The sequence below is a fragment of the Oncorhynchus keta genome, chromosome 1, assembly GCF_023373465.1.
Source record: "Oncorhynchus keta strain PuntledgeMale-10-30-2019 chromosome 1, Oket_V2, whole genome shotgun sequence".
Classification (NCBI taxonomy): Eukaryota; Metazoa; Chordata; class Actinopteri; order Salmoniformes; family Salmonidae; genus Oncorhynchus; species Oncorhynchus keta.
The window spans coordinates 48,931,915-49,169,813 of record NC_068421.1 but is presented as its reverse complement, the minus strand read 5'-3'; the positions used below and the strand labels follow the sequence as shown (position 1 = coordinate 49,169,813).

The 237,899-nt window shown below is 42.8% G+C and overlaps 1 protein-coding gene and 2 long non-coding RNA genes across 4 annotated transcripts; 1 reads left to right on the top strand and 2 right to left on the bottom strand.

The window, feature by feature from the left end:
• Positions 1-5,461: 5,461 nt before the first annotated feature.
• Positions 5,462-165,726, bottom strand: LOC118384519 (PEX5-related protein-like). Of its 2 annotated transcripts, XM_052526575.1 has the most exons (14): positions 165,295-165,726; positions 94,320-94,424; positions 66,742-66,853; positions 50,885-51,088; positions 40,068-40,191; positions 38,512-38,605; positions 32,285-32,377; positions 19,980-20,096; positions 13,662-13,805; positions 12,304-12,374; positions 10,171-10,389; positions 9,040-9,202; positions 6,704-6,861; positions 5,462-6,351 (listed from the first exon to the last, which is right to left on the bottom strand). In XM_052526575.1, the coding sequence occupies exons 1-14, from the start codon at positions 165,313-165,315 to the stop codon at positions 6,150-6,152; spliced, it is 1,827 nt and encodes a 608-aa protein (XP_052382535.1). In that variant the 5' UTR covers positions 165,316-165,726; the 3' UTR covers positions 5,462-6,149. The 2 variants fall into 2 exon arrangements, with proteins under 2 accessions (XP_052382535.1, XP_052382537.1); XM_052526577.1 differs by lacking the exons at positions 94,320-94,424; positions 165,295-165,726 and adding an exon at positions 81,995-82,125.
• On the bottom strand, positions 33,441-36,075 carry LOC127932151 (uncharacterized). Its single transcript, XR_008144389.1, has 2 exons — positions 35,899-36,075; positions 33,441-33,590 (listed from the first exon to the last, which is right to left on the bottom strand). It is a non-coding gene; the product is annotated as an uncharacterized LOC127932151 (long non-coding RNA).
• Positions 155,813-157,190, top strand: LOC118395443 (uncharacterized). Its single transcript, XR_004827969.2, has 4 exons — positions 155,813-155,934; positions 156,511-156,634; positions 156,872-157,001; positions 157,086-157,190. It is a non-coding gene; the product is annotated as an uncharacterized LOC118395443 (long non-coding RNA).
• Positions 165,727-237,899: the final 72,173 nt, after the last annotated feature.

The following is a 237,899-nucleotide window of genomic DNA, read 5'->3' as shown; positions in this document are numbered from 1 at the left end:
CAAAGCATTACATGGGCTTGCTCCTACCTATCTCTCTGATTTGGTCCTGCCGTACATACCTACACGTACGCTACGGTCACAAGACGCAGGCCTCCTAATTGTCCCTAGAATTTCTAAGCAAACAGCTGGAGGCAGGGCTTTCTCCTATAGAGCTCCATTTTTATGGAACGGTCTGCCTACCCATGTCAGAGACGCAAACTCGGTCTCAACCTTTAAGTCTTTACTGAAGACTCATCTCTTCAGTGGGTCATATGATTGAGTGTAGTCTGGCCCAGGAGTGGGAAGGTGAACGGAAAGGCTCTGGAGCAACGGACCACCCTTGCTGTCTCTGCCTGGCCAGTTCCCCTCTTTCCACTGGGATTCTCTGCCTCTAACCCTATTACCGGGGCTGAGTCACTGGCTTACTGGGGCTCTCTCATGCAGTCCCTGGAAGGGGTGCGTCACCTGAGTGGGTTGATTCACTGATGTGGGCATCCTGTCTGGGTCTCTCTCTCGGAGGACCTGAGCCCTCGGACCATGCCCCAGGACTACCTGACATGATGACTCCTTGCTGTCCCCAGTCCACCTGGCCGTGCTGCTGCTCCAGTTTCAACTGTTCTGCCTTATTATTATTCGACCATGCTGGTCATTTATGAACATTTGAACATCTTGGCCATGTTCTGTTATAATCTCCACCCAGCACAGCCAGAAGAGGACTGGCCAGCCCACATAGCCTGGTTCCTCTCTAGGTTTCTTCCTAGGTTTTGGCCTTTCTAGGGAGTTTTTCCTAGCCACCGTGCTTCTACACCTGCATTGCTTGCTGTTTGGGGTTTTAGGCTGGGTTTCTGTACAGCACTTTGAGATATCAGCTGATGTACGAAGGGATATATAAATACATTTGATTTTGATTTGAAGGTACTCTGGTCAGATGAGACTAAAATGGCGATTTTTGGCCATCAAGGAAAACGCTTTGTCTGGCGCAAACTAACACCTCTCATCACCCCGAAAACATCATCCCCACAGTGAAGCATGGTGGTGGCAGCATCATGCTGTGCGGATATTTTTCATCGGCAGAGACTGGGAAACTGGTCAGATTTGAAGGAATGATGGATGGCGCTTAATACAGGGAAATTCTTGAGGGAAACCTTTTTCAGTCTTCCAGAGATTTGAGACTGGGACGGAGGTTCACCTTCCAGCAGGACAATGACCCTAAGCATACTACTAAAACAACACTGGAGTGGATTAAAGGGGAAACATTTAAATGTTTTGGAATGGTTTTATTTCTTGTTTGTTTCAAGAAAAAATATTTTGCATCTTCAAAGTGTTAGACGTGTTGTGTATATCAAATGATACAAACCCCCCAAAAATCCATTTTAATTCCAGGTTGCAAGGCAACGAAATAGGGGGGGTGAAAACTTACGCAAGCCACTGTATATGTCTACAGAATCCCTGACTTTGCGCAAATATACCTGCAAGAATTTGTTGTTTTGAAGGCAAAGGGTGGTCACACCAAGTATGGATTTGATTTAGATTTTTCTTCTGTTCACTCACTTTAGATTTAGTTAATTGATAAATACAATCTATTAACATGTCTATTTTTGAAAGCATTCTTACTTTACAGCATTTTTTCACAACCGCCTAAAACTTTTGCACAGTACTGTATGTATGTATGTATGTATGTATGTATGTATGTATGTATGTATGTATGTATGTATGTATGTATGTATGTATGTATGTATGTATGTATGTATACACACACAGAGAGACACACACACACAGGTAACTGCCAAAATAAAGGAAACACCAATTAATAGGGCTTTGGGCTACCATGAGCCGCCAGAACAGCTTTAAAGCGCCTTGCCATGGATTCTACACATTTCTGGAACTCTATTGGCGGGATGCGACACATTCTTCCATGAGAAATTCCATAATTTGGTGTTTTGTTGATGGTGGAAGAAAACGCTGTCTCAGGCACTGCTCAAGAATCTCCCATAAGTGTTTGTTTAGGTTGAGATCTGGTGACAGACACACACGCATACCCTTTAAACCCCCTATTCTCCGTTGAAAGAGGGATCTCAAAGTCACTGAGATCTCTTCTAGCCATGGTAGCCAAAATAATGGGCAACTGGGCATTTTTCTACATAGCCCTAAGCTTGATTGGGTGTTAGTTGCTTAATTAAGGCAGGATCCACCTGTGTGGAAGCACCTGCTTTCAATATTCTTTGTATCCCTCATTTACTTGTGTTTCCTTTATTTTGGCAGTTACCTGTAGGTTTACTTCATAAATGCAGTCGATCAAAAGTGCATTGTAGAAATATTGCAATGTAACATCATATGTTTTGTTTTTAGAAGCAGGGTGGAAAGAAAGAACTTCATGAGTCGCAATGCATGCATAAGAATAAAAGGGCATTCAAAGTTAATCATAGAATATCTAGCAAGCGAACATCCTCAAGTTATTTTGGAGCATGCTAGGTTTTGATAGGTCATCACACCTGAGAAGGTAAATGGTTCTAGAAAAAGGACTTTGTCATTGGGCATCCTCACTCAACACACAGTAATATATATTTGACAGTAGTGTATACAGTTGGTAAGTCAATAATTACATGATTATTATTTTTTCAAATCTTGTAAGTAACTGCAGTGCATTCGGAAAGTATTCAGACCCCTTGACTTTTTCCACATTTTGTTAAGTTACAGCCTTATTCTAAAATTGATTAAATCCTTTTTTCTCATCAATCTACACACCCCCTACTCAGTAGAATCTCCTTTGGCAGCGATTACAGCCTTGAGTCTTCTTGGGTAGGAAGCTACAAGCTTGGCACACCTGTATTTGGGGAGTTTCTCCAATTCTTCTCTGCAGAGCCTCTCAAGCTCTGTCAAGTTAGATAGGGAGTGTCGCTGCACGCCTATTTTCAGGTCTCTCCAGAGGTGTTCGATCAGGTTGAAGTCCAGGCTCTGGCTGGGCCAGTCAAGGACATTCAGAGACTTGTCCTGAAGCCACTCCTGCATTATCTAGACTGTGTTCTTAGGGTCGTTATCCTGTTGGAAGGTGAACCTTCGGCCCAGTCTGAGGTCCTGAGCACTCTGGAGCAGGTTTTCATCGAGGATCTTTCTGTACTTTGCTCTGTTCATCTTTCCCTCGAGCCTGACTAGTCTCCCAGTCCCTGCTTCTGAAAAACATCCATACAGAATTATGCTGCCATCACCATGCTTCACCATATGGATGGTGCCAAGTTTCCTCCAGACGTGACGCTTGGCATTCAGGCCAAAGAGTTCAATCTTGGTTTCATCAGACCAGAGAATCTTGTTTCTCCATGGTCTGAGAGTCCTTTAGGTGCCAATTGGCAAACTACAAGCGGGCTGTCGGTGCCTTTTACCATAAAGGCCTGATTGGTGGAGTGCTGCAGAGACGGTTGTCCATCTGGAAGATTCTCTCATCTCCACAGAATAACTATTTTGCTCTGTCAGAGTGACCATCAGGTTCTTGGTACCCTTCCCCAGATCTGTGCCTGGTCACAGACCTGTCTCTGAGTTCTACGGACAATTCTTTCAAAGTAATGGCTTGGTTTTTGCTCTGACATGCACTGTCAACTGTGGGACCTTATATAGACAGGTGTGTGCCTTTTCAAATCAATTGAATTTACCACAGGTGGACTCCAATCAAGTTGTAGAAACATCTCAAGGATGATCAATGGAAACAGGTTGCATCTGAGCTCAATTTTGAGTCTCGTAGCAAAGTGTCTGAATACTTATGTTTAAAAAAATGTTTTTATACATTTGCAACAATTTCTAAAAACCTGTCTTTGCTTTGTCATTATTGGGGTATTGTGCGTAGATTAGTGAAGAAAAACATTTTATAATAAAGCAGTAACATAACAAAATTTGGAAAAAGTCAAGTGGTCTGAATACTCACCGAATGCACTGTACATTATTTTTGTTCAAAATGAAAAAATCAGGCCTACTAGACCATAAGAAATCATTGATTTGGAAGAAATCACAAGGTCCAGAAAATCCTGGTTTCGGCGGTGTTCTATCGTACTACAGTGTATATGCTGCTGACAGTTAGGGCAACTAGAAGGCATGGGGACAGAAACATGTAATGTAAATTATTAACGTTGGAATGAAACACCAAGGAGTAGCTAATCATGATGGGGGCCCGATGGAGCCTAGCGGGCAGAACTGACTGAAATTACATCATTACAACCGGATTTCAAACACATTTGCTTGCTGGGTGGGTTGAGGGTAGTGGGTTGAGTGGAGGGTTGTGTGTGTGTGTGAAGGAGTATTAGCTATTTGGGGTGGTCGGGTAACAGACTAAATCAACTAGTAAATGGAAGGATGCCATAACGTGTTGGCCCAGTTGCCTTTGACATTGTACAGTCTGCCTGTGTGTTTATGGTCTTCAAAGCTAGCCTCCAATGCAGATTGTGGTGGTGTGCACATACAGTATGTGCTGTGTCTCTGCAGTTGCCTCTGGCTCCTTGATATTCTAAAAATCCTGGCCGCAGTGATTCCACACAAAGTCTGTTTTTCTCGTTGTGCATTTGCACTGTTCCAACCCTTTCCCCATGTGGAAAATTAGTCATTACATTTTCAGATCATTTGAATGTAATAGATTTTATACAAAATAAACAAATTAATCTGTTTTTCAAGTACATTGGGCTACATAATCTGGTTTACAATTACATTTTGTATTAAATTTAGCCAACAAGGGAACCACTTTCAATAGGCTTGATTGGGATTATAGGACAATACAAGTACGTCTAAGGTGATATTCAAAGTGAATTTTCAGCAGACTACAGTAGTAAAAACATGAATCTGACAGTACAGCCCCCCTCCACAAACCAGCCTCAACCAGATTTGCAGAGATTACTTTTAAATTAAACTGACCTCGCCATAGTGCCAAACCAAGGTTACAAAACCTGAATGCTTTGCTGGCATGAATGGCAGTTTGTGTTTTTGTCTAAATTGAATTATTCGCCCCATTTGACTTTATTTCTTTGTAAATATTATACGGGTCAAACTTTCCTAAATACCCATAAACTTAAATGGGGAATGAAAAGTGCTTACAGTCGAAAAAGCAACTACTGCTGAACAATTTTTTTGTATTTTTGCGATAGATTTCCCCCAATCGCCTTGGCTTATACAAACCATGACATCAAAGCGGTACAATTTGGAAGATGAAATCGGCAATGGTGTCTCTGCCAGACCCTAATAGCATTTTCCTTTGGTCGATTGAGTCGGACCGGGGCATTGTACAGTTAAAAATGGAACCATATTGCATCCTTGAATCCAACATTTCTTCCGTCATACTGTAGGCCCCAACAGGTAAACACACCAGCGCAGTGCTACAGTACAGAAGTTGTATGCGTCATTTGCTCTCTTGGTAGACATGATAGTGGCATTAGTTCCACAGAATGCAAACTAACCGTGACGCTGCTATACTACTGAGCCAACTAGTAACTACACTACTGGTCAAAAGTTGTAGAACACCTACTCATTCAAGGGTTTTTCTTTATTTGTACTATTTTCTACATTGTTGAATAATAGTGAAGAAAAAAACGATGAAATAACACATATGGAATCATGTAGTAACCAAAAAAGTGTTGAACAAATCAAAATATATTTTATATTTGAGATTCTACAAAGCAGCCACTATCTACTTTGGTTTACATACAAGCGTCATGAAACCTATAATACATTAATTTGACTTTGTGAAAATTGTTTTCTTGGACCTCCTTACCACTTGTTCCATGTGGTTTCTTTCTTCACAGACTTTATGAATTGATAACCCCGTCCTAAATATTTGGTCACACGATTCATTTTGTGTATGGTTTCCTAGAAACAAGGGGTGGCTCAACCAACCCATTGGCACGACTTACCCCACTCTACCCTACTTGTACAATCTTTGCCCGTCCTTGTGATCTTCTGGAAAAATCACAAATTGCAGTGCAAATCCATCGCAAAATAGTCTCTTCTTCGAGCACATGCAGTACTCAAGACTGCAGAGGTACTTAGGAGTAGTAAAGATAGGCAAATTCTTGTAGTGCGTGCAAAAAAAGACCACACACTAGTCATCAACTGGACAAAACCGCTCTTTCCATCTGTACACTTTGGATTCTTGGCTGTTGGTAGGAGAGTAGAGCCTTGTCTCCATGGCTCATCTCCACTCACATGTCCAGGTTGAAGGCTTTCATGAGTAGGTCTAGGTCTCCGATGTTGGCCGCCTGGAAGAGCTCTGGCTGGTCCATCATGGACAGGGCTATCCGCAGGGCGGCCCAGATGTTCCCCGACATGACCTGGTGCGAGAGCTGCCGACTCCGGCTCTTCCTCTGCAGACTCAGGGCCGTTAGGAAGTTACTGGCCGCCTCCCTAAAAGATGAGGAAGACTTGACCATTAGAGAACCTTGTGTTTGTTTGCCATCATTACATTAGAGCGAGTGTTACTAGGTTCAGGGCTGATGTGTTTGCCATATTAAAAGGGACTTTGCTGATACTTGTAACATTACAGTGGTTGAACTTCAAGAGTTATAGAGCATTATTAGGCTCAATATAATTCATTGTCTCTGCCTCACTCCCCTCCAATGACTCTACCAGAGCAGAAACTCAAAGCCTTCTGCTGCGGTGCCAGGTGCTGTGTCCGAGAGCACCTGCTGGCTCTCAGTTAGACGACCCCCCCCCCCACCACCCCACACCACCACCCCTTGCCCCCTTGCTCACCCACCTGTGTGCTCCCAGGTTGATGCAGCTGATGCCCAGATTGTAGCGGGACCTAATGAAGCCCGGCTGGAGCTCCAGGGCTCTGGTGTAGGCTTCCACTGCCTCCTCACTGCGGTCCCCGTTAGCCAGCGTGGCACCCAGGCGGTTCCACAGCAGGTAGTCCTAGAGGAGACAGACAGGGGGAAGGAGTCAACACCGGAGGGGAGAATGGTGACACATAGTAAGTATAGTGGTTGGTTTTGACGTTTGGTTTCAGACAGTGTCAGACATGGTCAGACATGGCAACTGTCGACTGAGGGTATGTGGTTTGTTGGCAGATTTGGGGCCAAAGAACCACAGATTTTTTTGGTTTAGTATTGGAACATATTTGTTGCTAATGATTGTTGTGTAATGTAATGCGAAGTCCAATCAGAAACTAACAGTGCCTGCTTTGGTAGAGAAGTATTGCAAGTTAAATTAAGTAGAATTTTGTCTGTGATATAAATTTCGACACGACAATAAAGGATTTTTGAGAGCAGTACATAATGTGTCTGTCCTTCCACTGTATCTTTGGTGTGTAAATGACTGTAATTTAGGTACTGTGGTGTGATTGGGCTTGTATGCTCCGTGGTACATTATTTCTACCTCACATGGCAAAACACCCTGTGAAAACTGAGCAACGCTGAAGTTCCATGGATCCTTTGAGGACGGTTCAGTTGCATCATTAAGTCAGTCCTCTCGTTGAATACGCGTCTCCTACCTGGGGCTATATCTGCGTATACAGGGACATGGCCTGAGACGGGAACGCTTTGGTTTTTGTGCTGATGTGCTCACCACTGCAGGACAGGGTTGACATATGAAAAGCCTCATTGGACCCCACTTTGGGCCAATGATGCGTCTTTTTAACATCAACATTCTTACAGTCTAATAAATACATTTCAGGTATGGTATTGCAAAAAAAAAAAATCATTTGATTGTGTCTATGAAGGTCTTAGAATATAACACTATTCACCCATCTACACACAACACCCCATGATGACAAAGTTAAAACGTGTTTTTAGACAATTTTGTCAATTTAATGAAAATTAAATACAGACCCCCGAGTCAATATTTTGTATAAGCAGCTTTGACAGAGATTACAGCTGTGAGTCTTTCTGGGTAAGTCTCTTAAGAGCTTTCCAAACCTGGATTGTGCAATATTTGCACCACTATTCCTTTTAAAATTATTCAAGCTCTGTCAAATTGTTTGTTGATCATTGCTAGATAACCATTTTCAGGTCTTGCCATAGATTTTCAAGTAGATTTAAGTCAAAACTGTAACATTCAGGACGATTCATTGTCTTCTTGGTAAGAAACTCCAGTATAGATTTGGCCTTGTTTTTGAGGTTATTGTCCTGTTGAAAGGTGAATTACTCTCCCAGTATCTGCAGACTTAACCAGGTTTTCCTCCAGGATTTTGCCTGTGTTTTTTTTTTACCCATCTACCAATAGGTTCCCCTCTTTTAGAGGCATTGGAAAACCTCCCTGGTCTTTGTGGTTGAATCTATGTTTGAAATTCATTGCTCGACTGAGGGGCCTTACAGATAATTGTACAGTATGTGTGGGATACAGAGATTAGGTAGATGTAAAAGATCATGTTAATTAAACACTATTGTTGCACACAGAGTGAGTCCGTGCAACTTACTATGTGACTTGTTAAGTACAATTTTACTCCTGAACGTATTTAGGCTTGCCATAACAAAGGGGTTGAATGCTTATCGAATCAAGACATCTCAGTTTCTCGTTTTTTTACCCATTTGTAAAAACGTCTAAAAACATAATTCCACTTTGACATTATGAGGTATTGTGTGTCGGCCAGTGACACAAAAATCACTATTTAATACATTTTCATTTCAGGCTGTAAAAACAACAAAAATGTGGAAAAAAAGCAAGCAGTGTGAATACTTCCTGGAGGCACAGTAACAAAATGGCAGAGTAATTAATAAAGTACATTTGTTGTGAGTCAACGCTCTCTGCTCTCCTAGTGTTAAAGGATAGGAGCTTGAGCGGCAAACAGAGGCTGTAGTGCAGGGAGGGTGAATCAGGAGTTCATGAGAGTGGATTTCTCTCAAGTTTGGGATGAAGTGCTTCAGTGATTTGTGTGACAGGTTGGTGTGCCTCAGTGATTCTGTTTGCATGAACTCTCCCTTTCTCTCGCTATCTTGGGTCGTGTTTTGGGGGATTTGTGACCTTGATCAGTCATCTGTATGTATGTGTGTGTGTGTGCATGCATGCGCATAGTAGGCGCATCAGTGTGTGTGTGTGTGTGTGGGTGCGTTCATACGCACTTTTGTGTGTAAAGTTTTTACACTGCCCCCCTACCTCAGGCCGCACTGACAGGGCAGCATTGAAGGCCTCCACAGCTTTGTTGAACTCAGCGCTGATGTTGAACAGCACGCCCAGGCCCGTCTGCAGGTCCGGGTCGGTATCCCTGTTGTGCTGGGCAGCCTCCAGGAACAACTCCTTGACCTCCAGCAATAGGGAGCTGTGGGCAGACAAACTTGGCTCAGAGCCTATATGGAGGGGAGACACACTGGCAACCAGCAGTGTAATGCTCTTGAGAGAGTCCTGCCACAGCACTGTTCGTCCCCCTGCACCTACTTTATTCATTTCCCACACCGATTGTGTGCAGGGGAACGGAGAAGATAGCGTTGGGGGGAGAAAGGGAGAGAGGAGAGAGAGAGAGAGAGAGAGAGAGAGAGAGAGAGAGAGAGAGAGAGAGAGAGAGAGAGAGAGAAGAAGTGGAGGGAGATTTAGGAAGAAGTGGAGGGAGATTTAGAGGGGGCTGCACCTGCATCTCACTGTTGAATAGAGGATTTGATCGTCATGTTTTTCCTATACATGGGAGAATTCATTATATAGGCTCCAAACTGATAATTATTTTCATGTGACACCTTAAAGTATGCCTTTAAAAGGAAAGAGCACCCTGAATTGTGGTCGTTTTAACATTGAATACAAGTGAGCATGCTTGCTCGATCGGCAAGAAAATTACACCCACACCAGCTGTGGTTGAAAAGCTTTGAAATAACGTTCCCTTTCATTTACGACAGGAGGTAATAGTCATTGCACTGAAACAGCCTGAGTTTCTAAAACGAAACTGTTAAAAATAACATAACTGAGCAGGAGAATAAAGCACACCGTAGCATAAAATATGTATGAATGAGCCATTCCGTAATATTGTCACAGTGCTCAGGCTAAGAGATTGTAAAGGAGAGAGAGAGAGTGCCAGCAATGTGCTTTAAAGTAATAGATGTCAGATTTAGTGCTCTTGAATGAAGGTGCCCTGGAGAATACTTCTCCAATGTTAAGTGTGTAATCCTGAATGGCCTGCATCTCTCCTCTTTCTGGAGAAAATATGGATATTGTAGTCTTCTTATACGATTCTTCTACAAAATGAGCATGCACTTACACCTATGGGATCTTTGCTAGTGCTATCCAGTCCTTATATTCTACCTCTCATTCCTGCCCACTGTAGAGACACGAGACATCCTACGTTGGGAGCCCGGGGAGCCCGCCAGGTGTCTCTTGCTCTTCAGCAGGTGCTTGTACTTGGAGTTGTGGCGGAGCCAGCACAGCAGCGCCTCGCAGGCATCCTGCCTCATGCCCGTGTTGGTCAGGCTCACCGCCAGGGCCATGAGGGCCTGGAGGTTGTTGGGGTGGAGCTCCAGACACCTGGAGATGCAGAGAGAGGGGGCGAGGAGCGGGTGAATGGGGGGTAGTGAGCACTTCAAAGCGGTTGACGGACACTAATTTGGACAGGCCACAGCTAAGGAACATCAGGAGGCTGGGGTCAGGTGGCAAGGACCAGTCCCCTTTTGGGGTGACATACAAGTATCCCAGGCTAACATATTGCCTTCAAAAGCATTTGGTTCATAGGAGTTACATTGGGGCTTGCAATTGTCATTGTTACTCTCAACTTAGAAAAAGTTTAGTCTTGCTCGCACTTTTGCTGTTGCATCAGAACTAGAATGATGAATTATTATGAGATATTAAAAGAGCTATGTTGGATGAACAACAAGGATTAGCGAGCACCCGGGGAAGAGCCAAACCCAGATTTGTCTTTCATCAAATGTTCCACTGAGACTTGTGACAGTCGGTGCTACAACTTCCTTGTTCTCTCAGGAAAACCTAATTATTTATGGCAGACTTGCTACTGTGCCATGGGTCTCTGACTGTTATATAAAGTTAGTTTACAATTGGTATACAGGGCAGAAGCTCCGTTCACCTTTTAAGATAACATGTTATCTGCGACAACTTTCCTCTTTTTCCAGAGTTCTCTAATCCAGGCTTCTCGGGGAATACACATCAACAATGGGGCTACACTAAAAGTCAGCAAAAACACAATGTAAAAGCAGTGTGGTATTAATAACAGAACAGTGCTGGATTTCAGGAGATGAGTCATTCTGGGGAGATTATATAAAAGTGTTACGGTTTTAAACCATTGGTTTTAACACCAATGATTAATTAACACAAATGCACTTGATTTAATTTAGTTCCTTAATACAAGATGGTTGCATTCATCTGCAGTGAATGAAATCCAAGCACCGGCCTAGGATCTTATGAAATGCACATTTAATTGGATCAGCAATTTGTGAATGTGCATTGAGCGTAAAAGTACTGTCTGTGTTGCTGTTCTGTGTCTCTTTTGATTTCCTTGTAAGTGTTTACATTCTCACAGATGGATCAAGCTGTTGTTTGATCTGTTGCTTATATATAATATAATAATATATGCCTATCTACTGACCGTCATGTGTGCATACATTCTACGTGGGTGGTCCCGGGAATCGAACCCACTACCCTGGCGTTACAAGCGCCATGCTCTACCAACTGAGCCACAGAAGGACCTTTCCTATCTACTGACCGAGCGTGCCTTCTGACAAGGTAATATAAAATGGGCCATCTTTCCACTTGTGGAGCCCGACACCTTTGGCTCTGATAGAATCCACTAGAACATGTGGCACGCATATTTTAGAAAACCCCCACTAAAATGTATTTTTTTCATGCCTGTAGACCGAGCCAGTTGATAAAATGTAGTAGTAGCTTATCCTAGGAACAGGCCTTTGAATACCTTCTGTACAATATCTAACGTTAACATAAAAAATGGTTTTCATCTAAGATGTGTGTGTGGGGGGTGGTAATAGAGGGGAGGTACATGCTGCAACGTTGGCTCCCTCTGCTGGGAGTACATGAGCTGGACCCCCGACACAGATGGCTCCAAATGGCGGTAATTAGGGGAAAGTGCTAACCAGCCATGGAGGCCACATAAAAGGAGCACTGTGGCACACCGCGGCAGAGAACCGGGAGAGATCTCTACAGAGCCAAAGCTGAGAAGAAGGACCAAGCAAAACCCACGTGATTTTCTTTGTTTTGTTTATTTTATGGCCTAGTAAAGTTGTGTTTGCTGACTAAAACCTCCCGGTCTCTGTGTTAATCTCTGCACGCTCAACCCAACACCCCACGGTTTACCATAGACGGCTATACATTTCTAAAGCAGTTGAGGAGTATTCGAAACTACAGAGCATGCAGTGTATTGCCGTGTTTGTGGTGAAGCCTATGGGTCCACGCTGCACAGTAACACCTCCTTACCTTTGGAGGGAGACAATAGCAGCCTGCTCGTTCTCATTCTTGGCCTGGGTGGTCCCCAACACTTGCCAAGCCTGGGGAGACAATAGGGAGCATTGAACAACAGGGTCATCACCTGGGCTTTTTAACACCCTCTCTAAGGAGAGATGGTGTGGTCATGATGCAGAGGTCAGCACACTCTGAGGATGACTCATAGGATGACTCACTCGCAGTCAATGCTCTAAGTACCACTCACACAGGCGCTTCTGCCATTGGTAAAGAACAGTCAGGAAGCATCTTGTATCTCAAACAGTCTCTGCAATACAAACTTTTCTTTGAAGTTTGTCTAAGGGGAAGTTAGGACACATCAAAATACAATTGCCGAAATTAATATCGCAAGGTGAATAGCTTTGAGGTTTGTCTTCTGACAGAAACAGTAGTGTTCTGCCAGCCAAGTTCATTTAGGATTGCTGAGCCTCTTAACTCTGTTATTGGGGGTTTCCTATTAAGATGATGCATCATGGTATTGTTCTAAAGAGCCAATAAGAATGAATTAATGAGATCAAGTTGCGGGGCATATTTCACATACTACTTTTGCAAAGGCTCACTCGAGACACTTGGCAACCAACCAAATTCATTAGGTGTACCTGATAAGTTCTGAAACCCAACTTTGAATCTCCATACCATCCAAGGATTGCATTTGGACAGCTAGCTGAATCTGCAATCCAAACAGACTTGTTTACATGCATCTTTCAGACCTCTTTGAAGAAACATATGATCTATGCAGGTTAATCTGCATTCTGGTTTATTTTGTGAATTGACATTGATACTGAATTTGTGAGTATCAATGTAAGGGTGACATTAGCTACAAACTATCCAGAGGTCTCTGCAGCAGAGCGATAAGCAACCAAGCACGCTAGGAGGACTTTTGTGATCATATTAGTTCCATACACTGTGGAATAATTTTAGGCCATTCCCGAGTTCCGTTTTCTATTAATGTGGGCTCTCTGAGGCTGTAAAGAGATTACTGCTGTTACAATAGAGAGGAAATGAGCAGGAGAGAAAAAGCTGAGAAAATAGCTATTACTCAACTCATTGGGAAAATTGACAATTCTCATTGGGAGAGGAAGACAGCGTAGTTTTGCTACAGTAAACCACTCTATTTAACAGAATTCCCAGTCCTCCACTAGCAATCAGCGTCGGCCACTTAGCACTCTTTGAGTGTTGACCGCACACATGATTTGTGAAGTTCTGAGTATGGTGTTATCTGAACAGGCTGATTGGCAGTTGGTGCCAGAATATTATGGTCCTGTGTGAAAGTCATGCTGGAAATGTGTGTGATTACTGTGCCTGTGTCTTATCACCCCCTTGTGCCTGTTCACCTCTGAGTCCTGGGGATCCTGTAAAATGGCCCCCTCCAGTAACAGGACAGCGTTGGGCAGATCTCCCTCTTTGGACTTTCGAAACCCCTCCTCAAATGCGTTGGGCCAGTCCTTGTAGGGGTTGTCCGTGTGAAAGTAGTAGCCCTGTCACCAATGGGGGGAAAAATAACAGTAACGGGAACATCAGCAATGTCGGCGCTCTGACGCTGTATTTACAAAAAATGGCGAACCTAAGCAACTTTCCTCTAGAATACAATATTTAAGCAAAACTCCCAGGGCTCTATTTCAACAAACCTAATGGTAAATCTAAGCACTGGCAGTAGCACTATAGGTCCGGGGGTGTGTCAGAAATATGCACACTTGCCCGAGTCTTTAGGGTGTCTATAGCGAGGTTAACATCCAATTGGCGACAGATTTCTTTATGCAAATATTCTAAAATCATCAAAAAACAATATGCCATTTCAGAGTTACCTTTAGGGAAGATTTTCACTATTGGACTATTTTCTACATTGTAGAATAATAGTGAAGACATCAACAATATAAAATAACACATGGAATCATGTAGTAACCAAAAAAGTGTTCAACAAATCTAAATATATTTTATATCATTCAAAGTAGACACCCGTTGACTTGATGACAGTTTTGCACAGTCTTAGCATTCTTTCACCTGGAATGCATTTCCAACAGTCTTGCATCCCCACATATGTTGAGCACTCGTTGGCTTCCTTTCCTTCACTCTGCGGTCCAACTCATCCCAAACCATCTCAATTGGGTTGAGGTCGGGTGATTGTCGAGGCCCGGTCATCTGATGCAGCACTCCATCACACTCCTTTGTCAAATAGCACTTACACAGCCTGGAGGTGTGTTGGATCATTGTCCTGTTGAAATAAACAAATGAGAGTCCCACTAAGCGCAAACCAGATGGGATGGCGTATCTCTCTGGAGAGATCTGAAAATAGCTGTGAAGTGACACTCCCCATCCAACTTGACAGAGCTTGAGAGGATCTGTAGAGAAGAATGGGAGAATGCTCGATCGGGTTCAAGTCCAAGCTCTGGCTTGGCCACTCAAGGACAGACGGAGACTTGTCCCGAAGCCACTCCTGTGTTGTCTTGGCTCTGTGCTTAGGTTCGTTGTCCTGCTGTCAGGTGAACCTTCACCCCGGTCTGAGGTCCTGAGAGCTCTGGAGCAGGTTTTCATCAAGGATCTCTCTGTACTTTGCTCTGTTCATCTTTCCCTCAAACCTGACTAGTCTTCCAATCCCTGCCTCAGAAAAACATCCCCACAGCATGATGCTGCCACCACCATGCTTCACCATAGGGATGTCATTGAGAGATCTGAAAATAGCTGTGAAATGACACTCCCCATCTAACTTGACAGAGTTTGAGAGGATCTGCAGAGAAGGATGGGAGAAACTCCCCAAATACAGGTGCCCAAGAAGACATGAGGGGAGGGTAGTACATTTTTCACCTCGTTTACATTTGCTGTTCTGTTCATATTCTCCCGATAAACAATGCCTTTACTTTCTTTTGATATTACCCTAATAAAGTTTAGAAACGTTTGTGAAGGTTTCGTACGGTGTGGCTATTATTACGCTTTAGCTACTGCAAGACCTATGATCGTGCACACTGGTGCTCCAACTGACATCAAAAGTTGAACTTGAGGGGACAAAGATTGTTTCAGGCCTACCAGAGTTACTCCTATAATGTAAGAATATCATGCTTATCTTTATACAAAATATTTTGATCGAAAATGTATGAATTACCCGCCTTCTGTACCTTCGCATCTGTATAGCAGACGCAGTAGTCTCTCTGACAAGGTACAAATCTGTTGTTCTGCCCCTGTTCCTAGGCCGTCTTTGTAAATAAGAATTTGTTCTTAACTGACTTGCCTAGTTAAATAAAATTTAAATAAATATGTCAAAAAAGGAAAGCATGTCGGTGTCGCATATCTCTATCTCTCTGGGGTTTAGGCCGAATCTTCTCTTCCTTTTCTATAGGCTATATATTTATTAATATATTCATATCATGCAGTGGACACCTAAGCCTATATGCCCATGTACAGTGGGGCAAAAAAAGTATTTACTCAGCCACCAATTGTGCAAGTTCTCCCACTTAAAAAGATGAGTGAGGCCTGTAATTGTCATCATAGGTACACTTTAATTATGACAGACAAAATGAGAAAGAAAATCCATAAAATCACATTGTAGGATTTTTAATGAATTTATTTGCAAATTATGGTGGAAAATAAGTATTTGGTCAATAACAAAAGTGTATCTCAATACTTTGTTATATACCCTTTGTTGGCAATGACAGAGGTCTTCACAAAGTTTCACACACTGTTGCTGGTATTTTGTCCCATTCCTCCATGCAGATCTCCTCTAGAGCAGTGATGTTTTGGGGCTGTCCTACAATGTGATTTTCTGGATTTTTTTTCTCATTTTGTCTGTCATAGTTGAAGTGTACCTATGATGAAAATTACAGGCCTCTCTCATCTTTTTAAGTGGAAGAACTTGCACAATTGGTGGCTGACTAAATACTTTTTTCCCCCACTGTATGCAATGCCCTGATACATTCAGTGCTCAAATCTCTGACAGCTGAACCATGAGGTGGACAATCATTGTTTTAGGAAATTAGCCTAAAAACCAATAAGAAGAATAGGCTACAAGGTTTTTCATATGCTACACATCGAAACACAGGAAAGTGTTGGATGGAAACCTCACTAATAGACACCCTAAAGACTCAGGCAAGTGCGCTATTCCAGTGTCACTTTGATTACGCCTGCACATCATGGTTCACCAGCAGCCCCAAACATCTAAAGATTAAGCTACCAACCAAACCAGCTTGTAAGAATTGTACTTAAACTCCCTCCTCATACTCATCTGGAGGTTGAGCATTTTTTCATCTCTATATCTGTAATGTGTCTATCTATGCAATTGTATATGTAAAAAAACAAGTCCCTGACGTTATTGCGCAAAATATTTGTATATATATATATGTATTTGTTTAACTGACAAATAAAATCAATCATTCCAAACTGTGCAGTGGCCAAATCTGTTAAAAAACACAAATGTTTAATGACATTCAGAGATTGCCAAGCCTTCGAATACTGGGTAAGCATACAAGGTAGGGGAGGGAAGTATTTTCTGTTTGTCGAGATTGACATAGTCTATTAATTGTGGTGTTGAAAATGCAAACCATGATATTGAAATGTCCAAAGTCGGTATGCTTTGTATATTGGTTGTGGTGCATCGGCACAGAAACCTGTTGGTGGAAAATTTGTTAGATGTATTTTATATAATTTATAAATATTGAAAATCTGATTCCCCCATAGTTGATCATTGTCTGCAACTGGCTCTGTTCATAGTGTAATGAAACAGGCAGGGAGAGTTAGCTCGTCTGTGGTGGTCAGCTCGTCTGTGGTGGCGAGGGGGGGCAATGCAAATAGTCTGGGTAGCCATTTGATTAGATGTTCAGGAGTCTTATGGCTTGGGAGTAGAAGCTGTTTAGAAGCCGCTTGGACCTAGACTTGGCACTCCGATACCACTTGCCGTGCGGTAGCAGAGAGAACAGTATATGACTAAGGTGACTAGAGTCTTTGACAACTTTTAGGGCCTTCCTCTGACACCGCCTGGTATAGAGGTCCTGGATAGCAGGAAGCTTGGCCCCAGGGATGTACTGGGTCATACGCACTGCCCTTTGTAGTGCCTTGCATTTGGAGGCAGAGCAGTTGCCACACCAGGCAGTGATGCTCTCGATGGTGCAGCTGTCGAACCTTTTGAGGATCTGAGGACCCATGCCAAATCTTTTCAATCTCCTGAGGGGGAATAGGTTTTGTCGTTCCCTCTTCACGACTGTCTAGGTGTGCTTGGACCCTGTTTGTTTGTTGGTGATGTGGACACCAAGGAGAGGCTGTTGTCCTAGCACCACACTGACAGGTCTCTGACCTCCCTATAGGCTGTCTCATCATTGTAGATAATCAGGCCTACCACTGTTGAGTCATCGGCAAACTTAATGATGGTGTTGGAGTTGTGCCTGGCCTTGCAGTCATGGGTGAACAGGGAGTACTGGAGGGGACTGAGCACGCACCCCTGAGGGGCTCCAGTGTTGAGGATCAGCGTGGCAGATGTGTTGTTACCTACCCTTACCACCTGGGGGCGGCCCATCAGGAAGTCCAGGATCCAGTTGCAGAGGGAAGTGTTTCGTGCTAGGGTCCTTGCTTATTGATGAGCTTTGAAGGCTCTATCGTGTTGAACGCTGAGCTGTAGTTAATGAATAGCAATCTCACAAAGGTGTTCCTTTTGTCCTGGTGGGAAAGGGCAGTGTGGAGTGCAATAAAGATTGCATCATCTGTGGACCTGTTAGGGAGGTATGCAAATTGGAGTGGGTCTAGGTTTTCTGGGATAATGGTGTTGATGTGAGGCATGATCAGCCTTTCAAAGCAGTTCATGGCTACAGACGTGAGTTCTACGGGTTGGAAGTCATTTAGGCTTGGGCAAGTTTATTGACGCTTTGTCTGTTTGATGGTTCTCCTAGCGGGATTTCTTATAAGCTTTGCTTTTGTTAGAGTCCTGTGCTCCAGTGAATAGTTTCGCCCTGCAGCTCTAGCCCGATTTAGCTTAGTCCTGTATTGTTTGTCTGTTTGATGGTTCTTAGCCTTATAAGTAATCCATGGCTCTACCCTTTAGCTCAGTGCGGATGTTGCCTGTAATCCATGGCTTCTGGTTGGGGTATGTACGTACGGTCACTGTGGGCACGATGTCATCGATGCACTTATTGATGAATCCAGTGACTGATGTGATGTACTCCTCAATGCCATCGGAGGAATTCCGGAACATATTCCAGTCTGTGCTAGCAAAACAGTCCTGTAGCTTAGCATCTGCTTCATCTGACCACTTTTTTATTAATCGAGTTACTGGTGCTTCCTGCTTTAATTTTTGCTTGTAAGCAGGAATCGGGAGGATGGAATTATGGTCAGATTTTCCAAATGGAGGGAGAGCTTTGTATGCGTCTCTGTGTGTGGAGTAAAGGTGGTCCAGAGTTTTTCCCCTCCGGTTGCACATTTAAGATGCTGATAGAAATTTGGTCAGGCGGATTTAAGTTTCCCTGAATTAAAGTCACCGGCTACTAGGAGCACCGCCTCTGGGTGAGCGTTTTCCTGTTTGCTTATGGTGGAATACAGCTCATTTAGTGTGGCCTTAGTGCCAGCATGTGGTGGTATGTAGACAGCTGCAAAAAATACAAATGAAAACACTCTAGTTAGACAGTGTGGTCTACAGCTCATCATGAGATACTCTACCTCAGGTGAGCAAAACCGAGACTTCCTTAGATATCGTACATCCGCTGTTCTGATATCATACACCAGCTGTTTTGATATACATAGTCCGCCGCCCCTTGTCTTACCAGATGCCCCTGTTTTGTCCTGCCGATACAGCATTTAACCAGCCAGCTGTATGTTGATAATGTCGTCGTTGAGCCACGACTCTGTGAAGCATAAGATACTACAGTTTTGTATGTCCCATTGGTAGTTTAATCTTCCACGTAGGTCATAGATTTTATTTTCCAAGGATTCCATGTTTGCTAGCAGAATGGAAGGAAGTGGGGTTTATTCGATCGTCTACAAATTCTTAGAAGGCAGCCCGCCCTCTGGCCCCTTTTTCTCCACCTTCTCTTCGCGCAAATTAGGGGGATCTGGGCCTGTTCCTGGGAAAGCAGTATATCATTCACATCGGGCTTGTCGGACTCGTCAAAGGAAAAAAAGGATTTTGCCAGTCCGTGGTGAGTAATCATAGTCCAGAAGTTATTTTCGGTCATAAGAGATGGTAGCAGCAACATTATGAACAAAATAAGTTTAAAAAAAAGAAGAAGTTACAAACAACGCAAAGAAACAATAAAAGAAAAACACAATTGGTTAAGAATACGCCTTGTTCTCCCGCTCCATCTTGACCATGTGTTTATAGACCCTGTGTTTATAAACACAGGTTCAAAACAGTTGTTATTTGTGGTCGTAAACATTATTTTGAGTTAATTCTATGAGGGTCGAGGGTGTTCAATTTATTTTACAATACAAGTGGAGGGTCATGCATTCTTTTTATGACACCTTGTGTTGGACTAGCCCCCCCCAGTAAATTTCGACCTTTCTCTAACATTATGGAAGCACTGGGTTAAATCAGTAAATCTGTATATCATCAAGTTCATAGGCTATATTTCCCTTCATTAAGTAGAACATGTCCACATGCGAAGTAAACACATAATTGGCATCTAAACAGGGTGTTTAGACAGAGTACTATGATAACAGAGGTCAAAGATGAAAATAGTAACCTTCTCGTGAGGCGACACACTGGAGGGGGTCTGGGCCTGCTCGTTCTCCGTTAACCAGTTCCGTCGCGCTAGCTCCTCCCACTCTGCCTGCATCTTGTCCCAGAACTCTGTGTCTGACTGTGGAGGGATGGTGTTTTGAGGGTGGGAGAAAGGGAAAGGTGGGCGGATTAGTAAACAGAGGACTGGTAGCTTTGATACTTTGAGAATGCTGCATTCCCCTGCCACAGAAATGTCACCTCCATCTCACTCTTTCATTGGCGGGGTTTGTAACGTATGGACTTCAGGTGACTAATCACCATTACATGTAAATGCAGTGTCCAAATGTCAAAAATTTGCTAGACCTTTGACCTTTCAGTTGTTGACACTTCAGTTGATGGATTGATGTTGAGGAATTTGCACTGTATGTGCAAAGCTCTAGACACAACAAACAGCCACCTCGATTGGTGTTATAACTACATATCCTTTGATGCCAAACTAGCAGGTGTAGAGGCCACACCTTTTCCTGAGGTCACACCTTCTTGCATTTGTAGTGGTGGAATGCTGACCAATTGTTTGTCATGGTTTTGATTGGGAGGATGGAACTCAATTGCTTGATCATTCCTAGATAAAGGGAAATATGTTTGAAGGAGGGAAGCTTTCTGGTCTGGGTAATTCTCCAGGTGCGGATTGTTACTGTTGTGATTCTTGCTAGCATGTTTTATGGTCCAACCTTTCAAGGGATTGCTGATTTTTCGGTTCTCTAAATTATTTTATGGATCGCAAAGTGCCGTCAAATGAAAATCAAGTGGATGCAGAGAACTTCATCATGGTGAGATCTGTACTTTAGTCTCTCCTATAGTTGGAATTTGGCAAATAGTGCATTGTGTCTCATGATCTGTCTTTCTAGTTATTTTGTTGGTATCATGGCAAAACGGGAGTTAAAGTACTTGGACAGAAAACACAAATGACATCAAATGCTTGTTAGAAATTGAGGCATGTGTCGAATCTCTTCATTTGGACAGAAACAGGTCATGAGAAGTGTTGTGATGATGTTGCTTTTTTTTGTCTGACTTTTTTGTCCAAGCATGCAGGCCATGTCTATTAGCCCTCAAGGTACAGCTGAGGCCAAAGACCTCCAAGCATGTCACTCGATAACTCCATGGGCCAGTGAGCAAAGAGAAAAGTGAGCAAGTCATCTTGCTTTCAAAGAGCAAACGTTTCCGAGAGTGCATTTTGACATGTCTGACTTGCCAATCAAATTCCTGCCCAGACGAATTTGAGACTTTAGGCTACAGATGTCAGATCTTAACTTAATCACTCTTTTACATTTAAGTCATTTAGCAGACGCTCTTATCCAGAGCGACATACAAATTGGTGCATTCACCTTATGACATCCAGTGGAACAGCCACTTTACAATAGTGCATCTAAATCTTTTGTCAAGGAGAATTTTCCTGCGGCATCAGGAAATTCAAATGAGCCTTGCTATTCCTTGAAAATGTGCAGTTATCTTTATCTCCATGCAGGGGCAGTTGAGTCATTGGGATCAGGCCTGCTATCAATAATATACTATCTCTCACTTGCTCAAACACTAGGCCTAGGTCCTATTACTGCAACATTTAAAAGTACTGAAAGGGAGCCATACATAACAATCATTGTTTTATATAGCTTAATAACAAGATAGATATTAGTCTCCACTAGGCTACGATATACAAGTGCAAAGTGTATCCGAAGTTTACGCATGAACTGTCAACATTTAGTTTAATTGTGGCCTGGGGTGGTCTAGCAGTTCGGACGCTCCCTTCAGGGGACACACATAGGCCTACTGTGTAGGTATGGGTTCAATTCCGGCCCAAGCCCTTCTGGCACAAATAACTCAATCCCCCAAATGACTTCTTTTAGTTACACATTTCAAATATGGACAGTCCAAGGATATTTTACCAACGATCTTGAAAAGAAATGACCAAACAAATAAAATAACAGTAGGCTACACCAACAGTAGTTTCCATTCATACAAAGTGTCAGGTAAAGTGCCACAGTAGATTTACCGTGGTAAACAAGGAAGAACTTTCTGTTCAAAAAGGACTAAGTTGTTCCGATGACGATACCAACCAGAGGGCGAACATACCTTGAAAGACTTTGGTTGCAAGCAGGGAGTAAGAGGTGAAGCAAGATGGCTCATTCTCGCCAAAATCTGTCCAGAATAAGCTCAATGCATTTCTATGGGCTTAATATGCAGACCTACACTTGTGGAGACATGAGCATTTCGTCATTATATTCAGATCTCTGACTAAGGTAACACCAACATCATCTTTTAGGGAGCGGTAATGATGTGACCATTAATGGTTGCAATTGAGATCAGCTGTGTGGGTGAATTTAGCGCATATTGATGGTTTAACGAGATATCAGCTGGCGATACTCGAGGTTTACAATAGGGCCCTTGTTGTTTGATTATATTCCAATAGTCTACATTTTGTAGGCTACCCGTTAACCATTGTCACATCATGAAAGGTTTGAAAACCGATAATAGGATGTTTGTAGGCCTACTGTAGAATGATAAACTTTCCTCCAGTGTACACTCACCCACGTTTTATAGTTAGGCTATGTATAATTTGCAGAGGTGTGTAGAGTACTGAAAATCTATACTGTTACTTAGATTGTAACCTGAGGACCACACAGACACTGAAGCTACCACAAATATATTCAGCCTAATGCTTGCCTTGAACATATCATAAAACAATTGGTGTAAAGAAACAGATTTTCCCTAGTGAAAAATACATCTACCCCCTACAAAAAAATATAAATGTGTTATTATTCACACGAGACGCTCTGTAGCCTACATAGGCTACTTGAACTGACACATTATATTTAAACAAAAATATAAAATGCAACATGTAAAATAAAAGATTCCAGGAATCTCCATACGCCCAAAAAAACGTCTCTCATTTCTCTCAGATTTTGGGCACAAATTTGTTTACACCCCTGTCAGTGAGCATTTCTCCTTTGCCAAGACAATTCATCCACCTGACAGGTGTTGCATATCAAGAAACTGATTAAACAGCATCATTACACAGGTGAACCTCGTGCTGGGGACAATAAAAGGTCATTCTAAAATGTGCAGATTTGTCACCCAACAAATGCCACAGATGTCTCAGGTTTTGAGGGAGTGTGCAATTAGTATGCTGACTGCAGGAATGTTCACCAGAGCTGTTGCCAGATAATTTAATGTTCATTTCCCTACCATATTATTATTATTATTATAAGCTGCCTCAATGTCATTTTTGGGAATTTGGTAGTACGTCCAACCGGCCTCACAACCGCAGACCACGTGTAACCACGGCAGCCCAGGACCTCCACATCTCCAATTCATAGCGATTTCAGGATTTGGCACCGCCCCTGTCAAGGTGGATCCGTTTGAGGTAGTGAACATTACTCACTGAACCAGCCACTCATTCATAGAACATTGGCTTGTGAAGAACTATTTATTTATATTTTTGTGTTGACAATAGCTAAGTCATGGTGTGGTGCTTAGTACCTGGAAGTGCAAGCTACAAGCAAGCACAGGCTGCTAGGGTAACATTTAATCGATTACCTTACTAAGAAGTCGAGCAGAGGTAACTAGCTGACAAACTACATTTGTTTATCTAAACCAAAATCTAGCTACCTAGCTTTCATAATATGCTGGCTAGACATTCCAAAGCAAATTAATGTAATTAGCCAGATAACAGCTGGCTATGTAATTTGTAACTTTGCAAGCTAACTTTAGCTACCTTAGGTTACGTTAGCTACAGCCTACTGGACTATATCTAACCGTTAGCTAACTAACTACCCAGAGGCTAACGTGACAAGCCTATATCAACATCTGTAGTGACAACATCAAGCGCAGCACCAGGAACTAGTGGAAGTCATCTTTGCAAAATCTTTCCACCATGAATAAATGTAAATACACTGGAGCTGGTCATAAACATGGTCCATGTTTTGTTGTCATAGTTGGTGAGTTTATAAGTAGGCTACAACTTCGGTGTTATGGAGGCTTCGTTGATTGTTTAAGCAAAGCGTGTTCTATATTGGAGAAAATCAGTTATTAGTAGGGAGGAAAGGGTGTGGGTGACTGACTGACTGGTGTCAGTATTGTGTGTGTGAAGGTTAGTCGGCATGTTCTATTGACACGAGGGGGATGGGTGGATATAGTACCTTGAGTGTGTATTGATGGTGACAAAATAGTCAAAATGTTGGCTAACCACTGACAAGTGTATGCCCTACAGACTAATCTTGCTACTGCTGATGAACACGACACCAGCTTTAGTAATACAGATCCTGTAGACCAGGGGTGTCAAACTCATTCCATGGAGGGCCTAGTGTCTGCTGCCCCCGCTACCCTTTCAATTAAGACCTAGACAAGCAGGTGAGGGGAGTTCCTGACTAGTGACCTTAATTCATCATTCAAGTACATGGGAGGAGTGAAAACCCGCAGACACTCGGCCCTCCGTGGAATGAGTTTGACACCTGTGCTGTAGGTGTTGGATGAAAGCTGTCAGCCGGGAACAAGCTCAACATAATCTGACTTGGAAGAGGAAAAGACTGCACAGGGCTGGCAAGAGCAGAAGTGTATAGTCTGAATCCAAGGTCATTAGCGCATTAAATTCTGCCAGACCAGCTGACATTGCCCAACACTAGGTTCACTAGCTGAAGAACATTCCGGACCCGGTCTGGAACAAAGCCAACACACCATTAATTTTTCAGTAAGACTGATGTTATAGAATGCCTAGTAATGCTCACAACTTCATTGTGGTATAGATATTGCTAGCTCTGTACATTTATGTATATAATGGAGTTTGATATAGATTTATTTTCTGCAAGTGTACTGATGAATGTCTAAATCAGGGGTGGGCAAATTCTTTTGGCTCGAGGGCCACATCGGGATTTTGAAATTCAACGGAGGGATGTATTTTTTAGGGGACCAATTGTTAAAATCAATTTGCAGGGGCCTCCCGAGTGGCACAGCGGTCTACGACACTGCATTGCAGTGCTTGAGGTGTCACTAAAGACCAGGGTTCGATACCAGGCTGTCACAGCTGGCTGTGACTGGGAGACCCATGAAGCTGCGCACAATTGGCCCAGCATCGCCCGGGTTAGGAGAGGGTTTGGCAGGCAGAGATTTTCTTGTCCCATCGTGCTCTAGCCACTCCTGTGGCGGGCCGGGTGCATGCACGCCGACACGGTCGCCAGGTGTACGGTGTTTCTTCCGACACATTGGTGAGGCTGGCTTCCGGGTTAAGCTGGCATTTTGTCAAGAAGCAGTGCGGCTTGGTTGTGTTTTGGAGGATGCCACTGTTCTTGTCCGTCGCCTCTCATCGATGGGACAAGACTAACTACCAATTGGCTGCCACTAAATATTATTAACATGTCTCGCGGGCCTTCGCCCCCGCATGGTCTAAATGATTCCAACTGCATCCGAAACCAATAGTGTTGACGTTAACTTCAGGATCAATTCATTGTGATATTCATGAAATATATTTAGCATTAACTAGCTACAATCTTACTGCTAAAACAAATAATGGCAGGAGTTGATAGAAAACATGTTTCAATAGAAACCGATTAGTCGGTCAATATACAATAAGTAGACATGGCTTGTATTCAAGTCAAAGTTTATTTGCTCTGGAGACAGGTTCATTTTCAAAACAGTATGCAGGAACAGTTATGGCAATGTATACAGTAGAATAAAAGTATACTAATGACTATAATAAATACTACAATTCTACAAAGGGACTACTTGCATCTGATGTGGTGTGTTTGGGGGGATGCAGTAAAGTGTTCAAAGTCACTTTGGTACACGGGGAGATTGTTATGGACCTTTCACAGCTCCTCTTGAGTTTCATTGAATGGACCCAACACATGCAGGCAAGGGCATTTGGTGTCCTGTGCCTAGCTTTTCCACCACGTAGGACAAACTCCAAAAAACATCTGTAGGCCACCAAGCGGTATTGTCTGTAAGAGAATGACAACACTATTAAGGACTTTCATGGGCAATCATTTGTGTACTGTCTGTATTCCTACTGTAGCAGCACGATACAAATAATGGCACTGGACGGGGATGGCTGCCGTTTTACGGGCTCCTAACCAACTGTGCTATTTTGCTTGTTTTTTCGCATTGTTTGTAACTTATGTACATAAAGTTGCTGCTACCGTCTCTTATGACCGAAAAGAGCTTCTGGACATCAGAACAGCGATTACTTGCCTCAAACTGGACAAATGTTAAAGACAAAATGAGTCCGAACATGAAGGATATACTGCCTTCCGGAGAACATGTCCACATCCCGTCATTCGCATTCAGAAAATACGGAAATACTGAGGGAGAAGGTCTGGATACAAGACTCCCCCTCACCCTCCATTTGGAAAATCTGACCATAATTCTATCCTCCTGATTCCTGTATACAAGAGAACTAAAGCAAGAACTACCAGTGAATTGCTCAATAAGAAAGTGGTCTGATGACGCAGATGCTAAGCTACAGGACTGTTTTGCTAGCACAGATTGGAATATGTTCCGTGATTCTTCCAATGCCATTGAGGAGTATACCACCTCAGTCACCGGCTTCATCACTAAGTCCATTGAGGGCGTCATCCCCTCAGTGACCGTACGTACATATCCCAACCAGAAGCCATGGATTACAGGCAATATCCACACCGAGCTAAGGACTAGTGCTGCTGCATTTCAAGGATTGGAACACTAATCCGGACACTTATGAGAAATCCCGCTATGCCCTCAGGCAAACCATCAAACAGGCAAAGCGTCAACGCAGGACTAACATTAAATCCTACCGCACCGGCTCTGATGTTTGTCAGATGTGGCAGGGCTTGCAAACTAATACGGACTACAAAGGGAAACCCAATGTTTGCACATTTATAATAAAAAAATACAATTTAAATCTCACATTCACGTAAGTATTCAGACCCTTTACTCTGTACTTTGTTAAAGCACCTTTGGCAGCGATTAAAGCTTTGAGTCTTCTTGGGTATGATGCTTCAAGCTTGGCACACCTGTATTTGGGGAGTTTCTCCCATTCCTCTCTGCAGATTCTCTCAAGCTCTGTCGGGTTGGATGGAGAGTGTGGCTGCACAGTTATTTTCATGTCTCTCCAGAGATGTTCTATCGGGTTCGAGGCTCTGGCTGGGCCACTCAAGGACATTCAGAGACTTGTTCCGAAGCCAATCCTTTGTCTTGGCTGTGTGCTTAAGGTCGTTGTCCTGTTGGAAGGTGAACCTTTGCCCCAGTGTGAGGTCCTGAGCGCTCTGGAGCAGATTTTCATCAAGGATCTCTCTGTACTTTGCTTCGTTCATCTTTCCCTCAAACCTGACTAGTCTCCCAGCCCCTGTTGCTGAAAAACATCCCAACAGCACGATGCTCCCACCACTATGCTTCACCGTAAGGATGGTGCCAGGTTTCCTCCAGACGTGACGCTTGGCATTCAGGCCAAAGAGTTCAGTCTTGGTTTCATCTGACCAGATAATCTTGCTTCTCATGGTCTGAGAGTCTTATATAGACAGGTGTGTGCCTTTCCAAATCATGTCCAATCAATTGAATATATCACAGGTGGCCTCCAATCAAGTTGTAGTAACATTGCATGGATGATCAATGGAAACATTGGAAACACCTGAGCAACATCAATGGAAACACCTGAGCTCAATTTAGAGTCTCCTAACAAAGGGTCTGAATACTTATGAAATGTGGTATTTGTTTTATTTTAACACATTTTCAAACATTTCTAAAAACCTGTTTACGCTTACGAAAAATCGGTGGCAATACCGGAAAATGGTTGTCTAGAAATGATCAACCAATTTGACAGAGCTTAATGGGCAAATGTTGGACAAGCTCTTAGACTTACTCAGAAAAACTGTAATCGCTGCTAAAAGGTGGTGCTACAAAGTATTGACTCAGGGGTGTGAATACTTATTTAAATGAGACCTTTCTGTATTTCATTTAACACATTTGCAAAAATGTCTAAACACGTTTTCAATTTGTCATTTTTTATTGTGTGTAGACGGGTGAGATTACATTTAATCAATTTTGATGCTTTCTAAAGGCCACTGTATGCTTAATTTCTCAAATATACACTCTTAGCTCTCATTTGACACCTAATTTGATGTGCTCATATGAACTTCACATGTTAGTGCTCATGGAGCTTTTATACAAGGAAATGCCCAGAGTTATGAGTCATTTAACGGTCAAGGTAATGTGGAGAGAACGCGTTTTAATTTGATAAGATTGAATGTGCATACAACCATACGTCATTCCTTGATTAAACAAGCACAGACCTGGGGCCATTTTATGATTAAAATTACAACATCTGTGAGAAAGGCAATTAAGAATGGTGCAATATTTCATTTGGCGACAGTAACCCTGCAGAGGCTTCATCCTAACTGATTCCAGAGCTAACAAAGCACGTAGCTAGAGAGACTGCGTGTAAGATGTAAGATCTGCTTGCGTGCACGAGTGTCCTATTGCTGTGTGTCATCACCACAAAATCGGACAAACTAATTACATTCTTGGATGTTACTTTCATGAGTGCATGCACCAATTATGATATGTGCCACGGTACTGGAATGGTTGTGCAGGGTGAAACAATCCTCAATAGCGTGACACATGACAATGTGATGGCAGTCTCTGTAAATTAGACACTTTGGCCGTTTTATAACAGATTCTAAGGAATCAAACACACTCTGATTATTTGAAATGTTTGCAATACAGACAATGGTGTATTTTGCACACAGATCAGCATTTTCATTTCTGGGAATGAGATTGAGAGAGGAAGGTCCTTTTTATCCCATGTATCAATGAAGCAAGACTCTGCCTGCGACCAATTCGACTAGCTCAGATGAAGTGTAAATGTGAAACGCACAGAATTCAGGCTTGTGCTCGCTGCCTGCCAAAACAACATAAGTTAATTTAGGAGATCCATTCGTTACTTCATGAATAGATTATTGCCAGTATAAGTAAATATGGAAATGCAGCCAGAGATAATGCCAGTCCTTGGCCCACGGAACAGACCAAGAGCCTTATAGTTTGGCCCTTAATTGCAAGTAGTGCTGTCCCCAACTCAAGTGAGGTAATTTATACAGTCAAAATAGATTTTTCTACACAGTCTAGGTCATTTCCTGAGAGCAAATGATTGCTGTCTCCTCTATAATGTAGAATATAGCTCTAAACAACTTAGTGCATTATACTGTACAGTTTTTGTTTTAGACTTCATTATCAAATTGGCATTTTTCTTCTCCAAGATTAAGGGACCGACATTAATGGTTGTGCAATTTATTTTTTCTTTAATTATGCTTGATAACGGAAGGAACCATAGTCAGGCAGACATGAAAGTGCGAGGGCCTTTCATTTTTCTTATCGGATAACTATCAGTGTTCTGTTTTAGAGTAAGTCAGTGTCTAATTACACAACCAACAGCGGTACAGTTTATTTCAGTGTTTAATTCCATCTGTTTCTACCTTAATATGGCTCCAAGGACAGCCCCGCAGGTGTATCTGTCAAACCACTTCCTGTTGTTGTGATTGTGATTTTGCACATCAATAGAGCCATTAAAGGATTGGACGTGTGAAGCTCTTTGAAGAACATCAAACACACTTTCAGACATGTAAATTGACTGATTTACTTCATATTTGGAGGGTGGAATTAAATTCCAACACCACAATGCTCTTGATATCCAGGAAATTAATTCAGATCTTCCCTGTTCAATTTATACGGAACAAAAATATAAACGCAACATGTAAAGTGCCGGTCCCATGTTTCATGAGCTGAAAAAAAAGATCCCAGAAATGTGTTTATATATGCTTTCCGTTTATACTTTCCGGATGCACTGTATATAAGCAATATAACAATGTAGATGTACAAGCTATAGCATAAAGGAACGATGAGCAGATAAGAGGCAAGCCATAATTTCGACAATGAGTTGAGCTAAGAGGGACGTGGTCGATATGCTTATTTGTTCATGGCTTTTGAAATTGACAGCGACAGAATTCAGAACATGGGTCGTTCTTACAGTATTCTCCTTGTATACCAAGTCAGAACCGTATGATAAAAAAAACGGCATATAAGCAGACAATGAAAGCTCTTACAATATTCAATTATGACATTTCTCTAAAACAGGCTAAAGTTATAGGCTACATGTGCACCACCAAGTCAGAACAGTAGGCTACTGGAGAGGGACCCAATTCTTATGGTGAGACACATGGGCTACTAACAGCTTACTACACAACATACACTTCGTATTACTTTCTCAGTTACAGTATACATATCTCCCTGGCATATTACATCATTTATGCAGTTACATACAAGACATATTTTTTGGACTCACCATTGTTGTGCTGTACTTGAACAGGAAGGTGGCGTGCCGGTCCTTGTGGGCAAACTTTGTCATCAAACTATGTCATCAAAGTCTGGTATTCTCTGGATGAAGTCATGCTGGATTGACAGCACAGTCAATCTATTCAACATTTTCTGGCCCATGGTATGGTGTGGGAATGTTTATCCTTCTAAGCTTGGAAAAGAGACCCTTTCAGACAGATGTTTTTAATCCCTGAACCCGGACTTGGACCACACACACTCTCCACTGACAGACACTCGCAAATTCGGAAATAAATGGTTTGGAAGGAATCTGTCGCTTACTGTGAGCACAATAGTGATTGCTTTGCGACGCTCACAGAATGCCACCGATTCCTTCCAAACCACTTACTTTTGGATATGGGATTTGCTGGGTAGATTATCGATGTGATTCATGATGATGAATGCTTGTCTAGCCATCTAAGATTTTGAAAGTAGGATGTTGACATGATCAGTCCAATCAAAGCTACGGTAGATAAAAATGTGATCTGTTGCAATGACCTTGAGCCTGGACGGGGCTTCTACTGTGAATCTACGGCAGCACCCAAGAGGGCTTGAACTGCCTCGCTCTCCCTGTAGATTCTGTAGTGATGTAAAGTCCCCATGAGTGACAGAACACTGAGCCAATCATGGAGCAACTAGAGAATATTACCAACGCCTACAAACTGCTTTTGCTGGCCGCCCCTCTACCACAAAGTACTGAGCTGGGATGAAACAGCTGCATTTTGGAGTTGCCTTACTCAATAGAGTAGACCATGTTGGTACCGTATGCAGCTTTATTAACTCAATGTTAGTATAATTTAATTATGACAATGTGATTTCATCAATTGAAAGCCCTTAATCTATTTTATGAGAATTTGTAAGATTTCTTGTTTGCATAAAATAGACGCAGACCAGTCTTTAAATAATAGGTAATAGAATTTATTCTCGGAGCGCGCTCCCACTCAAACACATGCATTAGTTTAAATACAGATCATGACATCATTTCACCGTCTTAACCGAACCCCCCTCTCGACAGGACAAAGTAAGGTGAAAAGTTAATTCTATCTTACTAACACACTCCCAGATAACTTTTGACCCCTCAACATTATCGATCACCACTGAACTGACAGGTTTAATTAACAGAAACCCTAGGAATGCACTCACTGCCTAATCTAAAAACCCCAGAGCTAAGTTTCAGGTTGGGTCAACCATAGGCTAACGACCTTATGTGTTTACGCAGTCCACAACCCATTTGTTCCTGCCCATTTGGAATGGTTTTATTACTCCTTTCTCCTGTCACACAATTTCTTCTTATGAACTCATATTGTCTATTAAGCATAACAGCTATTATCAAAGACTGTTAGGCTAATGGGCTTTAAAGTGAAGTTGAAAGGTGATATTAGAAAAACTTCCTCTGCCAATGTTTTCAGGATTATTGCAATATGTGATATCGCTGTCACTTATTGGTTTGAACCTTAATGAACCAATCAGCATATCCATCGGCTGCATTTCAATCGCACTGACCTGAGGGCACATGATAGGTGAAAGAAGCAATGGATGATGGATGGCTACTTGGAACTTCAGAAAGCTAGCACAGACTGAGACTCAACAGTGCGGGTGAAGAAGCTCTACTTTGAGTGTGACTGGGTAGGGTTTGAGACCCGATATCGTGCACACCATAAGACTGTTGGCACACTATGCTAAAGTCCATGCATTAGTGCTGGGAAGTCTTCGGGTCTGAGGCAAAGTAACGTATTACATGAAGCAGTGCCTTGTATTACTAACAAAGTTCACTCGTCTTATTTCAATCTGTGCCCTCTAGTTCTGCTATAATATCGAGAAATATAGCCACCCTGTGTCTATCTTTAGGAGCAATTCAAGAGTTAAGCGCTTGAAAAGGCCCAGGTGCAGTTGTCTGAAACCTATACATGTGTGATGTGTCTGAAATCCCCCTCCGCTTACCTCGACAGCCGCCTTGGCGCGCTCAAACTCTTCCTCCAGGGACTGGTTTCTGGACAGGAGACCGCCACCGAACCGCTCTTTACTCAAACGGCCCTGTTTCTCACACACACACACAGAGAGGGGTGCAGTGTCAGCCATCTCTGCCTTCCCCTGGAGTGGCAAATATCACTGCCTCGGCAAAGCCTTTGACATGCTCAAGAAGGCCAGCGGCTGGCAGGAGTGCCTCCGTCAGCACCTCTCAGCCCCCTCGAACACTTTTCCCACTTATCAGCGCCACTTCTCTCCAACCTCACTATCTCATCTCGATTACAGATTCATTCCCCTCTTTGTTGGCCAGGTCATACATCGCATGCCCTTTTGTATACTTTCCATGCACTATTATAACTCAGAAATATGCTGATTGTAGCTTGGTTATAGCATCTGACAGTACATTGTGCTTAGGGCTGTTTCAGTTAATGTATTACCGCCACACCAGCAGTTTTGAGTCCTGACCACAGTCAAATTCCACGTGACCATTGAGTCACGGTAATCTCCTCTTACGCTCCTTGGACATGCATTGGTAGTACCCAACTTGCTAATGACGTCAGGTCGCTAATGGCCTGGTACTCAGCGCTCTATTGTCCCTCAAACTACTCTGACATCAATGCTGACGCAATCGAAAATGACATCAAACACAGTATCATGCTTTTAAAACTCCCCTCACTGTGATGATCAATTTGAAGAAAGTTCAACAACTGGGTGAAAGCGCATGGAAAACATGGACGTTGCGGATGTTGTTTCAAAGCCAAACACAACAAAATGGACAGAGCATTCTATGTTGATGATTAATTCAAAAACACCCATACGCATATTATGCATAGGCCTATACACTGTATGAGCCCAAGCCTGAAAAAAACCCCAACTGAATTCAAATAATGGTTGTGCTGTTATACAATACATAGCCAAATAGCCTCCAGCTTACACACAGCAGAAAAACATTTTAAATAATGCATAGATTTAAGATGTCTTTGGTACATAATTGGTCTAGAATGTACTCCACAATTTAACACATTCTAGTAGTCGCCTTTAAGTGTGGACTGTATTATTGTAACGAGTTTCCTCCTCTTCTTCCGAAGAGGAGAGGCGAAACGGATCAGAGGACCAATACGCGGCGTGGTAATTTTCCATGGTACTTTTTAATGCTATCAGGTACACATGAACAAACTAACAAAACAAAAAATGTGAAAACTCAAATTACAGTCCTATCTGGTGCACACACAGAGACAGGAAACAATCACCCACAAACACACAGTGAAACCCAGGCCACCTAAGTATGATTCTCAATCAGAGACAACCAATGACACCTGCCTCTGATTGAGAACCATACTAGGCCGAAACATAGAAATTCCCAAAACCTAGACAAACAAACATAGACTGCCCACCCAACTCACGCCCTGACCATACTAACTAAACACAAAAACACAGAAAATAAAGGTCAGAACGTGACAGTACCCCCAAAGGTGCGGACTCCGGCCGCAAAACCTTGACCTATAGGGGAGGGTCTGGGTGGGCGTCTGTCCGCGGTGGCGGTTCTGGCGCGGGACGCGGACCCCACTTCACCCTTGTCTTTGTCCGCCTTATTTTCCGCCTCCGTGGCTTTCTCACCATGGCAACCCCTCTCAATGACCCCACTGGACAGAGGGGCAGCTCGGGACAGAGGGGCAGGGGCTCTGGACAGAGGGACAGGGGCTCTGGACAGAAGGACAGGGGCTCTGGACAGAGGGACAGGGGCTCTGGCGCCTCTGGGCTGAGGGGCTCTGGCGCCTCTGGGCTGAGGGGCTCTGGCGCCTCTGGGCTGAGGGGCTCTGGCGCCTCTGGGCTGAGGGGCTCTGGCGCCTCTGGGCTGAGGGGCTCTGGCGCCTCTGGGCTGAGGGGCTCCGGCAGCGGCGCCGGACAGGCGGGACGCTCCGGCAGCGGCGCCGGACAGGCGGGACGCTCCGGCAGCGGCGCCGGACAGGCGGGACGCTCCGGCAGCGGCGCCGGACAGGCGGGACGCTCCGGCAGCGGCGCCGGACAGGCGGGAGGCTCCGGCAGCGGCGCCGGACAGGCGGGAGGCTCCGGACAGGCGGGAGGCTCCGGCAGCGGCGCCGGACAGGCGGGAACAGGCGGGAGGCTCCGGCAGCGGCGCCGGACAGGCGGGAGGCTACAGGCGGGAGCACCTGCAGAGAGGAGACAGAGAGACAGCCTGGTGCGTGGAGCTGCTAACAGGCGGGAGGCTCCGGCAGCGGCGCCGGACAGGCGGGAGGCTCCGGCAGTGGCGCCGGACAGGCGGGAGGCTCCGGACAGGCGGGAGGCTCCGGCAGCGGCGCCGGACAGGCGGGAGGCTCCGGCAGCGGCGCCGGACAGGCGGGAGGCTCCGGCAGCGGCGCCGGACAGGCGGAACGCTCCGGCAGCGGCGCCGGACAGGCGGGAGCACCTGCAGGGAGGAGACTGAGAGACAGCCTGGTGCGTGGAGCTGCCAAAGGAACTACCAGGCTGGGGAGACTTTCAGGAGGCTTGGTGTTAGGAGGAGCCTGAAAGACCGGGCTGTGGGGAGCACTGGAGCTCTGGTGCGCAACCTTGGCACCACTTCCCCAGGCTGGACAACTACTCGAGCCCGGACCCTCAAAAGTGCAGGCACAGGTTGAACCGGGCTGTCACGGGAGATCTAGTGCTTACTACACGCACCTCTCCCCTAGGCTCCACTCCCACAGTTGCCCGGTGAGCGGAGCGCAGGCAGAGGACGCACTGCACCCTCCCAGCGCCCGGAGACACAGCACGCAGAGCCGGCGCAGGATAACCTGGACCAAGACTGCGTACCGGCGACCAGACCCGCTGAGCAGGCACCATACGCCCTGGCTCAATGCCCACACTCGCATGGCACTCTCGGGGGGCTGCCCTATAGCGCACCGGGCTATGGACACGCACTGGCGACACCGTGCGCTCAACCGCATAACACGGTGCCTGACCAGTAATGCGCTGCTCATAATAAGCACGAGGAGTGAGCTCAGGTCTGCTACCTGGCTTAGTACCACACCTCGTGTGCCCCCCAAAAAAAATTTGGGGCTGCCTCTCGTTGTCGCACTGCCGTGCTGGCTCCTCATATTGCCGCCGATCAGCTTTCGCTGCCTCCAGCTCTGCTTTGGGGCTGCGATTTTCCCAGCCAACCTCATTCTCCTGTAACCTTCCTTGCATTGCTCCATCGAATCCCAGGCGGGCTCCGGCACTCTCCTGGGTCGACCGCCCACCTATCTATCTCCTCCCAAGTTGTGTAGTCCAGATTCAGCTCTGATGCTTGCCGCTGTTGTTGCTGCTGCTGCTGCTGTCGTCGCTGTCCTTTACCACGCCGCTTGGTCCGATTGTGGTGGGTGATTCTGTAACGAGTTTCCTCCTCTTCTTCCGAAGAGGAGAGGCGAAACGGATCAGAGGACCAATACGCGGCGTGGTAATTTTCCATGGTACTTTTTAATGCTTTCAGGTACACATGAACAAACTAACAAAACAAAAAATGTGAAAACTCAAATTACAGTCCTATCTGGTGCACACACAGAGACAGGAAACAATCACCCACAAAAACACAGTGAAAACCAGGCCACCTAAGTATGATTCTCAATCAGAGACAACTAATGACACCTGCCTCTGATTGAGAACCATACTAGGCCGAAACATAGAAATTCCCAAAACCTAGACAAACAAACATAGACTGCCCACCCAACTCACGCCCTGACCATACTAACTAAACACAAAAACACAGAAAATAAAGGTCAGAACGTGACAATTATTATGCATACGGAATGGATTGGTTACCTTGTTCTACACTATAAACCTTCAATCCATGAGTCTGGGAGAGAACGTACAGGCCTAGGCGATTCTGTTGGTTCATTGATTGTGCTTACAAAATGAGTAAAGAGTGAATGAATCGGATTTTGATTTTGAATAGCCTTGTAATAGGTAATTTAAAAAAAATATTTTCATAATTAATAGGCTGACACATTACCTTTTAGCTACAGAATCTCACCACCATGCGTTTCCATCTCTTTTTCTCTCTTTGTGATGTATGCTCCCTCTCAGCACTCTAGGTCACCAGGCTGCTCGTTATGGCGCACACCTGTCACCATCGTTATGCGCACCTGCGCATCATTACTCACTTGGACTCCAGCACCTCGTTGATTACCTGCCCTATATCCAGCTGAAGTCGGAAGTTTACATACACTTAGGTTGGAGTCATTCAAACAAATTTCCTGTTAACAAACTATAGTTTTGGCAAGTCGGTTAGGACATCTACTTTGTGCATGACACAGGTAATAATTCACTGTATCATAATATATAATATAATTCCAGTGGATCAGAAGTTTACGTACACTAAGTTGACTGTGCCTATAAAACTTCTTAAGGCCCCTTAACAACATCCATTGAAAAGGCAGAGTGCGACATTCTAAAATATTTTAAAGAAATATTTAACTTTCATACATTCACAAGTGCAATACACCAAATTAAAGCTTAACTTCTTGTTAATCTACCCATGTCCGATTTTAAAAAAGGCTTTACAGCGAAAGCACACCATATGGTTATGTTAGGTCAGAGCCAAGTCACAAAAACATACAGCCATTTTCCAGCCATAGAGAGGAGTCACAAAAAGCAGAAATAGAGAGAAAATGAATCACTGACCTTTGATGATCTTCATCAGATAGCACTAATAGGACGTCATGTTACACAATACATGTAGGTTTTGTTCGATAAAGTTCATATTTATATCCAAAAATCTCAGTTTACATTGGCACGTTATGTTCAGTATTTATTTTTTTAATTTTTACCTTTATTTAACCAGGCAAGTCAGTTAAGAACATATTCTTATTCTCAATGACGGCCTGGGAAAAGTGGGTTAACTGCCTGTTCAGGGGCAGAATGACAGATTTGTACCTTGTCAGCTCGGGGGTTTGAACTCACAACCTTCCGGTTACTAGTCCAACGCTCTAACCACTAGGCTACGCTGCAAGTCAGTCGGTTCCCACAGCTGCCTGGCTGTCGCATTCTGATGACTAATCTGTTTTGTAAGGCCTCATGTCAGCTCTGCCATTACCTGTAACATCATATTTTCCATAGCTGGTCATTAGAAAGACCTGATTTATGCAAGGTCTAATTGAAGTTGGCTTATCTAGATATTAATGGCCTCCAGAGAATTAACTTTACCCAGGTTAATGCCACCGATTATGTCAAGCCAAAAGAAAAATAGTCAAGTTTCTTCCCAAACTTTCCAGGCAGTTCCACATGCTGTTGTGTACAATATGTCAAGGTACAGTAAAGCTGTAGGGAGGTGTGAAGGGTTTAAGTAGTTTTTCAGACAGCTTTTGTTCTATTCTAGACCAATACGCAAAAAGTCATTCAAACAAAGCATTCCTCTCGCAATACATTGCGTGTGTGAGCACCTGCCACTATTTACAACATCACTGGACTGAAACAACCACCGAAGATGGGGCATCTTTAATCCAAAATCTATTATTTAGTGATGTTGAAAGGTGATGCAAGCTTAGTTGGTCTGAGATACACTGTGGGCTCAAAGTAAGGCTACTGAATTATTCATGAGCTATTAATATAATAATGGGTGGATAGTAACAGGATCCTCATGCAAACTTGTGTAGAGACCACGAGCACTAAGAAGGGAAGCGCCTGACATTTGGACCTCGGAGCACCACAAAGAAACAATTTCAAAAGCCAACATGGGACTCTTCTTGTTTAACTGTTACCTTTGTTGCAGAACCAACACTTTAAATTAAAATTGTAAAAATTAAACTCAAATTACATTCTGTGGGGATGTCTGCTCGGTGCAAATGTCTTTCAATATCATAGGAAAGGATGCATAGAGAAGCTTACATGTCTTCCACTAATATACTGTCTGTTGAGCTGTAATGGAAGAATATGAGGTGTTACCAGAAGATGGCAGGTTGAAACATGGTCACAACACAGGGATCTAGTACATTGACTGGAATCAGGAGATTGGCATGACCGCTATGGTTTGTGTCCCAAAACCCTTCCATCCAACAAAGCATGTTGAGAGTCCTCTCAACATGTCACAAAGCAGCCTAACATGCTTCTAATCAAAACCATCTGTTTTTGAGGTGGGAAAAAAAAGTTAAACTCCAAATACTGTTGATTTCAAGTGCAGACAGAACAGACAATGGTCTGCAATGACTGCTCAGGACTCTGCTTACTTGAAATGCTAGAGCTGGCTCTGCCTCTGCTTTGGTATTCCCTTCCAATGAGTTCATGGAGGTTGCCTCTGGTTGTGTTTTGCAGTCTATGGACCTAAAGAGAAAGGACAATTAAATCAACAACAATAATAAAAAAAAAGATCCACTCTGCATTTCATTACTCCCTCAAAACGATTTAAGGTGCAATATGCAGAATTTGCTACCATGATTACGTATCGTGAATAATCATGTGTGAAAGTTAGACACACAAATACAATACCCCCCCAAGAAAAATGCTTACCTCCCCTGTTATTGTAAGTTTGAGAGGTTAGCACGTCTTGGGGGTACGATATTTGTGCTTCTGTAACTCTCTCATTCATGATTATCTGTAATCATGGCAGCATCCACATTAATGTAGAAGTGTTTTCGAAACATCTTCTATTCTTACTTACAATCAAAGTGACTCCAACGACAATTAATTGACCCAACTGTGGTTTGTAACTACAATGGTTTCCTGTTACCGATTTGGTAACAGAATTACAAGGTTTTAATCTCTTAATAATTGATAAACAAACTTTATCAGTAAAAACACTAATTGGTAGGTCTAACTTTACATGTTACTTCTGTGAACTTTCCTTTTCCCTCATGAGGGACATACATTTTAAAAATATCTTAAAGATATGTGGGGGGGTTTTATAACGGGATTACAAGGCACAAGGCAATGTTTAACTTACAGAAGGCAAATAATTGTGTTTATTAGTTGGCAGGGGTCTTTACTTCAATATTATTGGGATTTTATGTATTTATAATACCTTTAAGACTTTTTCCTGGTTGTTGTCTATACCACATTTTCCATATGTTTTACCAGAAATCAAAGCCTTTGCTTATTCCACTTTTTTTTAGATGGAAAATGGTTGGAAAATGTATATACAGTGCATTCGGAAAGTACATTTTGTTATGTTACAGCCTAATTCTAAAATAGATCAAATAGTTTATTTCCCTCATCAATCTATGCACATTAACCCCATAATGACAAAGCAAAAAAATTTGGCAAATGTATTAAAGGTAAAAAAACAGATACCTTATTTACATAAGTATTCAGACCCTTTGCTATGAGACTCGAAATTGAGCATCCTGTTTCCATTGATCCTCCTTGATTTTTCTACAACTTGATTGGAGTCCACCTATGGTAAATTCAATTGATTGGACATGATTTGGAAAGCCACACCTGTCTATATTAGGTCGCACAGTCCAGTCAATTGAATTTACCACAGATGGACTCCAATCAAGTTGTAGAAACATTTCAAGGAAAATAATTTGACACATTTTAGAGTAAGACCAAAGTAACAAAATGTGGAAAGAGTCAATAGGTCTGAATACTTTCCAGATGCACTGCATGCCTTAATTTCTCAAAAATATAGACTCTTAGCTTTCATTAGACACCCAATATAACATGCTCCTATGAACTGCTCATTTGTCCTTTTTGTTGTTGATGGAAATGCATGTGTGTGAACAAAACTGCAATTCAACAGATTTGGAACTGACTTAGATATAACAGGTGCAGGAAGGTTACTTACCACAGATGTTCGCTGGAGGAGTTTCTCGATGAATGTTGTCTTTCCAATTTCCACTTTCTGCTGCTGTTTCTTTCAGGGTGGAGGTTGAGCTCCTCCCATTTCTCCAAAGGAGAGGCAATGATGACTGGGAAGAGCAATCGTGGAGAAATCAGCTAACAGCAGGGTACAATACAACACAATCAGCTAAGGGGGAAAAAAACATTGCCATCTGGACAGAGTCGTGAGAGGGACATGAACTTTGCTTGTAAATGATACCCAGGGTTACACTTAAACTTTCTTTCATGACTCACTTGCTACGCATAATTAGAACTCATTTGAAGAGTAAAATACTTTAACCTCCTCAACTTGCTAATGGGAAACTAATCGTCTGTTACCTCTTAATGTATTTTAAGATGATCTGTTCATTACAGGCAATTGCCTGATCTTTCTTTGGACCATCTTGAACATGAACAAGGTCAACTCCATTGAACTTCATAGAGGAAACGTTTCATTAAGGGTAGGCAAGTCTGTTAAAGCATTTAGGAGACTGTGGACATGAGGCTAATACAGTTCCTGATTGAATTTTCTGAACATTTTTACAGATTTATAATCTACATATTAGGTAGTCATGAAATTCATGATGACATGATACAAAGTAAATTCTACATAAATATTGTCCATAAGAGAACCTCATTTAATTGTGCACGTAACAGCTCTGTCATACTACAGAGTGACAATGACCACTAAACATGGTTTCGGACATAAATTTAGTTGCGGTCCAACATCCAATTTAGATCATTATTTTCGGACAACCAAAACATTCTCCTGACTTGCCCAATAGTCAAGAGCTATTAAGAGTTTATAGTCCATCCCTTATATAGTGTGATTCCACGTCAGCTGGAGTAGAAACTATTTTTGGAATCTCAGAATGTTCTGGAAATTATCACATAGGAACTTCATTGGGAAGGATGTTTAACTTCTTACGGCTGAAATCTCGTTAACGGGATCGATATGACAACTGCCAGTGAAAGTGCAGGGCGCAAAATTCAAACAACAGAAATCTCATAAAAATTCCTCAAACATACAAGTATTTTACACAATTTCAATTTCAAAAAGGCTTTACGACGAAAGCACATCAAACGATTATGTTAGGCCAGCACCTAGTCACAGAAAAACATACAGCCATTTTTCCAGCCAAAGAGAGGAGTCAGAAAAAGCAGAAATAGAGATTAAATTAATCACTAACCTTTGATCTTCATCAGATGACACTCATAGGACTTCATGTTACACAATACATGTAGGTTTTGTTAGATAAAGTTCATATTTATATCCAAAAATCTCAGTTTACATTGCCGCGTTATGTTCAGTAATGTTGTGCCTAGAAAACATCCAGTGATTTTTCAGAGAGCCACATCAATTTACAAAAATACTCATAATAAACATTGATAAAAGATACAAGTGTTATGCATGGAATTATAGATCTACTTCTCCTTTAAAAAAAACTTTACGGAATAAGCATACCATGCAACACAAAAACAAGCCATACAGATACCCGCCATGTTGTGGAGTCAACAGAAGTTAGAAATAGCATTATAAATATTCACTTACCTTTGATCTTCATCAGAATGCACTCCCAGGAATCCCAGTTCCACAATAAATGTTTGTTTTGTTCGATAAAATCCATCATTTATGTCCAAATAGCTCCTTTTTGTTTTGTGCGTTAATTTCACAAATCCAAATTCATGAGGCGCTAGCACTAGGTCCAGACAAAGTCAAAAAAGTTACTTTACAGTTCATAGAAACATGTCAAGTGATCTATAGAATCAATCTTTGGGATGTTTTTAACATCAATCTTCAATGTTTTAAACGGAGAATTACTTTGTCTTTAGAAATGCAATGGAACGCAGCTAACTCTCACGGCCACGCGTGAGACTGAGCTCATGGCACTCTGCCAGACCTCTGGTTGAAACAGCTCTCATTCTCTCCCCCTTCACAGTAGAAGCCTCAAAAAAGGTTCTAAAGACTGTTGACATCTAGTGAAAGCCGTAGGAAGTGCAATCGGACCAAATTTACACTATCTTGGATAGGCAAAGAGTTGCAAAACTACAAACTTCAGATTTCCCACTTCCTGGTTGGATTATTTCTCAGATGTTTTTTTCTTCTGCCATATGAGTTCTGTTATACTCACAGACATCATTCTAACAGTTTTAGAAACTTCAGAGTGTTTTCTATCCAAATCTACTAATAATATGCATATCTTAGCTTCTGTGCCTGAGTAGCAGGCAGTTTACTTTGGGCACGCTTTTCATCCAAGCTACTCAATACTGCCCCCAGCCATAAGAAGTTAACAACATGCTTTTTACATTTGTATCATAAACAATTGATTTGAAAATTATGATTATATTTGCCATTTTAGACCCTATGACCTGTGCACCGCTCATGATGATACAGACAACATGTTGGTGTCATTATACTCGTTATAGTGTTCCTTCTTATAGTGGTTCTTATAGTGGTTCCTTATAGTGGTCCTTCTGTAGCTCAGTGGTCCTTCTGTAGCTCAGTTGGTAGAGCATGGCGCTTGTAACGCCAGGGTAGTGGGTTCGATCCCCGGGACCACCCATACGTAGAATGTATGCACACATGACTGTAAGTCGCTTTGGATAAAAGCGTCTGCAAAATGGCATATATTATTATATATTATATTATTCTCTCAAATATGGAGTATGTCTTGATACTGAAATACACGTTCACATTCATTTATTCAACATTAAACAGTGCGCCTTTCAATATGCATAAATCGCTCTGCCATTTCCTGGTTGTTAATATTCTAATGTCTGATTTCAGTTTGACAAAGCAAGCAAAAATATACAGTGCATTTGGAAAGCATTCAGACCCCTTCCCTTTTTCTAAATGTTGTTACATTACAGCCTTATTCTAAAATGGATGAAATAAAACCATTTCCTCATCAATTGGCCTTAGAGTGAGAGAGACACAGCTGCATGTGAGCTTTCGCATTTTTCAACATGTTTTTTTTTTTTTTTTACAAAAGGATAGATTTGGAGTTAGATACATTTAGATTTTTCAGCAGGGACATATGTAGGATGCTACCCTCCGTTGGATGCTAACCTTAACAACAAACCTACAACCTAATTTACGACAAAGGTACCTGGAGGGATGACTGCTACCAAGGATTCCTTCTTCCAAGCTATAGGGAGGGTGCTCTTGCAAACAAACAGCAGAGATGTGAGGACACCATCCAACTTGGAACTGAGTGAGTCACGTTTAGTCTGATGCTATTTTTAAAGCCAAGAAGAGAAAAAATGAAATATAAAGTACATTACAATGATAGATTTTACTTTATGGGGTCTGAATGCTGAGTTAAGTGTAACGATATACCCTGAGAGTCGGGAAGCAAGTTCAGGGAGTGAATACATTTAATAAATAAACAAACATGAACTAAACAAGAAACACAAACAGTGCACCGACATAAAACAGAAACAATAACACCTGGAGAAGGAACCAAAGGGAGTGACATAAATAGGGCAGGTAATCAAGGAGGTGATTAAGTCCAGGGGAGTGTCAATAAGCGTTGGTGCGCGTGACGATGGTGAACACGTGTGCATAATAATCAGCAGTTTGGTGACCAAGAGGCCAGAGAGCGAGTATACGTGACATTAAGTCTGCCAGGCTTGCTAGCACAGACCAGATACAACTTCAATTAGCACTGCGGTGTGAAGTGAGAGGTTTTGGGGCCCAACAAGTGGCAGGAGTCTCTCGCAGCCTGCCCCACCCAAATCCAGAGGCCATTGAAGCCCCCTCTCGCTGTTCAGAGACCATTCACTGGCATTATTTACAAGAAATCTGCCTCCAGAAATAAATGCTTCTCCCAGATGGGAGTGACACCTACTCCCGTTGCCTGCTGCATTGCTGATTGGATTCCACCTGGTCATCTGTTCACCATCTGCCCTGGCCTGTCTCCCCTTGTACAGGTACCCCTAACACAGTCCCCCCTCTAGCACACACACTGTTTAAATATATATATATATAACTTGGCAAGTTGGTTAAGAACAAATTCTTATTTACAATGACAGCCCAGGAACAGTGGGTTAACTGCCTTGTTCATGGGCAGAACAACAGATTTTTGACCTTGTCAGCTCGGGGATTCGATCCACCAACCTTTCAGTTACTGGCCCAACACTCTAACCACTAGGCTACCTGCCACCCCTGTTGGGGTGAGTGACTCTGAACTTAAAATGGCTAGCTCCAAGTTGTTATTTATGAAAATTTTTCTTGTGCATTTTGCTATTTGCCTCATGACTTCTGCATGCTTTGTTGACTATGAACGTTCTTGTTTACCCAACCGTGAGACAGACTGTTTGTTCCCACACTCTGGACTCTGACCCTCTATTGGTTACACTGACTTTTGGCCTCCCATCCTATTCCAACCACCTCTCGCTGGCTTTGTATTCATGTTACATGATGAAATTGCTGTACAATAGGATCTTGTTGCCTTCTAATGCACATTCAAATGTCATAAATCAACACTGCAGAGCACTCCCTGTCCTCTGTTGGGGTGGTGTCAATCTTTACCAAGGATCACAATTTGATTTACTGGTTTAAAATAGCTCTTTGTTGACTGTTGCTGGGTGATTATTGTCCTCCACCAGCACCGGCCTGTACCCTACCTGCTCTAAGCTCTCTCCTGACCCCTTACACTAAGTCTGAATTTGTCCTTCTAGGTGACCTAAACTGGGACATGCCTAAACCACCTGAACAAGTCCTAAAGCAATGGGACTCCCTAAATATTTCTCAGATTATTACCAGTACCACAAGGTATGACTCCAAACACCCAGAAAAGGCAACTCTCCTCGATGTTATCCTCACAAATAATCCTGATAGGTATCCAGAACACCGCAGCCCATCTGGTGTTCAACCTTCCCAAGTTCTCTCACGTCACCCCGCTCCTCCGCTCTCTCCACTGGCTTCCAGTTGAAGCTCGCATCCGCTACAAGACCATGGTGCTTGCCTACGGAGCTGTGAGGGGAACGGCACCTCAGTACCTCCAGGCTCTGATCAGGCCCTACACCCAAACAAGGGCACTGCGTTCATCCACCTCTGGCCTGCTCGCCTCCCTACCACTGAGGAAGTACAGTTCCCGCTCAGCCCAGTCAAAACTGTTCGCTGCTCTGGCCCCCAATGGTGGAACAAACTCCCCACGACGCCAGGACAGCGGAGTCAATCACCATCTTCCGGAGACACCTGAAACCCCACCTCTTTAAGGAATACCTAGGATAGGATAAAGTAATCCTTCTCACCCCCCCCTCCCTTAAAAGATTTAGATGCACTATTGTAAAGTGGCTGTTCCACTGGATGTCATAAGGTGAATGCACCAATTTGTAAGTCGCTCTGGATAAGAGCGTCTGCTAAATGACTTAAATGTAAATGTAAATGTATCAGTCTGGTGTTTTCTGTAATGACCTTAGTGATCACTGTTTTACAGCAAGTGTTCATAATGGCTGCTCAGTGAAACGACCTGTCCTGATTTGTCATAGACGCTTGCTAAAAAACGAATGAGCAAGCCTTCCTTGAACTGGCCTCTGTAAAATGGTATAGCATCAGCTTGATCCCCTCTGTCGAAGACGCTTGGACCTTCTTTTTAAAAATATTTTCAGTGGTATTGTTAACACGCCCCCATGAAGAGAATGAGAATTAAAAACCGGTCTAGCCCCTGGTTCGACTGTGATCTTGCAGAGTTACTCCACCTCAAGAATGGCATTTGGTGAAAGGCTCGGCACACACGCATACATAGGCTGACTGGCTCTCGTTCAGGCAAATGAGAAATAAGTGCACTCAGTCTATCCGGAAGGCCAAAGTTAGTTACTTTAAGGAGCAGTTCTCTCTCTGTGGGTTTAACTCCAAGAATTTCTGGAAAACAGTTAAAGCCCTGGAGAATAAACCCTCCTCCTCACAACATGTCCCTTAATCTCTTTAATCACCACTTAATTAAGTCACTTCATTAATTTGGCTGAGTCAAATTCCAATTTGACTCAGCCATGCCTCCTTCCCCGCCCAACATTTCCTCATCTCCCATCCCTTCTAACGCAATTAGCCCCGACGCTCCTCTTTAAGGTTGCTGCCCCTATCATCACCAAGCCTATCTCTGACCGTCTCTCCTCTCTGGGGAGGTTCTCATTGCTTGGAAGGCAGCCACGGTTTGTCCTTTATTTAAAGCGGGTGATCAAGTTGATCCTACCTATTATAGGCCTATTTCTATTTCGCCCTGTTTATCAAAAGTATTGGAAAAACTTGTCAATAAGCATCTGACTGGCTTTGATGTCTATAGTATTCTCTCTGGTATGCAATCTGGTTTCCTCTCAGATTATGGATGTCACTGCAACCTTAAAGGTCCTCATGTCACCATTGCCCTTGATTCTAAGGGCAATGGTGCTATTTTTATTGACTTGACCAAAGCTTTTGATACGGTAGACCATTCCATTCTTGTGGGCCGGCTAAGGAGTATTGGTGTCTGAGGGGTCTTTGGCCTGGTTTGCTAACTACCTCTCTCAAAGAGTGCAGTGTATAAAGTCAGAACATCTGCTGTCTCAGCCACCTCCTGTCCCCAAGGGAGTACCGCAAGGCTTGATCCTAGGCCCCATGCTCCTCTCAATTTACATCCACAACAGCTCAGGCAGAAGGAAGCTCTCTCATCCATTCATATGCAGATGATAGTGTTATACTCAGCTGGCTCCTCCCCGGATTTTGTGTTAAATGCTCTACAACAAAGCTTTGTTAGTGTCCAACAAACTTTCTGTCCTTAACCTTGTTCTGAACACCTCCAAAACAAAGGTGATGTGGTTTGATAAGAAGAATGCCCCTCTCCCCATCGTTGTTATTACTACCGCTGAGGGTTTAGAGCTTGAGGTAGTCACCTCATACAAGTACTTGGGAGTATGACAAGAGAGTACACTGTCCTTCTCTCAGCACATATCAAAGCTGCAGGCTAAAGTTAAATCTAGACTTGGTTTCCTCTATCGTAATCGCGCCTCTTTCCACCCCTTCTGCCAAACTAACCCTAATTCAGATGACTATCCTACCCATGCTAGATGAGACGTAATTTATAGAGCAGCAGGTAAAGGTTCTAGCGACTAGATGTCTTTTACCATTTGGCCATCAGATTTGACACCAATGCTCCTTATAGGACACATCACTGCACTCTATATGCCTCTCTAAACTGGTCATCTCTCTATACCCGTCACAAGACCAACTGGTTGATGCTTATTTATAAAACCCTCTTAGGCCTCACTCCTCTCTATCTGAGATATCAACTACAGCCCTCATCCTCCACATACAACACCTATTCCGCCAGTCACATTCTGTTAAAGGTCCCCAAAGCACACGCATCCCTGGATCGCTCGTCTTTTCAGTTCGCTGCAGCTAGCGACTGGAATGAGCTGCAACACTCAAACTGGACAGTTATCTCAATCTCTTCATTCAATGACTCAATCATGGACACTCTTACTGACAGTTGTGGCTGCTTTGCATGATGTATTGTAGTCTCTACCTTCTTGCCCTTCATGCCCTTGTCTGTGCCCAATAATGTTTGTACCATGTTTTGTGCTGCTACCATGTTGTGTTGCTGCCACGTTGTGTTGCTACCATGCTGTGTTGTCATAGGTCTGTCTTTATGTAGTGTTGTAATGTCTCTTTTGTCAAGATGTGTGTTTTTGTCCTATATTTTTTATTTAAAAAATATACATATTAATCCCAGCACTCGTCCCCGCAGCAGGCCTTTCGCCTTTTGGTAGGCAGTCATTGTAAATAAGAATTTGTTCTTAACTGAAATGCCTAGTTAAATAAAGGCTAAATAGATTTCTTTATCTATTTTATCTACACACAATACCCCATATCGAAGCAAAAAAGGGATTTACTTAAGTATTCAGACCCTTGGCTGTGAGACTCGAAATTGAGTTCTGGTGCATCCTGTTTTCATTGATCATCCTTGAGATGTTTCTACAACTTGATTGGAGTCCACCTGTGGTAAAATCAATTGATTGGACATGATTTGGAAAGGCACACACCTGTCTATATAGGGTCCCACAGTTGACAGTGCATGTCAGAGCAAAAACCAAGCAATGAGGTTGAAGGAATTGTCTGTGGAGCTCTGAGACAGGATATTGTGTCGAGGCACAGATATGGGGAAAGGTACCAAAAAATGTCTGCAGCATTGAAGGCCCCCAAGAACACAGTGGCCTCCCATCATTCTTAAATGGAAGAAGTTTGGAACCCCCAAGACTCTTCCTAGAGCTGACCACCTGGCCAAACTGAACTATCAAGGGAGAAGGGCCAAGGTCAGGGAGGTGACCAAGAACCAGATGGTCAATCTGACAGAGCTCCAGAGTTCCTCTGTGGAGATGGGAGAACCTTCCAGAGGGACAACCATCTCTGCAGGCACTCCACCAATTAGGCCTTTCTGGTAGAGTAGCCAGACGGAAGCCACTCCTCAGTAAAAGGCACATGACAGCTCACTTAGACTTTGCCAAAAGGCACCAAAAGGACTCTCAGACCATGCGGAACAAGATTCTCTGTTCTGATGAAACCAAGATTGAACTCTTTGGCCTGAACGCCAAGCGTCACATCTGGAGGAACCTGGCACCACCCTTACGGTGAAGCATGGTGGTGGTAGGGACTGGGAGACTAGTCGGATCGAGGGAAAGGTGAAAAGAGCAAAGTACAGAGATCCTTGATGAAAAACTGCCCCAGACCGTTTAGGACCTCAGACTGGAGCGAAGGTTCACCTTCCAACAGGATAACAACCCTAATCAAACAGCTAAGACAACCAAGGAGTGGCTTCGGGATAAGTATATATATGCCATTTAGCAGACGCTTTTATCCAAAGCGACTTACGATGTGTGCATACATTCTACGTATGGGTGGTCCCGGGAATCGAACCCACTACCCTGGCGTTACAAGCGCCATGCTCTACCAACTGAGCTACAGAAGGACCAAGTCTCTGAATGTCCTTGAGTGGAGAATCCCCGAATACAGGTGTGCCAAACTTGTAGCATCATAGCCAAGAAGATTCAAGGTTGTAATCATTTCAACAAAGTACTGATTAAAGGGTCTTACTTACATAAATGTGATATTTCAGTTTTTTGCAGAAATGTCTTACCTGTTTTTGCTTTGTCTTTATGGTGTATTGTGTGTAGATTGAGTGGGGGGGGGGGGGGGGATGATTTAATTAATTTGAGAATAATGCTGAAAAAGTCAAGGGGTCTGAATACACTGTATAGAGAATCATTATACTATCTAAACCGCTGTGAAAAATATTGTCCATAACCTAAAATATTGTATTTTCAGCCGTTTGAAGCTAGTGTACAAAACTGAAACTAAAAGACGGAAAAACCAAACTTAAGGGAAGCAGAGAAATAGCGCACATAGAATAGATCTACCGCTTCTTAGACTTTCTTTCAATGAGAATGACAGATGAGAATGACTTTGGAATTTTGTCGAGTTGCCCAAAAAGTTACATACTGTATCTTATTTGTAACAATATACTCTTCAAACACGTCAAATTTACAGAGTGGGCTCTCTGGTTCTTTTTAATGATATGACCCATTTCTTAAAATAGTAATTGACATTATAGGTCATTAACCAATCACAGCCCTCCTTTAGGATTGCACATTCTGCAAGTCACAAGCAATCTATTTTCCCATTCACTGTGTTGGTGGTGCTCATAAAATGTATCATACTTTAGAATGAGCAAAGAGGTCACTCTTTGACTACTTTGATGTACTGTAAAGTATATTGTTCCAAACAATGTCTAAAAATGAACACAATCAAAATAGTGTCGATATTAATCGTGTCGATATTAATATTATTATTTTTTCGTTTCCCCCCCCTTTTTCTCCCCAATTTTGTGGTGTCCAATTGGTAGTTAGTCTTGTCCCATCGCTGCAACTCCCGTTCGGACTCAGGAGAGGCAAAGGTCGAGAGCGGTGTGTCCTCCAAAACACACCCCAGCCAAGCGCTTCTTGACACAATGCCTTCTTAAACCCGGAAGCCAGCCGCACCAATGTGTCAGAGCTCTGTACACCTGGCGACCGTGTCAGCGTGCATTGTGCCCAGCCCGCCACAGGAGTTGCTAGTACGCGATGGGACAAGAACATCCCTGCTAGCCAAAACCTCTCCTAACCCGGACGACGCTGGACCAATTGTGCGCCGCCCCATGGGTCTCCCAGTCGCGGCCGGCTGCAGCGGAGCCTGGATTCGAACCAGGAGCTCTAGTGGCACAGATAGCACTGTGATGTAGTGCCTTAGACCACTGTGCCACTCAGGAGGCCCAATATTAGTATTTTTAATGTTGAATAAATGTATATGATTTATTTTCTATCGCACTATAAGGAATATAATGACACCAAGATGTTGTCTGTATCATGTATCATCGGCTCTTACAGGAGGCATGTTTAGGTCTTAAAAGGGCCTAAAATTGGCACTTTCATCACGATAAAAAAAAAAATGCTTTTTACATTTCAAACATCCTTCCTTCCAATGATGTTTCTATGTGAGAATTGCCAATACAATCTTGTCCATTTGTAGTGAATCCTTATTTATAGTGAATCCTTATTTCATATACAGTATTTTATTTATAGTGTATCCTTATTTCATATACAGTATTTTTGGTGTATATATACCAAAAATACTGTATATGAAATAAGGATACACTATAAATGGACAATAGTTTCATTTACATTTACATTTAAGTCATTTAGCAGACGCTCTTATCCAGAGCGACTTACAAATTGGTTTCAGTGGTGAACCATCTGCTCCAGTGCTTGTACCTGAGTCGGGAGTGTGTGAGCTGGGGGCAGTCTGTTCCACAGCCACCCGGATCAGCTCTGTCTCATCTGTTGTCGTCTTTCGGTGAGGCCCATTCTTGGGCCCTTCCCCATGCGACGACGACAGAGGGCTCTTCTTGTCCTGTTTGCTGTTCATTCTCTCTCCGGGCTCGCTGAGGTCCAGTAGGTCCAATGTGGAGGTCAGAACTGGAAGGGTAGATCATACTAGTTTAGATTCTTAGTATACAGTTCAAATATTTTCTTTACAGGGAGACTCATCTCCCTAAACAAAGCTGTCACGATGTACGGATTAACATTCCTCAACAAACTGGAGTCTTTGACAATTTTTAGGGCCTTCCTCTGACACCACCTGGTATAGAGGTCTTGGATGGCAAGGAGCTCGGCCTCAGTGATGTACTGGGCTGTTTCCCACTATCCTCTGTAGCACCTTGCGATCGGATTCCAAACAGTTGTCATACCAGGCGGTGATGCAACCTGTTAAGATTATCTCAATGGTGCAGCTTCAGAACTTTTCGATGATCTGAGGGCCCATGCCAAAACATTTTCCGCATTTTGAGAGGGAATAGGCGTTGTTGTGCTCTCTTCACGACTGTGTTGATGTATGTGGATCCTGATAGTTTCTTAGTGATGTGGACACGAAGGAACTTGAAGCCCTCGACTTGTTCGACAGACCGCAAAGACACAATGAATGCTTTTTTTCCCAGGTTAATGTACATTTAACTGCTCACAGCATATAGTATGTGAATGAAAAGGCCCTTCCCGTCTTCATAATTATGTGCTGATAGGTTTCATTAGAATAAAGGTAAGAACAGTGCCATAACTACTTAGTCAGATGGCATATTAGACATCTATACAGATGAAGAACTAAATGTATTGCTCTGATTTCACTGGCCATATAAAATACACTGAGAATTTGAGAATTTAGTCCAACCGACCTCACAACCGAAGACCACGTGTAACTACACCAGCCCAGGACCTCCACATCCGGCTTCTTCACCTGCAAGATCGTCTGAGACCAGCCACCCGGACAGCTGATGAAACCGAGGAGTATTTCTGTCTGTAATAAATCCCTTTTTGTGAGTAAAAAACTCATTCTGATTGGCTGGGTCTGGCTCCCCAGTGGGTGGGCACTTACCGTCTGGCTGCCAAGTGGGTAGGCCTATGCTCTCCGAGGCCCACCCATGGCTGCGCCCCTGCCCAGTCATGTGAAAGCGATAGATTAGGGCCTGATGAATTCATTTCAATTGACTGACTTCCTCATATGAACTGTAACTCAGTAAAATCATTGAATTTGTTGCATGTTCCATTTATATTTTTCGTCAGTGTATATATGATGGTTCTGCAGTATTCAGCCCCTGTGTGTACACAAATCTCCCGGTATTTAACACACTGCTGTTTTATCACAAACAAACGGGATGATCCTCTGAATGTAATCTGTAGATAATTAGAGTGTTTTTCCCCTCCTGATATCTCTGTGCTCCTCAAAAGATAAATGCAATTAGAAATCAGAGGAAAAACTTGTGGGAGATGGAGATGTTGTCTGAAGTGTTATCAGTGTCAGGAGAAAAGCCAGATGTGCTGAAAGAAATCAAGACGGACAAACTGTTTGGGTACCCTTGCGTCTACTTGATGATGATGATGATAATGCCTTGAAAAGAAGTCCTCCATATAGTCTTTCTAGCTGAAGGCATATTAGATGTGTATGTATACGAAGGATAGTATACCGTCTCTATCATAGTGTGCTGAGCATCACTATTCATTAATTTCATTGATTCATTTCTACATCGTCATGGTCATCTAAGGGTTCCCATGTGTTTCTATTATATTTTTGGAGGATGATGTCAGCTAACCTTCTGACCACTGCTTTCAACAACCTTAACATAATGTTTTAGAGTGCTAAAGATTCCTTATTGCAGTTTATTGTGGTCAGGTAAAGTCTGGTTTCTGTGAATCGTGATCGAGAACAATGATATCAATGGATCTTTTGCAAGCCTTTTTTCTAGGCTATTGGAGATCAAATTGTCTATTGCTATTGTCAAGGACTGAGGTTTGTCTTAGACTTTTGTAACGAAACAGCTCAACCTGTGGATATTACCGAGAAAGTGAGTCGCTGTTGTTTCCACTCACTAATCCTCTGCTGAGCCACTGACCTTCAATTGGGAACCTGCAGACTGTCATTTTGAATCATCCCAATCCACTCAGTGTGAGGACACAGCGGGAATTAGATGTGAACTTCTGACTTCAGCTAAAACAGGCATGCTTGTGCCCATACTTTTAGTTACAGTACTTCCCTCAGCACACTAATAGCAGGATTAAGTGGTCGTGTCTTTTATTGTTTGCAATATTGTTAATGTAATTTAATTATGCCAATGTGTTTTCATCAATTGAAAACCCTTAATCTATTTTATGAGAATTTATAAGATTCTTGTTTGCATAAAATAGACGCAGACCAGTCTTTCAATAATAGGTAACACAATTTATTCTCGGAGCGCGCTCCCACTTAACCACGAGCAACAGTTTATATACAGATCATGACGTCATTTCATTGCTTTAACAGAATCCCCTCCTCTCGACCGGGACAAAGTGAGGTGAAAAGTTCATTCTAACTTACTAACACACTCCCAGGTAACTTTTGACCCCTCAACATTATCGATCACCACTGAGCTGACAGTTTTAATTAACAGAAAACCTAGGAATGCATTCACTGTCTTATCTAAAAAACCCAGAGCTAAGTTTCTGTAGGTTCAACGCTAGGTTAACGACCTTATGTGTTTACACAGTCCCCAACCCATTCGTTTCTTCCTAGTTGGAATGATGTTCTATAACTTGAATTACTCCATGTCCGTGTCACACAATCCCTTCTTATGAACTCATATTGTTAATCAGATATAATAAAACAGAGTATAAGTTTACTTAGTTACAATTCTATTTAAAAATGACTATTGTTTATTCATTTATTCATAATAATTCCAACAAATATGCATTTAGCATATCAAATATAACAATAACACAATCCCCCTGACATAACTTCTTTAGTGGAGGAAAATTCCCACTGGAGTGTCATGGTTGCCCTCTATTACATGAACTTCTGTCAATTTCCATATTGTTACGCTTACCCTTTTCATATACAGACAAATATATGTATTTTTGCCTTTATACACTGCTCAAAAAAATAAAAGGGAACTTTTAAACAACACAATGTAACTCCAAGACAATCACAATTCTGTGAAATCAAAGTGTCCACTTAGGAAGCAACACTGATTGACAATAAATTTCACATGCTGTTGTGCAAATGGAATAGATAACAGGTGGAAATTATAGGCAATTAGCAAGACACCCCCAATAAAGGAGTGGTTCTGCAGGTGGTGACCACAGACCACTTCTCAGTTCCTATGCTTCCTGGCTGATGTTTTGGTCACTTTTGAATGCTGGGGGTGCTTTCACTCTAGTGGTAGCATGAGACGGAGTCTACAACCCACACAAGTGGCTCAGGTAGTGCAGCTCATCCAGGATGCCACATCAATGTGAGCTGTGGCAAGAAGGTTTGCTGTGTCTATCAGCGTAGTGTCCAGAGCATGGAGGCGCTACTAGGAGACAGGCCACTACATCAGGAGACGTGGAGGAGGCCGTAGGAGGGCAACAACCCAGCAGCAGGACCGCTACCTCTGCCTTTGTGCAAGGAGGAGCACTGCCAGAGCCCTGCAAAAGGACCTCCAGCAGGACTGGCCCGCCCGTTCCCCAGACCTGAATCCAATTGAGCACATCTGGGACATCATGTCTCGCTCCATCCACCAATGCCACGTTGCACCACAGACTGTCCAGGACTTGGCAGATGCTTTAGTCCAGGTCTGGGAGGAGATCCCTCAGGAGACCGCCACCTCATCAGGAGCATGCCCAGGCGTTGTAGGGAGGTCATACAGGCACGTGGAGGCCACACACACTACTGAGACTCATTTTGATTTGTTTTAAGGACATTACATCAAAGTTGGATCAGCCTGTAGTGTGGTTTTCCACTTTAATTTTGAGTGTGACTCCAAATCCAGACCTCCATGGGTTGATTATTTTTTTAATTTTTTTAAATTTATTTTACCTTTATTTAACCAGGTAGGCAAGTTGAGAACAAGTTCTCATTTACAATTGCGACCTGGCCAAGATAAAGCAAAGCAGTTCGACAGATACAACGACACAGAGTTACACATGGAGTAAAACAAACATACAGTCAATAATACAGTATAAACAAGTCTATATACAATGTGGGCAAATGAGGTGAGAAGGGAGGTGCAAAGGAGCAAAATAAATAAATAAATTAAATACAGTTGGGAAAGAGGTGGATAATTTGTGTGATTTTGTTGTCAGCACATTCAACTATGTAAAGAAAAAAGTATTTAATAAGAATATTTCATTCATTCAGATCTAGGATGTGTTATTTTAGTGTTCCCTTTATTTTTTGAGCAGTGTATATCGGAAAGGGGTAGGGGGGTAAAACAATTACATGGTATATTAAAACCCACCTCAAGTCCTAATCATGTAACATTATTTTCACAGACCCTGTAACCAAAGAACAGGTACGGGGTCATAAAATGGATCTTGGTTTTTATGCAGGGAAATTCATTAACACTCTTATTACCCACTCTCCAAGATGGCGTAGCAGTCGGACGTGTGTTTTGTCTTGTCCCGTCCTGTCTAGTGTAAATATAGTTTTCTTCGTTTTTTTTCTGTATATATTTCGTACATATTTTAATCTCACTTTCCAACTAGAGCTGAATATACTCTCCTGCAACCCGCATCACCCAATGTGGTACGGATCTGCTTTTTCTATACTTTACTTTAGAACCGGAACCCCCATCAGAAGCTAGCCAGCTAACTAGCTACTAGCTAGTACTCAGTTAGCCATTGCTAGCGGTCTTCAAAGCTAACTAGGACACCAGCGCGACATCAACCCAGAGCATATCAGACTGCTCTTTCTCTACCACATCTCCGGATTCCTACCGCAAGCTCTGAACCTTTACACCGGATCATCGCAACTAGCTAGCTGCAATCCGAGTGGCTACTCCTGGCTAACGTCTCTGTCCCAAAACAAGCACCAGCCTTGAGCTAGCCTCGAGCTAAGCCCATCTCCCGACTAGCCGAAGAGGCCCAACAATACCTCTTTTGCCAATTGGCCTGGACCCTTTACTGCCGACACGGAGCCCCGCCGATCCATCACGACTGGTCCGCCGACATAATCGTCCGAGGTGGTTTCAACAGGCTTTTTCGTTGCGACATCGCCAAAGATCCATCTGCTGGCCAAGGCCCGCAAGCTTTCTGAAACGCTGTGTCTCCAGCTCACCTAGCGTACTAGAGCACCTGTAGCATACTCCTGGGCTACAATTACCCGGGCCCACGACCGGTCTGTCGATGTCACCGCATGAAGAGGAATAAACAGACTCACCCCATCGCGACGTCCCCCAAAGGTTAACTCTCTAGCCCTCGCTATCTCCCTGCTTGCTAATTCGGCCTGCTAACGGCTAGCTTGTCTAGCCCGGGCCTACGAACTGTTAGCTTGTTAGCACAGGCCTGCTAACCATCTGAATCACCGCATCCCAAACACTCTGAACCCATTTACTTTCTATTTCTTTTTGATTTTTATTTTGTTTATACGTTCCGGAAACCTGCCTCACCCACTGTGATACGGAATCGCTATTACTTTTAATTTTTATTTTATTTTTATGACACACTCAAGAACCTCCAGACGCTAACCAGCTAACTAGCTACAAGCTATTTAGTCATTGTTAGTTTTTTTTTAACACCTGGATAACACTCGCCAGCCCAGCTTCCCTGCCCATCCACCGCTGCCCCTGGACACTGATCTCTTGGCTACATAGCTGACGCACGCTGGACTGTCCATTAATCACGGTACCCCATTCTGCTTGTTTGTTAATCTGTCGGCCCAGTTGCCTAGTCAACGCCATTTTACCTGCTGTTTGTTGTGCTAGCTGATTAGCCTCGCCTACTGTTTTTAGCTAGCTTTCCCAATTCAACACCTGTGATTACTGTATGCCTCGCTGTATGTCTCTCTCAAATGTCAATATGCCTTGTATACTGTTGTTCAGGTTAGTTATCAATGTTTTAGTTCACAATGGAGCCCCTAGATCCACTCTGCATACCCCTGTTACCTCCTTTGTCCCACCCCCCACACATGCGGTGACCTCACCCATTACAACCAGTATGTCCAGAGATACAACCTCTCTCATCATCACCCAGTGCCTGGGCTTACCTCCGCTGTACCCGCACCCCACCATACCCCTGTCTGCGCATTATGCCCTGAATATATTCTACCATGCCCAGAAACCTGCTCCTCTTACCCTCTGCCCCCAACGCTCTAGGCGACCAGTTTTGATAGCCTTTAGCCGCACCCTCATACTACTCCTTCTCTGTTCCGCGGGTGATGTGGAGGTAAACCCAGGCCTGCATGTCCCCAGGTACCCTCATTTGTTGACTTCTGTGATCGAAAAAGCCTTGGTTTTATGCATGTCAACATCAGAAGCCTCCTCCCTAAGTTTGTTTTACTCACTGCTTTAGCACACTCTGCTAACCCTGATGTCCTTGCCGTGTCTGAATCCTGGCTCAGGAAGGCCACCAAAAATTCAGAGATTTCCATACCCAACTATAACATCTTCCGTCAAGATAGAACTGCCAAAGGGGGCGGAGTCGCAGTCTACTGCAGAGATAGCCTGCAAAGTAATGTCATACTTTCCAGGTCCATACCCAAACAGTTTGAACTACTAATTTTGAAAATTACTCTCTCCAGAAACAAGTCTCTCACTGTTGCCGCCTGCTACCGACCCCCTCAGCTCCCAGCTGTGCCCTGGACACCATTTGTGAATTGATCGCCCCCCATCTAGCTTCAGAGTTTGTTCTGTTAGGTGACCTAAACTGGGATATGCTTAACACCCCGGCAGTCCTACAATCTAAGCTAGATGCCCTCAATCTCACTCAAATCATCAAGGAACCCACCAGGTACAACCCTAACTCTGTAAACAAGGGCACCCTCATAGACGTCATCCTGACCAACTGGCCCTCCAAATATACCTCTGCTGTCTTCAACCAGGATCTCAGCGATCACTGCCTCATCGCCTGTATCCGCCACGGAGCCGCAGTCAAACGACCACCCCTCATCACTGTCAAACGCTCCCTAAAACACTTCTGTGAGCAGGCCTTTCTAATCGACCTGGCCCGGGTATCCTGGAAGGACATTGACCTCATCCCGTCAGTTGAGGATGCATGGTCATTCTTTAAAAGTAACTTCCTCACCATTTTAGATAAGCATGCTCCGTTCAAAAAATGCAGAACCAAGAACAGATACAGCCCTTGGTTCACTCCAGACCTGACTGCCCTCGACCAGCACAAAAACATCCTGTGGCGGACTGCAATAGCATCGAATAGCCCCCGTGATATGCAACTGTTCAGGGAAGTCAGGAACCAATACACGCAGTCAGTCAGGAAGACTTCAGGCAGAAGTTTGCATCCTGTAGCTCCAACTCCAAAAAGTTCTGGGACACTGTGAAGTCCATGGAGAACAAGAGCACCTCCTCCCAGCTGCCCACTGCACTGAGGCTAGGAAACACGGTCTCCACCGATAAATCCATGATTATCGAAAACTTCAATAAGCACTTCTCAACGGCTGGCCATGCCTTCCGCCTTGGCTACTCCAACCTCGGCCAACAGCTCCGCCCCCCCGTAGTTCCTCACCCAAGCCTCTCCAGGTTCTCCTTTACCCAAATCAAGATAGCAGATGTTCTGAAAGAGCTGCAAAACCTGGACCCGTACTAATCAGCTGGGCTTGACAATCTGGACCCGCTATTTCTGAAACTATCTGCCGCCATTGTCGCAACCCCTATTACCAGCCTGTTCAACCTCTCTTTCATATCGTCTGAGATCCCCAAGGATTGGAAAGCTGCCGCAGTCATCCCCCTCTTCAAAGGGGGAGACACCCTGGACCCAAACTGTTATAGACCTATATCCATCCTGCCCTGCTTATCTAAGGTCTTCGAAAGCCAAGTCAACAAACAGGTCACTGACCATCTCGAATCCCACCGTACCTTCTCCGCTGTGCAATCTGGTTTCCGAGCCGGTCATGGGTGCACCTCAGCCACACTCAAGGTACTAAACGATATCATAACCGCCATCGATAAAAGACAGTACTGTGCAGCCGTCTTCATCGACCTCGCCAAGGCTTTCGACTCTGTCAATCACCATATTCTTATCGGCAGACTCAACAGCCTCGGTTTTTCGGATGACTGCCTGCCTGGTTCACCAATTACTTTGCAGACAGAGTTCAGTGTGTCAAATCGGAGGGCATGCTGTCCGGTCCTCTGGCAGTCTCTATGGGGGTGCCACAGGGTTCAATTCTCGGGCCGACTCTTTTCTCTGTATATATCAATGATGTTGCTCTTGCTGCGGGCGATTCCCTGATCCACCTCTACGCAGACGACACCATTCTATATACTTTCGGCCCGTCATTGGACACTGTGCTATCAAACCTCCAAACGAGCTTCAATGCCATACAGCACTCCTTCCGTGGCCTCCAACTGCTCTTAAACGCGAGTAAAACCAAATGCATGCTTTTCAACCGATCGCTGCCTGCACCCGCATGCCCGACTAGCATCACCACCCTGGATGGTTCCGACCTTGAATATGTGGACATCTATAAGTACCTAGGTGTCTGGCTAGACTGCAAACTCTCCTTCCAGACTCACATCAAACATCTCCAATCGAAAATCAAACCAAGAGTCGGCTTTCTATTCCGCAACAAAGCCTCCTTCACTCACGCTGCCAAGCTTACCCTAGTAAAACTGACTATCCTACCGATCCTCGACTTCGGCTATGTCATCTACAAAATGGCTTCCAACACTCTACTCAGCAAACTGGATGCAGTCTATCACAGTGCCATCCGTTTTGTCACTAAAGCACCTTATACCACCCACCACTGCGACTTGTATGCTCTAGTCGGCTGGCCCTCACTACATATTCGTCGCCAGACCCACTGGCTCCAGGTCACGATGGCAACACCCATCCGTAGCACGCGCTCCAGCAGGTGTATCTCACTGATCATCCCTAAAGCCAACACCTCATTTGGCCGCCTTTCGTTCCAGTACTCTGCTGCCTGTGACTGGAACGAATTGCAAAAATCGCTGAAGTTGGAGACTTTTATCTCCCTCACCAACTTCAAACATCAGCTATCCGAGCAGCTAACCGATCGCTGCAGCTGTACATAGTCTATAGGTAAATAGCCCACCCATTTTCACCTACCTCATTCCCATACTGTTTTTATACTGTTTTTATTTATTTACTTTTCTGCTCTTTTGCACACCAATATCTCTACCTGTACATGACCATCTGATCATTTATCACTCCAGTGTTAATCTGCAAAATTGTATTATTCGTCTACCTCCTCATGCCTTTTGCACACATTGTATATAGACTGCCCATTTTTTTCTATTGTGTTATTGACTTGCTAATTGTTTACTCCATGTGTAACTCTGTGTTGTCTGTTCACACTGCTATGCTTTATCTTGGCCAGGTCGCAGTTGCAAATGAGAACTTGTTCTCAACTAGCCTACCTGGTTAAATAAAGGTGAAATATATATATATTTTTTTAAATTGTTAAAGATCTCCCTAACAACACCCCTCCACCCCTCCCAAACAGGGCAAATACAAAGTTTGGTAATATTATGACAGTTTGTGCTGTTTGTGCCGTCATTCTGTTACATAACGTTGCATCTGCACTGTTCTTCAAGTAATATCACAAAGCATGATCATATTCATTTACCAGCTACAGTCATTTGGAGAAACATTGATCAAACTATTTATCAATGTTTTGATCAAATGAATCAGTTATGTACCCTTGATAGCAGCTAGCAGCTAGCAGCTAGCTATAGCCATGCCGATGTCATGTCTTTCTACACTAATATCTGACTAACTCATAAATATGAAGTTATTTCAGAATGAAAGTAAACTGGATAGCGAACAATCTTTTGTGGTATTATGTTATCTAGGTATTCCCAGTTAGATCATGGGTTTTCACTTATTGCATCTGCATGCTTGTTGTCTTCTCACTACTGCTTTCGTTCGTGAGCTTGGCTGCTCATTCTAAATAGTATAATCTGATCTGTTCAAAACAGTGTCAGGATGTGCAGTGGTGATCTTTTTTTTTCATGCAAAAGTAAAATCGGTGTATTTATGCTGTTGTTCAAGTACACAGATGGCTTTCTATACAGTGCCTTCAAAAGTATCCACACCCCTTGACTTATTCAACATTTTGTTGTGTTTACAACCTGAATTTGAAATGGATTAAATTGTTTGTTTTTCTCTCACCCATCTACACATAATACATAATGGCAAAGTGAAAACATGTTTTTAGAAAAATGTGCACATTAAATTGAAAATCTAATTTACATAAGTATTCACACCCCGAGTCAATGTTTTGTAGAAGCACCTTTGGCAGCAATTACATCTGTGAGTCTTTCTCGTTAAGTCTCTAAGTGCTTTCCACACCTGGATTTTGCAACATTTGCCCATTATTATTTTCAAAACTCTTCAAGCTTTGTCAAATTGGTTCTTGATCATTATCTAAACAACCATTTTCAGGTCTTGCCATAGATTTAAGTAAAAACTGTTAACAAGGCTGTAACGATGTGCACTGAGAGTCTGGAAGCAAGTTCAGGAAGTGAGTGTTTCAATAAATAAACACAACATAATACAAAATAAGAAACACAAACAACGCACAGACATGACACAGGAACAGAAACAATAATGCCTGGGGAAGGAACCAAAAGGAGTGACATATATAGGGAAGGTAATCAATCAGGGATGTGATGGAGTCCAGGTGAGTCTGATGGTGCGCTTAATGATGGTGACAGGTGTGTGCCATAATGAGCAGCCTGGTGACCTACAGGCTGGAGATGGAGCACACGTGACACGGGCACTCAGGAACATTCACTGTCTTCTTGGTATGCAACTCCAGTGTGGATTTGGCCGTATGTTTTAGTTTATTGTCCTGCCATAAGGTGGATTTCAAATCAAATGTTATTTGTCAGAGAGAACAGTCTATGACTAAGGTGGCTGGAGTCTTTGACCATTTTTAGGGCCTTCCTCTGACACAGCCTGGATGGCAGGAAGCTTGGCCCCAGTGATGTACTGGGCCGTTTGGACTTAGACGCACTACCCACTGTAGTGTCTTGACGGTGGAGTCGGAGCCTGGATGGCAGGAAGCTTGGCCCCAGTGATGTACGTGTCTTGCGGCAGTTGCCATACCAGGCAGTGATGCAACCAGTCAACCAGTTGTGTTACAACCTGAATTCGAAATGGATTAAATTGATGCTCTCTGGTGCAGCTGTATAACTTTTTGAGGATCTGAGGACCCATGCCAATTCTTTTCAATCTCCTGAGGGGGAATAGGTTTTGTCGTGCCCTCTTCATGATTGTCTTAGTGTGTTTGGACCATGATAGTCATGTCACAACATTACTAATAAACACAAATCATTATTGTGCTATTTATCGAATAATTACCTACTACGTTTTAATTATTACTTGATTCAATTAATAATGTAACAATTAACTCATTAGGAATTTGGGCACCACTGGTAAAAGTTTGTTTAATGAATTACCGTTTCCCAAATTAACTCAAGAATATATCGATATCCTACCAGTCATTAATTTGTCATTTCTTCATATCAGTCTCATTCTGAATATCGTAGACTCCGTAAATCGGCACAAACCCGGGTCTCAATGATCATTCCGTACCACACAAGTTGAGTTGATTATTTATTTACTAACAAGCTAGAGAGAGAGATTTGTAAGCTACGCTTCGTTTAGCCCTAATACCTTGCCCCAAACTGCCGCCCTTACAGGTAAGAAGTAATACATGTATTTCCGTATTTAAGGTCTTCATCGGGTATCTCTATTTGGCCCAGGCCTTCGTGGGCCGGGTTCCGCTTGGTGATAAGGGTTCAAGGCCTTGTTCTTTGGATGGCCCTCTCCTTTGTTCTCGGGTATAAGTCTCTGATTGACCACAAGATATCACACTGTCCATCTTAGTGGTCTGTTTACTTGCACTCATTCTGGAAGAGTGGTCTCCTGAGGCTGGCTAATCAGCCATGTCGATGATCCCAGAGTGGTGATGAAAGCCATGTAGACGAACAATTATTTGAAGAGAATAACCAGATGGTCCTGCTTAAATTTACCTTCTTAGATACAGTACTGAGAACAGCTACTCAACCGTAGCATTGATTGTTAAGAGGTACCTTTGTCTTCTTCAACCTCATCTGCGTTTCGGGGTTGTGACTAATCGTAGACCTCAGCTGCAGCTCTTGGTCATCCTAGTCTGATATGTTCAATCTTAACTCAAATGCTTCATATCCTCGGGTAAAAAGGGGGTGTTTACGTCATGCTGACATACTCTCTGGGTTCCCTGGGGCACGTCCAGATACGAGGCAAGGTATCACAATTTACTATGATCTCGTTAGAGAACTAAAATCACAATCTTATCGTCACAAAAACATTCTCTTTACACTGGATATTTTCTATATAACGTAAAGTATGTAAACATGATATACACGTTGTGAAAACCCTTAAAGTTACAATGTTTTCATTATGACATCTTCATTTAGCATTTAATGACATCACAAAATGGGCATTCATCTTTCACATTCCATTTCTCATCATTGCCAACATTCAGAGGATGAAATATATTGTCCCAGTGCCCATTGTTTCATGTTGAAGTTTTTGGACAGTAAACACTTCACAAGGCACACAGACATTCGGATCACCCAATTTAGACACAAAAAGGAATCGTCTGCTGCCTATAGTTTACGATCGAGTGAGTTGTCATAAAACCCTCCCCTGCAGGAGAGAAAGAGCACTGTAGAGCTGATCCACTGTAACCTGATCCTTTGGAACATCACAGGAGAGTCATGACAGTGATGTAGGCACCAAGGATCTTGAAGCTTTCAACCTGCTCCACTACATCCCCGTTGATGTGAATGGGGGACGTGCCACAATCATCTCCATGTCTTAATCACGTTGAGGGAGAGGTTGCTGTCCTGGCACCACACGGCCAGGTCTCTGACCTCCTCCCTATAGGCTGTCTCATCATTGTTGGTGATCAGGCCTACCAATGTTATGTCATCAGCAAACTTAATGGTGGTGTTGGAGTCATGCCTGGCCATGCAGTCATGAGTGAACATGGAGTACAGGAGGGGATGCACTGTAAAGCACCACTGGATGTCATAAGGTGAATGCCCTGAGGGGCCCACAAATGTAAATGAGTACAGGAGGGGACTGGACATGCATGGCATGGCAGACGTGTTGTTACCTACCCTGTGTTTAGTCCTAGGGTCCTTAGTTTAGTGATGCACTTTGAGGGCAATATGATGTTGAACGCTGAGCTGTACTCAATGAATAGCATTTTCACATAGGTGTTCCTTTGTCCTGGTGGGAAAGGGCAGTGTGGAGTGCAATAGATATTGCATCATCTGTGGATCTGCTGGGGTGGTATGCAAATTGGAGTGGGTCTAGGGTTTCTGGGATAATGGTGCTGATTTGAGCCATGACCAGCCTTTCAAAGCACTTCATGGCTACAGACGTGAGTGCTACGGGTAGGTAGTCATTTAGGCAGGTTACCTTTAGTGTTCTTGGGCACAGGGACTATGGTGGTCTGCTTGAAACATGTTGGTATTACAGACTTTAGTCAGGGAAACGTTGAAAAAGTCAGTGAAGACACTTGCCAGTTGGTCCGCGCATGCTCGGTGTACACGTCCTGGTTATCCATCTGGCCCTGTGGCCTTGTGAATGTTGACCTGTTTAATGGTCTTACTCACATCGGCTACGGAGAGCTTGATCACACAATCGTCCGGAACAGCTGATGCTCTCATGCATGTTTAACTGTTGCTTGCCTCGAAGTGAGCATAGACGTAATTCAGCTCATCTGGTAGGCTTGTGTCACTGGGCAGCTCGCGGCTGTGCTTCCCTTTGTAGTCTGTAATAGTTTGCAAACCCTGCCACATCCGACGAGCGTCAGAGCCGGTGTAGTATGTTTCGATCTTAGTCCTGTATTGACACTTTGCCTGTTTGATGGTTCGTCGGAGGGCATAGTGGGATTTCTTATAAGCTTCTGTGTTAAGAGTCCCGCTCCTTGAAAGCAGCAGCTCTACCCTTTAGCGCAGTGCGGATGTTGCCTGTAATCCATGGCTTCTGGTTGGGGTATGTACGTACAGTCACTGTGGGGACAACGTCATCAATGTACTTATTGATGAAGCCAGTTATTTTTTTATTTATTTTTTAAATGTTTTTATTTCACCTTTATTTAACCAGGTAGGCTAGTTGAGAACACCTTTATTTAACCAGTTAGGCTAGTTGAGAACAAGTTCTCATTTGCAACTGCGACCTGGCCAAGATAAAGCATAGCAGTGTGAACAGACAGCAACACAGAGTTACACATGGAGTAAACAATTAACAAGTCAATAACACAGTAGAAAAAAAGAGAGTCTATATACATTGTGTGCAAAACGCATGAGGAGGTAGGCGAATACGCGTCTCTTTTACCTATGGATTTCACATGACTAGGCATAGGCCCACCCACTTTGGAGGCAGGCACAGTCATCAGAATGATTTTCCCTCCACAAAAGGGCTCTATTACAGACTAAATACTTTCATCAGCTGTCTCGGCTGACGTGGTTACATGTGGTCTGCAGTTGAGGCCAGTTGGCCGTACCAACAAATTCTCTAAAATGACATTGGAGTAGCTTATGGTAGGGAAATTAACATTACACTATCAGTCAACAGCTCTAGTCAACATTCCTACAGTCAGTGTGCCAATTGCATGCTCCCTCAAAACTTGAGACATCTATGACATTTGTTGGGGTGACAAAATGAACATTTTAGAGTGGCCTTTTATTGTCCCCAGCACCTGTGTGATGATCATGCTGTTTAATCAGCTTCTTGACATGCCACACCTGCCAGGTGGATGGATTATCTTGGCAAACGAGAAATGCTCATTAACAGGGATGTGCCAACATTTTTTGAGAAATACGCTTTCTGTGTGTGTGGATAATATCTGGGATATTTTATTTCAGCTCATGAAACATGGGACCAACACTTTGAATGTTGCATTTTATATATTTTTTTCAGTATAATTCCACTTTGACATTATGGGGTATTGTGTGTAGGCCAGTGACAATACATCTCAATCTAATCCATTTTAAATTCAGGCTGTAACACAACAACATTTGGAAAACATCAAGGGGTGTGAATACTTTCTGAAGGCACTGTAGATAGTATGACCATCTGTACTGTAGATTATCTGTTGATAAGCAACTGGCTAATAAGGTTAGGGTTAGGGTTAGGATATGGGTTTAAGGTTAGGACTAGGTTTAGTGAAGGCACTGTATCTTATTAAAGAAACTTGAACTTGAAAACTTGGCATCATATTTCTGTCATGCTGCTTTATTCAAAACTCCAACCATTCTGCGCCCCGGGTATTCAGCCAATCAGAGGCCTTGGGCACAGAGATGTATGGTATAATTTTGCAATCATTGGTTTCCATTTGGCATGCATTTTAAAGTTAAAAACCTGAGTTAGCATCCTGTTACCTAGAAGAAAGTGGTAAATAAGGGGCTGTTTGAAAGGGAGTCATATAAACATGGCCTTTGTTGGTTTTACAGGTGACACCCTGTTTTCTGTCTGAAATAGGTTACAGTGTTATGTCAGTGTTATGATATGCCAATGACTAATGCATGAAGGTGTGACTGCAGCCATCGGGGCTGGGTAGACAGAGAGGAGTGGGAGGTCAGTGGAGGTACCTGCTGTGTTTGAAGTCACTGGGCGGGCAGCTCCATCACACTTGGTCTCACAGAGAAAGTCGTCGATGGAGGGGCTTAGCAGGGGGCGGCTCTCTTGTTGCTCACTCACCAGCTGGAATTGCAAGCAGACGACACTGCTCAAACTCAGACACAACATGCCCCTTTGACCCTTCTCTTGGAAATGACAACGTGACCCAGACGTTATAACATGTGGTGATGTGTGGCCTTAGAAACGGTGTATTGTTTGCCCTACCCCCAACACACCTGCACAGACACACACACAGAAACATGCCACTCTATTTGACCCAGCCACTCTGATGTCCACTTCATTTGACAGATGTATTTTTTGTTATGAACTGTATCCACTCTGCACTTTGTAGTAAAAAAAAATGTAATTCAAACAAAGTGATGACATGATCTTATGTGACCCGCCAATCCTCCCCATCACCCCCACCAGTTCATGGGTGTTCTGTTTTTCCCCTGAGGACCCACAGCTCAGTTGAGTGCTAGCTCTGTGAATCCATCATTTGCCTCTCCCAGTGCCCATTTAGCCAGCCTTGGCAGAGGCGGAGACTTACGGTGTGTGTGTGTGTCCCCAAGTGTAATTGCTAAGCCATTAGCAGTTGTTTACCTCACTTCCCAAACCCATGCTAAAGCTAATCACCTTGCCTTTGAGGCATCCTTGGGCTGTCGCTGTAGATTTGCCAACACTGATGTGGCATATGTCACATCCCATCCATTATCATTACCCTGAAGTAGTTGCCACATGTTTAACTGGCCCATTTGCCACCCTGTGCTCTAGTGACAAAGCAGATTGAAAGTATGGATTTGGTTTGATAAAAATGGCCCCACCATCGTTATTTTCTGCTTGTGCCATGTGTACACAATGTTGTCGGAGAGGAAACATGACATTTTCCATCCGTGCTCTCCAGAGTTGTGTTTGCATGCAAAATCTTAATGAAGGTACTAAAGAATGTATTACAAGCTATGAAGTTGCCCTCAGCCTGCCATACAATACGCTTGATATGAAAGGCGCTGCCCACGGTTTCATGACCTGTCCGTATGTGCTCGAGCTAACATTGATGCAACTGTATCTTCTTGGAATGAATCATGTGGCTGGTTATTAGCCACTTCAAGCCAAATTGAAAAAAAAACCTTTGACCCCACCAATAATTGCTAAATTGGGAAACTGATTAGCTGCATCTCAGCATATTTGAGAATTAGTCTTATTCTTGTCAATTTGGGACAATAGGCTAGCTGACAAAGACATGGTCCTCCTTACTCAGCATTTTCTGTACTGTACAGTATCTCACAGAAAATTGTATGACGATTACAAGTACTTTTGTAGATCAATAGACAGACAATTTTCTCAGTGCGGACTTTTGTCTCCCTTTCAGAATGACACGGAAATCGATTTCCTGTAAACTTGTGTGAATAATAGCTCAACTCTGACGAAGATATTTGTCAAGATGGCATAGCAGTCAGACGTCCTTTGTCCTCGTCTTGTCGTGTCCCATATATATATATATATATATAGTTTACACCTTTCTTCAAAACACTCTCCTGCAACCCACCTTGCCAATTAAAAAAAAAAAGTGGTTTTACCTCAAATCTGAAATCCACAATAGAAGCTAGCCAGAAGCTAGCCAGAAGCTAACCAGAAGCTAACCAGAAGCTAGCCAGTTTACTGGCTAACGTTAGTATTCAGCTAACCACGGATTGTGGTCATCAGCTATCCTTTAGCTCGAAAATCTATCACCAGTTTTGTACAATGCGACTCAGACCAGAACCTATTTTTCTCTCCATATCCACGGATTTCAACCGCAAGCTCTGGACATTTACACCTGGATCTCGCAGCTAGATAGCTGCTATCCGTGTGACTGTTGGCTTATGTCGATCCCGGAGCAAACATAAATTATTCCGGAGCTAGCCAGCTGAAGAATTCCATCAGCCACTCCTGGGCTACAATCACGTATTCGGACCCGTTTTGCTGCCAATGCGGAGCATCACCGGGCCTTCACGACTGGATTACTGACGTTATCTGCCCGAGGGAGTTATCCAACTGGCCACTCCGTCGCGACGTTACCTGAACGCCCATCTGCGGCCCTCTAATCGTTAGCAGCCGATAAGACAGCTATCTGAATAGGTCAATCGGACAATTTTTCTTGGGTCACTATAACTTTATCTATTTTGCCAATTGGATTGATCCCCTCTACCACACGGAACCCCACTAATCTACCGACGGAAACGCACAAGGTGGCTAAAAACAGACCTCCATCCTATGCTAGCTTGCTACCGATGGCCCGGCTAGCTGTCTGAATCGCCGTGACCCCAACCAACCTCACTACTCACTGGACCCTTATGATCACTCGACTAAGCATGCCTCTCCTTAATGTCAATATGCCTTGTCCATTGCTGTTCTGGTTAGTGTTTATTGGCTTTTTTCACTGTAGAGCCTCTAGCCCTGCTCACTAAACCTTATCCAACCTTTCAGTTCCACCACCCACACATGCGATGACATCACCTGGTTTCAATGATGTTTCTAGAGACAATATCGCTCTCATCGTCACTCAATACCTAGGTTTACCTCCACTGTATTCACATCCTACCATACCTTTGTCTGTACATTATACCTTGAAGCTATTTTATTGCCCCCAGAAACCTCCCTTTACTCTCTGTTCCAGACGTTCTAGACGACCAATTCTCATAGTTTTTAGCCGTACCCTTATCCTACTCCTCCTCTGTTCCTCTGGTGATGTAGAGACGAATCCAGGCCCTGCAGTGCCTAGCTCCACTCCTATTCCCCAGGTGCTCTCTTTTGATTACTTCTATAACCGTAATAGCCTTGGTTTCATACATGTTAACATTAGAAGCCTCCTCCCTAAGTTTGTTTTATTCACTGCTTTAGCACACTCTGGCAACCCGGATGTAGCCGTGTCTGAATCCTGGTGTAGGAAGACCACCAAAAATTTGGAAATATTCATCCCTAACTACAACATTTAAAGACAAGATAGAACGGCCAAAGGGGGCGGTGTTGCAATCTACTGCAACATTAGCCCGGAGAGTTCAGTCCTATTATCCAGGTCTGTACCCAAACAATTTGAACTTCTATTTTTAAAATATCCACCTCTCTAAAAACAAGTCTCTCACCGTTGCCCCCTGCTATAGACCACCCTCTGCCCCCAGCTGTGCTCTGGACACCATATGTTGACTCATTGTCCAATCTATCTTCAGAGCTCGTGCTGCTAGGAGACCTAAAGTGGAACATGCTTAACACCTCAGCCATCCTACAATCTAAGCTTGTGGCCCTCAATCTCACACAAATGATCAATGAACCTACCAGGTACCACCCCCAAAGCCGTAAACACAGGCACCCTCATAGATATCATCCTCACCAACTTGCCCTCTAAATACACCTCTGCTGTTTTTAACCAAAATCTCAGCGATCACTGCCTCATTGCCTGCATCCGTAATGGGTCAGCGGTCAAACGACGTCCACTCATCACTGTCAAAACGCTCCCTGAAACACTTCAGCGAGCAGGCCTTTCTAATCGACCTGGCCGGGGTATCCTGGAAGGATATTGATCTCATCCTGTCAGTAGAGGATGCCTGTTTTTTTAAATGCCTTCCTCACCATCTTAAATAAGCATGCCCCATTCAAGAAATGTAGAACCAGGAACAGACCTGACTGCCCTTAACCAACACAAAGACATCCTATGGCGTGCTGCATTAGCATTGAACAGCCCCCTGTGATATGCAACTTTACAGGGAAGCTAGAAACCTATATACACAGGCAATTAGAAAAGCCAAAGCTAGCTTTTTTCAAGCAGAAGTTTGCTTCCTGCAACACAAACTCCCAAAAAGTTCTGGGACACTGTAAAGTCCATGGAGAATAAGAACACCTCCTCCCAGCTACCCACTGCACTGAAGATAGGAAACACTGTCACCACCGATAAATCCACTATATGAGAATTTCAATAAGCATTTTTCTACGGCTGGCCATGCTTTCCACCTGGCTACCCCTACCCCAGTCAACAGCACTGCACCCCCCACAGCAACTCGCCCAAGCCTTCCCAGCTCTTCTTCTCCCAAATCCAGTCAGCTGATGTTCTGAAAGAGCTGCGAAATCTGGACCCCTACAAATCAGCCGGGCTAGACAATCTGGGCCCTTTCTTTCTAAAAATGTCCACCCCTATTACTAGCCTGTTCAACCTCTCTTTCGTGTCGTCTGAGATTCCCAAAGATTGGAAAGCAGCTGCGGTCATTCCCCTCTTCAAAGGGGGGGACACTCTTGACCCAAACTGCTACAGACCTATATCTATCCTACCCTGCCTTTCTAAGGTCTTCGAAAGCCAAGTCAACAAACCAATTACCGACCATTTCGAATCCCACCATACCTTCTCCGCTATGCAATCTGGTTTCAGAGCTGGTCATGGGTGCACCTCAGCCACTCTCAAGGGCCTAAACGATATCTTAACCGCCATCGATAAGAAACAATACTGTGCAGCCGTATTCATTGACCTGGCCAAGGCTTTCGACTCTGTCAATCATCACATCCCCATCGGCAGACTCGACAGCCTTGGTTTCTCAAATGATTGTCTCGCCTGGTTCACCAACTACTTCTCTGATAGAGTTCAGTGTGTCAAATCGGAGGGTCTGTTGTCCGGGACTCTGGCAGTCTCTATGTGGGTGCCACAGGGTTCAATTCTTGCACCGACTCTCTTAACTCTGTTAACTCTGTTGTATGTGTCGAACTGCTTTGCTTTATCTTGGCCAGGTCGCAATTGTAAATGAGAACTTGTTCTCAACTTGCCTACCTGGTTAAATAAAGGTGTAATAAATCAATTCAGTATACAAGATAAATATGAACGTGATTGTCAGTGGATGACTAATTGTGGGAGTGTTCTGAATCTGCAGCAACCTGAAAATGCTGGCTCAGTTTACTCAATTGGAGTTTATTAGTGTTTTATCCTGCGCTGAGACTAACTAACTTTGTTTATTTCCAAGAAAGACAGTTTGAAGTTACCTCACTTCACCCTCTGCTGTTGTTGATTTAGTGCAGAGAGAGAAAGAGCTACAGTATTAGCTGTCTTTTTAGGCATGTTATTGAGCTTGAATAATAATCTTGTATCCTATAATTTTGTACTGTACTATGTTGTTTTAAGACAATTTGTACATTATCATATAATAGGTTGTCAAACAGTTATGAGGAATGCCAGTGTGAATACATTGTATGTTTGCTTGGGGAGAACAATTTGAGTTCCAAGATACCGGAACTGTAATAGCTAAGTGTTGCATGGAGGCACCTCCAGCCAAAAGTCATGATCGATTGTTTTATGAAGGAATTGAATTCCTCACTTAATTTCATCCTCCAAACCTCAAAGCGTAACATCCTGCTGTATAATTTTCAGCAAAATGGGCCCTTAATGAGAGAAGCAAATCATTTCGGAGGTCTTTTAGGGCCCCTGCCACTTAATTAGATAAGTTCCCCTGCATTCTATTACAAAATGTGCCTCACTTCTGGCACAAATATAAAAAGATTGCTGAAATTAATGGGAAGTATTAAGGGGACCAGCTAATGACAAGCTAATGACAAGTGATGGCTTTGAGAAGCACTGAGAGAAGGACTGCAGGATCTTACAAGAAAAACACGGCAAATTAATTAGCTGTTTTCATGTTGAGCTTTCTGTGAAAGTTCGGGGAGGTACTGAGAGCTAGACTCATTGAGGAGAAGAAACTAACTCTGTGGGCGTGGTGTAGCTTTGGCCGTGATCTGGGTAGCCAGGCAAATTAAATGTAAGCATTCATTATTGAAGAATACAAGGTATGAATGCCTCATGAGCTTAGATCAACTGTCATACCTCATCAAAACCCAAAATATAAGCTTGTTTTACTCCAATGTTTGTGAACAAAGTAAATGTAAACAACCACTGTATAGCTTAAAAATAAGGTTACAACTAAAATTGTTATATCATGGATGGTTAATCCTTGCATCCATAGTGTTGTCGTGTCTGTGACTATCATTAAATGTGAAGACTGTTATTTTATCAAATCAATTATCTATGTGTAATTATTATTACGTGATTAAACTAATCATGTAAACTTGAATTACTAGGAAGTCGGGGTACCACAGGAAAATTTTTATATAGTCTCTATTTCCCGACTTGACTCTTCAGATATTTTCATATCGTATCGATTAGTCTTCTATTAATGTATCATTACTACCTCATCAGTTCTCATTACTGAAGGTCACAAACCCTTGGATATCTGCACGAACACTAGCCTAAATGAGGAATCGGCGATATACAAATTGATCCCATGGCACTTATTGTAAGAGTAGGTGTGTTAACCCCGGTGTCCTGGCTAAATTCCCAATCTGGCCCTCAAACCATCACGGTCACCTAATAATCCCCAGTTTACAATTGGCTCATTCATCCCCCTCCTCTCCCCTGTAACTATTCCCCAGGTTGTTGCTGTAAATGAGAATGTGTTCTTAGTCAATTTACCTGGTAAAATAACAGATAGTTAAAAAAAATAACTAATCACAGAAGTACACAACAAACAAACAGTAGATATACACAATGCATTGATAAGTCCCTAGTGGGCTAAACTGGTATGATAGCTTGGTAGACAATGGAAAGGGGTGGGGACAGATAAGAGCGGGAAATACTAAATGGATTCACTACACACAGTTGATAATTATATTAATTGAAATGCTAATCCTTTGCACATGAACGGTCGCTCATTTGAGAACAATTGCAATGTATATATTTATGCCCGTATGTCGTTATTGTCTTCTCTGCTGGAATCACCGGTCTGACTGCTGAGGAGTCAGTTCATCAGTGTCTCTGTTTAACTTCCCCAGAAGTCACAATGTCTTTCGTAGTTGTCACTTTCTCAGCGGCTCTGGATACTGTCTGTTGTAATGGATACATCAGGCATACAGATGGTCGTTGCATCGAATAGATGATTCTGCTGTTGTCGGTATTCTCGTACTAGACTTACGTAATTTCCAGCTGCAGACTAGTAATTCTACGTCTAGGATTTGCTCTTATTCTGTAGTGATCGATAGTCTCAGAGGTTAACCATTTCCAGACGTGTAGCAAACACTACACGCTGTCTGGTCTTCTGGGGCTATAGAGTTTTCAACATGTACCGACAGCTCCATGTTTTCTAGTCTAATGGTCTATAGAATTGTAGCCATTCCAATGTGGGGACTCCCGACGTTCTCTGACTTAATGTACATTTTGTAGGAAGTGGATTTTATACCCTGTGGAAAAAGGGGCGATGCCATAAGCCTGATGTAATGTCTGGCCCACTAGTTCAACTTTATATGAACATCAATACTTCTGTAGCTCAGTTGGTAGAGCATGGCGCTTGTAACGCCAGGGTAGTGGGTTCGATTCCCGGGACCACCCATACGTAGAATGTATGCACACATGACTGTAAGTCGCTTTGGATAAAAGCGTCTGCTAAATGGCATATATATAATACTCTCATGTAGAAGTCTAACATCACATTACATCTTTTCACAAATACATTCATATTTACTCATTCATTTTATCCAACATCTAGACGTAAATCTGATCATTGAAAAGTATACACAAATAGAGATACAGTAATGTGGGTTTCCTGTCCTTCTTGAGATCACCAAATGAAAGACACTCGTCATGACTGTCCCTTAAGTGTCCATGGACAACTCCCACATTCTCAAAAATATAAATATTGTTTAATTATTAACATTTAATGTCCAAGGGTCTCTCTGTCTTCCACAGTTTACATTCCAACCTCGAACACTACAGAACATAGGGGCAGCGTATTATATGATAAAACAGCCGACTTCCCGCTCTCCCCCCCTATGAGAGGGAGCATGTTGTAGAGCGGACCCACTGTAACCTGATCTTGGGTTATCTGAAGAGATCATTCTATTTTTCCAACTTAGTTGAGGAGAATAAGAACAATCCAAAATGTATTTTTGATACTGTCGCAAAGCTAACTAAAAAGCAGCATTCCCTAAGAGAGGATGGCTTTCACTTCAGCAGTGATAAATTCATGAACTTTGCTGACGAAAAGATCATAATCATTAGAAAGCTAATTACGAACTCCTCTTTAAATCTGCATATTTATACAAATAACAATTAACCTGAGTCTGCACAACACTGCTAGGACCTAGGATCAAGGGAGACACTCACGTTTTTGAATAGTATATCTCTTGGCACATTGATGACAATAGTCTTGGCCTCTAAACCTTCAAGCTGCATACTGGACCCTATTCCAACTCATCTAGTGAAAGAGCTGCTTCCTGTGCTTGGCCCTCCTATGTTGAATATAATAAACGGCTCCCTATCCACCGGATGTGTACCAAACTCACTAAAAGTGGCAGTAATAAAGCCTCTCTTGAAAAAGCCAAACCGTGACCCAGAAAATAAAATAAAACTATCAGCCTATATCGAATTTCCCATTCCTCTCAACAGTTTTTGAAAAAGCTGTTGCACAGCGACTCACTGCCTTCCTGAAGGCAAACAATGTATACAAAGTGCTTCAGTCTGGTTTTAGACCTCATCATAGCACTGAGACTGCACTCGTGAAGGTGGTAAATTACCTTTTAATGCTGTCACACCAAGGCTCTGCATTTGTCCTCGTGCTCCTAGACCTTAGTGCTGCTTTTGATACCATCAATCACCACATTCTTATGGAGAGATTGGAAACCCAAATTGGTCTACACGGACAAGTTCTAGCCTGGTTTAGATATTATCTGTCGGAAAGATATCAGTTTGTCTCTGTGAATGGTTTGTCCTCTGACAAATCAACTGTAAATTTCGGTGTTCCTCAATGTTCCGTTTTAGGACCACTATTGTTTTCACTATATATTTTACCTCTTGGTGATGTCATTCAGGAACATAATTTTAACTTTCACTGCTATGGGGACAATACACAGCTGTACATTTTGATGAAATATGGTGAAGCCCCATAATTGCCCTCTCTGGAAGCCTATGTTTCAGACTTAGGGAAGTGGATGGCAAAACAGAGATGCTAGTTCTAGGTCCCAAGAAATGTAATCTTGATGGTTGTAAAGTCATCTCAAATAAAACTGTGAAGAACCTCGGCGTTACTCTGGACCCTGATCTCTAGGATAGCTTTTTTCCATCTTCGTAACATTGCAAAAATATTCAACTTTCTGTCCAAAGATGATGCAGAAAAATGTATCCATGCTTTTGTCACTTCTAGATTAGATTACTGCAATGCTCTACTTTCCCGGCTACCCGGATGAAACACTAAATGAACTTCAGTTAGTGCTAAACACGGCTGCTAGAATCTTGACTAGAACCAAAGAATCTGATCATATTACTCCGTTGCTAGCCTCTCTACACTGGCTTCCTGTTAAGACTAGGGCTGATTTCAAGGTTTTACTGCTAACCTACAAAGCATTTCATGGGCTTGCTGCTACCTATATTTCCGATTTGGTCCTGCCGTACATACCTACATGTCCACTACGGTCACAAGACGCAGGCCTCCTTACTGTCCCTAGAATTTCTAAGCTGGAGGCAGGGCTTTCTCCGATAGAGATCCATTTTTAATGAAAGGTCTGCCTATCCATGTGAGAGACACAGACTCTGTCTCGACCTTTAAGTCTTTATTAAAGACTCACCTCTTCATTAGGTCCTATGATTGAGTGTAGTCTGGCCCAGGGGTGTAAAGTGAACGGAAAGGCACTGGAGCGACGAACCACCCTTGCTGTCTCCGCCTGGCCGATTCCCCTATTACGGGGGCTGAGTCACTGGCTTACTGGTGCTCTTCCATGCCGTCCATTGGCGGGGTGGTCACTTTTGAGTTGAGTCAATGACGTGATCTTCCTGTCCGGGTTGGTGCTCCCCTCGGGTTCGTGCCGTGGGGGAGATCTTCGTGGGCTATACTCGGCCATGGGTCAGGGTAATAGATTGGTGGTTGATGATATCCCTCTAGTGGTGTGGGGGCTGTGCTTTGGAAAAGTGGGTGAGGTTATATCCTGCCTGGTTGGCCCTGCCTGGGGGTATCATACAGGGCCACAGTGTTTCCCGACCCCTCTTGTCTCAGCCTCCAATATTTATGCTGCAATAGTTTCTGTCAGGGGGCTAGGGTCAGTCTGTTATATCTGGAGTATTTCTCTTGTCTCATCCGGTGTCCTGTTTGAATTTAAGCATACTCCCTTTAATTCTCTCTTTTTCTCTCTTTCTCTCCTTTCTCTCTCTTTTTCTCCCTCCATCTCTCTCTCTCTCTCTCTCCTTCTCTCGGAGGACCTGAGCCCTAGGACCATGCCCCAGGACTACCTGGCCAGATGACTCCTTGCTGTCCCCAGTCTAGCTGGTCATGCTGCTGCTCCAGTTTCAACTGTTCTGCCTGCGGCTATGGAACCCTGACCTGTTCACTGGACGTGCTATCTTGGCCAACATCTTGGCCATGTTCTGTTATAATCTCCACCCGGCACAGCCAGAAGAGGACAGGCCAACCCTAGTTCCTCAGTCTAGTTTTTTCCCTAGGTTCTGTCCTTTCTTTCTAGTTTTTCCTAGCCACCGTGCTTCTACATCTGCATTGCTTGCTGTTTGGGGTTTTAGGCTGGGTTTCTGTCCAGCACTTTGACATTGGCTGATGTAAAAAAAAAGGGCTTTATAAATACATTTGATTGATTATAATTGTGCAGTCCTCTACTGTAGTAGTGAGTGAGTTACTTTTGTGCCTTTTTTAATATCAAGCAAAACTTCTGAAGTCGAGAACAAAATTCTTAGTATTGCAAACAAAAATATTGAAAACAAAAGATGAACATAAAATATTGCAAGGAAATGATTTTGAAATGCGAGAACAAATTGATTGTAAATGGATGTCTAAAGATTTTTCATTGAAAAAAAATTATAACACGATTAAGTAAAATGCCTCCCTCATTCCTGCAATTTTCCCTATCTTTGATTCTTACACTGGCCTTTGCTTTTGCTGCCTTTTTCTATTTTTTCCCAAAGTTTTGGCACATTGATTCCAGCAACATAGCACCATACATCCCACTGCTGGGTCCGTCCTGGTCAGTCCCTGGATGGGAGACCAGATGCAGTTGGATGTGTTGAAAAATAAATGTGAAAAAAAAGTCACATGGGGATTTTTTATTTTTACATGAGGGAAACATTTACGTGAAACTTCACACATGTCCAAAAACCACATCTGACTTGTGAAGATTAAATACATATATTAAATACATACAGTGCCTTTGGAAAGTAGTCAGACCCCTTGACTTTTTCCACATTTTGTTACGTTGCAGCCTTATTCTAAAATGGATTAAATAAAAACAATTCCTCAGCAATCTACACAAAACACCCCATAATGATGAATTGAAAATGTTTTTTAATAATGTTTGCTAATTTATTCGAAATAAAAAAATGCAATACCTTATTTACATAAGTATTCAGAACCTTTGCTATAAGACACAAAATTGAGCTCAGGTAAATCCTGTTTCCCTTGATCATCCTTCTATAACTTGATTGGAGTCCACCTGTGGAAAATTCAATTGATTGGACATGATTTGGAAAGGCACATTAGCAGCGTAGCCTAGTGGTTAGAGCGTTGGACTAGTAACCGGAAGGTTGCGAGTTCAAACCCCCGAGCTGACAAGGTACAAATCTGTCGTTCTGCCCCTGAACAGGCAGTTAACCCACTGTTCCCAGGCCGTCATTGAAAATAAGAATGTGTTCTTAACTGACTTGCCTGGTTAAATAAAGGTAAAAAAAAAAAATGTTTCTCTATAAGGTCCAACAGTTGACAGTGGATGTCAGAGCAAAAACCAAGCCATGAGGTCGAAGGAATTGTCCTTTGAGCTCCGTGACAGGATTGTGTCGAGGCACAGATCTGTGGAAGGGTACCAAAAAATGTCTGCAGGATTTAAGGTCCCCAAGAACACAATGGCCTCCGTCATTCTTATATTGGAAGAAGTTTGGAACCACCAAGACTCTTCCTAGAGCTGGCCACTCGGCCAAACTAAGCAATCGGGGGAGGAGGGCCTTGGTCAGAAAGGTGACCAAGAACTGGATGGTCACTCTGACAAAGCTCTAGAGTTCCTCTGTGGATATGGGAGAACCTTCTAGCAGCACTCCACCAATCAGGCCTTTATGGTAGAGAGGCCAGACAGAAGCCACTCCTCAGTAAAAGGCACATGACAGCCCGGTTGGAGTTTGCCAAAAGGCACCTAAAGACTCTGACCATGAGGAACAAGATTCTCTGGTCTGATGAAACCAAGATTTAACTGTCTGGCCTTTATGTCAGGCATCACATCTGGAGGAAAGATGACACCATCCCTATGGTGAAGCATGGTGGTGGCAGCATCATGCTGTGGGGTGTTTTTCGGGGGCAGGGACTAGGACACTAGTCAGGATCAAGGCAAAGATGAACAGAGCAAAGTACAGAGATCCTTGATGAAAACATGCTCCAGAGCGCTCAGGAGATCAGACTGGGTTGAAGGTTCACGTTCCAATAGGACAACGATACAAAGCACACAGCCAAGACATTGCAGGAGTGGCTTGGGACAAGTCCTGAATGTCCTTTAGTGGTCTAGCCAGAGCCATGACTTGAACCTATTCAAACATCTCTGGAGAGTCCTGGAAATATCCCATATAACACATTACTGAGTACCACCCTCCATATTTTCAAGCATAGTGGTGGCTGCATCATGTTATGGATGTGCTTGTAATCATTAAGGACTGGGGAGTTTTTACTGGATAAAAAATAAACAGAATGAGCTAAGCACATGCAAAATCCTAGACAAAAACCTGGTTCAGTCTGCTTTCCACCAGAGACTGGGAGATGAATTCAACTTTCAGCAGGACAATCACCTAAAACACAAGGCCAAATCCACACTGGCATTGCTTACCAAGAAGACGGTTAATGTTCAGGCCGAGTTACACTTTTGACTTATCTGCTTGAAAATCTATGGCAAGACTTTAAAATGGTTTTCTACTAATGATCAACAACCAATCTGACAGATATGAAATCATTTTGAAGATAATAATGGTTAAACATTGAACAATCCAGGTGTGCAAAGCTCTTAGACACTTACCCAAAAAGACTAATTGCTGCCAAGGTTGATTCTAACATGTGTTGACTCCGGGGTGTGAATACTTATTTAAATTAGATACTGTATTTCTTTTTCAATAAATTTGAGGACGTAAAAAAATATATCTTTTCATTTTGTCATTATGGGATATTGTGTGAAGATAGGTGAGAAAATAAATAAATTTGATCCATTTTGAATTCAGGCTCTAACACAAACAGAATGTGGAATAATTCAAGGGGTATGAATAATTTATGAAGGAACTGTATATGGGACTATCCAAATAGTGTGACCAGTGTCTGTTTTTAGGGCTCTCATTCCTTCTGAATGAGGCTATTATCAAAAGATGCGTTTGCAAAGCGGAAGTGCTGTTTTGCACAAACGATTTGCACAAAAGTGCATCTGTGCAAAAAGATACTGTAGGTGGATAATTTAATAATTTAGGGTGAATGGGTGCTACATCAGGCCTTGCAAGAGCTATGTTACAGTATTGTTGTCACAACTGCTTCCGCTTGAGCGCCAGGCTGCCCATCATTACGCACACCTGTCACCATCATTACGCGCATCAGCGCTTCATTGAATTCACCTGGACTCCTTCACTTTGTTGATTGCCTCCTCTATATCTGTCTGTTCCTCAGTTTGATCCCTGCGTCAGCATTAATGTCGTTATGTTTCCCCTGGCCAGATGCTGTCGGTGTTTTGTTTCATGCCCGTTATTTATTAAATGTTCTCTCCCTGTACTTGCTTCTCGTCTTCCAGGGTCTGTCCTCTGTTGGGAAATAATCAGTATTGGTTGGTAACATAGGTAAGATGTTTTATATGCATCATATGTTTGTAAGTTACTTCTCATCAAGAATGTTATTTTTGTATAATACTGTGGCAGGGTTGCAGTATCTGTTCTATGTCAAGACAAAGTTGTTTGGGCTGGAGAGAGGGGAGAGGTCAAGCGTGTATCTCTTGGCTCCACAATGTCTGTGAGCCAGTCAGTGTGTCTCTGTGATCTTGTCAAGATAGGATGGATTTGATATGGAGGATTGGTTTATGGTTCTGGGTTTGAGTAAGGAGACAAAGCTGAACGATTCATTATGCCTATGCTGTCTGACTATGTGTGTTTTTTGCTATTAAAGGATCTCAGCTGCAATGTGTAATTCTCAGAGAATTCATTGATAGACACGGAATTAATCTGAGAGTCACAGGGTTGTGATAGAGGTCATATAATTAAAGATGGACTTTGATAACTAACTCTGACTTGTGTTGTGGTTTGCTCTCATGATTTGGTAAATAGAGGAAATTTCCATGACACCTCACAGTGTTGGCGAATGCTAGTCACCCTGAAGTAATCACACATACTGTAATTTTTTCTCTGAAATGTCAAACATTTCATCCCTATTGGTATTGTACATTTGATCATATTTTGTTCCGTGGTCATCAAAGAGTGAAGGGAGAGTACATGCTATTAACTGGATTATGAAAACTGTATCCTCTCAGTCTCTTAACATTAAATTCATGACCAGCAGCAGTAGCACCCTCGCTGATTTTCAATTGCATACCATTGTCATTATTGTTGGTCCATACATACAGTATCTGACTTTATGCTGCACACTGCACAGTGTATTTGCAAGTGCTGCTAGCCTTCACCTGACTTTATGAGTGACATCTACAGGGTGGTCCTAGGGTGTCCATGATGGAAGCTATGAATCACAGATGAACACATCTTTCTCATTCATAGCTTCTATCATGGAGACCATGGGACCAACCTGTAGTTGTCACTCACACAGTCAAGTGAAGTCTAGTAGCACATGTAAATACACTATGCAGTGTGCACACAATGAATAAAGCCCTTTAAGACCCGAGATATAGTTAGGCCAATGCCGACGAGAGTGATGCATTACAGAGAGACAGTTGTGAAACTCCACGATGTCCACGTGACAATCGCCCATAAAGATAGCCGTTCTTGAATGCCGCCATCTATTTAGCATAAAATAAGACAAATTGCGGTGCCAGGATGCAGACCTAAATCTTGTCTGTAAACAACCATGCATCGTGAGGTGGATCATCACTTACTGTTGTTCTGTTCAGATATCTGTTCTGTAACCTGATTTAAGATGTGAATCTATGTGAGAAATCAATGTATGCGCCTTGGTGTTGAATGTACTATACATGTGCCCAGGGAAACAGTAACCTTACCTTGGTCCAGGGTCAGCTCTGTCTCTCTTGACCTCTTGGTTGGCCAGTCCAAACAGATTATTGATTTGATGATGACGAAAATAAATACATCCAAAAACTACTAACAGGCCAAAGTAAAGAATCAAAACCAAACTAAAGGCTTCATGGACACCAAACAAACCAGCAGCCTCATCGCTCTCCAAGCTGGCACTCTGACTGAAGATCACCTTAATTGGCAGCACCTGTCTCTTTGTCAACCAGGCTCAGCGTTTGGACAAGGTTGCTGCTGCCCCCTGGGGGAAATCGAGTGTGGAAGTGGGAGTGAGCTGAAGCATGCTGCCTTAACTACCTAACCTATTCCCTACACTAAAGTAAGTAGCCAAGTGTGTCATAAAGACAGTAAAACTTGACATCACTAAGAGCCCTATTTAATTAAAGCTGGTAACTAACTTTCCGGGATATGTATGAAGTGATTGATTCAAGAACGTTCTTTCTTACGTATCCCGGACAACCTGGTGAGGCCTTTTAATTAGGATTGAATGGGGGCCCCATACTGAACGTCATGAAGATTTAGCAAGCAAAAAGATCAAGGTCATGGATCTTCAATGATGCTGGTCCGTTATTGATAGAAGACCTTGTGCTATTTGAGTTAATAAAACATAAAACGAGGGGTCTTCAAAGCACTTACTGTAATTGCCAAAGGGCTAACTCTAAATAGTGATCTTGGCTAACCCTGTTTTTATTGCATGATAGAGACCACCATATCTTCCCTGCTAATCATCCTTTGGCCAATGGGGACAGGCAATCCACCCAATTATCTGTGGTTTACAGAATCTCAGGAAACTACCAGGTAAAGAGGAAAGGCCAATTATAGTTAAGGTCCTGGCTCCAACTGAAACACGAGGGGTTTGCCCACACTCGTCCTCCCAAGCCTCTCTCTTTGCATTGAGGTGGATGCTACCATTTTTTCAGCACATAGATTTGCACCTTTTTGCTTGCTATCCTGTGCATTACACATTGCTACTTTGTTAACAAGTGCTCAAGGGGAAAACTCCCGCTAATTGCATCACCTGGGCATGAATCCAAGAGCTCTCTTAGATGTTGTTGTCAAGGGAACCCTGAACCGGTTAAACCCATGGGAGTATTGAGTGTGTGTGTGTGTGTGGGGGGGCTTACTGCTTACTCATTTTCAGCAGGTTTTATGTTGATGTCCTAGGGACAGATGCATCCCCCACATCCACTCCCATACCCTGTGAACTTTGAAGATATGTTTGTTTATTATGATTTATGTTATAGTACACAGTGATGAAAGTTAATTATATGAATACAGCATAATTGGGCAACACTTGACTTGACACCTAGCGTCAGAACACGTTATGATACGGTCATAACCATGTCATAGTATGTCATAACAGCTGACATAACGTGTCATAATATGGTCATAACACTGTCATGACCCATATATTTACACCTGTTGTGACATATATACTGAACAAAAACATGCAACAATTTCAAAGATTTACAGTTCATATAAGGAAATCAGTCAATTGAATGCCCTAATCTATGGATTTCACATGACTGGTCTGGGGTCCAGCCATAGATGGACCTTGGAGGGCATTGGGGAGCCAGACCCAGCCAATCAGAATGAGTTTTCCCCCACAAAAGGGCTTTATTCCAAACAGGAATACCCCTCAGTATGACAGTGTTGACCATATTATAACAAGTTATGTCAGCTGTTATGACATATTATGACATGGTTATGACCGTTTTATGACACTGGGTGTCAAGTAAATTGTTACCCATACTTGTTACTATATATATTTTTAAATACAGCACGGTAAGCCATTTTACACTTTGCCTAATGTCTAGCATTAGACAGTTGGCTCTTCATGAGTGTATTGAATGATATGTTGCCTTGTGCAATCTTCTATCATATAAAATAAAAAATATGGGCGAGATTGTAAATGCTAGTGAGAGTGTATGCATGTGATAGTGAACGTGTGTGCATGTGATAGTTTTTCCAAGATGGCGTAGCAGTGCAGATGTGGTTTGTCATCCTCTCGTTTAATTTAGGTATTTTTCGTCTTTTTTTGTATATATTTAATTTTATTTTCAATCTCTTTTCTATTTTTAAATTAAATATACCTTCAGGTAACCCGTTTCACCCAATGTGACACAGATCCACTATTTTCTTTAGACCTTATAGCCAAAACCATCTGGCCAGGACCCTTTGTTGACACGACGATAGTTATCATTGTATTAGTTTACAGTGGAGCCCCTAGTCTCACTCTACATGCCTCAGATTCCCCCCCATGGTGGGGTGCGGGTACAGTGGAAGTAAGCCCAGGCACTGTGTGACCTCACCCATTATAACCAGCACGTCCAGAGATGCAACCTCTCTTACACAGTGCCTGGGCTTACTTCCACTGTATCCGCACCCCACCATACCCCTGTCTGCACATTATGCCCTGAATCTGTTCTACCATGCCCAGAAATCTGCTCCTTTTATTCTCGGTCCCCAACACACTAGACGACCAGTTTTGATAGCCTTTAGCCATATCCTCATCCTACTCCTCCTTTGTTCCTCGGGTGATGTGGAGGTTAACCCAGGCCCTGCGTGTTCTCAGGCACTCTCATTTGTTGAATTCTGTAATCAAAAAAGCCTTGGTTTCATGCATGTTAACATCAGAAGCCTCCTCCCTAAGTGTGTTTTACTCACTGCTTCAGCACACTCTGCCAACCCTGATGTCCTTGCCATGTCTGAATCCTGGCTTAGGAAGGCCACCAAAAATTCTGAGATTTCCATACCAAACTACAACATTTTCCATCAAGATAGAACTGCCAAAGGGGGAGGAGTTGCAATCTACTGCAGAGATAGCCTGCAAAGTTCTGTCATACTTTCCAGGTCTATGCCCAAACAGTTTGAACCTCTAATTTATTTAATTAATCTCTCCAGAATAAGTCTCTCACTTTTGCCACCTGTAATAGACCCCCCTCAGCACCCAGTTGTGCCCTGGACACCATATGTGAATGGATTGCCCCTCATCTATCGTCAGAGTAAACATGGGCACCCTCATTGATATTATCCTGAACAACTTGCCCTCCAAATACACCTCTGCTGTTTTCAATCAGGATCTCAGCGATCACTGCCGCATTGCCTGCATCCGCTATGGGTCCGCGGTCAAACGACCACCCCTCATTACTGTTAAATGCTCCCTAAAACACTTCTGCGAGCAGGCCTCTCTAATCGAACCTGGCCCGGGTATCCTGGAAGGATATTTACCTCATCCCGTCAGACGAGGATGCCTGTTCATTCTTAAGTAATTTCCTCACCATCTTAAATAAGCATGCCACTTTAAAAAAAAATGTAGAACTCAGAACAAATATAGCCCTTGGTTCACTCCAGACCTGACTGCCCTTGACCAGCACAAAAACATCCTGTGGCGGACTGCAATAGCATTGAATAGTCCCTGAGATATGCAACTGGTCAGGGAAGTCAGGAACCAAACAGAGATTTGCATCCTGTAGCAATAACTCCAAAACGTTTTGGGACACTGTAAAGTCCATGAAGAACAAGATGAACAAGTCCATGAAGAACAAGACCTCCTCCCAGCTGCCCACTGCACTGAGGCTAGGTAACACGGTCACCACCGATAAATCCATGATAATCGAAGATTTCAACAAGCATTTCTCTGCTTTCCACCTAGCTACCCCAACCTCGGTCAACAGCTCCGACTGTTTTCTCTGTATATATCAATGATGTCGCTCTTGCTGCGGGTGATTCTCTGATCCACCTCTATGCAGACGACACCATTCTGTATACATCTGGCCCTTCTTTGGACAGTGTGTTAACTAACCTCCAAACAAGCTTCAATGCCATACAACACTCCTTCCGTGGCCACCAACTGCTCTTAAACGCTCGTAAAACCAAATGCATGCTCTTCAACCATTCGATGCCCGCACCTGCCCGACTAACATCACTACCCTGGACGGTTCTGACCTAGAATATGTGGACTACATATACAAATACCTAGGTGTCTGGCTAGACTGTAAACTCTCCTTCCAGACTCATATTAAACATCTCCAATCCAAAATCAAATCCAGAATCGGCTTCCTATTTCACAACAAAGCCTCCAGACCTGACTGCCCTCACGCCGACTCACGCTGTCAAACTTACCCTAGTAAAACGGACTATTTTACAGATTCTCGACTTCGGCGATGTCATCTACAAAATAGCTTCCAACACTCTACTCAGCAAACTGGATGCAGTCCCTTATACCACCCACCACTGCGACCTGTATGCTCTAGTCGGCTCGCCCTCGCTACATATTCATCGCCAGACCCACTGGCTCCAGGTCATCTACAGTATAAGTCTATGCTATGTAAAGCTCTGCTTTAGCTCAGCTCACTGGTCACGATAACAACACCCACCCATAGCACGCGCTCCAACAGGTATATCTAACTGGTCATCCCCAAAGCCAACACCTGCTTTGGCCGCATTTCTATCCAGTTCTCTGCTGCCATAGACTGGAACAAATTGCAAAAAAAAAAAAAATCGCTGAAACTGGAGACATTTATCCCTCACTAGCTTTAAGCATGAGCTGGCAGAGCAGCTCACAGATCATTGCACATGTACAGACATGGCAGGTGTTACGGCATTTTCATGACAGCATTTATAGCAGTATTCAAGTGTGACATTTTGTAACTTACAAAATCATATGTTTTTATACCTTGCTCCATTGTTACTATACCTGTACAGTTGTACTGCAGGTATGCTTCAGACTTATTATTGAGGAGTACATTTACAGTACATGCACTAATAATTCAATATTAAACAGATTTTTATTATAGGCAGTGTATGACATTAGTCATGTAAACACCTTACTCTACTTATCTTAATCGAAGTACAGTCATAATCTAAGTAAGCATACGACAATTAAAACACCTGGTTTCTGAGCAATCTTTTAAATTATTAGGACATGTAAATACCTTAATCGGAGTTCCAGCTGTGTATTTGATCTGCGCATGTGATAGCACCAGCCGAGCGACCCTTGCTCTTTTAGCACTCTTTAGAGTTCAGAACAACTGAAAGTATGTAATTTTTCACATGCAAACTTTACAGTACCTTCACAAAGTATTCAAAACGCATTTTGTTGTGTTAAAATCAAATCATATTTATTTGTCACATACACATGATAAGCAGATTATATTGCGGGTGTAGCGAAATGCTTGTGCTTCTAGCTCCGACAGTGCAGTAATATCTAACAAATTGCACAACATATACCAAACACACACAAATCTAAGTAGGAATGAATTAAGACTATATACATATGGACGAGCGATGTCAGAGCTGAACGGACTAAGATACAGTAGAATAGTATAGAAAAACAGTATATACATATGAGATGAGTAATGCAAGATATGTAAGCATTATTAAGTGAATGAAATTACGTAGAATAGTATAGAAAACATTATCTACACATCAAATTGTATTAGTCTCATGCGCCGAATACAACAGCTGTAGACCTTACAGTGAAATGCTTATACAACAGCTGAAGACCTAACAGTGAAGTGATTACATACGATCCCCTAACCAACACCATAGTGTCCTCAAAGCTCATCAATAAGCTAAGGACCCTGGGACTAAACACCTCCCTCTGCAACTGGATCCTGGACTTCCTGATGGGCCGCCTCCAGGTGGTAAGGGTAGGTAACAGCACATCCGCCACACTGATCTTCAACACAGGGGCCCCTCAGTGATGTGTGCTCAGTCCCCTCCTGCAGTCCCTGTTCACTCATGACTACACGGCCAGGCACGACTCCAACACCATCATTAAGTTTGCCGATGACACAACAGTGGTAGGCCTGATCACCGACAATAACGAGACAGCCTATAGGGAGGAGGTCAGAGACCTGGCCGTGCGGTGCCAGGACAACAACCTCACCCGCAACGTGATCAAGACAAAGGAGATGATTGTGGACAACAGGAAAAGGTGGACCGAGCACGCCCCCATTCTTATCAATGGGGCTGTAGTGGAGCAGGTTGAGAGCTTGAAGTTCCTTGGTGTCCACATCACCATCAAACTATCATGGTCCAAGCACAACAAGACAGTCGTGAAGAGGGCACTACAAAATCTATTCCCCCTCGGGAGACTGAAAAGATTTGTGATGGGTCCTCAGATCCTCAAAGTTATACAGCTGCGCCATCGAGAGCATCCTGGTTGCATCACTGCCTGGTATGGCAACTGCTTGACCTCCGACCGCAAGGCACTACAGAGAGTAGTGCGTACGGCCCAGTACATCACTGGGGCCAAGATTCCTGCCATCCAGGACCCCTATACCAGGCGGTGTCAGAGAAGGCCCTAAAAATTGTCAAAGACTCCAGCCACCTTCGTCATAGACTGTCCTCACTGCTACCGCACGGCAAGTGGTACCGGAGTGCCAGGTCTAGGTCCAAAAGGCTTCTCAACAGCTTCTACCCCTAAGCCATAAAATTCCTGAACAGCTAACCATGTCGGCTACTCAGACTATTTGCATTGCCCCCCTTTTACGCTGCTGCCACTCTCTGTTTATTATCTATGCATTGGCACTTTAACTCTACCTACATGTACATATTACCTCAATTACATTAACTAACCGGTGCCCCCGCACATTGACTCTATACCGGTACACCCTGTATATAGCCTCACTATAATTATTTTACTGCTGCTCTTTAATTATTTGTTACTTTTCTTTCTTATTTTTTACTCAACACATATTTTTCTTAAAACTGCATTGTTGGTTAAGGGCTTCTAAATAAGCATTTCACTGCTAGGTTACACCTGTTGTATTCTGCGCATGTGGCATTTTATTCAGCACCGATTCCAGGTCCTCTAATGAGATGGGTCGCCCCAGATCCACAGATTGCTTCTCATCCAATACGGGCAAATCAAGGTTATAAAAAAAAAGGCTTGCATTCGTCTGGCTCAAACTGGATATACGATTTATATAACTCCTGGAAAAAATAGTGAAATGTTGCATTAATTTCCTGTGGATCAGAAAGTACGCTTTTAGATGGGGATTGAATAGATTCTATAGTCGTACAAGATTCACTTTTTTCCATTTTAAGGCTAGAAGCCTGCTTGGTTTGCTCCCATTAAAATAATAGTTCTGCCTCACTCTATGCATGATAAAATGCCTCACTCTATGCATGATTTCACCTTTATTTAACCAGGTAGGCCAGTTGAGAACAAGTTCTCATTTACAACTGCGATCTGGTCAAGATAAAATAAAGCTGTGCGACAAAAACATCAACACAGAGTTACACATAAACAAATGTACTGTCAATAACAAAATAGAAAAAAATCTATGTAGCGAGTGTGCAAATAGCATTAACACTGGAGTGATAGAAGATGATGTACAAGTAGAGATACTGGGGTGCAAAAGAGCAAAAAGATAACTAACAATATGGGGATGAGGTAGTTGGGTGTGCTATTTACAGATTGGCTCTGTACAGGTACAGTGATCGGTAAGCTGCTTTGACAGCTGATGCTTAAAGTTAGAGAGGGAGATATAAGTCTCCAGCTTCAGTGATTTTTGCTATTCGTTCCAGTTATTGGCAGCAGAGAACTGTAAGGAAAGGCGGCCAAAGGAGGTGTTGGCTTTGGGGATGACCAGTGAAATATACCTGCTGGAGCGCGAGCTACGAGTGGGTGTTGCTATGGTGAGCAGTGGGCTGAGATAAGGTGGGTCTTTACCTAGCAAAGACTTATAGATGACCTGGCTCCAGTGGGTTTGGCGACGAATATGAAGTGAGGGCCAACCAACGAGAGCATACATGTCACAGTGGTGGGTAGTATATGGGGCATTGGTGACAAAACTGATGGCACTGTGATAGCCTTCATCCAGTTTGCTGAGTAGAGTGTTGGAGGCCATTTTGTAAATGACATCGCCAAAGTCAAGGATCGGTAGGATAGTCAGTTTTACGAGGGTATGTTTGGCAGCATGAGTGAAGGAGGCTTTGTTGAGAAATAGGAAGCCAATTCTAGATTTTATTTTTGATTGGAGATGCTTAATGTGAGTCTGGAAGGAGAGTTTACAGTCTATCCAGACACCTAGGTATTTGTAGTGCCACAGGATGTTTTTGTGCTGGTCAAAGGCAGTCAAGTCTGGGGTGAACAAAGGGCTATATCTGTTCTTAGTTCTACATTTTTTTAATGGGGCATGCTTATTTAAGATGGTGAGGAAAGCACCGGACCCATAGCGGATGCAGGCAATGAGGCAGTGATCGCTGAGATCCTGGTTGAAGACAGCAGAGGTGTATTTGGAGGGCAAGTCGGTCAGGATGATATCTAAGAGGGTGCCCATGGTTACAGATTTAGGGTTGTACCTGGTAGGTTCTTTGATCATTTGTGTGAGATTGAGGGCATCTAGCTTAGATTGTAGGATGGCTGGGGTGTTAAGCAAATCCCAGTTTAGGTCACCTAGTATGAAGATAGATGAGGGCCAATTAATTCACATGATGAACTCAGTGCTCAGTGCTCTAAGTAATTCAGTTCCAGTTTAACCACCCTAAAATCATTGCTGGCATTATTTGAGTAATTCTTTTTCAGGTTTCAGGTTTCTCCAATAGTCTTTGATTCCTGGCTTTATTGAGGTGAGACACGAAAATATGATGTAAAGTCTCTGATAAACCCTCTAGTAGCCATCCATGTAAACCTTGAGTTCTCTACAGTCATTGTTTTTTGCAAAGAATTCAACTATTTCGGCTTGAAATACAACCACAAACAATTTGTTTTGAATAAGGGTTGTATTAAAATGGCAACATTTTGTTTTATTCATCTTAATAAAGCTCACATCCACTTGGGTAACCAGGGGATTATAATCTGAAAGAGTCACAGGCAATATTTGTAGTGGCGCGAGACACATAATTTATAGTACGCTTGGCATTCTCTCAACCAGCTTCATGAGGTAGTCACCTGGAAAGCATTTCAAGTAACAGGTGTGCCTTCTTAAAAGTTCATTTGTGGAATTTATTTCATTCTTAATGCATTTGAGCCAATCAGTTGTGTTGTGACAAGGTAGGACAAGAACAGTTTAAATAAACAAAGAGAAATGACAGTCCATCATTACTTTAAGAAATGAAGGTCAGTCAATATGGAAAATGTCAAGAACTTTGAAGGTTTCTTCAAGTGATGGATATGGCTCTCATGAGGACCACTACAGAAAAGGAAGACCAAGAGTTACCCCTGCTCTAGAGGATATGTTCGTTAGAGTTACCAGCCTCAGAAATTGCAGCCCAAATGAATGCTTCACAGAGTGACAGACACATCTCAACATCAACTACTCAGAAGAGACTGTGTGAATCAGGCCTTCATGGTCGAATTGCTGCTAAGAAATCACTACTAAAGGACACCAATAAGAAGAAGAGACATACTTGGGCCAAGAAACACGAGCAATGGACATTAGACCGGTGGAAATTTGTCCTTTGGTCTGGCATCCATAAGTCTAAATATTCCTGTTACATTGCACAACTTTCAATGTTATGTCATAATTACGTAAAATTCGGGCAAATTAGTTTGCAACGAGCCAGGCGGTCCAAACTGTTGCATGTACCCTGACTCTGCGTCCAATGAATGCAAGAGAAGTGACACAATTTCACCTGGTTGTTATTGCCTGCTAACCTGGATTTCTTTTAGCTAAATATGCAGGTTTAAAAATATATACTTCTGTGTATTGATTTTAAGAAAGGCATTGATGATGTTAATGGTTCATGTTAATGGTTCATCCCCCGTTGGGCGAAGTGGGCTGTCTTTGTTAGGAAGAAATAGTCTTCACACTGTTCACAACAAGCCAGGCGGCCCAAACTGCTGCATATACCCTGCATATACCCTGACTCTGTTGCAAGAGAAGTGACACATTTTCCCTAGTTAAAAGAAATTCATGTTAGCAGGCAATATTAACTAAATATGCAGGTTTAAAAATATGTACTTGTGTATTGATTTTAAGAAAGGCATTGATGTTTATGGTTGGAGCAGCAACAGTCCTTTTTGTGCGAATGCTAGATAAACTTGTAATATCATCAACCATGTGTAGTTAACTAGTGATTATGATTGATTGATTGTTTAATGCTAGCTGGCAACTTACCTTGGCTTCTTACTGCATTCGCGTAACAGGCAGACTCCTCGTGGAGTGCAATGTAAAGCAGGTGGTTAGAGCATTGGACTAGTTAAGGTTGCAAGATTGAATCCCAGGGCTGACAATGTAAAAATCTGTTGTTCTACCACTGAACAAGGCAGTTAACCCACCGTTCCTAGGCCGTCCTAGGCCGTCATTGAAAATAAGAATGTGTTCTTTTAACTGACTTGCCTAATTAAATAAAGGTGTAGAAAAAAAAGTGTCGGTGTCCAAAAATACCGATTTCCGATTGTTTTGAAAACTTGAAATCGGCCCTAATTAATCGACCATTCCGATTAATCGGTCGACCTCTTCAATGGGCCTCAGGATCTCGTCACGGTATTTTTGTGTAATCAAATTGCCATCGATAAAATACAATTGTGTTTATTGTCCATAGCTTATGCTTGCCCATGCCATAACCCCACCGCCATCATGGGGCACTCTGTTCATCAGGTGGATGGATTTTCTTGTCAAAGGATAAATATTCATTAACAGGGATGTAAACAAATGTATAGACAAAATTTGAAACAAATATTTTTTGGGTGCACATGGAACATTTCTGAAATCTTTTATTTCAGTTCATGAAATATGGGACCAACACTTTATTTACATGCATATTTTTGTTCAATGTACTTTCAAATGAACTAATTCACCTTTTGCCCCTTTCATATTGATTAAGAGATGCATATTGTTGTCATTTTGAGTGATGTGGTATGTGTTGTCATGTTGCAAAATGTGTGTGACAACATGTCTTAATGACACATTATTAATACATTCGTTGAGCAGTCGAGTCTTGCCATTTACTTCTCAGACTTGTGATTGTTCATTTAATGCACCTGTCTGTTTTTTTTATTTTGTAGCTGATCTATATCTAGATATGCACCAAGTCCCCATCTGATTATGGAATTAGTCAGCAAGAATGTTCAGCTTTATTTAAGTCTGGAAGTAAAAAATTACAGTTGTTTTAAACAAATGTACGGAAAGGAAATTTAAGTCAAAAAGAAAAGGACCGGAGAGAGGCCTTGTCTAACAAAAGACAGTCAGCAAACACTGCATTTTCCAGCTGAATTATTAGATAATACTAGATTTTATTACAAATAAGCACACAATAAACATTTTGTTATGCAGCACTATAGAGTGCATTGGGGATTGGTTGCGATTAAACATTTAAAAAAATATAAAAAGCCTATATAAAAATACATCTTCATTCAACAAACACATCATGGCATTTTATGCAACAACTTAGAATGTCAAAGGCTACAGAGCACATTTTTAAACTTATACATCAGCACAACACTATACTGTAACCACAGCACAGAAACACGCACATGCACACACACAAACATACACACACCAAGCACATTTATATCAAACACAGAAAACGGGGGCCCATACCATCCACATATTGCTTCAAAGCAAAGCAACACTGAAAAGCACATTGAAAATCAACTAAATCTACAAGAAGAGAGATGTTGCATTATGGAAATGCATGCATATTAGCAAAGTTTAGCTGCTTATGAGGTGTAAAAATGTGCATTGGGGGTGTGCGTTTTCCTAAACTGCCTTGGAAATGTGTTATACTTTTTCCTGATAAAGGACCTAATTGCTTATTCTGCTGAGACTGATTGGGAAGGCTCATTTGGTAATGTGTAGTAATTGTATCCCTGAGAAAAGTGGGGGAAATTCTACAATCAAAATAAATACAAATAGCAGTGTATTTGAATTTCCAATTACAGTTTTTTTTAAACGATAAGTGACAGCTAAGGCACTCTCACTCACGATTCTTACAAACATTGCGTGTGGCTACGATAAGGTTTTGCTGCTGCAAACAAATATTAAATTAAAGGCTCAAGTTACATAAGATATAACTAAAATAAATCAATGAAATGTCATTCAGACAAAATGTAATTCCTTGCTACAGCTAAAATACTGACTGGTTTTTAGTTGGTGATGCAGAACGAACTGTGGCATGCATTTTATACCCTATAGAGCAGCTGAAAAATGAAATAAAATCAATGTTGCTTTTTGCTGTCGTGAGGTTAATAATATAGGATCGAGTTAGGCTCAAGAGTGGAGAGTAGATATAGGATGCCCAAAGCCTTGCCATTGATTTTATCACCACCAAAAATAAGAGGAAACTTCAGGGAGGGATGGGGAAGGGGGGGGGGGGAGTTGCGATGGTTCTGCCCACCTTGGTTGTCACCGTCAGGAGGGGTTTCCCTTCGGAAGACGCCTTACTTGGTATCTCCTTCAGGACCATGGCAACAGTCTTATCTGCACCCCTAGAGTCTCTTCCCTATAACGGGTGAAATCAACAATGACTCGTGTCAGGACAATTCGTTCAGTCAATGTTTTTGCCCTCTAGGGCATCTTACCAACTTTACTTTATGATGATGGAATTATATGATAGGCTATGGTGAGCTAGGAAAAAACAGCAACATCGATTGAAAACATATCCACAATGCTATGACAATGGCTATGGAGGAGTCACTCACTATACACAGATGAGCATGGTCTCTTGTTATCTTTAGGAGTTTGATCTGATATAGCTCGTATCTTTAATGATGATTAGGTATACAACACAGATATCATCAGGAATGTGCTAGTTAGTCTCTCATTGCTTAGAACTCATGTCTATTGGACGACCGCCAAGGGAGCATGGCCATACTGTAAAGTTGCAATCACTTTTCAGTGTGACCTCTCCCATCCCACACCTATGCACACCCCCCAGACTTAGGTTAAATGTATATCCCATGGGAAAGCACTGTGATAATAAATGTACTCTAAGCCATCAAAATAAATAGCAGATATATATATTTTTTGCATTCATGTATTTCACACACTGTATGTACAGGGAAATGACCAAGTATTTATAAATTCAGTATGCAGAAGCCCTATACACTCAAACATGTCCAAACAGGTTTCCAAAGTAGGAAACAAAATTATTCTTGCGAGAATCGAAGTCTATTCAACAAAACAATGTCTACCATAGGAAACAGACACAAATTTAGCTGAATATCAATTACAAAATGTCATGCTGTGTAGTGAGACTGTTGTTTTTGACATAGTGGAAACTCTGTTACCTAATTTGATTGTCTAGGGCCCTTTGTACTTTCACTATAACCTGTATTAGAGAATAAGAATTTTCCTCAATTGACCCGGTGCTCCCAGTAAGCTTTATTCAAATATCATGGCACAATTTGTGCGCATTGCCTCAAAGTACCATCCCCAAAGAGAACCGTACAGCCACCTGCATCCACCAACACTAATTGAACCCAACTAATTGAACCCAACTAATTGAACCCGACACACCTACTCATTCAAGAGTTTTTCTTTATTTTTTTTTTTTTACAATTTTCTACATTGTAGAAGAATAGTGAATGAAAAAACACATATGGAATCATGTATTAGCCACAAAAGTGTCAAACAAATCAAAAGGTATTCTCATGTTGTTTTTAGATTCTTCAAAGTAGCCACCCTTTGCCTTGATGACAGCTTTGCACACTCTTGGCATTCTCGCAACCAGCATCATGAGGTAGTCACCTGGAATGTCTTTCATTAACAGGTGTGCCTTGTTAAAAGTTAATTTGTGGAATTTCTTTCCTTCCCAATGTGTTTGAGCCAATCAGTTGTGTTGTGACAAGGTAGGGCTGGTATACAGAAGACAGCCCTATTTGGTAAAATACCAAGTGCATATTGTGGCAAGATCAGCTCAAATAAGCAAAGAGAAATGACCATCCATTATTACTTGAAGACATGAAGGTCAGACAAGTAAAATTTTAAGAGCTTTGAAAGTTTCTTCAAGTGCAGTCGCAAAAACCATGACGCACTATGATGAAACTGGTGCTCTCAAGAGGACCGCCACAGGAATGGAAGATCCAGAGTTACCTCTGCTGCAGAGGATAAGTTCATTAGAGTTAACTGCACTTCAGATTGCAACCCAAATAAATGCTTCAAAAAGTTAAAGTAACAGACACATCTCAACATCAACTGTTCAGAGGAGACTGTGTGAATCAGGCCTTCATGGTCGAATTGCTGCAAAAAAAAAACACTACTTAAGAACACCAATAATAAGAAGAGACTTGCTTGGACCAAGAAACACGAGCAATGGACATTAGACCGGTGGAAATCTGTCCTTTGTTGAGACGCAGAGTAGGTGAACGGATGATCTCCGCATGTCTGTTTCCCACACTCCATGAAGCATGGAGGAGGAAGTTTGATGGTGTGGGGGTGTTTTGCTGGTGACACTATAAGTGATTTATTTAGAATTCAAGTATTCTGCATCGATACGCTATCCCATCTAGTTTGAGCTTCGTGGGACTATCATTTGTTTTTCAACAGGACAATGACCCAACACACCTGTGTAAGGGATATTTGACCAAGAAGGAGAGTGATGGAGTTTTTGTATTTATTTTACTAGGCAAGTCAGTTAAGAACAAATTCTTATTAACAATGACGGCCTAGGAATAGTGGGTTAACAGCCTTGTTCAGGGGCACAACGACAGATTTTTACCTTGTCAGCTCAGGGATTCGATCTAGCAACCTTTCGGTTACTGGCCCAACGCTCTAACCACTATGGTTTGGGATGAGTTGGACCGCAAAGTGAAGGAAAAGCAGCCAACAAGTGCTCAGCATATGTGGTTTAATTATTATTTTTTTTGTACCTTTATTTTACTAGGCAAGTCAGTTAAGAACAAATTCTTATTTTCAATGACGGCCTAGGAACAGTGGGTTAACTGCCTGATCAGGGGCAGAACGACAGATTTGTACCTTGTCAGCTCGGGGATTCGAACTTGCAACCTTTCGGTTACTAGTCCAACGCTCTAACCACTAGTCTACTCCTTCAAGACTGTTGGAAAAGCATTCCAGGTGAAGCTGGTTGAGAGAATTCCAAGAGTGTGCAAAGCTGTCATCAATGCAACAGGTGGCTACTTTGCATAAACTAAAATGTGAAATATATTTTGATTTGCTTAAAACTTTCTTGCTTAATACATGATTCATATGTGATATTTAATAGTTTTGATGTCTTCACAATTATTCTACAATGTAGAAAATAGCAACAAAAAATAAACTTCAGTGAGTAGGTGTGTCCAAACTTTTTACTGGTAATGTATATTCTTTGGCTAAATATGTATTTCCACTAATCTTTTGAGTGGTTGATGATATATCAAGAAAAATGGCAGCAGGCAAAGGAGAGTGAGTTATAATAGTTCTATGTTGCAAAATATGTCCAATGAACTGTGGATTGTGTAGGAGGTATTGTGTCTTCAACAGTTTGGGGTCACATCAAATTGATCAGAAATACAATGTAGACATTGTTAATGTTGTAAATGACTATTGTAGCTGGAAACGGCAGATTTTTAATGGAATATCTACATAGGCGTAAGAGGCCCATTATCAGCAACCATCATTCCTCTGTTCCAATGGCACGTTGTGTTAGCTAATCCAAGTTATCATTTTAAAAGCTAACCCTTTTGCAATTATGTTAGCACAGCTGAAAACTGTTGTTCTGATTAAAGGAGTAATAAAACTGGCCTTCTTTAGACTAGTTGAGTATCTGGAGCATCAGCATTTGTGGGTTCGATTAAAGGCTCAAAACAACCAGAAACAAAGAACTTTCTTCTGAAACTCGTCAGTCTATTCTTGTTCTGAGAAATTAAGGCTATTCCATGTGAGAAATTGCCAATAAACTGAATCTTGCACAACACTGTGTCCTACTCCCTTCACAGAACAGCACAAACTGTCTCTAACCAGAATAGAAAGAGGAGTGGGAGGCCCCGGTGCACAACTGAGCAAGAGGACAAGTACATTAGAGTGTCATTAGACAAGTACATTAGAGTGTAATATAGTTAGTTTCTACAAAACTGTGAGTGTTCTTTATGGCTTCTTTTATCATGCAGTGTTCACGTGCTAGTCGGAACTAGGAAACTGAAATGTCCGACTTGCCAGATGGTTGTAGTTACACACATGCTGCCAATTAGCAAGTCGGAAATCCGACTAACACGTGAGAATGGCATCACTATATACCGATAAAAAATGTGCAATTAACACAAGCAATTAAGCTAAGTAAATAAACGTTGCTGTTAGTTTCTGGGCCGAGTAAATACATTTACAATCCCTTGGTCACCAGACCAAATTCATTCTTCCAAACGAATAGATTTTGGAAAATCTAACCTACATCAGATTTATGTCATAAGGTGAATGCACCAATTTGTAAGTCGCTCTGGATAAGAGCGTCTGCTAAATGACTTAAATGTAAATGTAAATGTTATACCAAAAAGTATGCATAGATAAGGTTTGTGAATGTGAGCCTTGATTTTATAGTGAGAGAAGTGAATGACTTAATTTCATTGATCTAAGTTCATGAAAATTATGAAAAAGGAAATTAGGTAGTTCCACTGGGAATACTTACAAAAGTTCTTTGCAGATCAGTTTTGTTTGTCATTATTGTACTGGACAAAAAATGTAAGGCAACATGCAACAATTTCAACTATTTTACTGCTTTACATATAAGGAAATTAGTCCATCGAAATATGTTAATTCAGCCCTAATTGATGGCTTTCACATGACTGGGAATACAGATATACATCTGTTGGTCACAGAAACCTTTAAAAAAAACGATAGGTGTGTGGATCAGAAAACCAGTCAGTATCTGATGTGACCACCATTTGCTTCATGCAGCGCGACACATCTCCTTTGCATGGAGTTGATCAGGATGTTGATTGTCGCTTGTTATACCACTTCTCTTCAATGTCTGTGCAAAGTTGCTGAATATTGGCGGGAACTAGAACACGCTGTCGTACACGTTGATTCAGAGCATCCCAAACATGCTCAATGGGTGACATGTCTGGCGAGTATGCGGGACATGGAAGAACTGGTACATTTTCAGCTTCCAGGAATTGTATATAGATCCTTGCGACATGGGGCCGTGCATTATCATGCTGAAACATGAAGTGATGGCGGCGAATTAATGACATGGCAATGGGCCTCAGGATCTCGTCACGGTAGCTCTGTGTATTCAAATTGCCAGCAATAAAATGCAACCGTGTTCATTGTCCCTAGCTTATTCCTGCCCATACTTGAACCCCACACCACCATGGGGCACTCTGTTCATAACAGCAAACCGCTTGCCCACACAACGCCATACACGCAGTTTGTTAGGCTGGCTGAATGTATTGCCAAATTCTCTAAAATGATGTTGAAGGCGGCTTATGGTAGAGAAATTAACATTCAATTCTCTGGCAACAGCTCTGGATGACTTTTCTGCAGTCAGCATGCCAATTGCACGATCGCTCAAAACTTGATAAATCTGTGGTATTGTGTTGTGTGGTAAAACTACGCATTTTAGAGTGGCCTTTTATTGTACGGGGTACAAGGTGCACCTGTGTAATGATCATGCTGTTTAATCAGCTTCTTGATATGCCACACCTTTCAGGTGGATGGATTATCTTGGCAAAGGAGAAATGCTAATTTGTGCACAAAATTTGAGAGAAATAAGCTTTTTGTGTGCATGGAAAATGTATGGGATCTTTTATTTCAGCTCATGAGACATGGGATGAACACATTACATGTTGCGTTAATATTTTTGCTCAATGTATATAATTTTTTTTAAAAAGTACATTTACAGCTTGTGGAAAATTCTTATTTACAGGATTCCATCAAGGGAATAACAATTCAATCAAAATAAATAAGCGCTTGTTCTTTCATCAACCATGAAGCTGGTTCATCAAACATCAGCATATATTTCAGATAAAGACATCATTCTTGCATTACGTTCTCTGCTAAAAGGGTCCGCATTCACAACATAACAACAACAACTTTCTCTATTCCCTAATTTACTCTGGGCATTATGGACCTATAGCCACATGTCTGGCCACTTCGCATACTGTCCCTGTTACGTAACATCAGTGTTGCTAATGCCACTGTTTGATGCATCTCCAGACTTGCTCCTGGCGGCCCCTCGACTCAACCTGTCGGATTCACGCCAAGACTTCAAAAAGAAGACAGGTGGAAATGGCTAGGACTCTCAGCAGACCAAAAATTACCCGGGTCCGAGATGAACACATATCCACACTTCTAGGAGGAAAATATCCTGTCCTTTGCGTCTGTTGGAGCACTGTGACTCAGTTTAGTTAAGGAGGGAGAGCGGGAAGGCATGAGCCGGAACCCTGGTCCTGAGCGTAGTTAAGGCGAGGTTAATGAATCTTTTATGGCGTAGAATCCTATGGAGCCGAGACAAATGCAGAAGGGAACGTCCCCGCTTCGCTGCAAAGTTCAGCTGCCAAGTGGGGACCTGATCCGGCCCCCAGAGTCCCTCCAAATGGGAACCGTCGCAACTGGGTATCTCAGCCGTGGGCTCAGTTGACACACTTCTTCACACACACATGCATTTGCACACTCACACACAGCATCAATGCCACACACTCTTGTGTCTGTCCACCCCTTAGGGGAGTCCTCTGATGTTTGAGCTGTCCCAGTAGAACTCCGCTGTCCCTGCAGACCACCAGCTCTGCTGTGGGTTAGCCTATTATAGCATAGGGAACACTCAGGGTACTCAATCCCATAACCAGCTTTCTTTGTGTGGTGTTCACAGCACTAATATGCAAGCGGAGCTCGGCTAGTAGCTTTTTGTTTCGCGTGCCAGACTCATAGCCCCTCTTCCTTGCCATTAACGCTACCATGGGTTCATCTCTAACATCAGGCCATATTTGGCATGAAAATACTCATGAGGTGGATTTATGATGACATGGCTACATGGTTTACTGAACCGAAATCTCAGCTGCAATAGAGCATTCGTGTATTGCAATGCGGGGCATTCTGTATTTGATTACATGCTAAATTATCTCAATTTAATTGCAACTACTGGCATGTGTACAGCATTATGCCCCAAATACTGAGTAACAGTATGCAAGGGTTTTTGCTCATTTTGAAATAATTTCCTCCTAAGCTCGAGTGCACTTCAGGCTTCTGAACTAATTAGAGTTGCTGGAGTCATATAGAATAGGCTGTTTTAATCATCTCTATCTCCCATCTCATGTCATCTTGTGCACTAGGAAACATGAATAAAAATGCTAGCAGTTGTAACTAAATCAAATGACTATCTCCGAGTTATGTTTTTCCTACAACAGGGCACAAGCTTCGTAAAACTGAAAGGCACAGAGACGCTCTTTCTGAGGACAAAGGACAATACATTTGCTTTGCCTAAATATATAGATTCATGTGGACCATAACAAGGATTACATATCTAAACAAAGCAGGATTCGAAATCCGAGAAACATATGTGAAAGGCACACCTAAAGGCGATGATGCGATCGCGGCATCTTCACTCATCCCTGGTCTGGGTACTGTATCTGATCCACAATCCTCTATAAGTTCTTTGATTTCCACTTATTCCGGTAATGTACAGTCAATTCTAAGCCCTACTCCATTTCCAGAAGCAGCTGAGTGCTTAGAGATGAGTATTTAACCAGTAAGCTGTGTATAACTGTTTGCCTAACAGGGATACCTTTCCATACTGCTGGGATGGGGAAGTCTGTATGGGATATAAGCTTTGGTGCTGTGCTTAAATCCCTCAGTCAACAAAAGGGCTTTTGAGGTGATTTGCTAAAAGCCTCCCTGCTGTGATGGTTATTTGTGTACACATACAGCACTTAACAACTTGAGGCCACACTGAACAGAGTGTATGTAACGCGAGGGGGGACAGAATCTCATTGAGGATCAAATGTCAAGGGGATCACTACGAAAACAGACGGGGGGGATAGATGCTTGGTGTCGGAAAGATATTGAAGATGAGCTTATGAAATGGATCCCCACCAGTTCTGCTTAAATGTGTTTGAAGTGTTGTCCAGCTCTCCCTTGATGAAACAATGGATTTTATCTGCTGGCAGCAGGCGAAGATAAATGTAATTGTAAGCAGCAGAGGACAAAGTGTCTTAGATATGTTTTTAATGGGGACCTGTATAGTCTCGCTATAGCTTGTCTCAAGGGTATATGTGCTGTTTTGTAATCGGACTGGTTGGATTCTTACAGTAAAAGCCAACCTCTGTGGCCTGTCTTGGCTCCATCGACAAAGCTCGAGGCTTTGACGAAACAGCAGGATTTTACCGATCCCCTGCCCGTGTCGTATTCAGGGACAGCATTATACTTCCTTTGCACCAAATCCCTATAATTCCACTGCTACACCACCAAATATCACTATGGAGATGACCTGCAAACGTAGAGTGGAAACAGTGAAGTAAAACTTTCTCAGTGGGTAAAGGACCATAATAACTACATAATAGCTGTCGAAGTTTGAGAAATCTGACCCTGTAGGCTGGAGGCTACTACAGATTGGCTGGGACAGCTGAGCAAATTGCCTAAATGGGAGTCAGAGCAAGGACATCACGATGCTCGACAGTCCCTGCCAGGTTATTATACTCTCTACTCCCATGCAGCAAGCTCAGGGATAGTACAGTACCAAGACACTGTACTACTTGTTGTGTAAGGGCAGAGTTTGCACAGAGCCTCTGTCTGCTCTCTGCGATGACGGTTTCCCTCATTCTGTCCAAGTGAAGGGTTGTTAACATGAGGAAATACATGATTGATCACACTGCATCCACTGACATGAATTGACAGGAAGAATCAAAGTTAGTTCTTTTGTTGTGTTATTTTAGTGTTACTATATAATTCTTATCTATTTGTTAATTTTCTTACTTTTTAACGGCATTGTTGGGAAAGGGCTCGCATTTCAGAGTGAAGTTCACAATAGTTGTATTCGGTGCATGTGACAAATACAATATCATTTGATTTTGATGTGATTTGATTGGTGTCATAAAGCAGAACTATGTACCGTAGGGCCATGCTTCAAAATAGCAGAGCTTCTGATCGGAATAGCAAATTCAGGATGAGTCACTGATAACAAAGTACCAGTCTGACCTTCTAAAGGCTGTTTATCATTGAATTACAGCAAGGGTTTCCCAACAAGGGTAACATCACACAGACAATGGTAGCATCCTCCCCTACGAGCCAGTCAAGAGGACAAGCCTGCCTCCGTCAAATCAAATTAAATGTTATTTGTCACATACACATGTTTAGCAGATGTTATTGAGCAGATATGTAGCGAAATGCTTGCGTTCCAAGCTCCAACAGTGCAGTAATATCTAACACTACACACCTAAAAATAAAAGAAACGAATGAAGGAATATATAAATATTAGGATGAGCTATGGCAATGAGCAGCATAGACTAAAATACAGCAGAATAGAATACAGTAAATACATACGAGATGAGTAAAGCAAAAATATGTAAACATTATTGAAGTGGCCAGTGATTTCAAGTCTATGTATATAGGGCAGCAGCCTCTAAGGTACAGGGTTATGTAACCGGGTGGAAGCCGCCTAGTGATGGCTATTTAACAGTCTGATGGCCTTGAGATAGAAGATGTTTTTCAGTCTCTTGGTCCCAGCATTGATGCACCTGTACTGACCTCGCCTTCTGGACGATAGCGGGGTGAACAGGCCGTGGCTCGGGTGATTGTTGTCCTTGATGATCTTTTCGTCCTTCCTGTGACATCGGGTGCTGTAGGTGTCCTGGAGGGCAGGTAGTTTGCCTCCGGGGATACGTTGGGCAGACCACATCACCCTATGGAGAGCCCTGTGGTTGCGGGCAGTGCAGTTGCCGTACCAGGCGGTGGTTCTCAATTGTGCATCTGTAAAAGTTTGTGAGGGTTTTAGGTGACAAGCCAAATTTCTTCAGCCTCCTGAGATTGAGGTTGAGGTTGAAGAGGAGCTGTTGTGCCTTCTTCACCACACTGTCTGTGCGGGTGGACCATTTCAGATCGTTAGTGTTCTGGAACATAAAGCTTTCCACCTGCTCCACTGTGGTCCAGTCGATGTGGATAGGGGAGTGCTCCCTCTGCTGTTTCCTGAAGTCCACGATTTGCTCCATTGTTTTGTCGACATGGAGTGAGAGGTTATTTTCCTAGCTCCACACTCCCATGGATCTCACCCCCCTCGGTATGCTGTATCGTCATTGTTGGTAATCAGGCCTACCACTGTTGTGTCGTCTGCAAACTTTGAGTTGGAGGCGTGTGTGAACAGGGAGTACAGGAGGGGGCTGAGAACGCACCCTTGTGGGGAACCAGTGTTGAGGATCAGGAAAGTGGAGGTGTTGTTTCCTACCAGGACCCAGTTGCACAGGGCGGGGTTCAGACCCAGGGCCCCAAGCTAAATGATGAGATTGGAGAGTACTATGGTGTTGAATGCTGAGCTATAGTCAATGAACAGCATTCTTACATAGGTATTCCTCTTATCCAGATGGGATAGGGCAGTGTGCACTGTGATGGCGATTGCATCGTCTGTGGATCTATTGGGGCGGTAAGCAAATTGAAGTGGGTCTAGGGTGTCAGGTAAGGTAGAGGTGATATGATCCTTGACTAGTCTCTCAAAACACTTCATGATGATAGAAGTTATTGCCACGGGGCGTTAGTCATTTAGTTCAGTTACCTTTGCTTTTTTGGGGACAGAAACAATGGTGGACATCTTGAAGCAAGTGGCAACAGCAGGCTGGGATAAGAAGAGATTGAATATGTCCGTAAACACACCAGCCAGCTGGTCTGCGCATGCTCTGAGACACGGCTAGGGATGCCGTCTGGGCCGGCAGCCTTACGAGGGTTAACACGTTTAAATGTCTTACTCACGTCGTCCACGGAGAAGGACAGCCCAGTCCTTGGTAGTGGGCTGCGTCAGTGGCATTGTGTTATCCTCAAAGCGGGCGAAGGTGTTTAACTTGTCCAGAAACAAGACGTCCGTGTCCACGCCATGGCTGGTTTTCCCTTTGTAGTCCGTGATTGTCTAAAGACCCTGTCACATACGTCTCATGTCTGAGCCGTTGAATTGCGACTCTACTTTGTATCTATACTGATGTTTTGCCTGTTTGATTGCCTTATGGAGGGAAAAACTATACTGTTTGTATTCGGCCATATTCCCAGTCATTTTGCCATGGTTAAATGTGGTGATTCGCGCTTTCAGTTTTGCGCGAATGCTGCCATCTATCCATGGTTTCTGGTTAGAGTAGCTTTTAATAGTCACAGTGGTTTCAACATCTCCTATATACTTCCTGATAAACTTAGTCACCGTATCCGTGTATTCATCAATGTTATTCTTACAGGCTACCCAGAACGTGATCAAAACAATCTTGAAGCATGGTTTCTGATTGTTCAAACCAGAGTTGAATAGTCCTTAGCACGGGTACTTTCTGTTTGAGTTTCAGCCTATAGGAAGGGAGGCGAAAAATGGAGCCGTGATCAGATTTGCTCAAGGGAGGGTGGGGGAGTGCCTTGTAAGCATCCCGGTAGTTGGAGTAGCAGTGGTCGAGTGTTTTAGCAGCGCGAGTACTACAGTCAATGTGTTGATAGAACTTCGATAGCATTTTCCTCAAATTTGTTTTGTTAAAATCCCCAGCTACAATAAATGCAGCCTCGGGATATGTGGTTTCCAGTTTGCCTAAGTCCAGTGTGTTCTTTGAGGGACGTTGTGGTATCGGCATGAAGGGTAATATACACGGATGTAACTATAACTGAAGAAAATGATCTTGGGAGGTAAAACTGTAGGCATTTGATTGTGAGGTATTCTAGGTTGGGTGAACAAAAGGACCCTGAGTGGTTAATCATGAAACATGCAACCCCGCCTTTCTTCTTCCCGGAGAGTTCTTTATTCCTGTCTCCGCGATTTACTGAGAAACCAGTTGGCTGGACAAAGACAGGATATCCTGAGAAAGCCATGTTTCTGGGAAAAAGAGTATGATACAATGATGTCTCTCTGGAAGGAGATTCTTGCCTTGAGCTTGTGTACTTTATTATCCAGAGACTGAACATTAGCGAGTAATATACTCAGAAGCGGTGGATGGTGTGCGCGCCAATCGGGAAAGTCATATTCCCTGTCGTAATGCTAGTGATTTACAGCCGCTCTCATATCCAAAAGTTCTTTCCGGCTGTATGTAATAACACAAAACATTTGCTGGCCTAATTATGTAAGAAAAAATACTGCAAAGCTGCTTAGGAGCTAGAAGCAGAGCTGCCCTATCTGTCGGCGCCATTCTGCAATCACCCTTTAAGTCGATACATGTCACTAATATTAGGACACGGTCAAGCTTTACAGTTTTTTTTACCACACTTTTTGGTTCCAAGATTACTTTTGCTATCAGCCTGGCAAGAACATTAATAGCTCATCAATTTATGGCCAACCAATCACAGTGTTTCACCGGCAGTATATTTACAATGCAGTGCAGGCTAATGGCAAAATAAACACTGCCGAAAGTAATTAGTATTCATGTTTTAAGCCATTTTGCGACCTCTTCGAGCTCATTAAATAAACGTTCATCCACAGTGTTAACCATGATGAATTAATTGAAGGTTTGTATAAGTCATTTGCTCAAAACATTTGATTTGTATTGCTACCATGGTGGTAGTGGACTTTTTGAACAGTGAATACTGGTACGCCATGTGCACTAACGTCTTTGTAGCTTTGAGAGATAGTCCTGTCAGGGGTTTAATGACTTTGAGCACCCTCTTTACGGGTACCAGAGGTATACGTTCACAACAACAGCACAGGCAATACTAAAGGATATTCTCTGAGGTGAAACAAAGGGACCATAAACTTATTTTAAGTTTTTTAGTGTACCAGACAATTCTGTAGGGCCCACAATTGAAACCTTTCATCAGAGTGCATCAAGAGGCATTCTATCTGAGGCACAGCAGAGCTCCTGCTGTTTGGAAGGGAAAACATCCCAGCCCCAATACTTAAAAAAAAAAATCGGAAGCACTGACATCCTTCTACTCTGCATCATTAGCACTCTCCCCCACTGCTGAAATGCATTTTGCAGACGGTCATGAAAAGCCCCTGTGTTTACGGATTTGAAGGATTACGTGGATTCAGCTTGGATTCAGCTTTCTTGGGCTCTGTGTGCACAACATAATGAGAAATCTATCTATATTTCTTTTTTTTCTTCACTCCATTTCTTCTGAGGGGTAGAATATCAAACAGTTAACCATAGTGTTTATTTTAATAAGTCTCAAATCTTTTGAAATGAATACATGTGAAAAGAACATGATCAGAAATCAACTGGCTATAGATGTGTGATGTCAGACCCTGGCAAGTAGCCTAATTCAATTAATTAACATGTAAATCAAAATATGATTGAATTGGTTCAAATCAAATCCTTGCGAAGCCTGTAGCTCTCCAGAAGTGGTAAACAGCTGTTACTGTACACTACTGTACAACAACCCAAGAGAACATGATACAACACACATGACCCAACAAGGGACTTCCAGTGGAGCTGCCTTGAAACATGAACATGAAACACAGCCCTCGGTTCATGAAACATTCACAAGGGACACGTGAAATGTATGTCAATTTTGACAACCGTGTATTCAGTACATATCTTCTCCTGGGAAAATCAGTGTCCAAAGCCAGTTCTTGTGTTTTACTAATGAGTATTGATGTCAGAGGACATTGTATCCCCTGGCCCTAACACACTCCCAAAATAACGATCTAAACTTCCTTCACAAGTGTCTACATAAGTGTGAAATAAAGCTTCTTGAGTTCAGTGCGGGAATGCTCTGGAAGTAAATGCTTGGCAGGTTACTCACTGGAGACATTTTCTGGCAGATGACCACTTAACTGGAATGTGATTTGGAAAGTTCAACAAGAGGATTGGAGCAGTCTGAGTTATGTATATTACTTTTCTATTTCCAGTCATAATTGCATATATTGACACTCCATTGTAAAGTGACGTGGTACAGACTAGAGATACAGCACAAACTGGCTGAAGAGCCTGGCTTGAGGTAGCCTATAGGGTATGTATGTTGGGAGATATGGATAACCCAGTGATTAAAATGTCAAACAAACATGCTTGTCCTGTCACTTTGATCACAACACACTTCCCGAACGTTGACGCTGAGAGGCTAGTCTTCATATCCTTCCCTATGGGAAAAAATTATGTTAAATAACAATTGTCTGCTTACTCTCATACGGAAGCTTGGGGGATGACTGACATTTCTATTTTGCAATATCATAACATCCCTATGCTTGTCACATCACTCATCTGAAAGCCGGTGTGCGAAATAGATTTGGAAATGTCGAGGACAAAAGTGATGCCTTAGACACTGTCTCGCACACTTGCACTGTTACAGCTGCTGCAGGTGAGCCCTTTTACTGTGTTTACTCTTCTATTCTCCTCTTCTCTCTATTTCTCTCCCACTGCCTTCTCTAACTCCTTGAGGGAACGATACCTCAATCTCTCTTAGGCACAGTCGCATCAAATAATAGGCCTTGTTTTGTCTTTCCCTTTCTGCCGCAGCTTGCGGCTTACCTTGGTTCTCACAGATGGCTCATGTGTTTATGAGACGCTTGTCTTGTGCCACAAAGAAAACATGGTCACAGTAGATAAGCACAAAGTCACAATTAGCCGTTTCGGTGTCACTCGTGAAATGGGGTCATTTTATGGCACATAGGGACGAATGCAGACCCAAGTTACTCGTGAGTAAAGGAAACTTTATTCCCTTTTTATGCTCTTGTATCTCTATGCGTATTCTGATCTTGAATTTACGCACGGGGAAAAGCCAGTGCCAACAAGGTATGATTTTGGGATGGAGACCAAGAAAACGGAGGTGTGGCAGAGATTTGTGAACAGATACTCCGTATTCTGACATGGATTCAATTCCATCATAATGCCGCCACCTTTATGCGCGTGGAAACAATGAATAAGGTCGCGCAACCTGTCCTTTCCAAGTGGAAAAACATCTAATACATTTTTTCCCTATAGGAATAACACCATATTCCATACACTGTAATTTACAAATTGATAAGAGCTATTGATAAAAGCTAGCTAGGTAAGTTAGTAATCTCTTTGGATAAGGGGATTGTAAATATAAATTACAATTGTTTTAGATCTATTTTACCTTATGATTGCAGGAGACAAATGTGAAACCAGCCATATGGCACCAAACTGAAGCACACCCACTGGGCACAAACTGTTTGAATCAATGTTGTTTCAACGTAATTTGTCAATGTACTGTGAAGTTGAATCTATGTTTGAAACACATTAAATACAAGGACTTAACCTGATTAACAGGGTGATACATCAATCAATTTTTGAACGTAATCATCAAAACTATTTTTACGTTGAAATTGTGTTGAAAATTCCAGATAGCATGGTTCAAAATCTTACATAGAATCTACTTGGAAATAGCAACACAATTCATGTCATGTGGTGTTGTAAATAAATGATCCACGTTACATTTTCGCATATTCTCACTATTCGATTTGTTTAATCCTATATTCAATATATAGGAAAGTATTCACACCCCTTGACTTATTCCACATTTTGTTGTGTTACAGCCTGAATAAAAAATGGATTAGGTTGTTTTTCTCGCCCATCTACACACAGTAGATGGCGCTGACAGAGAGAGCTGCCTCGATTCCAGTCCTTAGGAAACTTTGCAGTTTTTTTCCCATGTATTATTTCTTACATTGTTAGCCCAGAAAATCTTAAGTGGTATTACATACAGCCGGGAAGAATTATTCGATATCAGTGCAACGTCAAGCACTAGCACTACAACCAGGAATGCGACTTTCCCGATGCGGATCCCGTGTCCGCACCACCCAGGGCATTTGAACTGATCCCAGAGGCCGAACAAAACAATGCCGCCGGAGAAAAGGAAGACAGAGCGGTCTGCTGGTCAGACTTCGGAGGTGTGCACACCACCGCTCCCAAGTATATTACTCGCTAATGTCCAGTCCCTAGATAACAAGGTCGACAAAATCAAGGCAAGGGTTGCTTTCCAGAGAGACATCAGGGATTGTAACCTACTCTGTTTCACGGAATATGGCTCTCTCGGGATATGCTGTCAGAGTCAGCACAGTCACCTAGCTTCTCAGTGCGTCACGTCAACAGGAATAAACATCTCTCTGGGAAGAAGAAGGGTGGGGGTGTATGTTTCATGATTAACTACTCATGGTGTAATTGTAACAACATATAGGAACTCAATACCTTTTGTTCAGCTGACCTATAATTCGTCGCAATCAAATGCCGACCGTATTATCTCCCAAAATAATAATCTTAGGTTATTGTCACAGCCGTGTATATCGCCACTCAAGCTGATACCACGACGGCCCTCAAGGAACTTCACTGGACTTTATTCAAACTGGAAACTATATACATTTATTGTAGCTGAGGATTTTAACAAAGCAAGTTTGAGAACAAGGCTACCTAAATTCTATCAGCATATTGACTGTAGCACTCGTGCTGAAAATACACTGGACCATTGCTACTCCAACTTCCACAATGCTTACAAGGTCCTCCCCCGCCCTCCTTTTGGCAAATCTGACCATGACCCCATTTTGCTCCTCCCTTAATATAGGCAGAGTGCCCCATGGTGGTGGTGGGGTTATGGTATGGACAGGCATAACCTATGGACAACGAAGACAATTGCATTTAATTGATGGACATTTGAATGAACAAAACTACCGTGATTAGATCTTGAGGCCCAATGTGAGGCCCATATTTTTGAAGGTATCTGTAAGCAACAGATGCATATCTGTATTCCCAGTCATCTGAAATCCATTGACTAATCCATAGACTAATGCATTTATTTCAATTGACTGATTTCCTCATATGAAATGTAACTCAGTAAAAGCAATTAAATTGTTGCATGTTGCGGTAATTTTTTTCCATTTATTTTATTTCACCTTTATTTAACCATGTAGGCAAGTTGAGAACAAGTTCTCATTTACAACAACTACGATCTGGCCAAGATAAAGCAAAGCAGTGCGACAAAAACAACAACAGAGTTACACATAAACAAACGTACAGTCAATAACACAATAGAAAAATCTATGTACCGTGTGTGCAAATGTAGAAGATTAGGGAGGTAAGGCAAGCAATAGGCCACAGAGGCAAAATAATTACAATTTAGCATTAACACTGGAGTGATGTGCAGATGATTATGCGCAAGTAGACATACTGGGGTACAAAATAGCAAAAAGATAACTAACAATGTGGGGATGAGGTAGTTGGGTGTGCTATTTACAGATTGACAGGTACAGTGATCGGTAAGCTGCTTTGACAGCTGATGCTTAAAGTTAGAGAGGGAGATATAAGTCTCCAGCTTCAGTGATTTTTGCTATTCGTTCCAGTCATTGGCAGCAGAGAACTGGAAGGAAAGGCGGCCAAAGGAGGTGTTGGCTTTGGGGATGACCAGTGAAATATACCTGCTGGAGCCCGTGCTCCTGCTGGAGCATGTGTTGCTATGGTGACCAGTGAGCTGAGATAAGGTGGGGCTTCACCTATCAAAGACTTATAGATGACCTGGCTCCAGTGGGTTTGGCGATGAATATGAAGTGAGGGCCAACCAACGAGAGCATACAGGTCGCAGTGGTGGGTAGTATATGGGGCATTGGTGACAAAACGCATGGCACTGTGACCTCCAGTTTGCTGAGTAGAGTGTTGGAGGCTATTTTGCAGTGATTGACAGAGTCGAAAGCCTTGGCCAGGTCGATGAAGGCGGCTTGGGCAAGTTGCTGCAGGGGGTGCAGTGCAGAGTTTATATATATACAGTACCGGTCAAAGGTTTGGACACACAATGTGCGTTGCACACTCTTGGCATTCTCTCAACCAGATTCACCTGGAATGCTTTTCCAGCAGTCTTGAAGGAGTTGCCACATATGCTGAGCACTTGTTGGCTGCTTTTTCTTCACTCTGCGGTCCAACTCATCCCAAACCATCTCAATTGGGTTGATGTCGGGTGATTGTGGAGGCCAGGTCATCTGATGCAGCACTCCATCACTCTCCTTCTTGGTCAAATAGCCCTTACACAACCTGGAGGTGTGGTGGGTCATTGTCCTGTTGAAAAACAAATGACAGTCCCACTAAGCTGTAACCAGGTGGGATGGCGTTTCGCTGCAGAATGCTGTGGGAGCCATGCTGGTTAAGTGTGCTCAGGAATTCTAAATAAATCACTGACAGTGTCACCTCCACACCATCACACCTCTACCTCCATGCTTCACGGTGGGAGCCACACATGCGGAGATCATCGTTCACCAAGTCTGCGTCTCACCAAGACATGGTGGTTGGGCGGCAGTTAGCCTAGTGCTTGGCCAGTAACTGCAAGGTTGTTGATTGAATCCCTGAGCTGAAAAGGTACAAATCTGTAGTTCTGCCCCTGAACAAGGCAGTTGACCCACTATTCCCTGATAGGCCGTTATTGTAAATAAGAATTTGTTCTTAACTTACTTGCCAAGTTAAATAATGGTTAAATAAAAAATTAAAATAAAAATCTCAAATTTGGACTCAAGCCTCTTCTTCTTATTGGTGATTCACTCAGTCTCCTCTGAACAGTTGATGTTGAGATGTGTCTGTTACTTGAACTCTGTGAAGCATTTATTTGGGCTGCAATTTCTGAGGCTGGAAACTCTAATGAACTTACTCTCTGCAGCAGAAGTAACTCTGGGTCTTCCTTTCCAGTGGCGGTTTCATCATTGCACTTAATGCTTTTTGAGACTGCACTCAAATTTTCCGTATTGACTGACCTTCATGTCTTTATAAAGTAATGATGGACTATCATTTCTTTTGACTTATTTGAGCTATTCTTGCCATAATATGGACTTGGTCTTTTACCAAATAGGGCTTTCTTCTGTATACCACCCGTACCTTGTCACAACACAACTGATTGGCTCAAATGCATTAAGAAGGAAAGAAATTCCACAAATTAACTTTTACCACGGCACACCTGTTAATTGCAATGGATTCCACTTGACTACCTCATGAAGCAGGTTGAGAGAATGCCAAGAGTGTAGAAAGCTTTCATCAAGGCAAAGGGTGGCTACTTTGAAGAATTTGTTTAACCGTTTTTTGGTTTCTACATGATTCCATACGGGTTATTTAAAAAATAGTAAAAAATAATGAAAAACCCAGTAATGAGTAGGTGTGTCCAAACGTTTGACTGGTACTGTAAGTACAAAAAAGTTTGTTCAACCAGTTAAACAAAGCATATTAATTATAATTGTACATGATATACTCAGTATAGAAAACAGTTTTGTGCCTTTGTATCTGAAAGAGAATTGACTATGTGAGGTATATGTACTGGCCAGGACAGTATTAAAGTAAATGAGATATGGGGAAATTAAACTATAGTATAGAGTTAGGAAGCAAGCCTGATGAACCAAATCACTAATCTTTGTGATGATACCAACAGATTTCATCACTTTGCTACAGACAAATTTAATATGATCTTTCAAGGATAACTTTTCATCAATTAGGAGGAATCTAGTGGATGTGACTTGTTCCATTTCATTCCCACCAATTAAGTTTCTGGGTCTTTTTTAAAAACAATATTTCTTATTCTTACAAGTTAATACAATAAAGTTGGATTTTTTTAAACAATTAAAGCAAATTTGTTTATCTGGAACCATTTACAAAATGTGTCCATACCTGAGTTGGCTTCATTAATTAGTGTATCAAAATTATTGTGTGATAAAATCAAATTGGTATCATCAGCAAAGAGAATTGGAAGTACGGTAGAAGACACAGCAACAAGGTCATTCATATAGATTAGGAATAACCCTGTGACACACTGCAGGATATCTTGGCACTGGTAGATGCTCAGCCGTTTGCATAAACAAATGGTTCTCTATCATAAACACAACTATATAACCAATTATATGTAAAAATCATGAAAACCGTAATAATGCAATTTAGAAAGTAATATTTAATGATCAACCGTGTCAAACGCTTTGGATAAATCTAAAAAGATGCCAAGAGCGTATTCATTGTTATTTAGGGCTGCAAAGATTTTTCCACAAGTTGCAAAAGAGAGAATAAAAGAGAGAATACATTCTCATAGAGAATACATTCTCTTACACACATTGGGCAATAATTTGTAAAATATCTTGAATCCTCAGATTTATAGAGGGGATAACTTTGGCAATTTTCAAATCTTTAGGAACAATACCAGTTTGCATAGATTTGGTGAAGATATACTTTAGAACCTCAGTTATCGAAGAAGACACTGATTTCACCAAAGAGGCACCAATCTCATCATGACCTACTGCTGATATCTTTAAGTTACCAATAACCTCTATTACACCAGGAGGCTCAAACTGGAGCAGAGTGGGGAAATGCCCCTTAACGTAATCCAAGGGATTTCCATCAGTTTTCTCTATTTTATTTGACAGAGAGGGACGCACATTCACAAAACAGTTATTAAATTCACATGTAATAACATCAGCTTTGAAAGACTGGTCATGGCTCACGTCAAAACCATCATCCCAGACACCCTGGAGCCACTCCAACACATTCACAGGTGACGCAATTTCTATTGCACTCCACACTAACCTCTCCCACCTGGAAAGGAGGAACACCTGCGTGAGAATACTGTTAATTGACTACAGCTCAGCATTCAACACCATAGTGCCATCCAAGCTCTTCACTAAACTCAGAACCCTGGTACTGAACAACTCCCTCTGCAACTGGATCCTGGACTTCCTGACGGGCCGCCCCAGGTGGTGAGGGTAGGTCACAACATATCTGCCGCGCTGATCCTCAACACAGGGGACCCTTAGGGGTGCATGCTCAGCCCCCTCCTGTACTCCCTGTTCACTCATGACTGCACGACCAGGCATGACTCCAACACCATCATTCAATTTTCCGATGACACAACAGTGGTAGGCCTAATCATCGACAACAACAAGACAGCCTATGGGGAGGAGGTCAGAGACCTAGCCGTGTGGTGCCAGGACAACAACCTCTCCATCAACGTGATCAAGACAAAGGAGATGATTCTGGACTGCAGGAAAAAGAGGACCGAGCACGCCCCCATTTTCATCGATGGGGCTGCAGTGGAGCAGGTTGAGAGCTTCAAGTTCCTTGGTGTCCACATCACCAACAAACTAACATGGTCCAAGCACACCATGACAGTCGTGAAGAGGGCACGACAAAACCTATTCCCCCTCAGGAGACTGAAAAGATTTGGTCAATGTCCTCAGAGGTTGTAAGGTTATACAGCTGCACCATCGAGAGCATCCTGACTGGTTGCTCGGCCTCCGACCGCAAGGCACTACAGAGGGAAGTGCGAACGGCCCAATACATCACTGGGGCCAAGCGTCCTGCCATCCAGGACCTCTATACCAGGCGGTGTCAGAGGAAGGCCCTGAAAAGAGACCATTCAGCAACTTTAAAAAGAACACCTCGTTTCACTATATGCTAGCCCAGCATCTTTCTGCCCAGGCTGCAGTTTCTAATGAGGGATGGCAGAGCAGAGTGCTCTGCTGGGAGGATCCCCTCTATGAGCTGTGCTGGGGGTAACCTGATTACTCTCAGCCTGAGTCGGAGATGACAATTGATTCTCGTCGGAGACTGAGACCTCGCCGCTCCTACTGTCCTAGATCTGTGCAGCGGAACAGTCTTTGTCCCACTATAGAAAGGCTTACCTATGTGCTTATCCATATGGAAGCCTATGCAATCGTGTTAGGGTGCATATGCCTATCAGCCCAATAAGGGATTTTCACACTACTGAGCCAAACCAAGCTGTACTGAGCTGGCCTGGTTATGCATCCATAATAGTTTCTGGAACTGTGCTGAAAAGAACGCTATCAGAGACAGCACAGTTTGGTTCAGGTTGGCACGGTTGTGTGAAAACTGGGCTGTCCAATGTTATACCTTGAATGATGTGATGCATATGGAAAATGCATCATGCTAGCCAACCTCAGTGTATGGAAAGGAGATGCTTCATATCAAAGATGTAATTCGATCTAATGTAATCTATAAAGGATGTGGCTCACATTTCATTCAAAGATTATGACAGAGTGATTTTCCTATATAGTCACTGGCAGTTACTGCTGAAAATAATATGTACAATATTCATAGGATGGGATCTTCTAATGTATTTTATTAAACCATAAATCGTTTGTTTTCCATTTGAATCCTTCTCTGCAATGTCATGCAAACATCTGTCAGTTCAGATTCAAGCTTTCCATTCGGTGAAATATCCCTATTTCCATTTTCCTCCAATGTAAACAGAAACATACAGTACACAGTCCCTAGTGAAAGTCTACACACACCTTGTACAGTCTCCACATTTGTCTGCTTTAAAATGACACCGAAAAAGGGATTGCATTACATTTTTTCCTACAGATCTACACAACCTACTCCACATTTTAAAAGTGAAAGAAAATAAAAAAATGTAAAAATCCCAAATAAAAAATGTATGTTTAAAAAAAAGATGTGTTGATGTTTGTCGTCACGCCCCAGAGCTAACACTTGATGGAAGCACCTCTGGCAGCCATTACAGCTATGAATAATTTAAAATATGATTCCCCCAACTTTGCACAACTCTTACGCAACATACAGTGGTTCTGAGTTTTGAGTTTATGCCAAATTCGGATTACAACTTCTCACTTTTGGTTATTTGAAAACAAAATAATATCCAAAATATAGTTATTTTTTAAACAAGTTCGTTGCCATTTCAGTTTAATCCACCAGAAAAGACTAAACAAAAAAAGCAAAAAATAATGTGGTTAAACTTATTTATACTAAATGATGAAAAAAAAAAATTATACAATGTTTCAAAAAGGTAAATGATATCATAAATAGGACTGGTGGAGTTATGTCACACATGCAGCTAACACAATCCTCTAAAATGAATAAGATCTACAGGGACATTTTATTGATCTCCAAGTATCCTAATGAGTTCTGAGAGCCTTGTCATGCCAATTATTATTGGATTATTCACCATGGCAACCACTTGTTAGTATAACATTTATAATGATGTGTGTTTGTATTTTTAAAAAATCAAATTCAATAATATATTTGTACCACTGTAGTACTCTAAAGCTTTACATTTCTAACTCCGAACCTCATGCAACCGCAAAATGTCAGATAAAACATATAATGTACAGTATTTGTTCATCAACATCTTTATGCTTTCATTAATAAAATAATTAGAAAAATACTCTTTCAGAATGCAGATGATTATTTCAGCTACTATACATCTCAGCGACATAATCCCCAATCTAAACAGTATTTTTGAAATGTCTCCAGTAGATTTTCCGTTCCTCCTGAAAAGCCCAAATCCGCTCACTTAAATGAATAGAGATCCTGGTCATGATCCTGGTCATGATACGTATGTTGTTACAACATAATCAAAGTGATGACAATCTGCGATCTGCTGTATACTTATGGCCTATTGTAACCTTTCCAGTACTCCTCACCCCACCCCAAACTCCACCCTTAACACAGTTACCATTCAAAAATGCTGTTAATCAAAAAAGAAAATGACATTGTGACCAAAGAGAACAGACGAAATGGACATAGTTTTCATCAAGCCAGCTTCTTTCTATGGTGCTACCCGTTCCAGGATTAGGACTGTAACCACCAGAGGACTTGAAAATGAGCCAGAGCTGAGTGGATCACCAAAACTAAGTGCATATTCTTGTGCATATTCTTAAAAAAAAATTGCCTATCAATGTTTAGGCACTGTGTAATAAAATCGATAATTGTGTATTAAAAAAAACCGTGAATGTGTTTTTGCAGAGCATACAACCATCTGTGGAGATCAGTGGACAAAGGGCACCGAAAAAATGCATGGTTCCCAAGAAAGTGGTTAGTTTTGCTAGATTCTTAAAATGTGTTTCTGTACACAGCAATTGTGTGTTGGAGTCACTTTTAATTCTTAATTTATCTACCGTTTCTATCATAGGCCACTGTAATCGATGGGGGCTCAGGGCGTTACCATTCTGCTCATCTGATGAAGGTGAACATTGATCAGATTTCAAGTTTGAAGACCGAGATTGAGTCATTGAAGGCAGACCAACAGAAAGATAAACATTCTCTGAGGGAAGAGATACGGGCGACAGCTGATGCATTGGTCCAGAGCCAGGTAGTATTGGCGGAGAGTCACTTGTCATTGGCGGAGAATCCGGCGGCATTGGCGGAGAGTCAAGTCGAGAATGATGCATTGAAAAGGTTGAGGAACGAGTCCCAATCCATGCCAGACACACCTATGAGCTCTGGAACTCCACCTCCGAAAGGAAGAGTCAACATACGTGGCGGGTTCGTCAGGTCGTTGGTCCCCCCTGATATTTCCATTCCTCTTCTGACAACAGAACTTGACAAAAAACTGCTCACCAGGGCCGTCCGGAACGTTATGCTGTTCTGCTATTCCAAGGATGTGTAACCAAAGAAATATACCAAGAGTGGACACAGAATACCAATTGGGATGGATCCCGAGGCAAAAGTGGCTTACCAGTGTATTTTCCCACATTTTGTTACTTACAGCCTTCTTCTAAAATGTATTAAATATTTAAACAATGCAACAATCTACACACAATACCCTATAATGACAAAGCGAAAACACGTTTTTTGAAATTTTGCTAATTTATTAAATATAAAAACAGATACAGTACCTTATTTACAGAAGTGATCAGGACCCTTTGCTATGAGACTCAAAATTGAGCTCAGGTGCATCCTGTTTTCATTGATCAAAGACAGGTATGTGGAAAGACAGGTATGTGTCTTTCCAAATCAGTTTGTCTTGAAAATCAGAGACAAGGATTGAATATTGCTGTCCATCAATTATTTCCAACCAAATGTACTGACCTTGAGCAATTCTGACAAATTAATGGATATACAATGCATTTGGAAAGTAATCAGACCCTTTAACTTTAAATTGTTTAACTTGGGTCAAACATTTTTGAGTAGCCTTCCACAAGCTACCTACAATAAGTTGGGTGAATTTTGGCCCATTCCTCCTGACAGAGCTGGTGTAACTGCGTCAGGTTTGTAGGCTTCCATGCTCGCACACACTTTTTCAGTTCTGCCCACAAATTTTCTATAGGATTGAGATCAGGGCTTTGTGATGGCCACTCCAATACCTTGACTTTGTTGTCCTTAAGCCATTTTGCCACAACTTTGGAAGTATTGGGGTCATTGTCCATTTGGAAGACCCATTTGCGACCAAGCTTTAACTGATGTCTTGAGATGTTGCTTCAATATATCCACCTAATTTTCCTTTCTCATGATGCCATCTGGGACTGGTGAAGTGCACCAGTCGCTCCTGCAGCAAAGGACCCCCACAACATGATGCTGCCACCCCCGTGCTTCACGGTTGGGATGGTTTTCTTCGGCTTGCAAGCCTCCCCCTTTTTCCTCCAAACATAACAATGGTCAATATGGCCAAACAGTTCTATTTTTGTTTCATCAGACCAGGGGACATTTCTCCAAAAAGTATGATCTTTGTCACCATGTGCAGTTGCAAACCGTAGTCTGGCTTTTTTATGGTGGTTTTGGAACAGTGGCTTCTTCCTTGCTGAGAGGCCTTTCAGGTTATGTAGATATAGGACTCGTTTTTCTGTTTTTCTGTTTGTACCTCTAGCATCTTCACATGGTCGTTTGCTGTTGTTCTGGGATTGATTTGCACTTTTCGCACCAAAGTACATTCACCTCTAGGACACAGAACGCATCTCCTTCCTGAGCGGTATGACGGCTGCGTGGTCCCACTATTGTTTGTACAGATGTACGTGGTACCTTCAGGCGTTTGGAAATTGCTCCCAAGGATGAACCAGACTTGTGGAGGTCTACAATTTATTTTCTGAGGTCTTGGCTGATTTATTTTGATTTTCCCATGTTGTCAAGCAAAGAGGCACTGAGTTTGAAGGTAGGCCTTGAAATACATCCACAGGTACACCCCCAGTTGACTCAAATGATGTCAATCAGCCTATCAGAAGCTTCTAAAGCCATGACATCATTCTCTGGAATTTTCCAAGCTGTTTAAAGGCACAGTCAACTTAGTATTTGTAAACTTCTGACCCACTGTCATTGTGATACAGTGAATTATAAATAAAATAATCTGTCTGTAAACAATTGTTGGAAAAATGACTTGTGTCATGCACAAAGTAGATGTCCTAACCGACTTGCCAAAACAATAGTTTGTTAACAAGAAATTTGAATGATTCCAACCTATGTGTATGTAAACTTCCAACTTCAACTATATACTGTATATATATGCATTATTATTATATATATATATAATTGTTTTATTTATTTATTTTTTGAAATGGGGTGGGCATATGCTACTGCATGGTAAGCGGTACCAGTACACCAAGTCTGGAACCAACAGTACACTGAACAGCTTCAACCCCCAAGCCATAAGACTACTAAACAAGGCTGTTAAATAGCTAATCAAATGGCTACCCGGACTACCTGCATTGACCCTTTTTTTAATTAACTCTCTACTTACTCTATGCACACATTGGCACATACTTACACTGACACCCCAACCCCCCCCCTCACACACACACACACACACACACACACTGCTACTTCTCCAGATACGCTGCTGCTACAGCTCAATCTATTATCTATCCTGTTGCCCAGTCACTTTACCCTACCTAAGCTACCTCAATTACCTACTACCTACCTCAATTACCTCGTACCCCTGCACATCGACTCGGTAGCGGTACTCCCTGTATATAGCCATGTTACTTTTACTCTTTATAGTTATTTGTAGTTATTTATAGTTATTTCTCTTGTCAGTATTTACATTTTTATTTGATATTTTTTATCTTTAACGCTTCGTTGTTGGAAAAGTACCCATAAGTAAGCTTTTCACTGTTAGTCCACATCTGCTGTTTATACAAAGGATGTGACAAATAAAATGTAATTTGAATTTATTAGAACTGTACGCAGTTAGCTGTTTCCCCCCCCCAAAAAAAACGGTGGTACACCACTGAACACAAACCCTCAGTCTGATGCCAGAACAGTTTACTTTATTTCCCCTTTGATTGTGTCTTAATTCAGTCATCCCCTCTGCACACACACAACACTCCTGGTCAACACTAGTGTGAGTCACCTGCTGTAACAGGGCCACACGGCTCTTGTAACCTTGACAGACTTTGGCCAATTAAAGCATCTGAAAACAGCATCAGTAGAGGAGGGGCAGGGGAATTAGCTTTTGTGCTAGCATCAGCGCTTACCTCCCTGTGCTCAGGAGTGAGTCTCTGTCTCGCTCTCATTCCATGGACCCACACCTTAATGGATGATTGTTGAGAAGAATCCTGCTGCGCAAACAGGATAGGCTGCTGCTTGTAATTAGGGTTAAGTGCCTTGCTCAAGGGCACAGCCACATATTTTTTTCACCTTGTCGGATTCAGTATTTGAACCAGCGACCTTGAAGTAACTGGCCTAACGCTCTATCATCGAGGCTACCTGCCGCCCCCAGTTTATTGCAGAGAGAGGAGCAAGAGAAGAGAGACACTGTCCAGTTGAACTGCACACATCGATCATTTGAATGTTATCTGTGGTTGCACAGGGGCCTTGATGCAGTAGCATTGCCCTGGCTGACTCATTCGACACAGTATGTTCAGTCTGTTTGTCAAGCATCTCATCCAAGGCAGGCTATATGAATGTGTGCCTATTTTGGTTGATGCTGTCTGTACAGATCGGCAGAATCAGGCCAAGAATTTTGTCTGTGCACCACTGCACAGACAGACGCAAGTGATTACGTAAACACTTTGAAAAGCCATTAAGTAAAATGCAGAACACCAGGCACAATAACTGTTCTCTAGCTCTCACTCACTCTCTGCCAACTGATATAAATAGAAAGCCATTTAACTGTTTAACTGTTGATAAAAACTCCCATCTGTTGTATACGAAATAACAATTATATTTTTTTGATGATGAAATCTATTAGCATTATGTCTAAACAACAGAACTAATCATTTTCTGTTGGCAGTGTCTTCATACATGATGGAACTGTGAACCTCTGTGAACAATTTGAAATTGCCACCAGGGTACTCTCTCACAACTAGTGCTGAGCAATTAATCAGCATTTTGGTTATTTTTTCAGTTGTTAAACAACTAATTGACAGATATCGGTTCAATTATTTGAATTCCATTTCATTTGTTTTTTTTCTGTGAGCTCAATGTGCACAGAAAAAATTATGGTGAATAAAGTGATAATCAGTAATGGGCAGTCACTACCATAATGAGACTTTTATTCATTGTTTTATTCTGTGTTGTTACAGAATTCAACCCACATAATGCAAAGTGCATTTAATGTATTTAAAAAAAACACAAAATCAAAAAACGTGATTTATAATTGAACCAAAACCGAATCGACCTCAAAAAGCACTAATCACTCAGAACACACTTTTAGATAAAAGTTTTATGTAATAACTTTTTTCGTCAATTGCATGTCAGATATTCAAATAATACCTTTGAAAATGTGTATTCATAATGTAGCCTAGTTAAAAAATAAACATACTGTCAATACTGGCAAGTAATTAAGTCAATGTTATGTCAAATACATCAAATAAACTGTAGTCATATGACAATGTAAAGGTCAATGCCGACTATGTTTTGATGTTTCTTTTCCTTTCATCAATCTTGTATGTTGTTTACGTCCATTGGGGTCCATTAAAACATTGTCTTGCACTTAGCGATGCATTTCGGTTGCTCATGTTTCCAGAGCATTTGAAGAGTCAGGAGTCAGTGAGTTCACATTCCACCATCTCAGGCAGCCATGTCAGTAATTCAACTTGGAAAAGTGGAGGACTTTTTGTCTTTCATTTTCAACACTATTCAATTTAAAAAAATATATATATATTTCACACTATGAGGTTGGATTAATACTGTGAAAATTATGATATTGCCCTTTTATTGTAAGATCTGTTTGAAAAGACTACCTGAAATGTCAGCCTGTTTAGGTGGGATGGAGTTCTGGCCTACCTGGTGACATCATCAGGTAGTAAATTAATTAATAGACCAATAAGAAAGAAAGAGAGTTCCAAATGTCTCTGCCAATAACAGTTAGTTTTCCATTTTCCCCTCCCTACTCAGACCACTCCCAGACCATCCTAGGGAAATTCTTGCTTAAGACATTACTCTTTGCTAAGAAGCTTTTTTTCCCCTTCTTTTTGACCATTTTAATGGAAGAAAAAAAATCACATTACAGTAAGTTACCCAGAAATGATTTGATATTGAGATAAAAATGGCTTCATTGGACCTTTAATAGTGTGGCTTCCTGCCATGAAAATTTTGAACAGAACGTCTCCCCTGTGGTTTCATTAAAATATGCTGTACAGTTTAACCTGCATGGGCTGCAAAATCATTTATCTACAAAAACAGCTATTCACCCAGTCAAACCCACTCTACTCCCCAATTGTAATATCCCAATTCCTTGCATGTTTAAGTATGAGCGTACAGTGTGAAGCGCTGTTCCTACTGTTAGAAATAATAATTGACCTACATGGCTTTGAATCTGTACACTTTCAAAGGGTAGAGGCTCTGTGTCTCTTGTGTGTGTGTCTGCGGGCGTATGTGCGCACGTGTAAGGCCGTGCGTGGGCAGCTCATTACCCCTGTGCCACAATCAAAAGAAATCCGTCCGAAGATAAACGACCTCTCCAAAACCATTGATCTTAATGGAGGCTGGGGAAGATCAAATTCAACCGGATGGCCGGGCATCACTGTCTGGCAGTCAGGCGGCCAGTTTTATCATATGTGCAGGGAGATGCATCTGTGTGGGTTGACTCATCTCTCTAAAGATGCTGTGACTGGCCAGTTTAACTAGAAACATGCAATTTTGCAAAATGGGAAAACGCTTGGGCACATTGTCGAGGGCGTCGAATGGCATCATTTGCGAGCTGGCCTTGATTTTGTCATTGTAATCCCCTCTGACATCTGTGACATGGTATCGCTCCCTGTGATGTAGGGCCAGTGTGGCCCATTGTCCTCCTTTCCAGGGAACTTGGCATTAACAAGTCAGTCATGGTTTACTGAGTGCCTCATTGTATCCTGGGCAATGTATATACCGACCTGAACCTGGCTGAGTTCCGAGGCCCTTACCAAATGGAGATGGATGTCCCGATATGGCCGCCGGCCACACACTAAGCCTCACATCTGGAAAACAGATTAGGGACAACAACGTCCATTCATGCCGCATGCTGAGCAAGCTAAGATACCGATGAAGGCTTTATAGCCACTGGTTTCATTCTCCGCAAGCCAGGTCAACCCAGGTTTGTTTGCACTTGTCTAAAGATTGTTTTAGGGATAACATGTCCATCTCTCTGATGACTTTCTCATGAACCTTCTCAATAACACATGCTCAATGGTAAATCAACGGCCACAAATTGTTCTTTCCGTAGCCAATGTAAGGCTAATTCGTTCCTCACGAACCATGTATTAGCATGTTAGCTAGCAGCCCATTAGCATCTCATGTAACTACACAAATTTATTGAAATCTCACCCCCTGGCAAACTCACGTACTGTCTATTTACATGGCTGATGTTTCATGTCAGATTATGCAGGGACATGCTCGCACAGTAAAATGCACAGCAAAATGCTTTGGCTCTTGACAAATTATTAGGATCTAATTTCAGAGAGGCATTTAGCAACATCCTGCTATCATGCCAGGGCCTTCCTTCATCACCACTTAAAAAAGCTGGGAAACATGGAGAAAGCATGCTACTTTAGTCGAAAGACAGGGAGGCTTTCCGTGTTCCTGCAATAATTGGGATTGATACGTGCTTCCAATGACATTTTACTGTGTCAAAGGCGGAGAGGGGGAACGTTAATAATGTGACACCTGATATGCATTGGGGACACAAAGCAGTGGGATTCCAAGACATTTCCTCCCACACGGCGTCCACAGATTTGTTACAGGGGGATGGCTTCTACCCAACCATTGATCCACGAATAGGAAAATGATAGCATTCTTGTGTTCTGCCTACTCTTCATTGCTACTTTTAAAGCTGACGAATGAAGCAAGCCCTTCCCTATCCCTCTGTCATCTATTTCATTACCTCAGAGCCCGACCACAACAATTCTATCATAATTGGACAATTATCCATCAATGAGGCACTGTTCTAAATTAGAAGAAAAAAAAGTACTGTGCCACAATCACAATTCTCCAAGGCTGTTAGTTGGCGTCGCTGGTTTTTGATGGAGAGTGATGGTAATGACGCAGTACCTCCTAGCCATGTAAATGTCAGCCTGCCGGCACAAATCAACCAAGCCTGGACGGAGCTGAGGAGTTCATCATGGAAAGGCTCTTTTCCTTAACTGGTCGTCACCAGAACCGGGGACTAAACTTGAGGCTCCTCAGTCACAATTAGATGGGCACTGAGGCCCCCTGATTACATGAGGAGCTGTGAGACGCACCTAATCACGTCATCCGTCCTCATTCCCAACACATTCCCGGGTCGCTAGCAGATTGGAGTGCTCACGCAGGCAGCTATCTGCTAGCCTCTCTGAACTAAATTTAGAGTAAAGGCTCCACTAGTGCGTAAACAAATGAAGAGTGTGGGATGATTCATCCTCAAGACGTTCATTGAAGAGTTGACAATTTCCTGTCTGAAGGTTCACCACTTCAACAAAGGGGTTGCATAGAAGTGACTAAAACACAATTTGTTGGATCCTGTTTGAAAGTGAAGGAAGCTGCCATTAGCTCATCCTACATACATAGTATAATCTCAAACAAATGCAAAGGCATTAACAACTCCCTCTCATAGACACCAAACCTTTAATTAAAAAATATATTACAGTGTTATTGGAGAAGCAGGACGTAGGATAAGGTGATGAATGTGTTTTGTGGCGTTTTTGTTTTTCGAGCTGATATTGCCTTTTAATTGCTACTTACTCTGAGTTTACACCATAATCTCAACTGCCTGTCAGGCGGATCAGAGGCAATATTTACGTGGGGATTTGGAAGAGAGGGATTAATAAGTAATAGACTGGGCTGCTGCTGGTTTTCTATTTATACTACCAGTCGTCTCTGATGAGAACTCCTTGCCAGGACTTGTCGTGACTGACCTTTTCCATGGCAGCCTCTTCAACCACACACGGATATATCATAGCCGGAGGAAGGCTTTAATTTACATGATATGGTGCAAGGCGAAGAGGGAGATAAGTAAGCATGTAGGCATGTAGGAAATGATGAAACCTGTAGAGGTTATGCTCTTGAGTAGACTTTTCTGGCATCTGGTGATCAAGCTTCTTTTCATGGTTTTTGGAAAGTACAGTAAGTTGAAGTGGAAGAAAAGAAACAGAAGTGAAAAATTATGAAAACAGTAGAAGTGAAAATGTGCTTTGCATGTAGAATAATGACAGATACAGTACTATAATAATGTGCTATTAAATCATAATGCGACAGCACATAATAGGACATTATGAGATGATATCATACTAGGTAATGTCCGTGCAAATAGGAAAGTATTCCGGGGCTTGAGTGCCGAATGTGAAGTGGAAGGACATTTCTCAATGCATCGTGTGATCAATTTAGAAAATGCCATTTCAGATTCCTAGGGTATAACTATGTTTCACTGCCTCACTGTATCCAATTGTGTTTGACTATTTTCAATGACCTTTTCATTCAACCACTTTCAGTGGGTTCTCCCACAGTAATAAGGAAGATGTGTGTGCCAGCTCCTAGCATCCACCTCACTGGCTGCTGTTATGCTTGAGTTATCCCACACATGCATCCTCTATCTCAATATATCCTCTTTCCTCTCTCCCCTTATGTAAAATGGAACAAGACAGTGCTTCAGTTCCATTCCAGCCTCCTATGACCTTTACATGAAACTCTCTGTAACTGCCCTCCAGAGTTCATCTGTACGAGTAAAAAATAATAAATATTATTATTATTATTTTTCCACAATTGGTAGTTACTGTCTTGTCCCATCGCTGCAACTCCCCTACGGACTCGGGAGAGGCGAAGGTCGAGAGTCAGGCGCCCTCTGAAACACGACCCTGCCAAGCCGCACTACTTCTTGACACACTGCTTGCTTAACCAGGAAGCCAGCCACACCAATGTGTCGGAGGAAACACCATCCAGCTGGCGACCGAAGTCAGCTTGCAGGTGCCCGGTCCGCCACAACAGGTCGATAGAGCGCGATAGGACAAGGAAATCCCGGACAGCCAAACCCTCCCCTAACCCGGATGACGCTGGGCCAATCGTGTGCCACCTCATGGGTCTTACATGTCATGGCCAGCTCAGCATTCAACACCATAGTACCCTCATCATTAAGCTCATAGTACCCTCATCATTAAGCTCATCATTAAGCTTGAGGCCCATAAGGGTGCTGGGGCCACATAAGGGTGTGTGCTCAGCCCCCTCCTGTACTCCCTGTTCATCCATGACGGTGTGGCCATGCACACCTCCAACTCAATCATCAGGTTTGCAGATGACACAACAGTGGTAGGCTTGATTAGCAACAACGACGAGACAGCCTATAGTGAGGAGGTGAGGGCACTCGGAGTGTGGTGCCAGGAAAACAACATCTCACTCAACGTCAACAAAACAAAGGAGATTATCGTGGAATTCAGGAAACAGCAGAGGGAGCACCCCTTTATCCACATCGACGGGACAGCAGTGGAGAAGGTGGAAAGTTTTAAGTTCCTCGGCGTACACATCACGGATAAACTGAAATGGTCCACCCACACAGATAGTGTAGTGAAGAAGGTGCAACAGCGCCTCTTCAATCTCAGGAGGCTAAAGAAATTTGGTTTGTCACCTAAAAGCCTCACAAACCTTTACAGATGCACAATGGAGAGCATCCTGGCGGGCTGCATCACTGCCTGGTACGGTAACTGCACCGCCTTTAACCATAGGGCTCTTCAGAGGGTGGTGTGATCTGCACAACGCATCACCGGGGGCAAACTACCAGCCCGCCAGGATACCTACAGCACCCGATGTCACAGGAAGGCCAAAAAGATAATCAAGGACAACAACCACCCGAGCCACGGCCTGTTCACCCCGCTACCATCCAGAAGGCGAGGTCAGTACAGGTGCATCAAATCTGGGACCGAGAGACTGAAAGATAGCTTCTATCTCAAGGCCAGCAGATTGTAAAACAGCCATCACTAACACAGTGAGGCTGCTGCCTTCATACAGACTTGAAATAATTGGCCACTTTTAATAAATGGATCACTAGTAATTTCAATAATGCCACTTTAATAATGAATTGAATTACTCATCTCATATATATATATATATCTCATATTTACAGTATATACTCTATTTTATACCATCTATTGCATCTTGCCTCTGCTGCTCAGGCATTGCTCATCCATATACACTGCTCAAAAAAATAAAGGGAACACTTAAACAACACAATGTAACTCCAAGTCAATCACACTTCTGTGAAATCAAACTGTCCACTTAGGAAGCAGCACTGATTGAATAAATGTCACATGCTGTTGTGCAATGGAATAGACAAACAGGTGGAAATTATAGGCAATTAGCAAGACACCCCCAATAAAGGAGTGGTTCTGGAGGTGGGGACCACAGACCACTTCTCAGTTCCTATGCTTCCTGGCTGATGTTTTGGTCACTTATGAATGCTGGCGGTGCTTTCACTCTAGTGGTAGCACACAAGTGGCTCAGGTAGTGCAGCTCATCCAGGATGGGACATCAATGCGAGCTGTGGCAAGAAGGTTTGCTGTGTCTGTCAGCGTAGTGTCCAGAGCATGGAGGCGCTACTAGGAGACAGGCCAGTACATCAGGACACGTGGGGGAGGCCGTAGGAGGGCAACAACCCAGCAGCAGGACCACTACCTCTGCCTTTGTGCAAGGAGGAGCAGGAGGAGCACTGCCAGAGCCCTGTGAAATTACCTCCAGCAGGCCACAAATGTGCATGTGTCTGCTCAAACGGTCAGAAACAGACTCCATGAGGGTGGTATGAGGGCCCGACGTCCACAGGTGGGGGTTGTGCTTACAGCCCAACACCGTGCAGGACGTTTTTCATTTGCCAGAGAACACCAAGATTGGCAAATTTGCCACTGGCGCCCTGTGCTCTTCACAGATGAAAGCAGGTTCACACTGAGCACATGTGACAGACGTGACAGTCTGGAGACACCGTGGAGAACGTTCTGCTGCCTGCAACATCCTCCAGCATGACCGGTTTGTCAGTGGGTCAGTAATGGTGTGGGGTGGCATTTCTTTGGGTGGCCGCACAGCCCTCCATGTGCTCGCCAGAGATAGCCTGACTGCCATTAGGTATCGAGATGAGATCCTCAGACCCCTTGTGAGACCATATGCTGGTGCGGTTGGCCCTCGGTTCCTCCTAATGCAAGACAATGCTAGACCTCAAGTGGCTGGAGTGTGTCAGCAGTTCCTGCAAGAGGAAGGCATTGATGCTATGGACTGGCCCGCCCGTTCCCCAGACCTGAATCCAATTGAGCACATCTGGGACATCATGTCTCGCTCCATCCACCAACAGACTGTTCAGGAGTTGGCGGATGCTTTCGTCCAGGTCTGGGAGGAGATCCCTCAGGAGACCATCCACCACCTCATCAGGAACATGCCCAGGCGTTGTAGGAAGGTCATACAGGCATGTGGAGGCCACACACACTACTGAGCCTCATTTTGACTTGTTTTAAGGACATTACATCAAAGTTGGATCAGCCTGTAGTGTGGTTTTCCACTTTAATTTTGAGTGTTTTCAATGATTTCCATTTATAATTTAAGTGTGATTTTGTTGTCAGCACATTCAACTATGTAAAGAAAAAAGTATTTAATAAGAATATTTCATTCATTCAGATCTAGGGTGTGTTATTTTAGTGTTCCGTTTATTTTTTTGAGCAGTTTATTTATATGTATATATTCTTATTCAATTCCTTTACTTAGATTTGTGCGTATTAGTTAGTTGTTGTGGAATTGTTAGATTGCTTGTTAGATTTTGCTGCACTGTCAGAACTAGAAGCACAAGCATTTCGCTACACTCGCAATAACATCTGTTAACCATGTTTATGTGACCAATAAAATTTGATTTGATGGCCTTGTTTGGCACTGTGCTATCACCCGGTTCCACCCACAGGCCAGTTGGCTCCCTGGCGTCCCATGATGCCTCAGTCTCAAATCAAATTTGACTACCTGGTGATAGCACAGTGACAAACAAGGCCACAGACAGGGCTCAGACAGGCCAGACCTCTGTGTGTGTGTACATGGTAATATGCACCACCCACCACAACAACACACTCACAACTAACCGCTTTTCCTCACTCCTTTACTCTCTCTCTCAGTCTCTCTCTCTCTCTTACACACAAACACACACAGTAAATTATCCTCTATTCCAAACGTATTTTGTCAAGTCAGCGAAGAGCTCCTTCTTTGCCAAGTCATGATTATGTTGTTTTCTTTAGTCCCATACAACATCCCTTGAACAAGGAACAATACATACTTATTACTATTGATTAAACACCCACAAAACTCTCTTTGTGCCAGGGAAAAGAGCAAACAGATTCAAACTCTTGATGTCAATAAACTGGGCGTTCTCAGTCAGCCAATTTATCAGATTTTACAGCAAGCATTTATAAATAACATTTACTTTTAAATAAAGTTTGGCCACAAGGTTTGAGCATCAAAATGCAAAAGTTTAAAAAGTTGCTGGGAGAAGCTGTGCCTCCATTTTAAATGCCACAATATATTGGTGGATGAAGTCAAAAAATAAAATTGGGATGTGTGTTTGCAGTTTACATTTTTTCCCCCCACATGTTTCTAGTTTGACCAGCTGTTTTCAGCTAATCATATTTTTGAATTCGGTTGTCACATTGGCAGGTTTGCTAGCAACAAACTATTTAGCTAGCTTCTAGCCTATGACGAGAACGCTACCTTTTCTATCTATGCAAGGCAACATCTGTATTATCAGCTCATTGTTATGGATGTATCCAAATGAATGTCAATAGAAAACACCTGCTGTTATTCTGGCTGCAGAGGTCTTGACTGTGTTAGCTGTAGCTACTGTAGCTGACTAGCTAGCAAGCAAGGGATAAGAACGATGCCAGCGAGCATGGTAATGGAACATAAAGAATTCATGACTGGATCGCGTCCATCAATGTCGAATTAATCGAACGAATGACTGGGTCTAGGAGCCAAAAGATGAGAAAGTATGAATTTTCTTATATAAATGAAAATACAATTGGTTTTCTTTTCTACTGGTAAATGTGTGCTTAGTATTGTTTTCTTTGGTAACCGTAGTATAAGCAGAATAAACAGCTTAAACAAAGGCAATGGAATACATTTTTGTTATTTTGGCTACAGAAGTTGTGACTGTGTAGTTATAGCTCGTTGGCTAGCTACAGTAGCAGAAAGCAAGAGATGAGAACGTTGCTACTGAGCAGGGCAACGGAACATAGAGCAAACGACTGGGTCGCATCCGTAAATATTGAACAAGCAAAAGATGAGAAAGTAAGAATTTGCTTATAAAAATGAAAAAAAATCAACGAAAAAAAATGTATTTCTACCGGTAAATGTATGCTTTCATATTGTTTACTTTGGCAACTGTGGAAAACGTGGGATAAACACCTGCGTTCTGTACATTACCTTGGGAAAACGAACTCAGCTTATATCGTCCATTATTCCCAAGGTAATGTACAGAACGTCCGTCCGTGTATATCCATCATGATATCATTGTAGGACATAAACTCAGCAAAAAAAGAAACATCATCTCACTGTCAACTGCATTTATTTTCAGCAATCTTTAACATGAGTAAATATTTGAATGAACACAACAAGATTCAACAACTGAAACATAAACTGAACATGTTCCACAGACAAGTTCCATGTGACTAACAGAAATGGAATAATGTGTCCCTGAACAAAGGGGGGTCAAAAGTAACTGGTGTGGCCACCAGCTTCATTAACTACTGCTGTGCATCTCCTAATATATAATATAATATATGCCATTTAGCAGACGCTTTTATCCAAAGCGACTTACAGTCATGTGTGCATACATTCTACATATGGGTGGTCCCGGGGATCGAACCCACTACCCTGGCGTTACAAGCGCCATGCTCTACCAACTGAGCTACAGAAGGACCACAGAAGGATCTCCTCCTCATGGACTGCACCAGATTTGCCAGTTCTTGCTGTGAGATGTTACCCCTGTTGCACCAAGGCACATGCAAGTTCCCGGACATTTCTGGGGGGGAATGGCTCTAGCCCTCACCTTCTAATCCAACAGGTCCCAGACGTGCTCAATGGGATTGAGATCCGGGCTCTTCGCTGGCCATGGCAGATCCCTGACATTCCTGTCTTGCAGGAAATCACACACAGAATGAGCAGTATGGCTGGTGGCATTGTCATGCTGGAGTGTCATGTCAGGATTAGCCTGCAGGAAGGGTACCACATGAGGGGGGAGGATGTCTTCCTGTAATGCACAGTGTTGAGATTGCCTGCAATGACAAGCTCAGTCCAATGATGCTGTGACACACCGCCCCAGACCATGACGGTCCCTCCACCTCCAAATCGATCCCGCTCCAGAGTTCAGGCCTCGGTGTAACGCTCATTCCTTTGACGATAAACACGAATCCGAACATCACCCCTGGTAAGACAAAACCGTGACTCGTCAGTGAAGAGCACTTTTTGCCAGTCCTGTCTGGTCCAGCGACGGTGGGTTTGTGCCCATAAGCAACATTGTTGCCGGTGATGTCTGGTGAGGACCTGCCTTACAACAGGCCTACAAGCCCTCAGTCCAGCATCTCTCAGCCTATTACGGACATTGCAATTTATTGCCCTGGCCACATCTGCAGTCCTCATACATCCTTGCAGCATGCCTAAGGCACATGCACGCAGATGAGCAGGGACCCTGGGCATTTTTCTTTTGGTGTTTTTCAGAGTCGGTAGAAAGGCCTCTTGAGTGTCCTAACTTTTCATAACTGTGACCTTAATTGCCTACCGTCTATACACTGTTAGTGTCTTAACGACTGTTACACAGGTGCATGTTCATTAATTGTTTATGGTTCATTGAACAAGCATGGGAAACAGTGTTTAAGCCCTTTACAATGAAGATCTGTGAAGTTATTTGAATTTTTACGAATTATCTTTGCAAGACAGGGTCCTGAAAAAGGGATGTTTCTTTTTTTGCTGAGTTTAGAAACACAATCTATTGATAAACGAAATATTGCACAACAATTCATCTTTCATGCCGTGGCCTAATAATGACAATCGTTCCAAATTATACCGCAAATAAAGGGCATTTATAAGCTAGGTTTTCATCCAATTCGCGACAGACGTTCATGTGAATATTCAAAAATTAGCATAAAGCAATATACACATTTTGCCACCAGTGATGTGTTTCCATCAAACTGACATTTTGTGGATAAAAGCCTGTGCGTGATGACATAGTAAACATTTAAAAAATTGTCATTAAATTCTCATGTAACAAATGAAGTAAACAAGTTAAATGGGTTTCCATCGCATTTTCAACTCTACTGATGGTTTTGTCACAAAAACTGTTGTGTTACAGTGCCTTCAGAAAGTATTCACACCACCTTGACTTATTCCACATTTTGAATTTCTGAATTTCTCACCCATCTACACATAATAATAACAAAGTGAAAACATGTTTTTAGAATTTTTAGTAAATGTATTGAAGATTAAATACAGAAATATCTTATCTACATAAATATTCACAGCCCTGAGTAAATACATTTTAGACTCACCTTTGGCAGCGATTATAGCTGTGAGTTTTTCTGGGTAAGTCTCTAAGAGCTCTGCACACCTAGATTGTAAAATATTTGCACGTTATTCTTCAAAAAATGTTTTAAGGTCTGTCAAGTTGGCTGTTGATCAATGCTAGACAGACATTTTCAAGTCTTACCATAGACCTACAAGCCCATTTAAGTCAAAACCGTAACTAGAACATTCGGGAACATTCAATGTTGTCTTGGTAAGCAATATATGGGCTTGTGTTTGGGTTATAGTCCTGCTGAAATGTGAATTTATCTCCCAGTGTCTTTTGGAAAGCAGACTGAACCAGGTTTTCCTATATTCTGTTTCTTTTCATCCTATAAGAAACTCTGTAGTGCTTGCTGATGACCAGCATACCCATAACATGATGCGGCAACCAACAGGCTTGAAAATATGAAGAGTGGTACTCCGTGAAGTGTTGTGTTGGATTTTCCTCAAACATAACACTTTGTATTCAAGACATACAGTTCATTTCTTTGACAATTTTTGTTGAACACTATTATTGCACACAGAGTGAGGCTATGCAATTTATTATGTGAATTGTTTTTACTCCTGAACTTATTTAGGCTTGCCATAGAAAGGGGTTGAATACTTATTGACTCAAGACATTTCAGCTTTACATTTTTAATTATTTGTGAACATTTCTGAAAACATAAACTACCGTTCAAAAAGTTTGGTGCCACTGAGAAATGTCCTTGTTTTTTGTCCATTAAAATAACATCAAATTGAACTGAAATACAGTGTAGACATTGTTAATGTTGCAAATGACTATTGTAGCTGGAAACGGCAAATCTTTAACGGACTATCTACAGCAACCATCACTCCTCTGTTCCAATGGCACGTTGTGTTAGCTAATCCAAGTTTATTACTTTGAAAGGCTAATTTACCATTAGAAAGCCCTTTTGCAATTATGTTAGCACAGCTGAAAACTGTTGTTCTGATTAGAGAAGCAATTAAACTGGCCTTCTTTAGACTAGTTGAGTATCTGAAGCATCAGCATTTGTGGTTTCGATTATAGGCTCAAAATGGCCAGAAACAAAACTTTCTTCTGAAACTTGTCAGTCTATTCTTCTTCTGAGAAATGAAGGCTATTCCATGCGTGAAATTACCAAGAAACTGAAGATCTTGTACAACGCTGTGTACTACTCCCTTCACAGAACAGCGCAAGCTGTCTAACCAGAATAGAAAGATGAGTGGGAGACCCCGGTGCATAACTGAGCAAGAGGACAAGTACATTAGAGTGTCTAGTTTGAGAAACGGATGCCTCACAAGTCCTCAACTGGCAGCTTCATTAAATAGTACACGCAAAACGTCAGTCTCAACATCAACAGTGAAGAGGCGATTCCGGGACTCTGGCCTTTTCTTCACTGAAAAACAGCCCCAGAACTAAGGGAACCGTGAAAACAGCCCCAGACCATTATTCCTCCTTCACCAAACTTTACAGTTGGCACTATGCATTCGGGCATCCATCAAACCCAGATTTGTCCGTCGGACTGCAAGATGGTGAAGCGTGATTCAAAACTGTTAGTCATGAAGCTCCTGACTAACAGTTTTTGTGCTGACATTGCTTCCATAGGCAGTTTGGAACTCGGTAGTGAGTGCTGCTGCGTGCTTTAGCACTTGGCGGTCCAGTTCTGTGAGCTTGTGTGGCCTACCACTTTATGGCTGAGCTGTTGTTGCTCCTAGACGTTTCCACTACAAAATAACCGCACTTACAGTTGCCCGGGGTAGCTCTAGCAGGGCAGAAATTTGACGAACTGACTTGTTGGAAAGGTGGCATCCTACGACGGTGTCACATTGAAAGTCACTGAGCTCTTAAGTAAAGCCATTCTACTGACAATGTTTGTCTATGGAGCAACGGGTGTGGCTATAATAGCCGAATCCACTCATTTGAAGGGGTGTCCATTATTTCTCATTCCCAAGACCATTCAAAGCGATGTATTCCCTTTAGATAGTCATAACAGGGACCCTGATCCTGCCTTTCTTCATGCCAGCTCTACACAGCTGGAACGTATAATTTCACACCACACTAATTGAGATGTGCCTGTGTATGGCGAAAAGCGACACCCAACATTAATTGACATAATTTCCTCCTTCACTTTCTACTTGATGACATTTTTTTTCTCCACCATATTCTGATCGTCAATTACAGTAGCCTACAATCGGAGAGCATGAACAGTTTTGTATCATTCTAAACTCCTTTGTTACCACTTATTGTAACATCAAAAAGGCTCCCCTTTTCAATACTACAACATTACATAAGAGAGCTTTGAGACAATGATTGATTTGTGTTGCAGAACAAGCCCTTCAAATTAGATTGGGAAAAATTAACCACAGCAGCCTCTGTTTGTTGTTTCATCTCTCTTTCTCAACAGATTGTTTTTAATTGGTGTTTGAGGAGCCTTCCTAATTACATGATAAGACTGTAAGCAGTTTGCCCGCTTTTTGCCTGCAATTATCTGCCATGATAGTCGGTTCTTGAAAAGAGCCATTGTGCTAGGCATGGAGGTGAAACAAAGGGGCTTGTTTAATTCAGCAGAGTCAAGAGGCAGGGAAGTGAAGTTAACGATTCAAAGCTTTCGTTCAGGGCATCCAAATTCATCATCCACCATGAAAGAGTGACGAGCTAGACCAGACACACTCTAGTCCACGGTGACCTGATTGGTGACCCACTTTTCCCCCATCCACTGTCGTCATTCCTGACTCCAATAATCACCAAATCAGTTTTAGAATGCAATAAGTTTAATCTGGTGTGTTGGCTATAGGGCTGGGGGAAAGGTGTGACACCAATCAAGATCCCGAGGACTGTAATTGACCATCCCTGAGCTAGGCTATATGGAAGATAAAGATAAGGTACAGTGAATGTACAGCGTAGAGTACATTGGTTGATATGCTCCTGTGCCAGGGTTTTTCCGAATATGTCACACTTAATTGAAACGGCACTGTCCTCCCAATTTAAGCCACGCTTTCCTACTGCAGTCTTCCCCTTCGCCAACACAGCTTTTGAGATATGAAAGAAGCGTTACACGATCCATATTGAAATGAGTCCCCAAATGGCAGGATACATGTTCGTTTCTCGTGGCTGAGGAGCCCGGTTCTGGGGCACAGGAATTCCCAACTATCGAGGCTGACTTTTATGAATGCAGGGCTCAGGAGATGGATGAGCTAGCATTCTACCCCTACCAGAGAGGCAGCAGTGCTGAGGTCTAGCCTAGTTTTGGGAATGAGATGGAGGCAAAATAAGCGAGCATAAGCACGCACGATGGCCTACTAGCAATCTATTGTGACGGAATCCATAGTAGCATTACTGTATGTTAATTGCTGAGCCGGGTTTATGCAGCTGAATAGTGAAAGTCCACACTGGAGCGCACTTCGGTGACCCAATCCAGTCTCTTTATGAGGGATACAGTACATTTTCACAATCCAAGGTACTGTATAATGGGGGAAAAAAGCTACCAATCTGGAACAGGTTCTGACCCTAGCTACCAATCTTGACCCATTTCCGACCCTCAAACACCAATCCCTACCATTTGCAAATAATGTGTGTAACATCGCCTTTATGTATTTACAATACTCAATTGTGATGTATCTTTCAAAAGCACATTTTCTGCTTGTTAGAGATTTCCAGGAATGACCACCTCTGTATCATCATGGCTATCTGTGCTCTGTGATATCGGTAAAATATGCATAGCTGTCACGAGTCCGACCGAGGGTGGCTTCCCTTCCCGGGCGGGTGGCGCTCGGTGGTCGTCGTCACCGGCCTATTAGCTACCACTGATTGTCTTTCCTCCCCCTCCTTGTATGTTTATTGGTAGCACCTGTTTATGTATGATTAGTTTGTCTTTATTAGACAGCCGGCCCGCCTGGTTGCGGGATTATTTCAGTGTAACCTTCGGCTCTGTTGTAGAGGTACGTGTTAGTGCCTGGTCGTGATTTTTCATTTTCATTCCCTGTGTTTGGGGCCATTACTATTGTGAGCACCCTGTGGTGCGTTGGTGCAATTAAAGACGCACAGCATTGCACTCTCTGTCTCCTGCGTTTGACTCCACACCCACGACACCCGGAGCATTACAATAGCAGTACAAAAGTGGGGGCACATATGCTGAAACTGAAGAGAGAAAAAAATAGTTCAGAAAGGATTTGTAGTTACTGATGAAGACTACCCTTTGGTTGACTTACTGGCTGCATTAAGTGAAATGGTACAATCAGCGGTTCAATCAGTAAATCAATCACGTATTTGTAAAAGCCAGTTGTCACAGAGTGCTGTTACAGTAACCCAGCCTAGACACAAAATAGAGAGCAGGAGCAGAGACAGTGTCCATGAAAGACAAAACCTATAGAGGAACTACATGTGAGCCCTGCCTTCGCCTCTGAGCCATAACTGGGGTGAGTTAGCTACATGTTTGTTGTTAAAAGCTGGTTATGTCATGTTGCACTTGGCATCTAAGAACATCCTACGAAAGCATTCTAGTGAAAATGACAGATGGAACATTGCTGTGTTATTAAAGTGACAATTCATCTCGCACGCTACAATATTCTTCTAGAATCACTAATTGTGATGTACAGTACCAGGCAAACATTTGGACACACCTACTCATTTAAGGGTTTCTCTTTATTTGTACCATTTTCTACATTGTATAAAATTACACATGGAAGCATGTAGTAACCAAAAAAGTGTTAAACAAATCTAAAATATATTTAGATTTGTTTAACACTTTTTTGGTTACTATATTTTAGATTCTTCAAAGTATTCACCCTTTGCCTTGATGACAGCTTTGCACACTCTTGGCATTCTCTCAACAAGCTTCACCTGCAATGCTTTTCCAACAGTATTGAAGGAGTTCCCACATATGCTGAGCACTTCTTGGCTGCTTTTCCTTCACTCTGCAGTTCAAACCATCTCAATTGGGTTGAGGTCAGGTGATTGTGGAGGCCAGGTCATCTGATGCAGCACTCCATCACTCTCCTTGGTCAAATAGCCCTTACGTAGCCTGGAGGTGTGTTTTGGGTCATTGTCCTGTTGAAAAACTAAGGTCCCACTAAGCGCAAACCAGATGGGATGGCGTATCGCTGCAGAATTCTGTGGTAGCCATCTGGTTAACTTCTTAAGGTATAGGGGACGCTTGCTCGCTATTATCTGATGACAGCACAACAGTAAACAAAGAGTAGCATATTTCAACCCTGCAGGTGCTACACAAAACACAGAAATACACAGAAATAAAACATGCCTTACATTTACATTACATTTACATTTAAGTCATTTAGCAGACGCTCTTATCCAGAGCGACTTACAAATTGGTGCATTCACCTTATGACATCCAGTGGAACAGCCACTTTACAATAGTGCATCTAAATCTTTTAAGGGGGTGAGAAGGATTACTTTATCCTATCCTAGGTATTCCTTAAAGAGGTGGGGTTTCAGGTGTCTCCGGAAGGTGGTGATTGACTCCGCTGTCCTGGCGTCGTGAGGGAGTGTGTTCCACCATTGGGGAGCCAGAGCAGCGAACAGTTTTGACTGGGCTGAGCGGGAACTGTACTTCCTCAGTGGTAGGGAGGCGAGCAGGCCAGAGGTGGATGAACGCAGTGCCCTTGTTTGGGTGTAGGGCCTGATCAGAGCCTGGAGGTACTGAGGTGCCGATCCCCTCACAGCTCCGTAGGCAAGCACCATGGTCTTGTAGCGGATGCGAGCTTCAACTGGAAGCCAGTGGAGAGAGCGGAGGAGCGGGGTGACGTGAGAGAACTTGGGAAGGTTGAACACCAGACGGGCTGCGGCGTTCTGGATGAGTTGTAGGGGTTTAATGGCACAGGCAGAGAGCCCAGCCAACAGCGATTGCAGTAATCCAGACGGGAGATGACAAGTGCCTGGATTAGGACCTGCGCCGCTTCCTTACCTTTGACTTCTTTTGTTGGCACTCCAATATGTCCCATAAACATCACAATTGGTCCTTTTGTTCGATTCATTCCGTCCATATATATCCAAAATGTCAATTTATTTGGCGCGTTTGATCCAGAAAAAAACAGCTTCCAATTTGCTCAACGTCACTACAAAATATCTCAAAGGTTGCCTGTAAACTTTGCCAAAACATTTCAAACTACTTTTGTAATACAACTTTAGGTATTTTTAAACGTTAATAATCGATCAAATTGAAGACGGGTCTATCTGTGTTCAATACAGGAAGACAACAAAACAACGCTACTTTTCAAGTCTTGCGCAACTCTCAACAGTGTTACCCATTTCCTAGATGGCCGTACTTCTTCATTGCACAAAGGAATAACCTCAACCAAATTCCAAAGATTGGTGACATCCAGTGGAAGTGGTAGGAACTGAAAACAAGTGCTTAAGTAATGTAGTTTCCCAATGAGAAATCACTGAACAGACAGTGAGACCTCAAAAGAGAAATTCTGAACGGTTACTCCTTGGGGTTTTGCCTGCTACATAAGTTATGTTATATTCACAGACATGATTCAAACAGTTTCAGAAACTTCAGAGTGTTTTCTATTCAAATCTACTAATAATATGCATAACTTACATTCTTGGCATAGGTAGCAGGAAGTTAAAATTGGGCATGCTATTTATCCAAAAGTGAAAATGCTGCCCCATATACCGTAACTTCTTAAGTGTGCCTTTAATTCTAAATAAAATCATTGACATTGTCTTCAGCAAAGCACCCCCACACCATAATACCTCCTCCTCCATGCTTCACGGTGGGAACCACACATGCAGAGATCATCCGTTCACCTATTCTGCATCTCACATAGACATTGCGGTTGGAACCAAAAATCTCAAATTTGGACTCATCAGACCAAAGGACAGATTTCCACAGGTCTAATGTCCATTGCTTGTGTTTCATGGCCCAATCAAGTCTCTTCTTCCTATTGGTGTCCTTTAGTAGTGGTTTCTTTGCAGCAATTTGACCATGACGGACTGATTCACGCAGTCTCCTCTGAACAGTTGATGTTGAGATGTCTGTTACGTGAAGCATTTGTTTGGGCTGCAATCTAAGGTGCAGTTAACTCTAATGAACTTATCCTCTGCAGCAGAGGTAACTCTGGGTCTTCCTTTCCTGTGGCGGTCCTCATTAGAGCCAGTATCATCCTAGCACTTGATGTTTTTTTTCGACTGCACTTGAAGAAACTTTCAAAGTTCTCGACATTTTCCAGATTGACTGGCCTTCATTGTATTAAAGTAATGATGGACTGTTGTTTCTCTTTGCTTATTTGAGCTGTTCTTGCCATAATATGGACTTGGTCTTTTACCAAATAGGGCTATCTTCTGTATAGCACCACTACCTTTTCACAACACAACTCATTGGCTTACACGCATTAAGAAGGAAAGAAATTCCACAAATTAACTTCATTCCAGGTGACTCCCTCATGAAGATGGTTGAGAGAATGCTAAGACTGCAAAGCTGTCATCAAGGCAAAGGGTGGCTACTGACTCTCAAATATAAAATAGATTTTGATTTGTTTAACACTTCTGGTTATTACATAATTCCATATGTGTTATTTCATAGTTTTGATGTCTTCACTATAATTCTACATTGTACTGCATTTCCAAACAGTAGAATTACAGAAAATGCTATGGCATTTCTGTCCGTTTATCCATGAGTGGATCCATAATGTCCATAATCCATAATTTACCCATAATGTCCGTGGAACAGCAAATCAATGTGTTCATCTCCCGCTGACCAATAATTCACCACCAATCCATTTTAACATCAGCAGTTGTCACAGAGTGCTTTTACAGTAACTCATCCTAGACACAAATGAGCTGACCAATAATCACACTGATCCACCAATCCATTTTTACATTAGCAGTTGTTACAGAGTGCTTTTACAGTAACCCAGCCTAGACATGAAAGAGCAAGTAGAAGCAGACAGTGTCTATTAAAAACTGTCTATAAAGACAACCTATAGAGGAATTATGTGAGCCCTGCCTACATAATAATGGCTTATGGGCTTAATGTCCTTCTGTGGCTCAGCTGGTAGAGCATGGCGCTTGTAACGCCAGGATAGTGGGTTCGATTCCCGGGACCACCCATACGTAAATGTATGCACACATGACTGTAAGTTTTTGTGGATAAAAGCGTCAGCTAAATGGCATATATTATTATATTATATTATACATGTATGGCCTTCGCCATACTGTGTGCTGTATCATTCCAGAGTATAGGCTATTATACAGTGCCTTGACTAAAGTATTACAATCCACCTTGAACTTTGCGACATTTCAGGCTTCAAACATAAAGATATAAAATTGTATTTTTTAAAAGTGAAGAATCAACAACAAGTGGGACACAATCATGAAGTGGAACGACATTTATTGAGGATATTTCAAACTTTTTAACAAATCAAAAACTGAAAAATTGGGAAATTATTCAGCCCCTTTACTTTCAGTGCAGCAAACTCTCTCCAGAAGTTCAGTGAGGATCTCTGAATGATCCAATGTTGACCTAAATGACTAATGATGATAAATACTTCCTCCCCCCTTTAAAAGATCCACCTGTGTGTAATCAAGTCTCTGTGTAAATTCACCTGCACTGTGATAGTCTCAGAGGTCCGTTAAAAGCGCAGAGAGCATCATGAAGAACAAGGAACACACCAGGCAGGTCCGAGATACTGTTGTGAAGAAGTTTAAAGCCGGATTTGGATACAAAAAGATTTCCCAAGCTTTAAACATCCCAAGGAGCACTGCGCAAGCGATAATATTGAAATGGAAGGAGTATCAGACCACTGCAAATCTACCAATACCTGGCCGTCCCTCTAAACTTTCAGCTCATACAAGGAAAAGACTGATCAGAGATGCAGCCAAGAGGCCCATGATCACTCTGGATGAACTGCAGAGATCTACAGCTGAGGTGGGAGACTCTGTCCATAGGACAACAATCAGTCGTATATTGCACAAATCTGGCCTTTATGGAAGAATGGCAAGAAGAAAGCCATTTCTTAAAGATATCCATAAAAAGTGTAATTTAAAGTTTGCCACAAGGGAGACACACCAAACATGTGGACGAAGGTGCTCTGATCAGATGAAACCAAGATTGAACTTTTTGGCAACAATGCAAAACGTTATGTTTGGCGTAAAAGCAACACAGCTCATCACCCTGAACACACCATCCCCACTGTCAAACATGGTGGTGGCAGCATCATGGTTTGGGCCTGGTTTTCTTCAGCAGGGACAGGGAAGATGGTTAAAATTGATGGGAAGATGGATGGAGCCAAATACAGGACCATTCTGGAAGAAAACCTGATGGAGTCTGCAAAAAACCTGAGACTGGGACGGATATTTGTCTTCCAACAAGACAATGATCCAAAACATAAAGCAAAATCTACAATGGAATGGTTAAAAAATAAACATATCCAGGTTAGAATGGCCAAGTCAAAGTCCAGACCTGAATCCAATCGAGAATCTGTGGAAAGAACTGAAAACTGCTGTTCACAAATGCTCTCCATCCAACCTCACTGAGCTCGAGCTGTTTTGCAAGGAGGAATGGGAAGAAAAATCAGTCTCTCGATGTGCAAAACTGATAGAGACATACCCCAAGCGACTTACAGCTGTAATCGCGGCAAAAGGTGGCGCTACAAAGTATTAACTTAAGGGAGCTGAATAATTTTGCACGCCCAATTTTTCAGTTTTTGATTTGTTAAAAAAGTTTGAAATATCCAATAAATGTCGTTCCACTTCATGATTGTGTCCCACTTGTTGTTGATTCTTCACAAAAAATACAGTTTTATATCTTTATGTTTGAAGCCTGAAATGTGGCAAAAGGTCGCAAAGTTCAAGGGGGCCGAATACCTTCGCAAGGCACTGTATATAATTAAACACACATTAATACTCTTATGTATGCTGATGAGTGAATATCTGGCATTAGAAGGCACTTGAACCATGAAAGAGCTTGGGGAAACCCTGATCTAGACTGCATCTCCTACAGATGTTCTCTTCAGCTTAAGCATCTCTTTCTCTCTCTTTCTCTCTTTTTCTCTCTCTTTTCTTTCACAGAGTATACCAAACATTAGGAACATCTACTCTGATTGAAGTGAATTTAACAAGTGACATCCACAGACTACTGTACCACAGTATGAGTCATAAAACCTAGCAGTCAAACAAGGAAATGCCATGATGATCTGGAAGAGACTGCTGAATCAAGGCAAAGGTAAGAATCTCTGGATTAACTATCTAATGTTAGCCAAATTGAGTAATAAATAAAATAGTTACATTTCTTTAAATTGATGAGCAGGAGCTGATGTCTACTTTGATGCTAATTAGCATTTTAGAATCTGAAAGTAAATAGAGCCGACTATATTGAGAAAGTCTTTAGTCTTCCTATGTATCCTCAAAGGATATTCTTCTTACTCGACAGTATACTATTCTAACCTCTTCAAGCCCTTAACATGTGCATGGTCGTGTCTGTGCTTTGAATTTAGTCAGCTATTTTAGTTAATCAATAGTTTGATTGAATACTTGCCTCTTAGAAGTCTTTTAAGGATGACTGTATGTGATGTCACAGGATATAAAGTTGCACAATCTTCACATTTAATGCGAGCTATATCTGTTTTTTCTCTCGTCCAAGAGCAGTTTTCCAGACCTTTATTATTTTGCCCCTCTGGGAACTGTTGAAGCGTATTCTATTGTGTCCAGTTGGCCTTGAGTTTTGACCTAGGTATTGTATTGCATTTGTGGCCTGAAGAGGCAAACGTACCAAAACCAACTAACTCAGCTTGTTTGTCAGGATATCAATTGAGCCTCTTCCGAACCTATGGACGGAAGAAAAAATCTAAACAAGTTGGGGACCTCCAATGGTAGAACGCTTTATCAAAATAGTGTCCTACGCCTCTCATAATTTTCACACAAATTTTAACAAATCAAATGTTCACCAAACGCTGACCAATAAAAACACTGACCCACCAATGATTTGTGCTCAACGTGATGTAATAGCTGTATCAACTATGTGTGTATTATCCTCTTCCCCAAGGCTGTAGTAACCTTTGAGGACTTCAGTGACATCAAAAGCACATCAGTAAATAAATCTGTCAGTGAACCCCAGGGTCATGTTCATAAACAATTTTGTTATAGAAAACAAAAACCAGCCTTTTCAGTATGTCATAGTTCCAGATCTGTTTTTTTTTCTGTTTCGTGTCCACTTAATATGACCAAGAAATTGTCTTAGTTGGCAAAACATTGCATGGACAAAAACAAAGGTACACTATAACGTTGACAACGAACATTGTTTTCCAGACTGGTATTTCCGAAAGCTCTAACTGGCCAAAAATGGCTCACCTGGTTGGCACATTTGCCTCCAACACCAAGTCGTGGGTTTGATTCTTGCTTGCAACACTTATACTGAATATTATTATTTAAATCGGTACAAAAGCATTCCACTGCTGTCTTCGATCTACATGCACAACTAAGTAGACTACTTAGTACCGGTAAAAGTCTTACTGTACCTCTGCGACATAGTACAGCACTAAAACTTCCAACTGTAGAATTTCTTTCAGGTTGGGAAGTCCCCTGCCAAGGTGTTGCCACCAGGCTGTGTTTGTGTGTACAAGTGCCCTTTTCAAAGTCAGAAGTGGAGCTGTTAGTTCCATTCACATTGTCACATCACACTGAGGCCGTGTCAGAAATCTGGCTTGCATACTGCATACTGTGTACTAATCGTACTATATGTACTGTAAACCTACACACACGCATCTAAACGGAGCCCCAGATTAACTGCAACTCACACCCCTAGCGTGACGAACTCTCACAATCACTGCCAGTGCGAAACACAGTAGTGTACTAAAGGAAATGAGGAAGAATGACGGGCTCCAAGCCTCTCATGCCATTACTGCACATCTGCGCGGTCTTATCATGTGAATTTATGACATTGAGGCATGGATTAAAGCCTGGATTAAAACAAATAAAGCTGTGTCTGTGTTTCAACTCCAGCCTTGGCACAGTTAGGTCAGTTGTTATTATTTTGCTCATGCACCTGTTCCATAATCTTCCCTTCCACTTTGCAATATGGCCACAACATCCTGTAAACACATTTTTTGGGGGGGATAAAATCAACAGTGAGCAAATTTAACATGCAATTTAAGCTGGCAAATTCTTCCACTTCAATCTGGCTAAGTAAATGATGCTGCTGAATGCACAAATCTTCCTTATTCTCGTTTAAGTCAGCTGTCCAATACACAAACACCACCAAACCCCTACAGAGATTTTTCCCAGCCAGGGGTTAGAAGACAATGACCCATAGGAGAACAGCACTGTCTGACGGGCTTCTGTTCCACCCAGAAATCATCTGATTCTGATTCAACTCATTACTCTACCTCCTGAAATAGGAAGGGCAATTAAATCAGTTTAATCAAGACCATGATTGTTATGTTTGGGAGCGTTTTGTATACGTCTGGGATTAAAGCCTCCAGACCCTGCTTTAACACTTCAGGAAGCAGAGATGTTCATGTATCGTAAAAAAGTCTAATTAGGAACACATTTGTTTTTCCTTGGTAGGAGTAAGACATTATACTCCATGGGTGTTAGACTAGAACAGCCTAACACAAATAGAATTGTATGTTTGCTCTGTGTGTCTAGAACTTGGCATAATTGGTTACTCATCCACCCACATCACCACTTCTATTGCATTACACCGGAGGTTCAGAGACAGATAAATGGATGATGGCAATTGATCAACGCCCCTGGCAGAATGGAAGGTCTAGCCTTGCTTGTCATTGATGCTCGTCCGATCGTTGTAAGAGAAATCCAATGGCGTACTTATATGGAAGAACAGTGTGGTCCCGGAGAAGAGGCAGCCTAAGGAGAAGCCTTAGTAAGAGGCAGTGGCAATGCAATGGAGAACACCTCTGAAATACAAGGACATGCTAACCTGCTAAAATAAGGAAAAACAATGGAAAGGCAAATTGCTAATGGTACTGCCTTTGCAACACCACAACACAAGCTGCATTGAATCAGTGACCTACTTAAATACTGCCTACATACAGTGCCTTCAGAAAGTATTCACACCCAATTACTTGTTCCACATTTTCTTGTGTTACAGCCTGAATTTACAATTGATGGAATTGAGGTTTTGTGTCACTGATCTCCACACAATACCCCATAATGTCAAAATAGAATTGTGTTTGTGGAACATTTCTGAAAAAAATGAAATGTATTCAACCCCTTTGTCATTGTAAGCCTAAATGAGTTCAGGAGCAAAAATGTGCTGAACAAATCACAGAAGTTACATGGACTTATTCTGTGTTCAATAATAGTGGTTAGCATGATTTTGAATGACTACCACATACCCCACAATCGAGTAATGAATTTCAAACACAGACTTAACCACAAAGACCAGGGAGGTTTAACAATGCCTCGAAAAGAAGGGCACCGATTTTTATACATTTTTTATTTCACCTTTATTTAACCAGGTAGGCAAGTTGAGAACAAGTTCTCATTTACAACTGCAACCTGGCCAATATAAAGCATAGCAGTGTGAACAGACAACAACACAGAGTTACACATGGATTAAACAATAAACAAGTCAATAACACAGTAGAAAAAAAGTGAAAAAAGAGTCTATATACATTGTGTGCAAAAGGCATGAGGAGGTAAGCGAATAATTACAATTTTGCAGATTAACACGAGTGATAAATGATTAGATGGTCATGTGCAGGTAGAGATACTGGTGTGCAAAAGAGCATAAAAGTAAATAAATAAAAACAGTATGGGGATGAGGTAGGTAAATTGGGTGGGCTATTTACCGATGGACTATGTACACAGCTGCAGCGATCGTTTAGCTGCTCAGATAGCAGATGTTTAAAGTTGGTGAGGGAGATAAAACTCTCCAACTTCAGCAATTTTTGCAATTTGTTCCAGTCACAGGCAGCAGAGAACTGGAAGGAAAGGCGGCCAAATTAGGTGTTGGCTTTAGGGATGATCAGTGAGATACACCTGCTGGAGCGCATGCTACGGTTGGGTGTTGCCATCGTGACCAGTGAACTGGACTTGTAGATTACCTGGAGCCAGTTGGTCTGGCGCCGAATATGTAGCGAGGACCAGCCGACTAGAACATACAGGTTGCAGTGGTGGGTGGTATAAGGTGCTTTAGTAACAAAATTGATGGCACTGTAAAAAACTGCATCCAGTTTGCTGAGTAGAGTATTGGAAGCTATTTTGTAGATGACATAGCCGAGGATCGGTAGGATAGTCAGTTTTACTAGGGTAAGTTTGGCGGTGTGAGTGAAGGAGGCTTTGTTGCGGAATAGAAAGCCGACTCTAGATTTGATTTTAGGTTGGAGATGTTTGATATGAGTCTGGAAGGAGAGTTTACAGTCTAGCCAGACACCTAGGTACTTATAGATGTCCACATATTCTAGGTCGGAACCATCCAGGGAGGTGATGCTAGTCGGGCGTGCGGGTGCAGGCAGTGAACGGTTGAAAAGCATGCATTTCGTTTTACTAGCGTTTAAGAGCACTTGGAGGCCACGGAAGGAGTTTTGTATGGCATTGCAGCTCGTTTGGAGGTGAGATAGCACAGTGTCCAAGGAAGGGCCAAAAGTATACAGAATGGTGTCGTCTGCGTAGAGGTGGATCGGGGAATCGCCCGCAGCAAGAGCAACATCATTGACCCGAGAATTAAACCCTGTGGCACCCCCATAGAGACTACCAGAGGACCGGACAACATGCCCTCCGATTTGACACACAGAACTCTGTCTGCAAAGTAGTTGGTGAACCAGGCAAGGCAGTCATTTGAAAAACCGAGGCTACTGAGTCTGCTGATAAGAATATGGTGATTGACAGAGTCGAAAGCCTTGGCCAGTTCAATGAATACGGCTGCACAGTCTGTCTTTTATCGATGGCGTTATGATATCGTTTAGTACCTTGAGCGTGGCTGAGGTGCACCTGTGACCGGCTCGGAAACCAGATTGCACAGCGGAGAAGGTACGGTGGGATTAGAGATGGTCAGTGATCTGTTTGTTGACTAGGCTTTCGAAGACCTTAGATAGGCAAGGCAGGATGGATATAGGTCTGTAACAGTTTGGGTCCAGGGTGCCTCCCTTTGAAGAGGGGGAAGACCGCGGCAGCTTTCCAATCCTTGGGGATCTCAGACGATATGAAAGAGAGGTTGAACAGGCGTTGCGGCAATGGCGTCAGGTAGTTTCAGAAATGGAGGGTCCAGATTGTCAAGACCAGCTGATTTGTGCGGGTCCAGGTTTTGCAGCTCTTTCAGAACATCTGCTATCTGGATTTGGGTAAAGGAGAAGCTGGAGGCTTGGGCGAGTAGCTGCGGGGGGGCTGTTGGCCGAGGTTGGAGTAGCCCAGAGGAAGGCACGGCCAGCCGTTGATGTTTGGTAGATGTGTTAAAACAAAACGAAGACGTTGAATATCCCTTTGACCATGGTGAAGGCTTAATCCACCCAGTCACTACAAATACAGGCGTCCTTCCTATCTCTGTTGCCGGAGAGGAAGGAAACTGCTCAGTGATTTCACCATGAGGCAAATGGTGATTTTAAAACAGTTACAGAGTTGAATGGTTGTGATATGAGAACAGAGGATTGTTCCACAACATTTTAGTTACTTCACAATACTAACCTAAAAGACAGAGTGAAAAGTAGGGAAGCTTGTACCGAATAAAAATATGCCAAAACATGCATCCTGTTTGCTGCAACGCGGTTAAGTAATTATGCAAAAATAATTGGCAAAGAAATTAACTTTATGTCCTGAATACAAAGCATTATGTTTGGGGAAAATCCAACACAACACATCACTGAGTACCACTCTTCATATTTTCAAGCATGATGGTGGCTGCATCATGTTATGGGTATGTTTACTATCAGCAAGGACTAGGGTGTTTTTATGATAAAAAGAAACAAAATGCAGCTAAGCACAGGCAAAATCTTAGAGGAAAGCCTGGTTGTCTTCTTTCCAACAGACACCGGGAGAATAATTCACTTTTCGGCAGAACAATAACCTTAAAACACAAGGCCAAATCTACACTGAAATTGCTTACCAAGACAACATTGAATGTGGCTAAGTTACAGTTTTGACATAAATCTGCTTGAAAATCTATGGCAAGATTTTAAATTGTCTTTCTCGCAACGATCAACAACCAACTTCACTGTGCTTGCAGATTTTTTAAAAAGAATAATGGGAAAATATTGCACAATCAAGGTGTGCAAAGCGCTTAGACTTACCCAAAAAGACTTACAGTTGTAATTGCTGCCAAAGGTATTGTTTCAGTAGGGTGAATACTTATCTAATCAATAAATGAGTGTTGTATTTTTCATAAAATATTAATGTCATAATTTCTCTTACACTTTGACATTGAGTATTTTGTGTAGATTGTTGACCAAAAATGACAATTAAATCCATTTTAATCACAATTTGTAACACAACCAAATCTGAAGGCATCGTAGGGTGTAGTATATACTGTACTCTACCAGTGTAGAAGATGCAGCGGCAGAGATGGGAGAAAAGCCCTATAAGAAAGCAATACCACTGTACCTGAAACAAACCTTATAGAATGATGAATAAGACAATCTATCAAACCATTGCTTGATCTCACTACACTAAACAATGTCTCTCCATTGTGGCATAAGATCTAAATACAATCAGGCATCCACAGTTGAAGTCGCAAGTTTACTTACACCTTAGCCAAATACATTTAAACTCTGTTTTTTTTTTTTTTTTACAATTCCTGACATTTAATCCAAGTAACAATTCCCTGTCTTAGGTCAGTTAGGATCACCACTTTATTTTAAGAAAGTGAAATGTCAGAATAATAGCAGAGAGAATAACTTATTTCAGCTTATATTTCTTTCATCACATTCCCAGTGGGTCAGAAGCTTACACAGACCCAATTAGTATTTGGTAGCATTGTCTTTAAATTGTTTAACTTGGGTCAAACGTTTCGGGTAACCAAGCTTCCAACAATAAGTGGGGTGAATTTTGGCTCATTCCTCCTGACAGAGCTGGTGTAACCGAGTCAGGTTTGTAGGCCTCCTTGCTTGCACATGCTTTTTCATTTCTGCCCACAAATTTTCTGTATGATTGAGGTCAGGGCTTTGTGCTTCAATATATCCACATCATTTTTCTCCCTCGTGATGCCATCTATTTTGTGAAGTGGACCAGTCCCTCCTGCAGCAAAGCACCCCCACAACAATGATGCTGCCACCCCCGTGCTTCACGGTCGGGATGGTGTTCTTCGGCTTGCAAGCCTCCCCCTTTTTCCTCCAAACAGAACGATGGTCATTGTGGCCAAACAGTTTTATTTTTGTTTCATCAGACCTGAGGACATTTCTCCAGAAAGTACCATCTTTGTCCCCATGTGCAGCTGCAAACCGTAGTCTGGCTTTTTATGGCTGTTTTGGAGCAGTGGCTTCTTCCTTGCTGAGCGGCCTATCAAGTTATGTCGATATTGACTTGTTTTACTCTGGATATAGATACTTTTGTATCTGTTTCCACCAGCATCGTCACAATATCCTTTGCTGTTGTTCTGGGATTGATTTGCACTTTTCACACCAAAGTACGTCCATCTCTAGGAGACAAAACACGTCTCCTTACTGAGCAGTATGACGGCTGTGTGATCCCATGGTGTTTATCCTTGCGTACTATTGTTTGTACAGATGAACATGGTACATTCAGGCATTTGGAAATTGCTCCCAAGGATGAGCCAGACTTGTGGAGGTCTACAATTATTTTATGGCTGATTTATTTTGATTTTTCCATGATGTCAAGCAAATAGGCACTGAGTTTGAAGGTAGTTCTTGCAATACATCCACAGTTACACCTCCATTTGACTCAAATTATGTCAATCAGCCTATCAAAAGCTTCTTAAGCCATGACATCATTCTCTGAAATTTTCCAAGCTGTTTAAAGGCATAGTCAACTTAGTGTATGTAAACTTCTGACCCACTGGAATGGTGTTACAGTGAATTATAAGTGAAATAATCTGTCTGTAAACAATGGTTGGAAAAATTACTTGTGTCATGCACAAAGTAGATGTCCTAACCAACTTGCCAAAACTATAGTTTGTAAACAAGAAATTTGTGGAGTGGTTGAAAAATTAGTTTTAATGACTCCATCCTAAGTGTATGTAAACTTATGACTTCAACTGTATGCTCAGACAATGCCTGTTGCATAATCATGTTGTCCAGCAGATCAAGTATACTATCTGAAGAGTCACTCCCAAAATTCATGAGGCCTGATTGATGTTGGATCAGGAAGACATTGTTTACAATGCTTCACTTCCTTAATTAAATCCACTTTTATTTTGCTACAATAAATAACAAAATAAGCTGCCGGCAAACGTATACTTTGTTGTCCACTTTATTGTCCACTTTACTAGGGACGAATGGATGCATACATTTTTTGCTTGGAACCAAACCCCCTGAGACCAAACCTGAGGGGTGTTCCACAGTGCAGCATAGTTACAGTCTTGTCTCATTGCTGCAACTCCCGTACGGACTCGTGAGAGAGCCGTGCATCCTCCGAAACACAACCCAACCAAGCCGCACTGCTTCTTGACACAATGCCCACTTAAGCCAGCTGCACCAATGTTTTGGAGGAAACACTGTACACCTGGTGACCTTGTCAGTGTGCACCGTGCCCGGCCCGCCACAGGAGTCGCTAGTGCACGATCGGACAAGGAAATCCCTGCCAGCAAACCCTCCCCTAACTCGGACAACACTGGGCCAATTGTGCGCTGCCCCATAGGTCTCCCGGTCTCGGCCGGCTGCGAGAGAGCCTGGACTCGAACCCAGAATCTCTAGTGGCACAGCTAGCAAACAAAATATTTTTTAAATTGATCAAATTAATCCCCAAATCACGGTCAGAGAAACATTTGAAAATTCTGAAAGGGATCAGCAGTTTTACTAAGTCTGCACATTTGACAAAGCTGTATGTTGCTGGTTCTTCGCTGAAGTTTCACGGGAAACATTGAAAGCATTATTTCATTAACCTTATCTAACACTTCCCAAGTGTAGCTCTCAAAAGTATTTGGATGAGTTTCAAAGAGCATGCACTTGTTGTTACAAATGGGACAACATTAGGGATATAGCATGGCGTATGTACAGTATACCTTATTGTTAATCTGGCTGTTTAGAATAAATAATCAGGATTAGAGAGATGGGCAAAAGGGGGGTTCTATCAGATTTTCAACAATTCTGTTTTTGCCAACCGATGAGCCTACCGAGACAGTATCCATGGCTGTACACTGGGTATCAAATGCTGTACACTGGGCCAATATTGAGAACAGGACATTCTCACACCTATACCACGACAAAATATTGAATCCGCAATAAACTCTCATCGTCATATCACAATCCATGGCAATAAGAGTCCAGACCGTACCAAATCTGAACCAATCATAGGGTTGGGGAGTAACATGTAACGGATAACAAGAACAAACTTAATGATGGTGTTGGAGTCGTGCCTAGCCATGCATTCGTGGGTGAACAGGGAGTGTGTTGCTACCTACCCTCACCACCTGGGGGCGGCCCGTCAGGAAGTCCAGGATCCAGTTGCAGAGGGAGGTGTTTAGTTCCAGAATCCTTAGCTTAGTTATGAGCTTTGAGGGTACTATGGCGTTGAACGTTGAGATGTAGTCAATGAATAGCATTGTCACATAGGTGTTCCTTTTGTCCAGGTGGGAAAGGGCAGTGTGGAGTGCAATAGAGATTGCGTCATCTGTTTGGGCGGTATGCAAATTGGATTGGGTCTAGGGTTTCTGGGATAATGGTGTTGATGTGAGCCATGACCAGCCTTTCAAAGCACTTAATGGCTACGGACGTGAGTGCTACAGGTGTGTAGTAATTTAGGCAGGTTGCCTTCGTGTTATTGGGCACCGGGACTATGGTGGTCTGCTTGAAACATGTTGGTATTACAGACTCAATCAGGGACATGTTGAAAATGTCAGTGAAGACACCTGCCAGTTGGTCAGCACATGCCTGGAACACACGTCCAGGTAATCCGTCTGGCCCCGCAGCCTTGTGAATGTTGACCTGTTTAAAGGGCGTACTCATGTCGGCTATGGAGAGCGTGATCACACAGTTGTCCGGAACAGCTGATGCTCTCATGCATGCCTCAGTGTTGCTTGCCTCGAAGTGAGCATAGAAGTGATTTAGCTCGTCTGGTAGGCTTATGTCACTGGGCAACTCGCGGCTGTGTTTCCCTTTGTAGTCTGTAATAGTTTGCAATTCCTGACATATAAGACGAGCATCGGAGCCGCTGGAGTACGATTCAATCTTAGCCCTGCATTGACGCTTTGCCTGTTTGATGGTTCGTTGCAGGGCATAGCAGGATTTCTTATAAGCTTCCGGGTTAGAGTCCCGCACCTTGAAAGTGGTGGCTCTACCCTTTAGCTCAGTGCGAATGTTGACTGTAAACCATGGCTTCTGGTTGGGGTATGTATGTACTGTGGGGACGACGTCCTCAATGCACTTATTGATAAAGCCAGTGACTGATGTGGTGTATTCCTCAATGTCATTGGAAGAATCCCGGAACATGTTCCAGTCTGTGATAGCAAAGCAGTCCTGTAGTTTAGCATCTGCTTCATCTGACCACTTTTTTATAGACTGAGTCACTGGTGCTTCCTGCTTTAATTTTAGCTTGTAAGCAGGAATCAGGAGGATAGAGTTTTGGTTGGTTTTACCAAATGGAGGGCGAGGGAGAGCTTTGCACGTGTCTCTGTGTGGAGTGCAGGTGATCTAGAATGATTTTTCCCTCTGAGTGCACATTTAACATGTTGATGGAAATTAGGTAGAACTGATTTAAGTTTCTCTGCATTAAAGTCTCCAGCCACAAGGAGCGCCGCCTCTGGGTGAGTGGTTTCCTGTTTGCTTATTTCCTTATACAGCTGACTGAATGCGGTCTTAGTGCCAGCATCCGTCTGTGGTGGTAAATAAACAGCCACGAAAAGTATAGCTGAAAACTCTCTAGGCATGTAGTGGGGTCTGCAATTTATAACAAGATACTCTACTTCAGGCGAGCAAAATCTAGAAACTTCCTTAGATTTCGTGCACCAGCTGTTGTTTACTGAGTTTGGGTAATCCAAAAGTTACATGACTGATTATAATTTTGGATAGGTAACTAGTAACTAACAAGATTACATTCAGAAAGTAACCTACCCAACCCTGGACGTCTATGTTTGGTTCAGATTTGGTCCGGACTGGCCTTGACTTCAAAGCCTAAACATTGGCCCAAACATAGATGACTATAATTGGTTCAGATTTGGTCCAGTCCGGACCAGCCTTGATGTGGCCTAAACATAGATGTCAGTGGAGGCTACTGAGGGGTAGACGGCTCATAATGGGTGGAATGGCGAGAATCTAATGGCATAAAACACATGGAAACCATTTGTTTGATGTATTTTATACCATTCCACTGATTCCGCTCCAGCCATTACCACGAGCCCATCCTTCCCAATTAAGGTGCCACCAACCTCCTGTGATAGATGTCTATGATTGGTTCTTCAGTTTCACAAGTTTGGACAGCACAGCACTGTACAATACAGTAGAGTACAGTACAAGAAAAGTCAAGTATAGTTCAGTAGAGTACAGCACAGTAGTGTATAGTACAATATAATGTACTCTACTCTACTGAATAAAACTCTACTGTCCTGTACCATTCGGTACTGTACTCTACTGTACTGAACTATGCTCTACTGTACTGAACTATGCAGTACAGTGCTATTCAAACTTGTGAAACAGGCTAGACTTCTATGATTCATTCAGATTTCATTTGGTCCTGACCGACCAAATGTGTACTTGTTTAGAATAATACCCAGCATGCGTTGCAAGTGTTTGTTTTCCCATGTACATTTGTGTCATTCAGAGCGACTTACAGTCAGTGCAACCAACTAAGGTAGATAAATAGCAAGAAAAAAATAATGCTATAACCGTTACTAGGAATGTTATTGTAGTGTAATTGGTATGTTGGTTTATTCTGTAGGGTGGACTACTCATTTTGGTCGTAAAGTCAGTCTCGTCTAAAACAGAGTTTGGATCCTCAGTGCGTCACAATTAGTAAATTAAGGTTGGGTATGGATTACAACTATGTCAACAAATCATGTACCCTTTTGCCAAACTCCACATGCAAATCACCACTCCGCCCACTTCACTTCCCTTCATTGAATGGGGCTTTGTTGTTTCATCGCCCCCAACGCAATCAAAGGATGGTAGACTGAAAAACCCTATATGGATTGACCATGCCTCCACAGCCAAAGTTCCTTGTTTGCATACCCTGACAAAGGATCCTAGTACACGGTGGTTGGGGTTACTCGGTCCCCAAATCTGCACCAGTAATGCTAGCTTGGTGTGCAACGACCAGAGGTTGTGAGTATAATCATAAATACAGGAATATAATGACCTCTCTGGTATAATTTAGCTAAGAACTTTAAATAACATTATTGCTGGTTTTGTAAGTGGTTATCTTTTGATAAAGTGAGGCAGGCTAGCGAATGTTAGCTAGTGAGGCAGGCTAGATAACTAGCTACTTTGCTACCTCATTACAATTTAGGTCGTAGCATATACAAAATTATTGTGTGTTTAAATAAAGTTCCCGTGTGTTATAAAAGTAGTAGAGTAATTTTGGTTGTGAAGTGCATTATCAACAATTTGCTATTTATTATATAATAATAATAATAATAATAATATATGCCATTTAGCTGACGCTTTTATCCAAAGCGACTTACAGTCATGTGTGCATACATTCTACGTATGGGTGGTCCCGGGAATCGAACCCACTACCCTGGCGTTACAAGCGCCATGCTCTACCAACTGAGCCACAGAAGGACCACATTTATTACTTGGCTATCTACTGTATCACCATGTCACAAGCTCTCTCAGTCAACACCACCTCATAAGAGGAAGTACATTGTTTATGAGCATTGTGTGCTGCAATTGTTCAAGAGATGACCAGTTTGCAGCCGGACATGCAACAGAGAAGACCAGCAAGGGGACCCTCAGCATCATGCAGACTTTGCCCTCACTGTGAGAATTCCAATAAATGGAACAAGTAGGACACTTGAATAAGGTTGGTGACATTGGACATGGTCAAAGATCAAAACAGTTTAGAGTTTTGTTCCAATTCACCTTCATAACCTAGCCTGGTGGAACCAGCCTGATCACTGTGTGTTATCATTTTATTTTTTGTCACATATCTTGATATCTGAAGTGAAATAGAAAGGTGAATGCAGCGATCAGGTTGGTTCCACCATGCTAATCATAACCACCATTGATAATGTAATCAGTGCTCTGTGTGACCGACCAGTTTCACTGATGAGGGGCCATGAGCTGACCGACGCTGCCAAACCCATCAATGGGGCGCTGGCTAAGACCTTACCGCCAGCCTCACCTCTTGTCTGCTCACCAACGGTCATTGATGGGGAGACCAGAATTAGGTAGGTTAAGTCTGTTCAGACTTCAACATAGTACCTGTCTGACATTGGTAATAGAACTGTGACTGTGTGTGTGTGTTTTCACAGAAACATGTAAAGCCAGCACATGGAGACTTGCAAGATGTGGTGAAGTCCAGACTGATAGACAGGCGTGATACTGATATCTCTAAATGAAAGACCTGGCACTCGGCATTAAAATGTACTAGATACAACTTTTACTTGTATTGTCTTTTTTATTATTGAATTGAAAGTTATCGGTCAATATGGGAAGGGAGAAATCCTGTGTGTATTCTGCACCAGGATCAGGCAACTCCTGATGTATACGGGACACCACTCTGATATGTTTGCAAGGGTAGCCCCATTACCACCAGACAAAATGCAGATATGCACAGTATCTGTACCGGCTGGGAACAGTGCACATTGTTATATTAGATCACTGCTTCTATGGGATTATGTAAAGGGTTGTTAATTCTACATGGACTTGTTACTACATTTGAAAGATATAAAACAAAACTTTCAAATAGGCACATTCTGTTCTACCCTGCAAGTCTTCCCTGGGTTCCTGGTGTACAAGATATGCATTTCCTGTCAATAATATACCTTGTAAAATAATTGCTAATAAACAACTCAGCGGCTCTTGTGTTTTCCATAATTCTGTTTTCTCTGTTTTTCTGTTTTTTTTACTCTGAATATTACAATTATTACGCCTTTCGTTGGTTGAAGGAAGAGTGGATCAAAGCGCAGCGTGGAAAGTGTTCATGATATTTATTTTCAGGGAACACTCAAACAAAAATAACAAATTCAAAAACGAAAGCAAACAGTTCCGTCAGGCACAGACACTAAACAGAAAAAAACACCCCACAAAACCCAAACGGAAAATCACAACTTATATATGATCCCCAATCAGAGACAACGATAGACAGCTGCCTCTGATTGGGAACCACACTCAGCAAAACAACAAAGAAATAGAAAACAGATTTTCCCACCTGAGTCACACCCTGACCTAACCAAACATAGAGATTTTTATTTATTCTCTAAGGTCAGGGCGTGACACAGATGCTTATCAAGGTGCGCAAACATGCTTGATAAATAAATGCTTGATAAATAGTACATAAACTATTGCATGAAGAAATATTTGTGGGAATATATCAATTTTCTTTTTTTTAAATGTTTTTTATAAGGACATGTTTTGTACAATTCTACGAAGTTTTGTTTCCCTAACAATAAAAAACATTACAGTGTAATCCAGTCGATCAACTTTATTTGTAGATTTGATTAGTAATAGAGTTAAAGTAATTAATAAAGTTCAGTTAGCTTCTTTTGACAAAATAGAAATAAAAAAGATAATAGTGATATAACCAGCAAGGCGTGTAGGTTAATTTATTGCTGTATTCAAAAACAAAAGCACCTGTGCATGAACAATTGCAAATAATTAATTGCAGAAAGAAATATTAAGGGAAATATATTCATGACAAGATATAAAAACAGTCATGTTGATTACATAGGACACGGTATTGTGCCGTTTTACCCATGCCTTTACACATGAATCAATCACGTCTTCTCTTTATGCTTCGGGTCCACAGTCAACACAGCTTCCGGGCTTTGTGTGAGCAAGCCTCACAAACAAATCGGTTGCACTGCACACAGTTTTCATAGGCCTTGTTTTGTGTGCACCTGCCAACTTGACATGGTCTTATTTTTCCCGAGTGGAAGCTGTGGTGCTTGGGGAAGAGGGAGAACAGGATCGGCCTGATTGGCGGCTCACGAAGCTTTACATGCCAGATCCAGTGGGATGCATGGTGCTGAGGATGCAAACACTCTTATTTATATTACATCTGTACACCATGAGTGTTGCTTTTACCACTCTCCATCACTGATGTGGAGTACAACTCCGTTGGTATGTTGTTTTGCGCAGAGGGGGTACCTCCTGCCTTTGTTTGTTCACTGTTCCTAGCAGGCTAGTCTCCTTTGCAATCAACTTGTCTGCCAGGGAAATTGATGTGAAGAAGTTGTCCAATAGTCACATTTCTGTCTTTGCCAATATAAGGCTCATGAGTCTCAAAACCACAATCTCAGAAAGTCCCCGTTGAGCAAGTTCTTTTTTGTTTGTGTATTTTGTATTTTTTATTGAATACCCGAAACAAACAATATACTTGCAGTGAAACCACTCAACAACTACACCACACCAGTCATCCAACAGACTCCCATTCAGAGCGACACACAGAGGCACCCAGAGTCAATGCCCTGCTCAAGGGCACGTTGACAGATCTCCCACCAGGCCAAAATATATGAACCTGAACCCCCCCAGGTCCCCTCCACAGTTCCGCAATAGCTGTCCCTCAACCATCCGAGACCCCTCCCACAGTCCCCCCACCAAAATACAATTAATTCCTTTCCCCACCCCAAGAAAATGAACTAAAGTGAAAAAAGAAAAAGCCAGTAGAAAACAGCAAACAACAATGCAAAAAAAAACAAAGGACATCAAGGACAACTAAAATCATGACAGCAATGCCAACTGTATATGTTTGAGTGCATGTCTGGCACTGTGTGTGTGTGTGTGTGTCCGTGTATGCGTGTATTTGAATGAGAGTGTGTGTACATGCATGTGTACAAACACCTGCACGGCATCAGCCTCAGGCAAACATGCATTAGTGGTAAAAACCCCGACATTCAAACATGCTTTTTATTATGTTTTATTTTGACTTTATTTTTTACTTTTATCATTGACATTGAGCAAGTACTTGGTTTCAACATCGGCGGCTAACCAAAACTTAACCGAAGTCACATGCACCATTATCAACCTGCAAGGCGCGCATGATTAACATGAGCGCCAACGCTGATGAATAGGCGTAACACAAACTCATCCTTTACACTTTTGTTGTTCTAAATTAAACCAACCTCTTCACCCCCATCATTCAGTTAGGCCTTCTCTTTATGCTTCGGGTCCACAGTCAACACACAACTTCCGGGCTTTTAAATCAGATTGTGAAGTAACTTACACACTGATCGCCCATTCCATCCATTGTCATTCTTTCTATGGGCTGGCGTCGTTTGCGTCGCTGGATAGAGTAAATGATATGTTTAGCGTTATTCTAAAGGCCTACTGCAACATGTAACATGTTTTTATTTCCCTTACAATATATTTGATTAGTAATAAGAGTTATAGTAAATAAAACAGTCCCATAACTGCTTCTTTACAAAGTAAAACATAAAAGAGAATGGTATCAACCCGCAAGGCGTGCAGTCAAATTATTTGCTGCTGATAAATAAATTCATCATTACACTATTGTCTTTCTAAATTATTCAACCTCTTCACACTCCTTGTCATTCAGGCCTAATTTAAATTAAATTGTGAAGTAAGGTGCACAATTATCTCCCATTCATCCATTTGTCATTCATTCAGTGAGGAGAGAGAGACGCATTAACGCATGGCTGGGTACCAAGGTCCTACAGCACATTGTCTTGGTGGATTAAGTTAGGAGTAGGTGTGAAATACTTTTCTGTTTGTGATTTCAAAATTGACAAATGAGCAGTGTAAAATACAAACATTTAGGAAAAGTCAGTGAAGGAGCAGGACAGATATTTTGGGGGGGCAGACATTTTTTATTGACAAAATCAAATGTCAGTGGCCTATGGCGGTTCTAGTGTTAAATATCATCAGAAGATGTGGTCTGGAGAATTATTTTTTTTAGTGCAATTCCCCTTTAATTGAGCATTTAGAAGAGGGGAATGTGTTTGTAAAACAATGGCCATCAACTGATACAAATAATTATCATATTTTTCTGTTATTTAAGCCAACTTTTCAGGAGACATTTAATTAAGGGGAAATCATTTGTGTGCACATAAGATGCATACAGTTGTCATTAGCATCACTAACTGGCTACAGGATGACGGTGACATTCTGATGGATCAGGTTTACAGGGGGGTCCGCTCTACAGCGTGCTCTCTCTCATAGAGGGGGAGAGCGGGAAGTTGACTGTTTTATGGTCGGTTATAAAATACGCTGCCCCTATGCTCTGTAGTGTTCGAGATTGGAATGTAAACTTTGGAACACAGAGAGACCCTTGAACATCAAAAGTTTGAATAATTAAACAATATTTCTATTTTTGAGAATGTGGGAGTGGTCCGTGGACACTTAAGGGACAGTCATGTCAAGTGTGTTTCATTTGGTGATCTCATGAGGGACAGGAAACACACATAATTGTATCTCTTAAATTGTACATTTCTCAGCTGTCAGGTTTACATCTAAATATTGTGAAACGTATGTGATTAAACATTAAACTATTTGTGAAAAATGTAATGTGAGGTTAACCTTCTACATGAGACTATGGATTTTCATATAAAGATTAACTAGTCAGTGGCCACACCCCCGTGAGCCCAGACATCACAGTAGGCGTCATAGAACCACCCCTTCATCCACAGAGTATAAAACCCACTTCCTACAAAATGTAAGTCAGAGAATGCCAGGATGGAGATCCACACATTGGAATGGCTACAATTCTATTGGCCACGGAGACCATACAGCGTGTAGTTTTGGCTACACGTCTGTAAATGGTTAAACTCTGAGACTATCGATGAATGCAGAATAAGAGCAAATCTTAGACGTACAATTATTAGTCCGCAGCTGGAAGTCTAGTACGAGAATACCGACAACCGCGGAAGCATCTATTCTATGCAACAACCATCTGTAGGCCTGACATATCCATTACAACACACACTATCCAGATCCGTGGAGAAAGATACAACCACAAAGGACATTGTTACTTCTGGGGAAGTTAACCAGAGACTCTCTGATGAACTGACTCTCCAGCAGACGGACCGGTGATTCCAATAGAGAAGATAACAACAACATACGGGCGTAAATACAGACATTGCAATTATTCTCGAATGAGCGGCCGTTCATGTGCAAAGGATTAGCATTTCAATTAATATAATTATCAACTGTGTGTAGTTAATCCATTTTGTCTTTCCCGCTCTCTCAGTCCCCACCCCTTTCCTTTGTCTACCAAGCCGTCATATCGGCTTCGTCCGCTAGGGACCTTTTCTTTGTATCATGTAGTAACCCAAATATCTACTGTTTGTTTGTTATATAATTTTGTGTGATTATTTAGTTAGTTAGTAAATAAATAATTAAGCCATATTGTATATTGCTGGTTCATGATTAAGGCTCGGGTTTGTGCAGATATCCAATGGTTTGAGATGCTCAGTAATGACAACTGATGAGGAGGTAATAATTCATTAATAGAAGACTGCAATTGATCAGATATTAAAATATCTGAAGAGTTATGTTCGGGAAATCTCAACATTTGGTGCTACGATTTCCTAGTTAATTAACGTTTACATGATTAGTTTAACCACTTAATAATTAAATCTAGAGAACTGATTTGATATAAATCAGTCTTCACATTTAATGATAGTCCAGACACGACAAAGGGCTCATAGTGATGTCTGGAATCGAATAAATGGAATAGCATCAAGCACATCAAACATCTGGAAACCACGTGTTTTACTCCATTGCCATATTCCATTCCAGCCATTACAATGAGTCCATCCTCCTATAGCTCCTCCCACTAGCCTCCTCTGATTTCCAGGTATAGGGAAGGTAAACGATAGGTCTGACTAGAGAACCCACTGAAAGGTTCTGCGCTACTGCAGTTACTTACCAGTATGCAATCTTCTTAAGATTCTGAGCTACAGAATGCAGACAGCACAAGAAAACACAGAATACAACTCACAATGATTTATTCTGAGTCTCAAGACTCTATCCAAAGGTCACATCCACTCTATGAATTGTTAAAAAGCAGGCATATCCTGGCATATATTAACTTAATATCCAGATAGATGAATACAGTGCCCAACTAAATGTGTTCAAGACTTGGCTGTCAGGCATAAAGTAAAGTGAAAAAAATATACTTTACCATGTAAAAAAATTACTTTTAATTCCACACATTTTGCGAGTGATTTGTAAACAACATCTTCACAATCAAGCCACTGTAGTATCATCCACATCCTTCTATGTTAGAAATTGAGTTCACATAAATGTCAGAACAAAAGATAAAGGTACAGACAGCATAGTTTGTACTGGTTGCATTTACAGCACCCTTTAACAAAGGAATAAACAGCATAGACTGGAAATCGGCTTTAAGGAGAAAAGTGTTGTCTTGTGATGGGTCATTCGTGAATGAAGTGCTCTCTTTGAACAGATCTGTTTAGTTTTACAGCTAAATTAACTTCATAAACAAACATGGAAAATGTGTTATCCTGTATTGCCTACCTGCTATGATCTAAAAACAAAGCCATAGACAAATGTGTTCCAACCATGAGATGGGACACTTAGAAAGTATATGATCATTAAAAACAGAAACAGCTTGCATTCACACTATCCCTAAGTAGTATGTCACTGTCCTGGCTGTTTTATCCTATCGAATATATTCAATTGTATCTATAAATAAATGTTACAATACATTGTTTGACTAACCCTATTGCTCTTGACAGATATGTGACATTATCCTGAATAGAATTGGCTGGGAAATGATCTAATAACATATTAATGATTTGTTATAGGGATTAAGCATATAGGTTGTAAGGATGATTACAATTATAAGATGTCAGTCATGAGATGAGACCAAGAAAGAGTTGGAGTACTGTGGCCTTTTTCTGCCTCAAAACACTAACAAGATTATAGATATAATATGATATGAACCGTGATATTAGTTGTTCATTTCCAACATTTTCTGAGGGCTATACTGTTGTTTGCCAAACTCTCCAACTAAAGCAAATACTCAGTTTCTCTACATAAGAAAAAAAAAACAGACTACCAATGTGTTTCAGATCAACACAGCTGCTTGAGTATTACATTATGGAATATTTAACTGGTCCTTAATGCCATAAGCTATGTTTGGAGAGGGCCTTTGTTACACAACCAATAACTGTAGAATGAACGTGAATCTCTGAATCAACTGGCTATATCTATCTGACGAAGATGTTAAAATTGGGATTTGTTATGCAGACTAAAAGATGACCATGACATGATAGGTCTAGTATAACCATCATCAACTGAAAATTCAGTTTTGTTACTTTCTTGCTAAGGGACTATTATTCTTACAGATATTATTACTGTAGGTCCTAGCCTATAATATATCAAGACAAAGGAGATGATTGTGGACTACAGGAAATAGAGGACCGAGCACGCCCCCAATCTCATCGACAGGGCTGTAGTGGAGCAGGTTGAGAGTTTCAAGTTCCTTGGTGTCCACATCACCATCAAACTAACATGGTTCAAGCACACCAAGACAGTCGTGAAGAGGGCACGACAAAACCTATTCCTCCTCAGGAGACTGATAAGATTTGGCATGGATCCTCAGATCCTCAAAAGATTCTACAGCTGCACCATCAAGAGCATCCCTGCCTGGTATGGCAACTGCTCGGTCTCCAACCGCAAAGCACTACAGAGGGTGGTGCGTACGTCCCAGTACATTACCACGACTAACCGGTGCTCCCACACATTGACTCTGTACCAGTACTCCCCTTTGTATAGTCTCGCTATTGTTATTTTACTGCTGCTCTTTAATTACTTGTTACTTTTATTTCTTATTCACATTTTTATTTTATTTTTTAACTGCATTGTTGGTTAGGGGCTCGTAAGTAAGCATTTCACCTGTTGATTTCGGTGCATGTAACTAATAACATTTGATATGATTTTGATTTGATCTCTTTCCCAGTTTCACTGTCTCAAAATCAATCAATTGCATGTGGGTAGAGCTCTCTTGAGGTAAAATTAACCTCTGCCATGAGTTATGTGTAATGAACTCTGTATTTGCTTGATAGGGCTTAATTTAGGACCATATAAAAAAGTGACAAATTAACTATATTGGGTGAGCAAAGCTTATATTCCCAAATCATTTGACATCAGGTTCCTATGTCTCCCCATACTACTGTTTCCAGTCACCTGGACATACTTGGCATCATTGTTTGAGGTTAGAGAAATCCCGAATACCTGTGCCGTCCCTACCCTAAAACCTGATCCCAACCCTTACCTTAACCATAACAATTACCTAACCCTAACCTTAACCCTGAACTTAACCATGTTTTGTAGAGCTGGCTAATAATACTTTTAATTGAAGGATCCTGGGCATGAAATGAGTTCTTGTCATATTGGTCGTTTCCTCAAGCCCAGGTACTGTTCCAGAACTAGACTAGATAAATAATGTTATACTGAATTGCCATGTAGATTACTGGTATACACCCTCACATACAAATCGAATGCATTTATGTTAAAAGGAACAAATCATCTTACCTGCAAATGTCCCTGGTACATATTGAGCTCAAAGTCAGTTGCTGATTCTCCGACGATGGATTTGGAGGTTACTTTTAGGCTTGCAATACAGATACACTAGGCTACACTGGAAGTGTTCATATGTGCAAAGAGTTCTGGAAAAAGAGGCGGAATGTTTCAAATGCCCCCTCTAGTTGAGGCGTTGAAGGTTTCGCGAAAGGAAAGGAACTGTCCTTGTTTTAGGTGCTGAAACGCAAGAGTTCTTGACATGTATTTTTTGCCGGTGTTTTAACTGAGGTAGCCCGCCGCGATAAGTGCGCTACCAGACCCCACTTCAACGCGAAGCGCCCAACAATCTTCACTGCGCTGCAAAAAGCTTCAGTGTCCTCGGATTCAAATGGACAACAATTCCGTCAGTCAAGTAAAATCCCCCTTGTTATGTCTTCATTGTGCACACGAAGGCTCTCCCCCTCTCGACTGTCGCTTAGTAATTGTTTTGACGATTCTCGGTTGATTCTCTTCTTATAATGCACTCATCACTCCTGCTTGCCAACTCCCTTCATAAGGCTTCCTCAAAGATCGTCTATTATATTGACAAGATATTCGAGTGACTGCTCTAACAATGGAAATACATGTCAACGAAGATGGTGGGCAGGTGGGAATAGGCGAGATCAGGATGGGACATTCTAGCCAATGAGAGGGCAGATACTCGTGTGACCAACAGGTCATACAGATAGAGGACTCATCTTTTTATCTGCCATTATAGTGTCTATAACAGCATGGGCAGTGCCATCGAGGCTGTCTCCATTTGAAAGTAGTAAGTGTTATTCTTCTTCATTGGCTGATTGCTCCCAATGCAAAGGACTTCCCACCCAGTTGACTACTTTAAAATGGTGGAAGCCCTCAATGGCAATGTCCATGGAAAAATATCAGGTTTACAGGGGGGTCCGCTCTACAGCGTGCTCTCTCTCATAGAGGGGGAGAGCGGGAAGTTGACTGTTTTATGGTCGGTTATAAAATACGCTGCCCCTATGCTCTGTAGTGTTCGAGATTGGAATGTAAACTTTGGAACACAGAGAGACCCTTGAACATCAAAAGTTTGAATAATTAAACAATATTTCTATTTTTGAGAATGTGGGAGTGGTCCGTGGACACTTAAGGGACAGTCATGTCAAGTGTGTTTCATTTGGTGATCTCATGAGGGTCAGGAAACACACATAACTGTATCTCTTAAATTGTACATTTCTCAGCTGTCAGGTTTACATCTAAATATTGTGAAACGTATGTGATTAAACATTAAACTATTTGTGAAAAATGTAATGTGAGGTTAACCTTCTACATGAGACTATGGATTTTCATATAAAGATTAACTAGTCAGTGGCCACACCCCCGTGAGCCCAGACATCACAGTAGGCGTGGGGTGGTTCTATGACGGAGTCCTCTATCATTATGACAACAGGTACAATAGGGTACGTTGCAGAAACGCCACAAGCGTCCACTTATATCAGTGCATTTGTAACAACCTGACCATTAGGAAACTTTTATTTCACCACATAAGGGGTAGCCTTGGGGCGGCAGGGTAGCCTAGTGGTTATACAGTGCCTTGCGAAAGTATTCGGCCCCCTTGAACTTTGCGACCTTTTGCCACATTTCAGGCTTCAAACATAAAGATATAAAACTGTATTTTTTTTGTGAAGAATCAACAACAAGTGGGACACAATCATGAAGTGGAACGACATTTATTGGATATTTCAAACTTTTTTAACAAATCAAAAACTGAAAAATTGGGCGTGCAAAATTATTCAGCCCCTTTACTTTCAGTGCAGCAACCTCTCTCCAGAAGTTCAGTTTTATATCTTTATGTTTGAAGCCTGAAATGTGGCAAAAGGTCGCAAAGTTCAAGGGGGCCGAATACTTTCGCAAGGCACTGTAGCGTTGGACTAGAAACCGAAAGGTTGCAAGGTTCATATCCCCGAGCTGACAAGGTACAAATCTGTCATTCTGCCCTTGAACAGGCAGTTAACCCACTGTTCCTAGGCCATCATTGAACATTTAAATTTGTTCTTAACTGACTTGCCTAGTTAAATAAATAAATAAATAAGGTAAAATAAATAAGGCTCACATAGAAAATTTGCAATTACATTTTTTGTTGACCAAATTCGACACTCTCTCATTGGCCTCCATACAAAATTATTTTAGTGGACAGAAATTTGGGCGGAGTAAAACATCTAGCTTTGCCTCTTTGTCTCTGCCTTCCTCCCCTGGGTGCTGCTGGAGCTCCTCCTGGACATACATGCTCTAAAGGAGGCACATGTTGAAATTGGGGGCAATTTCAGAGTGTTTTCTATCCACACATACTAATCATATGCATATACTATATTCCTGGCATGAGAAGCAGGACGTTGAAATTTTGTGCGATTTTTAACAAAAATCTGAAAAAATTCACAGCCTCTTTAAGAAGGCATTAACTTCAAATTCTTAAGGTTAGGCATTAACATGATTGTATAAAATAAATAATTCACATACTCAGCTATATTATTTGCTAAAAAAAAGGGGGAATTATATTATCTTGTACTAATACAATTGCTCAGAGAAAGAGATTTAGTTTAACACGTTATACTTTCTTTCTCAAAAATGTAGGGGTCAAAATTATTGACACCCCTGTTTAATGCAAGGAAACTTAAATATGTTTTACCAAATTTCTATCAGCATGTTAATGTGCAACCAGAGGGGAAAAAAACTCTAGACCACCTTTATTCCACACACAGAGATGCGTACAAAGCTCTCCCTCACCCTCCATTTGTCAAATCTGACCATAATTCTATCAAAAATTAAAGCAGGAAGCACCAGTGACTCAATACAAAAGTGGTGAGATTTACCTTTATTTAACTAGGCAAGTCAGTTAAGAAGAAATTCTTATTTTTAATGATGAAGCAGATGCTAAGATTAAGCAGATGCTAAGCTACAGGACTGTTTTACTAGCACAGATTGGAATATGTTCCGGGATCCTTCCTATGGCATTGTGGAGTACACCACACCAGTCATTGGCTTCATCAATAAATGCATCGATGACATCGTACCCCCCCCCAACCAGAAGCCATCGATTACAGGCAACATCCGCACTGAGCTAAAGGCTAGATCTGCCGCTTTCAAAGAGCGGTACTTTAACCCAGAAGCTTATAAGAAATCCCGCTATGCCCTCCGACGAACCATCAAACAGGCAAAGTGTCAATACAGGACTAAGATCGAATCATACTACACTGGCTTCGACGTTCATCGGATGTGGCAGGGCTTGAAAACAATTACACGCTACAAAGGGAAGCTATCCGGAAACAAGGTAAGACCCAGATACAGACACATCGAATTGACAATGGTTTAATATTCAAACAGGAGCAGGCAATAGACAGGTCAAGGCAGGCAGGGGTCAGTAAACCAGAAGTGGGGCAACGGTACAGAGGTCAACAATCCAGAGGTGGGGAGGCGAAGGTATAGGTCGGCAGGCAGGCTCAGGGTTAGGGGCAGGCAGGTATGCTCAGAGTCAGGACAGGCAAGGGTCAAAACTAAGAGGGTGAGAATAGAGAGACTGAGAAAAGTAGGAGCTGAGAAAAAAAAAACGCTGGAAGTGTACTGCGAACATGCGCTGACCAACTGGCAAGTGTCTTCACTGACATTTTCAACCTGTCCCTGTCCGAGTCTGTAATACCAAGCATGTTTCAAGCAGAACACCATAGTCCCTGTGCCTAAGAACACTAAGGTAACCTGCCTAAATGACTACAGACCCGTTGCACTCACATATGTAGCCATGAAGTGCTTTGAAAGGCTGGTCATGGCTCATATCAACACCATTGACAAAAGGAACACACATAGTGAGAATGCTATTCATTGACTACAACTCAGCGTTCAACACCATTGTGCCCTCAAAGCTCATCAATAAGCTAAGGACCCTGAACACCTCCCTCTGCAACTGGATCCTGGACTTCCTGATGGGCCTCCCCCAGGTGGTAAGTGCAGGTAACAACACATCCGCCATGCTGATCCTCAATACAGGGGCCCCTCAGTGGTGCGCGCTCAGTCCCGGTTCACTCATGACTGCATGGCCACGCACGACTCCAACACCATCATTACATTTGGTAGGCCTGATCACCAAAACGACAAGACAGCCTATAGGGAGGAGGTCAGAGACCTGGCTGTGTTGTGCCAGGACAACAACTTCTCCCTCAACGTGATCAAGACATAGTAGATGATTGTGGATTACAGGAAAGGGAGGACCGAGCACGCCCTCATTCTCAACAACGGGGCTGTAGTGGAGCTGGTTGAGAGCTTTAAGTTCCTTGGTGTCCACGTCACAAACAAACTAACATGGTCCAAGCACACCAAAACAGTCGTGAAGAGGGCACGACAAAGCCTATTCCCCCTCAGGAGAATGAAAAGATTTGGCATGGGTCCTGAGATCCTCAAAAGGTTCTACAGCTGCACCATCGAGAGCATCCTGGTTGCATGACTGCCTGGTATGGCAATTTCTCAGCCTCGGACTGCAAGGGTAGTGCATACGGCCCAGTACATGACTGGGGCCAAGCTTCCTGCCATCCAGGACCTCTACACCATGCTGTGTCAGAGGAAGTCCCTAGAAATTGTCAAAGACTCCAGCCACCCTGGTCATACACTGTTCTCTCTGCTATCGCACGGCAAGTGGTACCAGGTGCTCCATGTTTAGGTCCAAGAGGCTTCTAAACAGCTTCTACCCCCAAAGCCATAAGACTCCTGAACATCTAATCAAATGGCTACCCAGACCATTTTCATTGCCCCCCACCCCTCTTTTATGCCGCTGCTACTCTATGTTATTATCTATGCATAGTCACTTTAATAACTCTAGCTACATGTTCATATTACCTCAATTACCTCAACTAACCAGTGACCTCGCAGATTGACTCTGTACAGGAACCCCCTTTATATAGTTTTGCTATTGTTATTTTGCTGCTGCTCTTTAACTACTTGTTACTTTTATTTATTGTTCTTATTCATATTTTTTAACTGCATTGTTGGTTAGGGCCTTGTAAGTAAGCATTTCACTGTAAGGTCTACCTATACCTGATGTATTTGGCGCATGTGACTTGATAGACCGTCCGACGAGTTTCTTCTCGAAAATGCAATGTGTGTGTGTGTGTGTGTGTGTGCTAGCGTGCGTGCTAAGGTGCGAAGATCAGAGCATGTGGTCAGTCCAGATTAAGTGCTCAGCAGTCTGACGGCTTTTAGACTGAAACTGTCTCTGAGCCTGTTGGTATCAGACCTCATGCTCCGATACTATCTGTCCGGCGGTAAGGGAGTGAACAGCTCGTGGCTGGGGTGTGTTGGGTCCTTGATGATGCTGCAGGCATTCCTCAGGCACCGTTTCAAGTAGATGTACTGGATATGTCGGAACACAGTCCAAGTGATGTACTGGGCCATCTTCAGTGATGTACTGGGCCTTGTGGTTGTGGAGAAAGCAATTCCCATACCAGGCCGTGATGCAAATGGTCAGGAAGCTCTCGATGGTGCAGCAGTTGTATTTGGAGAGTCCCCGGGATGGCATGACAAATTTCTTCAGCCGCCTTAGGAAGTAGAGACGCTGTTGCGCCCTCTTGACAAGAGTGGTGGTGTTGTTCGTCCATGACATGTCCTTGGTGCCTATGCCCACCTATGTCTATTCTCAAATACTTCTCACATATTCTCACATAAATTTAGCTCATATTGCTCTGTTTACCCTCAGGTTTGCATTTTAAACAAAGAATGATATCTGATCAGAGGTTAGTATTAGACATAATATTGAACCCCGAACAAGAATGCTAACTAAGACAAGGGGTCCTTGTTCTGAATTTATGTACAGTAAAGAAAATATAGGAAGGGAGGAAGTCCAAACACTATGTGTCAATGTAATGAAGGCTGTCAACTTTCCAGACCATAGTGTGGGAACTAATTTCAATCTCCACTGATGCTTTAAATTACTACCTATGACATGTACAACAACAGGCCTGAAAAGGCCCCTGGGAATGGGTGTGTGGTACCGTATAACAATTTATCAGATTGAACTCAAATTGATCATTCATTGCATACTACAATAAACTTGCACTGTAAGAATATTAACTAGCTCTCACAGTCTCACTTCAGAATTAGACGTTCATCCATGTTTCTCAAACATCACATTTCTAAGGTTTTAAGGTTACTTTTAGGCATTAACTCCAGATTTTTAAGGTTAGGGTTACGTTTAGGCATTAACTCTGAAATTTTAAGGTTGGGCATTAATGGTTAAGGTAAGAGTTAAGGGATAGGCTTAAACCAAAAATAACTTTCTATTGCTGGATTCAAACTTGCAACCTTTGGAATCAGAGGGAGATGCCTACTCCCATCAGCTATCCCTGTCCACAATGCACTAGCATACCAAAACCTACTTGAACGTAACTGTTGCCCCTAGTGGCCTACGTCCTCAAACATGGATGGACATCGAATACTGACTTGTATCATGGGTGACCTGGCTGAAGAATAGACAGAATGTTGTATCACTTTCACTTCATTGACTTCTACTTCTAATTTATTAACAAGGGAAGATGTAGCTAGATCAAATGCCACTAAAATGATAACTGTGGATATTGACCAAATAAATACTATACTTAAACCGGTAGTTCATCCTAAATTACTTGGATCATATTCCTCTTACCTCAAGTTGTGTCTGTAAGATAGTAGTGACAGCATCCACAATACTCACAGAGGGAGTTTCGGCCTGCTGTGCAGCTTTGCTAACATCGGTACCATAGATTACATATATTTTGGGGGGAAGATGCTAAGCATGCTTACTCCTGGCTGTGGCAAAAGTAAACAACGGATTATTGTGGATGCTGTCACTACTGGCCTACAGACACAGCTCAAGGTAAGATTAATTAAACCCAAACATACACTTCTGATGAACTATCCCTTTAAATACATTTGTTTTATTGATAAGAAGATTCAAAGAAATCTGACATCCTATTCAGTGTTTCTCAGCCTTTTGTACCAGGAACCAGCAAGCTATGGTCCTCCTTGAAGCACCCTGTACATTACAACTAACACTTTAGGCTACTATGAATAGGATAGTGGACATTGCTCCAAACAATTTGACCCCACCTGCTGCATTCGCATACACGTGTACACATGCTAAACTTGAATAAGCCGTTAAGAGGACAACTTAGATTAAAGGAGGAGCACTAAACAACACCCGAGAACTGAATTAATAGGGGTAAAACAACTGTCTGAGGATCCAGTCAACAACACCCCAGGGGTGGAGCTAGTGCCATTAAAAACTGTATGGACAAAATACTGTTACTTGGCAAGTATATCCCCTTTATCTGTCAAGTTTTCATCCAATACGTTGTGCATTTGATATGAAAAACAATGACAGTATTTTTGTTAAGATATGAATGTGATTTTAGGAGTCATAAGAGATTACTTCCGATCATATCCTTTGCACATTAGGTAGCCATGCCCCAAGTGAGGTCAGAAGAGCGTGTCAGCCTGATGGACCCGTTCTTTTCGACCAGAGTGCTTGAAAGGACTGACTAAGAATTAACATTTCAGACCGGAACATTGCCAGGTTGCAGCAGTGCGTGTGAAGTGGTCTGAATCTTGAAACCTGAATAATCAACACGAGGTGTAGGTGAAAAGCTCACCTCTTAGACTGAGACAAATATCCTCACCTCTGAGACAAATATCTCAAACATTTCAAACCATCCTACTACTCTTGTGAAATAACCGTAGTACGCTACTCTCACCACCCCCACTGGAACCATCAGCATGGCTGGCTAGCTTATCTTCAACAGAGTGAACAGAGACAGCGCACTGTCCGACTGATGCCTGGATGACCAGAGGAGGGTGACATGTGGGCACAATAGATCAACCGGTCACGAACAGCAGACAGGACGTACAGACGCCCAGCGGGACACTGGACAGGAGTGGGCTCTGCACGTAACTCCTGCTCAATGTCTGCATCAGGCTCCCAGACCACCGGCGCCACCAGGCAGGAGGCGGGGTGTATGGGAGTGGGATCCATGGGACGCTACTCTGTGTCATAAAGCAGGGACAATGCGTCTGCCTTCACGTTCTGGGAGCATGGTCTGTAGGAAAGGGTGAACACAAAACGGGTGAAAAACATGGCCCACCTTGCCTGGCGAGGGGTCAGTCTCCTCGCTGCCCGGATGTACTCCAGATAGCGGTGGTCAGTCCAGATGAGAAAAGGGTGTTTAGCCCCCTCAAGCCAATGTCTCCACGCCTTCAAGGCCTCGACGACAGCCAACAGCTCCCGGTCCCCCACGTCATAGTTTATGGCCTGAGCTTCTTTGAGAAGAAGGCACAGGGGAAGAGCTTCGGTGGCGTACCCGAGCGCTGAGAGTGCACAGCTCCTATCCCAGCCTTGGACACGTCCACCTCCACTATGAATGCCAAAGAGGGATCCGGATGGGCCAGCACGGGAGCTGAGGTAAACAGAGCCCTCAGGTGACCAAAAGCCCTGTCTGCCTCAGCCGACCACTGCAAACATACCGGGCCCCCCTTCAGCAGTGAGGTAATGGTAGCCACTACCTGACCAAAACCCCGGATTAACCTCCTGTAGTAGTTGGCAAACCCTGAGAAAGGCTGCACCTCCTTTACCGTGGTGGGAGTCGGCACTGCTGAAATGCGGTCACTCTCCATCTCCACCCCTGAGGTTTCTCGCACAATCACCCCGTCGATGAGGTGGTAATTGAGTCGCCTTCTTTTTGGAGAAGGCAAGAGCCAAAGCGGCTTATTCAGGGGGAATGTGGAGACTTTCCACCGTAGTAGCACCAACAGAAACCCCTAAACACCTCCTCGAGCACTCTCGCGACCACCCCATGAGAGCCCTCTGCTGCCAAGAAACAGTGGGGTCATGACAAGCTAACCAGAATAGTCCTAGCACCACGGGAAATGCAGGAGAATCAATGAGAAAGAGACTAATTCTCTCCTTGTGACCCCCGTATCACCATGCCCAGAGGAGCGGTGGCCTCCCTAATCAACCCTGACCTTAATGGTCGACTATCTACGGTGTGAACGGGGAAGGGCACAGCCACAGGAACAATGGGGATCCCTAAACTATGAGCGAACGATCTATCGATAAAATTCACAGCCGCGCCTAAATCGACGAGCGCCTTATGCTGGGGAATGCGGGGAAAACTCATGAAAAGTCACATACAAAAACATATGTGGTCACAGAGGGCTCTTGGTGAGAATGGTGCCGGCTCACCTGGGGTGACGCCGGAGCACCCTGCCTGCTGCCTTGATACCCAGAGGAACCAATCCGGCACCGACTGGCAGTGTGACCTCTGCGGCCACAGATGGTGCACGAGCTGGAACCCCCTCCCTGCGCACCGCCCCTCTCAGCTCCATGGGTATTGGAGAGAGGGTGCGGGGGGATGGAAACAACAGACCCCGATCTGAACGTCCGCGGGTAGCCAGCAGGTTATCCAGCCGGATGGACAGGTCCACCAGCTGGTCGAATGTTCGGGTGGTGTCTCTGCAGGCCAACTCCCGACGGACGTCCTTGCACAGACTGCAGCAATAATGGTCGATCAGGGCTCTGTTGCTCCAACCCGCGCCAGCAGCCAGGGTCCGAATCTCCAGAGCGAACTCCTGGGCGCTCCTCATCCCCTACCTCAGATGGAAGAGGCCCTCACCCGGTCATTGGCAAACTTCAGACGGGCCTGGACATGCGTTGGCTTGAGCAGGGTGACCTTGCGTGCGCTGCAGGATTTTAATGCATGACGGCGTAGTGTGTTACTAATGGTTTTCTTTGAGACTGTGGTCCCAGCTCTCAAGGTCATTGACCAGGTTCTGTCGTGTAGTTCTGGGCTGATCCCTCACCTTCCTCATGATCAATGATGCCCCACGAGGTGATATCTTGCATGGAGTCCCAGACCGAGGGTGATTGACCGTCATCTTGAACCATTTTCTAATAATTGTGCCAACAGTTAACCTTCACTCCAAATCAAAGCTCCAAACCGACAACCTGATTTTGGACAGAATTACCTGGAATTACCTGGAATGCTTCCTACACCCAAGGATTATTATTCCCAAACTATACAGCAAATGCTCTGTCAAACAAATAGAAACCTGAAAACACCATCCAACCTGGAACGGAGACTGAATGCTAATGCTACCAAGCTTGCCAGGACAAAGAGATACAACTTCAATTAGCACTGACGTGTGAAGCGCGAGTTGTCAAAGCCCTTGAGCCCAACAATGGCAGGAGAGCCTCAACCAAATGGAGAGACCTTAGATGCACCCTCCTGCTCTTCAGAGGTAATTAAAATACAGTACCATCTGTATGTAAAGAATAATAAGACAAGAAAAGAGTACAAAATTAAGTTCCTTATTGATAATCAAGAGACACTGACTATTATAAAAATGGGAACATAAGCAACCTTATCTTCCACACAGACCATCCCCTGGGATGGCACAGTGCTATATTAACACACTACCCCTCTGTTAAGGGGGTGTTACCGATGGGTGGAAACTCAGGATACTAGACAATGAGGACTCTGAGTCAGCTAATATAAATCTCTATAAGTGTGGAACAGTATTGGTACAGGGCAACCACAAACAGTTTCAGCTGGACTTTCACCTAATCAAAGAAATAGCTCAGCAGGAGAAGCTCTCCCTTGAGAAAGATAACCCACCCCGAGCAGGTCAGACCAGACCTCTTCATTACATAACCCCAAAGACGAGCAACCCCAAGCGGAAAGTCAACCTCTCAGCACAGAATACTATTCCCTCATTGAAATTAGGGATACATTCCACCCAGCTGGAAGTAAGGCAGGTCGAGCTGAAACAGCAGGTGATTACACTCCAGTCAGCACAGACCCAGATAACAGTCCAGCACAACAACACCCCCTTAACTAGATCTGGAAGGCTGGAGGTGTAGAGAGACACATGGACTGTAGTAAGACAACATCTACAGGAGAAAGATCAGGAGCAGGAGAAAAACAGAGCACTAGAGGAGAGGATCAGACTGCTGGAGGAGAGGTTGAGGAGGATGACGTGTGACAGAGAACAACCCGTTAGAGAGGTGGCCACCCCCGCAGAGAAGCCAGCATAACAGCTCACCTCAGCTCCCGACAAAAGTCTTGACACCACAGCAGAACAGTCCACTCCAGACCCTGACCACGTCGACAACACAGCGGGACAAACGAAGAACCCCAAGCCCAGGGCATCCCACCCCTCTGAGCACCCAACCCCTGTCAGCCACCCTGGTAACCCCCCACACACACACACACACACCCCACTGAGGACACAGATTGTACTACTTATTGACTCAAATGGAAAATATATACAAGAAAAAAAAAGAAGAAAAAAAAACTTGCCCAAACACAGTGTCAGGACAGTGTCACACAGGAGCAACAGATCAATAGACACCCCGCCCAGACCAGCAAGACACTCTCCCAGACCTGCGGGACCCCCTCCTGGACCTACACATAGAGGACCCATGCCGAGAGGATCTACATCCAGACCACCAGCCACATCAACACCCCCCAAGTCAACCATGCCCACACCCCATTTAGGCCCCCTCAGATCAGACATATACCCCTCCTGCCCACCCCATGCCCCACCCCTCCCTCAAAGAGGGCTTCAACATGGAAGTCATACATATGCCCAGGCTGTGAGCAGGCAAACAGGCACAACCCCCACTCTTACACTAGCCCAAGCCAATGGCATGTACCAGATGCTCAGCAGGCTCTGCTCACACTTACTGGCCCGAGGCCAAACCACACGACCAACAACATTGCGCACTTTATGGAACACAAAGCCTTCACTATCTCATCCTGGAATATCCAAGGCCTGAGGTACTTTGCCTTTGGCCTAAAGAGCAGGAACCTGGACTTCACCAAAGATTTCGGAAATACAGACATCGTCATCCTACAAGAAATATGTTATCGAGGAGACGGACCCACAGGTTGCCCTCTAGGTTACAGAGAGCTAGCTGGTAGTCCCATCCACCAAACTACCAGGTGAAAAACCGGGAAGAGACTAGAGCAGACCTAACTCACTCAATTTAAGTAATCAAATATTCAAAAGTAAAATCAATTCAAAAGTAAATTATCTTCACAGAGAAAAATGTCCTCCTGTGTGCTACCAATAGAATCCTCCATAATTTAATGAAGACAGCTTCTCCATCCTGGAGGGGGAAATCAATAATTTCCTAGCCCAGGGAAATATACTAGTCTGTTGTGACCAAAATGCCAGAACCGGACAAGAACCTGACACCCTCAGCACACAGGGGGACAAACACCTGCCTGGAGGTGACAGCATTCCCTCCCCAATATGCCCTCCTAGGCACAACAATGACAACATAACAAACAAAAACAGGTCACAACTCCTGCAGCTCTGTCGCACACTGGGTATGTACACTACCGTTCAAAAGTGTGGGGTGAGTTGGAAAATTCATTGTTTTTGAAAGAAATGCAAAACAAATTGTCCATTAAAATAACATCAAATTGATCAGAAATACAGTGTAGACATTGTTAATGTTGTAAATGACTATTGTGTCTGGAAACGAGGCGACTCCGGGATGCTGACCGGGATGTAGTTCCTCTGTCCAATGTCTGTGCTCTTTTGACCATGTTAATATATTTTTTCAGGGGTCAGTCTGAGATATGGCTTTTTCTTTGCAACTCTGCCTAGAAGGCCAGCATCCTGGAGTCGCCTCTTCACTGTTGACATTGAGACTGGTGTTTTGCGGATACTATTTAATGAAGCTGTCAGTTGAGGACTTGTGAGGAGTCTGTTTCTCAAACTAGACACTAATGTACTTGTCCTCTTGCTCAGTTGTGCACTGGGGCCTCCCACTCCTCTTTCTATTCTGGTTAGAGCCAGTTTGCGCTGTTCTGTGAAGGGAGTAGTACACAGCATTGTACAAAATCTTCAGTTTCTTGGCAATTTCTCGCATGGAATAGTCTTAATTTCTCAGAACAAGAATAGACTGACGAGTTTCAGAAGAAAGTTCTTTGTTTCTGGACATTTTGAGCCTGTAATCGAACCCACAAATTATGATGCTCCAGATAATCAACTAGTCTAAAAAAGGCCAGTTTTATTGCTTCTTTAATCAGAACAACAATTTTCAGCTGTGCTAACATAATTGCAAAAGGGTTTTCTAATGATCAATTTGCCTTTTAAAATGCTAAACTTGGATTAGCTAACACAACGTGCCATTGGAACACAGAAGTGATGTTTGTTGGTAATGGGCCTCTATACGCCTATGTAGATATTCCATAAGAAAATCTGCCGTTTCCAGCTACAATAGTCATTTACAACATTAACAATGTCTACACTGTATGCCTGATCAATTTCATGTTATTTTAATGGACAATTGTTTTTGCTTTTCTTTCAAAAACAAGGGCATTTCTAAGTGACCCCAAACTTTTGAACGGTAGTGTACATAATCAATGGTAGGCTTCGAGGGGACTCCTATGGTAGGTACACCCCATAGCTAATTTCTTGGCAGTAGTACTGTAGACTACTTTATCACTGACCTCAACCTAGAGTCTCTCAGAGTGTTCAAGGTCAGCCCACTGACACCCCTATCAGATCACAGCAAAATCACAGTCTACTTGAACAGAGCAATACTCAATCATGAGGCATCAAAGCCAAAGGAACTGAGTAATATTAAGAAATGCTATAGGTGGAAGGAATGTAGTGTGGAAAAACACCAAAAAACAATCAGGCAACAACAAATTCAATCCCTTTTAGACAACTTCCTGGACAAAATGTTCCACTGTAATAGTGAAGTTGTGAACTTAGCAGTAGAGAACCTAAATTATTTGACCTCTCAGCTTCCCTAACAATTCTAAAAAAGTCAAACAGAAAACCAAGGAAAATTAACAATAATAACAAATGGTTTGATGAAGAATGCAAAAACCTAAGAAATAAATTGAGAAACCTGTCCAACCAAAAACATATAGATGCAGAAAACCTGAGTCTACGTCTTCACTATGGTGAACCACTAAAACAATACATTATGGAAAAAGAAGGAACAGCACGTCAGAAATCAGCTCAATGTAATTAAAGAATCCATAGACTCCAACCACTTCTGTGAAAATAGAAAAACACTAAACAAACAACAACACAAAGTGTTATCTATCCAAAATGGAGATATATAGGTAAACCACTTCTACAATCTTTTTGGCTCTATGACAATGAGCAAACAGCAAAAGCATATACATGATCAAATGCAAATCTTAGAATCAACTATTAAAGACTACCAGAGAACCCATTGGATTCTCCAATTACCTTGAATGAACTACAGGACAAAATAAGAAACCCTCCAACACAAAAAGGCCTGTGATGTTGATGGTATCCTCAATGAAATGATAAAATAAACAGAAATAACAAATTCCAATTGTCTATACGTAAACTCTTTAACATCATCCTTAGCTCTGTCATCTTCCCCAATATTTGGAACCAAAGACTGAACACCCCAATCCACAAAAGTGGAGACAAATTTGACCTCAATAACTACTGTGGGATAGTCGTCAACTGCAACCTTTTGAAAATCCCCTGCATTATCATTAACAGCAGACTTGTACTTTTCCTCAGTGAAAACAATGTACTGAGCAAATGTCAAATTGGCTTTTAACAAAATTATCGTACGACAGACGACATATTCACCCTGCACACCATAATTGACAAACAAACAAACCAAAACAAAGGCAATGTCTTCTCATGCTTTGTTGATTTAAAAAAAGCCTTTGACTCAATTTGGCATGAGGGTCTGCTATACAAATTGATGGAAAGTGGTGTTACATACAACATTATAAAATCCATGTACACAAACAACCAGTCTGCGGACAAAATTGGCAAAAAAACACACACATTTCTTTCCACAGGGCCATGGGTGAGACAGGGATGCAGCTTAAGCGCCACCCTCTTCAACATATATATCAATGAATTGGCGAGGGCACTAGTACAGTCTGCAGCACCCGGCCTCACCCTACTAGAATCTGAAGTCCACTGTTTGCTGATGATCTGGTGCTTCTGTCACCAACCAAGGAGGGCCTACAACATCACCTAGGTCTCCTGCACGGATTCTGCCAGACCTGGGCCCTGACAGTAAAGCTCTGTAAGACCAAAATAATGGCGTTCCAAAAAAAGTCCAGTTGCCAGGACCACAAATACAAATTCCATCTAGACACCGTTGCCCGAGAGCACATACAAAAACAATACATACCTTGGCCTGAACATCATTGCCACAGGTAACATCCACAAAACTGTGAACGATCTGAGAGACAAGGCAAGAAGTGCCTTCTATGCCATCAAAAGGAACATAAAAGTCGACATACCAATTAGGATCTGGCTAAAAATACTTGAATAAGTTATAAAACCCATTGCCCTTTATGGTTGTGAGATCTGTGGTCTGCTCACCAACCAAGAATTCACAAAATGGGACAAACACCAAATTGAGAATCTGCATGCAGAATTCTGAAAAAATATCCTCTGTGTACAACGTAAAACACCAAATAATGCATGCAGAGCAGAATTAGGCCTATACCCGCTAATGATAAAAATCCAGAAAAGAGCCGTTAAATTCTACAACCACCTAAAAGGAAGCGATTCCCAAACCTTCCATAACATTTACATTACATTTAAGTCATTTAGCAGACGCTCTTATCCAGAGCGACTTACAAATTGGTGCATTCACCTTATGACATCCAGTAGAACAGTCACTTTACAATAGTGCATCTAAATCTTAAAGGGGGGTGAAAAGGATTACTTATCCTATCCTAGGTATTCCTTAAAGAGGTGGGGTTTCAGGTGTCTCCGGAAGGTGGTGATTGACTCCGCTGTCCTGGCGTCGTGAGGGAGTTTGTTCCACCATTGGGGGGCCAGAGCAGCGAACAGTTTTGACTGGGCTGAGCGGGAACTGTACTTCCTCAGTGGTAGGGAGGCGAGCAGGCCAGAGGTGGATGAACGCAGTGCCCTTGTTTGGGTGTAGGGCCTGATCAGAGCCTGGAGGTACTGAGGTGCCGTTCCCCTCACAGCTCCGTAGGCAAGCACCATGGTCTTGTAGCGGATGTGAGCTTCAACTGGAAGCCAGTGGAGAGAGCGGAGGAGCGGGGTGACGTGAGAGAACTTGGGAAGGTTGAACACCAGACGGGCTGCGGAGTTCTGGATGAGTTGTAGGGGTTTAATGGCACAGGCAGGGAGCCCAGCCAACAGCGAGTTGCAGTAATCCAGACGGGAGATGACAAGTGCCTGGATTAGGACCTGCGCCACTTCCTGTGTGAGGCAGGGTCGTACTCTGCGGATGTTGTAGAGCATGAACCTACAGGAACGGGCCACCGCCTTGATGTTAGTTGAGAACGACAGGGTGTTGTCCAGGATCACGCCAAGGTTCTTAGCGCTCTGGGAGGAGGACACAATGGAGTTGTCAACCGTGATGGCGAGATCATGGAACGGGCAGTCCTTCCCCGGGAGGAAGAGCAGCTCCGTCTTGCCGAGGTTCAGCTTGAGGTGGTGATCTGTCATCCACACTGATATGTCTGCCAGACATGCAGATATGCGATTCGCCACCTGGTCATCAGAAGGGGGAAAGGAGAAGATTAATTGTGTGTCGTCTGCATAGCAATGATAGGAGAGACCATGTGAGGTTATGACAGAGCCAAGTGACTTGGTGTATAGCGAGAATAGGAGAGGGCCTAGAACAGAGCCCTGGGGGACACCAGTGGTGAGAGCGCGTGGTGAGGAGACAGATTCTCGCCATGCCACCTGGTAGGAGCGACCTGTCAGGTAGGACGCAATCCAAGCGTGGGCCGCGCCGGAGATGCCCAACTCGGAGAGGGTGGAGAGGAGGATCTGATGGTTCACAGTATCGAAGGCAGCCGATAGGTCTAGAAGGATGAGAGCAGAGGAGAGACAGTTAGCTTTAGCGGTGCGGAGCGCCTCCGTGATACAGAGAAGAGCAGTCTCAGTTGAATGACTAGTCTTGAAACCTGACTGATTTGGATCAAGAAGGTCATTCAGAGAGAGATAGCGGGAGAGCTGGCCAAGGACGGCACGTTCAAGAGTTTTGGAGAGAAAAGAAAGAAGGGATACTGGTCTGTAGTTGTTGACATCGGAGGGATCGAGTGTAGGTTTTTTCAGAAGGGGTGCAACTCTCGCTCTCTTGAAGACAGAAGGGACGTAGCCAGCGGTCAGGGATGAGTTGATGAGCGAGGTGAGGTAAGGGAGAAGGTCTCCGGAAATGGTCTGGAGAAGAGAGGAGGGGATAGGGTCAAGCGGGCAGGTTGTTGGGCGGCCGGCCGTCACAAGACGCGAGATTTCATCTGGAGAGAGAGGGGAGAAAGAGGTCAGAGCACAGGGTAGGGCAGTGTGAGCAGAACCAGCGGTGCCGTTTGACTTAGCAAACGAGGATCGGATGTAGTCGACCTTCTTTTCAAAATGGTTGACGAAGTCATCTGCAGAGAGGGAGGAGGGGGGGGGAGGAGGATTCAGGAGGGAGGAGAAGGTGGCAAAGAGCTTCCTAGGGTTAGAGGCAGATGCTTGGAATTTAGAGTGGTAGAAAATGGCTTTAGCAGCAGAGACAGAGGAGGAAAATGTAGAGAGGAGGGAGTGAAAGGATGCCAGGTCCGCAGGGAGGCGAGTTTTCCCTCATTTCCGCTCGGCTGCCCGGAGCCCTGTTCTGTGAGCTCGCTATGAGTCGTCGAGCCACGGGGCGGGAGGGGAGGACCGAGCCGGCCTGGAGGATAGGGGACATAGAGAGTCAAAGGATGCAGAAAGGGAGGAGAGGAGGGTTGAGGAGGCAGAATCAGGAGATAGGTTGGAGAAGGTTTGAGCAGAGGGAAGAGATGATAGGATGGAAGAGGAGAGAGTAGCGGGGGAGAGAGAGCGAAGGTTGGGACGGCGCGATACCATCCGAGTAGGGGCAGTGTGGGAGGTGTTAGATGAGAGCGAGAGGGAAAAGGATACAAGGTAGTGGTCGGAGACTTGGAGGGGAGTTGCAATGAGGTTAGTGGAAGAACAGCATCTAGTAAAGATGAGGTTGAGCGTATTGCCTGCCTTGTGAATAGGGGGGGGAAGGTGAGAGGGTGAGGTCAAAAGAGGAGAGGAGTGGAAAGAAGGAGGTAGAGAGGAATGAGTCAAAGGTAGACGTGGGGAGGTTAACGTCGCCCAGCACTGTGAGAGGTGAGCCGTCCTCAGGAAAGGAGCTTATCAAGGTATCAAGCTCATTGATGAACTCTCCGAGGGAACCTGGAGGGCGATAAATGATAAGGATGTTAAGCTTGAAAGGGCTGGTAACTGTGACAGCATGGAATTCAAAGGAGGCGATAGACAGATGGGTAAGGGGAGAAAGAGAGAATGACCACTTGGGAGAGATGAGGATCCCGGTGCCACCACCCCGCTGACCAGAAGCTCTCGGGGTGTGCGAGAACACGTGGGCGGACGAAGAGAGAGCAGTAGGAGTAGCAGTGTTGTCTGTGGTGATCCATGTTTCCGTCAGTGCCAAGAAGTCGAGGGACTGGAGGGAGGCATAGGCTGAGATGAACTCTGCCTTGTTGGCCGCAGATCGGCAGTTCCAGAGGCTACCGGAGACCTGGAACTCCACGTGGGTCGTGCGCGCTGGAACCACCAGATTAGGGTGGCCGCGGCCACGTGGTGTGGAGCGTTTGTATGGTCTGTGCAGAGAGGAGAGAACAGGGATAGACAGACACATAGTTGACAGGCTACAGAAGAGGCTACGCTAATGCAAAGGAGATTGGAATGACAAGTGGACTACACATCTCGAATGTTCAGAAAGTTAAGCTTACGTAGCAAGAATCTTATTGACTAAAATGATTAAAATGATACAGTACTGCTGAAGTAGGCTAGCTGGCAGTGGCTGCGTTGTTGACACTACACTAATCAAGTCGTTCCGTTGAGTGTAATAGTTTCTGCAGTGCTGCTATTCGGGGGCTAGCTGGCTAGCTAGCAGTGTTGTTTACGTTACGTTGCGTTAAAAGAACGACAATAGCTGGCTAGCTAACCTAGAAAATCGCTCTAGACTACACAATTATCTTTGATACAAAGACGGCTATGTAGCTAGCTATGTAGCTAGCTACGATCAAACAAATCAAACCGTTGTACTGTAATGAAATAAAATGAAAATGTGATACTACCTGTGAATGCGACCGGGTTGTTGAGTTCTATTCAGTAGACGTTGGCTAGCTGTTAGCTGTTAGCTGTTGGCTAGCTAGCAGTCTCCTACGTTAAGGACGACAAATAGCTGGCTAGCTAACCTCGGTAAATTAAGATAATCACTCTAAGACTACACACTCTAAACTACACAATTATCTTGGATACGAAGACAGCTATGTAGCTAGCTAACACTACACTAATCAAGTCGTTCAGTTGAGTGTAATAGTTACTACAGTGCTGCTAATCGGTGGGCGTTTGCTAGCTGGCTAGCTGGCTAGCTGCTGGGCAAATAAATCAAATCAAATCAAATTTTATTTGTCACATACACATGGTTAGCAGATGTTAAATGCGAGTGTAGCGAAATGCTTGTGCTTCTAGTTCCGACAATGCAGTGATAACCAACAAGTAATCTAACTAACAATTCCAAAACTACTGTCTTATACACAGTGTAAGGGGATAAGGAATATGTACATAAGGATATATGAATGAGTGATGGTACAGAGCAGCATACAGTAGATGGTATCGAGTACAGTATATACATATGAGATGAGTGTGTAGACAAAGTAAACAAAGTGGCATAGTTAAAGTGGCTAGTGATACATGTGTTACATAAGGATGCAGTCGATGATGTAGAGTACAGTATATACATATGCATATGAGATGAATAATGTAGGGTAAGTAACATTATGTAAGGTAGCATTGTTTAAAGTGGCTAGTGATATATTTACATAATTCCCATCAATTCCCATTATTAAAATGGCTGGAGTTGGGTCAGTGTCAATGACAGTGTGTTGGCAGCAGCCACTCACTGTTAGTGGTGGCTGTTTAACAGTCTGATGGCCTTGAGATAGAAGCTGTTTTTCAGTCTCTCGGTCCCAGCTTTGATGCACCTGTACTGACCTCGCCTTCTGGATGATAGCGGGGTGAACAGGCAGTGGTTCGGGTGGTTGATGTCCTTGATGATCTTTATGGCCTTCCTGTAACAACGGGTGGTGTAGGTGTCCTGGAGGGCAGGTAGTTTGCCCCGGTGATGCGTTGTGCAGTCCTCACTACCCTCTGGAGAGCCTTACGGTTGAGGGCGGAGCAGTTGCCGTACCAGGCGGTGATACAGCCCGCCAGGATGCTCTCGATTGTGCATCTGTAGAAGTTTGTGAGTGCTTTTGGTGACAAGCCGAATTTCTTCAGCCTCCTGAGGTTGAATAGGCGCTGCTGCGCCTTCTTCACGACGCTGTCAGTGTGAGTGGACCAATTCAGTTTGTCTGTGATGTGTATGCCGAGGAACTTAAAACTAGCTACCCTCTCCACTACTGTTCCATCGATGTGGATAGGGGGTGTTCCCTCTGCTGTTTCCTGAAGTCCACAATCATCTCCTTAGTTTTGTTGACGTTGAGTGTGAGGTTATTTTCCTGACACCACACTCCGAGGGCCCTCACCTCCTCCCTGTAGGCCGTCTCGTCGTTGTTGGTAATCAAGCCTACCACTGTTGTGTCGTCCGCAAACTTGATGATTGAGTTGGAGGCGTGCGTGGCCACGCAGTCGTGGGTGAACAGGGAGTACAGGAGAGGGCTCAGAACGCACCCTTGTGGGGCCCCGTGTTGAGGATCAGCGGGGAGGAGATGTTGTTGCCTACCCTCACCACCTGGGGGCGGCCCGTCAGGAAGTCCAGTACCCAGTTGCACAGGGCGGGGTCGAGACCCAGGGTCTCGAGCTTGATGACGAGCTTGGAGGGTACTATGGTGTTGAATGCCGAGCTGTAGTCGATGAACAGCATTCTCACATAGGTATTCCTCTTGTCCAGGTGGGTTAGGGCAGTGTGCAGTGTGGTTGAGATTGCATCGTCTGTGGACCTATTTGGGCGGTAAGCAAATTGGAGTGGGTCTAGGGTGTCAGGTAGGGTGGAGGTGATATGGTCCTTGACTAGTCTCTCAAAGCACTTCATGATGACGGAAGTGAGTGCTACGGGGCGGTAGTCGTTTAGCTCAGTTACCTTAGCTTTCTTGGGAACAGGAACAATGGTGGCCCTCTTGAAGCATGTGGGAACAGCAGACTGGTATAGGGATTGATTGAATATGTCCGTAAACACACCGGCCAGCTGGTCTGCGCATGCTCTGAGGGCGCGGCTGGGGATGCCGTCTGGGCCTGCAGCCTTGCGAGGGTTAACACGTTTAAATGTCTTACTCACCTCGGCTGCAGTGAAGGAGAGACCGCATGTTTTCGTTGCAGGCCATGTCAGTGGCACTGTATTGTCCTCAATACGGGCAAAAAAGTTATTTAGTCTGCCTGGGAGCAAGACATCCTGGTCCGTGACTGGGCTGGATTTCATCTTGTAGTCCGTGATTGACTGTAGACCCTGCCACATGCCTCTTGTGTCTGAGCCGTTGAATTGAGATTCCACTTTGTCTCTGTACTGACGCTTAGCTTGTTTAATAGCCTTGCGGAGGGAATAGCTGCACTGTTTGTATTCGGTCATGTTACCAGACACCTTGCCCTGATTAAAAGCAGTGGTTCGCGCTTTCAGTTTCACTCGAATGCTGCCATCAATCCACGGTTTCTGGTTAGGGAATGTTTTTATCGTTGCTATGGGAACGACATCTTCGACGCACGTTCTAATGAACTCGCACACCGAATCAGCGTATTCGTCAATATTCCCATCTGACGCAATACGAAACATGTCCCAGTCCACGTGATGGACGCAGTCTTGGAGTGTAGAGTCAGCTTGGTCTGACCAGCGTTGGACAGACCTCAGCGTGGGAGCCTCTTGTTTTAATTTCTGCCTGTAGGCAGGGATCAGCAAAATGGAGTCGTGGTCAGCTTTTCCGAAAGGGGGCGGGGCAGGGCCTTATATGCGTCGCGGAAGTTAGAGTAACAATGATCCAAGGTTTTACCACCCCTGGTTGCGCAATCGATATGCTGATAAAATTTAGGGAGTCTTGTTTTCAGATTGGCTTTGTTAAAATCCCCAGCTACAATGAATGCAGCCTCCGGATAAATGTTTTCCAGTTTGCAAAGAGTTAAATAAAGTTCGTTCAGAGCCATCGATGTGTCTGCTTGGGGGATATATACGGCTGTGATTATAATCGAAGAGAATTCTCTTGGAAGATAATGCGGTCTACATTTGATTGTGAGGAATTCTAAATCAGGTGAACAGAAGGATTTGAGTTCCTGTATGTTTCCTTCATCACACCATGTCCCGTTAGTCATGAGGCATACGCCCCCGCCACTCTTCTTACCAGAGAGATGTTTGTTTCTGTCCGCGCGATGCGTGGAGAAACCCGTTGGCTTCACCGCCCTGGATAGCGTCTTCCCAGTAAGCCATGTTTCCGTAAAGCAAAGAACGTTACAGTCTCTGATGTCCCTCTGGAATGCCACCCTTGCTCGGATTTCATCAACCTTGTTGTCGAGAGACTGGACATTGGCAAGAAGAATACTGGGAAGTGGTGCGCGATGTGCCCTTTTTCGGAGTCTGACCAGAACACCGCCGCGTTTCCCTCTTTTTCGTAGTCGTTTCCTTGGGTCGCTGCAAGCGATCCATTCCGTTGTCCTGTTTGTAAGGCAGAACACAGGATCCGCGTCGCGGAAATAGCAGTGAAGACTACGTTAGGACGACGAAATACGATAATTATGCAATTATCTTTGATACAAAGACGGTTATGTAGCTAGCTAAGAAGAAATTGCTAAGATTAGACAAATCAAACCGTTGTACTATAATGAAATGTAATGAAATGTAATGAAAAAGTTATACTACCTGCGGAGCGAAGTGCCGATGCGACCGCTCGCTCCAACCCGGAAGTACCCCATAACAAAGCCATCACCTCCAGAGAGATGAACCTGGAAAAGAGTCCCCTAAGTAAGCTGGTCTTGGGGCTCTGTTCAAACACAAACATACCCCACAGACCCCCAGGACAGCAACCTAATTAGACCAAACCAAATCATGAGAAAACAAAAAGATAATTACTTGACAAATTGCAAAGAATTCACAAAAAAAACAGAGCAAACTACAATGCTAATTGGCCCTAAACAGAGAGTACACAGCGGCAGAATACCTGACCTCTGTGACTGACCCAAACTTAAGGAAAGCTTTGACTATGTACAGACTCAGTGAGCATAGCCTTACCATTGAGAAAGGCCACCGTTGGCAGACCTGGCTCTCCAGAGAAGACAGGATATGTGCACACTGCCCACAAAATGAGGTGGAAACTGAGCTGCACTTCCGAACCTCCTGCCAAATGTATGACCACATTAGAGACACATATTTACCTCAGATTACACAGATCCACAAAGAATTCAAAAACAAATCCACTTCCGATGTGTGCAGTCACGGTGTCTCAAGAAAAGGGCAACCAGTGATGAACAAACACCATTGTAAATACAACCCATATTCATGTTTATTTATTTTCCCTTTTGTACTTTAACCATTTGCACATAGTTACAACACTATATATATATATATATATATATATATATGAGAATGACGCAAATATTAATTTCCACAAAGTTTGCTGCTTCAGTGTCTATATATATTTTTTTGTCAGATGTTACTATGGAATGCTGAAGTATAATTACAAGCATTTCATAAGTGTCAAAGGATTTTATTGACAATTACATGAAGTTTATGCAAAGAGTCAATATTTGCAGTGTTGACCCTTCTTTTTCAAGACCTGTCAATTTTCTTCTGGGCCACAACTGATGACAGCCCATTCTTGCATAATCAATGCTTGGAGTTTGTCAAAATGTGTGGGTTTTGTTTGTCCACCCACCTCTTGAGGGTTGACCACAAGTTCTCAATTGGATTAAGTTCTGGCGAGTTTCCTGGCTATGGACCCAAAATATTGATGTTTTGTTCCCAGAGCCACTTAGTTATCACTTTTGCCATATGGCAAGGTGCTCCATCATGCTGGAAAAGGCTTTGTTCGTCACCAAACTGTTCCTGGATGGTTGGGAGAAGTTGCTCTCGGAGGATATGTCGGTACCATTCTTTATTCATGGCTGTGTTCTTAGGCAAAATTGTGAGTAAGCCCACTCCCTTGGCTGAGAAGCAACCACACACATGAATGGTCTCAGGATGCTTTACTGTTGGCATGACACAGGACTGATGGTAACGCCCACCTTGTCTTCTCCGGACAAGCTTTTTTCCGGATGCCCCAAACAATCGGAAAGGGGATTCATCAGAGAAAATGACTTTACCCCAGTCCTCAGCAGTCCAATCCCTGTACCTTTTGCAGAATATCAGTCTGTCCCTGATGTTTTTCCTGGAGAGAAGTGGCTTCTTTGCTGCCCTTCTTGACACCAGGCCATCCTCCAAAAGTCTTTGCCTCACTGTGCGTGCAGATGCACTCACACCTGCCTGCTGCCATTCCTGAGCAAGCTCTGTACTGGTGGTGCCCCGATCCCACAGCTGAATCAACTTTAGGAGATGGTCCTGGCGCTTGCTAGACTTTCTTGGGCACCCTGAAGCTTTCTTCATAACAATTGAACTGCTCTCCTTGAAGTTCTTGATGATCTGATAAATGGGTGATTTAGGTGCAATCTTACTGGCAGAAATATCCTTGCCTGTGAAGCCCTTTTTGTGCAAAGCTATGATGACATGTGTTTCCTTGCAGGTAACCATGGTTGACAGAGGAAGAACAATGATTCCAAGCACCACCCTCCTTTTGAAGATTCCAGTCTGTTTTTCCGAACTCAATCAGCATGACAGAGTGATCTCCAGCCTTGTCCTCATCAACACTCACACCTGTGTTAACGAGAGAATCACTGACATGTCAGCTGGTCCTTTTGTGGCAGGGCTGAAATGCAGTGGAAATGTTTTTGGGGGATTCAGTTAATTTGCATGGCAAAGAGGGACTTTGCAATTAATTGCAATTCATCTGATCACTCTGCATAACATTTGAGTATATGCAAATTGCCATCATACAAACTGAGGCAGCAGACTGAAAAATAATATTTGTGTCATTCTCCAAACTTTCGGCCATAGCTGTAGAGATATGACATTTGAAATGTCCTTATTCTTTTGGAACTTGAGTGTAATGTTTACTGTTCATTTTTGTTTATTTCACTTTTGTTTATTGTCTACTTCACTTGCTTTGGCAATGTTTCCCATGTCAATAAAGCCCCTTGAATTGAATTGAGAGGCTGAAAGACATAGAGAAAGGCAAGTTGGGAGAGAAAGAGAGAGGTAAGAGCAGGAGAGGGAGAAAGGAAAACAAGAGAGGGAAAAAGAAAGAGGGTAAAGAGGAGGATGAAAGGGCAAGAAATAGAGAGAAATAAAAGGATTGAGATTAGAGGGTAGAAAAATAAAAACTGGCAACAAGAGAGAAACCGAGTCCATGCATCATGGCTGTTTCCCCACAGTGGAGCTGATAGTGGCTGACACTGATACTGTGATCCTCTCTGAGGCTGTCAGCTGGGTGAGCCAATCACAGTGGAGCCTGTCACTGTCTCAATCCTTGACCTCCCCACCAACACTGTCACAGAGGGATAATTTGTTTGGGTAGACTTAGCCTTCCTTCACACACACACACACACACACACACACACCAAGGTAGTCACACACATACAACTGCACACACACACACACACACAAATGCACACATAAGATGTATGAACAAACTAAAAGGTACACGCAGTGCAGACACATTCATTGAAAAGTGCAGACACAATTCCAACACCATTACAAAAAAATGTTTTACATGCAAATTCACATGTGGTGGTAAAATAGTGTTATTCTCTTCACATGTGAAAGGGTTGTTTATGAATTATTTTTTCCACATATGGAATGGCACATTTTGTAATGCCATTCTGTAAAAAGGTAACTTAGCCTACCTGAGTATAATTATTCAAGTGTATTAAAAATAATGATTTCTTATTTCTGAGCCAACCTGTCACGGGATACTAGGAGTGGTGGGTTGGAATCAGGCGCAGAGAGCAGGGTTCAGTATATCGTAAATGTATTCACCGGTGAACAAAACGGTCCCGCCAACATACAGGGCGCATACAATGGACCAACCCAAACACAGGACCAAATAGTCCGGAGAATACACATATGATGACAACCACCATTTCAACAGAGTAACAAAATCAATCCCGCCCAAAACAAGGGCGGGACAACCTACTATATATAAGGACGCTAATTAAACTAAAATACACACAAGTGAAACTAATAAGACAAAACCAACAGACAAACGAAAAAGGGATCGGTAGCGGCTAGTAGGACGGTGACGACGACCGCCGAGCTATGGAAGTCGTGACACAACCATTCGGTGTGCTGCAGCTGCAGGTGCACGCCTCTCTTCTTCATATGTTGGTCAGTGACCATTGGAAGAAGCCCAGTGAAAAGAGCAGAGAAGCTAGCACTCTGTGACTCCTTAATTACAATTTGTAGCTCAGTTGGTAGAGCACGATGCTTGTAATGCCAGGGTAGTGGGTTAGATTCCCTGGGACCACCCATGCGTAAAATGTTTGCACCCATGACTGTAAGTTGATTTGGATAAAAGTGTCTACTAAATGGCATATATATTATCATGTTTAACATGTTAAAATTAGCGCTGTTGGCTTGTCCTTTGGGAGACCCAGGTTCTACTTTACAATGCATGTTTTTTGATGCTGTTGTAATGGCACACAGGTAGCTTCACTCCATCTATTTTCTCACTGGTAATTATTTCTATACAATGTATTCAATTATGGCATGAGTTGCTTTATAAAAGGGTGTAAATCCTTGCATCGAGGCTCAATAAATGAAACCACTGTACAGTCTTGTTCCAATCCACTGGCTTTCAATTAATTCTTGTGAAATTATGATTGATTTGAGTTTAGGTTCATGTTGACGATGCTCAAATCAACCTAATTTCCACAGAAATCTCCTGCTTCAAATCATCACAGACAAACACCATCGGATCTTTTCTTCTGCTTGCTTTACCTTAAAGAATTCAGATAAAACTCTTCACAACATTTATTTTTTGAGATTTCATAGGATTTAGAGTGCGTGCCGTCGTTCCCTATCCCCAATGCCATTTCTCACCTCAAACCATTCCCGGCTTTATCCCATAAATTCCATGAACGGAAAGGAAACAGTTGGCAGAAATGAGTGGAACGGTGTTAATGAACTTTGAAATGACAGCGGCAAGGACTATCTATTATGCTAAAAGCCCCCTCTGGTCCAGAGCCTGCCACATCCATCCCCATTAAAGCCTGTCCAAGATGAGCTTCATTAACCCCCTCCATAAAACCAAGAACACAGGCACACGTATGGCCTTATCACAGGCTCCTACTGTGCTCAATGGACGATCTGTGAATCAATGGACAATCAACTTTTGTCCTGCTCCATCCCCACCACAAATTGGTATGGCTTGTTATTAGTGGTTGGCATTGATGGGATGATCTAGTATAAGCAAAATAATGAAAGTCAATGGCTGAGATGAGGGATTTATTGAGAAAAGGCTAAAAGAGTATAATCTTTATTTGATCAGATAGATGTGAATTTATTTTGAGGAAATTTAAATGAAGCAACATACTGTAGATTGGAGCAAAAGGTGTGATATGTATGTATTATGAATGTAATGATGAAGTCCACGTGTAATAATTCAAAATAAGCCAATTACATTTTAGATATCACTAATAATGAACCTGAGTCAGTTTATCTGAGGACAGACGCTGGGAGACGAGAAGCAAGTACAGGGAGTGGGTATTTAATAAATAACAGACATGAAACAGAACACGGACAGCGTCTGGACAAGGGAAACTGAGGAAGTGACAGATATAGGGGAGGCAATCAATAAGGTAACGATGGTGACAGGTGTGCGCAATGATGGGGCGCCTGGCGCCCTCGAGCACCAGAGAGCGGGAGCAGGCGTGACAGTCTATGATCCAGAGTTTTGTAATTCAGACAGCAATGGAATGTTTTCTACCTTACAAAAAAATATGAAAAAAATAATCTGTAAAACTATATATGTATTTGTTTTCAAAAGAGTCTGACACGTGGTTTTCAGACACATGTTATTCTATGTGCCATGTGTGCTTTTGTAACCGGCAAGAGGTTTAAAAATGTAATATTGAAGTAATAGCAGGATTTGGTGTGTTTAATCACAATTCATAGAAAAATCAGAATTTGCTCATATTGAGCTGTAATTTAAGATATATATATTTTTAAAGCATTAAACGAATATTGACGTCTTGATTTTGTCCAAAGTAACAGTTCGCAAAATCAGGTAAATTGATGAACGCACACTTTCTTTAACCTCAAAGTCAACTTGTTTTGAGATCGCATTGTTGTTTTTAGCTGTATAGGGCATATTTTCAGCGTATTTTGAACGCTTTCAGACAATGCAAATAATCACAATATATATTTTTTTTTTTACAAAAGTTAACTTGAGTTAACTGATTACCTCTGATGATCTCTATCAGCCCTAATTCAAAATAATTTCTTTGTAGAAAAGTGTCTGTTTACATTCATTCCAAAAGTAAAAACATTCACGTGCAATGCCTTCAGAAAGTATTCACACCCCCTTTTCCACATTTTGTTGTGTTACAGCCTGAATTTAAAATGGATTAAATTAAGATGTTGGGTCACTGGCCTATAGACAATACCCCATAACGTTCAAAGTGGAATTATGGTTTTCGGAATTTGTACAAATGAATTAGAAATTAAAAACTTGAATGTTTTTAATCAATAAGTATTCAACCCATTTGTTAAGGCAAGCCTAAATAAGTTCAGGAGCAAACATTTTCTTAACAAGTCACATAATAAGTTGCATGTACTGCAATGTACTGCAAACGACCTCATCTCTGTACCCCACACATACAATTGTCTGCTTTTCTTTCAAAAACAAGGACATTTCTAAGTGACCCCCAAATTTTTGGACGGTAAGTGTATATTTTTTAATCTATTTTGAATTCAGGCTGAAACGCAAAAACATGTGGAATAAGTCAAGGGGTATGAATACTTTCTGAAGGCACTGTATTTACCACATTTTGGTAGAAATCTATCTCCATAGATGTGGTGGATAGACACGCAGTCCATATAGAAAAAACAGACATCTCTAGCTTAAACTGGTGTGTCAATCAACTCTAGGGTGTAAATACCCTCTTACACCAAATGTAGACTACCTCCTACATTATCTCTAGTGTGCTTAACATTTTCCTTTGAAAGTGTAGTGATTGAGGGTTGAACAGCTGGCAAGGGAATTGAACCAGTAACCATGATTTTACGGGGTGGGTGCCCTGCAGACCCAGGATCTGAATTCACAAAGCATCTTATAGTAAGAGTGCTGATTTAAGATCAGTTTTACCTTGACCATAATTAATAATGTTACATGTACAGAGAGGGACCTGATCCTAAATCAGCACTACCACTCTTGAGATGCTTTATGAATACAAGCCCAGAGTCTACAGTACGCTTAAATATAGGGAGGCTACAGTAAGTTTCACTCCAGCCATCTCTGATGAATCATCATTGCAGAGGCTAATTCGGATGCCACCTACTACATCCATACCAGTTGATCCCTTTAACGCACATTCTGTAAATTAGAATGCGTCCTGGAGAGGACTCACATGCAATACCTACTAATTGCTCTGCATCTCTCCCCTGTCAATGCTTGGGATGCATTAGCAGCCAATTTGCAGATGACCTTCTGTGACCTTGCGTAACAAGTGTTGAATTTCATGTCGTATAATTACACCAAATCTGAATAGTTCACATGCCTGATATTAATGTGCATTCCTTTTGTTGTTGTAAGTGCTCTTTTTAATGTTGCATACTTCCTTCTCCTTCATAAACATCATGTGCACCCCTTTATATTGTCACTGACATAGAAATATTATGGTTTCCTACTAGTATATTGTGGTATTTATGCATGTCATGCCTTTATGAAATGTGTATCTGTTGATTTTTGAATGCTGTACAATGCTAGATAGTTACTGTACTTTTCTCTGTACATGTCGTCATTGGGCTTGCATAGCTACTACGGTGGTCGGTGCCGTTTACGAAGATGGAGGATACTTGTTTTTATGAGAGTGGCCTTAATTCCATTACAGCATATTGGATGACTGTCATTCATATTCAATTCACCCAGCTCAATGTAACATTGATAAGTTTAGGCTTCTACATGATACTCAAAGTTTTCCTACACCCATCATTAGGTTGCTACAACCTAGCCTATTTCACTAATCAAGGTGACAGACATCGACACATTCAACACCACCTTGCACACTATTTTCTGCATTTAGCTAATCTAGGGTGTAATCAATAGTTCAATAGCTGCAAACAAGAGTTTCTATTGGACAAATTCAAATAATGAATATCCGCGTTTCGTTCCATATGCTTCGATTGTAGAAATGTTTTTCAACAGAGTCGGTGGAAGGAATACACCCCTGATCAAACACAGTCCACTATCATAGCAGCCACATATAAACAACATGATCCATTTGAACGTTGTATAATTCCTTCTCGCTTATACGCACTATCTTCCTCTTACCTTTTCCCTTTGCTTGTGAACTTCAGCGAAAAACACATCAGCTGTGTGTGACCAGGCGTAAAAACCTTTCCAAGTCAAACCACTACACACAGCCTACACCGTTGTCACCGTATTAGCGAACGTCATCATCAATATAGCTACTAGAACTAACGTGTTAGTACAATCATGCATTACAGTGTACAATCAGCAAGCAGTTTAGCAGTTACACCGGTGGGCCCCAGTGGCAATAAATTAGTAAATCCAAAAGCTTACCTTGAATTGGAAGACTACAGGTGTTGGATATTAGCCATAGCCAGCTGCCTCCCTCTCTGTTTGAGTAGGCTAAACTAGCTTGCTGCATTCTCTTGCTCGGTAAGTGAAAGTGAAAAAGAATATACCGAAATATAGCTAGCTCACTCTCTCTCACTCTCTTTCATTTTTGAAGAAATTAATTTGTTCAAAACTATTCGACTATTGTCTTTCTCTTTCTCAGTCAACTACTCAACACATTTTATCATTTACATTTACATTTAAGTCATTTAGCAGACGCTCTTATCCAGAGCGACTTACAAATTGGTGCATTCACCTTATGACATCCAGTGGAACAGCCACTTTACAATAGTGCATCTAAATCTTTTAAGGGGGGTGAGAAGGATTACTTTATCCTATCCTAGGTATTCCTTAAAGAGGTGGGGTTTCAGGTGTCTCCGGAAGGTGGTGATTGACTCCGCTGTCCTGGCGTCGTGGGGAGTTTGTTCCACCATTGGGGGCCAGAGCAGCGAACAGTTTTGACTGGGCTGAGCGGGAACTGTACTTCCTCAGTGGTAGGGATGCGAGCAGGACAGAGGTGGATGAACGCAGTGCCCTTGTTTGGGTGTAGGGCCTGATCAGAGCCTGGAGGTACTGAGGTGCCGTTCCCCTCACAGCCCGTAGGCAAGCACCATGGTCTTGTAGCGGATGCGAGCTTCAACTGGAAGCCAGTGGAGAGAGCGGAGGAGCGGGGTGACGTGAGAGAACTTGGGAAGGTTGAACACCAGACGGGCTGCGGCGTTCTGGATGAGTTGTAGGGGTTTAATGGCACAGGCAGGGAGCCCAGCCAACAGCGAGTTGCAGTAATCCAGACGGGAGATGACAAGTGCCTGGATCAGGACCTGCACCGCTTCCTGTGTGAGGCAGGGTCGTACTCTGCGGATGTTGTAGAGCATGAACCTACAGGAACGGGCCACCGCCTTGATGTAAGTTGAGAACGACAGGGTGTTGTCCAGGATCACGCCAAGGTTCTTAGCGCTCTGGGAGGAGGACACAATGGAGTTGTCAACCGTGATGGCGAGATCATGGAACGGGCAGTCCTTCCCCGGGAGGAAGAGCAGCTCCGTCTTGCCGAGGTTCAGCTTGAGGTGGTGATCCGTCATCCACACTGATATGTCTGCCAGACATGCAGAGATGCGATTCGCCACCTGGTCATCAGAAGGGGGAAAGGAGAAGATTAATTGTGTGTCGTCTGCATAGCAATGATAGGAGAGACCATGTGAGGTTATGACAGAGCCAAGTGACTTGGTGTATAGCGAGAATAGGAGAGGGCCTAGAACCGAGCCCTGGGGGACACCAGTGGTGAGAGCGCGTGGTGAGGAGACAGATTCTCGCCACGCCACCTGGTAGGAGCGACCTGTCAGGTAGGACGCAATCCAAGCGTGGGCCGCGCCGGAGATGCCCAACTCGGAGAGGGTGGAGAGGAGGATCTGATTGTTCACAGTATCGAAGGCAGCCGATAGGTCTAGAAGGATGAGAGCAGAGGAGAGAGAGTTAGCTTTAGCAGTGCGGAGCGCCTCCGTGATACAGAGAAGAGCAGTCTCAGTTGAATGACTAGTCTTGAAACCTGACTGATTTGGATCAAGAAGGTCATTCTGAGAGAGATAGCGGGAGAGCTGGCCAAGGACGGCACGTTCAAGAGTTTTGGAGAGAAAAGAAAGAAGGGATACTGGTCTGTAGTTGTTGACATCGGAGGGATCGAGTGTAGGTTTTTTCAGAAGGGGTGCAACTCTCGCTCTCTTGAAGACGGAAGGGACGTAGCCAGTGGTCAGTGATGAGTTGATGAGCGAGGTGAGGTAAGGGAGAAGGTCTCCGGAAATGGTCTGGAGAAGAGAGGAGGGGATAGGGTCAAGCAGGCAGGTTGTTGGGCGGCCGGCCGTCACAAGACGCGAGATTTCATCTGGAGAGAGAGGGGAGAAAGAGTGTGAGCAGAACCAGCGGTGTCGTTTGACTTAGCAAACGAGGATCGGATGTCGTCGACCTTCTTTTCAAAATGGTTGACGAAGTCATCTGCAGAGAGGGAGGAGGGGGGGAGGGGGAGGAGGATTCAGGAGGGAGGAGAAGGTGGCAAAGAGCTTCCTAGGGTTAGAGGCAGATGCTTGGAATTTAGAGTGGTAGAAAGTGGCTTTAGCAGCAGAGACAGAGGAGGAAAATGTAGAGAGGAGGGAGTGAAAGGGTGCCAGGTCCGCAGGGAGGCGAGTTTTCCTCCATTTCCGCTCGGCTGCCCGGAGCCCTGTTCTGTGAGCTCGCAATGAGTCGTCGAGCCACGGAGCGGGAGGGGAGGACCGAGCCGGCCTGGAGGATAGGGGACATAGAGAGTCAAAGGATGCAGAAAGGGAGGAGAGGAGGGTTGAGGAGGCAGAATCAGGAGATAGGTTGGAGAAGGTTTGAGCAGAGGGAAGAGATGATAGGATGGAAGAGGAGAGAGTAGCGGGGAGAGAGAGCGAAGGTTGGGACGGCGCGATACCATCCGAGTAGGGGCAGTGTGGGAAGTGTTGGATGAGAGCGAGAGGGAAAAGGATACAAGGTAGTGGTCGGAGACTTGGAGGGGAGTTGCAATGAGGTTAGTGGAAGAACAGCACCTAGTAAAGATGAGGTCGAGCGTATTGACTGCCTTGTGAGTAGGGGGAAGGTGAGAGGGTGAGGTCAAAAGAGGAGAGGAGTGGAAAGAAGGAGGCAGAGAGGAATGAGTCAAAGGTAGACGTGGGGAGGTTAAAGTCGCCCAGAACTGTGAGAGGTGAGCCGTCCTCAGGAAAGGAGCTTATCAAGGCATCAAGCTCATTGATGAACTCTCCGAGGGGACCTGGAGGGCGATAAATGATAAGGATGTTAAGCTTGAAAGGGCTGGTAACTGTGACAGCATGAAATTCAAAGGAGGCGATAGACAGATGGGTAAGGGGAGAAAGAGAAAATGACCACTTGGGAGAGATTTTCTTGGCACGCTATTCATCCAAAAGTGAAAATGCTGCCCCCCATCCGAAAATAGTTAATTGTTACATTATTAAACCAAGTTGGTTGATTCGATACATCATAGTCATCAGATGAATGTTAAGTCATGGCAAGATACTATATGTTAAGGTTTGGTTTATCAGGGTTCAGTGCTTGAGTTGGGTCATAAACTGGGTCCTCTGCATTGAAAAACAAACACATCAAAATAAGTAGAAATAACTGATAAAATCCTGCTATTAAGTGTAAACACCGGACAATGAGGTAAGGAGACATCAAGGTAACACTGTATTTGGATAGTCCATCTGTAGATGCTATATATGTCACGAATCCCACCAAAGGTGGCTCCCCTGACTGTTCAGTGGCGAACGGCGGTCGTCGTCGCCGGTCTACTAGCCGCCACCGATCCACTTTTCCTTTTCTGTTTGTTTGGTCTTATTCGTTGCACCTGTCTCTTATTTTGTTTTTGATTCAGTCTATTTAAGCCTGTTAGGCCCGCCTGTTTTTGTGCAGGCTTGTTTTTCTGTTAGTCAAGTTGTGCGTGTTGTGTTCCTGTCCGTTTGTGTCCTGTGTTGGGTTTGACAATTCAATTTCTGCCTGTTGTTTTGGGCGTTCGCTTTGGAAACCTAATAAAGTCTGTTTCCCCAGTATCCTCTGCTCTCTGCATTTGACTCTGCACCCACCACTCCAGGCTTTGTGACAGAAGCCCGCACCCTACTATGGAGTCAGCAGGAGCAGCTGCACCTCCTCTCTCATCCATGGATGAGCGAGTCCACCATCATACTGCCATTCTCCAACGGATTGGGTCGGCAATGGACCAAATGATGGAGAGGATGGACAGATGGGAGAGGAGTGGCCTTCCTACCTCACCCCCAGCTCCCTCTCCGCCAGCACCACCTACCCCTCCTGCGGAATCCGGATCCGGTGCTCAGCGTCTGGCGCTCCCCAGGGAGTATGATGGAACGGCGGTTGGGTACCAGGGGTTCTTACTACATCTGGAGCTGTACCTGGCTACCATTCGTCCGACTCCCTCGGGGGAGGAGAGCGTCCTCGTCTCCTGTCTGACTGGTCGAGCCCTGGAGTGGGCCAACGCAGTGTGGAATGGCCCAGAATTTGCGAGGGACCACTACCCCAAGTTCACCTGCCGGTTCCGGGCTGTGTTCGACCACCCACCGGAAGGCCGAGCGGCGGGTGAACAGCTATTTCAGCTTTGCGCTGGAGTTCCGGACCTTGGCCGCTGGGGCGGGGTGGAACAACAAGGCCCTGATGGATCACTATCGCTGTAGCCTCCGGGAGGACGTCCGCCGGGAGCTAGCTTGTCGGGACGCCACCCTCTCCCTCGACAAAATCATTGACATGTCCATCCGACTAGACAACCTGCTGGCTGCCCGCGGGTGTCCAGAACGGGCCCTGTTGGTTCCATCTCCCGGCCCTCCCGCTCCAATCCCCATGGAGTTAGGGGGGGCCGCATCGAGGGGGATCAGAGGAGGAGGCTCCTCCTGCACCAGGTGTGATCGGAGAGGACACACTGCCTATCGGTGCTGGAGGAGCTTGTCTAGGAGTCAGGAGGGCAGGCAGAGCACTCCTCGTTCATCCCAGGTGAGTTAGAACCAGACTCACCCAGAGCTCCCTCTATTATTATATTATTATTATTAGCTCCCTGTTGGTCATATGTTCCTACTAATTTCTTTCTCTGAGTTTTCTCCCTCTCTACAGCAGTCGATTCAGGCGCAGCTGGGAACTTTATGGATCGTGGGCTCGCGTTAAGGCTAGGGATTCCCCTGGTGTCGCTAGACCAACCCTTCCCCGTGCACTCCTTAGATAGCTGACCATTAGGGTCAGGGCTGGTCAGGGAGGCCACGATTCCACTGGACATGGTAACGCAGGGGGATCATAAGGAGCGGATTAGTTTCTTCCTTATTTATTCACCTGTGTTTCCAGTGGTGCTGGGAATTCCCTGGCTGGCTAATCACAATCCTGAGATTTCTTGGAGACAGGGGGCTCTCCGAGGGTGGTCAGAGGAATGTTCAGGTAGGTGCATAGGAGTTTCCATCGGTGCGACGACGGTGGAGAGTCCAGACCAGGTTTCCACTGTGCGCATTCCCTCTGAATATGCCGATTTGGCTATCGTTTTCTGTAAGAAGAGGTTGACCCAATTACCACCTCATCGATGAGGGGATTGCGCGATAAACCTCCTGGTAAACGCTGCACTTCCCAGGATTCACGTGTACCCATTGTCCTAGGAGGAGACAGTGGCTATGGAGACATATGTCACTGAATCTCACATTCGGCCCTCCACGTCACCTGTCTCCTCAAGCTTCTTTTTCATGACAAAAATGAGGGAGGTCTGCGTCTGTGCATTGATTATAGAGGTCTAAATTCCATCACAGTGGGGTTTAGTTACCCGCTACCTCTCATCGCCACGGCGGTGGAATCATTTCACGGGCCGCGTTTTTTTTTTCCACAAAACTTGACCTTAGGATTGCGTATAATTTGGTGTGTTTCCGGGAGGGAGATGAGTGGAAGACCGCGTTTAGTACCACATCTGGCCATTATGAGTACCTGGTCATGCCGTATGGGTTGAAGAATGCTCCAGCCGTTTTACAATCTTTCGTAGACGAGATGCTCAGAAACCTACACAGGCAGGGTGTGGTGGTGTATATCAATGATATACTGATCTATTCTGCCACACGCGCCACGCACGTGTCTCTGGTGCGTAGGGTACTTGGGCGACTGCTGGAGCATGACCTGTACGTCAAGGCTGAGAAATGTGTGTTCTCCAAACAAGCCGTTTCCTTCCTGGGTTATCACATCTCCACCTCTGGTGTGGTGATGGAGTGTGACCGCGTTACAGCCGTGCGTAATTGGCAGACTCCGACCACGGTAAAGGAGGTGCAGCGGTTTTTAGGGTTTGCCAATTACTACCGGAGGTTTATCCGGGGTTTTGGTCAGGTGGCTGCTTCCATTACCTCACTGCCGAAGGGTGAGCCGGCGCGCTTGCGCTGGTCAGCGGAGGTGGGCAGAGCCTTCAGTGCCTGAAGGAGCTGTTCACCGATGCTCCCGTGTTGGCTCATCCGGACCCCTCTTTAGCGTTCCTAGTGGAGGTGGACGCGTCCGAGGCTGGGGTGGGAGCCGTGCTATCACAGCGCTCGGGCACACCACCGAAGCTCCGCCCCTGTGCTTTCTTCTCGAGGAAGATCGGTCCTGCGGAGCGGAACTATGACGTGGGGGACCGGGAGTTGTGGTCAAGGCTCTGAAGGTGTGGAGACATTGGCTTAAGGGGGCCAAGCACCCTTTTCTCATCTGGACTGACCACCATAATCTCGAGTATATCCGGGCAGCGAGGAGATTGAATCCGCATCAGGCCAGCTGGGCCATGTTTTTTTTAAACCCGATTTTGTTTCACAATCTCCTATAGGCCAGGCTCCCTTAATACGAAGGCCGACGCGCTGTCCCGTCTCTATGACACTGAGGAACGGTCCATTGACCCTACTCCCATCCTTTCAGCTTCATGTCTGGTAGCACCGGTGGTATGGGAGGTGGACGCGGAAATCAAGCGGGCGTTACGGTTGGAACCTGCACCTTTGATTCGATGGGCCCATACACTAACTACCCTCTTCGGGTCATCCTGGTATTGAGAGGACAGTGCGGAGTCTTAGGGGGAGGTACTGGCGGCCCACTTTGGCCGTGAGGCGTGAGGTTTTATGTCTCCTCCTGCTCGGTGTGCGCTCAGAGCAAGGCTCCTCAACACCTGCCTAGAGGGAGCCCCTTCCCGTTCCACAACGGCCATGGTCACATTTGTCGGTGGATTTTCTCACGACCTTCCCCCGTCCCAGGGAAACACCACGATCCTGGTCGTTGTGGATCATTTTTCTAAGTCCTGCCGTCCCGTTGCCCGGTCTCCCTACGGCCCTACAGACTGCGGAGGCTCTGTTTACCCATGTCTTCCAGCACTACGGGGTGCCTGAGGACATCGTTTCTGATCGGGGTCCCCAGTTCACATCCAGAGTTTGGAGGGCGTTCATGAAACGTCTGGGGGTCTCGATCAGCCTGACATCGGGTTTTCACACCGAGAGTAATGGGCAGGTGGAGAGAGTGAACCAGGATGTAGATAGGTTTCTGCGGTCGTACCGCCAAGACCGGCCTGGTGAATGGGCGAGGTACGTCCCATGGGCGGAGGTGGCTCAGAATTCCCTCCGCCACTCCTCCACTAATATGTCACCGTTTCAGTGCATGTTGGGCTACCAGCCGGTCCTGGCTCCATGGCATCAGAGCCAGACCGAAGTGCCTGCGGTGGAGGAATGGGTGCAGCACTCGAAGGAGACCTGGAGAGCCGTCCAGGAATCATTGAAACAAGCTAGTGGACAGCAGAAGAGGAACGCTGACCGCTGAGGCGCTGAGGAGCGGTTGGACAATTTTGTGTCGATTTTCGCCTGTTGTTTTGGGCGTTCGCTTTGAAAACCTAATAAAGTCGGTTTCCCCAGTATCCTCTGCTCTCTGCATTTGACTCCGCACCCACCACTCCAGGCGTTGTGACAATATAGACTATTTACAGACTACTAGTGACATTTAAACTACCGTAATTTCCGGACTATAAGCCGCTACTTTATTAGAAATGCATATGATGAAGCTTTCAAGTTGAAGGCGATAAATCTGGCTGTTGGAAAAGCAAATAGAGCTGCTGCGTGGGAGCTTGGCCTTAATGAGTCGATGATAAGACGTTGGAAACAGCAGCGTGAGGAACTGACTCAGTGCAGAAAGACAACAAAAGCTTTCAGAGGGAAGAAAAGCAGATGGCCCAAAGTATTTGCAGCCACTCGACATCAGTGTAAATCGTGCATTTAAGGTGGCGCTCCTTGTTCAGTGGGAGGCTTGCATGACAAGTGGGGAGAAATCCTTCACTAAAACGGGCCGCAGGCGAAGAGCATCTTATGGTCAAGTCTGCCAGTGGGTCCTGACAGGGTGGAGCATTATCAAAAAATCCACTATCATCAACGGGTTTCGAAAGGCTGGACTGCTGCGTGTTGAAGGGGCAGCATGAGCTCAGCGGGGTACTTGCCTCCGGATGAAAGTGACAAGAGCAACAATGAAAACGATCCAACATTGGATGAAGCAATTCTGAGGCTATTCAACTCCGACACCGAAGGAGATGACTTCAGCGGTTTCAGTGCACAGGAGGAGGAAGATAGTGACCAATGACTTTCTTGGTAGGCTACTGTTTTAATTTTTGTTACCGTGTTTCGTTAAAGCCTATTTATTTTTGTTACAAACCGTATTTTGTTTAAAGGCTGTGTAAAGTTCATTTGTTTCAATGTACTGGTAGGCACCTGCGGCTTATAGACATGTGTGGCTTATTTATGTACAAAATACATATTTTTTTATAATTCAGTGGGTGCAGTTTATATTCAGGTGCGCTTAATAGTCCAGCAATTACGGTATTGTCAGATCTTGGAGGGAGACAGTAGTCAGGGAGAGAGGTGAAGATGAAAAGGATCGAATGGCCCTGGTGTTTTCAATGCTGATTAATTAAACTGTACATCTGTTTGAGTTCGCAGCCATTAGTCTGTTGCCAAAGAGATTACCATTTGAGAATTCCCTGTAGTACAATTCAGACATTTCATTAAAGGTCCCTCCCTCCCAGGCCTAAGAAATGCACAATGCTGTAATTTAAGGGAATCTAAGTTAATTAAACTAAAACAATTAGATTGGGAAATGGCATGGGACGAGTTTACCTGAGCTGACATACAGTAGCTGTGCAAGAATGTATTTCTAATGTGACATGTCCATAAAGGCAGTGTGGTCCACTGTGAAAGAATGGGCCCCAGAAGACCTCTGGATAATTTTTTTAAGGAACCTACTGGCTAAATTGTTAAGAGAGACTGAATGAGCATATAAATAGCCCATTCTCTATCTCCATAAAAGCCACCAGCCCTCTGTTTTTGTGGGAATTTGTCACACTTTACCCCCCCAGAGGCTTGTTGGGAAAAAAAATTGTAGAACGTCTGCCTCCCTGCAGAAGCAATAGGACAGAGTTGGGATGCTTTTAATATGGCCTTTTCAATAGATACACACTGACCCCAGCACTTCCTTGGATTGAATTTGGCACCTTGTCGCATTGTTATTTTTATGGCAAAGAATGGCTCCATCTCACACCAAAATGTTACATTACAGTATATCATTGACATTTGAAAGGCATCGGTGTGGTTTTGCCTGCAACAAAATGGTGGGACTAGGACAGGGCTATCTTTATAACACACTTCATTGTGTCCTCAGCCCAGACTGAAAGATACACAGGAAGTAGAACTGATATGTTCAACTCCTAAGAAGCTTACCTCCTGCTGTGAGAGGAAATGGCATGTGAAATCCCCAATAATATTTTGGGGGATTATTAGGGTTTATTTTGGTAGCGGTTTAAGTGAAAAACTATGAGAGGGCCCTCTGAATTATTGAAGCAACAACAGACAGTAAAGTCTTTGAAAGTATGCAGACCGTATTGGTATGCCATATTTGGAATTCTTATTATAATGTAAGGAGGATGTTTTGTCACAAAGTTTGTTTCAAAGTTAGCTCAGTGACAGACAGTGATAACTGCAGGTTAAGCTGTTACATCCAACTAAAAACAGGTGGGCAAATGTCTTATTTTGGACAGGTGACAAAAGTCTTCGGTATTCATACAAGCATTTATAGACCTCAGTCACCGATATGATTCAATATTCAAAACAGTATCTGAAACCTGGTTACCTTACCAACGGCTTCATACACAAATGGTCTATCACTACAGTTTCAATAGAACAGCACGAGTCTATAACCTATTCATTTTCACTGAAAATCTGACTGACAAAAGCCACACAAGGACAGACATAGACCTGAGTCATTACCAATCGTTGACTGTGACTGACAAAGAGGATCAAAATGCAATCACAGTAAACCTTGCATCACAGCATGCGCTAAAAAAGAAATCCTGCACATTCATATCCCTCTGACAAGGTGAGTTCTAAGTGTGCTCGGTGAAGATTGCCTCTCCATTGTGTTTTGATCGGCTTACATATGACCAAAGGATCAGGGTTGGTGTTGATCTTTTATTTTCTGATGAAGAAACAAACAACATACATAAATGAAGGGCTGTGCTGCCCTTATGCACCAACTCCTCTCTTCCACATGGGTATAGTAGACATGGTAAGAATAACAATCTCGTTTAACAATGATACAATATAATGCAATGTACAGTATAAAACGTAGCTCTAGTACAGTACAGCCTTTCATAAATAACAGCCAGGCATTATGTACAGTTAGTGGACATGCAATCTAACAGTAAAATATTGTCAAAATATCATAACAAACAAAAACGCATGACATACTTGATAAAGAAACAAACAACATCCATAAATGAAGTGCTGTGCTGCACTTATGCACCAACTCTTATGTACAAATTAACAAAAGGGGACATGAAAGAAAGTGGAAAGCTTCGAGTTCCTCGGCGTACACATCACTGACGATCTGAAATGGTCCACCCAATTTGGGTTGGCCCCTAAAACCCTCACAAACTTTGACAGGATGCTCTCAATTGTGCATCTGTAAGACTGTATCACCGTCTGGTACAGCAATTGCACTGTCTGCATGCGCAGGGCTCTCCAGAGGGTGGTGCGGTCACCAGCACCCGATGTCACAGGAAGGCCAAAAAGATCATCAAGGACAACAACTACCTGAGCCACGGCCTGTTCACCCCACTATCATCCAGAAGGCGAAGTCAGTACAGGTGCTTCAAAGATGGGACCGCAATACTGAAAAACAGCTTTTATCTCAAGGCCATCAGACTGTTAAATAGTCATCACTAGTCGGCTTCCACCCGGTTACGCAACCCTCACCTTAGAGGCTGCTGCCCTAGATACATAGACTTGGAATCACGGGCCACTTTAATAATGGAACACTAGTCACTTTAATAATGTTTAAATAATGTTTACATACTGATTTACTCATCTCTTATGTATATACTGTATTCTATTCTACTGTATTTTTGTAAATGCCACTCCGACATTACTCAAAATAACATTTATATATTTCTTAATTCCATTCTTTGACTTTTAGATTTGTGTTTATTGTTGTGAATTGAAAGATACTACTGCACTATTGGAGCTAGGAACACAAGCATTTCGCTACACCCGCAATAACATCTACTAAATATGTGCATGTGACCAATAAAATTGGATTTGATGAATAGCCATGCTAGCCCAATGACGACATGTACAGAGAAAAGCACAGTACAGTGCTATTGAGGGGCAGGGATAGGGGGCACCAGCACCAGTGTCACCAGCCACAGGAAGCTCATCTGAATGAATGTTCATCTGAGGGTTAATTGGGTTACTTGAGTTACTGTGGGTCACTTGGGTTAAGCCTGCCAGTGTCTTCATCAGCGTCTTTAGCCGAAGACTGTTCTTGGACCCAGGAAGTAGAGCGATCCTCAGCACCTCCATCTAGCCATTTGAGAGCATCCTCCATGGAATGATCAGCTGCTGCACAGTTGAATTCCAATCCAGAAGCTTCAGTATCGTTCTCGAAGCTGGGGTTAGATACATTTGAGCAGAAGGTTTCTGTGCACCACCCTCTCATTTCCAGCACAACCCTGGATCTGTAGATGTGGAGTGCAGGAATTGAAGCCAAGACAGTGTAGACGGCTGGTTCCCACTTGTCGGCGGTGGTGGAAAAAGTACCCCATTTTCATACTTGAATGAAAGTAAAGATACCCCAAAAGAAAATTACTCAAGTAAAAGTAAATGTCACCTTGTAAAATACTACTTGAGTAAAGGTAAAAAAGTATTTGGTTTAAGATGGACTTAAGTATCAGATGTAAAAGTATAAATCGTTGAAAATTCTTTATATTATGCAAACCAGATGACACAATTGTTTTGTTTTTTAAACTCACAGATAGCCATGGGCACAGTTCAACACTCAAGCATAATTCATAAATTAAGCATATGTGTTTAATGAGTCTGCCGGATCAGAGGCAGTAGGGATGACCAGGGATGTTATCTTGATAATTTTCCTGTCCTGCTAAGCATTCAAAATGTATATTTTGGGTGTCTGGGAAAATGTAAGGAGTAAAAAGTACGTTATTTTCTTTAAGAATGTAGTGGAGTAAAAGTTGTCAAAAATATAAATAGTAAAGTACAGACACCCCCAAAAAAGTACTTTAGTAGTTTACATACACTTATGTTGGAGTCATTAAAGTCATTAAAACTCATTTATCAACCACTCCACATATTTCTTGTTAACAAACTATAGTTTTGTCAAGTCAGTTAGGACATCTACATTGTCCATGACACAAGTAATTTTTATATTATTTCACTTATAATTCACTGTATCATAATTCCAGTGGGTCAGAAGTTTGCATACACTAAGTTGACAGTGCCTTTAAACAGCTTGGAATATTCCAGAAAAGGATGTCATGACTTTTGAAGCTTCTGACAGGCTAATTGACATCATTTGAGTCAATTGGAAGTGTACCTGTGGATGTATTTCAAGGCCTATCTTCAAACTCAGTGCCTCTTTGCTTGACATCATGGGAATGTCAAATGAAATCAGCCAAGACCTCAGAAAAATAATTGTAGACCTCCACAAGTCTGGTTCATCCTTGGGAGCAATTTCCAAATGCCTGAAGGTACCACATTCATCTGTAAAAACAATAGTATGCAAGTATAAACACCATGGGACCACGCAGCCATCATACCTCTCAGGAAGAAGATGAACGTACTTTGGTGCGAAAAGTGCAAATAAATCCCAGAACAACAGCAAAGGACTTTGTGATGATGCTGGAGGAAACAGGTACAAACGTATCCACAGTATCCACAGTAAAACAAGCCCTATAATGACATAACCTGAAAGACTGCTCAGCAAGGAAGAAGACACTGCTCCAAAACTGCCATCAGACTACGGTTTGCAACTGCACATGGGGACAACAATCATACTTTTTGGAGAAATGTCCTCCTGTCTGATGAAACAAAAATAGAACTGTTCGCCCATAATGACCATTGTTATGTTTGGAGGAGAAAGGGGGTTGCTTGCAAGCCAAATGACACCATCCCAACCGTGAAGCACAGGGGTGGCAGCATCATGTTGTGGGGGTGCTTTGCTGCAGGAGGGACTGGTGCACTTCACAAAATAGATGGCAACATGAGAGAGGGAAATTTTTTGGTTCAAGGATCTCTGCATGTTGCCTAGTATCCTGTTGAACCTCTCCATGACACCGTTCCCCATAGGATGGTAGGGGAGGTCCGAGCCGTCTCGGCACTGGCCAACTCCAGGATTTCGGCGATGAGCTCTCTGTTCTGAGTGGAATCGGGTAGGAAATCTGTACACACAGAAGAAGTTGTCTCAAAGCTTCTTTGCCACTTTTTTCACTGTCTGGTTCCAGTAGGGGAATGCATGTGCCAGCTTGGTGAAGTGATCAATAATCACTAGGACATTCACAGACTTGTTCTTATTATCTTCAGCAGACTAGAAGTCGATGCTTACAAGTTCCAGTGGGGCAGTGTTCTTGATGCTCGCCAGTGGGGTTCTTGCTGTGGGCTTTAGGTTCTTTCTGAGGACACACCTTTGACAGGTCTTAACATAGTTGCGGATGTCTTTCTCCATGTCGTGCCGGAAGAACCTTTGACGGGTGAGGGAGAGGGTGTATGGCTGAGCCTGAGCGACTTGCTTATGAACACAATCGGTCTGGACTTCTCTTCGCCATCTGACAGTTGGGAGAGAACAAGGCATCGGTGGACAGGATGAATAGCTTGTCAAAGTCTGGATGTGCCAAAACCACACAGTCAATCAGCACTTTCTTCATGTCCTCAAATTAAGTGTCGCGGCTCAGCGTCCAGTCCTAAGGGGTCAGCTCACGGAAGGTTCCTGCTCTCTTGTGGCCTCCTGCATCTTTGCCTTTCTGTTTGCCATTTTGCTTCTCTCCTGCAGTCACGACGAAGAGGGGCTTTGCGATGGAAGAACATCTGGTGACGAAGTGCTGGTAGTAAAGGACCAGTACTTCCCATCCTGGGAAGGATCTCACTGTCTTCTGTGATGGTGTGTGGGCGTCGTCTTTCATCAGATCTTCCTTCTTGAAGCCTGAGATTACCTTGGTCGCCTCCTGGTCAAGAGAGTACTGTCGAAAATATGCCAGTACTGTCGAAAATATGTCCCAGAAACCTCATAGACTTCTTCTGTGATAGCTGTGATAGCTTTATTAACCTCACTAGGGTACATGGGACGCTAGCGTCTCACCTGGCCAACATCCAGTGAAATTGCAGAGCGCCAAATTCAAAAACAGAAATGCTCATTATAAAAATTCAAAACATACAAGTGTTATACATTGGTTTAAAGATTAGACTTAATCCAACCACGGTGTCAGATTTCAAAAAGGCTTTACGGCGAAAAGATACCATGCGATTATCTGAGAACAGCACCCAGCAGACAAATCATTACAAACAGTTACCAGCCAAGTAGAGGAGTTACACAAGTCAGAAATATCGCTAAAATTAATCACTTACCTTTGATGATCTTCATATGGTTGCACTCACAAGACTCCCATTTACTCAATAAATGTTTGTTTTGTTCGATAAAGTCCCTGTTTATATCCACAAACCTCAGTTTTGTTTGCACGTTTTGTTCAGTAATCCACAGGCTCAAACGCAGTCACAACAGGCAGATGAAAAATCCAAATAGTATCCATAAAGTTCGTAGAAACATGTCAAACGATGTTTATAATCAATCCTCAAGTTGTTTTTAGTCATATTAATCGATAATATTGCAACCGGACAATAACGTTGTCAATATAAAAGGTAAACAAGAAAGGCGCACTCTCGGTCGCACACATGAAAAAGCTCTGGGACACTGTAGTGTTCACTCATTCAGAGTGGTCTTACGCTCTCATTATTCAGAATACAAACCTGAAACAATGTCTAAAGACTGTTAAAACCAGTTGGATATAGGGGGCGCTATTAAAAATGTTGGATGAAAAACGTTCCCATTTTAAACAAGATATTTTCTCACGAAAAGATGCTCGACTATGCATATAATTGACAGCTTTGGAAAGGAAACACTCTGACGTTTACAAAACTGCAAAGATATTGTCTGTGAGTGCCACAGAACTGATGTTACAGGCGAAACCCAGATAAAAATCCAATCAGGAAGTGCCGCATTTTTTGAAACCGCCTCATGCCAATGACTCCTTATATGGCTGTGAATGAGCTACGAATGAGCTTACGTTTTCCACGCATTCCCCAAGGTGTCTGCAGCATTGTAACGTCTTTTTAGGCATTTCCATTGGAGAATGGCTGTAGGGGACCATATATAGCGAGTGGTCACATGGTGCCTCGTGGAGAAAATCTTGCGTAAAATACTGAGGTAACCATTTTTCCAATCGCTTCTTATGAGAAACCAATTGCCTCGACGGATATATTATCGAATACATATGTTAAAAACACCTTGAGGATGGATCCTAAACAACGTTTGCCGTGTTTCTGTCGATATTATGGAGCAAATTTTGAAAAATGTTTGGCGTTATAGTTGAAGTATTTTTTGGTCAATTTCTCAGCAAAGCAGGATGTACAAAGGGAGCTTTTTCGCCTACAAAAATATTATTTTTGGAAAAAAGGAACATTTGCTATCTAACTGGGAGTCTCCTGAGTGAAAGCATCTGAAGTTCTTCAAAGGTAAATTATTTAATTTGGTTGCTTTTCTTATTTTCGTGAAAATGTTGCCTGCTGCCAGCAGAGCCTAGCATAGCATTATGCCATGATAAACTTACACAAATGTTTGTCTAGCGTTGGCTGTAACGCATATTTTGAAAATCTGAGATGACAGTGTTGTTAACAAAAGGCTAAGCTTGTGTTTGAATATATTTATTTCATTTCATTTGCGATTTTCATGAATAGGAAAAGTTGCGTTATGCTAATGCATTTGAGGCTATGATTACGCTCCCGGATACGGGTTTGCTAGTCGCAAGAAGTTAACAAAGGACATTCCCATCACCAATACTAAAAGCTAAAAAGGGTCCCCTGCTGCATACAATTTACGACTGAGCGTGAGGTGTCACAAAACCCCCACATCAATCCCTCTTCCCCTCTGCAGGTGAGAGGGATCTGGTAGAAGTTGATCCATGGTATCCTGATCTTTGGATCCTCCCGGGAGTGTCATGACAGTTGTGAGCAGCAATGAACAGGGTTTACAGCATGACAGAAAGGAAACAAGATCAGTTGGATAACAAAGAAAGCACTCTATTATGGAGAAACTATCTTTATGCGCTATCAGTGAAAGCATTACCATGTTAATTTAAATCTCAGCTGGTACACTCAACATTAACATTCTAAAATACTTAAATACACTCTTACAGCTGTAATATGCTGACTATGCAAGTGGCAGGATTTACGGTTTCTACTTTTACAGAATAAAATATCCACTTTCACTACATTTAGACCATGTAATAGGGCCACAATATGTGATTATACAGATATACTAATCACAATATGTCATATTGTTTGTCCGCATAATTTAAATCTAACATTCATTTGCATGAGACAAAGTCCACTTGATCAATAGTTATTGGTCTTGTATCATATGGTGCCACTGGTGCTAATGACATCAATAGTGCCACCAACAGGACTGATGCACCCATCTAAGGTTTCTGTGACTATATATTTACACAGCTTCTAAGGACATATACATAAGCTTTACATAACAAATGTCATTGCCCAATGTCCATTGGTCCAGTTCTGGTAGCCAGTTGTTGATGCCCGTGGGTGGAAACATCTAACCTGCTGGCTTCTGAAGCCCCCGTGAGCATCTAAGTCTAGAAGCAGCCTAGCTAAGACTAGGGTGACCTTATTACCACTACACCAGTGGTCACGAGTCATGACCACAGTCAAACTCCACGTGAACGTTTAGTCACGGTAACTAGGATTCTCCAAAACTGTGCTCTGATGCCGCTGATGATCATTAGTAGTCTACCAAACTTGATAAATGCCAGTCACTAAAGACCTGGTACTCAGCGCGCCATTGTCCCTCTAATCACTCTGACATCAATACAAATGCAATCCAAAATCAAATCAAACACTTCATGAGAGCCCATGAACTCATGTTGCGCTACATTTCTATAGGCTATGAAATTGTGTGAGAAAACAGTTTTAATGGCCTCTATTAAAGAAGTGAAGGATCCAATCAGCTATCTATAGGCTAGGCCTACTATATTTACACCTCAACTTTCCCAATATCAAGCACATTATTTTGTTTTACAACTGCTACCTTGCTGGCGTGAAAATGAACCACGGGAACAGGGTCATCCATTCGTGATTTAAGTGCATACAGGACATGTATTCTTCCACTGCCCCTGTTCCAACAGGTGCATGAAATTGGTCAATTCTAAATATATTATTCAGTGCATGTAAAGACACGATTTTAAATCATATTCACACACATCATGTAGCTTAGCACGTAGTCCTCTATGATGCAGTTGAAGTCAGAAGTTTACATACACCTTAGCCAAATACATTTAAACTCAGTTTTTCACAATTCCTGAAATGTAATCTTAGTAAATATTCGTAGGTCGGTTACAATCACCACTTCATTTTAAGAATGTGAAATGTCAGAATAATAGTAGAGATAATGATTTATTTCACATTCCCAGTGGGCCAGAAATGTACATATACTCAGTTAGTATTTGGTAGCAATGCCTTTAAATTGTTTAACTTGGGTCAAACGTTTTGGGGAGCCTTCCACGAGATTCCCACAATAAGTTGGGTGCATTTTGGCCCACTTCTCCAGACAGAGCTGGTGTAACTGAGTCAGGTTTGTAGGGCTCTATGCGAGCATACGCTTTTTCAGTTCTGCCCACAAATGTTCTATAGGATTGAGGTCAGGGCTTTGTGATGGCCACTCCAATACCTTGACTTTGTTGTCCTTAAGCAATTTTGCCACAACTTTGGAAGTATGCTTGGGGTCATTATCCATTTGGAAGACCCATTTGGGATCAAGCTTTAACTTTAACTGATGTCTTGAGATATATCCACATATATATATCCACATAATTTTACTCCCTCATGATGCCATCTATTTTTAAAGTGCACCAGTCCCTCCTGCAGCAAACACCCCCACAACATGATGCTGCCACCCCCGTGCTTCATGGTTGGGATGGTGGTCTTCGGCTTGCAAGCCTCCCCCCCTTTTTCCTCGAAACATAATGATGGTCATTATGGCCGAACAGTTCTATTTTTGTTTCATCAGACCAGAGAACATTTCTCCAAAAAGTACGATCTTTGTCCCCATGTGCAGCTGCAAACCGTAGTCTGGCTTTTTTTATGGCGGTTTTGGAGCGGTGGCTTCTTCCTTGCTGAGCGGCCTTTCAGGTTATGTTGATATAAGACTCGTTTCACTGTCGATATTTATACTTTTGTACCAGTTTCCTCCAGCATCTTCACAAGGTTGTTTGCTGTTGTTCCGGGATTGATTTGCACTTTTCGCACCAAAGTACGTTCATCTCTAAGAGACAGAATGGGTCTCCTTCCTGAGCGGTATGATGGCTGCAAGGTCCCATGATGTTTATACTTGCGTACTATTGTTTGTACAGATGAACGTGGTACCTTCAGGCATTTGGAAATTGCTCCCAAGGATGAGCCAGACTTGTGGAGCTCTCCAATCTTTTATCTGACGTCTTGGTTGATTTCTTTAGATTTTCCCATGATGTCAAGCAAAGAGGCACTGAGTATGAAGGTAGGCCTTGATACATCCACAGGTACACTTCCAATTGACTCAAATGATGTCAATTAGCCAGAAGCTTCAAAAGCCATGACATCCTTTTCTGGAATATTCCAAGCTGTTTAAAGGCACTGTCAATTTAGTGTATGTAAACTTCTGACCCACTGGAATTATGATACAGTGAATTATAAGTGAAATAACCTGTCTGTAATCAATTGTTGGATAAATTACTTGTGTCATGCACAGAGTAGATGTCCGAACCGACTTGCCAAAACTATAGTTTGTTAACAAGAAATTTGTGTAGAAGCTGAAAAACGAGTTTAGGTGTATGTAAACTTCCGACTTCAACTGTAAGAATAGTCTGATAGGTGAGAATACTATTCAACTTTTTTCAAATCATCTTTAAACTCTCATCATGCAGCCTTATAAAACATCTAAACATATAGCTTATGTTTGTATCACAACTAAAGTTGCATAAATAACTCTGCATTTAGCATATTGGAAGACCTGTTTCTTCGTTAATACTCCACAGGATCGGTGGGTCCCTTACGGGATGGTTGAGCTAACGTAGGCTAAAGCGATTAGCATGAGGTTGTAAGTAAACAAGAACATTTTCCAGGAAGTAGACATATCTGATATTGGCAGAAAGCTTAAATTCTTGTTAATCTAACTGCACTGTCCAATTTACAGTAGCTATTACAGTGAACGAATACCATGCTATTGTTTGATGAGAGTACACAGTTAGTTATTAATAAACCAATTAAGCACATTTGGGCAGTCTTGATACAAAAGTTTGAACAGAAATTCAATGGTTCATTAGATCAGTCTCTTGCATTTCAAAGATGATGGTACAAAAAAATACAAAAATGCATGTTTTTTTCTTTGTATTAGCTTTTACCAGATCTCATGTGTTATATTCTCCTACATTCATTTCACATTTGCACAAACTTCAAAGTGTTTTCTTTCAAATTGTGTCAATAATATGCATGTCCTTGCTTCAGGTCCTGAGCTACAGGCAGTTATATTTGGGTATGTCCTTTTAGGCTAAATTTGAAAAAAGGGGCAGATCCTTAAGACGTTTTAAGTGCTCAACACAGAATAGCTGCATGTGCGCACACTCAGAAATAGTTTGTGGAAAATATCCTTTCTATTTTATTCAGCTATGTTTAATTGTATTCTTCATACTATAAAATAATATAAAATAATGCCTCGGAATTCTAAGCAAATCTTGTCTGCTAAATGAACTAGTGTAGCCCACAGCCATATGGCACAGCCAGATCAAGGCCTAACATAAGGACAACTCAGAATATGCTATTCTGTTCTTCTGAAATAGGCTACATTTTCTTCATATCATATTTCTTTAGACCTGTCTAAAATAAATTATGGATTTATTGTGATGCTGTCAGCTGTATTAAATTGATTTAATAGACTTTTTAAATAGTAAATGTTCCAAAGGTCCACATCAGTGGCTTCTAGGCTAAGCGTGGAGGTGTTATGTTCATTGATGGTCAATTACCGTGAGACCAGCAGTTATTTGCATCACAATCACCATCTTACAAAATTTCAAGACTGCCACAGCCCTAGCTAACTTGTTAGCTAACTAGCATCATAAATTAGCATTTCGCTAGCTCGCTGAGCTGTTTTATTGGGGCACAGAAATGTTAGATTAACTGTCATTGAAGTTGGTGGTTACTACTGGTTTCAAGAGAGAAACTGTCCACCTTGTTTTGTGTTTTGGTAAGGGCTCGGATTGATGTCACGAACTCAAGAAGCGTCAACCAATCCCCCAACGGATATTCATGACTTTGCCTCAGGCTATCCTACACCTAACAGTGCTGAGCTGTGAAAACTGTGTGAAACAGTGCTCCATCCCCCTGATTCCACTTCCTCAGATGGACAAAAAATAACCTTCCGGCTTTTCGGGCTCTCTTGTCGTCCCCCATGGATATGACTAGACCATGCGTCTCCAATGCTGGCCCTGGAGATCTAAGACATCTGATTCAGCAAATCATAGTCCAGATCGAAGACTGATTTGTTGATTCCGGTGTGTTAGTGATGGACTGGAGAAAAAGCCTGCACACCCAGTAGCTCTCTAGGACCAGAGTTGGAGAATCCTGTATTATAATATTAGTCCGCAGAATTTGCGATCAGGAAACAGACTACAGTGTCAAATCTTCTGAATTGGAGAATCGCTTCTTGAATCGGGGCTGCAGCGCTCAGGTCCTGAAAGATGCAGGTCTAAGGGCCGGACGATTTGACAGAGAGAACTTGTTGCGAAGGTTGAGTGCCTCGTGATACATCAGAGAGAGTGTACTTTGTTACAACAAAAAAAGCACAGAAGCAGAGAACATTAAAATAATCATTAAAAATAATTGGGGAATCATCCAAAGCGATACGCTACTACGCCAAGTCTTCCCAGAGCCACCAGTCATAAGCTTTAAGAGACCCTAAATGACAAATTAGTCCACAGCGATCTTCCTGGGGACTCTCAAAAAACTTGGCTAGACCACAAACCCAAGGGCAATTTTAAATGCAACCAGTTCAACCATTGCAGCAATATTGCTCTGAAAAAGTATTTTGTTGACACAGCTTCTAAAATGGAGTATCACGTCAAGCATTTCATTAACTGCAAAACCACTCATGTCATCTACAGATTGGAATGTCCACAGTGCAAGGTTTTCTACATTGGACGGACAAAGAGACGCCTTCAAGACCGCTTAGCAGAACACAAGTACGCCATACGGGTAGGCAATGGAGACTAACTACCCCATGGCAAGGCACTAAGTCCTTACACTATGGCAACCCTGCCTCGTTACAAGCTATGGGTATTGATCATGTTCCGGCATCAATTACAAAAGGGGACCGTCTTAAACAGCTAAACCAAAGGGAACATTTTTGGATTTACAAACTACAGGCCACTAAGTACCCTGGTTTAAATGAAGACATGGATTTCTCAGCTTTTCTGTAGGGTTGTGAAAGTTCCATTTGCTGTCATCTAGTGTACATTTTGCTCTATTGCCTTCAGCTATGTTTAGACTTGTTGTCCATGTTTGCTGTGTTCTAGTGTACTATGGAATAGATTGCTTTCCTTTTCTTGGCACTTTGCTCAGTCATATTTAAGGTTAGAATTACCTTTCTAGGCGTTCTGATGCTTCTAGCTTGGAGTAAAAAAATGGATAACATATCTACAGTATTTTACTTTTAAATGTGTATAGAATTGCTTACTAGGTGTTGTCCAATCAATTTGTAACCACCCTCTTCTAATTAGGGCTGATTGGAAAAAGCTGTTCAAAGGAGGACATTGTATTATTATTATTTGTACTCCCTGACGAAGGCCATGCAGTCAAAATGCATAATTAAAAAAAAAAAATGTTTCTATTGAACATGCTAAACAAACAAAGGCATTTTAGGAACCGGAAGGTTGCGAGTTCAAACCCCCGAGCTGACAAGGTACAAATCTGTCGTTCTGCCCCTGAACAGGCAGTTAACCCACTGTTCCCAGGCCGTCATTGAAAATAAGAATGTGTTCTTAACTGACTTGCCTGGTTAAATAAAGGTTAAAAAAATAAAAATAAAAAATACAAAAATTTAATTAATTATATGAAGAGTGCCTTGGTCCTGCTTTTTTTATTATAATATGAGTGTTGGGTGAGATGAACATTAAAATAACTCAACCAGCTGTCGCCTGCTATTGACAACCAATTTCCCCCATGCCAGTATCTGGCTCAGTTAGCGACCATAATCATTGTACGGCGGTAATTGAAAAGTAGAGCAGAACTACAGAATCAAAAGATAAACAAAACCATTACAGTATGCGGCTGAAACAAGAAGGGGTGAATTTACTCCACGGACAATAGTGGTAAAGACAAGAGAATAATACCAGCCATGTCATTTACATGAAGCCATTATTTTCACTGCTTATCTGCACAGTATAATTGTTTCTGAACTGTCCCATACTCCAAGTTGAAGAGTCTAATTTCCATTTATATTGCTACTTATCGTGACCGCCCAGCACGAGGTCAAACCTAAACCCACACTTATACCACATACAGGACTTCTTCAGCATTGAGTGAACACAGTCACTCTCCACATTGGGCATGCAAGGTTTGTCACCCTAATTAATGAGTCCTCACGGGTCAAAAGACTCTCACTGTGAGTGAGGTAGTGGACAGGTCAACATGACAAACTATTAATCTCTCTGTGCTCTTATTCAGTTTTCGCTTTAACAATTTTTTCCATATTAGATCATAACTATAGAAACTATGCTTCAAGGTTATAGGCCCGCTACAGTTAAAAACATGTGTTTTCCTTATTTTTTAAAATGATATTTCCACACTATGAATGATTTTAAAAATGATAATATAATAATGATTATAGGGATATTCCTGTCTCATCGCACACTAGCGACTCCTGTGGCGGCCCGGGCATGCGCCAGGTGCACGGTGTCTCCTCCGACACATTGTTGCGGCAGGCTTCCAGGTTGTATGCGCGCTGTATTAAGAAGCAGTGCGGCTTGGTTGGGTTGTGTTTCGGCAGTAATTGTAAAGTAGAGCAGAACTACAGAATCAAAAGATAAACAAATCCATTACAGTATGTGGCTGAAACAAGAAGGGGTGAATTTACTCCACGGACAATAGTGGAAAAGAAAAGTGAATATGCTTTCGACCTTTGTCTCTCCTGAGCCCGTACGGGAGTTGTAGCAATGAGACAAGATAGTAATTACTAACAATTGGATACCACGAAATTGGGGAGAAAGGGGGGTAAAATAAAATAAAAATATTCCTCCATTTGATTAACTTCCCAAGTTCACTCACGCCACCCCGCTCCTCCGCTCTCTCCACTGGCTTCCAGTTGAAGCTCGCATCCGCTACAAGACCATGGTGCTTGCCTACGGAGCTGTGAGGGGAACGGCACCTCAGTACCTCCAGGCTCTGATCAGGCCCTACACCCAAACAAGGGCACTGCGTTCATCCACCTCTGGCCTGCTCGCCTCCCTACCACTGAGGAAGTACAGTTCCCGCTCAGCCCAGTCAAAACTGTTCGCTGCTCTGGCACCCCAATGGTGGAACACACTCCCTCACGACGCCAGGACAGCGGAGTCAATCACCACCTTCCGGAGACACCTGAAACCCCACCTCTTTAAGGAATACCTAGGATAGGATAAAGTTATCCTTCTCACCCCCCTTAAAAGATTTAGATGCACTATTGTAAAGTGGCTGTTCCACTGGATGTCATAAGGTGAATGCACCAATTTGTAAGTCGCTCTGGATAAGAGCGTCTGCTAAATGACTTAAATGTAATGTAATGTAAATGATTAGGTCGGGGTGTGATTTGGGTGGGCATTCTAGTTTTTCTATTTCTTTGTTGGCCGGGTATGGTTCCCAATCAGAGGCAGCTGGTCTATCTATCATTGTCTCTGATTGGGGATCATACTTAGGCAGCCTTTTTCCACCTTTAGTTTGTGGGATCTTGGTTTTGTGTAGTGCCTGTGAGCACTCCAGTCGTTACGTCTCGTTTGCTGTTTGTTTTTGTTGGTGAGTTTCAGTTTAATAAACATGTGGAACTCTATGCACGCTGCGCCTTGGTCCGCTCATTTCAACCAATGTGACAGTGTAAGAAAAAAACTCCTAGGATTTCCGCCTGTTCAGGTGGGTTGGTGTTTTTGGCCTGCCGCATAACATCACCCGGAGGTCGGATTATAATAGATCAATGACAGTTCATCTTTGATTTTAATATCTCCTCCTACTGCTGCCACCCCGCCCAGTGGAATTGGTACTCCTCAAGTTGATATGCACAGCAGAGGTATCTAGTTATGCACTTCCAAGAGCAAGAGTAGCTGGCTGCAAGGCAGCAATTGTTTGTTTGCACATTCTTCCCATCAGAACAATCACTTCGTCTGATTTGGCATATGTAAGCTACACTTACAATAGCCAATGGATTTGCAGCTTTCATCCTCCATCAAGGTTCTGTCCCATAAATCTTGCATCCGGCAGTGGCAGTTGGCAGCCAGCAGCAACCTTTAAAAAAGTATCTAAATATGTATTATTCTAGGTAGCTATTATTATTCAAAGTAAAGGACATGATATTGTGGTGCTGCTGCTAGCTAGCGAGCTACCTAACTACTATCCTCGGTCGCAACTAGGATAGCTGGCTAGCCACCATTAGCTACTGACCTGACATTTCTATTTACATAGCTAGGTACCTGTAGCTTGCTACATACAAAGTAAGGTCAGAATCATAAATGGGAAACTCTGCCCTTGGGCCCAGCCAGACGTTGCCTACCACAATGTAAATAATGTTCCACATTTTTTGTCCATTAAAATAACATCAAATTGATCAGAAATACAGTGTAGACATTGTCAATGTTGTAAATGACGACTGTAGCTGGAAACGGCAGATTTTTTATGGAATATCTACATAGGCGTACAGAGGCCCATTATCAGCAACCATCACTCCTGTGTTCCAATGGCACGTTGTGTTAGCCTTAAAAAATGATCAACTTGGATTAGCTAACACAACGTGCCATTGGAACGCAAGAGTGATGGTTGCTGATAATGGACCTCTGTAAACCTATGTACAAAAATACTGCATGGGTGCTTTAAATGTAAAAACAAATTAATTGCAACAGTATGGTGCCTCAAATCAGGTGGCAAGTCAATAAACTGGCATTTTGAGTCAATGATAACAGTATGAATGATGTCATGATTTCATCCACATCTGCAAGGCAGAGAGCTGAGACGGGTATAATCTGATGATGGTGACAGCTCTTTCACATAATTTGTCAACATCCTCCACTGCATTCTTTTTTTTTCAGTTACCTTCTGGAAGAGGAATCTTCCTGACAAACATTTAATATCTGATGAGCAATTAAACAGTTGTTGGCATCCCAGGAAGCTGTGCGATTCTGGGCAGAGTTTGCCTTTTACTTGTAGGAATTGAAAACCCCAGGCATCTAGACTCCTCTGAACTTTCATTTTGGAAGACTGAAGAATGGAGGTCTGACACATTATTGGGCAAAAAGAGAAGTTCATATCAATATTTCACATCATCATCTTTTTATCCGTGTAAAGACACTTTGCTCTGGCAGGCATCATTACGTAATGCCTCACAGGGCATGTGTTGCACGTGTGTCATGACTGTGGAGAAGGTGAAGAAAAAGCATGGGTTTTGATGATGTAAGTCCTTTTGTGGTGGAAGCCGGAGGTCGGTATCTGCACTGTGACATAACGTCTAGATGTGCTGCTTGCTAGCCCAGGATACCACCACCAGGTGGACTCGCCACAGGTGATTGGCCAGTCTACTGGGCCCGCTGCTGCCTCACTGTGCGGCAGCCTACTGCAAGGCGACTAGGCGCATTGACCAGATCCACACACTGGGCAAAATCCCTGTCAGTACATTCTTGCAGCGGCTAAGCAACAACGATCGGGCACAAAGTTGGTTTCTGACTACTAGACCTGTAGGTTACAGCTGAACATTTTTACGGAATTTCATGTTTTAAAAGACTGACTCAGCATATTTTAATTTGTTTTATTTTTGTTGTTGTGAATTGCTGGATTCAGTGGTTCAAATTGTATTTTTGTACAAATGGTTTTAATTGCTGTGTGCATGGGTTATGGCTCATTGCATAGTCTCAGTTATCAAAAACAATCTCTTCTCCTTACCCCAGAGATACGGCCAATCCCTACTGTGACTGATGGTATAGCAGCTGTAGTCATTGAGGGGATTGATTATGTTACAATTTGACTCTCCTTCTTTCTTTCTCTCTCTCGGAGGACCTGAGCCCTAGGACCATGCCCCAGGACTACCTGACATGATGGCTCCTTGCTGTCCCCAGTCCACCTGGCCATGCTACTGCTCCAGTTTCAACTGTTCTGCCTTACTATTATTCGACCATGCTGGTCATTTATGAACATTTGAACATCTTGGCCATGTTCTGTTATAATCTCCACCCGGCACAGCCAGAAGAGGACTGGCCACCCCACATAGCCTGGTTCCTCTCTAGGTTTCTTTTGGCCTTTCTAGGGAGTTTTTCCTAGCCACTGTGCTTCTTGGGGTTTTAGGCTGGGTTTCTGTACAGCACTTTGAGATATCAGCTGATGTACGAAGGGCTATATAAATAAAAATTGATTGATTGATTGATTGATTGATTGATTGATTGATTGATTGATTGATTGACTCCTACTGTGACATGCTCAAAAAACTTTCTCATCTACAGGGTTTGGTCTGGCTTAAAACTGTGTTTGTTGTATCAGATGAACGTAGTTTGGAATATTGTAAATCATCTAAGTGTAGAGATTTTAGGAAGCAATATTCCATTTTCTATGGGATTGAGGTCAGGGCTTTGTGATGGTCACTCCAATACCTTGACTTTGTTGTCCTTAAGCCATTTTGCCACAACTTTTGAAGTATGCTTGGGGTCATTGTCCATTTGGAAGACCCATTTATTTGTGACCAAGCTTTAACTTCCTGATTGATGGCTTGAGATGTCCCTTCAATATATCCACATTTCCTCTCTCATGATGCATCTATTTTGTGAAGTGCACCAGTCCCTCCTGCAGCAAAGCACCCCCACAACATGATGCTTCCACCCCCATGTTCCTCGGCTTGCAAGCCTCCCCCTTTTTCCTCCAAACATAACGATGGTCATTATGGCCAAACAGTTCTATTTTTGTTTCATCAGACCTGAGGACATTTCTCCAAAAAGTATGATTGTTGTCCCCATGTGCAGTTGCAAACCGTAGTCTGTTTTTTTTATGGCAGTTTTGAAGCAGTGGCTTCTTCCTTGCTGAGGTTATGTCGATATAGGATTTGTTTTTACTGTGGATATAGATACTTTTGTACCCGTTTCCTCCAGCATCTTCACAAGGTCCTTTGCTGTTGTTCTGGGATTGATTTGCACTTTTCGCACCAAAATACATTAATCTTTAGGAGACAGAACGCGTCTCCTTCCTGAGTGGTATGACGGCTGCATGGTCCCATGGTGTTTATACTTGTGTACTATAACCTTTTTGACTTGAGATTATTGTTTGTAGGGGTGCCAGGTAGGTTGTGCCTACCAGAGAAAATATTGATTTCTCCTTTTGGTTTGGAGGGGAATGAGTCCCGTCTGGTCCGTCAAGTCTACACCAATACAAAGGACACCTGAGTTTGAAGGTAGGCCTTGAAATACATCCACAGGTACACCTCCAATTGACTCAAATAATGACAGTTAGCCTATCAGAAGCTTCTGAACCCATGACATCATTTTCTGGAATTTTCCAAGCTGTTTAAAGGCACAGCCAATTTAGTGTATGTAAACTTCTGACCCACTGGAATTGTGATACAGTCAATTATAAGTTAAATAATCTGTCTGTAAACAATTGTTGGAAAAATTACTTGTATCATGCACAAAGTAGATGTCCTAACCGACTTGCCAAAACTATAGTTTGTTAACAAGGAATTTGTGGAGTGGTTGAAAATCGAGTTTTATTGACTCCAACCTAAGTGTATCTAAACTTCCGACTTCAACTGTATCCATCCACAAACATTTTTTAGAACCAAGTTAATTGTCAAATAGACCCTTCAATGTTGAACCTGGTTTTGTTGAGTGAGAATAACCAGTTATATAGCTAAAGCCGAATTCTCGATTCTAACTCAGGAACCTCATAGTCAAACTCCGCGTTGCTGAAAAACGTGTGTCGAGGCGGCATTTTCCACAGCACTTTTCAATCACACCAACTTTTGATTTAGTAAATAAAATATATAGATGCAAAGCATCAAAAAGAGGGTCAAAGTGCTGTTGTTTATACCGATTTGCCTCACGATTTCCGCGCTTTTAAACCCAGGGTCGTTACAATATTTTAAAACGGGGCTGTCTATACGCTATCTATACATTTGGTTGAGTTTTTTTTTCTCGCCTGAGTAGCATCGTTTCACACCAAAAAATATTTTAAAAAACATCTAGTGTTCAGCGAAATAACAACACAATGTCAAATACAAAAAATATATGTATTTTTTTTAAATTGAGAGACAATCTTAAAGTTTTATTTACTGACCATAATTTTCACTTGTCTGACCACTTGCATGATGTCGAGTTTCTCACACGACTGGCCTATCTGGGTGATGTTTTTTCTCGCCTGAATGATCTGAATCTAAGATTACACCGCTACTATATTCAATGTGCGGGACAAAATTGAGGCTATGATTAAGAAGTTTGAGCTCTTCTCTGTTTGCATAAAAAAGGACAACGCACAGGACTTTCCATCATTGTATGATATTTTTGTGTGCAAATGAACTCAAGCTTACGGACAATGTCAAATGTGATATTGCGAAGCACTTGAGTGAGTTTGGTGCGCAATTACGCAGGTACTTTCTTGAAACGGATGACACAAACAACTGTATTCATTGTCCCCTTTCATGTCCTGCCTCCAGTCCACTTACCAATATCTGAACAAGAGAGTAACAAGTGATAATTTAATTGAATTAGAAGCCACTGACAGATTTCTGGATTGGGCTTCGCTCAGAGTATCCTGCCTCGCGCTGTTAATTAAGACCCTGATGCCCTTTGCAGCCACGTACCTATGTGAGAGTGGATTCTCGAACCTCACCAGCATGAAAACTAAATACAGGCACAGACTATGTGTGGAAAAAGACTGAGGCTCTCTCCAATACAACCCAACATTGCACAGTTATGTGCATCCTTTCAAGCACACCCATATAATTAACCTGTCGAGTTATTCACACTTTTTGATCAGCAAATACGGTTTTATATGTAAGATGGTTAAGTAAAGAGCAAAATTATTGATTGTTATTATATTATTATTTGTGCCCTGGTCTTATAAGAGCCCTTTGTCACTTCCAACGAGTCGGATTGTGACAAACTCACACTCATTCTTATGTTTAATAAATGTATTGTATAGTGTGTGTGTGGCAGGCTTACAATGATGGCAAAAAACATTTGAGAGTGTGCTGACCCAGGTGATAGAGGGGGTACGCTGGGTACGATGTTGAACGTTTGAAGGGGCACGGGACTATAAAACGTTTGGGAACCACTGTTCTAGGGCATCAGTGTGTGTAGGTACACTAGCTCGTGTGCAGGGTGTTATGTTATTAAACACTTTTGCATGTGCAGCTATCTAGTACACACTAGCTAGCTAGTACACGTTAGCTAACTAGTACACTAGCTACTTCACACTAGTACACTAGCTAGTACAACACTAGCTAGCTAGTACACACTAGCTCCTAATGAAGTACACACTAGCTACCTAGCTAGTACAAGACTAGCTACATAGCTAGTACACACTAGCTAGTACTTAGCTTCTCATTCTAAATATAATTTCATCACCTGCTGTTGGTGGCGGTAACGTAACATTCTCTCTGGCACCATTAGACCTGTCTGAGTATATATGTCTCACAGCGTCTGTGTCTTGATGAGGTATCTGCTGGAGCCAGACCATATTGGGTCGCCCGGGCCAGGCGCAACGCAGAAAACTCAAGGCACGCTCACCCCTTTCCTCCTGTATTTATTTAGCAAGCGTGATAACACATCACTCCCAACAGACAAGAACAACTTTTACATAAAGGTAGCAGCCTACACCTGAACATTAGTGATCTGACATTGGGTATTGCATGAAAACAAGACTATTAACAACAGCAGCTGCATAGTCTAGCCTACTATGTGCCCTTTCCCTCTGGCCAGGGTAAGCAAAGTGGTAACGTTGTGTATTTATAGCCCATTTGTTTGTGAGAAAATGAAAATGGGATAACATTTGGTTTATATTCAAACTTGGGCTAACTAGGCTACCTATACCTTTTCCAATAAAAAATGATTAACTACACAATGTTAACCTGCATAAAGCAAGCTCAGCCCTGTGAGTTCCATTGTCCAATCATGTTTCTTTCTCTGTGTCTGTGTATAGGAACCCCCCCTAGTCCTGCTTTAAAATCTCATTCATATGAACAACTACAAAGTTGCTGCAGTTTGACAGGGTTTTCATCCTCCCCAAGGCCATGAGTTTTTCCAGGAGTTATTTTAAACCATGTGACCTGATTAGCAAAAACTCTGTTCCCATCATAGCCCATATTAAACCTTTAAAAAAAATTTTTTTTACAAAAGATGAATTACGCCATACCATATAAGGTCCAGAGTTTGACCTGGTTAGGTTACCAGATCAGAAAAAACTATGAGCCCAAAAGTTATTTTTCCAACACACCACTCTGGGATCTGTGGTACCACCTCTGGTCATACCAATAAATGAAACTAGACTGAGCTTCTTGGTAATATATTTAGACAAATAACCTGAATTCTCAAACATGCCAATTGATGAAGATATTACTACCCGCTGGGCACAGATGTCATTTCAACGTCTAGTTGTACCCCACAATGAAATCGGGAGGGGGGCTGTGGATCTGTCTCCGTCTGTCCATTCATTCGTACATTAGTCACACGCGATATTGATGAAACTTGGGTGAAATATGTGTCTTGTCATTACGCTGATTGGGGCGGTATAACACAAGATTGAAAATGCAGACTTTGAAAGGTCACACCCCTCACCACGTTTGACTTAAAGTCATTAAATTCGGTACATACGTCCCTCTCCTCACAAGGAATAAATTCGCCTCAGCGATCCATCTGCCAACACTTAAAACACTACTCTTCTGGCACCAAATGACCAATCTCCACGAAACCTGTCAGTACATTCTTGCAATCATATCGACTTCACGGTGGCTCTATAATGGACACATGTTTATATCTCTTGATCTGTTTGACTCCACACATGCTCATGGATGAGTCGAGTTAACCCACGCGATATTGCCGACACTACTGGCCAATTTTGACAACTTAGGTGAATGATGCATCTGGCCATAGAGATCTGGCATTTACAAAATAACACTGATTGGCCCAAGGGGGGTGATGTAGTAATCAACTGTATGTACGTTAGTCACGCGTGGTATCTCAGACACCACTGGCCCGATTTTGACTAAAGTGTGAATGATGCAACAACATGTTTAGATTTTGTTTGGTTGAGTTGTCAACGCGAAATCAACAAAACATTTCACCATGTCATTGGATTTAGGTTAAAAGATGGTTGCAAATCCAATCAGTTTTCCACATGGATTTAACGTGATCACATAGATCTTTTTTTTATTATGACGTGGAAACAACCTTGCTTCAATCAGTTTTTGCCCATTGTTACGTTCCCCTATTTCAGGAAATGGCTTTCTGGATTCCTAAAGCAGCTGATTGGTCGTCCCCATCGCTGATTGGAGCTCTGACCCCTCCTTCTCGTCAGGGGATACAGCTGTTTCTTCAATTACCAACTCCTTCTCCAGCTTGATAAAAGCCAGTGTTCCTTCGTCAGAGTATAGAGCTTCTTTTTATGTCCTGTGTTGGTTGTTGTGGTGGTCAGTGAAAGTTTTTCAAAATATTATTTTGTAGCCGCTCATTCAGAAGTATGTGTATGATAATTGGACTTAGTGTTTGTGGTTATTGAAATTTCACACAAATTATTCTGTGTTTCATTTTGTTCCCGGGTGGGTGGGTGGGGGGGTGGAACGCACCTTGGGAGTGTTAGGCAAGAGGCCTGCTGGCATGCATAACCGGTAGTATTTAATCTGTCTATGCACACTAGGTAAGACCTGGGCGGACCAGCCCCTGTATTTTGGTTAGCGCGCCAGGTGGTGCTAAAGGTTAGGTTAGAAGTGGAAAGGCAGAGAAGGTATGAGGGGATTCCTTAACTTTTATTTTCTTTGCTTTGGTTCTGTCCAGCCCCTTTTCCCCACATTACCGTGTGTTAGGAATAATACATTCCATGTAAACTGTATTTTTCTCTGCCTCTGTCGTCCTTCCCCCGCACCTACAATCACAAACTTTTTTCACTCCACGAGGAGTTGAGATGTGGCGAGGTGTTGCATTCCCTTCTCCAAGAGGCATACGTAACACCCATACATACAGTATTTGTCAAGCGTCAGTGTGCAGCGGTGAGGACGGAGTCAGGCGCAGGACATAGAACTGAGTAAAAAACATACTTTACTCGAAAAGGACCAACCATAATATCCACGCAGAGAAAAACACACCAGCAACACAAGACTAGAACACTAAACAATGAAAAAACACGCACAAAACATTGTGGGAACCCGAGGGTTAAATAGGGAAATAATTATAACGTAATGGGAATCAGGTGTGTACAATCAAAACAAAACAAATGGAAAAAGAAACGTAGATCAGTGGCAGCTAGAAAGCCGGTGACCGCCGAACGCCGCCAGAACAAGGAGAGGCACCAACTTCAGCGGAAGTCGTGACAGTATTGCTGTGGACATAGTTTACTATAGTGGGTAAAATGAGACTGTGATAGCAGTCAATAAAGCTGCAGTTATTGTTCAATAGCTAAATCTGTTTGATGTTGACTGCACCCTTTGTACCCAGCCACCAGCTGTTCCTCTCTTCCCTGCAGCGCAGCATCACAAAGACAAATGTGGAGTGACAATATGAATTACAGACCAGAGACATCTTCATCAGCACCATGTGTTCACGTGTGTACCCATCCCTGCAGCTGTATAATACAATGAGCCAGATTTGCCATCCCATCAAAGGTAATTTAGATGAGATTGTTCAGAAAATGTGTATGTTGTGACAGAATGGCTCTTTAAGCTCAAGTGTTCTAGATAGCAATTTTGTCATGAAATGAGGCACAGTAAACGAGCACAGACTCGTCTTCATAGAGGTTAAAGGTTATCCCAGTATTGTGTGGGCTCTAATTCTGTGGTTTTCTCTCCAAAAGGCACTTGCCAGAATGCACTCAGTTTGGTTACTGCAGTGACGTGTAGTCAGGTGGCGTAGTGGAGTTTTTGCAGGGCACCATGCAAGGTCCGCCACAGGGCAGTTTTATAGCTAATCTCATGCTATTTTACAAATTTTGCCATGGAGCCGTGGGTCGCCTAGGCAGAGAGCTCCTGTACATTTAGTGTTTTTTGTATATTTTCAGTTTTTGGTTTGACTTTTATTTTATTTTTAGTTTTGCATAACTAAATGAGTACAGATTAAGTCTGGATTACATCTATATTCTATTTGTTTCCTGACAGTGAATTTGATCGCAAATCAGCTTTTTCAACATAGATTTGGAAAGTATTCAGACCCCTTGACTTTTTCCACATCTTGTTACGTTACAGCCTTATTATAAAATAGATTTTTTTTAAAAAGAAGAAATTCCCTCATCAATCTACACACAATACTCCATAATGACAACGCAAAAACAGGTTTTTAGAATTGTTGACATATTAATAAATAAATAAACGGATATCAAATTGACGTAAGTATTCAGACCTTTACACAGTACTTTGTTGAAGCACCTTTGGCAGCGATTACAGCCTCGAATTGGGTATGACGTTACAAGCTGGGCACACCTGTATTTGGGGAGTTTCTCCCATTCTTCCGAGCAGATCCTCTCAAGCTCTGTCAGGTTGGATGGGGATCATCCCTGCACAGCTATTTTATAAAGGAATACACACAGAATACTTTATGCTCCATACATGGTGCCTTTCATTAAGTATTCGCACCCCTTGACATTTTCAACATTTTGTTGTGTTACAGCCTGAATTTAACATGGATAAAATGTAGATTTTGTGTCACTGGCCTACACAAAAATGTGTACCACTTAATAAAAACGTAAAAGCTTAAATATCAACCCTTTAAGTTCAGGAGCAGAAAATTCCTTAACAAGTCACATAGTTGCAAATTAATTTGTTTTTGATTTAACCTTTATATAACTAGGCATGTAAGGACCGACGCTGGAGACAAGAAGCAAATACAGGGAGTGAACATTTAATGGAAAACGGCCATCAAACAAAACAAGAACAGTGTCTGGATGGAGGGAACAAAACAACATGACAAAAATAATGCTGACACAGGGAGGAAACAGACAGATATAGGGAAGGCAATCAAAACGGGAAGTCCAATGAGCGTGTAATGCGTGTAATGGTGGTGATAGGTGTGCGTAATGAAGGGCACCCTCGAGCGCCAGAAAGGGACAGCGAGAGTGGGCGTGACAGTACAACCCCCCCCAACAGGCTCGGCCTTGGCGTGGGAGCCCGACGATCCCGGCCGAGGCGTGGGTGCCCAATGGGCCCGCCGAAGTGTGGCGTGGGATGGGAGCCCGCCAAGGCGTGGGATGGGATGGGAGCCCGACGAGCCGGCTGAGGCATTACCTGGGATGGGAGCCTGCCGATCCAATCGAGGCAAGGAATTTCATGAGCCAGCTAAGGCGTGGAAGCCCGACGAGCCAACTGAGGCACCCCCAGTTCCATCGGCAGCGGCACCTGGATCCAACGTCACAACCAAAATACAAGAACTCCCTGATGCTTCAAATAGTGGTGTCAGTATTCTGTAAGGAACAGCGCTGGAGACGAGAAGCAGGTACAGGGAGTGAACATTTAATGGCAAACGGACATCAAACAAAACAAGAACAGCGTCTGGACGGGGGGAACAAAACAACATGACAACAATAATGCTGACACGGAGATGAAACAGAGGAAACAGACCGATATAAAGCAATCAAAACGTGAGGGAGTCTAGGTGAGTCCAATGAGCGCAGATGCGCATAATGATGGTGACAGGTGTGCGTCAATAAGGGCAGCCTGGCGCCATTGAAGATCAGAAAGGGAGAGCGGGAGCAGGCAAGTCAGTTAAGAACAAATTCTTATTTACAATGACGGTCTACCCCAGCCAAACCCTAACCCGGACGACGTTGGGCCAATTGTGCACTGCCCTACGGGACTGCCAATCACGGCCGGTTGTGATACAGCCTGGATTCTAACCAGGGTCTGTAGTGACACCTCTAGCACTGAGATGCAACACCTTAAACCTCCGCGCCACTCAGAAGCTTAGATAAGACCTTGCTACCATGGAAGGGACCTGTCTACAGTATTTGTGGGAAAAATCACTCTGATAAATGTTTTTGTCCTATCCCAATTTACCTATTTATTTATGGACCCGCCTACCACTAATCACTTGTTTTAAAAATTATATAAGCAAAAAATATTCCACTGTATTTGGAATGGCAAGCCAGACAAAATTAAACGGGCCTATTTATCTTGAATATGAATTCGCAGGGCATATATTATTAAGCATTAAAGCATTGGGACCTCTCACTAAAGGCTTCAGTCATCCAAAATCTATAATTAAATACAAACTGGTTCTCCAAGAGGTTTGGAAAGAATGGCTCACCCAGTGTTCAAGAATGGCCTTTTCCCTGTCATGCTCACTTTCTTTTCGTTGAAAATCGAATAATCTCCAAAATACCTCTATTTTTAAAACAAGCCTAGAAAGCTGGTTGCAATTTCGGTTTAATCCACCAGAAAATACAGAAGGAATATTACAACAAATATTATGGTTAAACTCAAATATACTAATTGATAAAAACATATTTTTGGAACAAAACATTAAAAACAGTATAATCTTTGTAAGTGATATCATAAATATGACTGTTGGAGTTATGTCCCACATGCAGTTAACAAAAATATATGGAAATGTCTGCTCTATCAAGAATTACAAACAACTGATTGCAGCATTACCACAAAAATGGAGGAGGCAAATGGAAAGTGGAGAAGGTAAGGAACTTGTCTGTCGACCCTGCATTAAAGACCAAAATTGGCTAAAGAAAATTGTGATGAATAAAAAAGTATACCTGTTTCATTTCAGGATCAAAAAATGTACAGCTTCGCCATACAGGTTGCAAAATAGTTGGGAGGAGATTTGCACAGTACCGATTCCTTGGCACAAGAAATGTGTATCTTTAATTTTCAGAAACTATGACAATAAAGAGTTTCAGAACCTTTGAAACAGGACAATGGAAAGGGGTGGTAGGGTCAGATGAAAATAATTTTTAAAATGATTTTTATATATACAATTAGGGCAAAAAAGTATTTAGTCAGGCACCAATTGTGCAAGATCTTCCACTTAAAAAGATGAGAGAGGCCTGTAATTTTCATCATAGGTACACTTCAATTATGACAGACAAAATGAGAAGAAAAAAAAATCCAGAAAATCACATTGTAGGATTTTTAATGAATTTATTTGCAAATTATGGTGGAAAATAAGTATTTGGTCACCGACAAACAAGCAAGATTTCTGGCTCTCACAGACCTGTAACTTCTTTAAGAGGCTCCTCTGTCCTCCACTCGTTACCTGTATTAATGGCACATGTTTGAACTTGTTATCAGTATAAAAGACACCTGTCCACAACCTCAAACAGTCACACTTCAAACTCCACTATGGCCAAGACCAAAGATCTGTCAAAGGACACCAGAAACAAAATTGTAGACCTGCACCAGGCTGGGAAGACTGAATCTGCGATAGGTAAGCAGCTTGGTTTGAAGAAATCAACTGGGAGCAATTATTCGGAATTGGAGGACATACAAGACCATTGATAATCTCCCTCGATCTGGGGCTCCACGCAAGATCTCACCCCGTGGGGTCAAAATGATCACAAGAACGGTGAGCAAAAATTCCAGAACCACACGGGGGGACCTAGTGAATGACCTGTAGAGAGCTGGGACCAAAATAACAAAGCCTACCATCAGTAACACACTACGCCGCCAGGGACTCAAATCCTGCAGTGCCAGACATACTGGCTTAAGCAGGGGGACACATGTTCAGGCCCGTCTGAAGTTTGCTAGAGAGCATTTGGATGATCCAGAAGAAGATTGGGAGAATGGTTTCATCTGACCATATGACAAATTATAACTTTTTGGTAAAAACTCAACTCGTCGTGTTTGGAGGACAAAGAATGCTGAGTTGCATCCAAAGAACACCATACATACTGTGAAACATGGGGGTGGAAACATCATGCTTTGGGGCTGTTTTACTGCAAAGGGACCAGGACGACTGATCCGTGTAAAGGAAAGAATGAATGGGGCCATGTATCGTGAGATGTTGAGTGAAAACCTCCTTCCATCAGCAAGGGCATTGAAGATGAAACGTGGCTGGGTCTTTCAGCATGACAATGATCCCAAACACACCGCCCGGGCAACAAAGGAGTGGCTTCGTAAGAAGCATTTCAAGGTCCTGGAGTGGCCTAGCGAGTCTCCAGATCTCAACCCCATAGAAAATCTTTGGAGGGAGTTGAAAGTCTGTGTTTCCCAGCAACAGCCCCAAAACATCACTGCTCTAGAGGAGATCTGCATGGAGGAATGGGCCAAAATACCAGCAAACAGTGTGTGAAAACCTTGTAAAGACTTACAGAAAACGTTTGACCTCTGTCATTGCCAACAAAGGGTATATAACAAAGTATTGAGATAAACTTTTGTTATTGACCAAATACTTATTTTCCACCATAATTTGCAAATAAATTCATTAAATATCATACAATGTGATTTTCTGGATATTTTTTCTCATTTTGTCTGTCATAGTTGAAGTGTACCTATGATGAAAATTACAGGCCTCTCATCTTTTTAAGTGGGAGAACTTGCACAATTTGTGGCTGACTAAATACTTTTTTGCCCCACTGTACATGTAAATACTACCTCAATAAGCCTGACTAACCGGTGTCTGTATATAGCCTTGCTACTCTTATTTTAAAATGTTTTTACTGTTGTTTTATTTCTTTACCTACAAACACACATACACATACCTTTTTTTTCGCACTATTGGTTAGAACCTGTAAGTAAGCATTTCACTGTAAGGTCTACCTGTTGTTTTCGGCACACATGACAAATTCACTTTGATTTGATTTGAGTCACCCCTCAGGCCCTATCCACCACTCACTTACTCAGCAACAGCCTGCCTCAAAGTTAGCAGCAAGTCACAGTGAAATACAGAACCAGTCAAAAAAATGGGACATACATGCTCATTCAAGGGTTTTTCTTTATTGTTACTATTTTCTACATTGTAGAATAATAGTGAAGACATCAAAACCATGAAATAACACATATGGAATCATGTAATAACAAAAAAGGTGTTAAACTAATCATAATATATTTTAGATTCTAAAAAGTAGGCACCCTTTGCCTTCATGACAGCTTTGCTCTTGGGATTCTCTCAACCAGCTTCACCTGGAATGCTTTTCCAACAATCTTGAAGGAGTTCCCACATATGCTGAGCACTTGTTGGCTGCTTTTCTTTCCCTCTGCGGTCCAACTCATCTCAAACCATCTCAATTGTGTTGAGGTTGGGTGATTGTGGAGGCCAGGTCATCTGATGCAGCGCTCCATCACTCTCCTTCTTGGTCAAATAACCCTTACATAGCCTGGAGGTGTGTTTTGGGTCATTGTCCTGTTGAAAAGCAAATAATAGTTCCACTAAGTGCAAACCAGATGGGATGGCTTATCGCTGCAGAATGCTGTGGTGGCCATGCTGGTTAAGTGTGCCATGAATTCACCCCCACACCATCACATCTCATCCTCCATGCTTCACGGTGGGAACCACATATGCGGAGATCATCCGCTCACCTACTCTGCGTCTCACAAAGACATGGCGGTTGGAACCAATCTCAAATTTGGACTCATCAGACCAAAGGACAGATTTCCACCAGTCTAACATCCATTGTTTGTGTTTCTTGGCCCAAGCAAGTATTTTCTTCTTATTGGTGTCCTTTAGTAGTGGTTTCTTTGCAGTAATTCAACTACAAAGGCCTGATTCACACAGTCTCCTCTGAATAGTTGACATTGAGATGCATCTGATACTTGAACTCTGTGAAGCATTTATTTGGGCTGAAATCTGAGGTGCAGTTATTCTAATAAATGTATCCTCTGCAGCAGAGGTAACTCTGGGACTTCCTTTCCTGTGGTGGTCCTCATTGGAGCCAGTTTTATCATAGCGCTTGATGGTTTTTGCGACTGCACTTTCAAAGTTCTTGACATTTTCCACATTGACTATCCTTCATGTCTTAAAGTAATGATGAACTGTCGTTTCTCTTTGCTAATTTGAGCTGTTCTTGGCATAATATGGACTTGGTATTTTACCAAATAGGGCTATCTTCTGTATACCACCCCTACCTTGTCACAACGCAACTCTTTGTCTCAAACGCATTAAGAAGGAAAAAAATTCCACAAATTAACTTTTAACAAGGCTACTTTGAAGAATCTCAAATATAAAATATTTTGATTTGTTTAAGTTTTTGGTTACTACATGATCCCATGTGTTATTTCGTAGTTTTGATGTCTTCACTTTTAATTCTACAACGTAAAGAATAAGAAATAGCCTTGAATGAGTAGGTGTCAACTTTTGACTGGTACTGTATATATTCTTTAATAGAAACACCATGGTGGCCGCGGTGCAACTTAGAAATAGCCCAAAATCCTGCAACCAATACATTTTCACCTGCAACATCGTTTTTAAAGTAGCCCAATTTAACAGGAAAACCACGAACATGGCAACAGTGACTCCCCTCTAGAATTGCATTTTCTCACCAGTAGTGTTTTGCTGGTGACACTGTCAGTGATTTATTTAGAATTCAAGTTTTGATTTGTTTAACACTTTTTTGGTTACTACATGATTCCATATGTGTTATTTCATAGTTTTGATGTCTTCACTATTATTCTGCAATGTAGAAAATAGTAACAATAAAGAAACACCCTTGAAACACGACCACGACTGAATAAGAGTCAAGATTGGGCAAAGAAATACAGATTTTTCAAAGGTTTTATGGACAGATTAAATGAGAGTGACTCTTGATGGACCAGATGGATGGGCCCGTGTGTCACGACTTCCACCGAAGTCGGTTCCTCTCCTTGTTCGGGCGGTGTTCGTCAGTGGGCGTCACCGGTCTTCTAGCCATCGTCGATCCACTTTTGACTTTCCATTTGTTTTGTCTTGTTTTCCTACACACCTGGTTCTCATTTCCCTCATTAAGTGCTGTGTATTTAACCCTCTGTTCCATCCCATGTCTTTGTGTGGAATTGTTTGTTGTAAGTGCTTGTGCACATGTTTCTGGTGCGCGTCGGGTTTTGTACCCATGTTGGGAAATTCTTAATGCCGTTCGATTTGAAATTAAACTGCACTGGCTATTACCTAGTTCTCTTCTCGTGCGTCTGAATTCACTGCCACCAGTTACGCACCCCATTACACCGTGGCATTTGAGAGGCTGTGGTTGCTGCTTCAGCAAAAGTTGATCGTGAACAGATTAAGAAACTGACAGACTCCATGGATGGAAGGCTCATGGAAGTTTTTGAAAAGAAGGGTGGCTATATTGGTCACTGAATATTTTGGAAAGGCCAAAAAATGTATTTAATTGTCATTTTGTGTTACTTATTTGTTACACTTACTCTAACAATTGAAAATAAATAAGTGAGTTGGGAGAAATTACTTTTGTAATTTAGTTGCCTAATAATTGTGCACACTAATAGTTGCCTAATAATTATGCACACTTATATTCCCCTGAGAAAGACAAAACTCACTTTTCCTTTGTTAAACATTCAGGTTTGAGGTTCAATAACATTTTGGATTGACTGAGAGCATTGTGTTTGTTCAACAATAAAATTCATCCTGAGGAATACAATTTGCCTATTAATTGTGCACGCAGTGTAGTTTCTCTTTTATGAGGCAAATCTAGTGGGCATCCATGGTGGGTGTCTTTTAGGTCCCTTTCTAGTTGCTTTGCCGACATTCAGTGGAACCCCCCCATGAGTGTCTTTCAGAACCCATTTTTAAATGCAGGTTGATGTTTGTTGTCATGAATCTTGCCCTGGAATCAGAAGTATATATATATATATATATAGATTAACTTGTGTGTTATCGTGATACATGTGATACATGTGGTCCTTCTGTGGCTCAGTTGGTAGAGCATGGCGCTTGTAACGCCAGGGTAGTGGGTTCGATTCCCGGGACCACCCATACGTAGAATGTATGCACACATGACTGTAAGTCGCTTTGGATAAAAGCGTCAGCTAAATGGCATATATTATTATATTATTATTATTATTACATTTCAAACATGGACAATGCAGGGGCCTCATTTATCAATCATGCACAAATCTGTGTGTAAACCATGTGTGGGTTAACTTCCACACAAAGTTTGAGATTCATCAATATGAACGTTTAATTGAGAG

Bases quoted from the DNA above. Each gene is read 5' to 3' on its own strand.
- LOC118384519 (XM_052526575.1), bottom strand. From the start codon at position 165,315: ATGTACCAGGGACATTTGCAG. The intron at 94,425-165,294 runs GTAAGATGATTT...CACCCGTTATAG, and splicing joins TGTACCAGGGACATTTGCAG to GGAAGAGACTCTAGGGGTGC. The intron at 20,097-32,284 runs GTAAGCGGAGGG...ATCCCTCCACAG, and splicing joins GCGCCAAGGCGGCTGTCGAG to TCAGACACAGAGTTCTGGGA.